Source organism: Schistocerca gregaria, chromosome 5 (genome assembly GCF_023897955.1).
Source record: "Schistocerca gregaria isolate iqSchGreg1 chromosome 5, iqSchGreg1.2, whole genome shotgun sequence".
Taxonomy (NCBI): Eukaryota; Metazoa; Arthropoda; class Insecta; order Orthoptera; family Acrididae; genus Schistocerca; species Schistocerca gregaria.
In genome coordinates this window covers 110,680,636-110,968,993 of record NC_064924.1, presented here as the reverse complement: position 1 = coordinate 110,968,993, position 288,358 = coordinate 110,680,636, and the positions used below count along the sequence as shown (strand labels likewise).

The 288,358-nt window shown below is 42.1% G+C and overlaps 1 protein-coding gene, 1 long non-coding RNA gene, 1 other non-coding gene and 2 pseudogenes across 3 annotated transcripts; 3 read left to right on the top strand and 2 right to left on the bottom strand.

The window, feature by feature from the left end:
* Positions 1-23,611: 23,611 nt before the first annotated feature.
* LOC126274924 (U2 spliceosomal RNA) lies at positions 23,612-23,783 on the bottom strand (annotated as a pseudogene).
* A 12,544-nt stretch (positions 23,784-36,327) lies between these two features.
* LOC126274499 (5S ribosomal RNA) lies at positions 36,328-36,445 on the top strand (annotated as a pseudogene).
* Positions 36,446-74,946: 38,501 nt separating this feature from the next.
* On the top strand, positions 74,947-267,159 carry LOC126272462 (whirlin-like). Its single transcript, XM_049975340.1, has 6 exons — positions 74,947-75,079; positions 102,076-102,156; positions 141,743-141,889; positions 214,017-214,148; positions 248,048-248,126; positions 259,439-267,159. Exons 1-6 carry the CDS (start codon positions 74,963-74,965, stop codon positions 259,579-259,581), a joined length of 699 nt encoding a protein of 232 aa, XP_049831297.1. The 5' UTR covers positions 74,947-74,962; the 3' UTR covers positions 259,582-267,159.
* Positions 123,661-123,735, top strand: Trnat-ugu (transfer RNA threonine (anticodon UGU)). The gene has a single exon. It is a non-coding gene; the product is annotated as a tRNA-Thr (tRNA).
* LOC126272464 (uncharacterized) lies at positions 244,869-245,625 on the bottom strand. Its single transcript, XR_007549226.1, has 3 exons — positions 245,533-245,625; positions 245,264-245,374; positions 244,869-245,100 (listed from the first exon to the last, which is right to left on the bottom strand). It is a non-coding gene; the product is annotated as an uncharacterized LOC126272464 (long non-coding RNA).
* Positions 267,160-288,358: the final 21,199 nt, after the last annotated feature.

Genomic DNA, 288,358 nt, shown 5'->3' with positions numbered 1-288,358 from the left:
GATGAGAGTGTTATGGACACTCCATTCTTCCAAGATGACGTAAAGAAACTCATCCACTGCTGCAAAAGTCGACGTGGGCGTCTTTATGTAGTTGGTTATAGCAGCTCCAGTTTTCAGTGCCCTTCGGTGTGACAATCTGCATCGCGCTTTCTGAACTGAAGTGAAATTGGCCCGTAACGTATACATATCAAAAAAAAAGTTTTGTGTCACCTCGGTTCCGAGAGTTCCGGAACCTGTATAGAACAATGGAATAGAGATCAACATAAACATCATTTCTGCCGTTTTTATTGCTCATGAAAACCACACACACAGCGAGAACTTCAGAGGTGGTGGTCCACATTGCTGTACACACCGGTACCTCTAATACCCAGTAGCACGTCTTCTTGTATTGATGCATGCCTGTATTCGTCGTGGCATACTATCCACAAGTTCATCAAGGCACTTTAGGTCCAGATTATCCGACTCCTCAACGGCGATTCGGTGTAGATCCCTCAGAGTGGGTGGTGGGTCACGTCGTCCATAAACAGCCCTTTTCAATCTATCCCAGGCATCTTCGATGAGGGTCATGTCTGGAGAACATGCTGGCCACTCTAGTCGAGCGACGTCCTTATCATGAAGGAAGTCATTCACGAGCTGCGCACGATGGCGGCGCGAATTGTCGTTCATGACGACGAATGCCTCGCCAATATGCTGCCGATATGGTTGCAGTACCGGTCGGAGGATGGCATTCATGTATCGTACAGCCGTTGAGGCGCCTTCCATGACCACCAGCGTCGTACATTGGCCCCACATAATGCCACCCCAAAACAGAAGGGAACCTCCACCTTGCTGCACTCGCTGGACAGTGTGTCTAAGGAGTTCACCCTGACCGGGTTGCCTCCAAACTCGTATCCGACGTTTGTCTGGTTGAAGGCACATGCGACACTCATCGGTGCAGGGGACGTGATGCCAATCCTGAGCGGTCCATTCGACATGTTGTTGGGCCCATCTGTACCGCACTGCATGGTGTCGTGGTTGCAAAGATAGACTTTGCAATGGACTTCGGGAGTAAGTTCAACGTCGTGCAGCGTGTTGCGCACAGTTTGAGTCGTAACACGACGTTCTCTGTCTGCACGAAATTCATTATTCAGCATGATGGCGTTGCTGTCAGGGTTCCTCCCAGCCATAAACCTTAGGTAGCGGTCATCCACTGCAGTAGTAACCCTTGGGCTGCCTGAGCGAGGTATTAATCGACAGTTCCCGTCTCTCTGTAACTTCTCCATGTCCGAAAAACATCGCTTTGGTTCACTCCGAGACGCCTGGACACCTCCCTTGTTGAGAGCCCTTCCTGGAATAAAAAATAATGTGAATGCGATGGAACCGCGGTATTGACCGTGTAGGCATGGTTGAACTACAGAAAACACGAGGAGCCGTGTACTTCCTTCTCGGTGGAATGACTGGAACTGATCGGCTGTCGGACCCCCTCCGTCTAATAGGCGCTGCTCATACATGGTTGTTTACATGTCTGGGCAGGTTTAGTGACATCTCTGAATAGTCACAGGGACTGTGTCTGTGATACAATATCCACAGTCAACGTCTGTCTTCAGGAGTTGTGGGAACCGGGGTGATACAAAACTTTTTTTTTATGTGTGTATTTCGATTGTCAGATCCCTCCGACCAGTAGCAGGTATTTCTAAGTTCCAAAACTCTTGACATCCACATACTGGTCCAACGATAAGTTTATTTCAGGTTGCCCAGAACACATACGCCGTTTGAGAGTCGTCTGGAAAAGGAGGATACGAACATTCTCCCACTAAGCAATAAACTACAACAAGTAGAGACAAAAAAAAAATGCTCTGTTGAAGGTGCAGAATCAGTCGAAACGTTTCTGTTAACTTCCTACTCCCCCTCCCCCCTTCCCCCAGTCACACACACACACACACACACACACAGGTTCTATTAAACAATCTCATATTTTTAGGGGATAACCGAAGATACGTTCAAAATCGTAAAAAATGAAACGGTTGTTCAATGAGATGAACTCAATTTAATGAATCCGTGCTTCATAGAAATTGCAGATATCTGATATTTTTAGGGGATAACCGAAGGTACGTTCAAAATTGTAATAAATGGGAAAATAGCAGAGGAATTAACAAATTTCAAATACTTGGGATGCAGTATATTACATGAAGACGAAACTGACTTTCAGCAGATAGAGGGGCCTATGGGGTTATACAAGATAGAGAAATCGAGTCTTCCGAAGAGAAGACATTTTACAGTCACTATCACTCCCAGTTGTAATGCATGAAAACGAAACCGAGATAAAACAAAAGAAAAGTATTCCTACTGCACGGAAACGACGACCGAACTCGTCCCACACGTGAAGAACCATCTCTTGTGGTAATTGAATCCATTGCAGCTAAAAAAAAAAAATGGTGCGACATCATGAGATCTCAGTGTCCACAGCGAAACAGGCCTTCCTTTGCATCATTCAGGAGAGTATTGATTCAAAAATGTGGTCGTTTACGCTCCTGACAGCGGTCTAGTGGTGTTAATTGAAATTTCAGACTCTTTTCTTTCCAACGGCTGCAGATTATTGAATTTGGATTTAATGTCATAATAATTAAATAAATTGTTCAGTCTTTCCGAATAACGGATTATAATGAGCGTTATTACCGTTATTATTATAATTATTATTATTTTCCTATTCAGAACATCAGATTATAAAATTATACCTAACAGCTTTGTGCGAGCGAAAAATTTCATCTGTACAGCCAAGACTGATGAGACAACCCGCAGAACCAAAAGATCTACACATTGAATAGCGTATTCATCAGTTTTTGTGTACGTCGTCCACAATAAATGTTTTGCATGCTAGAAGATGTTGCGCAGTTCCCTTTAACACCGTATGCCTCGATGTTGACACATCCGTACCATTTCAAATTCTCCTTATGTCGCTTTATTATAGACGCTATCTTCTCCTCTGCCTTCCATGTTGTACACAGAAACCGCCAGAGGGGTATTCCAAGGGGCTTGCCAGTAGTCAACCCTAATAACTCTCGTAGTCTGATGTTAAAGAGCTATGATAGGTCAGCAGCCTCCCGAATGGTGTTATGCCTGTTTCGACGATCTCCTCTTCTGTGCCAACTCTTTCATCTCAAAGTAACACTTCCACCCTACGTCTTCGATTATTATTTGACGTATTCCAATCTCTGTCTTCAGGTTTTCACCCTCTACCGTTCTCTTTAGTACCATACAAGTTAGTCCTTAACGTCTGCCGGCCGCGGTGGCCCTGCGGTTCTGGCGCTGCAATCCGGAACCGCGGGGCTGCTACGGTCGCAGGTTCGAATCCTGCCTCGGGCATGAGTGTGTGTCATGTCCTTAGGTTTAAGTAGTTCTCAGTTCTAGGGGACTTATGACCTAAGATGTTGAGTTCCATAGTGCTCAGAGCCATTTGAGCCATTTTTGAACCTTAACGTCTTAACACATGCCGTATCTTCCTAATCTCTTCTTCTAGGCAAAATTTTCTACATATCTCTTTCCGTGTTCTATTGTACGGTGAGCCTCCTTATTTCGTATGTCATCAGTACACTTAATTTCAGCATCCTTCGTATCTCAAACGTTTCTGTTTTCTTCTACTACATTTTTCCCACATTCCATGATTCAAAATTTACTGCGTCCCATATGAACATTGTCAGAAATGTCTTCCTCAGATTAAGGCCAATTCTTAATGCTAATCGATTTCTTTTCACTGGGAAAGTCCCCTTTGCTGTACTAATTCCCTTCTTGTGTCCTCATTGCTTCACCCTTGAAGGGCTTTAGAGGTAGCAAAATTCTATCGCTTCGCCTACTACGTGGTTTCCATTTCCTATGTTAAGTTTATCGCTCATCTCATTTCTCGTACTTCACGTTACTTACACATCAATTTGTATTACTTTTAATCTGTATTCTTCGCTCACTGCACTTTCCGTTCCACTCAATAAGGGGTTTTTATAGTTATTTTTCTGTTTCTTCTTTTCACCTTTGGCAGCGATACCTTGATTGATGAGCGAGATATTATTCTCATTAGAGGATACGTTCAGTGTACTTGTGTCGGAGACGCTGCGAAAAGCTGCGATGCACCGCAGATGGCTTGACTGAAAAAAAATTCTGGGATCCACGCTCCAAATAAATCTTTAAACATATTGCTTTGTCGCCTAATTACCATGAAGGCAAAGTACAGGCTTGTATATAGAGTTAATGACATTCCATTTTTTTCTGTTGGCTGTACTAAATGCACCTTAACTACTTTTTTTTAACTTCTTTCCCATTTCTGACTTCATTTTTGTAATTTAACGTATACATATTGCTGGTTGATTTTACCAAAAATGAGCTTTTGCGGCCATGCATTTGAAGCTTTTCGCCTCCAGAAATCGGCAACAGAATATCTATCCACGAAAGTCTAGCCGGGGCCTGTAGTTGCTCAGCTACGAACGTAAATGTTCAGATATTGGAGTGCTCAGATATTCTCCAGCATATCAGCATTGCCAAAATATTCTCTTCATTGTAAAAAAGAGTTAATGGTTATTGCGCGAGAAGCGAATGAGAAGAATAGGAGGAGAAAAATGCAGTTTCACGCGGCTGCTTGGATCAGTAATACTCCCAGCCAGTTTTTTCCCCCCTTCACGGACGAGGATTTTTCAAATTACCTTTCGCTGTAAGACACAAGTCATGCCGCTTACTTTCATCATGCCGCATAATCAGGGACCTTCTGTGAGTAATTACTGCCGGATGAAAGGCCGGAATATTCGGCCAAAGCTTTATTAAGGCTTTGTCTTGGCGACAGCAGCCAAATGAACTATCGGAGCAAAGCGCTTTCCGCTTAATTAAATATTCCTCATAATCGGCGCTCAGCTTACAGTCTCCGCTCGGAATCACGTTGAGAATAGAGGGGAAAAGGGGGGAGGGGCGAACCGACACGCCGATCAGAAAAAGACGACTCCCAGAATTTCAGTGCTTCGGCAGAAAATTATCGGGACCGCAGTGGTACAAATAGCACTCGCTGCACTTAGCGAACATTGTTAGTGTCTGTTGACAATAGCTGCTGTCACCGAGAAACTGTTGGACGATCCGTAACACCTGCATCGAGGGAAGTGGTTCAACAGTAAAAACTGGGAGGATTACGGCTCTAATTTTCGTCCAACTACCCACACTTACAATTTCCATTGTTACCCTAACGGTTGTTTTTGAAAAGGATACAGTGAATCATGTCGTTGTCTTTCCTCCTTAATGATAAACCGTACTAGAGTGAAGAACTTTCCCAGAGAGCAAGAAAATTATATGCAAGTGCGTCTCCAGGTGGGAGGGAGAGGGTGACCACAGTGTGTTGCTAGCTCTCGTCCCTCTTCCCAGAAGCTGTTGTCCTCACTTCTAACATGTCACAGATAGTCCTATTTTAATAAAAACAATAACAAATTACATAAAAAAGAATGTCCGTGGAGCACAGGCCGCATCTGGACTAATAGACTGATTGCACGTGTCTTTGCCACGGCGACAGGCGGGGAATGTGCAGAGTCCATCTCCTCAGCTGCCTCTTAACTCCGGCAAAGATCCCCAGTACTCAGTTTGTTGGGTATGGCGTTGTACACAACGGTAAGAAGAGGCAGCCTAAAGAGTGGTGCGTCAACTGTCGTCGTAGGAAGTCTGGACTGGAGCAAAAATTATTAGTGAACAAGATAACACATAACAGAAGGTTCACTTTGCTTGTGTTTCTCCAAATATACAAAGACTCATTATAAACGAGGCAACAAAAACCTGAGTCCTGTTTTTACAACAGCCAATCAGGCAGCAGCAGCCGGCCGAGACAGAAGCCCCAACAGGGAAGTAACCGATTTTATGACTATTAAAAGTTTATAACCAGGGGCGAATAGTATAATATCATTTGTGTGCGTTGACAGATTACTTTCTTGAGGTTCTGCGTGTTAATTTAATATCTAATGGACACAGTTGTCGCTTTTTTGTTTGCGTCAGAAAGTAAACTGCTTTTGTAACACATTACAAGTTCCTAATCAGTGGCGAGTTACTTAGTCTCACCTGAGTGCTTCTGTAGTTCGATTTTGGAATCTCTGCATATTAATGAAATTTATTCGACACAGTTCATGCGTTTTCGTCAGCGTCTCCAGTAGAGTACCGCAGCCCGTGTCGATAGACCGTTAGTAATGTATTTTCCCATGTTCTTTAGTATGGATAGGGACTGTGACTTGCGTGTGGATGGGAGCCAAGTTGGTGACACTTCGCTCTGAGCTCCTGGCTGTGATGGCTTCGTTTACACTGCTTTCAGCTGCACTGTTATGGGCTGGCCGTGCATATCCAATGGACGTCCATCACGTCCGACTCCTCCGATCGGTCCCCAGTTACTGCTTGCATTGAGGTTGACCCCTCAGCTGCAGTCGAGTGGGTGGTCGCGCCGGGGCGCGGCAGGTGGCGAAAGACTTCCCAGGGGACCGCACGTAAGGCCTCTCTGGTTAGTCTGATAAACAGGTTCCAAGTGCTGTCTGTGGCTGACACTGTCACTCAGCCAGATGCAGTTGCCTGTCCTGTTTCGGAGGAAACCTCTAAGCCTGCAAGATCCTGGAAATCACAAAGGGTGTGATTATTGGTAGTTGGGAGCTCCAGTGTTAGGTGCATTATGGGGCCCATTAGGAACATTGCTGCCAAGAAAGGGAAGAAATCCAACGTTCACTTCCTGTGCATACTGGGTGGAGTCATTCCAGATGTGGAGCAAGTCCTTCTGGATGCCATGAAGAGCACAGGGTGCAACCAACTGTAGGTGGTGGCTCACGTTGGTACCAATGATGTGTGTCGATCTGAGGAGATTCTCCTTGGTTTCGAGCCACTAACAGAAGTGGTAAAGGCTGCCAGTCTTGCTTGCGAGATGAAAGCAGAGCTCACCATTTCCAACGTAGTCGACAGGACCGATTGCAGACCTCGGGTACAAAGCCTAGTGGAGGGTCTGTATCAGAGGCTCAGACGGTTCTGCCGCGCAGGATTAGCCGTGCGGTCTAAGGCTCTGCAGTCATGGACTGTGCGGCTGGACCTGGAGGAGGTTCGAGTCCTCCCTCGGGCATGGGTGTGTGTGTTTGTCCTTAGGATAATTTAGGTTAAGTAGTGTGTAAGCTTAGGGACTGATGACCTTAGCAGTTAAGTCCCATAAGATTTCACACACGTTTGAACGTTTTTTCAGACGGTTCTGCGACCGTATAGGTTGCAGATTCCACGACTTGAGCCATAGTGTGGTTGGGTTTCAGGTACCGCTGAATAGGTCAGGAGTCCACTATATGCAGGAGGGACTGTATGGCGTGGACTGGGCTGTTTTTTAGGTCAGAGAGTCTCGGGAAAACACAAAAAGGGCTTCAGTCTTAATGGATGCAGGCCGAACACAGGAAGATATAGAAACCATCGGTATAACAGTTGTAAATGGTCGTAGCAGTGATGGTAATGTACCAGATCTCCAAGTGGTAATGTAAGTACTGATGCTCAAATCGTTGTAGGCACTGAAAGCTGGCTAAAGACGGAGATAAGTTAAGCCGAAATTTTTTCGGGAAACGTAACGGGGTTCCGAAAGGACAGGCTAAACACAGATGGCGGTGCGTGCTTGTTGCTGTTAGAAATAGGTTCTCTTTTCGCGAAATTGAAGTAGATAGTTCCTGTGAGTTATCTACATCTACATCTACATGACTACTCTGCAATTCACATTTAAGTGCTTGGCAGAGGGTACATCGAACCACAATCATACTATCTCTCTACTATTCCACTCCCTAACAGCGTGCGGGGAAAACGAACACCTAAACCTTTCTGTTCGAGCTCTGATTTCTCTTATTTTATTTTGATGATCATTCCTACCTATGTAGGTTGGGCTCAACAAAATATTTTCGCATTCAGAAGCGAAAGTTGGTGACTGAAATTTCGTAAAAAGATCTCGCCGCGACGAAAAACGTCTTTGCTGTAATGACTTCCATCCCAATTCGCGTATCATATCTGCGACACTCTCTCCCCTATTACCCTATAATACAAAGCGAGCTGCCCTTTTCTGCACCCTTTCGATGTCCTCCGTCAATCCCACCTGGTAAGGACCCCACACCGAGCAGCAATATTCTAACAGAGGACGTTGTGTGGTGTCATTCTTGGCAAGCGGAATAAAATAATAATTGCATCCTTGTAGTGACCTCACAAATCAGATGATACAATTGCTGAAAGAAAACTTGAGTTTAATCTCAAACATGTATCTGACTCATGGTGAGTGGTTGGCGAAAATACAGGGTGTACATGAAGTCCCGGAACAGTTTCAATTATTTATTGCAGAAGAACCAAACATCGTACAGATAACATAAATGTGTCGTTTTGAAGAGGAACACAAAGTTTTTTTTCTTCGTTTATACCGCCACAGTGTGGTCTGGTAAATTGCCGACAGTCAGCACCAGTCCCAAACATGACGAGTTCAGGTGCGCAGCGAGCTTCCTGTATGTTGGACTCCGACAAAAACAAGTGTGCTACACCTGTTCAGCGGATGTTTAGAGCCAAGTACGGTAAGAAGCCACCAACAAAGAAGGCCATTTATCACTGACACAACAAATTCGTTACAACGGGTGGCTTGTGCCCGGCAAAGAGAAGTGGACGTTCCAGTGTGAGGGAAGCGAATGTGGAGCGCTTACAAGTGTCATTCATAAGGAGTCCAAAGAAATCGGTGAGTCGTGCATCCTGTGAGCTCAAAATGGCTTCAGTTACAGTGTGGAAAGACCTGCGATAGAAGCTGTCGGTGAAACCATTCAAATTTGCGCAGTGCAGAAACTCAATGACGACGGCAAAGACAAACGTTTTGAGATTTGTTTGCAATTGCAACAATTGAATGAGGATGGGGGTGGCTTTGTTCACCGCTCAATTTTTAGCGACGAAGCGACTTTTCACGCTAATGGGAAAGTGAGCGCACGTAATTGTCGAATCTGGGCTACAAAGCAACCACACGAATGCATTGAATTTGAGCGTGTTTCCCCGAAGGTAAATGTTTTTTGTGCCTTTTCTCGTTGAAAACTGTACGGGCCATTCTTCTTCGCCGACAGCACGGTGACTGGATATTCCTATTCGGACATGTTGCAGCAATGGCTGATGCCTCAAATGCAGTCGGACTCTCCGTTCATCTTTCAGCAGGATGGGGCTGCACCCCATTTTCATCGTGAACACGGAGCTGCCGCATCGATGGATCGGCCGTGCTACAGAAGGGGACCGCTGTTTCATGAAATGGCCTCCCCGATCACCAGGTCTCACTCTGTGTGACTTTTGCCTGTGGGGACACATTAATGATCTGGTGTCTGTACCGCCTCTACCACGTGATGTAGCAGAGCTCGAAGAGAGAATACAGGAAGCGACTGCCACAGTATATGATGCCATTCTGGGACGATTACCATATTGACGTCTGCCGGGTCACTCATGGTTCGCATATCGAATGTTTGTAAAAAAACTTTCACAGTTTCTCTTCAAAATGCAATAAGTATGACATTTGTACAATGTTTAGTTCTTGTGCAATAAATAATTCAAAGTGTTCCTGTACTTTATGTACACCCTGTATACGTTTAAATGCGGAGGTACGCATAAAACATCATCCAAATTGTGCTTCATGCATTCTCTGAAAATTGCTTTGAGCAATTAGTTCATGAGCCCACACGAACAGTAAACAGTTGTGAAAACACATTTGACGTTTTAGCAATAAATAATCCTGAGCTAATGACAAGCATCAAAACGCATACAGGGATTAGTGAAAGCAGGGTTGTCGAAGCGAGATTGAATATTCTGACCTCCAAATTCTCCAAAAATATAACTATTCAAAAAAGCAGATTAAAGTTCACTTGAAGCATTCCCGAGAGCCAATCTCCACTCCTTCCAAATTAACAGTGTGATTGTAGACCAGATATGGCTTGAATTCAAAGAAATAGTTCTGCAGCAATTGAGAGAATTATACCAAATAAATTAATAAACGACGGAGCTGATCCTTCTTGGTACACAAAACGGGTCAGAACAGTCTCGCAGAAACAACGAAAACAACATGCCAAATTTAAACGGACTCAAAAATCTCCAAGATTGTCGGTCTTTTACAGAAGCTCGAAATTTAGCGCGGACTTCAATGCGAGATGCTTATAATAGTTTCCACAGCAAAACTTTGTCTCGAAACATGGTAGAATATCCAAAGAGATGCTGGTCGTATATGAAGTATGCTAGCGGAAAGACACAATCAATGCCTTCTCTGCGCAGCAGTTGTCGAAATACTGTCGATGACAGTGCTGTCGAAGCAGAGTTACTAAACACAGCCCTCCGAAGTTGCTCCATCAAAGAAGACGAAGTAAATATCCCAGAATTCCAGTCAAGAATAAACATGAGTAGCGTAGAAATAGACACCCTCGGGGTAGTGAAGTAAATCACTTTTCGAAAGCAGTCTTCCGGTCCAGACTGTATACCAGTTAGGTTCCTTGCAGAGTATGCTGATATAGTAGTTCCATACTTAACAATCATATACAACCGTCCTCTCGACGAAAGATCCGTACCCAAAGACTGGGAAGTTGCACAGGTCTCACCAATATTCAAGAAAAGTGATTGGGATAGGAGTAAATTACAGGCCCATATCATTAACATCGATATAAACCAGGATTTTGGAATATATATTGTATTCGAACATTATGCATTACCTCGAAGAGAATAGTCTATTTACACAAAATCAACACGGGTTTAGAAAACATCGTTCTTGTGAAATACAACTAGCTCTTGACTCACACGACGTGCTAAGCGCTATTGACAAGGGATTTCAAATTGATACCGTATTTCTAGACTTCCACACAAGCAGCTTGTATTGAAAATGCGTGCTTATGGAATATCATCTCCGTTCTGTGACTGGATTAGTGATTTCCTGTCAGAGAGGTCACAGTTCGTAGTAACTGACAGAAAGTCATCTAGTAAAACAGAAGTGATTTCTCTCGTTCCCCAAGGTAGTGTTATAGGCCCATTGCTGTTCCTTATTTACATAAACGATTTAGGAGACAATTCGAGCAGCCGTCTTAGGTTGTATGCAGATGTCGCTGTCGTTTATCGACTAGTAAAGTCATCAGAAGATCAAAATAAACCGCAAAACGACTTAGAAAAGATATCTGTATGGTGCAAAAATTGGTAACTGACCCTAAATATCTAAAAGTGCGAGGTCATACACATGAGTGCTAAAAGGAGTCCGTTCAAATTCGTTTACACGATAAATTAGTCAAACCTAAAGGCCGTAAATTCAACTAGCTACCTAGGAATTACAATTACGAACAGCTTGAATTGCAAGGAACACACAGAAAACGTTGTGGGGAAAGCTAACCAAAGACTGCGTTTTATTGGCAGGACGCTTAGGATATGTAACCGATCTCCCTTCATTACGTTTGTCCGTCCTCTTTTAGAATACTGCAGTGTGGGATCCTTACCAGATAGGACTCGCGGAGTACACCGAGAAAGTTCAAAGAAGAGCAGCACGTTTTGTATAATCCCGGAATAGGGGAGAAAGTGTGACTGACATGATAAAGCATTTGGGGTGGACATCAACAAAACATAGGAATTTTGTCACGAAATTTCGATGTCCATCTTTCACCTCCGAATGTGAAAATATTTTGTTGACGCCGACCATACGAAGAAACTATCATCATAATAAAATAATGGAAATAAGAGCTCGTATGAAAAGATACAGGTGTTCGTTTTTTACACACACTTTGCAGTACAAGATTAGAACAATAGAAAGTTATTTGGTGCGATGAACCCTCTGCCAGGCACTTAAATGTGATTTACAGAGTATCAATGTAGATGTAGAACAATGGTGATGGATGTACGACTAGGCGGTGCCTGCGTAGCTTCGTCTAGCGATGTGGCTCCGAGTTCGAATTGGCTGAGTCGCTGCAGCCGGCCATCCTGTATTGAGCCAGTAGAGGCAGCTCACAATACAGAGCTACTAGACATGTGGCTCAGCAGACGCGCACCATTGGGTCCATCAGCTCCCACGTGACCGTTATCGGCGTTTTATGGAAACTTGCAATTCCGTTGCTGTGACGCCCGTGGGGTTATATCGATACCTGATACCACATATCTGGCGAAGGCTGAGTGGACCTGGGGCTGTCCAGCAGGGACTGGAACAAAGAAACGTCCATCTCCATGTATATCTGGGATTGTATCCACGACCTACGGGGCCAAAATCCAGTGCCCTACCTCCTGGGCCGCCAAGGTCACAATAAACTGTATAGCATGTTTTAGTATAATAAGAGCAATTAAATAATGACTAGCATGCGCCTTTTTCCCCTTACATTACTCCATTAATGCCTCGTGTTTCCTTGAACATTATGTTTCTTTCGGTAGTGAAAAGTGGAGATGTCTTTTGTTTTCTTTTTGTGGCTGTGGCAGTATGTCTGTAGGTCTGCTATTCAACTGTGTGTTTCTATGTATCTAGCTGTTTCCGCGTATGTGTTTAATTGTCTATTGATGTGTGGGAGTTTCGGAAAGGGATGGATGAAAGAGAGGTTAAGGTGATAGTTCGTAATGTGTGTGTCAATCTACACAGTAGCGATTAGTGAATGAGGATTACACTGAAATAAATTAGATATCTGGCATTTGCCAACTTGCATGTAATAGCTCTAACACTTCGTACTTCGGTCAGACGAGTACAACACTTGAAATAAGATATGAAAGACATAAATGAGCATGAAAATAATCAACAATCGCAGAACACCGCAAAAAAGAATACCAGCACCCTACCACAACAGAAACTGACATGAAAATAATCAGATTCATAATACGAAACACCTCCTAAAACTACAGTACGTATTCAAAAGGGATGACAGAAAGTAGACACATACTAAAGGACTAAACAGAAATTAGTAACCAAACTTTAACAAAACATATCGTAGATAAAGTGCAACGCTCTCCTGGCCACTTTAGTAAAAGGTCGAACGAAATATAGCATTTGGAAAGCATATGATCGAAACTTTGAGAAGGGTGCGAGTCACTGAATTAATTTAAGAACTGCAATAACAAGGAACTCACACAACTTTACAACTTCATAATTTACACAGTATAAAATCGAAGCGAGCTCTCACTTAACGAAGTATTCCGCTAAGCACAACTATTATGAACACAGATATCTGCAGGCTATGTCTATACGAGTCTGCAAATGTGGGCAATGCCGTTTCTTTCATTCGAGCTCTCCCATTAATTTGCTTTTCTTCCTTAGTGGGGGACGGGGGGAGCCTTCCTTTCTGTCTCTCCTTATGCAGCTTCATGTAATTTTTCAGTTCTGCCTGTTTACTCACAAACCGTGTCGTAATTTTCTGTTGACAAACTGTGGTTGTGCTCCTTTACGTGGTTGGAATGTTACGTTATAGGACTTTTTATATATGTCTGGCCGCAAGACAATATGCGTGGCAAACACTGACTCAATCCACAAACAAGTATCGCGCTTTTAATATGATTTCTAATATCTACAATCACCTGAAAACTTCTGTTCTCTCAGTGTACATTCTGAGTTTTCTCCGAAAGTTATCTGTGAAATCTTGAAATTGATATATGTGATATAATATAAGCGATTCTACTAAAATATTTCTTTGGGGAAGGAGGCGGGTCATTGCCGCTACGACATGTCCCAATGGATACACGCCTAATCGTATGGCGTAGCTGGCCAGGAGACACGGGGGCGGGGGGTTGTTCAGCTGCCCGCATCGTCCGCGCGTACCGGGTGTTTTCTGCGCTACGTGTGAGAGCAGTGTCCTAGCTAACAACAAACTGTAATTATAATGCAGTAAATACATGAGATGTGTCATTTGAAACGATGTAACCATCTTCAAGTATTCGTAACGGGTGGAGTATGAGATTTTAAAATTAGCAGAACAATAAACAGTTTTACTGAACTTCATTTTGATTCCGAAAAAGGGACACACAGTTCTTATACATAATATGCCTGAGTGTGTTATGTTTGGAAAAAGCGAGGCATGCAAAGAGCTACATGACGCTTTGGATACCACCAGGATTTCTCTTGTGGCTCTTACTGACAGGCGAAAGTAGCATAATGGTTCAGATGGCTCTGAGCACTATGGGACTTTTTTTAACTTCTAAGGTCATCAGTTCCCTAAAACTTAGAATTACTGAAACCTAAGTAATCTAAGGACATCACACACATCCATGCTCGAGGCAGGATTCGTACCTGCGGCCGTATCGGTCCAGTTTGTAGCGCCTAGAACCGCTCGGCCACTACGGCCGGCGCGAAAGTAGCATGGACGCAACACATGGACGCAACACAGAGCAGCAAGATGCAAGGCGCAGTATCTGAGTGAATACAGAATTGGCCGGCCGGAGTGGCCGAGCGGTTCTAGGCGCTAAAGTCTGGAACCGCGCGACCGCTGCGGTCGCAGGTTCGAATCCTGCCTCGGGCATGGATGTGTGTGATGTCCTTAGGCTAGTTAGGTTTAAGTAGTTCTAAGTTCTAGGGGACAGATGACCTCAGAAGTTAAGTCCCATAGTGCTCAGAGCCATTTTAACCATTTTTTGAGTACAGAATTCGCATAGAGATTCGAAAGCTGAATGGTAGTAAAACGAAGAGATCCTGCCCTGTGGTCTCTACATGGTTACCAATAGAGGGAAGGAATCAGGGTGGTAGGTATCCGAAGTTTCACTCATTGCACGAGCAAGACGTGGATGCAGTCCGCCTCCAAATATCGCTCCAAGAGTGCTACTCTGGTTCTGACACGGAAGTGTTAACATTGCCAGGCTGTCGCGAGGAACTCAGTTCAAACCAACCGGTATGTTCACATGACGAGAGTCGCAGTTCCCATACATCTGAGGGGACAAAAGTCATGGGATACCTCCTAACATCGTGTCGGACTTCATTTTTCTCGACGTACTGCGGGAACTCGACGTAGCTTGGATTCAACTAGTCGTTGGACGTCCACTGCTGTATTACTGAGCCGTGCTGCATCTACAGAGATACACAACTGCGAGAGTGTTGCCAGTGCTGGATTTTGTGCACCAAGTGACCTCGTGATCGCGTCCCGTAAATTTTTGGTGGGATTCATGTCGGGCGATATTTTTGTCAACTCATCCGTTCGAACTGTCTAAAATGTTCTTCAAACCAATCGCGAACAGTTGTAGTTTAGTGATATGGCGCATTGCCATCCATAAAAACACGAAGTCCATGAATGGCTGTAGGTCTCCAAGTAGCCATTTCCAGTCAATGATCGGTTGAGTTGGACCAGAGTACCCCGTCCATTCCATGTAAACACAGCCCGCAGCATTGTGAAGCCACCAACAGCTTGCACTGTGCCTTATTGACAACTTGGGTCCATGGCTCGTGTGAACTGAGCCACACTCGAACCCTACCGTCATCTTTTACCAACTGAAACCGGGATTCATCTGGCAGGTTGCGGTTTCCTAGTCGTCTAGGGTCGAATCGATGTGGCCATGTGACCAGAAGATGCGTCGCGGGCTATGTCGTGCTGTTAGCAAAGGTACTCGCATCGGTCGCTCTGCTGGCTTAGTCCATCATAGCCAGATTTCGCCGCACTGTCCTAACGAATACGTTCGTCGTAGTCCTACAATTATTTCTGCGGTTATTTCACGCAGTGGTGCTAGTCAGTTAGCAGTGGTAACTCAATGCAAACGCCACTACTACAGGCCATTACGCATTACTGCGTTGTCCGTGGTGGGAGGTAATACCTGAAATTTGGTGTTCTCGGCACACATTCGACACTGTGGATCTCGCAACATTGAATTTCCGGACGATTTTCGGAATGGAATATCCCATGTGTGTAGCTCCAACTGACATTCCGCGTTCCAGGTCTGTTGATTCCCAAAGTGCGGCCATAAGCCGCGTCGGAATTTTCACATCAATCATGTGAGTAGAAATGATAGCTCCGCCAATCCACTGTCCTTTTATACCATGTGTAAGCGATCACTTTCGTCACCTCACAGTGGATTCGTTATAAGGGGTCCTTACGTTCGGCCGCTTTTTATAGTTTATCTAGCGGCGTGGGTTTCATGCAACCGATCATCAGCCGGCAGTTTTCATTTAATCTTAACCTGACCTCATTCGGATGTACATTTAAGGACCACGCCGGTGCAAGCATAATCAGCCGTGACATAGCACAAAGCCCGGGTTGTGTGGTACTGTCTTTAGCCTAGCTCCCACAGTCACGTATTACGGGCAACATCAGTAAATTCACATACAATGAAACTTTAACATAGTGTAGATTCATTGCCGCGCAGTCGTAAGGGAAGCCGAGGATCTTTCACCGACATAGGACTAGCGGTTTCTCTTTCCGTGTGGGACATGACAAACGTCAAACATCAGGCGATGCAGATGAAATGAAATGCAAAGTGCGCTTTCGCTTATCCCACAGCAGCGGTGAGAGCCTTTCACTGTCATAAGACGTGGGAACACAGGGTCAAACTCACTCGTAGGGACGTGTACTGTCTTAGCAGCAGCTGCTGGAGAAAGCATAGCATGGGATTGGTTTTCTCATTACGTGGCCTGGGAGTACGCTTGCCTACGTCCGGCTTCAACAACGGAAAAACACAACATTTTTGTTGCACTCAATAGAATAGGAATCACACTTTGTACTGGAAAAAGAGGACATACTAATTTTAGCATTATCACTTCTATAGGGTAAGATTAAAGCTAAAAAAACTGTCACCAACCTCGATCAACACCACAATTGTATATTACGCACGATCCTATTCGAGATGTTATGCCATTGTGTTTCTCCAACCTTTGAACGGACTTTCTAGGCAGTTATAGGCGCCCATGCAGTTTAATCGTGAGCTGTGATATACAGTGCAGCTTGGTATTCTCCACATTAACAAATAATGTCAGAGGCGCAAGAAGCGACGGGTGACAGAGAAAATGTCAAACACCTGAAAACTGAGACCCAGATTTTTAGTGTGACATTTTTAAGCGCATTTAAAAAATAATAATTAATTCACCTGTGTCAGTTACTACTCCGATAAAATTTTCCTGATTTTGATAGACAAAAGGATGTCCTCTTTTCAGGTTCCCTTTTTTGTAGGGTTCCGACAGAAATGGAAACAATAAGAGAAATCATACATTTTGAACTCTGATTAGAGCTGTCGGCAGCTACTAAGGTGGGAAACCGCTAAGTGAATCATATTGTAGCAGTTCGCTGCAGTAAAAAGGACGATGTGGCTCCAAATGTGTTTTATTTTTACTTGTCTTTGAACTATCGCCACTTCCATAAACGTCATTTCCTCCTGAGATCCGACGACTGTTGTTGACAAGCATTTCTTCGATGTCAGATATTCGTCCAATATACCTTGGGTAAATACAGACCTTTGAAAATTCCAGTACGAGCCCACAACTTTTAAGCCGATTTAATAGTCCAGATAATCTTAAAGTGACTTTTACGGACTGATAACTACAATTAAGAGCAAAAGAAACTGGTACACCAGGCTAATATCATGTAGGGCCCTGGTGTGGACGCAGAAGTGCCGCAACACGACGTGACATGGACTCGACTAATGTCAGAAGAAGTGCTGGAGGAAACTGTTACCATGAATCCTGCAGGGCTGTCCATAAATCCGTAAGAGTACGAGGGGGTGGAGATATCTTCTGAACAGCTCGTTCCGAGGCATCCCAGAGATGTTCAATAATGTTCATGTCTGGAAAGAGTTTGGTGCCAGCAGAAGTATTTAAACTCAGAAGAGTGTTCCTGGAGCCACTCTGTAGCAATTCTCGACGTGTGGTGTGTCGCAAAGTCCTGCTGGAATTGCCCAAGTCCGTCCAACTGCACAAGCCCCACAACATTACAGAACCTCCACCAGCTTGAACAGTCTTCTGCTCACATGCAGCGTCCATGGATTCATGACGGTGTCTCCATACCCGTACACGTCCATTCGCTAGATACATTTTCAAAAGAGACTCGTCCGACCTGGCAATTTGTTTGCAGTCATCAACAGTCCAGTGTCGGTGTTGACGGGCCTAGGCAAGGCGTAAAGCTTTGTGTCACGCAATCATCAAGGCTCCGAACGCCAACATCGATGATGTTACGTTGAATGGTTCGCACGCTGATGCTTGCTGATGGCCCAGCAAAGAAATCTGGAGCAATTTGCGGAAAGGTTGCACTTCTGTTACGTTGAACGATTCTCTTCAGTCGTCGTTGGTGCCGTTCTTACAGGATCTTTTTCCGGCTGCAGCGATGTCTGATTCATGATGTGGTGTTTTACCGGATTCCTGATATTCACGGCACATTCGTGAAATGGTCGTACTGGAAAATCCCCACTACATCACTACCTCGGAGATGCTGGGTCCCATCGCTCATGCGCCGACTATAACACCATGTTGAAACTCACTTAAATCTTGATAATATGCCATTGTATAAGCAGTAAGCGATCTAACAACTGCACTTGTCTTATACAGGTGTCGCCGACCGCAGCGCCGTATTCTGCCTGTTTACAGATGTCTGTATTTGAATAGGCATGCCTGTACCAGTTTCTTCGGCGCTTCAGTGTAACTTCGCTGCCCACGGGACATAACATCTTAATTGTCCTCTTTTTTCGAAATCTCTGCCATTAAAACAGGGGCTTCAGTTCCATTTGCTGACACAACAAATTCCGTTGCTGAATGGTAAGATTCAGGTCTGATATGTAATCTTAGGGTAGTTTCTCTTACTTGCTTCGTAAACCCAATTAACAGCATCGTGTCCATCATTGGGCTCTCTGGAGTCAACAGTTACTACGGTATAACTCTAGCAGAATGTACGAGCGTTGCGTGATCCATGACTACTGCGCGATAAAGATTGCAACAAACATCTGTTCGTCGTAACACAGAGGCAAACATTCCGCTGTGTAAGCCTCTGCGTTTGTTGTTACCCCATTGCAGTCTCCGTCCTACGGAATGTAAATCACGCCCCGTCGAGTACAGCCGCTTACGGGAATTACGGCACGTTTGTACTGCAGCGTCGCAACTCGCACTCCGGCTTTCGCTCCGTTAAACACCGAAGCGAACACAAGTGAGCGCGCATTCGCAAACAGAGCGCAGGGGATTCGCTGGAGCCCGCCACCATTGGCTTGTACTTTATTTACAATGGAGTGAACGGAAGAGAACGCCAGGGAACGATCATCGGAGGATACCCTGTGTATTGTTTTTTGGTGCTAAAGCCGTCACGGTAGATCTGCTTAACTCACGAGTATATTCCGTACAACGTATTACAGTCCCGATGGAGGACAGAAATGTACTACCTGGTGCAAATAAGGAAGAATTCAGGTGCTCAGTTTGTACGTAAAAGTGAAATGCGTGCAGTAGTACACTCGACACTGAATTTTTGCTCCATCTGGCCTTAGCACTGTACCAAAACCTTCTACATACGTCGCTTTGACCCTTTTCGCTGGCTTCTCTCACTATAGTCGAGGAGGAAAATTAAAAGCAGAATACTCATTACCGACAGCCAACGTAACCTTGAGAATGGCTAGCAATTACACTCTGGTTATTAGCAACTGGAGACATTTACATTAATGACTGTTTTAATAGCTGATTCGTGTCAGGTAGTTGCAGATGTCTGCAGTGGCATACGCAAAGCCCTTCAAGGATTCTGTTAAGGCAGATATCTTGTCAATAAAATGTGTTTAATGAAATCTGGAATATAAATATGTTCTGTCACATAGGCTACTTAATAAAATCTACCGTGCAGTTTGTGAGAAGGCGGATAGCGTGATTCTGGGTAGACTGTATTTAATTATCACTAGCTTAGCGCCCACTGCTGCGCTCGCGTAGACTGTATGGCCTGCTGAGACTTTTTTGTTTTGTTTTTTATTTAATCGAATTTTTATGTCACTCACAAATTGCATCTTCATCGGAGTTTTCACTGTAATTAAGGTCATATAAGCATGGTCTTATCCGAATGTACTTCTTTCCAAAAAGCGATTATGGTAGCTGGACTCCAAAGTTTTTATTAATTATGCCTTTTGCGTTCTTTTAGAGTTATTTCCATAGCAACTTTCATCTCCTAACAAATATTTCTTTACATCTAACCGAGAAGTGAAATACCAGTTTTCATAAATTGAGCTTTAAATTTTTTTTAATGTAATGAATTTTTTATTAAAAATCTTCACTCCCTCTTGCACTCCCTTTGGGGTTGAAATTCCAGAAACACTGAAACACCCTTTTTTTATTTATGTGAAGCCAAATTTAAATTATCATAGATTTAGCTTTAAAAATTCTTTCATAATAAAATATTTTCATAAAAAATGTCATCCACAATTTCACCCCCTTGGGAACTCAAACACTGAAACAATTGTTTTTTTAATTGCAACTGAGAAGTCAAATACCAATGTTCGTAGATGCATCTTTAAAAATATTTTGGAATTTTTTAAAATAATGACCTATTTTGTAAAAAAAGTCTTCAGCCACTATTTCACCCCCATGGGTTACGTTTCTAAAACACCAGGAAACATGAATTTCTTTGTTTCTGACCAAGAAACCAAATATCCATTTCCGTAGTTCTAGCTTCAAAATTGTCTTCATAGCGACATTTAAAAAAAAAAAAAAAAGCCTTCATCCCTAATTCACCCCCTTAGAGTTGGATTTTTTGCAAAATACTTTCGTAAATGACACAGTACATCGTAAACGATGCCTACAGTATAAGAGCTACGCATTCTCCAAATTTCATGTTTGTATCCTTAGTTGTTTGGTCTGGGCGCTGATGAGTGAGTAAGTCAGGCAGTACAGACATAGCCTTTTATAGATAGAGATTAAAGATCTCTGACATGATTCTTATACGCCAGCTGTGTAATTACGCATAACATCGTCAGGAGCACAGAGAAATACTAGTTCCTACGTGTATTTTTAATTTTAATCAGCACAATACATACATCATCCCACTTGTTTACCTTCATGGAAATTTACTGTGATTTTCCTTTTTAAAGAAGTATGTTCACTCCATTTCAACCTGATGAAAGAGTCTAATGAATTATGGTTTTTTCCAGATCCCATGTAGTACCTTTCACATTTACACAATTTTCTACCAACCACAGTTTGTTTCATTTGGCATTCTTACTGTGAGTCTTTGGTATCCCACAAGAAGGTATGATACCTATGTTCTTCTACCATCACCATTAAATTCTCTTCAGAGACCTCCATCACTCACATAATGCATGTCGCCAATTGTGAAGCCTGAAAATAGCGAAATACTCCTCGAAAAACAGTTCTATGCTACTAAATATCATAAAATCTTCGATATAATTTATATTACCAATATTTTTAACGACATTGTCTAGATTCTCCAGAAATAACAACCATCGAAGGCGTCCCGCTGTGCCTGTCACACCTCCTTTTGTACTCTGAAGATCCCCAATCACAGCACATTATCACCCCGATGACGCAATTTTGTATCCTAGATGTCCATTGGATTGAGAGAGACTGTCCTTCATGAGTATCATTCTTATGTATGAGACAGAGGAACATTTTAGTTGAGCAGTATAGTATAGTGCTGTACTCGAATGCATCCAGTCACATATTTTATAATTGCAGTGCATTTTCTCTATTTGATGTAGGTCTGTGTCTGTGCATGTGTCATGGATGGCTCCCATAAACCTGATCCAGTCCTGTCCCTGGTGGATCCACCTTCAGACATAGAACACATAACTGGATGTAACGCATGGTGGATCCACCTTCGAGCCCTATCCCAGATGTAATACTTTATGGATCCACCTCTAGACACTGTTCTGGTTATAACGTGGATCCACATTTAAACTAAGAACGTATATTGGGATGTAATGCATGGTGGATCCACCTTTGAGCCCTATTGCAGATCTAACATGTGGTGGATCAACCTTCGAGCACTATCCAAGATGCAATGCACTGACGATCCACCTCTAACACCGTTATGGATATAGTGTGTGGTGATCCACCTTTGGACATAGAACACATATCAAGAAGTAATGGTTAGTGGTTCCACGTTCGAGCGTTATCCTGCACATAACTTTAGTCGATTCACCTTCAAGCCATATTCCAGACGAAATGCTCTGTGGATCCACCTTCAGACACTGTTCTGGATGTAGCGTGTGGTGTGTTCATCTTCGGAACCTGTGCCGAGGATATTGTACTGTGCAATTGACCCCAAACGTCACTTGGGGTATAACGCACTACAGATCCACAATCGAACACCAACCCAGGTCTACTCTCGGTCGTAGAGCCATCTATGACACATGCACAGTCACATATATACAGAAAATAGAGCAAATGCACAGCAACCATAGAATGTATGATTGGATACATTCGAGTACAGTGCTGTACTATAATGTCTGACTAATGTGTTTTTCTATCTTGTACATAAGAATGACATGTGAAGGACTGTCTTCTTCCACCCAACAGACATCTAGCACACAAAACAGCGTGATGGGGTGATCAGGTGCCATCACTGTGGATGAGATGTGATAGGCATAGAGGCATACCTTGAATGGTTGTTATTATTGGAGTATCTAGACTAACTTGTTACAAGTATTGGTAATATAAATTATATCAAAGATGTTATGAACTTTAGCAGGATGAATTTAAACGTGCTTACACCCACTGCAAAACAGTTTTGCAAAGCGTATTTCACTATATGTAGTCTGTGTAGTTATGGATTTCTTCCTGTATGTTACTGTGCTATTTTTCTTGTTGTGATAGCCTTCTAATGGAACAGTGCTGTCAGAACGTGATAGGGTTTTGAGAGAATTAGGAGGGGTCTGTGTCTTGGCAGGGGACATCTTTTACTCGTGAAAATGAAGTGGATTCAAATGCTATATTTTGAAGACTGGAAGATTCGTGAGAATAAGGTAGGTAAGCGATACTCTGATGAAAGGGGAGTTGAGAGGTGAGCTTTATACTGCTTTTTCTAAGTGTTATGGGCAAACATATTACAGCATCTCACATTAATCTCGTGAACTGACCGCAATGAGAAAATTAGGAGCTGATATGAAGATTTTTAGTGAGAGACAATCAGCAGCAGAAAGTCTGTATTTTTTTCTCGATAAGTGAAAAACAACATTTTTCCATGCGTTTTAGTGCCTATAAATGGATGGACTGACATCTTAATATTTAGACTAAATTTACATTTACATCTATACACTTACTTCATAAGCCATTGTACAGCATGTGTTGTGTAGTCTTTCCTATTCCACTCACAGACAGAGCCAGCTTCAAATGTCGGTTGTCAGTAGCATTCCTCTAACTCTAACAGAACATCGTCTTCCCTCCAGGGGTCCCCATTTGTGCTACCTGGCAAGTATAATGCGACTGCTGAAAAAAAATTACTCCCCATGCAAGTGACTCTATCATCAGTTAAATTAATTAGCCTATCAGTTTGATTTCAGTTACGTTCCACCTAGCAGGTGGAAGTGAGGGCTAGGATACCAAGGATATGATTTGGGAGATGGAGTTTTTAAGTTGCGTTGATATCTTTAAAAAAAATTCAGTCTTCAACCTATATAGTGGGAGATGACCATCATAATAAATTCAGATGTATTTATAAAGTGATACATAATATAATCCTGATATCTACAACATCTCTTGCTGTTACCTAATGAGACTTTGTATGTGGCGATGCATTTGGTTACTTTAAGAGAGTTCGAAAGTTAGAATGCACCTTGTGACAGAGGTACACCTTACCACTCTGTCATGAGCCAAAAATGAGTTAAATATTTTAGTCCTGTGATGCAATATGTAACAGATATTAAGCTGATAAGAACAGATTTTACCTGATGAGAGGATACCTAGAGGAAATATAGGCTATGCCATAATGTTACACGCTTTTCACAACAAGTGACGATACTTAAGCAATGTGGAAAAGCGTTTAGCTTCTATAAAAGGGAGAAATCTACATTTGTGAGAGTTTTTCGAGGTGTGTGGTCAACAACATTCCTGTCTCGGTATGGGTAAAATAGATTTTTTAAACTGGGGGGTCTATGTCAGGGTGGAATTGGTTAGAACTGCTCTATACATCTAAGCAGCTCTGATTGATCTGTAGTGTGCCGCATCCAGTAGCAGAAGTGGTCAGTAGGATTCGGCGACTGGGAGTCGCAGATTAGCTTAGACTGTGATGGGCAGTTAGGTGCAAAAAATGTGAGCATTTGGCAGCGCCAGAGTGTGGATGCTGGGCGATTGGCATGCAGTTCCTGGCATGGCCGATATGTGTGCGTGTCTTTCCAGATCAGTGCCTGTGAGACAAAGCAATGTCCCTGCAAGCGGACAGAGCTATGTGGCTGCTGGCACTTGGTGGATGGCGCTCTCTTTGCGATTGTTTGTGTGACTGGTTGAATTTTTTCACCATATATGTTTAGTGGAAATGTTGTCATGGAGAAGGGTGCTTGTGTTCTCAGACATCTGTGCATACAAGACCTCACATATACAGGGTGTTACAAAAAGGTACGGCAAAACTTTCAGGAAACATTCCTCACATACAAAGAAAGAAAATATGTTATGTGGACATGTGTCCGGAAACGCTTACTTTCCATGTTAGAGCTCATTTTATTACTTCTCTTCAAATCACATTAATCATGGAATGGAAACACACAGCAACCGATCTTACCAACGTCACTTCAAACACTTTGTTACAGCAAATGTTCAAAATTCCTCCGTTAGCGAGGATACATGTATCTACCCTCCGTCATATGGAATCCCTGATTCGCTGATGCACCCCTGGAGAATGGCATATTGTGTCACAGCCATCCACAATAAGAGCACGAAGAGTCTCTACATTTGGTACCGTGGTTGCGTAGACAAGAGCTTTCAAATGCCCCCATAAATGAAAGTCAAGAGGGTTGAGGTCAGGAGAGCGTGGAGGCCATGGAATTGGTCCGCCTCTACCAATCCATCGGTCACCGAATCTATTGTTGAGAAGCGTACGAACACTGCCACTGAAATGTGCAGGAGCTCCATCATACATGAACCTCATGTTGTGTGGTACTTGTAAAGGCACATGTTCTAGCAGCACAGGCAGAGTATCCCGTATGAAATCATGATAACGTGCTCCATTGAGCGTAGGTGGAAGAACGAAACTAAAATGAGCTCTAACGTGGAAATTAAGCGCTTCCATACACATGTCCACATAACATCTTTTCATTATTTGTGTGTGAGGAATGTTTCCTGAAAGTTTGGCCGTACCTTTTTGTAACACCCTGTATTTAGCACTATGATCTATTTGTGGAAGAAATTTAATCACTTGATTTTGATAATGTTTGCGTGTGATTGAAAATAGATTTTCACTACAAAGAAGGATGATCATAAGGTGGCAGTGAGTGTTTTAAGAGATCTTTTCACTGCTGTAAATTTTAAACAATTAATTTGATAGGGTAGTGCAGATGGACTATTTCCCTCTATTTTTGATATCGAAACTGTGTCAGCTCTCCCTTTGTCCTCAGCATTAGCCAATAGAAACACAGTATTCTGAAGAGAGATGGAAACCTCCATCTGCATGTTTGGAGACGTTGGTTCACCCATACAGACAGGAAGTAGCCTCTTGAGAGCGACAGAGACAGGAAGGAATTATGGAATTTCCCAGTTAATAGAATGCCACCACATGATGCTTTGCTTGGGGCTGTGAAATCGAAGGAGGCTGATATCTGGATCTGTAGTCAGTGGTATTTAGTACTGTGATCCGTAGATAGGACATTGCGCAGTATTTGACCTCCATGGTGGCACGTGGACTATAGACACACATGCTGGAGACCCCATAGAGTGGCTATTGTCTCGCACTTCATTCCATTCCTCATTGCTTACAGGTATTACATCACAGAAGCAGAATGGGCAGGGGGTGCAGATATGAGCTCTAACCAAATGGGGGAGCCCTGTCTGCCAAAAACTGATTAGATAAAGAATATTCATCAACATGGTATGGACACTGATCTGAATTTCGTGTTCTGAGATCCTTCCTCTCCAGCACAGACTGAGTCTTTTTCTCACCAATTTTTTCTGGGAGGGGTGGGAGAGCTTGTGAGGGGTGTGGGTGGGATGTCTTCTGGTGGTGGATTTATGCACTAGCTCAGTGGATCCCTGTCTGTCAAGGGGAGAACACGCACGAAAATTTTCCAACAAGATAACTCCTTCAGTGGCTGATCCCAGCGGAGGTTCGAGTCCTCCCTGGGGCATGGGTTTGTGTGTTTGTTCTTAGGATAATGTAGGTTACTTAGTGTGTAAACTTAGGGACTGATGACCTTAGCAGTTAAGTCCCATAAGATTACACGCACATTTTTAACTCCTTCAATTGCAATGGTGTAATTACATAATTGGGACAAGTAGTTGCAGGATGTGAGCTTTTCTCACCAAACAGAGAAATTCAGCCCATGAAAATTGAATTTTAATAAATAAACAGTATATCTTCTTCCATGTAATTGACTTTGACTTCAATTTCATTTCATGAGATCGTACTCTCCAGCACTGAGTGCTTTTCCTGCCAATTTCTGGGTGGGGCAGGAGAGTGGGAGAGGGGGATGGGAGGACAGGGCTGGGGGATTTCCCAGAAGGGGTTAATTAATTGATCAACTTAATTAATTAGTCAATTAATTTGATATTAAAGATGTGCTTGCATCGATGAGGGGATTTTCAAGTGGGGTAGGGGAGGGGAAGAGTGGGGGCTTTCGAAGGAGGATGGATTATCTCCACTTAGCTGAACAGTGTGTTAAGGTCGTAAATTAAACACGTTTGTGTCTGAATGTATTCTTGTCCCTAAATGTATGCAACCTGCACTAAGAAGTTACGCTGATTTCGTCATTGCTCCACTACTCCCAACAACGAAACATCAATTTCCCGGTATATATGAGTCGTAAAAACGGTGAACAACTTCTAATTTCATCTAGTACAATTTCTAAGAATAAGTTAAACGGTTCACAAACTATCAGAAGGCTGACAGAAATTAAGAAAGGGATCGAGGAACAGAAATACCCGTCGCAAACATAAAGATAAGTGTAATGCAAATGCGTACTGCCGACGTTTCACCGTACAACCAAATACTGAGGCCACAGAAGGCAGTACTTACAGTCAGGCGTATAGAAATTCCTGAACTCCTTCCGCATCAGATATCGAGGAATCCGTATCTCAGATGCAGATGTCGTCCACTACGTTGATGAGGTGCCGATCAACGACATCCAGCCATCCAGTCGCCAAACCAGCATGTACATCATGCTACGAAAGCCGCTTAACGGTGTGTGGCAGATGGTATTTCTGGTACCATTATCTGATCTCCCCTTACCCTGTTCCACCCGCGAATGGCACGTGAGAAGAATGATTGCGGTAAGACACTGTATTGGTACTAATTATTCGAATTTTCTTGTCGTGGTCATTATGCGGGATGTATGTGGGAGGAAGTAATATTTTGTACGATTCTCGCCGAAAGTGCTCTCCATGATGCACAACGCTTCTCTTGCAACGTCTGCCATCGTACATTGTTGAGCATCTCTGTAACGCTCTCGCGCCGATTATACGATCCCTTGATGAAAGGCGCCGCTCTTCGTAGGACCTTCTCCATCTCTTGTATCAGTCCTACCTGGTGAGAATCCCATGTTGATAAACAATACTCAAAAATAGATCGAACAAGCGCATATAATCGGTTACAGTTCTTTAAGATTCTTCGTATGAACCTCAGTTTAGTATCTGCTTTCTCTACTACTCCTATTGTCGTTCCACTTATAGTCGCTCTGGATGTTTACTCCTACATAATTCAGTGTAGATTCTGTTGCCAGAAATTTGCCACCAGTAATGTAGTTGTACAGTAATGGCTTTCTTTTCCTATGTATGCGCAATTTGTTACATTTATTTACGTTCAGGATCAACTGCCCTGCCCTGCACCGTTCATCATTCCTCTGCAAATCTTTCTGCAACTCGACATTGTCTTCTGGCGTTGCTAGTTCGTTGTAGAAAACTACAACATCTGCGAACAGTATTAAAGAGCTTTCTGCTAAGTCATTTATATATATTTTACAATGTACATTTTACAATGTATACATTTTACATTGTACACAGTGACGATCTTATCACACTTTCTCGTTGTCCTCCGGAAACTTCCTTCACATCTGTCGACTTTGTACCGTTAAGAGCGACATATTGTGATCCACCTGCAAGCAAGCCTTGAATTCTGTCGCAAATCTCGTCCGACATTCGATAAGCTCGCATTTTTCTCAATAAACGGTAGTGAGGGATGGTGTCAGATGCCAGTCAAGGAAAATGCTATAACTCTGAGCGCCGCTGTATACAGCGCTATCGATCTCTTAGAGGAACACAGCTAGCTGAGTTTCGTAAGATCTATGTCTGCGAAATCCACGCTGATTTTTCTAGAAAATATTTTCGTTCTCCAGATACGTCATAACTCTTAATCATAAAATACGTGCCATAATTTTAAAAACTAGCTAGATTAAGGAAAGGCAAACCTACGTTTCTAACATTTGTAGACTTAGAGAAAGCTTTTGACATTGTTGACTGGAATACTCTCTTTCAAATTCTGAAGGTGGCAGGGGTAAAATACAGGGAGCGAAAGGCTTTTTACAATTTGTACAGAAGCCAGATGGCAGTTATAAGTGTCGAGGGGCATGAAAGGGAATCAGTGGTTGGGAAGGGAGTGAGACAGGGTTGAAGCCTATCTCCGATGTTATTCAGTCTGTGTATTGAACAAAGAGTGAAGGAAACAAAAGAAACATTCGGAGTGGATATTAAAAAGCATGGAGAAGAAATAAAAACTTTGAGGTTCGCCGATGACATTGTAATTCTGTCAGAGACAGCAAAGGACTTGGAAGAGCAGTTGAACGGAATGGACAGTGTCTTGAAAGGAGCCAAAACGACGATAATGGAATGTAGTCGAATTAAATCGGGTGATGCCCAGGGAATTAGATTAGGAAATGAGTTTTGCTATTTGGGGAGCAAAATAACTGATGATGGTCGTAGTAGAGAGGTTATAAAATGTAGACTGGCAATAACAAGGAAAGGGTTTCTGAAGAAGAGAAATTTGTTAACATCGAGTATAGATTTAAGTGTCAGGAAGTCGTTTCTGGAAGTATTTGTACGGAGCGTAGCCATGTATGGAAGTGAAACATGGACGATAACTATTTGGACAAGAAGAGAATAGAAGCTTTCGAAATGTGGTGCTACAGAAGAATGCTGAAGATTAGATGGTTAGATCGTATAACTAATGAGGAGGTACTGAATAGTATTGGGGAGAAGAGAAGTTTGTGGCACAACTTGACTAGAAGAAGGGATCGGTTCGTAGGACACGTTCTGAGGCATCAAGGGATCACCAATTTAGTATTGGAGGGCAGCGTGGAGGGTAAAAATCGCAGAGGGAGACCAAGAGATGAATACACTAAACAGATTCAGAAGGATGTAGGTTGCAGTAGGTACTGGGAGATGAAGAAGCTTGCACAGGATAGAGTAGCATGGAGAGGTGCATAAAACCAGTCTCAGGACTGAAGACCACAACAACAACAACAATTTTACAAAAGAATGACGTCAACTATATAGGTCTATAATAGTGTGCATATGTCCTGTGGCTCTTCTTGGAGGCCGGCCGGTGTGGCCGTGCGGTTCTAGGCGCTTCAGTCTGGAACCGCGTGACCGCTACGGTCGCAGGTTCGAATCCTGCCTCGGGCATGGATGTGTGTGATGTCCTTAGGTTAGTTAGGTTTAAGTAGTTCTATGTTCTAGGGGACTGATGACCACAGCTGTTAAGTCCCATAGTGCTCAGAGCCATTCTTCTTGGAAACGGGAATGACCTGCGCTTTTTTTCCAATCGCTAGGTAGCATTCGTTGCTCCAGCGATCTACGATAAACTGCTTCTAGAAAGAGGAGAAGTTCTTGCGCATAATCTTTGTAGAATCTTATAAATATCTCATCTGCTTCTTTTGTCGTTCCACTACTAAGCGATTGTAGTTGTTTTTCAGATGACTGGAAAGAGGGACTGTGAGGTGAAATGATTTCGGAAGACCGAATTCAAATTTTGGCCCTCTCTCCCTGTTATCTTGTGTTCCCGTGCCATTATGGTCTCTGAGTGAATGAACAAATGATTTCGAACCGCTTAATGATTTGACGTAAGACCAAAACCTGTTAGGGTTACTTTCGAAGCCATTGAAAGCTTCTCTCAATACTCTCTTTACGCTCATTTTCACTTCTTTCAGGTTATGTTTGTCAGCTAGGTGTTGGCTTCTCTTGAACCTGAGATGAGGCTCTCTTTGATTACGGAGCAGTTTTGCAAGATATCTATTAAACCAGGATGGGTCTTTCTCATCCCTTATGACCTTGCTCAGAAGATATTTTCTGGGGCACGTTGAATGTTGCTTTTGAATTGTTTCCATTTGTGCTCCACGTCTTCGTCCTCCTCACTGTATATTTCTGCAGTTTGCATCCTGTCACTACATCCTCCGCAAGTCGCATAATGGTGTGCGGCGAAGGATACTTTTGGTGCCACTAACTGAGCCCTGTTCATCTCGTGAATAGCGCGTGCGAAGAATGACTGTCGGTAAGTCACTATATTGGCTCTAATTTCTCGGATTTTCTCCTCATGGTCATTACGCGAGATGTATGTAGCGGGAAGTAATATGTTGTCCAACTCTTTCCGGAAAATGCTCTCTCGAAAATTCCATAATGGATCTCTCCGTGATGCACAACGCCTCTCTTATAATATCTGCCAACGCGTTTGTTGAACATATCCGTAAAGCTCTTCGTTGGATCTTCTCTACCTCTTCTATCACTCTTGTCTGGTAGGGATCTCAGACAGGTGATCAATACTCAAGAACTGGTGGAACAATTACCTTGTAAGCCACTTCCTTCGTGGATGAGTTACATTTCTGAAGATTCATCCTATGAATCTGAGTCTGGTATCTGTTTTCCCACTATTTGTTTTATGGTCGTTCCGCTTAAGGTCGCTCCAGATTGTTACTCGTAAATATTTTACGGCAGATATTGTTTCCAGCGGTTTGACAGCAGCCTGAACCGGTAATTAATTCTCTGGGGGTCGTTCTGCAAATCGTTACTATCTTCTGGCGTTGCTACTTTGCTACAGGTAACCGCATCATCTGCGAACAGCCTTAGACAACAGCCGACGCTTTCTACTAGATCATTTATGTACAGAGTGGTACATTGATAGTGACCGCGCCAAATATCTAACGAAATAAGCATCAAACGAAAAAACTACAAAGAACGAAACTCGTCTAGCTTGAAGGGCGAAACCAGATAGACCTATGATCGTCCCGCTAGATGGCGAAGCCATAGGTCAAACGGATATCAACTGCGTTTTTTTTAAAAAAATAAGGACCCCCATTTTTATTATATATTCGTGTAGTACGTAAAGAAATATGAATGTTTTAGTTGGACCACTTTTTTCGCTTTGTGATAGATGGCGCTGTAATAGTCACAAACGTGTGAGTACATGGTATCACGTAACATTCCGCCAGTGCGGACGGCATTTGCTTCGTGATACATTACCCGTGTTAAAATGGACCGTTTACCAATTGCGGAAAAGGACGATATCGTGTTGATGTATGGCTATGGTGATCAAAATGGACAACGGGCGTGTGCTATGTATGCTGCTCGCTATCCTGGACGACATCCTCCAAGTGTCCGAACCGCTTGCCGGATAGTTACGTTATTTAAGGAAACAGGAAGTGTTCAGCCACATGTGAAACGTCAACCAAGACCTGCAACGAATGATGATGCCCAATTAGGCGTTTTAGCTGCTGTCGCGGCTAATCAGCACATCAGTAGCAGACAAATTGCACAAGAATTTGGAATCTCAAAAACGTCGGTGTTGAGAATGCTACATCAACATCGATTACACCCGTACCATATTTCTACGTAGCAGGAATTGCATGGCGACGACTTTGAACGTCGTGTACAGTTCTGCCACTGGGCACAAGAGAAATTACGGGACGGTGACAGATTTTTTGCACGTGTTCTATTTAGCGACGAAGCGTCATTCACCAACAGCTGTAACGTATACCGGCATAATATGCACTATTTGGCAACGGGAAACCCACGAAGGCTGCGACAAGTGGAACATCAGCGACGTTGGCGGCTTAATGTATGGTGAGGCATTATTGGAGGAAGGATAATTGGCACCCATTTTAACGATGGCAATCTAAATGGTGCAACGTACGCTGATTTCCTACGTAATGTTCTACCGATGTTACTACAAGATGTTTCACTGCATGACAGAATGGCAATGTACTTCCAACATGATGGATATCCGGCACATAGCTCGGGTGTGGTTGAAGCGGTATTGAATAGCATATTTCATGACAGGTGGATTGGTCTTCGAAGCACCATCCCATGGCCCGCACCTTCACTGAATCTGACGTCCCCGGATTTCTTTCTGTGGGGGAAGTTGAAGGATATTTGCAATCGTGATTCACCGACGACGCCTGACAATATGCGTCAGCGCATTGTCAATGCATGTGCGAACATTACGGAAGGCGAACTACCCGCTGTTGAGAGAAATGTAGTTACACGTATTGCCAAATGCATTGAGGTTGACGAACATCATTTTGAGCATCTATTGCATTAATGTGGTATTTACAGGTAATCACGCTGTAACAGCATGCGTTCTCAGAAATGATAAGTTCACAAAGGTACATGTATCACATTGGAACAACGGCAATAAAAAGTTCAAACGTACCTACGCTCTGTATTTTAATTTAAAAAACCTACCTGTTACCAACTGTTCGTCTAAAATTGTGAGCCATATGTTTGTGACTATTACAGCGCCATCTATCACAAAACGAAAAAAGTGGTCCAACTAAAACATTCATATTTATTTACGTACTATACGAGTATGTAATAAAAAATGGGGGTTCCTATTTAAAAAAAACGCAGTTGATATCCGTTTGACCTATGGCAGCGCCATCTAGCGGGCCAACCATAGCGCTATGTGGTTTTCCCCTTCGAGCTAGACAAGTTTTGTTCTATGTAGTTTTTTCGTTTGACGATTATTTCGTGAAATATTTGGCCTGGTTACGATCAATGGACCACCGTGTATAATGCAAACAGTAACGGTCCTATCACACTTCCTTGGGGAACAGAGGAAATTACCTTTAAATCTGTCGATTTCGTTAAGTACAAATTTCTTAGTGTCTTTTTGAGCATTCCTTGTGAAACCCGTAGCCATAGTTGCTGTCACAGCCTTCAGATCACTGACAGCTTCCTCTACGTTTACTAATTGGACGAAATCAGGTCTACTTCTTGGTAGGATGTGTAATGCGTTATCTTCACGAACTGGTTCGTTAAGTATCTGTTCGAAGTAATTCTCGGACGAGACATTTAGAATGTTACACGAATTCCTGTCTCACGTTCGTTAGACCGCCCCGCACTTTTCACAAAATAGCCACATTTTCCTAATACATACAATTGCAGTGTTTTCGTCTCCCCAGAAGCAGACAGTTTACTTGCGCTCTTTCTTTCTTTCCGTGGATACAATACAACCGACAAAGAAACTCTCGCCAATTCTGAAATATTCCATATCGGTAGCGACGGTTTTCTGTAGGAACCTCTAGAGGACATTAAGCACATCTCCTTTTCGCTGATTTTTAAAGTTTTGCCGTGGCTACGTTCTACAGTAGAACTCGAAGCAACTTCGCAAATATTCGTAGTGCGTACGAGCGATAAGACTACGTGAGCTCGACTGGTCACAAAGAGAAAGTGGCTGACCATTGAAATTTCAACCAAGAACGACACGAATCAAACCTTTAATACGGCGATAGGTAAAAACAGTGGCGACTTTCAGTGCTTCAACTTGTCTAGTTGCGTCATTCAGGCTGTAATAACGAAATACACTCCTGGAAATGGAAAAAAGAACACATTGACACCGGTGTGTCAGACCCACCATACTTGCTCCGGACACTGCGAGAGGGCTGTACAAGCAATGATCACACGCACGGCACAGCGGACACACCAGGAACCGCGGTGTTGGCCGTCGAATGGCGCTAGCTGCGCAGCATTTGTGCACCGCCGCCGTCAGTGTCAGCCAGTTTGCCGTGGCATACGGAGCTCCATCGCAGTCTTTAACACTGGTAGCATGCCGCGACAGCGTGGACGTGAACCGTATGTGCAGTTGACGGACTTTGAGCGAGGGCGTATAGTGGGCATGCGGGAGGCCGGGTGGACGTACCGCCGAATTGCTCAACACGTGGGGCGTGAGGTCTCCACAGTACATCGATGTTGTCGCCAGTGGTCGGCGGAAGGAGCACGTGCCCGTCGACCTGGGACCGGACCGCAGCGACGCACAGATGCACGCCAAGACCGTAGGATCCTACGCAGTGCCGTAGGGGACCGCACCGCCACTTCCCAGCAAATTAGGGACACTGTTGCTCCTGGGGTATCGGCGAGGACAATTCGCAACCGTCTCCATGAAGCTGGGCTACGGTCCCGCACACCGTTAGGCCGTCTTCCGCTCACGCCCCAATATCGTGCAGCCCGCCTCCAGTGGTGTCGCGACAGGCGTGAATGGAGGGACGAATGGAGACGTGTCGTCTTCAGCGATGAGAGTCGCTTCTGCTTTGGTGCCAATGATGGTCGTATGCGTGTTTGGCGCCATGCAGGTGAGCGCCACAACCAGGACTGCATACGACCGAGGCACACAGGGCCAACACCCGGCATCATGGTGTGGGGAGCGATCTCCTACACTGGCCGTACACCTCTGGTGATCGTCGAGGGGACACTGAATAGTGCACGGTACATCCAAACCGTTATCGAACCAATCGTTCTACCATTCCTAGACCGGCAAGGGAACTTGCTGTTCCAACAGGACAATGCACGTCCGCATGTATCCCGTGCCACCAAACGTGCTCTAGAAGGTGTAAGTCAACTACCCAGGCCAGCAAGATCTCCGGATCTGTCCCCCATTGAGCATGTTTGAAACTGGATGAAGCGTCGTCTCACGCGGTTTGCACGTCCAGCACGAACGCTGGTCCAACTGAGGCGCCAGGTGGAAATGGCATGGCAAGCCGTTCCACTGGACTACATCCAGCATCTCTACGATCGTCTCCATGGGAGAATAGCAGCCTGCATTGCTGCGAAAGGTGGATATACACTGTACTAGTGCCGACATTGTGCATGCTCTGTTGCCTGTGTCTATGTGCCTGTGGTTCTGTCAGTGTGATCATGTGATATATCTGACCCCAGGAATGTGTCAATAAAGTTTCCCCTTCCTGTGACAATGAATTCACGGTGTTCTTATTTCAATTTCCAGGAGTGTAGATGGTACATAAGTACACCCTATTTCCAGTGACGTCACATCTGGTTCACGTGCACTGCACATGATTAGGAATCGCTGAGCGAGCTTTTGTTTGTTTTATTGCTAAACTTACGACGAACAGAGTGTAGGTAGATTAACCGCGGGCGCCAGTGGGGACGAGGAATGATTACCAGCAGAGCAGCTGCCGACAGTTTCGCGTGGCGCTACGCCAGTCCAGTGCACTGGCGCCAGAGCGGAGCTTGCTGGACGTAATTGCCGGAACTGAGGCGAACCGCTAGGCGTGGATGCTCTTTTTTTGGCAGTGGGTACCGGGAAACAGAAGAACAGTAGCTGTTTCCGCCTTTTGGATGTGTAGGAGATTCACCTCCAACATCCCGACAAGAGGGGTTTCACCTCGGCAATCGTACAGTGAGTGTCTATAGGAGGAAAAATAGCGGGAACTTGGAAACGCCGTTCATAGACTGAGATTTTACATTTTCTTTTTGTGTTAGTAATTAACAAACAATATTAAATTGTTCTATGTCTTCACACAGATTATAGGCCTACAAGTGGGCAAACAACATAAAACGTTCGAAATGTGTAAAAACTGGACAGCTGAAATTGAGGTAACTAACAGGAGTCATCTGCGATGCGATAATGCATATCGAACTCAAAAGAGCGATAACACTAAATCTAACGTATGGTTCAGAGTCTAGATCTAAATGACTACTCTGCAATTAACACTTAAGGGGACCACACCGTGGTTCAGGTCGAAAACAGTCGAATTTCGGTTTCCATCATATTTCGATAGATTAAGATTTTATTTAAGTGCTCTGAAAAGGATTTAGCTGAAAAAAATTTTTTTCGAGCATTTAAAGTGCATTTTCCTAACACGTGCGGTTATGTGCCACATCCACTTTTCTGTCACTCACTTTTATGCATATATTTTGGATCTTTATATCCTCTGGGTCCGTATTCTTTTGTTTCTGCTCTTTGTAAACAACACGCTTCCAAACACAAGTTAGTTTTGTTCAACTGTGATTGCGAGTAGTTGTTATAAAAACTTGCAGGTATACTATGGGCAGGCAATTAGGAGAAATAAAGGAAATCTGGAGGCAATGATGGCAACGGCCTTACCGCAGTGGCTACACTGGTTCCCGTGAGATCACCGAAGTTAAGCGCTGTCGGGCATGGCCGGCACTTCGATGGGTGACCACCTAGTCCGCCATGCGCTGTTGCCATTGTTCGGGGTGCACTAAGCCTCATGATGCCAATTGAGGAGCTACTCGACCGAACAGTAGCAGCTTCGGTCGAGAATACCATCATAATGACCGTGAGAGCGGTGTGCTCATCCCACGAACCTCCTAACCACCTCCTCGATGAGGATGACACGGCGGAGTGCTTTTTTTTTTGGTGGCAATGAAGAGAGTTGTTTGGGCCATATTCTTCCATAAGTCCTCTACTGATGATAAGCCATGTCATGGATTGTGTCCATCAGGAGAAAATTCGTGGTGCAAATACAATAGGGCTCAGGCAACTGGAGAATCTTATTCTCACCATCACTCTATTCCTGCTGTTCTTATTACAGGAATTAAACCTATTTTCAGAGACTTGGATCATCCTGACCTTCTAAGGAAATGTCTGCATGGGCAGACACAGAACCCAAATGAAAGTTTCAACAGCATAATTTGGAACCGCCTTCCTAAAACTGTATTTGAAGGCATGCATACAATGCAACTAGGAGTTCATAATGCTGTTATTACATTCAATTGTGGTAATAGTGGAAACTGTTGAGCACTGAAAAAGCTGGGAAATAATCCTGGTGAAAATACGATCACTGGGCTGCAACACTGCGATAAAATGAGGATAGCCGATGCAGACAGGTCTGCATCTAATATAGCCATGAAAGCAAGATGGACATCCAGGAAGGTGAAAAAGAAGCTGGAACACCGGCTAGAGGTCAAAGAAGGGCCATCATATGCAGCAGGACAGTTTTAATGAACTGTAAGTAACAAATTTCAAAAGTTTTTCCTTTCAAGTCAATTTCCCGTAAACTAAAACTTTCAGTACATATGCCCCATTATATCAGGAACTGCCATAGATAAATTTCCAGAGACTCCGCATAACATAAAAAATCACCACTGGTACTACATTCATTAATATTCCCTCATTAGGAAGTTCACAAAAATATATTTTCTGTAGAAAAACTTAATATCTTTTGTTCATAAATTAAAAAAGTATTCCTTAAAAACTATAAAACAGATCAAGTAGATTTTAGTGCAGTTGATTCTATTAGCATCATGTAACATACAGGAAAAATATTAAGGTCCTGCATCAAATAGTTTTTTCAGAAATGGGTCATATAATTGGCTAAATTAACGTGGGTTAGATAGGCAGGGTGTGGTCCCCTTAAGGTCTTAAGCGTTTGGTAGATGGTTCATAGAATCACGTTCAAACTATTTCTCTCCACTCTCGAAAAGCACGTGCTACAAATGAACACATAAATCTTTTCAGGAGAACTCTGATTTCTCTCATTTTATTACGATGATTATTTTCGGTATGTAGGTGGGTGTCAACAATATATTTTCGCATTCGAAGAAGAAATATGATGATTGAAATTTCGTGAAAAGATCTCGCCGAAACAAAAAATGCCTTTGTTTTAATGATCGCCACCGCAACTCGTGTAACACATCCGTGATATTATCTCTACTATTCCGCAACGATATAAATCGGGCGCACCCCCTCATTGGAGCATCCATGCTCGCCGCTACCAGCAATGAAAATAATAATAATTTTTCCACTGGATCCGCCTTGGTTGACTAAAACGATGATTGCAAAATTGTAAGAAATGTTTAAATTAAACAATAGTTGCTCCCTATAAGGTCGTCTGTTATTCAGCACCGAGCAAAATAAAGAATAAATTGAACTTGGATGATAGCGTCATAATAATTCTAAAAAAGCGAAAATAGTCTAAAAATTGACTAAACCTAAAAAACCAAATTACTCATTTTTTATGACACGCACAATCCTTCACAAATTGTTACATATTTGAGCTCATAAGAAATATTATGAAAATTATATAGAAAGAAATAATAGACAAAGAGAGATACGTAACCTGGAGAGCACACAGCAAATGGAATTCCAACTCAGCGTGCCAGCGCAATACAAGCCATGATTAAACTGCATCTCACGAAGCGCTGGTACGTTGCGTATTAGTGTTGCCTTGTGTGTTAGTAATTAAGGGAATACAGCTCTGTGGTAATTAATCTGCTCGTATTGTGATCATGTCTGACGAGACCTTACACAGGAACAACGCTATTGGGCCGCAGAAGCGCTTGAGCATTTCCATTATGACCAGTTTTCCGAGTGTGTGCTATATGCGTGAAACGAGGGCTACGTTCTACTGCCTAAGTGCCAGGGGTCATTTGAAACTTAATATGCCTGTAGTTTGAAGGAAACGTGAAGAACGTGGTAAACACTATTTTCTCATTAACTCACTGAAAATGTTTTCCAGATAAAGTAGTATTATATTTTGGCACAGAATAAAACCTGGTAATTAAGGAAGGCAGGATTGGGTTAAGATTGTGGAAGGGGCCCGAATCAATTACTATTGGTTTATTTTGAAATTTCACACATTTATTTTAATAAATAATTTTTGAACACAAGCCAATGTGGTCTCAATCAGGCTTTTAAGGCACGTAACTACAATGACGCCTGAAGGCCTTTAACGTGAAAAATGGCAGTTATTTAAAATTTAACAAATACATAAAATACAGACAGCCAATAATTTTGAAGACAGGCCAATGTGGTCGCAATCAGAATTCTTAGGCAAGTAACCACTATCACGGCTGAAGGCCTTTAACGCCCAAAATGGCAATTATTCAAAAAATTAAGAAACATAAATAAAAAACAGACAGCCGGCCGGTGTGGCCGAGCGGTTCTAGGCACTTCAGTCTGGAACCGCGCGACCGCTACGGTCGCATGTTCGAATCCTGACTTGGCCATGGATGTGTGTCATGTCCTTAGGTTAGTTAGGTTTGTTCTAAGTTCTAGGGGACTGATGACCTCAGATGTTAAGTCCCATAGTGCCTAGAGCCATTTTTTTAAAAAAAAACAGACAGCAAATAATGCTGGTAAACAAGCCAATGTTGTCGCAATCAGAATTTTAAAGCAAGTAACCACAATCACGGCTGAAGGCCCCTAAGGCCAAAATAGCAATTACAATTAAATTTAACAAATATACTGCCAAACTGCGAATGGCACAGCAAAAGTTAATTTAAAAAAACCACAGAGCATCGAACAGTTGAGATAAATGATGGTAACTTAATAATACGATAATAAACTAAAACACAAGGGCCAGTGACAGAGGGTGCTCCAGGAATCGACCTCTGAGTAGGTCACAACAAAAACACTTTCGCGAGGGAAGAGAAAGGCAGCCAAAGTTGCATTCAGTGCACAAGATGGTAACTCGGACTAGTGGCAGTCTAACGAGCGACTAATGATAACCTTTGTGAGGCTACCTGACATCCAACAAAACAAATGCAAGATGTGAAATTACTCCAAAGCCGGAACCGGCGGTCTGGGCTCCGCCCACAGAATACTGTGCTTAGAGGGCCCAGAACAAGAAGGAATGACTACCACTAAGGTAGAAGGACGTCACGAAACCTACACTCAAGAAGCTGTCAAACTTACACGCCGCACCGGACAGCGGCTGCAAGGCGAGGAAATGTACACTGCCGTTTCATCCACTAACCCTCAGGGCAGGTAACTGGGGCGTTAGCGGCCACAAGACAGAAAAATACCGCTGGTTGAACTTAACAAAATACCGCTGGTTGAACTTAACAATGTAACAAGGTCCGCCTTCCTCAGGTACTCCACCCGCTGCTTTTCGCCTCGGCGACACTACGAGCAGCAACACGAATCCAAGTCACTGGAAAATCGCGAGATTTCACAATGGCGGAAGTTTCTCTAGGCGAATTGCAATGCACTCAAACCTGCAGGATCCGGTTTACGACGAGGTCGTGCACCCTCGTGACCACTGCCCTTCGATCCGGCAGTCCATACACGCCGCCAGCAGTCCCGGCGTGTTGTCGCTATGCGCGGACCTCGCTGCTCCCGCGTTCCCAACCGACTGTCCATTCACACCCTATGGAAGAAGCAAGAGGTCGCCCCAAAGATAGGACAGTAGAACTACATATCGATAAGCGCCGCTGCTGCCACTAGCGGACAGGCAACGCTTACGAAACCGAGTGGCGCCAGTGAACACGAGAAAGAAGACAAACAACGCAACCATGCCAACTAAACGATACGGTCTGACACAAACGTACACACGGCCTCAACGCGAGCCGTAGCACGGCTCAAAGAAACACATTTAATTTGTAATATGTATGACAGTCATCACTCACGCTCATTTCTCATCCTTCAGACCCCATCCGCAGCCCCCACCTGCCCCTTGCCTCCCCCCCCCCCCCCAATCCCCCCAAGAGCTCTCCCTCATCAGAACATATGGTGTGCTTTGTACAACAGCTTCAGGGGTCACAAATGAAAAAATGGTGCAAAGTGTAGACCGCTAAATAAAACTCATCGAAAACGACGAATTAAGATGCTTACGAAAGAAGATTGATAACTCTTCTGCGATATAGGCCGGAAAGCATCAGAATTATTGTTTACCGCAATTCTTGTTATTCGAACTGTCGAACAAATACTGTTTTATGATGGATGGTTCCCTAAGTAATCACATGTTTAATATAATGCAAAAGAGGAGTATCATTTCTCTTTAAAAATTTGAATAGGTGCATAGCTAAACACAGAATTGCGGAAAGTTTGTATTGTCTGAGGAACCATCAAATTAAATTAATCATTTCGTGGTAGAACACGCCGGACGTTAATGCACCAGAAGTCTACAAGCTGAGCATCAAAATAGTTTCCTTTCCATTCAGTCTCCTAGACGCTCCTCTAGGTAACATTTTAGCACGAAGAAACACATGAAACGTCGCTGGACAAAATGGATAGAGCGCAATGTAATTTGAGACATAATTTTTATTTTGTAGAAATTTTTTTTCTTATTTTTTAATAACTTTACCCATTCACTCTCGTAGATTAATAAAATAGCATTAAGGTTTAGATTTTCATTACAGCTTTATCATGTCGAAAGCCTGAATAACCACCTTTTTGCAATGACCGCTGCCAGATGAGCAGGAATAGAGTAATAAGGTTCTGGAAGTTACCGACAGGGATGTGGAGCCATGCCCTCTCCAGTGCCATGGCCAACTGCGTTAGATCTGTCGGCTGAGAATCCATGGCGCGAACAGCCCTATCGAGTTGGTCCCACAGATTCTCGACTGGATTTATTTCTGGGATGTTTGTGGCCAGGGGAGTACGATAAACTCATCCCAGCACTCTTCGAGCCACGCACGTGCTCTGTGACCTGTGTGACGTTACGTTGTCCTGCTGGTAGGTGCCATCGTGCCAAGGAAACACAAACAGCAAGTAGGGGTGGACGTGGTCCCCAAAGACAGATGCATGCTTGTTTTGATCCATTGTGCCTTCAGAATAACGAGGTCACCCAAGGAATGCCGTCTGGCCAGGACACTTCAGTTACTGCAGTTACTGCAGGGTGTTTCCTTTCAGACGTTTCACGCCATCTGTCGGATGAAGCATAAACCGTGATTCACCTGAAAAGGCGGATGTCCAGTTGCTGTATTGGCGTACAAATTACAGCCCTTGTCGCAGATGAACAGCTGTCAGCATGAGTGCGTGAAGCAGGCGCCAGCTGCGGAGGCCCGTACGCAGCAACCTTCGCTAAATGGTCCTCGAAGAGAGAGCATGGGTAGTGCCTTTGTTCATCTGGGCGGTGAGCTGCTCAACAGCTGCACGTCTGTTCGCTCACATACAAGGGACATTTGAAAAGTCCGTGCAAAAATAGAAAGTACTTACGTGTTTGGGGTAATTTTTTTTTTCAACATAGTCTCCTTTTAGGCTTATACACTTCGTCCAACGCTGTTCTAATTTGTTGATCCTTTCCGAATAATAGGAATTGTCCAAGTCTGCGAAGTAGCTATTAGTTGCTGCAATCAGATCCTCATTTGAATAAAATCTTTGTCCTGCCAGCCATTTCTTCAAATTGGAGAAAAAATAGTAGTCCGAGGGAGTCGGTAGAATAGGGGGGATGTGTAACGAGTTGAAACCCTATTTCCATTAATTTTACGACCACAACTACTGAGGTGTGCGGTGGTGCATTGTCGTTATGGAAAAGGACATTGTTCCTGTCCAATCGCCGGCGTTTTTCTTGCAACTCGGTTTTCAAACTGCCCAATAACGATGAATAATATGCACCTGTAATAGTTTTACCCTTTTCCAGATTCCAGTTAGTCGATGAGTCTTATCCCTTGCGAATCCCAAAAGACATTCACCATAACCTTTCCGGTTGAAGGAATGGTCATTGGTGCAGATCCTCCCTTGATAACCCATTGGTTAGATTGTTCTTTGGTCTCAGGGGTATAGTAATGCATTCATGTTTCATCCACAGTGACGAAACGACGCTTAAAGTCCTGAGGATTCTTCCTGAACAACTGCAAACCATCCTTACAACACTTCACACGATTCCTTTTTTGGTCAAGCGTGAGCAATCGCGGGACCCATCTTGCGGATAGATTTCTCATGTCCAAATGTTTATGAAAAATATTATGTACCAGTTCATTCGAGATGCCCACAGCACTAGCAATCTCATGCACCTTAACTCTTGTGTCATCCATCACCATATCGTGGATTTTATCAATGATTTGTGGAGTCGTAACCTCCACAGGGCGTCCAGAACGTTCAGCAACACTTGTGCCCATATGGCCACTCCGAAAATTTTGAAACCACTTATAAACTGTTCTAATCTAAGGTGCAGAGTCACCGTAATGTTTATCAAGCTTCTCTTTAGTCTCCTGAGGCGTTTTGCCGTTCGTAAAGTAATGTGTAATCACCACACGAAATACTTTTTCGTCCATTTTTTTGACAATCATTCGACTTCCTTGATTCACACGAATTCCAAACACAAAGAAATAGACCAATATGGCTGAAACTTGGTGTGCGTTCTTTCCTAAGATGTTACTAACTAAACATGACCTCGATACGCACCGTTAGTGCCATCCGTCGGACTTTTCACGGACTTTTCAAACGCGTCTCGTACATCTCCGCAGCCGTCGTCCACCCCTGCCATGCACAGCCCTTGGTGCACCACAACTGCTTCTGCTTCAGTCTTCGATAGCGCCATTTTATCACGCGCGGTATGCTTTAATCACGGCAGCAGTCGAACAGTTCACGAACTTAGCCATTTCGGAAGTGCTTTCACCCCTGGCCTGAAAGCGAATCATCATGCCCTTTTTGACGTCAGACAAATCGCTCTATTTGTTTCATTGCAATATTGCAATAACGACTGCTCTGTTTTCAGTGTCCCCAAGACACGCTTTATATGCCTTCAACAGGAGCACAATAGCGTGATGGTCGGCCGCTATTGTAGTGGGGCCGGAAGGATAACCGGATAATACTTCCGAACTCTGCAAATCTTGGACGTAGGTGGCAGGAACGAAGAAGCGGCATTTCGGAAACTACGCAGGCTGCGTTATTTCCAAGGATTTTAACTGAGAAGCGTACCATTGTATGAGTATAGGTTTTTCCTCGCTAATTTTCCGCCCTGAACGACAAAAGACTAAAATATGTTTGGTCGGCGTTCGGAAGAATCTGTAAAGAGAGAGAGAATATTCTGTGGTTTTGGGAATATGATTCGTTTTTCGAAATTACGAGGGTGGGGAGTCGAGCCTTGCTGGGAGGCCAAAAGTGCAGATACGAGGTCTTTTGTTGTGAGCGCCCGTGTGTGACGGTCGCTCGATATGAGCTTTGTTGGTACAGACGGACTTGCTGTCTTTGCCCTCAGGAGAGTTGACGTGGAATATAGGCAGTGGTCACAGTAATGTGACTGAATCGTGTATCTTAGCATACCGAGTCAAGCGAGGGCAGCACAGTTCAGCATCTCCCGAGATGCATGTTCTACAGTTCTCGGAAATTTCGCTATCTTCCTCGAAGGTCTCCAGCGAGCAAAGTTTCTGTCTCTGTGTCGTGGAAACAACATTACGTTATTTTATCCAACCTGGCTCTTGTCGAACTCCATGGCTGTTAACACGCAAGGGCGCTATAATTTCGCACCTTACAAGAACTCCTCCACATACTTTGCCATGATCTACAGACACAATTCGGTACCATGTGATAGGTTGTACATCGTATATACGAATGTATAAAGGAGACTCACATTGTCACACACGCCTTGTAAATAATTGGTAACGCTTATTGCATGAAAGCTTACGAAGTGTCTTTATTATCATACTACTAGAGGTTGTAGCGACAGTGGAAATGAAACGGGAGGCGGAACTCTAGTCCTAGGTGGAAGGCCCACACAGGTGTGTTGGTCCTGCTTAAACACAGAAAGTAGCAAGACGGACGTCGTGGCATCTGAGCTCTGAAGCACAATCGGGTGACGGCCGGCCGCTATTGTAGTAGGAGGCGTAAGGATAACCGGATAATACTTCCGAACTCTGAAAATCTTGGACGCAGGTGAGAGGAACGAAGAAGAGGCACTTCGGAAACCACGCAGGCTGGGTTATTTCCAAGGATTTTTACCCAGAAGTGTACCATTGTACGAGTATAGGTTTTTCCTCGCTAACTTTCCGCGCTGGACAACAAAAGACTAAAATATGGTTGGTCGGGGTTCGGAAGAATCTGTAGTGAGGGAGAATATTCCGTGGTTTCGGGAATATGACTCGTTTTTCGGAATTGCGAGGGTGGAGAGGGAATATCTGTGTAAGTCATTTTTTTTGTAGCCCTCAAAGTTCTTTCTGTAGATACAGCACTATTTCTGCGTTTGACTTGTGGCAGCTACCACTCAAAGCTTGCTGGAAGGCCAACAGTGGAGAGACGAGGTCTTCCGTTGTGAGCGCCCGTGTGTGACGGTCGCTCGATATCAGGTTTGTTGGTACAGACGGACTTGGTATTTTTCCTCTCAGGAGAGTTTATAGTTAGAACAGTTAGGCACTGTACTATTGCGAACCTATACGATTCTGTACTTCACCTCCGGGTTGGAAGTCGTCGTTGAGTACGCAGCATTCCGTAATTGAGAGCACTTCCTCTGCCTATACTTACGTTGAGACGTTATCTGAACTCCGTCCCTGAGGCTGGTAGTTCGCGTTTCTCGGCTGTAGAACACAGGGAGGAGAACCAGTATTATAATAGTCAGAGGACCGCCTTCTACCGTTCTAGTGTTTGAAAGAGTTTATTTGTGGCTGGAGTTCTTCCATCGCCGCAGACGAGCACGAGAACCATCACTTCGACGCACTGGACGCAGTACATACGGCGATATCGCAAATTGCTTCGGCTTATTAGGGCTATAAAAGCTAAACAGCTGTGATCACGTTAGTTTATTTCCACTGAGTTTCCACACCACCGTAGATCATCTTTGAAAGTAGCGTCTTCTAGTGACTGCTACGTGGATGATGTCAGTCATTTCACGTTATTGATATTACATCGCGCAGTCATAATAAGGGGCAGAGTTGGGCAATTGATCAGTAATTTTTCTTAGGAACTGTAAACTTTGTAATATAAAGTTTTTTTAATCTACAATAAATATATAAGCAAGAACAACATTTATCATTTAGTAGGATTAGATGCCTTCATCATTCATTTATGTTTAGATTGTATTTTATAGAATTAAGAGATTTTAAGATCTGGTTCACGGGGTAGTCAGAGAGGGCCAAATGTTCATTTCAGCGTTTTTTTTTCGTTGCACATATTCATTTTATACCCGCCTGGCGTAGCAAAAAGTAAATGATTAATCATTAAGGGAGACTGCAACCAGCAAGAAATAAATGTAAAAAAAACCTTTATTTTAATGACCATGACCGATTCTGCACTGTTATGCTCATCTTCAGACTAGAACAGTTGCTTTAGTACTCCGTGAATTTCGTCAGTAGCGTGTCACCTGTTCTTGCACTTCGAAAGAATATTTATGTAATTAGTCTCATTTTATGTGCCGTATGGGTGAGTTGCATATGTAAAACATGTTATTGTACATGCAATTGAAGTCATAGAAAGTGGATAAGTTGTGTACACTAACATTTGTTCTACTTACGGTATTTTGGTGTGAACCACGGAATGATCAAATGTAAACAACGCGCACACGTGCACTTCCTAACAGTTGTAGATTCTGACTTGTGCTTTACAAGCAATGTATTTCTTTAAAAGAAAAGATTACCAACCAAACATAGATGTTACTGACTACTTGACAAACAGAGATCTCAACTACCTTTTGTTCAGCGTAAAATTTGAGTGGTAGCTGCCACAAGTCAAACGCAGAAATAGTGCTGTATCTACAGAAAGAACTTTGAGGGCTACAAAATAAAATGACTTACACAGATATTCCTTCGGGTCTAATTGAGGCAAGATAAGGAGCAGACAAGAGATTTCTGGGGTTAAATGGCAGTGACTCTTTCAAAGAGGCTTCAAAGTGTAATATATAAAGTTAGGTAGCATTCAGATTTTCTGTACATACATATTTTCTGTTGTTAAGATTCGTCCAAGTCCCATTTAAACGAATTTTGAGCTTTATACATTCTGTCAACAGTTGCTGAGTTTCCCTGCATACGATTCTACAGTTGAACCATAGCACATTGTTCACGATACTAAGTACTTGGAGCGCTCACCTGAGTTACTGAAACTCTCTAACCAAACGCGTGGTTGTCCGCCTTTTCTCCTGGCGTTAGAATCTAACTCACAACGCACTGCATCAGCAATTCACGTCTTCTGCCATTTCCGAGAACCAGTTCTCCTTGTATTTATTGCAGCGTTTGCTCTCAAGTCTCCGGTGAAGTACGGCTCCTGCTTCCCAGGCCTGCCTGCTTTCATCGGTTTCGCCCATCCACTTGTCGCGGTATCCAGATACTGAAGAAAGTGTGCGCCCTCTGCCAAGAACAGCCGGCTTTCGCCAAGTTCTATGTTGTTCCGAGCGCTTCCGTATTGCCCTGCGGCCGTACCTAACATGCTTCTCAGAACGAAAGTGTTCGAAAGCTAGGAGGCTTGATGACATATACAACAATGGAAAACTTTTTTAAAATGCAGTCCACGTACTTCTCTCGGGTGGATTCTCTCTTTCGTTTCAGCTAACAAGTTATTGTACAGAAGCGGATACACGTTTATGAGCTCTTTATTGTAACTTCAGTGCTGGTTGGGAATTTCTTTGACATCAGTGATCCAAGATCTGAAACTGAAATAATGGAGTTTCAAGATTCGCAGCTTACACCACCATCTCATGTTAGATTTTAGATCGATATAAGTCTCCTTCTTTCCAACAATTTAACGGTTTAGGAACTGCAATATGCACAATGATCATAGCAAAAAATGTAGAATATTGTTAACCAAGAACCACTCTATATCTACACCTACATCTACATCTACATCCATACTCCGCAAGCCACCTGACGGTGTGTGGCGGAGGGTACCCTGAGTACCTCTATCGGTTCTCCCTTCTATTCCAGTCTCGTATTGAACGTGGAAAGAAGGATTGTCGGTATGCTTCTGTGTGGGCTCTAATCTCTCTGATTTTATCCTCATGGTCTCTTTGCGAGATATACGTAGGAGGGAGCAATATACTGCTTGACTCTTCGGTGAAGGTATGTTCTCGAAACTTTAACAAAAGCCCGTACCGAGCTACTGAGCGTCTCTCCTGCAGAGTCTTCCACTGGAGTTTATCTATCATCTCCGTAACGCTTTCGCGATTACTAAATGATCCTGTAACGGAGCGCGGTGCTCTCCGTTGGATCTTCTCTATCTCTTCTATCAACCCCATCTGGTACGGATCCCACACTGCTGAGCAGTATTCAAGCAGTGGGCGAACAAGCGTACTGTAACCTACTTCCTTTGTTGTCGGATTGCATTTCCTTAGGATTCTTCCAATGAATCTCAGTCTGGCATCTGCTTTACCAACGATCAACTTTATATGATCATTCCATTTTAAATCACTCCTAATACGTAATCAGCGATAATTTATGGAATTAACTGCTTCCAGTTGCTGACCTGCTATTTTGTAGCTAAATGATAAGGGACCTATCTTTCTATGTATTCGTATCACATTACACTTGTCTACATTGAGATTCAATTGCCATTCCGTGCACCATGCGTCAATTCGCTGCAGATCCTCCTGCATTTCAGTACAATTTTCCATTGTTTCAACCTCTCGATACACCACAGCATTACCTGCAAAAAGCCTCAGTGAACTTCCGATGTCATCCACCAGGTCATTTATGTATATTGTGAATAGCAACGGTCCTATGACACTCCCCTGCGGCACACCTGAAATCACTCTTACTTCGGAAGACTTCTCTCCATTGAGAATGACATGCTGCGTTCTGTTATCTAGGAACTCCTCAATCCAATCACACAATTGATCTGATAGTCCGTATGCTCTTACTTTGTTCATTAAACGACTGTGGGGAACTGTGTCAAACGCCTTGCGGAAGTCAAGAAACACGACATCTACCTGTGAACCCGTGTCTAACGCCCTCTGAGTCTCGTGGACGAATAGCGCGAGCTGGGTTTCACACGACCGTCTTTTTCGAAACCCATGCTGATTCCTACAGAGTAGATTTCTAGTCTCCAGAAAAGACATTATACTCGAACATAATACGTGTTCCAAAATTCTACAACTGATCGACGTTAGAGATATAGGTCTATAGTTCTGCACATCTGTTCGATGTCCCTTCTTGAAAACGGGGATGATTCTGTGCCCTATTCCAATCCTTTGGAACGCTTCACTCTTCTAGAGACCTACGGTACACCGCTGCAAGAAGGGGGGCAAGTTCCTTCGCGTACTCTGTGTAAAATCGAACTGGTATCCCATCAGGACTAGCGGCCTTTCCTCTTTTGAGCGATTTTAATTGTTTCTCTATCCCTCTGTCGTCTATTTCGATATCTACCATTTTGTCAACTGTGCGACAATCTAGAGAAGGAAACACAGTGCAGTCTTCCTCTGTGAAACAGCTTTGGAAGAAGACATTTAGTATTTCGGCCTTTAGTCTGTCATCCTCTGTTTTGGTCACAGAGTGTCTGGACATTTTGTTTTGATCCACGTACCGCTTTGACATAGGACCAAAATTTCTTAGGATTTTCTGCCAAGTCAGTACATAGAGCTTTACTTTCGAATTCATTGAAAGCCTCTCGCATAGCCCTCCTCACACTACATTTCGCTTCGCGTAATTTTTGTTTGTCTGCAAGGCTTTGGCTATGTTTATGTTTGCTGTGAAGTTCCCTTTGCTTCCGCAGCAGTTTTCTAACTCGGTTGTTGTACCACGGTGGCTCTTTTCCATCTCTTACGATCTTGCTTGGCACATACTCATCTAGCGCATATTGTACGATGGTTTTGAACTTTGTCCACTGATCCTCAACACTATCTGTACTTGAGACAAAACTTTTGTGTTGAGCCGTCAGGTACTCTGTAGTCTGCCTTTTGTCACTTTTGCTAAACAGAAAAATCTTCCTACCTTTTTTAATATTTCTATTTACGGCTGAAATCATGGATGCAGTAACCGCTTTATGATCGCTGATTCCCTGTTCTGCATTAACTGATTCAAATAGTTCGGGTCTGTTTGTCACCAGAAGGTCTAATATGTTATCGCCACGAGTCGGTTCTCTATTTAACTGCTCAAGGTAGTTTTGAGATAAAGCACTTAAAATATTTCACTGGATTCTTCGTCCCTGCCATCCGTAATGAACGTTTGAGTCTCCCAGTCTATATCCGGCAAATTAAAATCTCCACCCAGTACTATAACATGATGGGGAAATCTACTCGAAATATTTTCCAAATTATTCTTCAGGTGCTGAGCCACAACAGCTGCTGAGCCCGGGAGCCTGTCTCTGCGGTATACATTCCAATCTGAGTTTAGGATTTCATTACTGTTTACATGTGGTTTCAGCCAACTTTCTGTCCCTAGTACTATATGGGCGTTGTGACCGTTTATTAATGAGAGCAGTTCTGGGACCTTTCTATAGACGCTCCTGCAGTTTACTGTTAGCACATTATATTGTTATTCGCTGTTGCATTTTGCCTACTCCTGCCTTGCCGCGTCTCAGGAGGCGTCTTGTCGGGCCTAGGGAGGGAATTTTCTAACCTAAAAAAACCCATGTGCACTCCACACGTACTCCGCTACCCTCGTAGCCGCTTCCGGCGTGTTGTGCACGCCTGACCTATTCAGGGGGACCCTACATTTCTCCACCCGATAGCGGAGGTCGACAAATTTGCACCCCAGCTCTCCGCAGAATCGTCTGAGCCTCTGGTTTAAGCCTTCCACTCGGCTCCAAACCAGAGGACCGCGATCGGTTCTGGGAACGATACTACAAATAGTTAGCTCTGATTCCACCCCGCGAGCGAGGCTTTCCGCCTTCACCAACTCCGCCAACCGCCTGTACGAACTGAGGATGACCTCTGAACCCAGACGGCAGGAGTCATTGGTGCCGACATGAGCAACAAGTTGCAGTCGCGTGCACCCAGTGCTCTCTATCGCCGCCGGTAGGGCCTCCTCCACATCTCGGATGAGACCCCCCGTCAAGCAGACAGAGTGAACACTGGCCTTCTTCCCCGACCTTTCCGCTATTTCCCTAAGGGGCTCCATCACCCGCCTAACGTTGGAGCTCCCAATAACTAATAAACCCCTCCCCCCGTGTGCCTGCTCGGACCTTGCTGACGGAGCAGCCACATGTCCACTCACAGGCAGAGCGGGCGACACCACACGGCCAGCCTCCACATTGACCCTCCGCCTCGTGCGCCGCGAACGCCGCTGAACCCGCCACTCCCCTTGGGGAGAGGGTGGCCCAACCGCGCCCGGTACCCGCGAAGATGTCTCGACAGTAGGGACAGTGGGTGAAGCATGTAACACCTGGGGTGTACTTTGCGACGCACCAGACTCCCCACTGCCGCTACACTCCGAGACAGCAGCCTGAAGACGGCTGACCGCGGCCATCAACACGCTCAGCTGTTCGCGAAGAGTGGCCAGCTCCTCCTGCGTCCGTACACAGCAGTCACACATCCTATCCATCCTAAGGAATCAATTTACTGAAGAGACTTAATCAACTTTTAACTAGACTGCTAATTCACTAAAGGCGGCTGATTATTGACTAAACTGTGATTGCTAACCACTTCCTGTAGAAAACAATGAAAATACCACTACATGTCTCTGGACTGTATTCAGAACAAACACTAGCACTGCTAGCACTATGGCTGACTAAAGGGACTCTCTGTGGCTGTATTCAAAACAAACACGAAATTTATGGAACACTATTACTAGCACACGACAATTAAAGCTTCCTAAAAGCAAAAACACACCGAAGAAGAAGTGACAAGTAAGAAAAATACAGTTAATACTTAAATTAAGGTAGCTCGCTGCACAGCAGACGTGAAGCAAACGGTGGCCGTGCGGTTCTAGGCGCTGCAGTCCGGAACCGGGGGACTGCTACGGTCGCAGGTTCGAATCGTGCCTCGGGCATGGATGTGTGTGATGTTCTTAGGTTAGTTAGGTTTAAGTAGCTCTAAGTTCTAGGGGACTGATGACCTAAGATGTTAAGTTCCAAAGTGCTCAGAGCCATTTGAACCATTTGAACCTCTGTATAAAAACCAAAATTTAGCCATTTTTTCTGCGTTTTAGTTGCCAGAAAATTACTCCAGACTGATCTCTATTGTCTTCAGTAGTCCTCCAAATGTTCCCTTCACGGAAACATTCATTTTTGTTTGGAGATGAGATTTTTTTAAATTTCAGAATACTATGATTTGTCCCGTAGTATATATGGCGAGTTACCAATCGTAATCCTTTTTCCACCCGTACGAATTGTAAGAAAGTTCTCACAAAACGAAACTCTTGTGACAACAGTTTTAATGAGATAGATTTTGGCATACATACCGCTTTTCTTCCGATCTAACTGTATGAATTGCTGCTGCTGTTAGTACGGTACATCCGAAAGAGACGAATTCAATTGCACTTCACTCGCCGAAATTCGGAAAGTACTGAGATCACTTGCTGCATTAAGATGGAGAGATCGTTCGGCACGGCTTGAGAGTTCTGTATGGTATCATGGACTTCCTTCTGTATAAAACACGCTGTTATTTCTGCGTGACTATTATTCGAATTTCGGAATCTGAAATAGTATTCAATTAACGTACTTCAGATCTACATTACTAACAAACGACGCTAAAACCGATATCTCTGTAACTAATACTGATCTAACAAGAGCCTACAAATGAAACAAAGAAGCTTTTATTATTATTTATCTGGGTGAAAACAGAATACGATATCTTTGAGTTCAGCTTAGGTGATTCGCCCTGTAATTCTGATCATTAACTTGAAAGTACAAAGGCAACAATTACATAATACCATTATACTTTTGTCTGTAGCGTTCTGGAACAAGAGTAACGGGTCTTTTCGTGACTCTACAAAAGAGTTTGTAATGTGTTACCCTCCCACTCCACATACTATATCGGGAATTATAAACAGGTGATACGAGTATTTTTCAAGTGGAAGTACTCAGCACACGTTTAGCCAACAAAAAATATAGCTTTTTGATCATCTATAACAAAAATATCATAAAAATTGATATTAGATTGCTTTTACAAAGGCCTGTTATGCACAGGATACGAATTGTAAAAACAGAGGTATACTGCTTAAGTTTCTAATGTTCTTCTTGCGCGCGTGGCAACATCCTGAAATAATGAGAAATAATGATAATTTTATACTACTAGTTGGCTGTTCAGCACAGACTGCAGAAGGTTTTTCAGCTTAGACAGTTCAAACTTTCCACATTTTAGAAAAGTACGATTTCTGTTTTTTTTTTCAGCTAAGTTATATGTCTTAAGACCGGGTACACCTTGAAATACTCGCCCCACGGTACTGCAATGCAAGCGCGAGAGGAATCAAAACAAAATGGCACGGTCCTTCGAAAAATGGAGTATCTCGCAAAAATTCGATTTCGACAGCAGCGAAAATGTTGCACCTGTATCACGCTAATCAAAATGGCTGACGAAGTCATCTAGATTGGCTAGATACAGCTGCAACATTTATTCTGCTGTCGAAAATGATACTTCGTGTCATCAGTGAGCCCCACCATTTGGTTTTGTCGCCTCCAGAACTGCAGGCATACGCTAACGAGCCGAAACATTGTCCCCACTGCTCACCGCAAGTCTGAAGTTTGCCTCATGGTATAGCGGGCACGTGGCGCGGTAAAGAATGGCTATAGGAGGAGACCAGAGACGAATGGAAAATCATTCTAGCTAAGATACGGCCCGTCAATGGGGAAATCCTCCGGCAGCTTTGACAAAGAGCAAACGGCAAAGCTTGATTGTTACTGTCGTGAGCGTCTATGTACAGTGGTTGTACGACGATGAAACCACAAATAGCCGACATGGTGTAGAACTACACGCCTCATTAGACATCGTGGAGATTGGAGGCTTGCCTACTTTGTAAAACGAGATAGGCAGCGACAGTGGTCAGATCTGACAACAGTGTATAGTACTGATGCAGGCGCAAGTGCTTCTTATCACATCGTTCAGTGCGCAGTGTTCAAGGTGAGACTACATGGCAAGACGATCCCTATACGTTAATATATTAACCTAACGGTGGCGTAAATTACAATTGCCGTGGGTACAGGATAAATTAGATTGGACCGTGGATGAAGGGAAACGTGTTGCGTGGTCTGAGGAATCGCATTTCTTATTGCACGAGGCCGATGGCTATATCTGTATGCGCTGTCATCAACATAAATGGCTGCTCGATACATATACCATGCCACGAGCATATATGGAAGCCTAGATGAGTGTCCCAGATAGCATGATGTTGCCCCACCAACTTGCGATCGTGCCACCGTGCATGTCTCGAGCAGCCGATCATGTTTACGTTAGCGCATACAGATATAACTATCGGCCTCGTGCAACAAGAAATGTGATTTCTCCGACCAGGCGACACATTTCCCTTGATCCGCGATCCAATCTCGAAAATTATAGTTACGTAAGTATATATTATAAACTACTTACGTAACTACAATTTTTCCAGGTTGTGACTGAAGCTTAATGATTATCCCTTGTACAAAATTGGTAAGTGAGAAACGAACACCGTGAAACTATGTTTGTGTGTGATTGACGTTTCATTGCCATATTCCATCGCACGTGCATCATCCCAATCCAAGGACCGCACATCTACAATTACGTTGTCCTGGTCAAATGGTAGTCGTTATCGGAAAACATTAGTTATGTTTGCGTTAATTTATGTGTCTTGGGAGTGAAGTATAAAACGTGAGTGCAAATCACCGCAACTTAGAAATAACTTTTCATTGTGAGACGATGCTATAACCGTAACCATCTGTCCAGTCCGACGGCCTGACTTAGGATTTTCGTGGTTTCTCCAAAATCGCTCAAGTACATTGCCGGTATGATTTCTTTGAAAAGGACAGGGCCGATTTTCTTCGCTATTTTCACTCAGTTTATAACAATCTCGTCGTTGACGGAGTGTTATACGCTAAACCTCCTGCTGTCCATTCAAAAACTGGAGACGAAACCACTGGTTTTAAATACGTCGCGCGTAAAAATCTTCATGCTGCGCTTTAAGGCGGATTTTATTTAGCTCTGAAAAGTTATTCACTACCCTTCAAATGGAACTCTGGAGGTGACATTAATTTCAAAGTTTGGTTGAAGTTAAATGATAGAATTTCTAACGCGTATGAAATTAATAAAAGATATGCAAATACATACTTACAGAGCCAAGTAAACATTGTATTTTTTTTATTTTGAAGTTCTTTTGTAGTGAGTGAATGTCGTTTCTTACGCAAGAGTGATTATATCAAAAGATGGAGTTATTAGTGCTGAATAGAGTCAACCAGAATTAACTGTGGATTTAAGGCACCTAAACAGCTAGCTGTGGGGACCTTAAAGTCTTTAGAAGTGCTTTCACGTGATCTATGGAGCGGTAGTGTTTCGGTGCCCCCTTTGGGTGTGCTACAGACTGTTTTTAATTAGCTAAACAACACTCACAGATGAAACATTTTAAACCAGTGATTCCATCTCCACGTGCTACAAGGACAGCAGGAACATTAGCGTTTAACGTCCCATCAGTGACGAGGTTATTAAGAATGAAGAACAAGCTCGAACTGAGGGAAACTGGCGAAGGAAAACGGCCGTGTCTTTTGCAAAGAAATCATCCCGGCACTGCCTTGATTGATTTTCGGGAAACTACGACTAGCCTAAATCAGGATGTGTGCAGGAATAGGTGATTATGGTTATACAGGGTGTTACAAAAAGGTACGGCCAAATTTTCAGGAAACATTCCTCACATACAAATAAAGAAAAGATGTTACGTGGACATGTGTCCGGAAACGCTTATTTTCCATGTTAGAGCTCATTTTAGTTTCGTCAGTATGTACTGTACTTCCTCGATTCACCGCCAGTTGGCCCAATTGAAGGAAGGTAATGTTGACTTCGGTGCTTGTGTTGACATGCGACTCATTGCTCTACAGTACTAGCATCAAGCACATCTGTGCGTAGCATCAACAGGTTAGTGTTCATCACGAACGTTGTTTAGCAGCCAGTGCAATGTTTACAAGTGCGGAGTTGGCAGATGCCCATATGATGTATGGATTAGGACGGGGCAATAGCCGTGGCGCGGTACATTTGTATCGAGACAGATTTCCAGAACGGAGGTGTGGCAACAGGAAGACGTTCGAAGCAATTGATCGGCGTCTTAGGGAGCACGGAACATTCCAGCCTATGACTCGCGACTGGGGAAGACCTAGAACGACGAGGACACCTGCAATGGACGAGGCAATTCTTTGTGCAGTTGACGATAACCATAATGTCAGCGTCACAGAAGTTGCTGCTCTACAAGGTAACGTTGACCACGTCACTGTATGGAGAGTGCTACGGGAGAACCAGTTGTTTCCGTACCGTGTACAGCGTGTGCAGGCACTATCACGAGCTGATTGGCCTCCAGGGGTACTCTTCTGCGAATGGTTCATCCAACAAGGTGTCAATCCTCATTTCAGTGCAAATGTTCTCTTCACGGATGAGGCTTCATTCCAACGCGATCAAATTGTAAATTTTCACAATGAAGATGTGTGGTCTGACGAGAATCAGCACGCAATTGTGCAATCACGTCATCAGTACAGATTTTCTGTGAACATTTGGACAGGCATTGTTGGTGATGTCTTGATTGGGTCCGATGTTCTTCCACCTACGCTCAATGGAGCACGTTATCATGATTTCAAACGGGATGCTCTACCTGTGCTTCTAGAACATATGCCTTTACAAGTACGACACAACATGAGGTTCATGTATGATGGAGCTCCTGCACATTTCAGTGGCAGTGTTCGTACGCTTCTCAACAATAGATTCGGTGACCGATGGATTGGTAGAGGCGGACCAATTCCATGGCCTCCACGCTCTCCTGACCTCAACCCTCTTGACTTTCATTTATGGGGGCATTTGAAAGCTCTTGTCTACGCAACCCCGGTGCCAAATGTAGAGACTCTTCGTGCTCGTATTGTGGGCGGCTGTGATACAATACGCCATTCTCCAGGGCTGCATCAGTGCATCAGGGATTCCATGCGACGGAGGGTGGATGCATGTATCCTCGCTAACAGAGGACATTTTGAACATTTCCCTAACAAAGTGTTTGAAGTCACGCTGGTACATTCTGTTGCTGTGTGTTTCCATTCCATGATTAATGTGATTTGAAGGGAAGTAATAAAATTAGCTCTAACATGGAAAGTAAGCGTTTCTTTCTTTGTGTGTGAGGAATGTTTCCTGAAAGTTTGGCCGTACATTTTTGTAACACCTTGTTTAATGGTCTCACATTGGCTTTCTAGTAATTTCTGTGCTTCAGTGATTTCATAGCTCTATTTGATGCACCTTTACTTCCACGACATATAAATTAACACAAAAATAACTCATTTGTCAAGAACAACGAAATAATAGCCGTATGATTCTTTGGTTATGACCAGGTACATGCAATGCATTGTGTGAATAAATCGTCGATTGTATGCAGACGTAGTTCCATGACGTTCGTTTCTCACATTTCAGTTCTGTACAAAGGGTAATCATTAAGCTTCAGTCATCAAACCCAAAACAATAAGGAACATAACTTTTTTTTTTACTTCCAGACACTCTGGCTGTTCCTCCTAAGAGTCGTCATGAGCTTTTTCTCTGGTGCTTCGGCTGATATTTGAAGTTTCGTTTTTGTAATGTGCAACTGAAACCAGTTCGAAAAAATACCGCTCGTCTTTCGTGTAACGCACATTGTCGACAGAGAGATTCGGTTTGTTTCCCCTTTACGGAGAAAAACACGAAGACTAACCACTGCTCCAGTAGCAATAGCACCTTCCTGTCTCGCGCTGTCCGCTTCCACTGTGCGGCAGAGCTGATGAGTTCCTCGTGGAGTACGGATTATTCTTCGCGTTTTTCAGTCCACGTTAATAACGGTCGAGAAAATAAAAATTGCACTAGAACAATTTGGGGCCGCTCTAGCGAATGGGCACGTAAAATTCCGCCTTGAAAATCACTTCCTTCGTAATTGGGAACAAATGAAGCTCTCCGTCGACGCCGGACGACGCATGAAAGATGTGATGAGCACTATTCGTTTGAGCAGCTACACATTGCGAATACAACATTGCAAATATCTGCCGAAACTGTACGGACTGATGGAACGAAGTTACGTACGTTGATGAGATCACATTCCACAGCGACGCCAACTGCTAAAAAACATACATGCAAGAGGAATAACAAAAGAGAACAGGCTGCTTTGGCGGAAAAAAATTGTACGTCAGTTTTAATGGAGGGATATCTTCAGAAGAGTTGGAGGCATCGCACATCTACACTTCGCAAAATGCTTTTCGGTATGTGGCGAAGGATACGTATGTTACCACTAGTGTTCTCCCCTTCGTCTGTTCCGTTGGAGAAAGGTGCGTCGGGAAAACGATTACTTGTAAAATTCCGTACAATATATTTCACGAGACGTATGTAGGGGGGAAGCAATATCTTGCTCGACTCTTCTTCGACTGTACGAGCTTGGAATTTCAACAAAAAGTCTATCGGTGATTACACGACTCCTCTCTTTACCAATTGCTGCTAGAGTTTGCTGAGCACTTCTGCAGTGCTCTCACGCCAGCTAAACGGTCCTGTGACGAAATGATCCGCTCTTCGTGGGACCTTCTCTATTTCTTGTTAATCTTACTTGGTTAGGGCCCAACAGTAATGAATAATACTAAACAATCGGTGTTACAAGCGTTTAGTAAGACACTTCTTTCATGGCTGAATTATATTTCCTTAATATTCTTCCAATGGATCCCAGCTTGGCGTTTTTTCTACAGTTAGTTTTATATGGTAATTCCATTTCGTCAGTTCGGAAGGTTACTCTTAGATTTTTAACAGTTGTTACTGTTTCTAGTGAATTTTCAACAACAGCGCAGTCGACCATTAATGGAGACAACTGCTACGCCGGATAAATTCTGTAACCACCTGAGACCGCTTGCAAACGATCCAGTTCTGTACTAGAGGATGACAGCTTCAAAAAGTTGCTGTGAAATGCAGAAAGACTTTTAGACTATCATCGATTGGTGCAAAGATTGGCAACTGACTCACTACGTAGATAAGTGTAATGTAGTTCGCGTAGATAGCTGAAACGCTCGGATGTCGTCTGATACGCGATCGGCAATTCATCACTGAAGTCAGTACCTTTCTTCAAGCGTCTAGAAGAAATTGATTTACCGTGAAACGACCGCATAAATTTATCTTCAGGGGTAACGCGGAAGCTGAATAAAAAAATGCTGAGGAAACATAAGTCACACACAAAGGAGGTCGCTTGCAAAATTCTAATTCGATGTAGTAGTCTACTGGCAGTAGACCTCAGACCCTTATCAGATTGGATTAACAGAAGGGATGGAAAAGATATGCACCATACGTCACAGGTTTCTTTAGTCGGCATCAGAAACTCTATCATAACGAAATTACCCGGGCCTAGTTGTAGGTTGCATATCTAGAGGCTTGCTTGCAGGCGCATAAAGAAATTCATTTTTCAGTAACTGATATAAATTATTCACCGAATTTAAACATTAAAAATGTTGTCATAATCTACTCATTACAAAGTACAATTTTAAGTTAAAGGTTTAAAACAATAAGATAAGTATTAAAGTTAGAAACTGTCCATGTGTCTGGAGGCAGGGTTACTCAAGGCGTGCAAATTACTCAGACTATGTTCATCCACTATCTGAGAATGAGAGCACTTAGTTACTTGCAAGAAACTTTACAGACAATTTCAGATCATTTTCTCGCATTATCGTTAGTCATGCAGTAACACTTCAGCATGAGACATAACGTTTTAATTTATTACTCTATCAGAAGCTCGTTTTGCAGATATTATCCACATATACAGCTGAATGTACATGCTGAATTATAGTATTTTCTGTCGGATAGTTCTGCAGTTGTGGAGGTACAATGTATTAAACATTGAATGCGTGAAAAACGAGCTTTTCTTAAAAAGGAGAGCACATTATCCAGACTGTACTCATCCAGTGTCTGATGATCGGAGCATTTAGCGACTCCAATCAAACTTCAAAGATAATCTCCCAAGTTGTTTTGTACACAGCAATTTCACTCTTTAAAGAACTGTTGCGAGGGAGGGAGTTGGGGGGGGGGGGGGGAGGGGAGGGTTATTACCGGTATCACCGGAAAGCTCAACGAATTGGAGCGGGAGCCGTTAAAAGAAAGTCGTAGTTTATCACGGAGAACCTTGCTCCAAACATTCGAACAAACCCATCCACTAAAATGAATCAAGAAAATATATTACGTTCTCTGGAATTTATCTCGTCTGATGAGTGCGCTAAAATTAGAGAAACTTTATCTCACACAGAAGGTACCAAAAATTGTTCTTTCCACGTGCCATTCGCGAATGGAATAAGAAGGGGTGAAATGATAACACAGGCCAATGATGGAAAAACTCTTTTTGGTGGAACACCTTATTCTTTTGTTTTTAGGGTGGAAAATCCAAATACGATACTTAAAAAACTGTATCACCCACCGTTTTCTTCACAAACTGCAGTTAAATTTATTAAATTAAACGATTTTTTAAAAAAATTACCAGCTTTTATATAGTTAAAATAATTTAAAAAGGAGGTGTAAGGAATGTAGATGACGTTACTAGCACTGCTGAAAAACATTTGCTGGCAAAAAAGGTCGATTCTGTTTTTGTGTTAACAGATGGTGTTTTGTTTACTGTCAACCTAACCTCACTTTCCCGTTTCCTCTACATGTTCTCAGTACACTGTGTAATCGGGGCTGTAAAAATTCTGCTGACAGTTTTTGATATATTTGTGGTGAATTTGTAATTAAAAAAACAACAAAGAAACATTACACACTTTCTGAAAAAGGCTTGTCTAGCATACTTCGGATCTAAACTTGGTGATCAAGATAAACCTTGCGCGCCGCATGAGGTATGTTATGGGTGTGTTGGAGATCTGAGAAAATGGTCCAAAAAGGAGAAACAAGCCTTTATATTTGCTGTTCCTATGATATGAAGGGAGCCAAGAAATCATTCCGATGATTGCTACTTTTGCAGTGTTGATATTACTGGTCATAATTCGAAAAACAAGAAGGTAATAAGCTACCCTAACCTTTCGTCCGGCATCTAACCAGTAGGGCATGGCCTAATGAAACAGTTTGTAAAGGCTTTGCCTAAAGATAGACCATGTTTTAAGTATCTCTGCCAAAAGTTTCTAGACCTTTCGGAAGCTACACTAAAAGAAGGCTTCTTTGTCGGACCTGACATTAGAAAATTGACGTTTGATGTTAACTTTGAATCCACAATGACCTTAAATGAGAAAGAAGCATGGGTATCATTCAAGAAAGTCGTTAAAAAGTTCTTAGGACATGAAAAAGACCCAGAATATGTTTCTATTATAGCTATGTTAAGAAAGTTTAAAAGTTTAGGGTGTTTAATGAGCCTGCAAGTTCATTTTTTGAACAGTCACCTTGATTGCTTCTCGGACAATATGGGAGTTGTTAGTGAGGAGCAAGGAGAGCGTTTTCGCCAGGACATTAAAGTGGTGGAGAAACGCTACCAAGGCCGCTGGAACACCAACATGATGGGGAACTACTGTTGGTCCCTTCACCGAGAAGTTCAGCTAGCGACTCATCGTAGTAAAAGCTACACGAGAAGCTTCAAAGATGAAAAAGAAAGAAAATACAAGCCAATTCCAGCTGACAAGTGAAGCCTTTATTAACACATATCATTGTTTTAAGTAGCTTACTGTAAATACAAACAATGCTTATGTCGTAACAAAGCGTTTCATTAATTTCCCTGTTTACCATATAGCATAGAATTTTTATACTATGTTGCTCAAAAACTATCGGTAATACAAAAAGTAAGGGTAGATTTGGATTCAGCTTATAAAAACCAATAAAGATCTGATGTCAAAGTAAATAAAAAGTTCTTCAAAAAAAATTTTTCGTTGACCTGTGTAGTTTTTCTGTGCTATACGCAATACGAGGGCAGGTTGTACTTACAACTGGCAGCCTCTGCATCGTCGTGTTTCTTTAGGCTCTTACTCATAACGCGTTTGAGAGCCTCACACTAAGTTAAGCCATATGGTAATACGCACTGAAATCAGGGCTACAGAGGTGCAGTAAATGCCCATACTGCTGCAGCTCAATGCTCCGTACCGCTGGGGTGATGAGAGCCGGCACTGCACTCAACAGGCAGCTTGTTCAGTTCCAGCTACCTGACAAGGTTGAGAGCTTGTGTGATGTTCACTGCTGCTGCGGTAAACGCTGTTTACTCTATGTTGACTTCTAATTCTTGCGTAACGCTGATGATCCAAAACATTATGACAGCTGCCCATTGCGAGATTAAATGCCGCCTGGCGGCCCTGCGAGAGCGAGACGCGGTAAGGAGAGTGTATAAGCGGAGGAGAGACGAATGTGGAATCATTCTAGCGACGATATGGGAGGCAAATTAGTTACATAAGCGACTTTAACTAAGAGCAGAATCTTATGGCCCGGTCCTGGAAACGGTGTTCTCGGAAATGGCGAAGACGGTCGACTGTTCGCGTGCTGGTGTGAACCTGTATGGAGAGCAGTCGAATGTCGGTGAGACCGCGAGACGGCGACAACGTGCTGGATGTCCTCGTCTCATCACAGAAAGCGGACGCCAGAGGCTTGCCTGAACTGAAAAGCGGCTCAGGCGGCAATCTGTGGCAGATCTGGCGACAGGGTGCAGTGCGGGTGCGGGCAGGAGTGTTTCTGAGCACCTGTTCAGCGCACACTGTTGGACACTGGGCTCCTTGACAGACAACTCCCGCTTGTTCCCGTCGGCGGACGTGTCCAGATATTCAGTTATCCAGGCGAACCGCTGTTCGAACATGCACTTCGCCACTTACGCAGTCAGTTGGGGGGCAATATTAAGCTGTGGAGGACATTCGCCTGGTCCTGCGGTAGTAATGGCAACTGTGGAGCACGTGAGCATTACAGCGGACCAAGTGTATCCCTTCTTCCTTGAAATCCTCTCCAATGGCGATGGCACCTTCTAGCAGATATCTGTCAGTATCATAACGCCAGGATCGTTCTATAGTGCTGTGAGGAGTGTTACAGAGATCTCACGTTCATGTTTTTGGTACCAGCTTTGTCAGCCTCCTTGGGACGCTATCGGGTGCCATCTCCTCACCCACACACCATCTGTCCGGAATTTACAGGCATTGCGTGACATGTGCGTAGGCATCTGGTACAACATGCCTTCAAAACCTACCAGGGACTTGTCGAAACCAAGACACTCACAGTCGTTGATATACTGCATTCCTAGAGTGGAGCATCACGGTATTAAACGGGTGGTCATAATGTTTTGGCTCATTAGAGTATGTTTAACTTTTCCCCTCCCCTCCCCCGCCCCCTACAACCGATTCTTTACAGAATCGAGCTTCAGATTACGTTTGAAGTATGTTGGAAGTCGCTAGGTGCTCTTCTCATTTACAGACAGTGCACGAGTATAATCTGAATAGTTTGCATTCTCCTTTAATAAAAGCTAGATTTTCAAGCATCTCATTCTTTATGACACTATATCTCCTGAACTAGGTTTTCCACAATTATAGAGTTTTACAGGTTCATTCACTGGTATATATAGATGTTGCCTACAAAATGTTTTAGGAATAGAGTTAACAAAGAATGACTATCAAATTAAAATGTCACCCTTGATGCTGAAGTTTTACTGCACCAACAGCGAAAATGTAGTTAGCGATAAACGTTTTTCTTTTCCTTATTTTGTAAATGAACCAAACGGCTTGGGTCATCGGTCCCAAGACTTACACACTACTAAAACTAACTTACGCTGAAACGAAATGATCGTACGGCATTGTTGACCGGGAGACCACATGCGGGGTGTTCGGTCGCCGAAATAGCAAGTCCTTTTTAGCTGACGCCACTTCGGCGACTTCCGAGTCAATCAAATTATGATGAAAGACACACAACACCCAGTCATCACGAGGCTGAGAAAATCCCTGACCCCCCGGGAATTGAACCCGCGACCACGAGCTGCGGACACTTACGCTAAGACGACACACACACACCCATGTCCGAGGGAGGACTCGAACCACCGGCGGGAGGGGCCGCGTAGTCCGTGACATGGCGCCTCAAACCGCTCGGACACTCCGCGCGGCTTGTAGGTGGTTTCAACGATTTTGTAAAGGTTTGAAATTATGCCTAAAGTTTATTGGAAGCCCCTAAGTACTCTCATTCTCATTTACTGGATGTAATAATGAGAATATGAAATGAAACGATAACGTACTCTCAATGCAAGGTCAATTAGGTTCATTAGCAGGATACTGGGGAAAACCAGCCAGTCTACAAATATTGCTCCGCTCTGTGAGACCTGTTCCAAATAGCAATAACAGGTGTACTAACCGTATGCAAAGAAGGGTGAAAGGAATGAGTAAATGTTAATTTGATTCACGGTAGATTGCCACGGAAATGCTTAAAGACGGCCGACGCTCGGAAAAGGACGTCAACCACCCAGCGAATGCGTACATACGATCATGAGCAGGTATTGAGGAATCTCTGAATGTACTAAAACGTACGGCTCGTGTAAGGAACGCGAAGATAAGATTAGACCAATTAAGTCACGCACACAGATATTAAGCATTCATTATTCCGACGTTCCATATGAATGAAGCAGGAAGAAACCCTAATGATTGTCTTATTTGCACCTCCGAGTGCAACCTCTAGGACTTCATTTCAGCCGGCCAATGTGGCCGAGCGGTTCTAGGTGCTACAGTCTGGAACAGCGCGACCGCTACGGTCGCAGGTTCGAATCCTGCCTCGGACGTGGATGTGTAGGGTGTCCTTAGGTTAGTTAGGTTTAACTAGTTCTATGTTGTAGGGTACTGATGACCTCAGACGTTAAGTCCCATAGTGCTCATAGCCATTTGAACCATTTTTGAACTTCATGTCAACAGTTCCTTGCAAATGATGCAATTCAGGTTTCTGGGATACTAAACGAGTCACGTTTTTTTCATGTATAGCACGACACGTTTTGGGAATTTATTCCCGTTTTAAAGATCTGTGGGAGTTTTACATTGTTACTGTACGTCTGTGAGTGCGTTATCTTGCGTCTAATAGCTTGTTCGTCGAGCTCTGGAGCGCAGCACAGCAGCGATTGTACGTGGCTTGAATTCCAAAAGATCTTAATAGATTTCCAGAGGAATGTGGGGCCAGATTTCTATGAACAGGTCAGGCAGTTACCGTCCCAAATGTATTACATTGAGATCAGATCATGAGATTTCGAATGCCAGCACATCAACATGAGATTATAATTATGCCGTCAAACGACAATGGCGCATTACTTCCCTTGTGACACAGACAGTTATCCTGCTGGAAACTGATTTTGCCATGGGGGACGACATCAAGCGTAAAATAACGTAAGCGGTTCACAACAGTTTTCACGTAGTCGGAAGTTGTCATAGTGCCTTCGATTGCTACCATTGGTCCGATGGAAGCCAAGATGATTGTCCACCGCACCATAATACTATCTCCACCGGCCTGCGCCGAGGAGCCGTTATCCTGGATGACATCCTATCCGAACATGATCATCAACTTGCTGTTACGAGAAATGTAATTCCTCCGACCGGACGACATGTTTCCATGGATGCACAGTCCAATCTGGATGGTCCCGTGCCCACCGAAATCGTAACTGACGATGTCGTTAGGTTGGTTCGTCGGTTGATTTGGGGGAGGGGACCAAACAGCGAGGTCATCGGTCCCACGGGATTAGCGAAGGATGGGGAAGGAAGTCGGCCGTGTCCTTTCAGAGGAACCATCCCGGCATTTGTCTGAAGCAATTTAGGGAAATCACGGATATCCCAAATGAGAATGGCCGGATGCGGGTTTGAACCGTTGTCCTTCTGAATGCGAATCCAGTTAGGTCAACTGGGGTATAAGCAGGGGTCTTCTGCTACGGATTCCCGTGATCAACAGTGAGCGGTTAACGGCGTGCCTTCATTAGTATTGTATTCTGTTGTCGGATCATATTTCGCCGCCGGTCCTCCTTTGTAGGGCCAACAAGGCCCCGACCTCCACGTTCTGTGGAGTAGGGCGGACATCCAATACGTTGTCATCAAATCGTGATTTCCCGTCCTCCATCCACTTGCAAAAATGGTTCAAATGGCCCTGACTACTATGGGACTTAACATCTGAGGTCATCATTCCCCTAGAACTTAGAACTACTTAAACCTAACTGACCTAAGGACGTCACACACATTCATGTCCGAGGCAGTATTCGACCCGCGACCGTAGCGGTCACGTGGTTCCAGACTGTAGCGCCTAGAACATCTCGGCCACCCCGGCCGGCTAATAGGATCGGTGTATCACCGATTTCTACTTCTTGAATTACCAGGATGGGGCACTGGCACGAGCCCACTTTCTGTGGATCGTACGACAGAACCCCACCGCAACGTTTCATGGACGATTGATTGGCCGAGAAAGTCTATTAACATTCACTGGACATCAATGCATTGGATATCAGGGTATGGGGACATTTGAAGGAATTGGTGCAGCTCCACCACATCGATAGGAAACAGACGTTACAGCAACTTGTGACCAATGCATGTAACACAATCGGAATGGAACCCGGTGTATTTGAAAGGGTGCGTGATTCATTGTGAAGAAGGGCTGAAGGATGAGTCAGGGTGAGTGGTAATAGCAAGCAGCAGTGCCTACGGTGTCCACTTCTACATAACAGACTATTGGGAATGAGAGGACAGACTGACTGATATCTCTATAGGTATTGCTTTCTCAACATATTACTATAGGAACTTTTATTCTAAGTTTGACCAACACTACCTCATGTACGGACATATAACACATATTTTAAACACTGTATATACAGGGATTGATCAATGAGAGGATACGGAACGAAAAAGGCCGAAATAACTTATGTTCGGAAATGCATGGTTTCCATGCTAGAGACCATTTCTTCAGTCATACATTGTTACAGAGACTGCAGTGTAATACGTGCTGTAAAATGCAGCCACAGTTACAGTATGTGTTGAAAATGGTTCCCATGTGCTACAACTCATGCGTGTACGCGCCGTAGCGTATTGTCTCACACGTTGACATTGGCCAGGCTGCATGTGAACAGTGGCGAAGGCAGCGTGAATACGTTGATCTAGTATCTCCACATCTGGAATGGGTTCTGCATACACCTTTGCATTTATTGTTTTGTATGTTACACAGGGGCCTAGAAACGATGGAGAGGTTCTGACCCCGCCGCAGCCACAGTGGCCAACAACCCCACGACCACTACCGCAGTCCACTTTACCCCTCCACCGCCCCACATCGAACCACTCTTTCAGGGTTATTGTGCGATTCAGCCCTAGTGGACCCCCCGCCCTCCAGGGAACGTCTCACACCAGATGAGTGTAACCTCCATGTTTGTGTGGTAGAGTAATGGTGGTGTACGCGTACGTGGAGAACTTGTTTGCGCAGCAGTCGCCGATATAGTGTAGCTGAGGCGGAATAACTGGAACCAGCCAGCATTCACCGAGGCAGACGGAAAACCGCCTGAAAACCATCCACAGACTGGCCGGCTCACAGTACCTCGACACAAGTCCGCCGGGCGGATTCGTGCCAGGGACCAGGCGCGCCTTCCCAGTCCGGAAAGCCGTGCATTAGACCACACGGCTAACCGAGCGGGCCTGCATAAACCAATCTTCTTAGATGACCCCATGGCCAGAAATCGCATGGGTTGAGATCTGGCGAACGACCAGGCCATACAACTGGAACGTCGTGTCCGATTCATCGACAAGTGAAGACACGATTGAGATGCGTCCATACGTCAACGGAGAATTGGGCTGGAACACCATCATGTAGCAGCCATATAGCCCTTCTAATTATCAATAGCACTTCTTCCAGCAGGGGAGGGAAAGTCACCCGCATGAAATGCCGATAGTTTCAGCCTGTTAGGTGAAGTGGAATGAAGACTGGTCCCAGAATACGGTGGCCAGTTACCGCGGCCCAGACATTCCGGTTGCACCCATGATGTTGATTCCCTGTCACCATGCCACGGGGATGGTGCATACTATCCAACAGATGGCTGTTATGAAAGTTGAAGATACCTTTTCCTTGTAAAGCTGGCTTCAGCTGTGAGCAGGATAGATGACATAAATCACGGCATCGTTTCTGCCTGGTGAAGAAACCAGTAACAAAACTACTCCCATTGTTGAAAATCTGTCATTAGTACGGCCTGCACCCACTGTAAGTGATAAAGGCGGTAACAATTCTCATGGAGGATGTTCCACACGGTCGTCTGGCTTACGCTGCACTTGCGGGCCAATTGCCTCTTACTGACACGGCGGTAGCCTTCCACAGTATTAGTCGCATTTTCCTCCACGTCTGGTGTGCGAACATTTCTGGTACGTCGTTCATGATTTCCAGTTTCCTGAAACGACCGTCTCACACTAACGGCGAAACACTGCTGCAAACTATTATTTTAATTTTAAAAACCAACAGCCTCAGTTTTAAGGTTTACCTAGATTTACCAATGTTTCAGTCGGGATAACCCAACCTTCTTGAGAATAAAAGTACAGTAACTACCATTTTTCCATAGTGGACATCGTCAATCTAAAGCTACTAATCCATAAATTATCGTCAGATTGTAAAAACTTATCTGAAACTGCCTCGGCCCCATTTCGCGACCGCGAATGCTGTACTGGAACTGACCGTAGCGTCATGAGGCCAGCCTAGGCGGACATAATACCTTATGCCTGCGCATAAACTGTGTGATGGGTAGTTGTTAGGACAAGACGCCAAATTAACTCCTGACCTCGAATTTACTAGTAAAGTGAAGTAAAGAAAGGTATAGACAAACGGTAGTTACTTTTATTGAAGAAAGTTGGGTTATCCCGACTGAACCTTAGGTAAATCTAGATAAACTTTGCAACTGAGGCTGTTGGTTTTTAAAATTAAAATAATATTTATGCAGTTGCTGACAGGGCCGCGATATGTTGAAAATATTTAACTGCTGCAAACATTGAATGCTGTCGTTGTTATCTGCAGGGACAGGTCTCCTGATACAACCTTTGAGTAAACAACATGTCGATTCGAATGCGGAACCATCGGGAGCAGGCCTTTGTGACCGAGCGGTTCAAGGCGCTTCAGTCCGGAACCGAGCTGCTGCTACGGTTGCAGGTTCGAATCCTGCCTCGGGCATGGATGTGTGAGATCTCCTTAGGTTAGTTAGGTTTAAGTAGTTCTAAGTCCATGGGACTGATGACCTCAGATGTTAAGTGCCATAGTGCTCAGAGCCATTTGAAGCATCGGGTACTACGCTGTATCACTACAAGGAGAGTCAGCAAGATAAGTGAACAAAACATAACCAATTACTGTGGTAGGCGAGGCGCTAGGGCATGACGTATGAGGAACAGTACCACCCTCCAGGAGTAAACCATGCATACTGTAACTGTGACTGCATTGCAGAGTGCGTATTAGACCGCAGTCTCTGTAACAATTTATGATTGAATAAATGGTCTCTAGCATGGAAACCATGTATTTACGGACATAAGTTTATTAGACCTTTTTTGTTCCATATAAGTACTCTGTGACATGCACTTCACAGTGGTCTGCAGAGCATGGCTCTAGATTCACAAATAATAAGTGGGTTGAAAACATTCCGCAGCTCACAGGAGCCATGTAATTAAACACGGAACGGCTGACGGAGAAACAGAGCGGACAGGAGCGGTAGGATCGCACAGTGGGTGCGGACGGTGTCCTGTTGGCACAGGCTGTGACGTCCTGCGGTGCCGTCACGCGCCGCCAGCAGCAGGTCACGCGCTTTGACCCGACTGCGGGCTCACCTGGGAAGCTGACCCAGCCGCCGCTCGCCGTTATACCGCAACGGCTCTGCGGGGACACCAGTCTGCGTTGCGGCACAGAGTTCAAAGCGACGCCCGACAAAGACAACTCGTGTTCCAGCCACAGTGCCAGCACCGGAGCGTGTACGTCCGGGGAAGACAGACACAGAGAGAGCAGCAACGAAGGCCCGGGTGACCTCACCAGTGGAGCACTGTCACGCACTAAACTATCAACGTTGAACGATCGTAAGAAAATGCGGGAAGACTTGGACATAGTTACGACCAGGTATAATGAATGACAGCTCTCTGTAAATGTGGATAAATCCAAGCTACTACCCATAATAAAGAGAAAGGACGCAATAGAATACGAAAGCAATTCAATGTTAAACTTCTGCCTCCTGTCATATCGTTTAAATATTTAGGTCGTAACATTATGAAGCGATACGAAACGCGGCGAACGCATGAAATCAGCAATAGCATAGGCGCTTTGAAAACTTACAAGGGGAGGACACGGAGATGGGTCATTTAAACAACACAATTTCTAAGGAAATCTCAGGAGAAGTTTTACGCGTCTTTTATGTATCTGATATACCTGTGCGAAGATACTGACGTGATCGCAGGAACTAATTGTGAGCAAGTGTTTAGCGTTCGCTCGTAGTAACAAAGTCGTGAAAGAGCCGACGATTCGAATCCTCGTAACATTTACCTTTTTAATCTATATTTTTCTCATCACTGGTCACTTTACTTAATTTACATGACATTTGAGGGGTAATATAAAAAATAAACCTCCGTGCTTTTTCATGAAGTTGTAGTGGATTTCATATGTTACTTGGCTATTCACTATTTTAGTTAAATTTTCAAGGACGAGGCACAGGTTTGGAAAGCCCAAGTCAAACTTCGATAAATAATTATGCGAATGAAGTTGTTCACAAGCAGACGTATAATGAGTCACAATGTGCCAGACCACAAGAGAAATGTGCGATTACTCGTCGGATGTGCTCTCGATGTCACACGTTGCAGGACGGTATTTGTCATACAGACATGGAAAACATAAATTGAACCGGCATCTACTACATCGAATAAATGCAGTTTTCCCGCACTCACTGGGAATGTACAGAATGTCTTTAGGAAAACAAACCTTGTTGACATTTTGAAAAAAATTTCTCTCCTCTGATTGTTTGGATGCAAACCATGCGTAACCCAACATTTTGAAAATTGCAGGTGCTGACAATTGGTGATGTAGGATTGAATTTAATTAAAAATAGTAAGTAGTCAAATAACATGAAATGCACTAAAACTTCATACAATTACACGTGCTTTTTAATTATATTATCACTCATGTCTCACACAAATTAAATAATATTATCAGTGATGAAAAAATAGATTAATACCTAAGTTTGAGCGTGAGTCGAACCGTACACGTTCGTCTTATGTAGCTCGAACGCTTATCACTTGTCAACCACGAACTCTAACGAAATTAGAATTCTATGAATACCTTCAACTGCTGACGGGCGGTGATATATGTCAACGGGGACAGCTGAAAATGTGTGCCCTGCCCATGACTCGAACCTGGGATCTCCTGCTTACATGGCAGACGCTCTATCCATGTCAGACACCGAGTGCACAGAGGTGAGTGCGACTGCAAGGACTATCTCGCGTACACCTCCTATGAGGCCCACATTCTCACCTTGTTTGTCCACACGCTACACTCGTAGTGTCCCACCCGAACACATTCATTGGAAGACATTCTTACCAAGTCCCGTAAGAGTTCGGGGAATATGTGAGTATCCGCACAGAAAAAGAAGGCCATGGCCGGTATTGACACGACTATATACTAATATGGATATGGTGTCTGTTCTTTCGGCACCTATGCACAGATACATCAGTTACATAATAGACGCGTAAAACATCTCTTGAAGTTTTCTCGGAATTGCCAGAGTAGTGCACCTTACTACTTGGACGTTATGTTGTTTTAATGGCCTACTAAAGGTGTACAAAGTTTGAAGTAAATCTGTGATAGCAATGTCGTGGCCTCTCGTTGATAGATTAAATTATTATTTAGATAACTATGTTTTGGGTTCAAATGGTTCAAATGGCTCTGATCACTATGGGACTTAACTTCTGAGGTCATCAGTCCCCTAGAACTTAGAACTACTTAAACATAACTAACCTAAGGACATCACACACATCCATGCCCGAGGCCTTCGAACCTGCGACCGTAGCGGTCACGCGGTTCCAGACTGTAGCGCCTAGAACCGCTTGGCCACTTCGGCCGGCATGTTTTGGGTGGTACGGTCCATGAGCAGTTTACGTTTCGTACGTATTGTAGGTTTCGCATAGCTGTACGTACTTTTCCTATGTGGTTGAGTCGAATTTCAAGATACAAGCGGTTACCGGCTATCCATTCACCGGGGCGCAGGAAGGTTACAATTAAGCTTTCGCTACTTGAGCCAGTGTAGAAGGAAAACTGTTTACCATGTGGGTACTAACTATGTATGAATTATGTTCGGATTGTGCTCTGCAGGATTTACGTTGTTAGTAGTGTTAGTGTCATTACGTGACGTTAGGCGCCGGTACTGGTACAGCAACGTAATGATTGTAAAACAGCCATCAGTGTGCATTACAGCTGCAGACAATCAGCTTGAGTCTGAACAAGTCTGCGAAAAATTGTGAAATGGTATCTCTAGTATGGTCCCAGGCTGTCGTGGACGCAGAAGGTCGTCACACTGAGGAACATTTGTAGCCTCGTAACATGGAACACAACTAACAAATGTTAGTCTCTCATCTGGAACTGGTTTCTTTCATTGGTTTATTAGTTGTTCCTCTTACGCACGTCCTTACAAACGTTTCCACAAAGTTGCGTTGTCCTACGATCACTAGTTTTTCATGAGGGCCCTACCAAGTAGCGAAAGTTTAAATATAACCACCATCTATTTCACTGAATCACAGTAGATGTGATTGGTTTTCCTCATGAAAACAATGACGGAACATGTTTTGCGGAAGGGATCATGCATGTTGTATGAAGAATCAAGTGGAGCCTCGGGAAGTGTATAAGCCTTCACACAATGATGTACACTGTCTGATCAAAAGTAACCGGACACTTATTAGTGGACTTTGGTATGGGCTACGCCCACCGTTCTACTTTATTTGCACTGGATGCACATGATGCAGTGGATATGGTTGGATGATTTGAAGTTGATGTTTTATATCTAAGTTATTTGTACGAGGGTCGGTCAGAATATAATGATGCCTCCTTTCTGTATTTCTATTTTACAAGAAAAGTAGAGGCCATATAAGTAAGACAAGATTTACGATTAATTTGCACTTTTCAAAATAATAATAGCTTTTTCAACCTTGAAACATGAGGCACCTGTACCTGTAAAATTTGGAAACTTATGGTAAGTTCCTAAGGGACCAAACTGCTGAGGTCATCGGTCCCTAAGCCTACACACTATCTAATCTAACTTAATATTACTTACGCTAAGGACGACAAATACACCCATGTCCGAGGGAGGACTCGAACCTCCTACGGAGGGAACCGCACGGACTGTGAAAAGACGCCTTGGATCGCTCGGCTATCCGGCGCGGCCAAGAGTACACAAATGCACTAAAGTAGACGGTGGAACATTCGAACATTTATTGTGAACTGCACAACAGTTTTAATGTGACGTGTACGGTAATGCTTAGACGTGAAAGTGTTAAAAATACGTACTTTTCAATTGGTACCTTCTAAAACGCGTGCTGCAGTGTTTAGTAACTGTTGTACACGTGTAAACCTGACACTGTATTTAATAATACAGAAAATAACAATGCACGATATATGTTTTCTATAGGCGATATATCTGTATTAGGCTGTTTGCCTCAAATAATCGTTCCTGTCATATCATTCCTACTGGGACACACTGTATACGCAGTACAAAGATAACTGTGACGAATATGAAGACATCGAGAGTGAAATTTTCGTTCTTCAGCAGACTTTGCGCTGATAAAAACCTTCCTGGCAGATTTAAAACGTGTGCCACACCGAGATTCGAACCCGGGACCTTTACCTTTCAAAATGGTTCAAATGGCTCTAAGTACTATGGGACTTAACATCTGAGGTCACCAGTCCCCTAGACTCAGAACTACTTAAACCTAACTAATCTAAGGAGATCAAACACATCCATTCCCGAGGCAGGATTCGATCCTGCGACCGTAGCAGAAGCGCGGTTCCGGAAGGAAGCACCTAGAACCGCTCGGTCACAGCGACCGGCCTTTGCCTTTTGCGGGCTAATCCCCCAAGCTATGCGGGAGAACCTCTGAGAATTTTGAAAGGTAGGAGGTGAGACACTGACGGAAGTAAAGCTATGAGGACGGGTCAGTCGCGCTTGGAAAGGACAATCGGTAGAGCACTTGCCTACGAAAGGCTGAAGCCGCAAGTTCGCGTCTCGGTGTGTGCACACAGTTTTGGCTCTCTGGCTCTGAGCACAATGAGACTTAACATCTGAGGTCATCAGTCCCCTAGAACTTAGAACTACTTAAACCTAACTAACCTAAGGACATCACACACATCCATGCCCGAGGCAGGATTCGAACCTGCGACCGCAGCGGCCGCGCGCACACAGTTTTCATCTGTCAGACAGTTTCATGGAGACATCGGCTTTACAAGTATCCAGAGGTTAGAAGCAGTGTATCGCATTACATTAGGAACTTACTGCATTGAACGATATTTATATTTTTTGTATTGATTTCTGTCATCCAGTCCCTATGTTCGACGTTAGTGACATTTGGGATGAAAGCTCATGAATGATCCACAAAGCTAACGTAAGTGAAAAACTTTTCACAAGTACGTTCACAAACGTCTGTTGATATTTATAACCAAGTGCCTGGCGATGATAGTAACAATCGAAACTCGTTGCAGTAGAAAAGATTTACTTGGCAGATGACGGTGGATCGACAATATTTCCGACAAATATTCGCGAGCTGTGGGGAAACGTCTACTGAAAATATTGTTAGTTTCAGTTCGTAAGGTGTCGGAGAATTGCGTGAAATGTGTCGGGTCGGTACCCGGTGAAGAAGCCGGCGCCAGCGTACCTCGTACTCACACGGTCAGGCAGGGTCGATAGGAGTTTCCGTTCCTTAGCAACAGGGGCAAAGTTTGCGGCGTTCGATTCCAGTCGGCTAGTAGGGCAACCGGTACACACATACACCGCAGTGGCGGTCGTAAAGGCGTAAAAGTCGAAGGATTTCGAGTGCTCTGGCAGTCGATCCATCGATCGCCGGAGTCCCCACGCGTCGGACGACACGCAGCCACGGCAACAGACGACGGCGGGCGTCGCAGGATGTCGTGCGGGCCCGTGCCGGGCGCCGCGCCGGCCGGAGCGTCGCAAGGCGTCGCGACGCCAGGGGACGCCGCCAGAGGCCGGGTGGCCGCGCTGCTGCCGCACGTCTGGCGGAAGGTAACGCCCGTCTCTCAGGTGCAGTTCGCCTGTCCAGTTACTTCAGTTTGGCACCGCACGCAGGTCGTCTCAAACACGTAGGGCTGAAATCAAACGAACGCTACACCACTCTAAACCCTATATGCTGAAACAAGAATCCAGTGGTGGGGGTGAGACATAACCTACTGTACATCCGAAATGTGTTGGCATATGATGGCAATCGTACAATTTTAATTATCGCCTCAGAAAAACGTTGTTACGTAATTACTTTTTTGTGGAATTCCAGCGTTGCGTACCTGGAAGAACCAGCAACTTTATTTAAACTTCCAATTTCGTTAACGAATGATCCAGAGTAGAGTAGTTAGTTGCATCAGGAGTACAGACTATTCTATGTGAACAGTTGAGAACAGTTGGAAGTGAATAAATGTTCTGGTACGAATTTATTTCATTAATCACGTTAAAACGACTCAGATAGTGGTTTGAAAATGAGCAAAAATATTCAACACTAGTCAGCACTAGCTCAAGTGTGAACGCAACTAACAAAAACATTTTTTTTCGTTTGTTTGCAGGTATATGTCCGACGCCCTACTAGACGTTGAGTTCCCCACGCCACAGTTGTCTAACAGGCCATTCGAGGAGTGACAAGTGGAGTGCGCTGCTTGATTTTGTTTTGGTACCTCTAGTGGCGTGCTATGGCACTGTGGCGCGGATAATTGAATGTCTACCAAGGTTTATGACATGCATCTCAAAACTAACGAAAAAATGATGAGGCAACTTTGTTTTTGCGAGGAGATAATTAATTTTGTTTGACTACACTTCGTATTTGCTGGACATTACAGCTATTGTAATTACTTGTGGCCATACTGGCTACGTTTGGAAACTGTGACTGTATGAAATGATTACTTATTTCTGTTTTCTGCTACCAGTCAGTTTTATTTGTTTTGTTTAGTTTAACATGTTGCAATGCGATTCGAGCACGTTCTGCTCATCTACAGGCGTTTATACATAGGGAAAATAGTTACTTAAAAACAAAATGCCTTAAACTAGGACTTTTTATTTATTGCTCACTACTGGTGTCGCTGTTGGGGAATTTGGAGCGAGGGGGTGATTGGCCAGAAACTGATGTCTAGTGATGTCTTCTGTTGGTGTAGGGCTGTGCCTCGTTGTTTATTACGATTGACAGCCTGCGTGGGATATAGATAGTTCTGCGTAGGTTGTTATGGTACGAAAATCGTGCGATCATTTTTTTATTTTTTTTATTTGACAGTTGTTCATTTACGATTATGGCGTCCCAGAGCTTCGTTGGCATCGTTGGTACACTGGCGGATTGTTTTGAGACAGTGCACTGTTCCACTATTTATTTTTGCACTGTTCATCGATGTACACTGAAGAGCCAAATAAACTAATATCGTGTGAGCTTCAGAGAGCACGCAGAAGTGCCGCAACAGGACTTGGCAAGGACTCGACTAATGTTTGAAGCAGTGCTGTCGGGAACTGACACCATGAATCCTGCAGGGTTTTCCATAAATCCGTAAGAGTGGGATGGGGTCGAGATCTCTTCTGAAAGGCACGTTGCAAGCCATCCCAGATGTACTCAATAATCTTCATGCCTGGGGAGTTTGGTGCCATATCGTTGAATGGTTCGCACACTGACACTTGTTGATGGCCCAGCATTGAAATCTGCAGGAATCTGCGAAAGGACTGCACTTCTGTCACACTGAACGATTGTCCTCTGTCGTCGTTGGTCCCGCCCTTGCAGGATCTTTTTCCGGCCGCAGCAATGTCGGAGATTTGATGTTTTGCCGGATTTCTGATATTCGCGGTATACTCGTGAAATTGTCGTACGGGAAAATCCACAACTCATCGTTACCTCAGTGATGCTGTGTCCCATCGCTCGTGCACCGACTATAACACCACATACAAATCAGCTAAATCTTCATAAATTTCCCATTGTAGCAGCAGTAAGCGATCTAACAACTGCGCCAGACACTTGCTCTCTCATGTAGGACCTGCCGACCGCAGCGCCGTATTCTACCTGCTTAGATCTCTCTGCATTTGAATGCACATGCCTATACCGGTTTCTTTGTCGTTTCATGGTAATTCACAGCTGAAATTTTTCTAAGTACATGTAAACATTATAGACTTAATGCAATATACAACCTTGCAGCTCGTGACTGAGTATTGATTATCGTATTTTACATTCATATTCGCTGTGCAGACAGTCTGTTAGTCGTTTTCTCCACACTGGCACATCTTACATTTATTGCATTAGATATGGCTCAAGATTTCTGAAAGATTTTGAGTTCTTGAGCACGGTAATTCCATTAAAAATTTATCTCCATATTTTGTATTATAAATGAAAATTTCCATTTCTTCCAGGACATAAATCCTTTTGCTTTATACGATTTTGTGCAATTTTCTTCGGTTTTTAAAGAGTGGCCTACGTCTGTAACATAAAAGTAAGCTTCAGCAACACCAACAGTCTAAGTAGGAAGCTCATTGATAATACAAAACCGAAATGGCTCTGAGCACCTTGGGACTCAACTTCTGAGGTCGTCCCCTAGAACTTAGAACTACGTAAATAAAACTAACTAACCTAAGGACATCACACACACCCATCCCAGAGGCAGGATTCGAACATACGACTGTAGCGGTCGCGCGGTTCCAGACTGAAACGCGTAGAACCGCTCGGCCACATCGGCCGGCAATACAAAACCGACAAATACAAATCTTGATGTAGTTGACATTTGCAGAATCACCTCCAACCAGTGCAACTAATATTATACAGGGTGAACATTAACAAAAACGACAAACTACAGGGACGGGCTCAAGACAGGAAATGGTGGATAAAAGGTCCTATGAATATGTGCCCGGAAATGCATCGTTGCCACGGTAGTGGCGCTGACGAATGACATTTCCTCCGACCACATGCCGTGTATACCTTGTATTTTACACTGATGAGGATAGTATAGGTTACTCATAACCGTACCTTGGCATAAGCCATGTTGGCGGGCCACTTGGCCGAAGCTTGTACTAGCGTTTGTCTCAATATCCTGTACAATATCCTGTACAACCCGGTCCTACAAATCTTGTGTACGCACGATCCGCCGCCTTACGGCACGTTCGTCTGTCTGAAAGGACCAGTGATCACATAAGCACCCAAAAAGGCTTGAAATGTGTGTGATGTGGTTGATGTCTGTGACGCTACTTGTTTTGGTATAATCGTGCTGCGTCTCGACCGTTTCCAACCGCTTGGCCGTGCACGAACACCATCTCGGCTTGTTCCCGCCATGAACACCGGACCATTCTGCTGCTTACAGTACGCTGCGTCAATAACATAGGTTGCAACAGACAAGGAACACACGGCACGTGGTCAGAGGAACTGTTATTACTCAGCGCCGTAGCAACGATGCATTTCAGCACACATGTTCGTATACCCCTTTTTCCTCCATTACCACCGAGCGAGGTGGCGCAGTGGTTAGCACACTGGACTCGCATTCGGGAGGACGACGGTTCAATCCCGCGTCCGGCCATCCTGATTTATGTTTTCCGTGATTTCCCTAGATCACTTCAGGCAAATGCCGGGATGGTTCTTTTGAAAGGTCACGGCCGATTTCCTTCCCCATCCTTCCCTCACCCGAGCTTGCGCTCCGTCTCTAATGACCTCGTTGTCGACGGGACGTTAAACACTAATATCCTCCTCCTCCTCCTCCTCCATTACCAGTCAGAAATCCGTCCCTGCAGTTGGTCAGTTTTATTAATGTTCACTTTGTATAGGCCAAATCAGCAGAAAGTTAGGAATTCCATTTAAAGAACATTTTTACTGCTAGAAACTGTGTAAATGTAATAAATCAGCAGTAGCAACTACACACATTATACGCTCAGGACGCCCTTTGAAAATCGAAGACAATCCTTGAAATTTTGCACAAAATCGGAAAAAGCAAAATAATGGATAGCATAGCATAAATGAAAACTGTCATTCATAATAAAAAATATAGAGATAAATTCTTAGTGAAGTAGCCGAATTCAAAAACTTTGCAATATCTTAGTTCCAATTCAATATATTTAACATGTGCCAATGTGGAGTAGACTTCTACCGGAATGTCAGTACCGCGAATACAGATGTAAAATGCGACAGTCAATGCTCATTCATTAGACGCAAGGTCGCATATTGTATTAGTTGTATAATGTTTCCATGAACGTAGAAAAATTTCTGCAGTGAATTACATCGATAAACAAATGGTTCAAATGGCTCTGAGCACTATGGGACTTAACATCTTAGGTCATCAGTCCCCTAGAACTTAGAACTACTTAAACCTAACTAACCTAAGGACATCAGACACATCCATGCCCGAGGCAGGATTCGAACCTGCGACCGTAGGCATCGATAAACAGGGCAAAAATAAATAGTGCAGTTGTGTATTGTCTGAAAACAGCTCCGTCAGTGCACCAACGCTCCAACGAAACTTTGGGACACCAAAAGCATAAATGAACTAGTGTCAAAGAAATGGGTCATGTATGTCTAACATACATTTTTGCAAAGTGAAGAGGTGAAGGTCAAAAGTATATAATGATTGTAACGAAACTGCTCAGTTGTCTACTGAGGAAGGTGTAGGACAACTGGTCATACCTAAGAAGAAAAACATAAGTATGTGTTACACGTTGACTGATGGTGAGGGAGATGTAATAAGAGTATATAAAGGAACATTTATTGAGGTTCTCGCTTTGACCAAAAGAAGAGTTCAGACGTTAACACAGGTGGTGAGATTGTACATGAAGAAAAGCGAGGAAATAAGACAATGCAGCGGAAATATACAGAAGAAGTTGAAAAGTTGGTTGTTGCTCATATTAATGCCATACCAAGACAAGAACGCCACTATTCATGGAAAAAATCGGGTCTAAACAATACTTAAGTGAAGACCTGACTGTTTATTATTTATTTAAGGAATTTCGAAGTCAGCATGAAGACACTAATTTCACATACTGCATCTATGCAAAAGTCTTTAAAGACAAACTCCCCAAGCTAAAATCTCATCGTTTGCCAAGTGACACTTGTTCTACATGTCCCCATCTTAAAGCCAAATTGAGGTGTGATCCCAATAATAAAGGCAATAAACTGCAGCTAGAACGCAATCATCGACAAGCAAAGAAAGCTATGGATTCCATGAAAGCTGACACAATCAAGAGTCAAGGGCCTAATTCGGAAGTATGTACAGCTGCAATGTATTTGCAAAAAGTGATTTCTCTTCCTTCATTAACACACAGTGAAATGTACTATTTCCGACAGCTCTCAAATTACAACTTTTGCATTCGTGTTGGTGATAATCAAACCGGTCACATGTTTCTCTGGCATGAGACCTTATATGGCAAGGGTAGGAATGAAATTGATTCCTGTGTGCACAAAGCTTCGACACTAGTAAAGAGTAACTAATAATGTGGAGTTTCAACTGCTGTGGGCAGCACAAAAACAAGATGATGATGTTTCTGTGGGTTTACCTTACAGCAAAGGGTTACTTTACCGAAACAGAACACAAGTTTTTGTTGAAAGGACACTCTTTGATGTCTTGCGATAGAGATTTTCCTCATATTGAGAAGCGAAAGAGGCTAACTGTGTGTGAAGTTCCAAAAGATTTAGTTCGCCTCATCACTGAAGCTACGCACACAACAGCATTCATAGTGACTATTATGCAACAAACAGATTTTTACGACTTTCAGTCAGCTGAAGAAAAAATATATGAATCTTACCAATATGCATATTTCAAAAACACAATGGATCAGACTGACTGCAGAACGGCCTGGGGTACTGAAAGTTCGCTCAACTCTTAGAGAAATTGAAGAGTTCAAGGAATATTACATCTTGAGGATGAACGTGAAGCCTTCTGATCTTCAACACGTGCAGTCTGAAACACTACACCGTGAATGTAGGCTGTCTGAAGAAAAGAGAAGGGATTTAGCTAAAGTGATACCATTTGTAAAAGAGGAGAATAAGTGGTTGTCCGAGAAACTTATGAAATGAGTGAAAATGGACGTGATGGCACATGTATTGTTATTTATGTTAAACCCACTGCAACCAGAACATTTCATTTTCTTCAAATTTTGTATCATTTTGTTCTTAAATCCGTTAACACAGAGTAAAAAGAAATATGTGACAAGAGACCTGTATAGCTTTTGTGTTTGTATAGTGATCTCCAACTTTTATACAGCTTTTGATGGAGGGCTATACACATTTTGTTGATTATCTCTAAATCAGTTTTTTGGCGCCACAATTTTGGTAACATCTGAGACACCATTATTTTGTCGTGACCTTTTTGAACGCATTTTATTTACGAGAGACTCTATACGAGGCAGCACGAGTACTTCTCTTCCACTGCCAGGATTCGACGGCTATCCGTAATACGACCGAGAATATTTCCTTCCTCTAAAAATTTTTTTGTTTGCAGCTCTTAGCGACCCTTCGTCACTGCACCCACCACCCAGATCGCCGATATGCACTACACAAAGGTGAAAACTTTCAAACCAATATTTCCGTTAAGTCGAGTAAAAACCGAGGTTTTATCGAAGTACTCGCACAAGACTATTGTCCTGAGAACACAATAAGTGCATCGCACACAGAACTACGTTTGCTGCTGCAAAGTCTCTGCATTTCATTAAACACATTACACTTTCTGAATCAAAAACAAGTGAATGGAGAAGGCAAAGAACGGTAGTATCTGAACCACAATAATTGATTTCTTTTTTCGTGGAGATCACCCTGCAGCTATCGCGCACTCTCCTCTGTCATAGTATCGAAGTATCTTTCCACGCAGCAACTTTTTGTCAAAATCGTCAAAATTCCGTGCACTTTCGTTTTCATTTGTACACCTTTTTTCGAGAAACATGAGCACACATCTAGAGTTTCTGCCTGTGTTACTGCATTCTTAATACGAAATACCGCACGGCTTTTTTGACATTTTATGAAATTATACGCAAAATTTATGTTTTCGTGGCTTCTTCACTGTTGGACAAATCAGTAAAAAACTTACTTCAGTACATTCGGCATGACAATATCTTTTCGCCCTCTACGCACGCCGTCCGGATTAGAGCTACATATAGGCCCTTGCTCCTGCAATTCGCTCACAACCAAACACCGTTCCACCACACGTGAACACACGATGTCGGACGAAAATGTTCTGCACTGGTAACAGTGTGTATGGGGCAACAGAGCTATGACGCGGGCGAATCACAGCGCTAGCTCCTCAGCCCTGCAGGCAGCCGATGTGAGGTTGAGGTGTCTGCTTTCGTGACGGCCGCTCTAAGATTTTAATACTCTCGTTTTTCGAGGTACATTTCCTTGGGTCTTACACTACTACTTCTGAGTCTCCTGCAGCTATCATTATCTAGACTGGATGGAAAGTTGCCTAATCTGAAAAACACCCTCGTGTGTATCATACATATAGTCAGCTATCGGGTGGTTTATAATTAACGTGCAACTACTCACAGAGGGTCATTGTGGGCAATGTTTATCGTATGACAGCGAAACTTGGTAGTTACGTTAATGCAGAATCGATTTAAGCAGGGAAAAAATTATTTCCAAGCAGTTAAGCTCTTTCTAAGCAGGATCCACATGCTGTGCAAGGAGGTGTTGAGAACGTACAGACGTCGCGGCACACCCGACAGGCCCCCTGGGTGTATTCTCTTCAAAGAAGAAAAAATCACGACACTCGCCAGACATGAACATTATTGAGCATATCTGTGGTGCCTTGCAACGTGCTGTTCAGAGGAGATTTCCTCGCCTCGTACTCTTATGTATTTATGGACACCCCTGAAGGATTCATGGTGTCAGTTACTTCTAGTAGTACTTCAGACATTAGTCGAGTCGTGCCACGTCGTGTTGTGGGACTTCTAGGTGCTCGCATGGGCCCTGCACGATATTAGGTAGGTGTAACAGTTTCTTTGGCTCTTCAGTGTATAAAGATCTACCTATAGTGATGCGACTCAGAAGGACGGTGGCATGTTTTCGAATTGTGCATCGAGATCTCTTATTTGGGTTTGACTCTCTTTTCACGTTACTTATTTGTTCCTTGTTTCGAGATAGAGAAGTTCTTTCAGAATTTCTACGTGAACATCTCATTGTGGTTTCAGATAGGACAGTGGTTCAAAATGGCTCTAAACACTATGGGACTTAACATCTGAGGTCATCAGTCCCCTAGACTTAGAACTACTTAAACCTCACTAACCTAAGGACATCACACACATCCACACCCGAGGCAGGATTCCAACCTGCGACCGTAGCGGCACCGCGGTACCAGACTGACCCGCCTAGAACCACTCGGCCACACCTGCCGGCAAAGAAGAACAGATCGGAAACAATGGTGCTTGTGAATCAACATCGCACAGTCACATAGGGTGAGTGCAATGGCTCTTCGCGCTCAACACCCGGATTGACAGTACCCCAAATTCGGCGGTTCTGTGTATTCACTGCACCCTGTGTCGTAAAATGTGCTTCGTTACTCCGTAGAATATTGCCTGGCACGTCATCATCTTTGAACAGCGCCAGAAACCGAAAATAAAATTCAGAACATTCTGCGGATCATGAGATTTCATTTGCTGCACAGTCTGCATCTTGCACAAGTATCACTGTAATACAGACAACGAAATTTTGTATCGACAATTCTCGTGACACTCCTGTATCACTTGCACAACCCAGAGCACGTACTGCATGATCACTTACACCAACAGCAACCTCATCCATAATTTGCACCAAAATAGGATGCCTTCCTCTTTCACGTGCCACACCAGGCTAACCCGTGATTTAGAATTTCATTATCGTGTTCTTTAAATCATAGGATAGGTGTAACATCATAAGTTTTTCCTGGTCTCTTTCTCCCCTATATAGGACCTCTGATGTACCACTCACTCGCCATGCACCGTCTTCTGGATGAGTAGCGACAGATGCTGTATTTGCAGCAGAAAAGACATTATCCACAGAGAGGATAGTATTTAGGTACATGACTCTTGGTAGCCCTCCCAACACAACCATTCACAATAGTCATGGCGATTTCCAGCTGCTTATGAGCAGCAATTAAATCATACCGTGGCTGAAAACAGCATAAACAGTGAGGCTTAGTTAAGCCTGGTGCAATACCTTACATAACAGATCATAAATAACATTAATCTAAGCTTGCTTATTGGCTTCGATTTGAGGATATGATACGATATAAATATTACCAGTAGCCTTGTGGAACGGAAGTGATTAACAGCGAAATCGAAATATCTATTATGGCAACAGAAAAACTTGGTACGAAATCTGCTGTTTCTTTGAACTGTTTTTCGGATTATGGTCGATAACAAATTCGACAACAGCGTTGCTTTACACCAAATGCAGACGAAATATACTCCTAGTAAAAGAGAAAACTAATACGACACGATATGTTGTTTATTTACGGTAACTGTTAATTACAAACGCGTATTTACTAAGAAACCCGTTGGAAGGGAGAGACAGAGCTTCATTAAATTTAAATTAAAAAAAGTAATTGTTCATTTATTAAACATTAATTTGTGATGTAACCCTAGTTATTGACATTTAAAACCCACAAAAATACACATTTAATACCAAAGTACCAAAAATTTTAATTTAAGTAAATAACAACACAGATTTTGAAAATACTTAATTTTAAAAGTATTTTTTGCATTTACCTCTCACTGAAATAACATATGTACTTGTCTCTAAATAAAGTTAGCAACCCCGGTCATGGTTAACGTACAACAGGAAAGACTTAAAAGTAAGTAAACGAAATCACTCAAACCTGCCCTAGACGCTGGGTGATAGCGTTCATACAGCTGCCTCAAGTGTCAGAGACTTTAGCCACGTCCACGCCGGACGCGCTGCAAAGCGAAGGGCTACAATTTGCGCAAGTGCCCGACGCAGAGCAACGCAGAATTGACCTGAGTTTTGCAAATAAAGAAATATTTTATGGGATGTAAGCTGCTGAATGTTTTTTAGGAAGTAAAACAGATTGTACCTTCAGTACTCCTAAAATCAGATAATTCATTCGTATAGCTGACATAGACGCAGACTAGTTTTGTTCGGTTGTTTCATTCGACTGCAAAAGTACCACTGAACGACCAAAATATCGACTGGCCAATAGGATGTTAAAGCCTGTCGGCTGTCCGATCACTAGACCACAGCTGTTAACCTACATGTCACTTTTTCATCCCCAACTAATATACCAATGGTCGGGAGAAGTGTGTGTGTGTGTGTGTGTGTGTGTGTGTGTGTGTGTGTGTGCGTGTGTGTGTGTGTGTGTGTGTGTGTGTGTGCGCAAGCTCGCGCGCGTGTGCGTGTTGTAAGTGATGTTTTTTTTATTTTTATATAGATCTGCCTAGGAGAAAAAAAAGTACATAGACGTTTATGTCACGTAATTCATACTGTCGGAAATTCGTCGAAACAAATACACTTACTAATTTGCGTAGCCAAAACTGACACTTCGCACGGTGACTAATGGGAGCGATTATAAGTTTAGTAAATAGTAGCATAATCTTGAAACTTAATGACTTATTTCAGAGATTTATTTGTTAGAATTGTCGGTGCATTGCAAATTCTTTGCTGTAATTAATCTTGATTACGAAAATCACATTAATGCTGATGTAGCTGTAATCTAATTAAAATTCTCATTCTTACCTTATTTTGTCAGGTGAGCACATCTAATAAATGTCATTTAAATGATGGATCATAACTGGCGATTTCCATTTAACTCATAAAAAACTTCTGGGCTTGATAACTTCTTTCATTGCATCGGAGCTGGTTCCCTGTAAATTTTTGAAAATGCTGTCAGCAAAAAAATGTTCAAAGGGGACAATAATCAAAGCAAATTTAATTTTTACACGGAACTTTTACTTTAAATGTTTCGCAACAGCGATATATCTTTTTTCTGATGGATTGCGAATTTTATTGAACCAACAATAACCATTAACTGCTGGCAAAATTACTCTCTGGGTAAGAAGACAAAGCTGAAATTCGAGTACCTGTGGCGTGAGTATTCAAAAACGAAGAACAGATTTTCTGTAGCAACAAGACATTGCATCTAAATTCACTGGACCTTGGTGCGGTGTAAGGTTTCTCCTAAGCACTCTCTAGGTTCTGGATAAATTCTAGAGTCCGATTCCAGTCGTCGGCTGTAAGCAATGACGTCACACCATAGGCAAGGACGCTACATAGAGGCAATCTTTGAAAGCAGAGAATGATGCTCGTGAACAAAGGAATGTAGCATAGTATTAAATTACAGCCACAATCTACGCGATTATGTATTTAGACACGAATTATATCGAAACCAATTGAACACAACGAAAATAAATAACAACAACACAAAACAGAAATATACATGGGCGCAAAATTACTGTCGTAATTTATGCGAGTAATAAAGCACAGAGAACCTTTAAATTCCATTACAGTATAGCGCGAGGTGAAGTTGTAATATTATAAAATAGCGTTACTTCATAACAATAATTATTGAATATGACAGGACTACCGCGGGAAAATGGGGGTTCTGGGAGGGGAGAAACTAAAATATAATCACAACGGGAAAAATGAAATAAATAATAACGTATATGAAACAGAAGCATGAAGTAGCAGAGAAACCAACAAAAAGGAAAAGCCAGGACACAAGTAATGAAAATTCACCAAAAGTAACAAATATTTGAATCGATAACTAGAACTGACCTATATACTTTTTTTTTGTAAATGAACACGCCGCCCCTTGACTCTATTCTTGTTTATTTAATTACGACCTAGGTTTCGGCCTTTTATGCCAATTTCAAGTGATTGAGTTTATGTCATTAACATATATTGGAGGACGTCAAGCTCTAAACAGGCGATACACTAAGGAAAATATTTCCTCCCTACGAAATATCAGATGTAAAATCATCATCTTGTAAAAAAAATCAGTAAATAATAGTGGGAGTACGTCATATTTAGTAAAAACAGGACTGATACCAAAGTAAACCAGATTTTAGTATATATGATGTGCTCCCACTGCTATTTACTGATATTTTTACAAGGTGGTGAGTTTAGATCTGACATTTCGAGAAGAACCAATATTTTTCTTAATTTATGACCAATTTTGAGCTTGACGTCCTGCAGTATACGCTAATGACAAAACTCAGTCACTTGAAAATGGCATAAAAGGCCGGAACCTAGATCGTAGTTAAATAAGCAACAATACAGTCAAACGGCGGTTTGTTCATTTAAAAATTATCGTCTTACTGTTGCTCAGCAACATCAAAAACTGTTTACTGATCTATATACGTTTATTCTAGTTACCGATTCCAATATTCGTTACTTTTTCGCAGCTGTTCAGAGAGCAATTACAAATCCAGAAATCATCTTACATTTCAGTGCACACACCTGATGCAAAAATAAACTAAGTAACGAACCATGCAATACTTGGAATCTGTAAATAGAATTGACCTCTATATAGCTTAATTCTAGTATGTTATTCCCATATTTGTCATTTTTTTCGCAGTAGTTAAGAAACCAATTATAACTGCAGAAATCCTGTTACTTTTCAGTGTGCGAACCTTCCAGAAAAACAATCTACATAATGAACCATGGAACTGCTGAAATCGATAACTAGAACTGAGTTCTCAACAACCTCTGGTTCTAGTTACCGATTCTAGCCGTTTGATACTTCATAATTTTTGCAGTAAGTGTGTGAACTCGATGTTTGTAGGATTTCTAGAGTTCTTATTGACCTCTGAACTACTGCGAAATAGTTACAAATATGGTAGGAACCGATTCCAAGTTTTATTCTTTTTCATAGTAACGAGAGAGTAATGTCAAATGTGGAAATCCTATAACACTGTGCTGCACACACTAGCAAAAACAGTCTAAATAACGAATCATGGAATGATTGCAATCGGTGACTGGAATTAACTTACACAGGTCAATTCTAGCTACCGATTCAAATACTTGTTACTTTTTCGCAGTATTCCAGAGAGCAATTACAAATTCAGCAATTCAGGCGAATGGAGTGGGCTGCCTGTTCTCCTGACATAAACCCCATCGAGCACTTCTGGGAAGCTCTCGGTGGACGTATCGCTGCACGTCTTCGAACCCCTGCGACACTTCAGGAGCACTGGTGCAAGAATGGGAGGCTACACCTCAGCAGCTGCTCCTGATCCTGAGTATTCCAACCCGTTGTGAGGGCTGTGTACGTGTGCATGGTGATTATATTCCATTTTGATGTCAGGATACATGCGCAGGGAACAATGGCGTTTTGTAGCACATGTGTTTCGGAACGGTTTTCTCAACTTATCACCAAGACCGTGGAATTACAGATCTGTGCCCTGTGTGTTTCCTATGTTCCTATGCTAATAGCACCAGTTTTGCATAGTGCCAAGTTGTGTGGCACCACATTCTGCAATTATCATTAATTTATGAACGTGAGTGTAGATTTGACCTTTGTAGTTTAATTCTAGTTACCGATTCCAATATTTATTATTTTTTTGAATTTCCGTTCTTAGTACTGGCTTTTCTTTCAGGATTCCTGTGTCGATTGCTACACATCTCGTGCTATGTTATTATTTATTTCATTTGCCCGTTGTTGTGTTACATTTTAGTTTCTACCCGTCCAAAACCCCTACTTTCCAGCGGTAGTCGCGTTAAATTCAATAATTATTTTTAAAAATTGTGCTATTTCACAATATTACGAGTTCACCATGCGTTGTAAAGGATTTAAAGGATCTCTATGCTTTCCATGCTTACATAAATTAAGATAATGTTTTATTTTAGCATATGTTTTTATCTTTTCTGTTCTTATTTATTTTCGTTACCTTCAGTTCTTTTCAGTACAATTCATGGTTTAGCAATTAATCACGGGTATCGTAACTGTAATTTCATCGTACGCTACATTTGTTTACGAACAGGATCAGTTGCTTTCAAAGATTGCCTCCATGGAGGTAAAAAAAGAAGGAAATTGTCATTGCCTCACAAATTTGAATCCGATGTCTGCCATCTTACATAACCCAAAACATTAGGTTCACCTGGAGCTGCCATATATAGATGGGTCCTCGTCGGACTCTCTGAAAGGGCGGGTGTAGAAATGAAGTAAAAAATTTATTTAATATAATTACTCCATGCAAATCAGCTTGTACGTAAACTGGCACTGTAAGATTGATCCTACAGTCCTGGCAGCAGTCTATTTCTTTCATCATTTCGCTGAGCCAATATCAGCGAAAGCACTCTTTCCACAGTGGCACTGTGAGAGTGAACAGAAAACAGATACTCGCATAATTTCAGCAATTGCCTTTTTCCATTTACATGTAGGATTTTCGGTTCCCTGAAGAAAGTAAATCAACCTTTCTTCCACTGAGGGCTACGAATTCCATTCTTGCGAGTCATGCTTGGTTTCTAAAAAGCTCTGCAGATACGAACATTCCTTAAAACAATCATTGACTGAAAACTTCACACAATTTTTAGTCAGGTATGTATAATAGTGTTTTCAGTCATCATCCAATCTGGGCTTTTTGACAGTGCCATCCAATCAAATACTGATATTTATTTAAAGGAATAGCCTACTTATCTAAGTAATAAAATGCTATGGTATAGAAAACCATTGTCCCTTCATCAAATTTCGAACTCAAATTATTTCTTGGTTAGGCTACTCATTCTTTATTTTGTTCAAGTTCATCTTGGTTTGCATGTTACCTTTCATTCAGATGCCTTTGAGTGTCGATTAATTTATTTCTTATTTCAATTATCCAGCCTTTATTCTTCTCCATACTTTTTATATTTTTTAAAAAAAAAACAGAGCCAATTTGACTGCAGAAACATGGAGTAAATTTCACTAACCGGACTACTGAAAAAATGTGAAATTAGTTTAAAGGCCTGTCTTCGGCGTCAAAAAATTATTTTAATGGCATTCAGAGCTTACGAATCCTCTCAGCTGCGGACATTAACGACAGCCAACTTGTTTTTGAGCGATATAGAAGAGTCTGATGATTGACATCAACATATAAATAGAACTCTTTCAGCTTGTCTGTCTTTGTCGTGCATACTGAAAAATAATTAATATTTTCATGACGATTATTTCAGTGTCGACAGTTAAGACTCCAAAAGCGTTTGATGTAGTATTGTGGAGAATATGGGCAGGGCATCCAATTCCTTCTACATTTCTTCCTAGTTCTTATTTAATTTGGTGAAACATATTCCGTTGGTATTGGTATTCTCTACACACAAAGCGATTAATTTATCAAATGAAATTTGCAGTTGTCTTAAGGTGTCTAGAAAAAACTTAGCGATTATCTCCGACGTTTCTTTATACAGCGAATCTGACTTCAGAATCCTCTGTCGGATACCGCCAGTTTCAGTAAAGTACTGAACAACTAAAGGAAACATCTTTTCAGCCTTGTGTTTCGATGCGTCGGTGCCTATGCCGTAAAATAAAATTTCTTGCAATTGTTTAATGCACTCGGACACGGAACGTGGCGCGAGAATATTTTTAACAACCTCTGTAGCTTTGGTTCTGGCTGTGCACTGTTTTGCGGCCACTTTGGATTCAGTTTTACGATACAGCCAAGAGAACTGAAGAATTGGTGATGATTGACAACTTTGTTAGCTCTGCAGCAACAACGAGCAGTTCGTCCTGGGTATTTTCTTCAATCATGAATGTAGAAATAGCCTTTGATGTCGATGTATCGCGGACGAATTTGTATGATTCTTCATAGAAATGTGATGCCTCACATCTGCCTCACCTCCGCGAGTTACTGATGTGAAACATCTACAGATCTAATACAACACTTCCTGATTCGTACGTTATTTCTTGACAAAAGACCCCTCTTTTGTCTAATCATCCGAAAAGTTGCTCTTTATTTTTCCATCTTTATGCATTTTCGTAACCGGTGATAAGTTTACTATACGGTAAAAATCGACAATAACACTTTAGTCATCGAAATACACATCACTATACACTTCAGACCCTATATACCCACAGTAAACATTATGACCAGCACTCGTTGTTCGTATTACGTTCAGAAAGTATCGTCTTATCAGAGAGCTATTCGAATAGGAACTGCCCGATTCTTCCGCATGACACAGCCCCCTACTACTGTAGAAGTCTGGTATTTTCAGGAATAATGGCGCTAGATCTAGAAAGTACGTGCCTCATCGACACAGGATACGCAGCATGCAACGCCATCTATGAGACGACCTTGTCAACATAAAATTGTTGACATAAATAAAACTAACTGACGCTGCATTTAAATGTAGCGCTAACAGATGGCATTACGTCAGTACTTAAATCAAGTTCTTAAAAGTATTTTGCAAAATAGAGACAAAATTGGGCCTTGTCGAGATGTCGGGACAAGAAAGTCCCTAACAGTGACGGTCCCGATATATCGGGACGGATGGCAACCATAGGTATATAACGGAAGTTAGGCAGTATACTGTCCAGGAACATTAACAATTTTTCTACTGTCTTGGTCACCAAATTAAAAAACTGTTCAATTCCTGTAGAAGTTTTAATCCGGGTGACAAACTGTCAACTGCTAATAACTTGATATTCGTTTGGACCGTTTCTAATACGACGGTAGACTCTGCGGGAGCAAATGTTATTGTCGAAGTGAAACGTTGATTCTGCAGCAAAGTGTGTACTGTATATGCATGTCCTGATGAACCAAATAAAAGTGTATGACCTGGACTCTAATTATGGCATTTGCCTTTCTCGTGTACTGCTCTCCAATATGATCCATCTTCGCTCACTTCAGGTTTTCGCTAAGGCTTCTGTATTGTGACAAAGTCAAGAAGCGTTGTAGCGTGATTTGTTGATTGCTGATTTCTCATGGAACGTACCTCGGGAGTAGACAACATTCCATTAGCACTACTGACGGCCTTGGGAGAGCCAGTCCTGACACAACTGTACCATCTGGTGAGCAAGATGTACGAGACAGGCGGAATACCCTCCGACTTCAAGAAGAGTATAACAATTCCAATCCCAAAGAAAGCACGTGTTGACAGATGTGAAAATTACCGAACTATCAGTTTAATAAGTCACAGCTGCAAAATACTAACGCGAATTCTTTACAGACGAATGGAAAAACTGGTGGAAGTCGACCTAGGGGAAGATCAGTTTGAATTCCGTAGAAATGTTGGAACACTTGAGGCAATACTGACCTTACGACTTATCTTAGAAGAAAGATTAAGGAAAGGCAAACCTACTTTTCTAGCATTTGTAGACTTAGAGAAAGCTTTCGACAATATTGACTGGAATACCCTCTTTCAAATTCTAAAGATGGCAGGGGGAAAATACAGGGAGCGAAAGGCTGTTTACAATTTATACAGAAACCAGATGCCAGTTATAAGAGTCGAGGGGCATGAAAGGGAAGCAGTGGTTGGGAAGGGAGTGAGACAGGGTTGTAGCCTCTCCCCGATGTTATTCAATCTGTATATTGAACAAGCAGTAAAGGAAACAAAAGAAAAATTTGGAGTAGGTATTAAAATCCAGGAAGAAGAAATAAAAACTTTGGGATTAGCCGATGACATTGTAATTCTGTCAGACAACAAAAGACTTGGAAGAGCAATGAACGGAATGGACAGTGTCTTGAAAGGAGGATATAAGATGAACATTAACAAAAGCAAAACGAGGATAGTGGAATGTAGTCGAATTAAGTCGTGTGATGCTGAGAGAATTAGATTAGGAAATGAAACACTTAAAGTAGTAAAGGAGTTTTGCTATTTGGGGAGCAAAATAACTGATGATGGTGGAAATAGAGATGATATAAAATGTAGACTGGCAATGGCAAGGAAAGCGTTTCTGAAGAAGACAAATTTGTTAACATCGAGTATAGATTTAAGTGTCAGGAAGTCGTTTCTGAAAGTATTTGTATGGAGTGTAGCTATGTATGGAAGTGAAACATGGACGATAAATAGTTTGGACAAGAAGAGAATAGAAGGTTTCGAAATGTGGTGCTACAGAATAATGTTGAAGATTAGGTGGGTAGATCACATAACTGATGAGGAGGTATTGAATAGGATTAGGGACAAGAGAAGTTTGTGGCACAACTTGACTAGAAGAAGGAATCGGCTGGTAGGACATGTTCTGAGGCATCAAGGGATCACAAATTTAGCATTGGAGACCAGCGTGGAGGGTAAAAATCGTAGGGGGAGACTAAGAGATGAATACACGAAGCAGATTCAGAAGGATGTAGGTTGCAGTAGGTACTGGGAGATGAAGGAACTTGCACAGGATAGAGTAGCATGGAGAGGTGCATCAAACCAGTCTCAGGACTGAAGACCGCAACAACAACAACAACACTTCCCCACAGAGAGTATGAATTAACAGTTTTTGTATGAAGAATTTCTTCTTGTATTGGTTTCATACCGTCTCCTACGACTGTCATCAACGTCTCATTTCGACCATACACATTTCGCTCTATTTTAAACCATGTTGATTGGTCAGTGTAGCACTGTAGTTCTTCTTGCAAACCTATTTGCCATGATCATAAACAATTCTCATGTATAAAATGACTTCTACCAAAAAGTATTAAATTATTAGTATTCCTCACGATTTTTTTTTTTTTTTTTTTGCTTTCTGTTTCATTCCTAACGTTCTTCTACATAAAGGTGTTCGATTTTAGTACGTCGCACTTCGTTGACAATGAATATACTTTCGTTTTCATGTTGTGTAGATCCATTACAGTTTGTGTAATTTGTTTTATGTTGTTTGAACCGATCGTCTCCTGTTTTGATGTTCTGGCTGTGGATGCGTCTGCTATTATTCTGTGTGTGTGTGTGTGTGTGTGTGTGTGTGTGTATGTGTATGTGTATGTGTGGACGGGGGGATGATCCGTCCCAACTTCCGTGTGCGCACATTACTGTTTTTTTAAAGCTACTTTACTATCAATCTGAGTCGGTGATCGTAAGTGGAAATGTTGTCAGGTTTATGTGATACGTTTTTGTAAGCGCTAGAGGGATCATTTTTTATCTACTATACGTTTTATTAGTTTAAATGATGTTTAGTTGCTAGTGTTTGTACGGTTATTTACAATGTGTCTCTTTTCTGTGACTGCCTTTTAAATTTTGACATTATACTGCAGTGTTAGGGGATATTTTTATTGCCGAGACTGATTATTTTCATGTCTGTTTCTGTTGTGGCAGTTTCCTTGTAAGAGGTGTTATTCAAATGTGAATGGTTCGTGCCACGTATCCGTACTCTAGATATCTTATTTCAAATATTCTGCTGGTCTGTCTTAAATTCAAAGCATCACATTTTTTCCGTAAAGTTGTTTTCAGTTTCATTATTTGGCAATTAGCTAATTCGCTCCCTTGATCCTTATCAGAACACATCGCAGTAAGACTGTTACGTGGACAATACGGAATATTTTTCACAGCAGTTTGGAGAAAAAGCAACACGTGGTGCTGTTCCTAATAAGACTTTCACACGACCTGGTAGGTACGGGGAAAGTGCGACCCTTAGGCGCCACAAATGTTTTAACACTGTGTTAGCAAACCGACCCTTTAAAATACGTTAGCGTAACATTTAAAATGAAAGCACACGCTCACCACATCCAGGTTGTGGGCTTTTGCCATTTTGCTTATGAACTTCACATCTAAGGTATTAAGCGAAATTTATATTTCTGCGTTTTTACTAAATTGTATTAAATATAAGATTATTCTCATGCCTAGTATGGTTGCGCGGAACTCTTCTGAGGCCGCCATCTCATGCTGCTCCCCCACACTGAAATGTGGACTATATCATGCTACACACATAACATTTTTACTATGATGTGGCTGGATAACACCCCAGGTGGTGAGATTAGTTAATTACTAATTAATGAAATAATGTGCTTATTTCAAAATAAAAGGACAACCCAGGCATAAAAATGACGTCCTTCGAAAATATAAATTGTTGGATTATGTGGAACGATTTGACTATAGTGTTTCACAAATAGGAAGAAGCAATTGTTATAACATGTGATTAATACTTTAAATGATTCGAAGCTAGAAACTGAATTGTGGTAGCCCTATAGTGAGAATGAAGATTTGTACCACATGTTATACAGAATAATCTACAGTGCTTTAAAACAAGAACAAGTTGAAACTTCCAACAGATGAAAACTGTGTGCGAGACTGAGACTCGAACTCGGGACCTCGGCACTGTCTCGTACACAGTTGGATCAGCCGGGAAGTTTCACATTAGCGCGCACTCCACCGCACAGTGAAAATTTCATTCTGGCAAATTCGTGCTATTAGAAATTATTTTCTTTTTATGTCAGTGGAACAGGAATTTTCCTTCTAGAAATTTTGATAAAATTTACATTGTTACTATCCTATCGTTTGGTACATTGTTATCATAAACTGTACAATTCATGAATTTTTTCCATTTATCTATTAAGTACACTTGATTTTTATTATTCCTTTATGCAACATATTAAGATAATATTTTATGTAATGAAATGTCGTTAGTTGGTTATAGAACATTTTCGGTTACGGTCTGTGAGATATGCGTTGATGAACTCTTTATAACGTTTGTGGAAAAATATTGCTGTTTGTCCTACATATCGGGTTGTACAGCTGTCAAAAAAACAAATTAGCGTATACGTGATTTTCTGTATTTGTCTGGTTGTGAATGTATATTGTGTGGGCTTGTGTGCTGCAGTTTCTTTTGTGTTAAGAAACCAACGTTGATGTTGCGTGCTCTGTATGTATTTGCAGTTTTGTAGCTTTTCTAAGGAACAACGAATTCGACATCTAAGTGAAAAAATGGTCTAGATCTTGATGGCTATTTTATTAAAATAACCTTTTTCGCTCTGATCTTAGGTCATCCTCAGAATAGCACCATCAGCTGAAGCTGACGATATCCACAAGAGTCAGCAGACCTCAGGAGGCTAAACTGCTTTAAAATACGTATCACGATATAGACTGTTATTTCACTTTTTTTTATTTACCTCAGTCGCTCAAATTGCTGCTGTTGGCTAGGCACCGTTATGTTTTATAGTCTTGTGGGATCTGCTGTCTGTTCTACACATCGTCAACTACAGCTGATGGTGCAGTTCTCCAGATGGCCTAAAACCAGACCGAAAACGGCCATTTTAATAAAAAACCATCGTGATCTAGACAAGTTCTTTTACCGAACTTTTATATGTATATATATATACTCTGAAGAGAGAGCAGTTGGCAGAGTCATTGTTTGTTCGGCCTTTCTTGGACCCGGTCAGCATGGTGACTACCGAAAGCACTCGCAAGCCAAGCACCCCGGCGAGAGACTGAGTAGCTACAAGCTTTTTAATGAATTCAATAGAACGTTTATTTCTTTGGGTCGTCAAAATTTTGATGATCATGGCAAAAAGAGGTTACTGGTTATACTGTGCAGTTGACAAAAATCTCTTAAAAAACTTTATGTGCAAAGAAGTCAACGTTACACCCAGGTTACGTCGTCGTACTGGGGTGCAAACTAGCGTCGTAAACATATTTCGACAACTGCAGCTCTTGCGTCTTTCTGTCTCTCGCGGTTGTTCAGAATTTGTGAAACATTGATATCAACCTGTTACACGTAAATAGGAGAACAAGTAAGTTTAATACACAGAAGAGCCGAAGTCGGTAACCGAGTTGACTAACACTGTACGTGATCTATATTTATAAAGATAATTGTATGTATCTACGTACGTTTCACATCACCTCCTAAATCACTGTATCGATTTCCGGTGAAGGTGAAATGCGAGGGACACAGAACCACAAGTAAGGAAAAGTGAGGAGAGTCTGGAGCAATTTCAACTGAATTTTGTAATCGATTCATTGTAATTGCAGTATTTGTATAAAAATTCTTATACACACTATTGGCCATTAAAACTGCTACACCAAGAAGAAATGAAGATGATAAACGGGTATTCATTGGACATATATATTACACTAGAACTGACATGTGATTACATTTTCACGCAATTTGGGTGAGTAGATCCTGAGAAATCAGTACCCAGAACAACAACCTCTCCCCGTAATAACGACCTTGATACGCCTGGGAATTGAGTCAAACAGAGCTTCGATGGCGTGTACAGGTACAGCTGCCCACGCAGCTTCAAGACAATACCACAGTTCACCAAGAGTAGTGACTGACGTATTGTGACGAGCCAGTTGCTCGGACACCATTGACCAGTCGTTTTCAGTTGGTGAGAGATCTGGAGAATGTGCTGGCCAGGGCAGCAGTCGAACATTTTCTGTATCCAGAAGGGCCCGTACAGGACCTGCAACATGCGGTCGGGCATTATCCTGCTGAAATGTAGGGTTTCGCAGGGATCGAATGAAGGGTAGAGCCAAGGGTCGTAACACATCTGAAATGTAACGTTCACTATTCAAAGTGCCGGCAATGCGAACAAGAGGTGACCGAGACGTGTAACCAATGGTACCCCATACCACCACGCCGGGTGATACGCCAGTATGGCGATGACGAATACGCGCTTCCAATGTGCGTTCACAGCGATGTCGCCAAACACGGATGTGACCATCATGGTGATATAAACAGAACCTGGATTCATCCGAAAAAATAGCGTTTTGCCATTCGTGCACCCAGGTTCGTCGTTGAGTACACCATCGCAGGCCCTCCTGTCTGTGATGCAACGTCAAGGGTAACCGCAGCCATGGTGTGCGAGCTTATAGTCCATGCTGCTGCAAACGTCATGGAACTGTTAGTGCAGATGGTTGTTGTCTTGCAAACGTCACCGTCTCTTGACTGAGGGATCGAGACGTTGGTGCACTATCCGTTACAGCCATGCGGATAAGATGTCTGTCATCTCGACTGCTAGTGATACGAGGCCGTTGGGATCCAGCACGGTTTTCCGTGTTACCCTCCTGAACCCACAGATTCCATGTTCTGCTAACAGTCATTGGATCTCGACCAATGAGAGCAGCAATGTCGCGATACGATAAACCGCAATCGCGATAAGTTACAATCGGACCTTTATCAAATCCGGAACCGTGATAGCACGCCTTTCTCCTCCTTACACGAGGCATCACAACAACGTTTCAGCAGGCAACGCCGGTCAACTGCTGTTTGTGTATGAGAAATCGGTTGGACACTTTCCTCATGTCATCACGTTGTAGGTGTCGCCACCGGCGCTAACTTTGTGTGAATCCTCTGAAAAGCTAATCATTTGCATATCACAGCATCTTCTTCCTGTCGGTTGAATTTCGCGTCTGTAGCACGTCATCTTCGTGGTGTAACAATTATAATAGCCAGTAATATATATATATATATATATATATATATATATATATATATATATATATATATATATATATATATATGGCTTCTCGCCCCACCTCCTCCCTTTCCCTCCCATCTTGGATCTTGGGGTGGTTGGAAAATTTACTCTGACAGTAAGACACCCCTATTGCTGAAGGTGAGTATGGAAAGGGGTGACACAAAAGCATAACTCAGCAGTACCTGGAGCAATTTCAACTGAATTTCTTACATAGATGACTCATTATTGGTATAAAAGTACTGTGAGAGTAAGACAGTCCTATTGCTCCTACGAGTGTGGGTTTGGGGATGAGAAGGGGCGACAAGTAAACATGTTCGAAAACGATATGTTGGCACTTCTGTCCCTTACGCCTGTTGTTCAGTACGTCAACCGGCTCCCGAGAATGAGCAGTACAGCGAATCGTAGTTTCGTCACTGCGTTTTGGTCGAATAGCACAGATACATTTAACGTCTGCGCTGGAGCCGCACGCTACAGAAAAGTGGAGAGATAGACAGTGCATTTTTTCTAAACGTTAGTCGGTTCCTGCTGTCAATACTCCTGTTTGTCCTACATACAGGCTGTACTGCTGCGAAAAATCAACTCAACATGTATCTTGTTTTCTGTTTCATCCATATTCTGCGAGACTGTGTGTTACAGTTTATCATAAAATGGAAAAAAAGTGAAACTATTGTGAAGAAGTGAAACAGATTATCAACGACACCATCGACTTCATTAATGAAGCTTACTTGTTTTGCCGTTCGCGTGTAAGTGGTCTACGTTCATGTTTCAGAAACTATGAAATACCTTTATTTCGTTGTCTCCTGATGATGGTTGTAAAGCAGAAGACTGTTATCTGTGTAAATAAATTATCAAGTGACCAAAATGGTGAATTCTAACAAGACAAAAGTTGCTGTTCTCCCGTCCCCTTGTCACTTCGCATGGCAGGTCTGTGTTGACCCACATTATTTCCACTATTTACGTTTCGTCGCGTAATTAATGGAACTAAGGCCCTAGGATCCATGTCGGGGTTATCTCTAAAGTTGAACCGACTTCGATGGAGTGAATCTCTGGTATGTAACTGGAACATGTACACCTACAAATTCTACTACATGTCTGTTGACTGTAACACATTACTTATAACAACAAAAAATCTAATATCCACTGTATAGTCAACTGTTCGTGGTAGAAAAATCTGTTCTACGACTCTTCTTCATGTTTAGAGCATGAACCCCGAAGTCGTGGGAGCATGAGAAAATGTCTATTTGTTTTAATGTCTAACACATTTACATATCAAAGTAGATTTAGACAATAGTCAACTTTTATAGTCCCTAGATTAGAATTTCATTCTAAGTCTCCAAATTTTCTTAGTTGTCTTGTCAAAATTTAGTGCAAAATGTGTCTAATACCTCTAGGAAGTGTTTTCATTATATCTCTGCGTTGTAAATGTCGGATGATTGTAGTCTACCCCTGTTTAATATGTCTGTATATGTACCTTAGCTGTGTATAGAAAACCCATAGTATACTTTTCTTTAAGAAGTGTTTGTAGGTGATGATGTGTGTTTATTGTTGGTGTGTCGCAGCTGTTAACTTCCTGCTGTTGCAGCGATGTCTGTAAACGGACCGCCCCGCAGGCGCGTGCGACTGACGGACGCAACCTCGGCCCCACAGCGCCTCTGTGGAAAAACGCCTGCCTCGCGACCCATCGTACTCTCTGAGTCACTGCCCGCTTGTTTAAGACAGTGCGTTGTCATCTTGGAAGACGGCGGTCTCCACATCAGACTCATTGTAAAGAAGCAGAAGAACGGGCCATATTTGATCATCACGAATGTTGTGATAAACACCTCGGTTCATATCCACGGTTACCTGGTGAAGATGATGGTACGGAAAACATTTCCAAAACATCACATCGTTCCGTCGCTGTGCATCATACGAAAAGATGCAAGACTACGACTCGTTCGGCCAGACTACACTAATTCTTTCAGCTTCTGTCCAGTTTCTGTGCTGTTTGTCCAACTGGAGACTTGCAGACTTGTAAGCCGGGGTGAGCAACGGACTTTTACGATTTACCCCACTCAGATTTTCCACTGGGTGCAGTTCCTTCAGTAACGTTCGCTAGAAACTGGTTGAACTGGATCTGCATTCAATGACAGCCTTAATCGCTTTCGGGTTTGGAACCGATTATTGGTGACAAGACTCTGGATAAGATCTTGCTACAATCACTGGTCTTACGCCGAGTTACATGGCTATGAGTCATACACCGTTACTTATAGGCACGTTAGACAGCACGCGTTGGTGCATCAACAAATCGGGCAACTTCATTCATGTTGTTGTCACGGGAGCGACTAAACGCGATAGCTGCTTACTGCTATTCTCTCTCCACGTCCACACATCTTACAACGCTGGTGCCATCCAACCAACTGGCATATACAGACCTAATCAGTGCCTTGAGTTGCGTTAGCAGTGAAAAGTCACGTGGCCGCTTGGTGCCAGTCCTGCAGCGCTAAGCTTCAAAGTGACCAGTGCGCCGTTTTGAGGGGGAGATCAATATTTTGTACGATCAGGTTAATCCGAGTGTGTGAAGACAAGCCAAGTCTAGCAGAAACACACAAAATGACTACACTTTTCTGAGATGATGCCACAGGACTTCACACGAGAAAGCAGGTGTTACTGCGTAGATTACTTTGTAGACACTGCCTCTTGGCAACATATGCTAGAAGAAAGACATGTTTCCGAATGCGTCGTGTAACTCTGCACTCTGGCCATATACGGGCCAATCGGGTCCGACCGAACGTATTATCCACTGCCAACGGCGTCATCGACTCGGTATGTAGGGGTATGTGAAAGAACATCGCTCTACCGGTCTTTGTTGGGTTCCTTGACCCTGAAACCGCTCCTGACCGGTCGAGCAGTTGGTCTCAGAGGCTAGCTGCACTCCTTACTAGTAGTCCTGCCAATGAAAAATTCCTGGATACTCCGAACGTCCTTAAAGAACAGTTTCGGAAAAAATGTCTGCAGTAGGTTTCCCTTGCTTGTAAGGCGAATGAATTAAATATGCCCTTCCACGTGGTCCCAGTTGCGACTCCTCCCTCGTCTCACTCTCATCCCAATGGGATTTAGAAAGCACTAAGACCCATTGACTCCGACAACGACAGGGAGAGCGGTGTGCTGACCACACGCCCTCCGTATCCGGATTAAGTGACGCCTGTGGGTTAAGGATGACACGGTGGTCGGTCGGTACCGTTGGGCCTTCACGACCTGTTCGGACAGAATTTTTTTTATATATATTGATTAAGGCCGTGGATCTGAATTTCGGGTCACTGAGTTTCAGTCCCTGTCTGGCCATCGAGATAAAGTTTTCTGCGATCTCTGTAAAGAACTTAAGAGAATGCCGGTCTGTTCCTTATGAAGAGGAAACGGCCCTCTCTTTCCCATCTTCACTCAACCAGAGCTTGCATTTCGTATCGAATGATCTCGTCGTTGACGAAACGTTAATGTTCCCAGTTTCCTAGGTTGCAATCGTTGGAAAACAACTTCCCATCCTGCCCAGTTGGTTGAGGAATGAGAAGACAATCGAAAGGCAGAAAGAAGTCCGTCGGAGTCAGATCCAGAAAAGAAGAACGGCGTCACGTCATTCTAATACCTTCACCGTGCGCAAAAGGCTTCCTATTTCTCAGAGGCGCTGTGCGTTGGCTGTAGTACCATAGACTAGACTAGGCTAGAGTAGACTAGAGCGACGTCAGACGCGCGCGCGCTTCGGCGGCGGCCAGCCTTGCCCGGCCGCTGTGAACACTTCTGGCTGGGTTTTTCAGTGTGGCTACCTCGACGGGCTCCGCTCCCAGTTGGGAGGTTGGACGCAGAAAGTCAAGTCTTGGTACTGGGGAAGGCCTCTCGTAAGTTAGATCTAGTGCAAACACACTGACAACAACTTTACAAGTACCCCTTTAGTTTTACTCCTTCCCTCTGCTCCTTGCACAGCCAAAGCATGCGACTGTACATAAGGAAAACATATTTACACAGTCAGTTTCTCAATACTTAACACTGTAGCGTCGGCTATCTCAACAGCACAGCCTTACGAAGTTTATCACAGCTTCTTTTTCGAATGTTCTTGCAGCTCTTTTATTCGTAGCTAATTTGGTTCACAGTCTCTTTTCTTTTTTTGTGTGTCACGGCCATCAGTTAGTCACGGTTCCACGAAAAACTGACACAAAAGACCCACAGCACACACAATAAAAATAAAATATGAAAACAAGATAAGATATACCAGACGTACACTCTATTTTCATTCACCGTCACGGCATTCAATGCTCAACTCCGTTATCACCAAAAAATTTTTGTTTTTCATTTTCGCCGAGACATTAACAATAATCAAAGAGAAATCAGTAATTTTTTCATTCATATCTCACAACCTTGTCCTAGGAACTTCAATCTGTGGTAAAACTTACGAATGTCAGTCGTATTTAACAAGAAAAGCCTTATATTACAAATCTTAAAAACCTGGTTTCAGATTACATGCTACAGTGTTCAGATACTTTTCTATCCTGATTCTAGTTAACACAGATCGTTGTGACAGAATATAAGGTGTGGCTTTTGGTGTGAACGGAAATGTCGTAGTCAAAAATCTCTCTCTCTCTCTTTTCTTTTTTTGCTGGAGGTTTAGTCAATGATTAACGTCAAAGTTTTTCATTTCGAAGAACAACCTTCAGAAACCTCCTATTGCCTTAACAGAGCGCCGTAGTCGAATGTTGGAACATATATCCGTGCAAGGTATCTCGTGGTTTGTGGATACGTGCCGTGAGAAGTACCACACATTTACTTGACAACATTAACCATGTAACTTCTGGCAGTCCAGAACTGAGTTACCGAAGTTATGAACCACCTCCGCTTGATTCACTACTGAAACTTGTCGTATTCACCAAATGCACGTGGTGCAATGCGGCAGCAACTCTACAGTTCCGTCACAGGGCCATTTACGGATGGGCAACAGCCATGGTACAAACTATGGCAACACAGATTAGCAACAATTTGCCAACATTTTGAAGAAAGACATTTTTCCACCAGCGTGTTTATATTTGTTTTTTATTTTTCATACTACCGGTTTCGGGCATTGCCCATTCTCCAATGTGTCTTTGATAACAATGTGGGCACACATTCATCATTAATTCAAACATTCGCGTGACATGCATACATTAAACGTCCTCCTCTTGCAATATTTCCCACGAAATGCACTATGTACACTCACTCAATGAAACGTCACATGTGCAACTCACGTGGGAAATGCTACCAGACAATGGGCATGTCCGAAACCGGTAGAGAGAGAAAGAAAAGGTTTTGCACACATTCGGATGGAGAAACGTCGTTCTTCAAAAATTATTGGGGCTGTGCGGCACCCGCAGAAGAAAATGTTCGATTGCAGTTATTTATTCATAGAAGCCTTACAACAATTAACTGCTGAATGAAGATGGTGTGTGGCAATATAACCCATTGTTCACTTGCACTGATACCTGCTTGAACACTGATATAGCCCTGCGCCCGGTGGACGACTACTAAGGTCACCTGTAGAATATTCAGTGAGCTCTTCTTGCGTCAACTCCCAGAGACACTGTTGTGAGGCTGTCAAGTCCTGTCTTCATACTGTCCTGAGGTTCTATGTGGTACGGTCTTCAGAGTAGCAGTGTTTCTGCTTATATCCACATTTTGCCTAAGGTCCACTTGGGAGCTATTTGTGTGACGTAAGGCGGAAGCATAAAGTAGGCCTTGTCGTGTGTGCCGCCTCTAACAGGCAAACATAACCTGAGCTGCGCCTGAATGGATGGCAGGTAGCCGCTCTTCAGTGTAGCCTGTGCACGAAATATTTTCTGGGGCAGTTTTATTTTGCCGATCCTGTATATGAATCACTTGTCTTCAGATTCCAAGCAACATCATATGGAACACTGCCAAAAAAAGTGGGCGAAATGAGATGTAATAATTCTCCGTTTTGTGGTTACAAGATTTGTAATATAAGGCAGATAGTAATCGCGAACTAAATTCAAACTGTTAAACGCAAACCTCTCCTGGAAATAGTATGTATGCGTAGCTAAAGCGATAAAGTCAAATAAACTGTATATTAACATCAGGGAATAAACTTTTGTATTCTTTATAAATAACTCTATAATTTTTTGCATTACGTCAGAAATTTTCTTTCCCATCCGAAAAGATTAAAAGCATACATGTACAACACTATTTAATTTTTTTCTGAATGGACAAACTAACTCACATACAATCAGAATCACACACTTTTTATCACTGCAGACACGTTCCGTTCATTTGTGTCAGTACTTGCCATCTTCTGGCCAGCACATTTACACGGCAAGACACGCATTTCAAGAGTAAACTAAGGAGCTATACTTTAAAAATCACAGTTAATAATAACAGTCTTGCGCGTAATTCGAATGAATTTAACATGAAGTTCGCAAAATTGTACCGGTAAAGTGTGCCAGGCAATCTAAGAATGAGAGACTTTCTCTCGGCCCGAAGATTTTACTTTCTAGTGTCCGCCGTTTGACAACACTGCATGTTAGTCTTTCTAGCTCAATGTTTTAGAGGACGGTTCTCTAGGAACTGTGCGTCCACTCCACTCTGCATGTCTCTATGTCTTTGTCTTTAAACTTTGTCTCTCTGTCTTTACATTTTATCGTCTCCTTCCTATGGTATGTGTCTCCTAGGAAGACTAGCTGACTTTTGTGTCTGTGTGCTAGTATTGCTACGTCTGTGTTGGCGGCTGCTGGTTGACGTCAAATTTATTCTCTGGCACATTGTCGTAGTTTAATTCAGTTTGTAGACTAATATTAGTATATTAAGCTATCTCAAGCAAATTTCTCTTGTGGTTTGTTATTTTTCCAAGCAATCGCACAGAACGTCAAGATGGCACGAAATTATTTAGAAATTTTTTTCATGTCATTAATGTTTTTGTGTTATATCTTGGTGAACATTATAGGCAAACGTTTTCTATACATGTATGATCTTTAGCACAATTTGATGTAATTTGTTTCTCTGTTTAACTACTAGCTTACACATCGACTGCAGATTTATAAATGTGTACTTTTTCGATAAGATGAAGAAGTGTTATGAAACTGAAACGGAGGACTTTGCTAGGCCTTAGCTAGGCAATTTATAGGGGGAAGAGTTCGTTGATAACTGTTTGAATGCACAGCCTTCTCTTTCAGACTCTCATTGTTGGTATTACGAATGTACAATTGTGTATGCGTGGAAATATAGTACGAGTTTAATGAACTTCACAGAAGTGAGTAAAAATGAATTTTTCAGACATATTTTCTATTGTGCACAGTATAGAAATATTGGAAAATTTAGCTTATCACAAAGTAATTATTTATATTGCAAAACATAATTCTTTGTCCAGTGTATTTCGAAACACAGTCTGAAACTTGAAGCATTGACTCCTATATTGAAGAGAAGAAGAAAAGTCTATGACAATATGAACTGCGGAAAAGCGTAACTTATTCAGCTTGTATATTACGGAATGCAGCTGACATTTCATGTTTACTAAATAAAATACTGAATACTAGCTTGTTGTTGGTATTCAAGTAAATATGCTATTACCAGATATGTAGATTGATTTAGCGCTGTGTTTAAAGAGTTAGAGTTAGATAATAGAAGATTGGGGTTCTTAGGTTTTCCATGAATCCATGAACTCGAGTGACTATCTGGTTCTCGTGAAAAGAGCGCAGCAGATTTCCTTTCCCCAGTCTTATACAAGCCAAACTTGTGCTATGTATCATCTGAGGTCGCCGTCGACAAGACATTAGAACGTAATCGTCCCTTGTTCTTTCATTACACGATAAAACAAACTGTACTCACAGTCGAAACTGGTTCTGTGACACTGTAGATCGACATTAGAGTGGGTGCGCTTTGTTACCTTGCCAATGTCAAACGGTCAACGGGAAATGACTTCATGGGTAGGTACGAATGCTTGCTACTAACTTTATTAAATAGTATCTTGGCAGTCTCTCGTGGCCAGAGGCGGTTTACATCAACGTTTCCGGATTGTAGTCTACATCATACTGTAAAATGGACTAAGTTTTCCGCCACGACTACTGGCATTCTTCATCAGGATATCAAACACCACTGCAGTAGTTGACGTTTAATACCTTGACTTCACTCCTAACTTCCATACCCTGTCTTATCAAAAGTATCCCACAGTGCCGCAAATTCTCAAGTCCACAAACGACAGTTCGCCCCAAATTCTGTCAGTAGTATGACTTCCACTCTGGAAGATTACTACGTATAGAGTCAACAGTTCCTGCAAAATTGTAATTCTGTAAAATTCACCTCCCGGCTTCATGCTAACACGTGCTGATCTGTTGCCGCTAAAAATGCTGCAGCTTCCGTTTTCCTCTTCGTCACACTCGAGACAGTGGTCTGTTCGTCTGTCTCCATGTACCCCTTACACAGGCGCTATCCACGCCGCCTATGTGGGAACTCAAATCCTTTCAGTACGCCGACAACAAACTCTTCTACGAAATCGAAACTATGAAATCTAAATTAAATTTAAATAGACCAAAACGAGCATACTAATGCGCCGGTCAAAATGGTGTCAGTATAATTACCATCGTATTACATAATATAATAAATACCTGGTTACGCCGTCCGGCTTTGTGTGATTTTTTATGCAATAAAAGAAACTTGTTTACAGTAAACAGTAGACAGGTGTATGTTGTGACACCCCAAGAAATTTCTCATTATCTGCCTTGTGGTGCGCTCCTCACGCCACTGCTCGTAATTAATGATTAGCACCATACTGTTTCCAGAGTCAGTAATTACATCAAACAAATATAAATCAATAAATGTGAAGATGCGTTATTTCTATCTATCAATCTTACCGAATGCTACGCCGTGTGTAATAGCGTCTATTTTTAATTATTTTGAGTTAATGACCAAAGCACATTATCAGTGTACTAGGAGTGATGGCTAGACTTTTGTTCATTGCAGATACCTTCAGACTGTTCGACAGCTCTTTAAATCAAATGCTGGATATCACCGATCTTCCGGCATTCTCAGCCTCCACCTTGAGGACGACAGTAGTATGGTATCGACTACCATTGTATCTGCAATGCTCACCACGTCGTTACCTCTGTACCCGTACGGACAGGATGGTTTCCTAGTACCTTGCTGGCCCCGGTATCTACATCTAGTCGACATCTATAGCTACACTAAGCAAGCCACCGATGTATGGCGGAGAGTACATTGCGTACCACTGTCAACTCCGCTCCCCCCACCCCTCTCCCCCTTTTCATGTTCAGTCGCAAATGGTGCACGGGAAATATGATTGTTCGTAAGAATCCATGCGAACTCGAATCTCTCCAACTTTCCCTTCAAGCATTTTTCGCGATATATATGCACTAGGAAGCGATATACACTCCTGGAAATGGAAAAAAGTACACATTGACACCGGTGTGTCAGACACACCATACTTGCTCCGGACACTGCGAGAGGGCTGTACAAGCAATGATCACACGCACGGCACAGCGGACACACCAGGAACCGCGGTGTTGGCCGTCGAATGGCGCTAGCTGCGCAGCATTTGTGCACCGCCGCCGTCAGTGTCAGCCAGTTTGCCGTGGCATACGGAGCTCCATCGCAGTCTTTAACACTGGTAGCATGCCGCGACAGCGTGGACGTGAACCGTATGTGCAGTTAACGGACTTTGAGCGAGGGCGTATAGTGGGCATGCGGGAGGCAGGGTGGACGTACCGCCGAATTGCTCAACACGTGGGGCGTGAGGTCTCCACAGTACATCGATGTTGTCGCCAGTGGTCGGCGGAAGGTGCACGTGCCCGTCGACCTGGGACCGGACCGCAGCGATGCACGGATGCACGCCAAGACCGTATGCGTGTTTGGCGCCGTGCAGGTGAGCGCCACAATCAGGACTGCATACGACCGAGGCACACAGGGCCAACACCCGGCATCATGGTGTGGGGAGCGATCTCCTACACTGGCCGTACACCTCTGGTGATCGTCGAGGGGACACTGAATAGTGCACGGTACATCCAAACCGTCATCGAACCCATCGTTCTACCATTCCTAGACCGGCAAGGGAACTTGCTGTTCCAACAGGACAATGCACGTCCGCATGTATCCCGTGCCAACCAACGTGCTCTAGAAGGTGTAAGTCAACTACCCTGGCCAGCAAGATCTCCGGATCTGTCCCCCATTGAGCATGTTTGGGACTGGATGAAGCGTCGTCTCACGCGGTCTGCACGTCCAGCACGAACGCTGGTCCAACTGAGGCGCCAGGTGGAAATGGCATGGCAAGCCGTTCCACAGGACTACATCCAGCATCTCTACGATCGTCTCCATGGGAGAATAGCAGCCTGCATTGCTGCGAAAGGTGGATATACACTGTACTAGTGCCGACATTGTGCATGCTCTGTTGCCTGTGTCTATGTGCCTGTGGTTCTGTCAGTGTGATCATGTGATGTATCTGACCCCAGGAATGTGTCAATAAAGTTTCCCCTTCCTGGGACAATGAATTCACGGTGTTCTTATTTCAATTTCCAGGAGTGTATTAGGCTACCTTGTGGCACACATTATGTTACTTTTGTTTCGACAGCACATTTACAGGTCAATAAAACCTACAGGGTTTTATTACTCAAATATTCCTCGATCGACCCACGTACATGCGAAGACGTATGATCGTATACTGGTGTGCACTCAACGAGGTGGTACTGCGCAGAATAGCTTTTGTAAAGCTCTGTTTTTCGTCACATGGAGGACGGTATATGATCACAAACGCACAACTCGAGCTGTCTAACGCGCTGCCACAATACCTGCATGCGCGCAGGAAACAACAGCGGTGACATATTAATATATGGCAGAGTTTATGTGCCGCTAGGCGATGCGAGAGTGAATCACATGAAATACCGTGTAATAAAAAATCGAAAGCTGATGTCAGTAACATATGAGTCGGTATGGTGCAAGAAAGGGAAGCTGTACTTAAGAATGGAGTGAGACAACTGTAGCCTCTCTGCAGTGTTGTTGAATATATACATTGACCGCGCAGTAAAGGGAGGCAGGGAGAAAATAGAAAAGAAATTAAAGTTCAGAGAAAAGAAACAAAACTTTAAGGTTTATCGATAACATTATAATCTGTGAGAAACTGCAAAAGGTTTGGAATATCAGCCGAACGGAATGGACAGTACCTTGAAAAGAGGGTATAAGATGAATATCATAGAAAGTAAAAGAAAGTGTAAAGGCATGCAGTCGAAATCAAGCGATCAAAGGGAATCAGATTAATAAATGAGACACTAAAAGTAGAAGACGAAGTATGCTGTTTGAGCAACGAAATGAATGATGATGATAACAGTAGATAGGATGTTAAATATAGACAGTTCATATTTATAAAAACATTTCTGAAGAAGATACGGAAATGAAACGCGAACGATAAACTGTTCATATAAGAATAAAATAGAAGTTTTTAAATGGTGTTGTAGAAGAATTCTGAAGATGATATGGGTAGACCGAATTAACTAATAAGTAGGTTCTGAATCTAAATGGTGAAAGAGGATACATATGGCACAATCTGACTAAAAGAAGGGATCAGTTGACGGGACACAACCTGCGGCGTCACGGCTCGCAAATTCGGTAATGGAGGCAAGTCTCGGGAGGAATAAAAGTTGTAGAGGAAGATGAAGACCTGACTGTAGTAACAAGATGTAAATTGATGTAGTTTGGAGTAGCTATGCGGAGATGAAGAAAGTTGCACATAGTATCTCGGAGAGCTGTATCAAACCAATCTTCTGAGTGAAAACCACAACAACAGCTTTCCACCCTAGTCTTCCTTCCTTTTCTATATCGCACCAGATACTGTACATTAAGTTGCCTGTGAAATGAAATATACAGTATCGGCTTACGTAGAGTACCGCTGTCGATGCTATGATATTGGCTCATCTGCCACGTAACCAGCCAATACTATCTGACAGCAATTCCTTTACTTACGTTTAGTACGACTGTCTCGCAGCAGCGTACCAATTCTGTTGGTGACACACTGAGACACGTGTACTTACATTCACACATTCTTCATCAGTGTGGATCGCGCACCACTTTACACTAGACTATGAACAGCACTTTACTATCCGCAGAGACCAGAATACACACAAGCTGTAACTGAAGGTGACGAGTTACGATGTGTCACTTCACTCTGATGGGTCTTCAACATATCACATTGATTTTTATTACATGACAAGGCAAACCGAAGACCTGGCCAGAGAGGCAACACCGTTAGCCTTGAAGTCCGTCATAGAGAAAGGGTGGGGGTGGAGGGTGGGGGGTGGGGAGAGAGGCATTCAATACCGTTCAGTTCTTTCGCCTAATGAACAAAACACGGGCGTAAGGATTGACTGAGGAGTTCCCAGCAAATATAACACAGCACGTTATCTTCAGACATAAAAGTAATTTCGTGAGTAGCCAAGAGAGTGTTAGAGGACACTAATATTCTCTATATGTAGGCCTATCACGAAGGAGGTAACTTAAAAATGTATCGTTCGACTGATACTTGAATACCGTCATCTATCTTGCTCCCGTACCAGAAAAGACTGGTAGAGGAAATAAAGAAGATCCAGAGAAGCGCAGCACGTTTCGTATAGCTTCGCGTAGTACGTCACAGAGATACTCATCCGACTCCTGTACCACACGTTATAAGGAAGCATTGCGCATGACGCTGCAGTTTACTGTTAAAATTCCGTGAACGTACTTCCCTAGAACAATCAACCAATAATACAAACAAGCGATTTATTGGATAACATAAGCAGCACTGTAAGATCGTTCGCTGACGGTACCGTTGTGTTCACAGGAGTATCGTATTTGGACGGTAGTAGGGTATTGCCTAAAGAATGGACAAAATTTCCAATTGGTGCAGTGAGTGGTAGCGGCTTTTAAATGTGACGAAATGTAAAATATGCATATAACAAAGAAAAAGGACCCTATCCTACTTATTTGGGACGACCACGTAAAACTAGGGAAGTCGATCGGAAGAGGTTTGTGAGAAAATGCAATGAATCGATACAGGAAATCGTATAGAAGGCACTGCCGTGGCCAGATCTTGAGTATTGTTCCAGTATTGGAGTATCAAGTAGACGCTACAACAGACGTTGAAAGAATTCAGAGACGCGCTACTTTACCTCGATCGAAGTAACAATCACTATATTTACATGGGGCTCCAAAAACCGTGTTCCGTTGCCCAGTTACACAATAGCTTTGTTGGTTAGTCATGTAAACACTCCAATATCGATTCTGGAAATCCGTTTCTAGCTGCCCGTTTTCCACTTCCACAACTGATTTTCGCTCCCATGCAAACGCACAACCGTTTTTTGAGACATGCTTCGGTGTAGTAACTTTCTAGTTTCAAAATATTCAACTACTGTGGATGCGGTGACTAACTGCGCAGTGAATGAGAAGCAGGAACGTTACACTGAACTTGAAACTGTCTACTTCCAATATATAAGTAAAGAGAAATGGCGAGTGTGGTGACAAAATCGGAAACTGGAACAGCTGTTTTCCAGACGCTGGGCTAGCAAATCCGCTTCAGACCTTCTCATGTGAATACGAAAGTGAAAAGCGGTTTCCGAAATTCGGTTTTCGTCTTTCGTAAGATGTGTCGCATGTGAACGTATGGAGCATGGAGGTGGGCCCATTATGGAATCACATTTGTTTATGTACACCATATGGCTGGGGCAGCAACAATATACCACTTCTATTCTGGCCACATTCACACACTACTCGATTACCTGCGGTATTGTGTTTGCTTAGCAGGATGGTAATTCTCTAATCACTTTTCTGCCTACTTCCTCAACTAATTTAGGACATTCTTTCGCGTAAAATAAACGTGTCGCACAGATTAACAATGCAACCAAAGAAAACGAATAACGATTTTTACGTCACTGGCCCCATGTGTCGTCGGCAACTGAATGGAGATGACCAAAAAAACCAGTTACTAGGAGGCAGCAGTTACTGTAATAACCGCTTACCTGTCATTAGCAGTTATTTTAATAACTACCAATAATGTGTGGCGCCATCTGAGATTTGATCGCGGGTAAATAAACGCAGCAGAGAATTTATCGTCTATGAGATATCTGTAGCTCATGCAAATAAGTGTGAGAATGCGCCTCATCTGTTTATTAAACTGTGTACTACGGGTTCGTGTTATCTAAGTACACAGTGGGACCGTAAGGAATTCATGTGTCAACGGAAACAATTGTCACTACATGAGTATAAGTATTTCTCTATGGCAATTATACTGTTCGCTCTCAGTTCCTGTTCTCTGGAAGTCAGAGGCTACCTCTACAGGTGACCTCGAAGTTGGTAACTGTGTCCCGGGCGCCAGTGATTTTTGCAAGGAGGACTGATATTCGAATGAAACAAGTATTTTCGTTCTTCTATAGAAATAACCACCGGCTGTCAGGAAGTTACACAGAGCTTAGAAATTATGTGATCCACATGCCGCCACGTATTCCAAGTGACCTTTCGACTGACAAATTTCTTCAGAGCCAAATATAGTCAGGCGTTCATATCTTGGAATTCTAGGAACATAATCTAGAAACAACCTACAACACAAAGAGTAGTAAGGCATGTTCATTTCTTTCTGTGTATTACTGGATCGTCTAGATCAACCAACTCCAGTTTCCTCACTCCATGCCGGTCACTCAAAACAGATATTTGAACGCAAGGGGTAGCATGTTGAGTCTATAGGCTCATACTATGTGGCTAACGTCGAATCACACATCCAATAGAAAGACTCTTCAATCCATCATACATTATGTGAAGTATCACTTCAAAAATGACCTGTATGACTTCTGAGACTGTGCCTTCCGCTGAGCGGCTCAGCGCCGATTGTGTTTTCCATATCCTGCTCAGCCTCCCAAATTCTACGATTCTCTAAAGGGCTCAAAATTATCCGACATGATGTGTGCATTGCAATTATGTCGGCTGATATTTCTCATAGCTGACTCCTTTTTGTTTATTCGTCTTACCGTCACCTCATTTCTCCAGAGTTCAGTTTCTCTTTCCGGCGAAATGTCTAAACTGTCGGTTTTGTACTTCATCTAGACGCAAAATACCGACCTGATGTTGTCCATTATTTGGTTAAATTTCGTCGTCAGTCAACAACACTCATTTTTTCTGTGCGCTTGGAATCTCAATTGCCTTTTCCGAACAGGCCGCTTTTCCCTCGTACTAATTTTAGAGTGCCTCCATCCATTAGTATTTACTATTTCCTTCTATTTATTGCTCTTTTTAACTGAAAGTCGTACTAGCTGTACTGCAGATCTTCTTCGACTCAGATTGCATTAGTACTCCTGTTGCCTTCCAGAAAAGACGTGTATTTGAGATTTGTTGTTGCTGCTGATGCTGCTGTATATTGTTGAGGTCTTGAGTTCGAAGACTGTTTGATGCAGCTCTCCATACTAGTCCATCCTGTGCAAGGACTTTCATCACTCCATAACTTCTGCAACCTATATCCATTTGATCTTGTCTTTGGTATTCAACCATAGCTCACCCTCCGCATAATTTACATCTCTTATTTCCCTCCATTACCTGACTGAAGATTTTTTGATATTTTGCGACGTGCCCTATTAACCGACCCTTTATTTAAGCAATAAACGTCTTTCTTCCCAATTCTCTTCAGCACCTCTTTATTAGTTATCTATTTATCTATCAACCTACTCTTCGGCATTCTTCCCTTACACCATATTTCAAAAGCTTGTGTTCTCTTCTTCTCGGCATCGTTTATCGCCCATGTTTCATTTTCGAACAAGGCTGTACTCCAGGAAAATACCTCGAGAAAAGACTCTTTAGCAATGAAGTTTATACTGTGTTATATGTTAATAAATTTTCCTTCCTTTGGAACGTTCTTCTTGCTGTTGTCATTCTGCAGTCCTAGCTGAGAATTAACTCTCTAGAAAATTTGTTGATAGCTTTTTGATACTTATGCAGTTTTTTGTTCCTTACAATGATAGTATCGCTATGCATTGCTAAAATTCACCCAAGCACCAGCATTATCTACACATTTTCGTAAACGAATGTGCGTGTTTGCGACAGACTTCTACTTTTAATCCAGCGGTACGTTTCCAATTCATCAAGAGTTTTTGTTTTGGTACGCTTAACTTCCTGTTTCGTCCACGCCCCAGAGGAATCAATCCCAGGACGCTAGGTCCATTGAAGGGGCTCATGATATCGCAGCCAACATCGTGCAAAATGGACGTCGAGCCATGCGCCGACAGATATGTTAAGTGAAGCGGGGGCCATACCTTGCGAAAGATTAGGTCCTTGGAATTCTTCCATGTGGATAAAATATCGAGAAAATAATTTTCAAGGATACCAAGTCCTGTTCAGTATTCATTGTCTCCCGTATGAGATACGGATCCACAACTATTGTGGATGTCTTACCACACCACCCTCGGATTCTCTGTTGCCCAACAATAACAATTTTGCCGGTTAACAACCCCCCCCAAAATGAAACAGAGCTTCATCTGAGCACGGAATATTACCGAAAATGTCGGGCCAGTCTTCATACCCAGGAAGCATCGCCTCCCCGTACTCCAACAGATGATTACAGCCGTCCGGCGATAATCCCAGGCAGCAGTGTGGTTTCCATGGACGAAAATTCAACTCTTTCTTCAGAAAAGTTTGGATTTTGCGTCGGGTTAAACAACTTTCGTGTGATGCCTGTCTTTTTGATTCCTGAGGACTTAGAGTGAACATTTCCTGAAGCACTTGCACATTTTGCTCCGTCCTGTATATTAAGTTCATTAGCCTAGCGTGGATATTACTTCTGGTCTTTGCACCTGCTGATGCTCGAGGGCCTTTAACACCTCGCCAGATCTCTGTAGTTGTACCATGGTCCATGGTTAATCGCTATTCTTATGAACCCGCTCACGCGAGTTATACTTGGGCCATGGAGCGCCACTGATATCTGAAGTAACATGAGATGTAGTCTAATAAATTCGGCCATTGTAAGAAACAAAATTTTTTTTGTTCAATGAAAATTTTTAAGTATAAAAAATTTTGAAAAACTTTCAATAGATAGTTAGTTTTCGCCCACCCTGAATATTCTCTCTGCTGCGGCCATCAGCTGCCGCTTTTTATGTCTCTTTTCTTAATCTAGTTCCTTAGCGGAGCGTGATTTAATGCGACTAGATTCCATTGTCAATTCCGGTGGTTAATCGCTATCAAAATGTCAAATACGCTATTGCTGGAGAGTTCTTCCTCTTCTTCTCATATCTGTCCGTACATTCCTCCCAACTTCAGGAGATTCGCTGTGTGAATTTACTGAAAGATAGGCGCATTTTGTGGATCTGAATTCATGGGTTTTGTTCTTACTGCTTCCCAAATTTGAATATCCATATTGTATTGGTGGATCTAAAAGGAAATATTCACGAACTAAACGAAGCGAGTTGATAGAAGAGGTGTTCCTGCGCAAATGGTCATTTTAAGCAGTAAAGTTCTTGCAGACGAAGTCTTGTTTTGGAGTGGTTGCTGAAGGCTTGTAAATATTTATCATCATTACGAAGTGTTTTATTTTGTTATTTGTCTAATCAACAGGCAACAAATTTACAACAGGGCAGAACACATTTCCAACAGTTTCCAACAATACACGTCAAATTTCAAAACCCTTACTTTACATTTTCGTTATTTTACAACAAATTTACGACGGTTCACAATCACTTATAAACACAACAATGAATATTCGAAAATTACACCACTAACGATAGTATACTTTTGTGTTCCCAGGAAAACATGTTCCCTCCACAAGTTCAGAAGTATTCATTATGTGACCAAATAGTTGATCTTAAATGTATATTTTTCTGCTGTGCACATCTGTCTTTGTACAACCATATACACAAATATCTAACAGCGATAGGTCTAGAGATCTCTGTAGCCAAACAACGTTATTGTCACGACCAACCGACCAATTAGATATCTCAAAAACTGTTCAGAATAGAGCATACGTCTTCTTTAAACGTTTTACTTAAGAAGCACTGTTGAATCTTGTACCATGGGAATCAAGGGAGAGGATGTTTGGTGCCCAGTATTCTCTTTCTTCAACACAACTGCACACGTGTATTAACATGGTTCTTTATTTACATTAATAGGAAGCTACTTATCTTTAAGAGAGTCCATGTGTTGTGGTACAAGCTCTTTATATAACAATGCACGTTGGCCTCATTGCTGGTGATTTACAAGCCCCACTATAAACACTATTCTGGTCGCATAACACTTTCGTAGCCTGTGATTGGAACTGGAGACGCCAACTAGAATAGTGACTGAGCTAGTGACTGAGTAGTTACTGAGCAAGTGACTGTGGTTGACTGACTGAGCTGGTGACAGACTGAGCCATCTGGTCAGCGGCGGCAATCTAAATAGCTATAGTCGAGAGGGCGTTGGCGGTAAGTTGCTTGCGAGTCTGTCTTTGGCCTTTCTGCTGGCAGGCGTACTTCATCTAGCAGCAACTATCGATCTTCTTGCTACGTCTTTGCCTACCAGTGTGCAGGTGACAAGCACAATTTCTATCGCCTGTCGTAAAGTGACTTTTAGTCTTGAAACGTATTATATAATTCAGTACAGCAGTATATTTATTGCTTGGCCTATTTACAGATTGAACAACATAGTGAATTGGCTTGTGTTGCTACCTCCCGAAGTGTTGCCTCCTTTCCTTGTCCTTCGACTATTAGATGTGTTGCCTAATTTCTGTATAACTGCTGTTAGCCTTTTCCTCTCTCAGACTAAATGCTATAATGCTATAACCAAGCAGAAGGGTTCATAATTTTCATTGAGCTGCTGAATTATAGTTTGCCAAGCCGTCATCTTTTATGACACTGTGATAATTTGACACGTTATATCTACAGCAACTACACGAGCTTCCCTGTGGGTTGTCATGCAGAGCTCTTTTAACTCCCTGCCGTTACCGTGCTGCATCACTTACCTACTAGTTGGAACCCCACAATTTCCCGTCATCTTTTCTCCTAAGACAAAAATTGTTGACACTAGTGCTCCACTAAATCTGATCCGGTAAACGGGCTAACAGCCTTCTTTAATGAGTTTGCCGACCCAGTTTATCGGTGTAGAAGAACTGATTGCCAGCACTTTAATCCGGATCGCTGGAGGCAGCAGACACAGGCTAACAAGATAGATGGATGTTTGATGATGATGACGATGATCATGTATGGCTAGTGGCGCACAACATGGGGATCATTAGTGTCTGCAACAGGTTCAGATGGATTTGACGTTCATAGAGCAAAACCGTTCTCCGCTTACATGTTCCATTACAGAACAGTTGACTGTCCGGTTTATAGCCACTATAGGATACCGTATGGTGAGATTCGTCGGCTTTCTTACAAGAAATGTTATTCACTGGGTGTGCATTTTTCTATAATCACGCAGTTGATCTATTCTAGTCGTAAGCCATTTCATTGAATTCTTTCTCCGACTTTCACTGATTTGGCCGAAAGCAGCCATATTTCCATTTATTTTTTCACTTTAGCATGAATGGCTCCAGTTCTAATATTCACCCCATTGCGCTATGTTCTCCAGATAGCCTTCTCATTTCCGCATAGAACTATTTGTTCTAGCGTTTACAAGAACTCTCACGAGTCTCTATTATCTATTCGACACAAATCCAGTACATTTAAGTATCTCATGGAATTCATGTTACGTCGTGCCGTTACGTCCTGTTTAATAACATGTTAGTTCGATGTGACAAGTCATATCGACCTGAGAAGAGAACTATGGGAATTAATTCATCTGTACTGTGATACTTTATAAGAAATTAACAATTTCATATCGTGATTTCATCATTTATATTTCTGTACGTCTTAAAACTTAGTATAGTGAGTGCAAATTTTCACGAATATTTTCCAGCAAAATATTATGTTCTTTAGTTTATTAGTCGACAGTTCTGCTGTCACGATATTCAGAACATTTTTCCTGAAATAATGTAGGTACTGCATAAAGGAAGAATTACTTAAATACTGAATACGTCTTGTTGGCACAGACTGTTGCTATTAGCGACCTCAAAGCGAAAATAAGAGCTTGCTCAGTACTCCTACAAATGTCTCACACTTTCTGCGCGACTATATGTGGCTAGTTTATCGAAAACTTACTTTTCCTTCTAACAAACGGTGTAAGTGTTTTTAAATGATGTATTATCTTAGTATGTGTACATTTTCTTCTTATTTCGTTGTTTTTTACTTACTCCGAATAATACAATGCCTTATCAGCCATAAAAAAGAGCTCTGAAGTTTTGTCAGTTGTGGGTATTGGTCTCTCGGTCTTGTCTTTCACAACTTGGTTTAATATTACGTATTTCCACGAGCTTTTAGAAAACAGTTTCACTGTAAATTAGCAGATAGAATGTGTCTACTAAACTGACAAGTTGACATATGCATATGTGCAATAATGAATAATGGCAGTCCTACACTCACGATGAAACTAATCCTTATTGACAGACAACCTCATTTTTCAGCGCTAGTCTATAGACTCTAATCCGTACTTAAGCATCGGTGACAACGCCTAACAGTTTAAAACATGCTTTGTTTCCTACGGTCACAAAGACAGTTATCCGTTTCATCTCTGTAAGGCATCCACACAGTTCACAAACGTGATGTTGATTTTAAGCTAAAACTTACACTCTGCGGCTCGAAGAATTTTTGAGTGATAGACATCATTATGTCATATTTCGCATCGCCCAAGTGGTGTCCTCATATACGTTTCGCTACAGAAAACTACGTGGCGTTGTAACTTCTGACATGGACCGTTCCCGTTGAGTGCATTAACTTATTTCACTATCTAATCATTTTTCATCAGTCCTGCAGTACTCTGTACACAAAGTTGCGATGATTTTACTGTGAAATATATTCCACCAGCTGTAATTCAACGTCATCATCATCATTATCATATTCACCATCAACATCTACATCGATACTCGGCAAGCCACCGTACGGTGCGTGGCGGAGAGCATCCTGTTGGGAGTATTGGGTGAATACTCGTCAGTCAGTCCTTTCTTGAGGTCGGTGTTCATACATTTATGTGTAAGTAATTCTATGTCGCCCTAAGAAAATGCTGATGGTTATCAGATTGAACATCGTTAGCTTTAAAATGTGATATGTTCAAAAAAAAAAAATGGTTCAAATGGCTCTGAGCACTATGGGACTCAACATCTATGGTCATCAGTCCCCTAGAACTTAGAACTATTTAAACCTAACCAACCTAAGGACATCACACAACACCCAGTCATCACGAGGCATAGAAAATCCCTGACCTCGCCGGGAATCGAACCCGGCAACCCGGGCGCGGGAAGCGAGAACGCTACCGCACGACCACGAGCTGCGGACAAAATGTGATATGTCTTCGATATTTTCTGAAAATTTATTATTCATGTTTGCCTTAACATCTGCAATCAACAACGTTATTCTCTAATTACAGTGCACAGATTCAAACACTGGTGTCTTTTCTAAGACCTGACGGAGATAAATCTCTTGTCGTTCTCACCAGACTGACAACTGCAAGAATGCAGCAAATAGATATGTACCTTACAACACGTATTCAAATGACACTATGTGTCTGACTAAATTTAAGACTTATGACGTATCTTCCATCACACTCGCTGCTCTGGCCATTAATTAATGTTACATGATCAATGTGTACCGCAACATCTCAGGTAATGTCTCTTATTAGCGACAGAGTTCACTCAATGAGTTTATCGATTTTTGTTCCTACCAGGAACTCCAAACTAGCCGGCTGTGTCGGCCATGTGGCAACCAATGACAGGTGACTTGTGATACTGTAAATGATCTTGAAATATTTTTCATTGCAAGCTGAAGTTAGCAACTAGCTCCAATTATTGTTTTCAACAGCTTCCGAAAAACATTCCACTTTGTTGATCCAGTTAGTACAATGAGGTTTCACGTTTGAGTGCCTCTCGTGAGTTCCGACATTTAAAGGACTTTACTGAAAGTCTGAGTTTCTGATGTTTTCTGAAATTCTCTTGATGTTTGCACAAAGCCGCAGCCAAATTCACACTGAATGAATGTATGTGTAAGTAGTGCAGTAACTACATCGCTTGAAACTTTTCGCCATTACGGCACACTTTTGTGTGAGAGCTATGAGAACAGCACTTTCTGTAAATACGATTGTTCCAATTTCGCAGACGCAGTCGAAATAACTAACTCCTTCTACCGGATGGTTATGACAAAATGACAGTGTTCCGAGTGCTGCAGTACGGGCTGAATATAACAAAGGACAGTGAAACATCGTATATATGTTCAGATAATAGTTCAAATGGCTCTGAGCACTATGTGACCAAACTTCTGAGGTCGTCAGTCCCCTGGGACTTAGTTAGGTTTAAGTAGTTCTAACTTAAGGACATCACACACATCCATGCCCGAGGCAGGATACGAACCTGCGACCGTAGCAGTCGCGCGGTTCCAGACTGTAGCGCCTAGAACCGCTCGGCTACCAAAACGGCACCCCTTAAATACCGTGATGATCCACTCTAGGAATGCAATATATCAACGATTGTGCGTGCTCGGAAACCCCGGCCAGCAGATACGTTCATTAAACGGAGCGCAAGCAGAGTATATTGAAAGAGAAAGTTCCACCTTCTGCCACAAGACGAAAATATGGCGCTGTAAGCAGTCAGAATGCGATGTGGGTGCAGGAAAATGGGAGGAACGATCAAACACATGATAACGATGGTTCTGGCACGTTTATTATGATATGGTCACAAGTTACACCATGTATTTAATACGGTCTCCTGACTCAGTAACATACTGTATCCGTAACACTGCAATGTCGACAGTTGCTCGCAATATATCCGGTGTTATCAGAGCGAAATATCGTCTTAAGCAAATCTGCTGATCAGCAACAGTCCGGATACGTCGCTGATAGACCCTTTATTTCATATCCCCCAAATCAGAAATCACATGGATTTAGGTCATGGGATATGATAGACCACACATCTGGAAATTTTCTAGATATGTGCTGTCGTTTCCGAAGTTTTCTCGAAGCAAATCTTTCACCTGGCAAGTGACATGTGATGTTGCCCCATCTTGCATGAAAATAGTGTTGTGGACACAGTTGCGTTCTTACAAAGCTGGAATCACGTGTTGTCAAGGAGGTCCTTGCAACATGCAGATGTCACTGTACACCTAACAGGCCGGCGAGGTGTCACCGCCTCGAAGGCAAACGGACTGAGAACGAAGAAACTTCTGAAACCGCACCACACGTTCACATAAGCTCAGTGCAGTGGATGTTCTTGAACATGTCGCAGAGTAGAAACCCATATGCGACAGTTCTGTGCATTCGCGGCAACATACAGAATAAAATGTGTCTCTATTCTCTAAATAATATTTCCTGGCCACGTGTCATCCATTTGCATACGTACAAAAAATAATAATAATAAAAAAAACGAAAGGCAGAGTCACGGGGTTTGTAGCCTATCTTGGCACTTCATTTGGTGCACATTCTGAATCTTGTAGCGATACAAGTTTAAAATGTGCCGCAGAATCTTCTGAGGTTTTGGCCTAGGGGGAGACAATTCCCGTGACACACCTCGAACACTGGGTGCAGATTTTGAAAGGTGTGCTGCACGGCCGGCTATAGCTACAATTACTTCTTCAACAACTGCCAAGTGAATGGGCCCTCTCGCTCGCCCTGCTGCACCACCAGTTTCACCTGTTTCTTCTTATTTCTTGATCTTATCCCTTAGCCTGTTTACTGACCTTTTCGCAGCTAATTCTGTAGGCGATGTTTTCGCTATTGCTGCCGTTCTAATAATCAACTTCAACAGAAGTGCACGGTCTTTCTTCTCAACTGTCATTGAGTTTCATACAAAAAACTTCAATCTTCTTGACCCCTTACACCAACAGTTCCTTCGCAAGAGAAAGCGGCTCACATCTCCGAGCGACAAGCAGCATACTGACGTCAAAACAGAAATCATTTCACAATCTGACTGCTTACAACGCTGTATCTTCACCTGGTGGCAGAAAGCGGAGCTATTATTTTTTTCAACATTGCGAGCGCACTGGTTAATGAATGTATCTACGATGTTTCAGCACCCTGCAATGTATTCATCCCGCACTGCAGTAATCAGAGCACCGTCAGTTTAATTACAACTATATAGTGCTACCATTTGTTTCACTCCGTTCACCACCAGTCACCACCACATAAATCAATCTGTTTAGCGTACAGCTATCAATGGAACATGGAACGAAATTATTTTCAGTTCTTCTACACTTCGTCTGCCGTTAAATGAAAAATAAAAAAAAACTTCATGTATTCCATTACAGACAGACAGAAATCGTATTCCCGGTCTCGCTTTAGCAACAGAATTATTGCTTAAGCGCTTCACGCAACCGCGAACGGACACCACGTCGCACTAGAAAAAAGTCATACAGTTTTTGCAGCTGTTGGTATCAACAACGTCCTCCAGTCCTAGTCAGATCTTCTGAAGCGCCATTTTTTCTAGGATATCGCTGTACTTAGTGTGGAGTGTCGGCCGAAGTGATCTGGGTCCAACTAGGTGTAATGGTACCTCTGAAACGGGTGCAAAACAACACACGAAAGAGTGTGCCTGCGAGACTTAAAAATAACTAAAACACAGTTTGATAAGTAAACTATCTGATCAAAGGCAACAACGTGCAATAGTACCTCTAAATTTGGTGCAAAGAGAGTTATATAATTACACTATCTGATCAAAAACATCGATACAGCCCTTTGTAATGCGCAGTAGACCATTAGATTTCACGAGAAGCGGAGCCCCCAGTATAACAAGAAATTAGAATTATATATTAATATCTTCCGCTGCTGACGGGCGTTGATATATGTCAACGGGGACAGGTGAAAGTGTGTGCCCCGACTGGGACTCGAACCCAGAATCTCCTGCTTACATGGCAGGCGCTGTATCCATATTACCACCGAGGGCACAGTGTATAGTGCGACTGCAGGGACTATTTCGCGCACGCCTCCCGAGAAACCCACATTCTCACCTTAGATGTCCACACACTACATTCGTAGTGTCCCTACCCTACGCACTCATTACTCGTGAAAGATATTCTTACTAAGTCCCATAAGAGTTCGGGTAATATTTGTGCATTCGCACAGAAGGTCATGGCTGGTGTTGCCAGAACTATATACTTATATGGATATGGTGTCTGTTCTTTCGAACATTCTTCTGTGTGGATGCACACATATAACCAGAACTCTTACGGGACTTGGTAAGAATATCTTCCACGAGTAATGAGTGTGTTGGTGGGGACACTGCGAATGTAGTGTGTGGACATCTAAGGTGAGAATGTGTGTCTCGCGAGAGGCGTGCGCGAGATAGTCCCTGCAGTCGCACTATCCTCTGTGCCCTGGATGGCTCAGATGGATAGAGCATCTGCCATGTAAGCAGGAGGTCCCGGGTCCGAGTCCCGGTCGGGGCACACATTTTCACCTGTCCCCGTTGATGTATATCAACGCCCGTCAGCAGCTGAAGGTATTAATATATAATTCTAATTTCGTTCTAGATGGCTCCAGGTTATCAATGGTGTCTGATGTTTCGGACATGTCCGAAAGAACAGACACCATACAAGTATATACTATAACAAGAGGGGGGAATACTGTGTGCCAATAGGGAAGTAGTAACAGCAGAATGGGACAGTCATGAGAGCTCACTGACTTCGAACGTGGACCAGTCATTGGATGTTACCTGAGTAACAGATCCATCAGCGATATTTCAACCCTTCTAAAGCTGCCCAAAATGACTGTTGATGATTTGACATGAAGTGGAAACGTGGAGGTACAATCACAAATAAGTAAAGACTAGACAGACCTCAGGTAGTGTTGGAAAGGGTGGTTGTACAAAATCACATCAAATGTTGGAAGGAATATTGGTAAGTTCTACAGTGCTACCAGCAGCTCAGCTAGAACAGTGGCTGTGCGTGGGGAGTTACAAAGAGCGCGGTATAGTGGTCTCACAATTCCTCCTAAGACACACAAATCTTTAGTCATTGCTAAGCAACGCTCCAGTTGGTGTAAAGAGCGACGTGACTGGACAGTAAATGAGAAGAAACGAGTGATTCGGAGTGACGAATTATGATATACCGTGCGGTAATCCGATGGAAGGGTTTCGGTTTGGCTAATGCATGGAGAGAGCCAACGGCCTTGCCGCAGTGATAACACCGGTTCCCGACAGATCACCGAAGTTAAGCGTTGTTGGGCTGGGCTAGTATTTGGATGTCCAGCGCTGTTGGCAAGCAGGGTGCACTCAGCCCTTGTGAGGCAAACTGAGGAGCTGCTTGATTGAGACGAAGCGGCTCCGGTCACGAAAACTGACAACGGCCGGGTGAGCTGTGTGTTGACCACATGCCCCTCCATATCCGCATCCATTGACGCCTGTGTCTGAGGATGACACGGTGGCCGGTCGGTACCGTTGGGTCTTCATGGCCTGTTCGGACAGAGTTTAGTTTAGGTTCTTTAATGCATGGAGAATGTGACCTGCTATAATTTGTAGGGCCAAATGTGTTGCTACGGTATGAGGTTTTGTTTCGTGGTTTGGATGCCGTCACCATACTGCGCTTAAGAAAACTCTAAATGGGGAATGATGAACACTGTTTACAGTACTTAGTACTGTGTACAGTAGAGGAACACTTCAGGGCCTATGACTGTTTATGTCAACATGACAATGCACACTGATATAAAGCAGCTAATGTGAGGCATGGGTTAGCAGATAATAACATTTCTGAAATGGATTTACCTGCCTAGAGTCCCGACCTGAAGCCAACTGAACAGCTTTCGGATGAGCGACAGTGTCGATTTGGCCCCAGGCCCAAGCGTCCACCTTGACTACCTTCTCTGGCATCGGCTCGTGAGGAAAAATGGGCTGCCATTCCTCTTCCGGCGTCGAAATACCTCATTTCAAGTATCCCCAGCAGGATTCAAGCCCACATAAAGGCAAAGAGTGGACACATCCGCTATTAATGTCATCTAATAAGTGTCTGCATGCTTTTTGATCGGATAGTGAATATATCACAGACCATTGCCTTAGTTACGAAGAAACCAGTTCATGAAATTGATAGAAACGCTTCTAGTAAGTTGTCACTAAAATGTATAAAGGACAGACATGACTCTAGAACTCGCTGTGATCCTGAATATCCACGTTTGTCTCTCCACAAGTGATGATAAATTTGTTTAACAGCCGTGGCTGCTTACATACATATAAATTAAATTTGAATACCTTCTTGCTGGCGAAGGCAATTATGTGAAAGATCATTTGCGGAGCAGAAAACAGGAGGTGAAATGTAACTTTCTCAAGAAAATCTCCGTTTTGTCTTATATATCTTATTTGGTGTAGAAGTCATGCAGATGGCAAACGATTTCAAAATTTGTCTTAAGATGTAGCTTCTAAAATCTCTTCCAACTCTTCTGTTGAGAAAAGAAAAAGAGAATTCTGACTTCGTCAGAGCATAAGCGTGACACTTTTCGAACCATCGCAGTATTTTAACACTAACACCCGTGTGGAAACCCGAGAGCTCTTCATCAACAGTATATGTTCGGAATGTCTACATTCACAAAAAAGAGAAAATTTTAAAATCTAGAGGACCTACTTTATGAAACAAAGGCAACGACTTCCATTGTAATTTATTCCTATGAATTTGCTTCACATTTTTATTTTTTACTCGATTGATAAAGGTAAAAAAACGCGTAGTCTTAAATCACCAAATTAACTATTTAAAAACTCCGATACTCTCCGTTTCCTATTCCTGGCCTTCTTTACACATTCTTTACCACGATAATCTTTTGCAAGCAGGCAACTTTTGAAGGGCTGATCATTCCACACTGTCTGAAGGTCCTTTTGGCGAAAGTAAACTAAATAATGGTAACTTCATCTTCTCATCCACTCCCTACTGCAAAGCCTAAATAGCTTGATATAACGTTAGGGTCTTCAATTTTGTAACATTCTTACGAATAAGCTTCATGTGATGATCTTCTTGTAGTATCAGTGATATTGTGTGCAGTAGTAAATGCAAACAAAGTTAATTATGTCCGGCTCCAAATTGCCCAACAGGAGCAAGGCCGAGAAGAGATGCAAAGTGTGCGCTTAATTTAGCTAACTACAATGTGGACTGCAGCTGCAACAGCTATTGAAATTGATAGAGGAAATGAAATCTTTCCGAGTTCCGTTTTCCATCTCTTCAACATGTCATGGACAAACACTCATGGTTTGTTTCCTAAATAACATGTTTTTGAAACTTGTATATTGCGTCTTAAACACTGAAGAAACTGTCCTGCACTCAACTACCGTATTATCTACAATGGATGTGATGTTCTATCGTGTGTCACAGACATTACTTCATAAAACGTATTGAAGCACCATTTACTTTTCAATTTTGGATGGAATATTTCAATAGTACAACGTATCTAGTTCTCACAGAATCAAAATTCTGTATGAAACTAGATACAAGATTTTCGGTCACATAATCACACCTGACAGCTGCTATACTTTAAAGTCTTCCAGGTCATCACTAGAAGTGATTTCAAGGCTCTGATCTAAACAGTAGTAGTTTTTACCTTTCGTGTGTTTCCAGACATGATGCACTGTTTCCCACACATAAATCAAGGCAATGGTGGTGTTGGACGGGAGGTTGTTACGCTGATATCCCTCGTCCCCTCCACTCTCAATAATATTAGCATCCTTACACCCTTAACTGTCCATTTTAACGCTAACCGATAAATGGGAACATGCTGCGATGAATAAAGTAAGATGTCATCAAAAATAAGAAACACAATAATCTAATCACAATGGAAGTGTATTTGACAGAATAGCACTCTCTTGATTCTTGGACTGTCCTTGAGCAACTGATGACGTTTTTAAATTGTTGTAATTATCATTATTATCTACATCTACATCCATACTTCGCAAGCCACCTGACAGTGTGTGGCGGAGGGTATCTTGAGTACCTCTATCGGTTCCAGTCTCGTATTGTACGTGGAAAGAAGGATTGTCGGTATGCTTCTGTGTGGGCTCTGATCTCTCTGATTTTATCCTCACGGTCTCTTCGCGAGATATACATAGGAGGGAGCAATATACTGCTTGACTCTTCGGTGGAGTTATGTTATCGAAACTTCAACAAAACTCGTACCGAGCTACTGAGCGTCTCTCCTCCAGAGTCTTCCACTGGAGTTTATCTATCATCTCCGTAACGCTTTCGCGATTACTAAATGATCCTGTAACGAAGCGCGCTGCTCTCCGTTGGATCTTCTGTATCTCTTCTATCAACCCTATCTGGTACTGATCCCACACTGCTGAGCAGTATTCAAGCAGTGGGCGAACAAGCGTACTGTGACCTACTTCCTTTGTTTTCGGATTGCATTTCCTTAGGATTCTTCCAATGAATCTCAGTCTGGCATCTGCTTTACCGACGATCAACTTTCTATGATCATTCCATTTTAAATCACTCCTAATGCCTACTCCCAGATAATTTATGGAATTAACTGCTTCCAGTTGCTTACCTGCTATACTGTAGATATATGATAAGGGATCTGTCTTTATATGTATTCGTAGCACATTACACTTGTCTACATTTAGATTCAATTACCATTCCCTGCACCATGCGTCAATTCGCTGCAGATCCTCCTGCATTTCAGTACAATTTTCCAATGTTACAACCTCTCGATGTACCACAGCATCATCCGCAAAAAGCCTCAGTGAACTTCCGATGTCATCCACCACGTCATTTATGTATAATGTGATAGCAACGGTCCTATGACACTCCCCTGAGGCACACCTGAAATCACTCTTACTTCGGAAGACTTCTGTCCATTGAGAATGACATGCTGCGTTCTGTTATCTAGGAACTCTTCAATCTAATCACACAATTGGTCTGATAGCCCATATGCTGTTCTCAGCCATTTGGCATCCAGTGATGGACAAAGCTCCCCCCCCCCCCCCCCTACACTTCTCCATGCACTGCGGTTCCAGTGTGACGCATCAATGTTACCCCTACACGTTTTATACTGTCAGCTACCAACCTTCAGAGAGGTAATTTCTCTCTGTCTTTTCTTATTCGTAGGAAAGAATTTACCTGGCCTACCTCTCAACCATTCCCCTGGCTCCAGGTTCTACCCGCCTACTTCCATTTCGTTTTCATTACAATCATAATGACGTCTGTCATATGATCAGTTTCTTTTTGTTCTCCTACCTCTCTTCCCAACATTTATCTTGCCATTGCCCACTGCGTAACCTTCAGTTTCTCAACAGTTTTGCTCATTAAAACTTCGTCTCGCTGTGGTAATTCAGAACTGGTGATACACACTAACTGTGTTTGTTAGCTTACCAAAAATATTTCAGTCAAATTTTGTTCTTCTGTTTTTTCCCTCTTCTTTTTTAAGAGGGTTCCTGCCTTTTTTTCTTGGTGACTTGCTTAAGCATTCTTATGAAAGATGTCCATTGTTATAAGTCTCAGTGTGACTGATTTTCAGACCTGCTTTGATACTTGCAGTGTTAAATTGTTGCATTAGTTGCTGAGGTTTCTATGCGCTTGAGGCAAATACTGCAGTGTTTTCAGCAAAGTAATGTTTGTTGATTTTTTCCATATCGTAGCAGGTGTAACACTGTTTCTGGATGAAGTTCTGGTTCACTAACGGGTCATTTTTCGACTGCTTCGAAAAATTTATCCAGCTTTTTCTTCCTGCTCCTTTATCTTTTATTTCATTTAATTTTATTTTATTATGCTGTTATACGTCGACAGCTTTTTTATCTGGGAACATTCGAAAACCAATACACCGATCATTTCAGTTTTCGTTACCTACTGTCAATGTTAATAAATTCTGTCTGATGCGAACCCATACCTTAAGTTTCGCCTGTTCTAAGTAACGATTAATAACTGATTTTCTTAAGACACAATCAAATATTGTGAGATGGTAAACAGCAACACAGATGGTAACGAGGAAACTCAAAAAGATGTCATTGATAGTGTGAAGTGTTCGTTGAAAACCTGGCTTATTTTAATGTCTCCTCACTTTGGTCGGACTTACAACGTGGGATAAGGATGCACTATGTGAATGAACATCAACAAAAGCAAAACGAGGATAATGGAATGTATTCGAACAAAGTGGGGTGATGCTGAGGGAATTAGATTAGGAAATGAATCACTTAAAGTAGTAAAGGAGTTTTGCTATTTGGGGAGCAAAATAACTGATGATGTTCGAAGAAGAGAGGATATAAAATGTAGACTGGAAATTTTCAAGGAAGGCGTTTCTGAAGAAGAGAAATTTGTTAACATCGAGTATAGATTTAAGTGTCAGGAAGTCATTTCTGAAAGTATTTGTATGGAGTGTAGCCATGTATGGAAGTGAAACATGGACGATAAATAGTTTGGACAAGAAGAGAATAGAAGGTTTCGAAATGTGGTGCTACAGAAGAATGCTGAAGATTAGATGGGTAGATCACATAACTAATGAGGAAGTATTGAATAGGAATGGGGAGAAGAGAATTTTGTGGCAAAACTTGACCAGAAGAAGGGATCGGTTGGTAGGACATGTTCTGAGGCATCAAGGGATCACCAATTTGGTATTGGAGGGCAGCGTGGAGGGTAAAAACCGTAGAGGGAGACGAAGAGATGAATACACTAAACACATTCAGAAGGATGTAGGTTGCAGTATGTACTGGGAGATGAAGAAGCTTGCACAGGATAGATTATCATGGAGAGCTGCATCAAACCAGTCTCAGGACTGAAGACCACAACAACAACAACAAAATGTGAATGGACAGTCAGTCACTCTCTAAATCATAATGGTCACGGTTAAGCTCTTCCCAGATATCTCATCAGTCTTACTGTTTTAGTCTATATTGTGGTTATACACTAACGAGTCAAAAAAAGTGGTACACATGCCTCGTATCGTGTAGCTCCCCGTAAGCACGTAGACGAAAAAGAAATGGTTCAAATGGCTCTGAGCACTATGGGACTTAACATCTATGGTCAGCAGTCCCCTAGAACTTAGAACTACTTAAACCTAACTAACCTAAGGACATCACATAACACCCAGTCATCACGAGGCAGAGAAAATCCCTGACCTCTCCGGAAATCGAACCCGGGAACCCGGGCGCGGGAAGCGAGAACGCACGTAGAAGAGCCGGACTAATGTCTGAAGAGTGCTGCAAGGAATTGACACCATGAATCCATCAGGGCGGCCCATAAATCCGTAAGATTACGAGGGGGTGGAAATTCCTTCTGAACAGCTCGTTGCAAGGCATCCCAGATATGCTCAGTAACGGTTATGTCTGGGGAGTTTGGAGGCGAGCGGCAGTGTTTAAACTTAGAAGAGTGTTCCAGGGGCTACTTTGCAGCAATCCGGGACGTGTGTGGCGTCTCATTGTGCTGCTGGAATTGCTCAAGTCGGTCTGAATGCACAATGAACATGAATGGATGCAGGAAATCAGACAGGATGCATACGTACGTGTCACCTGTCAGAGTCGTATCTAGACGTATCTGGGGTCCCATATCACTCCAACTGCACACGCTCCACACCTTTACAGAGCCTCCACCGACTATAACAGTCCCCTGATGACAAGCAGAGTCAATGAATTCATAAGGTTGTCTCCATACCCGTAGACCATCCACTATATACAATTTGAAACTAGACTCATCCGACCAGGCAGCATGTTTCCAGTCATCAACAGTCCAATGTCGGAGGTGACGAGCCTAGGCTCGGCGTAAAACTTTGTGTCGTGCAGTCAGCAAGGCTACACGAATGGGCCTTCGGCTCCGAAATCCCATAACGATGATGTTGCGTGGAAAAGTTCGCACGCTGACACTTGTTGATGGCCTAGCATTGAAATCTGCAGCAATTTGCGGAAGGGTTGCACTTCCGTCACGTTGAACGATTCTCTTCAGTAGTTGTTTGTCCAGTTCTTGCAGGAACTTTTTCCGGCCGCAGCGATGTCGGAGATTTTATGTTTTGCCGGATTCCTGATATTCACGGTACACTCGTGAAACGGTCGTACGGCAAAATCTCTACTTCATCGCTACCTCGGAGACGCTGTGTCCCATGGCTCGTGCGCCGACTATAACACCACGTTCAAACTCACTGAAAGCTTGATAACCTGCCATTGTAGCAGCAGTAACCGAATCTAACAATTGCGCCAGACACTTGTTGTCTTATATAGCCGTTGCCGGCCGCAGCGCCGTATTATGCCTGTTTACATATCTCTTTGTTTGAAAGGACATGCCTATACCAGTTTCTTTGGCGCTTCAGTGTATATTGTGATTATAAATTAGGAGGTGGACAGCTATTCGTAAAATAAAAAATAAAAAAATAAGGAAATGCCCAATCGACATTCAGTATCGGATCACAAAGGAGATCGCTGCAGTAAAATGCTTGCTTTCTGACTTCCTACTGACTGACTTTACCACGCCACTACGCGCTTTCACAATCCTCCTCCGGGCACGGAGAGGAAAAGTGTTCCGTAACTTACAGAAATCAAGGCATTCCCAGACGTCCCCAGTCATGTGGCATAATCTGCCTGAGTTTGATCTTAATAATAATGGCAATTTCAAAATCTGTTGTCATGTATTTCGCACCTTCTCGGGAGTCAATCCAGAGACATTAAAGTTCCTGTAAGTGAAGAAAGCACATGTAGTCTTTCTCCTTTATTTTGTTACCTACCACTACCCACACACTGAAAACCAGAAGCAGCGCACTACAGTGCATTCACCAATTTCTTTGTAAAAAGAAGACTGTGCTCAATACCTCTGTTACATCTACTCTATTATTATCTGGTGGCTGTGGCATGGACAGAAATTTTTCGTAATTTTAAGAAGTCGCAATGGGTCTGGACAGACGCTCAGACCGTACTAACGGCATTTTCTCTCGAGGAGCACTTTTCTTGGAGAGCCATCGTGGGTACTTTGTTGGCACGAGCAGAAAGTAAGCTCAGGTTCATTTACTCTGGACATCAATGGGATTGTGCAATGAAATGTCGGTATATTCACACTAGTCGAAACATCAATGCAATACGTCACTCGTCTTGGTAGTGACCAGTGAAAGAGAGATTGCGAGGGACCGATTGTCTTAAAGTCGCACTGCTAACACCATTAAGGAACCATCAATAGTAGCGGAGTTTATTAATGGCGAAAGAACAGATTAAGTATCGTAGAAATATAAAAATTTACTTGTTCAGAAAAATAAATACTTACAAACATAACAAAAATGTTTAGGAGGCAGCAGATACTATTTTTTTTACCTTATCCACTGCATCTTTGTTTCTTTGTAGTTGCCAATTAACGAAAAATCGCTCATCGCAACTGAGTGTTTCATTGCTGAAACAATTTTTATTAAAAAAGCTCCGGGTCTATTTGGATTGTTATTTTGGCATGGTTTAGGCTTTCTCCACCTACAGTAAATCCTAAATAATTTTTCGCTTTCATGTACTGATTTTCTTCTATGGGAGATCGGTGGAGAGAAAATTATTAAGTCCTCATGCAACTTTCGCAATACGTCACGAAGAGAATGCAAGTGGTAAAATAAGTATAAAACCCAACACTGTAACACGAGTCAGTGAGGCAAGATTAGGTTACTTTCCAATATCAGCAGACGCCGTCACCGATAAATTTTTCTTTCCCAAGAAACGTTGACGGTGACCTGCCGTTCCCTTCCCTTTGCGAATGTTGCCACTTGAAATGTATTGTGCAACGTTTTAATGTTCCGTTCTGTTCTGTTCTGTGACATCGAAACGATCTTTACAGTGTCAGCGCATGTACGCTACACACGCTGCTGTGCCAGCGTGTGTAGAAGTTTCAGCGTGGGACACTTAAGATAGGTCAACCCCAAGAACAGGCTGGGCAAAATAAAAGTGTCCGGAAAAATATTTCGTACAACGTGAAAGGCAACCCAGCTTACACCTTCCGCACCTGGAGTAGATGATGTAACTTGGCTTGCCTATCTTAAGGTGACCAAAACACGTGGGCGTTCAATAAGTAATGCAACATGTGTCTCTTCTAGGCCAGTTTCGGATTAAAAAATTCGGAATTTGTTGTGGGGCAGAGTGGAATATTCCCGCTTCAGTTCTCATAGTTTCATGAAATTCCGATATGTGTCAGCGCTGTACATAGCTTTCAAAGCGGCGTCTGTAACGGAGATGCGATCCAAGCAGAGAGCTGTCACTGAGATTGTTTTGGAGGAAATTCATAGGCGACTGCAGAATGTCTAAGGAGACCAGGCAGTGAACAAAAGCACTTCGAGTCGTTGGGCGAGGGCCTGACATCATCGTAACAACGTCGCACAAGCGTATCTGATCTCCTGCGCACCGGCCGCCGCACACAGTGCAATACTGGAACGTGCAGACACTCTCATTCGAGGTGATGGTAGGATCACAATCAAACATCTCGTTGCACAACTGGACGTCTCTGTTGGTACTGCTAACACAGTCGTACAGCTAATGATGTGTGTCCGCTGGTTTCCTTGTCGCCTAACAGAAGAACATTAAGAGGAACGGAGGACCATCTCTGCAGAGTTGCTTGCACGTTACGAGGCGTATCTTGATTGTTTCTTGTCGAGCATCGTTAGAGCCGATGAGACATGAGTTCATCACATAGACCGAAAACAAACCGGCAATCCTTCGAGTGGCGCTACATTTCCTCTCCTCCGAAGAAAAACTTCAAAGCCGCACCGTCAGCCGGTAATGTCATGGCGACCGTCTTCTGCAACGCTGAAGAGCTTATTCTGTTTGATGCCATCGTTCAAGGTACAGCGATCAACTCTGAAGTGTATTGTGCTACCCTCAGGAAACTGTTCAGCGCAATCGTCACCACAAAAATGCAAACGAGCTTCTCCATCTCCACGACAACGCAAGGCATCACACAAGTCTGCACACCTGAGAGCAGCTCACAAAACTTCATTGGACTGTTCTTCCTCATCCACTGTATAGCACGCGTCTCGCACCTTCCGTTTTCCATCTGTTTGTCCCAATGAAGGATGCACTCCATGGGAAACAGTACGTGGATTTTGGGGAGGTCATTGACGCAGCAAGACATTGCCTCCGACGTCGACCAATAGAGTACAGCTCCTCCCGTAAGGAGGCGTAAGGCCGTCACATGGAATGGCTGTGAGCACTATGGGACTTCTAAGGTCATCAGTCCCGTAGAACTTAAAACTACTTAAACCTAACTAACCTAAGGACATTACACATATTCATGCCCGAGGCAGGATTCGAATCTGCGACCGTAGCGGTAGCGCGGTTCCACAATGAAACCGCTCGGCCACAGCAGCCGGCGGTCTCATGGAACGGAAATTATGTTGAAAAGTAGAGTTTTGTAGCCAAATGAGAGGAGAATAATATGATGTGTTGAATCCTGAATTAAACCAACCTGCTTTCACAAAAAGAAAAATTTTTGCATTACTTGTTGAGCGCCCTTCGCATCTTCCCAGCCCGTTTTATTTTGCCCGCCAGGACAATTTAGACAAACGCGTAACACAGGTATAGTTCGTGTGTTTACCTGTACGCATGAAGTCCATCGTTCTGTGTTCTGCTGTTATAGCGATGACACATTTTGTTCGTGAAGCTATTCAGAAACTGTGGTCTCGCGGTCGCGTTCTCGTTTCCTGAGCACGGGGTCCCGGGTTCGATTCCCAGCGGGGTCAGGGACTTCCACCTGCCTCGAGATGACTGGTGTGCTGTGTTCATCATTCATGAAAGTGGCGAGATTTTACTGAGCAAAGGTTGGGAATTTTTACGAGCACCGATAACCACGCAGTTGAGCGCCCCATAAACCAAACATCATGATCATATTCAGAAACTCACTCTCGCAGCTAGAACAAGTGGATACGGTTTTTATTTATGGGGAATGTCGCTAAACTGTTTGACCAGTGTTTCGATAGTATGCTGAAAGCAATCCTGATAGTGCTGAATTCTCACGATCTGTTCTTACAAACACCATAATAAGACTTCAAGATACTGCATATGTGGAGATTAAACCACAGCAACGAATAAGGACAGCCATTAATGAAATGGATCTAGAAGTTCAGGTATGGTAACATGGTAACACACAATTTATATGTCTGCAAGGGGAAGGTTTAATGTGCAAGAGGCCTAAGAACGCGTGATTCGGCGTTTCTGTGCAAGTTTTTGTGTATAGATGAATCATGCAAACCCGTCTTCACAATACGCGTTATTGGTCATTTCAAGGAATAAGTGGTTACACAATAACCTTGGGCTGTCAATGTTGCGTGCGGGCTTTTAAGGACTCGTATCATTGGTCTCTGTTTTATTGATGGTACTCTAAATTTCTATAAAAGTGTCTACAACTCATACTAGAAATACTGGTGAAGTTGTTGGAAGGCATCCCACTGAACATAAGGCAACCCGTCAGACAGCAACATGACGGCTGTCACACTCATTACGTACAGATAATTGCAGACTTTGTTAACAGAACATTTTCAGTTGGTTGGATCGGTCGTTTGGGAAATACAAAACGGTATTCACTCTCAAGAGACTTGACACCCATGGACTGCAACGCTAACCACCCCCAAAGACATCAAAATCAGTATCGCATGGGTCTGTTGTGTTTGGACTCCAGATGAAATTCAACGTGCAGTATTGTCAAAAAACCGCTTTACAGAAAGTGTCAGTGCTCAAGATTAACATTTTATGATCATCGTAATGATGATAAAACGATCTGTACCTGAATTACATGTTTGCTTACATTTGGTACTGTATACGAGTCCTGTGTGGAACTGTGGTTTGCGTCGCTGATATTTAGTTACTACACATTAGTAAAGGAAAATCTAAGTAGTTCCATTAAAAAAAATCATTGACATAATTCGGCAGCTATAGACCTTAAAAATTACTTGCACATGACAGAAAATTGAGGATATTGTCCGTTATAACTTGGCGAAAGTCGCAGCTCGATACATTTACTTATTGTGGACATACATAGCGAAGCATCCAGAAGGGGAGGAAACGAAATGTAACTTCACAGGTTGAGAGGGGGTGTGATGTTATTTCAATGATTACAACATCGGGTGAAATTTGCAAAGAACTTGGTAGTTAGTGTGAGCCCCTTATCAGTATGGCATTTCACCTCCTCTCGCCAGGATGCATGTACCGATTCAATTGGAAAGGTTGTCCTAAAGCCATCGAATCTGTTGTAGCGGCCCCTTAATGTTAGAGGGCCCGCAGAACCGCCATGCAAGATGGGTTGCCAACCCCTCCTCCCGGAGAGGAACTTCGCCAGTCGACAGAAACAATAACAGACTTTCCAACTTTCTAAATAAACACGGAACTACTTCGCCAGACAACTTGTGACAGTGTTCCACCAATCGGAACTCATGTGACGCATGTAGTACTCCGCCGACATGGCTATATAAGCACGCCTAGACCGCTGAGATTGAACTGAGATTGGATGCAGATATTAGGTATTAGTGGGATGCCAGCTGGGCAAGGAAACTGTAGATTTGAGCGTGGCAGGTAGGTGAGGTGATGGTTGAAAGGAATAGATCTAATGGATAAGTTCAGATTCAGGGAGGGGAAGGCGGTTGAAATTATATTTGTAAAGAGTATGAAGCGCATGGAGGTGGAGGGAAAGTAGGACATGTTGACAGAAACGTACCAGCAGGCCAGGGGTCTCAAGGATGTGGGAGGCTACACAGCGTTGAGACAATGGATGGGAGGTGCAGGTGTTCCAAATAATGAAAGAGAAATTTGATTGCACGATAAAGGAGACAGACAAGGAAGGGTAGATGGATATGGAAGCCAAGTGGAGTGCATGGTGATCTAGGGTTTGGCGGGAGTGATAGGAGAGAGGGTAGATGCACAATGGCACGGGTAACGAGATTTGTACGGGGATTTAGTCGCCATATGCGTCCTGTTAGTAATTTTAATCTTCTGTGGGAATTCTTCTGGATAGTTAGTAAGAGGGGGATTCCATCTTGGTTTTAGACTGACAGTTATGGAAGGTATTTTAGCGTTTTAGTTACGCTGACTGGACGGTTGTGGGCTATGAGGTAGGTATAGGTCTTTTGAATGAAAAGCCCAGGCAGTTTTTTTTTTCTACGATCGTGGCGTGGTTTTCCAGAGATTGATGGAGAAGTACACCGTGAAGTTGTGTGGGTGAAGTTGAAGGAGTCGCTGGAATAGTTGAAGGATAGGTTGAGTGGCGACGTAAACAGTGCCATTAGCAATCAGAGCAGCTACAAAGGTAAACGCGAGGGGTGGTTTTGGGACAACGACTGTGTATATGACTTAAATGAACAGTGATCGGATGGATCCTTGGAGGACTGCATTTGGATGGAAAATACAGGACGGTGTGTTGTTTATCGACATTTAGTGAGAAAGCAGATATTTATGTGGATATATTTGGCTGGAAGTGCACACCAGTGGAGTTTGATGAGGAAAACGGAATACCATACATAATCATCAGCTTTCTCAATATCTAAGGAAAGAAAGAGGGAGGCCGACATTCATTGCGACATTGGTTTTGGAGGTGGTAAAAATGGAAGAGTTGGTCGTCCGTGGAGAAACTGGGATGGAAGCCACACTTGGTGATAATGAAATGGAGGTCATCTTTATAGATATATTGGATAGGAATGTATCCAAGAAACATGCTGACGACTGAGATAAGACTGATGTGTCGGGAGGAAGAGAGGTCATTGGTTGGTTCACTGTGTTTGAGGAAAAGAAGAATTTTTCAGATTTTCCTCGGCTAAGGATAGAATTCGGTATGTAGGATGTAAGATGATAGGATTTACAGAGGGGCTAAAGTCCGTTCCTTAATGTGGCGGTGTGTAATGAAATCATGGCTAGGTCTGTGTCGTGCTTTTTTGTAACTGTTGCTTTAATATAGTGTGCTGTGATGGGTGGAGTCCAAGTACTGGAAGTTGGCAGCGAGCTGAGTGTCGTGGTGCCAGTGTGTTCGCGGACATAATGGGTCAGGAAGCGTTAGAAATTGATTGTCAAGGTTGGCGAAAGTGTCATCTTAGGTAGGATACGAAAATGTTGGCTTTAATCAGGTCATCAGTTGCTGTGGAGGAGTGTGTCGATGCGAGTACAGTCAATAAGTTACTGTGTCAGAATTTGAATGGTGTGTGAGTTACTGTGTCAGCGTGAGAACAGTATACATGGAGTAACAAAATGGTATGACCAACCTTTCCTCACATGTAGAGGAAAAAGTATGTTGCATGGACATGTAAATGGAAGAGCTTTACTTCCGTATTAGAACTCAGTGGCTACAAATGGTACAAAAATGGTTCAAATGGCTCTGAGCACAATGGCACTTAACAGATGAGGTCAGCAGTCCCCTAAAACTTAGAACTACTTAAACCTAACTAAGCTAAGGACATCACACACATCCATGCCCGTGGTAGGATTCGAACCCGCGACCGTAGCGGTCACGCGGTTCCAGACTGAAGTGCCTAGAACCGCACGGCCACACCGGCCGGCAAATGGTACAGATACGGCAATTCCTCATGTAGCACTCTCCAGACAGTTACGTGATAAACTTCACTTGTTGGAGCTAAAGAAGTTCCTCTTGATGTCGTCGTCCTTCCTGCCCCCCCCCGGTTGTGAGTAGTAGGAGGCCTAAACGTCCCATGTTCCCTAAGAAGATGATCATTTGCCTCTAACGTTCTCCTACCGGGTCATCGTCGTTCTGGAAATCTTTCCCGATACACCGATACAAACGTCGATCGCCTCGGCTATTACCATCTGCTGATCCGTGCAGCAAATGGGGATCTGACAACTCCACATTTGAATACACTTCCATTGCACTGTGCCGAAAATCAAGTCCGTGATAAACACTAAACAACTGATGCTACATGCCTTATTCTAGTAGAGCAAAGAAGTTAGTCTACGAAGTATCGCCTCAGCTGCATGACTGGATTCGGTGATTTCCTGTTAGAAAGTTCACACTTCGTAGTAACTAAGGGAAAGTCACCGAATAAAACGGAAGTAATATCTGGCGTTCCCCAAGGAAGTGTTACAAGCCCTCTGCTGTTCCTGATGTACATAAGTGACATACGAAACAATTTGAGCATACCTCTTAGATTCTTTGCAGAAGATGCAGTCTTTTATCGTCTCGTAAAGTCATCAGATGATCAAAACTAATTGCAAAATGATTTAGACTCGACATCTGTATCATGCGAAAGTGGCAATTGACTCTAAATAATGAAAAGTGTGAAGTCATCCACATGATTACTAAAAGATATCCGCTAAATTTCAATTACACGATAAACGGCACAAATCTGAAGGCTTTAAATTCAGCTAAGTACTAGGGATTACAATTTCAAATAACGTAAACTGGGACGATCACATAGATAATTTTGTGGGTAAAGCAAACCGAAGACTGCGATTTAATGGCAGACCACTTAGAAAACGCATGTCTGCTACAGAGACTGCTTACACCATGCACGTCCGCCCTCTTCGGGAGTATTGTTGTGCGTTGTGGGATTCCAATCAGATGCAACTGACAGGGACTTCGAAAAAATTCAAAGAAGGGCAGTTCGTTTTGTATTTTCAAGGAACAGCGGAGAGAGTGCCACGGACATGGTGCGTGAATTGCAGTGGCAATTATTAAAACAAAGGCGTTTCTCGTTGCGGGTGGATCTTCTCGCGAAATTTCAGTCACCAACTTTCCCCTTCGAATGGGAAAATATTTTGTTGGAGCTCATCTACGTAGGGAGAAACGATCATCATGACAAAATAGGAGGAATCAGAGTTCGCACAGTAAGATATAAGTTTCCGCTTTTCCCGCGCGCCGATAGGGGGCGGAATGGTAGAGAAATAACTTGACGGTGGTTCAATGACTCCTCTGGCAGCCACATAATTGTGAACTGGAGACTAATCATGTAGATGCAGATATCAACACAAGCAATGAAGGGAGACACTAGTCTACATTAACTACGTTCGATTGGAATAACTAACCCTGGTAGTGAACCTACGAAATACAACTTATTGTATATTCTAACCAAACATAACCCAGAGGGTATTTTGAACATTTCATGTAAGAAAATGTTTCATGTAATGCTGATGCAGTCTGCTTCTGTCTGTTTCTCATGATTAATGTTATGAGAAAAAGTATAAAATGAGCTCTAAGACGGGAATAAAGCGTATCCAGACTTATGTCCATGTAACATACTTTGTCCATCTGTGTGTGAGGAATGTTCCCTGAAACTTTGGCCATAGCTTCTTGTTACTCTCTCGACGATAATACACTGATGAGCCAAAACATTATGAGCCCCTGCTTAATAGCTTGTCTGTCAATCTTTGGAACATAGTATATCATTACCTGTGCGTCTGAGGGTTCCGGCATTTTTTTGGTACGTACGTGGAGACATGTGGCATCATATGTCTACGCACAGGTCACGTAATTCGCACAAATAACTGGCCTAACACCGACCCAGGTGGGCTCCATAGAAGTAGGTGAATTTGGTCGCCGAGACATCAACATGATTTCACAATACTACGCCTCAAACCGCTGTAGCACGATTCTTGCTCCGAAACTGCTGAAGGGTGACATCGCCTACGGGGAAGACATCAAACATGAAGGGATGCAAGTCGTTCGCAGCTGTCAGCGTGTCTTCGATTACTACCACAGGTCCCATGCAAGCGCAATAGAAGGTCTCACTTAGCATAATAATACTCCCACCAACCTGTGTCCGTGGAGTTGTACGTTTCTAGCCGCCGTTCACCGCGATGGCGGTGTTTGTGGAGACGACCATCAACCTACAGCAGCAAAAATGTGGTTCACCTGAGGAGCCCTCACGTTTCAATTGATCGACGATCGAATCCCGATGGTCCCGTGCCCACTGCAATCGTAATTCACTATGTTGTTCGATCAACATGTGAACACGTGTGGGTGGTCTCCCGCGAAGCTCTATGTTTAACAATATAGGATGAACGGTGTGCTCCGAAACACTTGTGCGTGCACCAGCGCCGTGCTCTTTCGGCAGAGATGTCACAGATAGCCATGTATCCCACTTTACATAGCAGAGGAGCCGCCGAATGTCAACTTCAGTGCAGAGCAGTGGAAGTCCAATCATTAAGTCCAGTCATATAGCGTCTAGTGTTAGTTTCACTGTCCTTCTACCTTTTCCCGTAGATGCTCACGACAGTAGCACGTGAGCATTCGGCCATCCTCGCCGTTATCGAGACACTCGTTCAAAAACTCGGCGTATTAATAGTCTCCCCTTTGTCAAAGGCGCTTATCTGAATGGATTTCCCACTTTGCAGCCCATAACCCCGTCCGTGTCTGCTCCACTTACACACCTTTGTTACCACTTGACTCCATCAGGCGGCCTCGAACGTCGCGGTGGGCAGTGGTCGTAATGTTTCGGCTTATCACTGTACAATCTCTAAGTCACCGTGCCGGCGCGAGCACAGTGCGTGAGTTTGCGTGTCGGCGCTTGCAAGTTACTGTGTCGGCGCGGGCAGCCGGAGTGCGAGCGGGCGTGTTGCAGGAGCTGGCGCACAAGCTGAGCCGCAGCTTCGACATGAAGGAGGAGCAGCAGATGCTGGAGGGCGAGGCGGCCGCCGTGCGCAGGCACCAGTCCATGCAGCGCCTCTCCAGGGCCGACCTGCTCGACGCCAGGCATCACGAAGACGTGGTGAGTACCCCCGCACACCGCACCTCACCTAAACACTAGCCAATTTAGACGTGACAGCATCTAAATTACTCCTAGAAGACAGGGTTCAGTCCTTGTGGCATGGAGACCAACAGCCTCTGTAACAAGCTCCACCCGAACCCCTCGCCTCTCCTGTCTGTGACATACGCGGATCCGTGGTTCAGTTCTCGAGAAGAGTCAGAGTCCGTTATTGTCAACCTCCCAAAACATAATTCGTTGGCATTCCACTTACAAGGTGCTGATGACGCCTAAGCTTTTATTATCAATGAGAGCTCACCGTTCCGTCTTTAATACTCGCTCTGGTAGGAAAGCTACCTAGAGGTATGAGATTTTTACTCTGCAGCGGAGTGTGCGCTGGCAGGGGTGAAGCTGTGAGGACGGGTCGTGAGTTGTGCTTGGGTAGCTCATTCGGTAGAGCACTTGCCCGTGAAAGGCAAAGGTTCCGATTTCGAGTCTCGGTCCGGCACACAGTTTTAATCTGCCAGGAAGTTTCATAACTAGAGGTAGATTAGTCGATTATCTAACGTGTTGAAGCGTAATTATATTTGTGCGTGTGTATGTATGTGTGTGTGTGTGTGTGTGTGTGTGTGTGTGTGTGTGTGTGTGTGTAAATGTGAATGAATGATCTGTGTGTAATGTAATTGTTGTATGAAATTGTCTTTTAAACAGAAAACGGTTAATTATTTTTATCACAGATCTACTTACAATGTTTTAAACTGTAAAAATGTTAGCAGAAACTTATTACACTCAACACTTCGGAGTGCTAAATAACTGATTATAATTATTTTCTTTTATTGAAGTTACGTTGTTGTTGTTGTTGTGGTCTTCAGTCCTGAGACTGGTTTGATGCAGCTCTCCATGCTACTCTATCCTGTGCAAGCCTCTCCATTTCCCAGTACTTACTGCAACCTACATCCTTCTGTATCTGCTTATTGCATTCATCCCTTGGTCTCACTCTACAATTTTTACCTTCCACGCTGCCCTCCAATACTAAGTTGGTGATCCCTTGATGTCTCAGAACATGTCCTACCAACCGATCCCTTCTTCTAGCCAAGTTGTGCCACAAGCTCCTCTTCTCCCCAATTCTGTTGAATACCTCCTCATTAGTTATGTGATCTACCCATCTAATCTTCAGCATTCTTCTGTAGCACCACATTTAGAAAGTAAAAGTAAAAGTATTTATAGTTGATGGATCGGAATAAAAGTGGTACAACTCTTAGACAATTTAGTTAGCTTCGTTGGAAACAAAGAATCATGCCAATCGGTTCAGTAGATTTGAATTTACCATACCGCGCGATAAAATGAAAGCCATTTTGAGAAAAACGCGTTTGAAGTTGTGACTACATATAAATGCAATATTATGCAACGTACGTTCAATCTGCTACTCCGGGTCCATAAAGTAGTCCTTTCTCTTCCTCATAGAGGGCGTTCTGCTCGATCTGGGCCATCCTGCGCTGCTCCAGAGCCGCTCGCACGGCCGGCGACAATCGGTTTTCGGCCGCTTGAATCCGGTGGTCGTTCGAATAGAGTCCCAAGGTGACGTCCATCGTTGTTATGATCTACATAATCGCTGAATATTCTTCTTTGATGCTGCTCACTGCCAGGAAAGTCGCAATCTCCACACAGTCTTAACACCAGAATGCAAATGCTTGGGGGTTAACTTCCAAACATACGCGTTCAAACTTTCATTTGAATTTTGTGTGTTTCCTCCCAAGCACCGGAACAATAACTCGTCCTCTGAAAGAAAAAAAAAAACTGGTGCGTCAAAAAGGCAGGTCCATTTTTTTGTTCAACCGCGAATAACAAACATTTCCGTTCCGTATTCTGAAAAACCGTTTCAGGGGTGGATTCCAAACACTTTTATGGATCCAAAAATGGAACTTAAAAAATCGATTTTTTGAACCAAAAGATAGTAAACCTCCCCTTAAAGAGATAATAGGAATAAAATCACATTACTGTGTACATTTTTCTTTACGTTAGTTAACAGTGAATACCATCCTTGAAACAATGAACGTACTATTTGTACTGTGTATTACAAAACTTGCTGAAACTGACAGCCATCAACGTAAGTGCAAGCATGACAACGGCGCACAAGGTTCTGACGCGCCCCGACAAATATCCGTGGTGTGTTTCGAATCACATCACAGGCAGCTACAATTCTGGCAACTAATGTTATTTCCGTACGACTGGCGTCTCATACAAGTGACTTTAGACATCCCAATAAGAAATAACCAAGGGGATTCAACTCAAGTGACGTCGTAGGCCATGGAGTAGTACCTCCCCTTCCAATCCAGCTACCAGGAAATACATTACCGTTACTGCTCCATCAAAAATGGTTCAAATGGCTCTGAGCACTATGGGACTTAACATCTGAGGTCATCAGTCCCCTAGAACTTAGAACAACGTAAACCTAACTAACCTAAGAACATCACACACATTCATGCCTGAGGCAGGATTCAAACCTGCGACCGTAGCGCTCGCGTGGCTCCAGACTGAAGCGCCTAGAACCGCTCGGCCACTCGGGCCGGCACAGCTCCATCGTATTATACTATACGTCTCTGAATAGCATGAATAATCAGTGGGTCTGTCGTTGATTCATAACACGCTCTGTCATGGGACAATATACGTACGATACAACAGAGCCACCTTATGGCCGGCCAGTGTGGCAGAGCGGTTTTACAGGCGCTTCAGTCTGGAACCGTGCGACCGTTTTGGTCTCAGGTTCTAATCCTGCCTCGGGCATGGATGAGTGTGATGTCTTTAGGTTCAAATGGCTCTGAGCACTATGGGACTTAACTGCTGTGGTCATCAGTCCCCTAGAACTTAGAACTACTTAAACCTAACTAACCTAAGGACATCACACACATCCATGCCCGAGGCAGGATTCGAACCTGCGACCGTAGCAGTCGCGCAGTTCCGGACTGTGCACCTTAACCGCTAGACCACCGCGGCCGGCATGTCTTTAGGTTAGTTAGGTTTAAATAGTTCTAAGTTCTAGGGGACTGATGACCTCCGATGTTAAGTCCCATAGTGCTCAGAGCCATTTGAACCATTTCAAGAGCCACCTTATGGAAGTAAAGTAAACAAAACGTGCATCATGATTTCCTGTTAATCAGGCTCGTCTTACTTGTTTCCATATAGGAAATAAAGAATGTAGTTGTAAATAAACACCACAGTACCTGTAAACTTGTACGCATGTTAGTTGCAAATAAGCTGGAAAACAGTAATTCTAGACAAAGCGGTAGCCATGTTTACTTCCATATCTCCTTAAGCTGGCTTCTACAACCCCAGGTTCCCCATCTCAAATTGTTCAACGGAGCATTCTCAATGTCCTGTTACATTCTTGTACACTCTTACGGAAACAGCCCGTATATGAAATGGGGACCAATAACACCTTCAAATTATAGCAGTGAAATATATGAGATGTTTTAAACTTATAATGGTAAATTACTTAATTGTTTGCGAAACCAAAACTGTTTTTATTCGGAAATAATTGGAAAGTGGTTGCTGTAGCACCCTGTCACAATGGAATGGAATAATTGTTACATAAATTACTTACATCAGTCCTTTGTGTAGCACCTTAGCATAACTTTCAAGGAATTGCAGTTCAGAGGATTGCCACATATGAAAAACATTCGTCCGAAAACTTCAGAAGTACATGTGTCTTGCAGTTGATTTAAGTACTGTAGTAGCATAAAATTCTGATAACTTTAACAATGTTCTCTACGGTATACATACCATTATCAGTATTTCACGTTGCAGTAGGATTATAAGTCAGGTCTGCAGGCTGCGACTTTTCGAGCATGTAAATTGGGCCAATGCTGTGTCTTTCCGCGTACGTTCGGGAAAGTCAGCATTCCGTTATATTTTTCTTGGTGGAGGGTCTTTCCCTTTCTGTCTTGCCTTACTCAGCTTTCCACGGATTGCCGGTTCCAAGTATCTACTCACGAAGCACATCAGGTTTGTCGTTGGCAGTGAGCGGCCGCCGTTACCTGCCTGGAATTTTTTCCGCAGCCACTCAGACCACAAACAAATCACGTGAGTTAGCGACTGAAAAGTATCCCATGTTACGCGTGTCTGAAGTTTTTGGGATTCCTTGCCATTTTCACGACGCTTCGTGTTTCTCTACTTTATTCTCCAAAACTTAGCTCATAAATTTGGAAACTGATATATGTAAAAATGTGAACACTTTTAATAAAAATTATTTTTGGAGCAGGGAGGTGGAAAGGAGGAGGCGAGATGACCTCCATGAAACCCCACACGGCATCCGCAAAGGGTTTGTGGAGCAGCCTGTTCCTTAACGGCAGCTGGCTCCCGCTCTCTCTGAGCAATCGTAGGGACAAAAGCACGTGGCCTTGTGTGAAACTGCCAGTCATTCATCTTACGACAGGTAACAGCTGTGGTAAGCGTGGTGTGGCCTGCAGCGGGCGCTCCTTACGAGTTACTAGACGCCAACTACTGGCATAGCCTCGATAACTGCTCTCAACAGGTGGCACAGTGTAAATACCAAGTTGGCCTCCTGTAAGGTGTCAGGCAAATCCAACACCTTCCATGAAAACCCTGACATAATAAGGAAATCCAGTAGTATGTCACATAGCTTCGAATAAATCGTGACATTAAATTAATCAAAGTAATAGGAGTAACGAGTGAGCAAATGGAATACCACAGACTAACACAAGAATGCCTAAATGCATGTCATACCTTCCCACCGTGAGGCAGACGCATTTCCGAGGGGAGAAACGAGAACAGAAGCCGAGAGCAGAACCGTGTTAAGCTAGAAGGCCCTACAATAAGGGACGGACTGGACACCCACGTCGCCAGCTAACCACTAGGGTCACACAACCCGCACGTTTTAGTGGGAGACTTTTTTGCGTCTCTGTTACGTCAAGGGCCACCCCCCAGCCCCTGTTAAAAGCTAGAGCCCTCCAGAAAAACAGTATAGATCTTACGATAACACAAAAAGGGCCACTACCACCCGCAAGCTTTAGCGTGAGACTTTTTCGCGTGTCTGTTACATTAGGACCACCCCCCAGCCCAAGTTGAAAGCTACAGCCCTCCAGAAGAACAGTATAGATCTTACGATAACGCTAAAAGATCCACACCAGCTGCAGGTTTTAGCGTAAGACTTTTTCGCGTCTCTGTTACGTTACAAACTTTAAAAACATTGCCCCACCACGAAAAGTATAACGTTTCTCATAGGATAGACAGAATTTTTGTAGGCGAAGCTTAAGGTTAACATTGAGACCCTGATTGGTCAGATGAAAACACAGCCAGATAGTTTTTTTTTAAACCAACTAAGGTAAATTGTAGTAAGGAGAAGTTAGGAGAGAGTTGCTTCCGAGAGGGCGAGCTGGACGGAGCTGCGCCGGCCGCCGCCCCCTTGACGAACACCGACAAGGTAATGAACGCACACGATGCCGCATAACAGCGCATAAAGCTTCACTCAGAACTGCAGAAGTCTCATCTGTTACACCCCCTTTTTTGCGTAATACTAGTGTCGATCGTTAATTAAATCTCATGGTGTTCACATTTGCCACTTGAAGTAAAAATCTGAAACGCGATGATTTCTCTGTTATATAATTATTGAGAAGCCACATCAGCCACTGTAATTTACGAAAAGTTAGGTAAGTAATTAAAGATAATTGAGGGTCACTGTAGACCATTTTGATAGTTTTTCTCTTTTGTGAAACTTAATTTAAACCTAGATTATAGATGTGATATGGCATAGGCCATCCTTCGATCCATTGTAGAACTTGGAAACCCATTCAGGGAATATTCCTTCACATTTTTGTTGAACGCAGTTGGTTTTCACCATCCTGCATTAAAACATTTTCTTTTATCAATAGTGCAATTTATAAACGGTGTTTTGTGAGTAGAATAAAATTTCCAATGGCAAACTTAACTGCTTTTTCGACGTTATTTTACCAGCTAACTAAAAATAGGAAAGCCTTGAACCCCTTCCACTAAATGTAGTTAGTATTAAGAATCTTTTACAGGGAGTGCATTGGAGCTGATGCTGAGATCATTTAGTATTTGGTTATATCATCGCTAGTCTCACTGAACTCTTCTGAATTCTACATGTCATGTGTAGTCTGGCGTCTCCTTACCAGCAACAGGTCCCAGGTTCAAACTAGTCAATTCCCTAAAAAACACATTCAGAACGTCGTTGCGCGAAAGTGGTAGGGAGACACGATATAGGACAAACAGACACCACCATGAATGTTTAGACTCCTCTACTGATGACTTCGTTGTTCACTGAAAGCATAAGTCGCCGAATCTTGCAGAGCTGCATGAAAGCAATTTGGAAATTTGACAGTGGCTCAATGCTACTATAAAGAACGTTCGATGTTTTGCAATAACTTCTGCCTTTACTAGCTACAAAGCACCAGAAAACGAAAAATTGCATGTACATTATGATAAGCGCAATGAGCTATATCTTGAAATTGTTTAGAGAGTAACACGCAGGAGAATATATATAATACGTAAGGAACAGACAGCCCTTAATCAGTTTGAGTTTGTTAACGCCGGCCGGCCGCGGTGGTCTAGCGGTTCTAGGCGCTCAGTCCGGAACCGCGCGACAGCTACGGTCGCAGGTTCGAATCCTGCCTCGGGCATGGATGTGTGTGATGTCCTTAGGTTAGCTAGGTTTAAGTAGTTCTAAGTTCTAGGGGACTGATGACCTCAGAGGTTAAGTCCCATGGTGCTCAGAGCCATTTTTGAACAAAACTCGTGGTCCTAAGTGAGGAAAAACTTAGTCATAAACCAAAGAACAATAGAAAGGGTAAAATAGTATATATACCATGGAACCATTATAAATGAATATTCGGTTAACTTGCAAGGAAGGAAGATTCGCATCGGGAAAGCAAGAATCGTGTTTCAGAAAATGAGTGCCATTTTCAAAAGCCAGAACGTAACTCTAAGAACAAAAATCAAACTTTTGCACTGTAATGTATACTCCGTCCTCTTCTATGGGCTTCAGCCCGGAACCGCGCCACTGCTACGATCACAGGTTTGAATCCTGCCTCGGGCATGTATGTATGTGTTGTCCTGATGACCTCGGGTGTTAAGTCCCATAGTGCTCAGAGCCATTTGAACCAGTTGTTCGTGATCGTACTCTAGTGACTCGCACACGTAGAGCCTGAGCAATACGGTGTTTACCTCGTGCAGACTGCAGCGATAAGGGCGGCCGTGGTCGCGTATGGCGTGTGCTAGCAGCAGATGCATTGACACCTAGCGATCCTACTGAACTACCAATTCTACTCTGGCCTTGACTGGATATAGAGTCGTAAACTGTCCTTAGTTTTCGTGAGGTGAAAAAATTATGTTTTTCGTTGGCTAAATCAACTAGCTGAGAAGGCTCGATAAGGCTAAGCGAAGTGTTCCGCAGAACCTACCTAGCGGATCGCATAGCTAATAATCTCCAATATGGAGATACTGAGAGATATCAGAGCCTCGTGAACACACGCAAGCGTTCACAACAAGATGTGTCTTTTGGAACCACGTCAGAGCGGGATGCACTCCGTCCGGCACACAGTGCTTCTACGACAAGAGTGTCCAGAATAAGTCACTTGTAATTGCTTATATTATTGGAGACTTCCCCCACCATGGCATGGGTTCGCCTCCTGCCACAACTAGTGTCAGCCATCGCGAGCATTTGCTGCAATTTAAGTCATTTCTTTGCCCAATGAGGTTTTAGACACAAACCGAGACGTACGCTAGTTTTTCCCGAACCAATGAGTGTTCGCCATTCTTTCATCTAGTAATGAGTTCTACCCAAATAGGAGCTTTGCACTCGGACTTTATTCATTGTTCACGCCCCTATCACGTGATATTTGGATGTTTACAAAAATACCAGTGACTCACGCTGCTGTGCTCCTTCCTGCATCCAGATGGGCCTTTCTTAAGTTAAAAGGCTTTCGCAGAGCACATGTGAATCTCACGCCCTGTACATGTGAGTGTCATGTGAATTTTTCTTTATGTCAAGTTGATGACGCACTTTCTGCATTCGTACGTTTCCATGTACGCGGAAGGCCTGTGTTCTCCTTTGATACTACCCAAATGAATCCTCTGCTGCGTTAACATGTTTACTTCAGCGCTGGTGTGAGTCAGAAGACTCACCCAACCGTTACTCACTTTTGTGCCATTATCTCTGTCAAAAATGTCCGGTGCTGTTGGTGCGTAACGTCCCTGGTTGATATCCCGTGGCGAGGCTTCGCTTGTTTATGGCTTTCCTAAGTTGAGTTCCATGTCACTGTGCTTGGGTAGGCAGGGAAACTCCACTTACACATCAGTCCACTGCTACAGCAATGCTACTTATCTGTGAACATGCAAATAAGACGGATTTTGAATGCAGAGTCTCGCGGCGATAACACTGAATAAAATGTTCTCGGGTTTCCAACCGCATCAATTGGTTAAAACTACACGAGCTTTCGGCCAAGCACTCCCTGGCCGTTGTCAAGCGATATGACTGCCAGTGGGCTGTTGGTGCGCCCTTATATACGCTAGCTGCCGGCTGTGACGTCACTGGTGCCCGTGACATTGCCATATATGAGCATGTGTTGAGTCGGCGTTCGATGTGCCCTCTTCAACCGCGCTATCGCTGGATCCCAAGCAGCGCTGAGCTGTAAGCCACCGTCTCTATTCAGGGTGTTTGTGGTAATTTTTATTTCAATAGCTTCCTGTATTAAACTGTCCCAGAAGCCGTGAGTGCGAGCCACGACAGATGTATCGTCAAAATTTATGCGTGACCGTTTTTTAACGCATGCTCAACGCAGATTTCTCTGGATAGTGTAGGCGATAATACCTCCCATGGTCTTTCCTGCGTTGCTCCACAGTGCGCGCTGTTCGTCCGATGTACTTCTGGCCACACTCACAAGGTATTTCGTAGACTCCAGGTGTTCTGAGACCTACTGCGTCTTTAACTGGTCTCAGTAATTGACGGATTTTCGTTGGAAGCCTGAAGATCGATTTGATGTTGTGTCTTTTCAACAGGCGGCTTATCTTGCCCGACACAGAGCCACAGAATGGCCGATATTACTCTTGCACGATGCATCAATGTTTGTAATACTGTGCGCCTCTGTGCTGGATGATGATGGCTGGTGGCGTGCAGGTACAGCTCTGTGTAGGTGGGTTTCCTGTAGACGCTGTGGCCGAGGCATCCATTTCGTTTACGGTGGACAAGGACGTAGAGGAAGTTCAAAGCATTATCCTTTTCCACCTCCATGGTGAACTGGATATTACTGTTGATGCCATTGAGGTGTTCCAAAAACTCGTCTAATTTCTCGCGTCCGCGTGGCCAAATGACGAACGTGTCGTCAACGTATCGAAAGAAACACTTAGGCTTCAATGGCGCAGTGTCTATGGCAATATCCTCAAAATTTCCATGAACAGGTTTGCAACAGCTGGAGCCAACGGGATACCCACTGCTACGCCGTCTGTCTGATCGTAATACTGGCCGTTGTACACGAAGCTGGATGACGTAAGAGTGTGCCTAAATAGCTCGACCACGTCACTTACAAAGTACTGGGAAATTAGATCCAGAGAATCTTTGATAGGCACATTCGAAAACAGCGCCACTACATCAAAACTGACTATGATATCGTCCTCACTAAGGCGTAGACGGTTGATTCTGCTGATAAATCCTGCTGAGTTTTTTATATCATGTTCGCAGTGCCCCACATGTAGAGCGAGGAGCTTGGCCAAGTACTTCGCCAGCTTGTATGTTGGAGAACCTATTGTGGACACAATAAGGCGAAATGGCGTCCCGTCCTTGCGTATCTTCGGTAAACCATAAGCAGTAGGTGGTCTAGGCGCCTGCGGGAGAAGATTCTTAATCACACTGTCTTCCACTGAAGATCGCTTACTATTCTTGATGTCGGGTCAGGTGGGAGCTTCCGATAAGTATCTTCGTTCAGTAGCGCACAAATCTTCGTATCATAGTCCTCGAACTCCATCATTACGGCGGCACTGTGCTTGTCAACGGGAAGTACCACAATGCTTTCATCATTACGTAGTGCTTGAAGGCCGTTGCGCTCAGTCCTGGTCATGTTGGATGCTGGTAACTTCAGCTTTGTCAGTATACCGCTGGTTTCTCGCCGTATTTCGTCCGCTGTTTCATGTGGGAGCTTGTGGACTGCCTGTTCAACACCGCTTATTATTTCACAGACAGGAATGTCCCGCGGTGAAGGTGCGAAATTAAGTCCTTTCTTAAGTGCACAAACACCCTGAATAGAGACGATGGCTTACAGCTCAGCGCTGCTTGGGATCCAGCGATCGCGCGGTTGAAGTGGGCACATCGAACACCGACTCAAAACATGCCCCTATATGGCAATGTCACGGGCACCAGTGACGCCACAGCCGGCAGCTAGCGTATATAAGGGCACACCAACAGCCCACTGGCAGTCATAACACTTGACAATGGCCAAGGAGTGCTTGGCCGAAAGCTCGTGTAGTTTTAACCAATTGACGCGGTTGGAAACCCGAAAACATCTTATTCAAGATGGATTTTATTAGTATCGAGTTCATGTCAGTCACATATGTATTAATTACTAAGCAAAGTACGGCTTGTGGGGTATCAAATTCATTCGCTTGATGAGTAGAATCGATTTATTGATATAAAAATTATGTTAAGTGGTAAATATTATCCTGCCATCTTACAGATTCATAACTTAAAGTTGGTTCTAGAAACTTTCTAAGTAGACGTTCATGGGATAGTTGGCGTCTATGTGCCAGTTCAGTTCCTCCATCATCCTTATGGCAGTCTCCTAAGGGTAAAACAAACATATGGCCATCCTTGTTTTCCTTCTTTGTACCCATTGAATATCCCTTGTTAGTCCTATTTGGTGCAGGTCCCACACACTTGAGCAACAGTGAAAGAATAGTTTTCTATTGCTCATAGAAGAATGTAAAAACTCATTATCTCTTTTTATGTATGTATCATTCAGAAAACAGAACGATAGAACCAGAGGAAACAGGGTACACACAAAAGTGGAGAAGCGACCGTCTTCAAAAGTAGATTTTTCACTAACGAAGAGAGAAGAAAATTGTAACACTCCTATATATACAACAGCTCCCTATATATAAAATAGCTTCCAGGACACAGATTCATATGTAGATAATGTAGATAAAATACCGAACATACACTCCTGCTGATCAGTAAGTTGGAGAATGAAACCTGTTGTTGTTGTTGTTGTCTTCAGTCCTGAGACTGGTTTGATGCAGCTCTCCATGCTACTCTATCCTGTGCAAGCTTCTTCATCTCCCAGTACCTACTGCAACCTACACCCTTCTGAATCTGCTTAGTGTACTCATCTCTCGGTCTCCCTCTACGATTTTTACCCTCCACGCTGCCCTCCAATGCTAAATTTGTGATCCCTTGATGCCTCAAAACATGTCCTACCAACCGATCCCTTCTTATAGTCAAGTTGTGCCACAAACTTCTCTTCTCCCCAATCCTATTCAATACTTCCTCATTAGTTACGTGATCTATCCACCTTATCTTCAGTATTCTTCTGTAGCACCACATTTCGAAAGCTTCTATTCTCTTCTTGTCCAAACTAGTTATCGTCCATGTTTCACTTCCATACATGGCTACGCTCCAAACAAATACTTTCAGAAACGACTTCCTGATACATAAATCTATATTCGATGTTAACAAATTTCTCTTCTTCAGAAACGCTTTCCTTGCCATTGCCAGTCTACATTTTATATCCTCTCTACTTCGACCATCATCAGTTATTTTACTTCCTAAATAGCAAAACTCCTTTACTACTTTAAGTGTCTCATTTCCTAATCTAATTCCCTCAGCATCACCCGATTTAATTTGACTACATTCCATTATCCTCGTTTTGCTTTTGTTAATGTTCATCTTATATCCTCCTTTCAAGACACTGTCCATTCCGTTCAACTGCTCTTCCAAGTCCTTTGCCGTCTCTGACAGAATTACAATGTCATCGGCGAACCTCAAAGTTTTTACTTCGTCTCCATGAATTTTAATACCTACTCCAAATTTTTCTTTTGTTTCCTTTACTGCTTGCTCAATATACAGATTGAATAACATCGGGGAGAGGCTACAACCCTGTCTCACTCCTTTCCCAACCACTGCTTCCCTTTCATGCCCCTCGACTCTTATTACTGCCATCTGGTTTCTGTACAAATTATAAATAGCCTTTCGCTCCCTGTATTTTACCCCTGCCACCTTTAGAATTTGAAAAAGAGTATTCCAGTCAACATTGTCAAAAGCTTTCTCTAAGTCTACAAATGCTAGAAACGTAGGTTTGCCTTTTCTTAATCTTTCTTCTAAGATAAGTCGTAAGGTCAGTATTGCCTCACGTGTTCCAACATTTCTACGGAATCCAAACTGATCCTCCCCGAGGTCTGCATCTACCAGTTTTTCCATTCGTCTGTAAAGAATTCGCGTTAGTATTTTGCAGCCGTGGCTTATTAAACTGATAGTTCGGTAATTTTCACATCTGTCAGCACCTGCTTTCTTTGGGATTGGAATTATTATATTCTTCTTGAAGTCTGAGGGTATTTCGCCTGTCTCATACATCTTGCTCACCAGCTGGTAGAGTTTTGTCATGACTGGCTCTCCCAAGGCCGTCAGTAGTTCTAACGGAATGTTGTCTACTCCGGGGGCCTTGTTTCGACTCAGGTCTTTCAGTGCTCTGTCAAACTCTTCACGCAGTATCGTATCTGCCACTTCGTCTTCATCTACATCCTCTTCTATTTCCATAATATTGTCCTCAAGTACATCGCCCTTGTATAAGCCTTCTATATACTCCTTCCACCTTTCTGCCTTCCCTTCTTTGCTTAGAACTGGGCTGCCATCTGAGCTCTTGATATTCATACACGTGGTTCTCTTCTCTCCAAAGGTCTCTTTAATTTTCCTGTAGGCAGTATCTATCTTACCCCTAGTGACATAAGCTTCTACATCCTTACATTTGTCCTCTAGCCATCCCTGTTTAGCCATTTTGCACTTCCTGTCGATCTCATTTTTGAGACGTTTGTATTCCTTTTTGCCTGCTTCATTTACTGCATTTTTATATTTTCTCCTTTCATCAATTAAATTCAATATTTCTTCTGTTACCCAAGGATTTCTAGCAGCCCTCGTCTTTGTACCTACTTTATCCTCTGCTGCCTTCACTACTACATCCCTCAGAGCTACCCATTCTTCTTCTACTGTATTTCTTTCCCCTATTCCTGTCAATTGTTTCCTTATGCTCTCTCTGAAACTCTGTACAACCTCTGGTTCTTTCAGTTTATCCAGGTCCCATCTCCTTAATTTCTCACATTTTTGCACTTTCTTCAGTTTTAATCTACAGGTCATAACCAATAGATTGTGGTCAGAGTCCACATCTGCCCCTGGAAATGTCTTACAACTTAAAACCTGGTTCCTAAATCTCTGTCTTACCATTATATAATCTATCTGATACCTTTTAGTATCTCCAGGGTTCTTCCACGTATACAACCTTCTTTCACGATTCTTAAACCAAGTGTTAGCTATGATTAAGTTGTGCTCTGTGCAAAATTCTACTAGGCGGCTTCCTCTTTCATTTCTTAGCCCCAATCCATATTCACCTACTATGTTTCCTTCTCTCCCTTTTCCTACACTCGAATTCCAGTCACCCATTACTATTAAATTTTCGTCTCCCTTCACTATCTGAATAATTTCTTTTATTTCATCGTACATTTCTTCAATTTCTTCATCATCTGCAGAGCTAGTTGGCATATAAACTTGTACTACTGTAGTAGGTGTGGGCTTCGTATCTATCTTGGCCACAATAATGCGTTCACTATGCTGTTTGTAGTAGCTTACCCGCATTCCTATTTTCCTATTCATTATTAAACCTACTCCTGCATTACCCCTATTTGATTTTGTGTTAATAACCCTGTAGTCACCTGACCAGAAGTCTTGTTCCTCCTGCCACCGAACCTCACTAATTCCCACTATATCTAACTTTGACCTATCCATTTCCCTTTTTAAATTTTCTAACCTACCTGCCCGATTAAGGGATCTGACATTCCACGCTCCGATCCGTAGAATGCCAGTTTTCTTTCTCCTGATAACGACATCCTCCTGAGTAGTCCCCGCCCGGAGATCCGAATGGGGGACTATTTTACCTCCGGAATATTTTACCCAAGAGGATGCCATCATCATTTAATCATACAGTAAAGCTGCATGTCCTCGGGAAAAATTACGGCTGTAGTTTCCCCTTGCTTTCAGCCGTTCGCAGTACCAGCACAGCAAGGCCGTTTTGGTTAATGTTGCAAGGCCAGATCAGTCAATCATCCAGACCGTTGCCCCTGCAACTACTGAAAAGGCTACTGCCCCTCTTCAGGAACCACACGTTTGTCTGGCCTCTCAACAGTTACCCCTCCGTTGTGGTTGCACCTACGGTACGGCCATCTGTATCGTTGAGGCACGCAAGCCTCCCCACCAACGGCAAGGTCCATGGTTCATGGGGGGGGGGGGGGGGGGGGGGGGGAATGAAACCTATTAGATTATTAAATGAAAGTTATTAAATAAAATATATTTATGATAATCATTCCAGAGCGAATACTGCCGATGGCTAAAACCAATTGAAATTGCAAATTATTGTATTCAGTCACATTTATTAATCTTTCCTCTCGTTACAGTAATTTTTAGTTTCAAATTATATTCACAATGATAACAGTGAAGACTACTGCAAAATGTTCACCTTCAAAGTAAGGTTAAGACCAGCTGCATCATACACACCTATATATACAACAGAGTCGAAATGTCACTGAAGACTTTTTTTTTTCTTGAACTGGCGGATGATATGTCAGAAGGGCCACAGCCATCCAGCCGCGACAGTTACTGCAGCAGATACGGAGAGCAACTGTGGAAATCGCAAATTCTGAGGAAGATTCTGAGTGGATGAACTACACCCTACACATATTCCACTGCAGAGACTTTAAAGAGTTGCTGCACGCGTTCAATGACATTCTTTCTCATTAAATCTAGTCATGGATGGGGTGGACACACACTCTTGGTTTACTTTCATGGTACGTAATGTAGACAACGGTCAGTAAAGCTTTTAGTGTTCTCTTGTTACGTGCACCATATCTGTCCAGTATACCAAAACTTTTCGAAATGCACATTCCCCAGTTACATAGCAGAATGACTACACTTCAACTTTAGTCTAATCCATTCGTCAAAAGTTTAGACATCAGGCATTTTCATATCAGTATGCACTATCATCAGTTGTGCTTTTTAGATTTAATTACTAAAAGTGACGCTATGGGTTTCCTGACTGAGTTCAAGCTGTTGTATATGTTAGTCTACCAAAACCAATCTAAAATTATGGAATCAAAGATGGCAGTGGTGGAAAATTCAAGATCCAAGATGGTAGAACTAGCCCAGTTATGCTTTGTAACCCTTCTCACATGACAATCCTAGTGGCTTGTTCAGTGGTTTCCAAATTACCTGAACTCTTTTTTTAAAAAAAATATGCGAAGATATTGCAAATACTGGAGTAATTTACAGTATTTCCATATATAGAAAACCTGTCAAAATACATAGCTGATTTAACTCACAAGCTAATCTTTTCTGGAAAACGAGCAAACTTTGATCATTTTACCATCCATGGTACAAGGAAAAATGAAGCCCATTTCATAACTACAGCCAAACCTGGTGAACAAAGATAAGTTTTATGTAATTTGTGACGTATTACTTATTCAGAATGTTCTAATGACCTGTAATATTACTAGCTACCTCAGTGTTCAAGAAGTCGGACACAACATAAACTATTTGTATTATTGTTCTACAAAAACATGTTAGGTAAAATGAAGTGTCAGCTACAGGAAGAGTGCAAAGATATACTTGCCACCTACTTGATTTAATATATTTTTGATAAATATTTAAGGTAGTTTGATATCTTCGAACATGGTACCTGAAATGTGAAATTAGGGGAGTTAAAAGCGCAGCTGGGATACATCCACCATCTTGGATTTCTGAATTTCACGCTCTTTTAAACTTAGGACAACTAGACCAGTTTTTGAATTTCCCGCTACCGTCATCTCGAATTGATGGACCTGAACAACAGTTTGGACTGTGCTAGAAACCCTGTAGTGACACTACCAGCAACAAAGCGAATACTATGAGAATGCTACGTCATGTAATGGCTCCAGATCTCTTTCGATATGATAGGCTCAGTAAGATTATAAAAAGCTTATTTTTTAACGAATTCCTATAAGTATGTTTTGATGTAGGGCCTATTTCATAAATGTAAGAAAAAAGGGAATTGTATCTTATAAACTATTCCTGATCTAAATACGGCGCTCAGAATGTATACTCATGCTCATAAATTAAGGATAATGCTGATACACGGTGAAACAACGCTCTGGTGGGCGGTTTGCGGGTTTAAATCACCTCGGGGTATGACCATGCAGTGCATTTGACCTGCGGTCGTCGCACGGCGACGCTTGCAGCAGTCCACATACGCAGAGGTGTGTTGGTGCAAGTCAGAGCACGGTGAAGTGAGTAAGTGTGCAGACGTTTTCAGACGTGCTAATGGGGGACTGTGTGTTTAAAATGGCTCAAAGAGCACATATTGGTGTCGATATGAGGGGTAGAACACTAGGGCGACTGGAGGCTGGTCAAACACAGCAGGTCGTAGCACGGGCCCTCTGTGTGCCACAGAGTATGATCTCAAGATTATGACAGCGATTCCATCAAACAGGAAACCTGTCCAGGCGCTACAGTACGGGACGTCTACAGTGTACAACACCACAAGAAGAACGATATCTTACCATCAGTGCCCTCAGACGGTCACGGAATACTGCAGGTAGCCTTGCTCGGAACCATATCGCAGCCAATGGAACAGTTATCTCTAGATACACAGTCTACAGACGACTGAACAGACATGGTTTATTCGTCCAGTGACTTGCAAGATGCATTCCACAGACCCCTGTTCACAGGAGAGAACGTAAAGAAAGCCTGGTGTCAAGAACATAGTACATGGTCATAGGAACGGTGGTCCCAGGTTATGTTCACGACCATGTATAGTCTGAAAAGTGATCCTCGTTTTTCATCTGGCGTGAACCAGGAACCAGATACCAACCCCATAATATCCTTGAAAGGGACCTGTTTGGAGGTCGTGATTTGATGGTGTGGGGTGGGATTATGACTGGCGAACGTACACCCCTGCATGTCTTCGACAGAGGAACTGTAACAGGTCAGGTGTATCGGGACGTCGTTTTGCACCAGTATGTCAGCCTTTTCAGGGGTGCAGTGGGTCCCGCCTTCCTCTTGATGGATGATAACGCACGGCCCCACCGAGCTGCCATCGTGGAGGAGTACCTTGAAACAGAAGATATTAGGCGAATGGAGTGGCCTGTCTGTTCTGCAGACCTAAACCGCATCGAGCAAGTCTGGGATGCTCTCGATCGACGTATTGCTGCACGTCTTCAAACCTCTAGGACACTTCAAGAGCTCCGACAGGCACTGGTGCAAGAATGGGAGGCTAAACCCCAGCAGCTGCTCGACCACCTGATGCAGATCATGCCAACCGGTTGTGCGGCCTATCTGTAACTATGTTTTGTAAGTTAGCAGTACGGTCTTTCTCGTCTCTTGTAGTAATAGTGAGTGCTTGTACCCCAAACAGTACAGACTTAAAATTATTTGTAGGGAGTCTCAGGAAGTTTTGATAGATTTCCTGGTTGTATGGGTCGTTGCTTGATTTCTACGGGTTACAATGCAGCAAGGCTTTCCTTGCATTGGATAGATCGCGTAGAATTGCTATATTACTTTTGACAGGGTGCGACACTCCTCGTCACTGACTCCGGGTCAATATTTAGTGCTGTTTCCTGGTGCTGTCTTAAGTTGCTCTGTATGACAAAAATTCGTCTTCTAAAATCTAATGAAGTCTCCTGCTGTGATTAATTACGTAATATCTGTTCTTCATTGAAGGCGTGAGCCAATAAGGATAAAGCGTTTGGGGAAAGTTCTTCCTTCGCAGTAGTTATGCTCTAGATACAGAAAATGATATCCATTCAGTCAAAATTGTTACTCAAAAATGTATAATTACTAACCAATATCTGAAAACTGAAGTTAATTTGCACAAAAAGAGGACTGCGTTTCTCGTATATTGCAGTTACGAGTACAAGTGAAACATAACAGCGCTACCTATAGTTTAATGTAGAATATAACTGAAGCAGGCGCGGAACAGAACATTCTGTTCTGTCGTTTGTAGGCTGCTTCCCTTTACCATTTGTGAGTGGAGCAAGAGAAAAAATAATTGTGGATCTAGTTGCAGTTCCTCTCTCTTCCATCTAGTCGTTATCGTCATCACACGAAATATACTGTGTGGATAGTTCTATTTCTTTACAGTCTGTCTCTATTACTAGTACCTTATACTTCATCTAAAGCAGTTATACAGTATCGGCTTTGGCGTCCCATGTGACCATTCTTCGTAACCGTGCTCTAGATGTATTTCTGTGCCTTAGGGGAAATGTAGATATCAATAGTTAATTTCCCAAAGTAAACTGCCTCGAAAAGAGTACTGCCGTACACTGTATTTGCTCAGCTAGAGCTAAACTGTTTCTCTGTAACCACAACGGTCAAATCCAAAAGTTGCCAAAGATAGCGAATCAGCGCTCTTTCCTTTGTTTAGCGCTAAGGACCACTACTTTCTGTCCTTTTCTATTTAAGCCGTTTTTGTGTGCCTGAATGCTGAAACGGCACGGTATTGACACAGCGTTGAAACTGACGTCAAAGGCACCTGGATATTTGGATACTTCAAAGGACCTGCTCCTCCCTCTTCCTGCAGCAAAAGTGTAGAAAATCTCTTCCACATACGATGAAACGTACACAGGAACTACTACATGAAGCATCGGTACACGGCTTAAAGAACAGTTATCGCCTGGTCAACACACTGGGACCAGGGGACTACCGAATGCTATTCTCCGATACTACAGTTTTATCCACATCCAGTAATTACTGTGATAAGGGGTATGGAGATGCCATAAAAATTCAGGACTAAAAAAAAGTCTTCAAAATAAAAGAAGGAAGACTACAGTTATTCAAGATAAGGGTTTTTAAGTGATTAATAATGTGAACAACACCAACTATTCTGCCTTACTGGCTCCAAACATACCATAGTTGAGCAAGTAAAACGTAGATGCTTGCACACAAGGAGGTAGGGGGCGTCTTGCAGATTCTCCAAAGCTCACTGAACGCCTCTGTCTTGACACACGTGCATAGCTTCAGAATGTCCTTTACGACACGTCATCAACAGCAGAGCTTCTCTTGACGCCTTCAGACTGATCTCCAGTTATTATACTTCACCATATATGTGACATCTTCACACTGACTGAGCCGCTGGTAATAATCTAGCGACATGTCTTTGATTTCGATCTCCTTCTTGTGTCTGACGTGTTATACTATAAATGGAATTGCCTTTGCAGCTGGATACCCGGAAGTATAAGCTACTAAAAAATGAAAACTAAGAATTATACCACATTTCTCATTCATGAAGAGGTTCAAGCAACATCTTTTATTCACATTCTGTAACCACAATCATCGGGTCATACCGTGGCGATATACCAAATCTGTCCATAAGTAGTAAGTGGAACCCTATGAAAGAGATTACTTTCCGTTTAGGCTTGGAAACATCATCATCATCAGCAGCAGCATAATCACACGTTGTTGTCCTCACTGCTGTGCGTTGTGACCCCTTGCATCAAGCATGTCAGCCATATACAGTTACCAGCTATTCTTAAAGCCTGCTGCAGAGGTTGACCAGAAGGCTTCTTGATTTGATCTATCTACCCGCTCGGTGCTCTTCCCCTCGGTCTCTTGCTCTCGATCTCCCTTCCACGATAAGCTTCTCTTGGTTTTCTCCATCTCCTCTCACAACATGGCCAAAGAAATGGAAAATGTTTTTGGTTGACACTAGAAGAAAGGCACCTGGTGATATTTATTTGCTCAATAATGCACACGCTTGTAGCTCTTTCAGTCCATTTTACGCACAGCATCCTGCGCCAGCACCAAAGTTCAAATGCATCAACATGCTCCTTATCTCTGGCCTTAAGGATCCATGTTTTGCAACCATAAAAGAAGAAGGAAAGCACAAGTGTTTCAACAAGCCGGACCTTTGTGGTATTTACTATTATTCTGTTCAGTCATATCTCGGTGAGCTTCTTCATATCCACCCACTCTAGCGTTATCCGTCTTCTTATCTCATCTTCACAGCTTCCCGTGTCGCGGAGTGTTGACCACAGATGATGAAAGAATACACGACTTCCAGTTCCTTTAACCAACCTGTGAGTTGAACCCATGCCCTCCGATCAATTATAATGAGTTTGGACTCGGTCAGATTGAGATCCAATCCATACGAACGGCTAATATTCTTTACTTTTGTTAGTAACTCAGCAAGTTCATCTTCACTGTTTTCTGAAATCACGGTGTCATCAGCAAATCGGAAGTTATAAATAGTTATAGCACCATGGAGATGCCTTTCTACATCTACATGACTACTCTGCAATTCACATTTAAGTGCTTGGCAGAGGGTTCATCGAACCACAATCATACTATCTCTCTACTATTCCACTCCCGAACAGCGAGCGGGAAAAACGAACACCTAAACCTTTCTGTTCGAGCTCTGATTTCTCTTATTTTATTTTGATGATCATTCCTACCTATGTAGGTTGGGCTCAACAAAATATTTTCGCATTCGGAAGAGAAAGTTGGTGACTGAAATTTCGTAAAAAGGTCTCGCCGCGACGAAAAACGTCTATGCTGTAATGACTTCCATCCCAAATAACTTTCGCCCAAACATCAAGACATTACTTATAACATATTCTGCACAGATGTTATACTGATGAGGGAATGGAACACAACACTGTCCGACCTCTTTTGATACACTGAAAAGATTAGACGTGCCAGCATTCGTCCTCACAGCTGCGAGGTGATTGTTGCATAGACTTCTGATCAGTGCTGTCAAGTGTGATGGTACACCAAACTCTGCAAGAACCTACACAACTTCGCCTGGCCAACACAGTCAAAAGCTTTCCTATTGTCAGTGAAGCAGATGAGGATAAGAACAGAGAATTCTCGCGATTTCTCTGTTATTTGTCGTACATTGGGAATCTGTTCACAAGTTCCTTTTCGTTCAACAAAATCTTCTTGTACTGTGGATATGTAAGGCTGAATGTATGGCTCCAAGCGCTGTTTCAAGATGTAGAGCAAAATTATGCTTGCGTGTGATATAAGAGCAACAGATCGGTAATTGAAATGTCATACACGATCCTAATTGTACGCTTGGATCATGCAATCACTAAGTTCACTGATTAATCAAGGTAGTCATAAGTAAGTACTGAGCTGGAACAGGAACAGGGAGAAAATAAATTTCATTCAATAAGTGAAATGTACTGAAAGAGTTTACTACTACTGGTCATCAGGTTTTAATAGTAAAAGGCGATAATTATGTACTTTCATCTTCTTGAAAAATCAAATGGCTCTGAGCACTATGGGACTTAACATCTATGGTCATCAGTCCCCCAGAACTTAGAACAACTTAAACCTAACTAACCTAAGGACATCACACAACACCCAGCCATCACGAGGCAGAGAAAATCCCTGACCCCGCCGGGAATCGAACCCGGGAACCCGGGCGTGGGAAGCGAGAACGCTACCGCACGACCACGAGATGTGGGCTTATCTTCTTCTTGTTTCTCTTCTTCTCTACTTCGTAGAGTAAACTTGCAGCCTGTTCAGTTTTCACTGAAGCCATCAGTTCCTCAATCGTTTTTCATCTCTCCTTCCTACAGGTTTATAACTGATTACTTGTTTAACTAATCTGTCTCTTCCATTCTGTTGATGTGTTGCTTCCATTTTATGCACTCTTACTCTAATTTTTCATTTATACAATATACATATTAAGTTCTTCTCTCACAATATTGTTATGTATTTGGTCTCTGAGGGCACATCCTTTTATAGTCCTTGAATAGTTAATGTCAGTCGACTGTATTCTTTTTTTGTCTTACGTACTTAACGTCCAAAATTGTAGCATTGCATTCTTCCTTGCCTTGTCACCAGTGCTCCATTGTGTCACGCGTTTTTTGAAACTTATTTAAATTATTATTGATGTCGCTTTCATATTTGTAGCTAATCTAGCAGCGTAAAAGATGCTAATGTGACATTTGTTCTGTTGATTGTTCATCTATTACTGTTCTGGGCTGTACTGGAAATTTCAATTTGATGGCCATCACTTCAGTTTTATTGTTGAAATTTTGACGATAGTTCTCAAACATTTGACAGACGATGTATTACAAACTAGACGTCATTTTCTAGGCGCTTCAGTCTGGAACCGCGCCACCGCTACGGTCTCAGATTCCAATCCTGCCTCGGGCATGTATATGTGTGATGTCCCTAGGTTAGTTAGGTTTAAGTAGTTCTAAGTTCTAGGGCACTGATGACCTCAGAACTTAAGTCCCATAGTGCTCAGAGCCATTTGAACCATTTTTTTCTGTCTTCTAAATAATTATTTGGTTATCGGCTAGAGGAGAGTATTTGTGTGTGTGTGTGTGTGTGTGTGTGTGTGTGTCCTGGTATTACATTATTACAGTTATACCTTTTAAGAATGTTTTTGTCCAGGTTAACATTTCATCCCTGCAGTACTTGCCAACTAGTACAATTCCTAAAACAGAAGATCAAACTTTCAGCAGATCAGAGTTTCGATAGCGCAATGCCCGTGTTGTTATGAAGTAAGAAGTAATGTTCTTTCCGACATGAAAGCATAGCATAGCAAGGTATAAAGGGCACTGCGGCTACTGCAACCGTCATCCAATGTATGAAAAGTATTTGCAGCTGAGAATACAAAAACCACCAGCTGTGTAATGGAATGACGACAATGAAAATCTGTGCCAAACCACGCCTCGAACCTGGATTTCCCGCTTTCGTAAGCGGCCGCCTCATTCACTTTGTCTCTCCATGCACGACTCAGGGCGAGGCCCAAACCGCATGTTCTAAGGAACAGGGCGTCGCTCTGCTTAACAAGACAGACACTGCAATATCGCATGCACGCTCCGATACGAGGCAGCAACTTTCAATTAAAATGTCCTTCCCCTGAACGGTAATTACATAATGTGTACGTGTATGGAAGTTTGGGTTTGGCCGTGAGTGGTGCGTGGATAACCAACGCAGTGAAGGCGACCGCTTGCGTAATGCGGGAAATCCTTTTTGCAGTGCCGGTCTGGCACGCTGTTTCGTACAATTTTGTAGTGCGTGTTTTATTCCCAATTATGACGTAAAGTTTCTCCGGGCAGGAGCTTTATATAGTAATTCGAAATAATACAGGCACTGCAATATCGTGTTTATCCAACTACATCTGCGTGATTACTTTGCTATTCACAATAAAGTGCCTGGCAGAGGCTTCAATAAACCACATTCAAGCTGTCTCTCTACCGTTCCACTCTAGAACGGCACGCGGGAAAAACGAGCACTTAAATTTTTCCGTGCAAGTCCTGATTTCTCTTATTTTATCGTGATGATTATTTCTCACTATGTAAGTGGGTGCCAACAGCATGTTTTCGCAATCGGAGGAGAAATCTGATGATTGAAATTTCATGAGAAGATCCCGTCCCAACGAAAAACGCCTTTGCTTTAATGACTGCCACTCCAATTCACGTATCATGTCTGTGACACTATTTCCTCTATTTCGCGATAATATAAAAAGAGATGCCATCCGTCAGTCCCACCTGATGCAGATCCCACACCGCACAGCAATACTCCAGAGTAGGCGGAGAAGCGTGGTGTAAGCACTCTCTTTAGTAGACCTTTTGCACCTTCTAAGTGCTCTGCCAATGAATCGCAGTCTTGGTTTGCTCTATCCACAATATTATCTATGTGATGGCTCCCATTTAGATTATTTGCAATTATAATCCCTAAGTATTTAGTTGAATTTACAGCCTTCAGATTTGTGTGACTTATCGCGTAATCGAAATTTAGATGATTTCTTTTAGTACTCATGTGAATAACTTCACACTTTTCCTTATTCAGCATCATTTGCCACTTTTAGCACCATACAGATATCTTATCTAAATCATTTTGAAAGTCGTTTTGATCATCTGATGACTTTACAAGACGGTAAATGACAGCATCATCTGCAAACATTCTAAGACGGCTACTCAGATTGCCTCTTATTTAGATCAGGAACAATAGAGGGCCTATAACACTTCCTTGGGGAACGCAGGACATTACTTCTGTTTTACTCGATGACTTTCCTTCTATTACTACGAACTGTGACCTTTAGGACAGGAAATCACGAATCCAGTCGCACATCTGAGGCTATACTCCTTAGGCACGCAGTTTGGTTAGAAGACGCTTGTGAGGAACGGTGTCGAAAGCCCTCTGAAAATCTAAAAATATGGAGTTAATTTGACATCTTCTATCGATAGCACTTATTACGTCATGAGTGTAAAGAGCTAGTTGTGTTTCACAAGAACGATATTTTTTGAAACCGTGCTGACTATGTGTCATTTAATCGTTTTCTTCGAGGTAATTCATAATGTTCGAATACAGTATATGTTCCAAAACCCTATTGCAAATCTACGTTGGTGATATAGGCCTGTAATTCAGCGGATTACTCCTACTTCCCTTTCTTGGTATTGGTGTGACTTAAGCAATTTTCCAGTCTTTAGGTACGGATCTTTCTGTGAGCGAGTGGTTGTATATAATTGCTAAATATGGAGCTATTTTATCAGTATACTCTGAGAGGAACCTGACTGGTATACAATATGGACCGAAGGCCTTGCATTTATTAAGTGATTTAAGCTGCTTCGTTACTTCGGGGATATCTACTTCTATGTGTCTCATCTTGGCAGTTGTTCTTGACTGAAATTCAGGGCCGGCCGCTGTGATTGAGCAGTTCTAGGCGCTTCAGCTCGGAACCACGTGGCTGCTACGGTCGCAGGTTCGAATCCTGCCTCGGGCATGGATATCTGTGATGTCCTTAGGTTAGTTAGGTTTAAGTAGTTCTAAGTCTAGGGCACTGATGACCTCAGATGTTAAGTCCCATAGCGCTTAGAGCCATTTTTTTGGAATTCAGGAATATTTACTTCGTCTTCTTTGGTGAAGGAGTTTCCGAAACCCGTGTTTAATAACTCTGCTTTAGTGGCACTGTCATCAGTGACTTACCGTTTCGTATCGCGTCTTGTGACTAGTGTGCTTTATATATGACCAGAAACTCACAAAGCGACATTCAAGTAAAACGTCTCCCCTGTACGGAAACATGCATCACGGATGTAAGAGTACTGGATGTTGCACATGATTGACGACATACGGAAGCTTGGGTCTCACCGTGAGTAGTGCTCGGGTAGCCAAATGGTAACGCGATCTCTCGCGATAGGTCGGAAATTCGGGTCCGAGTCCCGGACCGGCACAAATTTTCAATGTTGTCGTTCCAAAAACAATGGTTCTAATGGCTCTGAGCACTATGGGACTTAACATCTGTGGTCATCAGTCCCCTAGAACTTAGAACTACTTAAACCTAACTAACCTAAGGACATCATACAGGATTTGAACCTGCGACCGTAGCGATCACGCGGTTCCACACTGAAGCTCCTAGAACCGTGTTTTCGTTCCATTACACAGCTGATGTAGTCTATATCCGCAACTGCCAATACATTTCGTGTATAAATTTTCATTGTCGTTATTCCGTTTAACGAGGGGTGATTTTAAAGACCGTGCAAAGTCCGAGGGATGGCACCACCGGTGCTTATCGAGGCCATGTTTAGTTAGTAGCATCTTTGGAAAGAAGGCGCACCAAGTTTCAGCCATATTGGTCGATTTCTTTGTGTTTGGCATTCATGTGAATCAAGGAAGTGGAGTGATTGTCAAAAAATGGACGAAAAATAACTTCGTGTGGTGATTAAACATTTCCTATTGAAAGGCAAAACGCCTCAGGAGACTAGAGAGAACCTTGATAAAGATAACGGTGACTCGGCACCTTCGATTAGAACAGTTTATAAGTGGTTTCAAAATTTTTGGAGTGATCATATGGGCACAAGTGATGCTGAACGTTCTGGATGCCGTGAGGAGGTTATGACTCCAGAAATCATTGATAAAATCCATGATATGGTGATGGATGATAGGAGAATTAAGGTGCGTGAGATAGCTAGCGCTGTGAGCATCTCTAAGGAATGAGTACATAATATTTTGCATAATAATTTGTACATGAGAAAGCTATCTGCAAGATGGGTTCCGCGATTGCTCACTCTTGACCAAAAACGGAGTCGTGTGAAGTGTTGCAAGGATAGTTTGCAGCTGTTCAGGAAGAATCCTCAGGACTTCAAGCGTCGTTTCGTCACTGTGAACGAAACATGGATACATTACTATACTCCTGAGACCAAACAACAATCTAAACAATGGGTTAACAAGAGAGAATCTGCACAAAAAAGGCAAAGACCATTCCTTCGGCCGGTAAGGTTGTGGCGACTGTCTTTTGGTATTCGCAAGGGATAATCCCCATCGACTATCTGGAAAAGGGTAAAACTATTACAGGTGCATATTATTCGTCGGTATTGGACCGTTTTACCAACCGTTGTGGCCGAGAGGTTCTAGGCGCTTTAGTCTGGAACCGCGCGACCGCTACAGACCCAGGTTCGAATCCTGCCTCGGGCATGGATGTCCTTAAGTTAGTTAGATTTAACTAGTTCTAAGCTCTAGGGGACTGATGACCTCTGATGTTAAGTCCCATAGTGCTCACAGCCAGTTGAACCATTTTTATTGTACCGTTTGAAAACCGAGCTGCAAGAAAAACGCCGGCGTTTGGACCGCAAAAAGTCCTTTTCCATCACGACAATGCACCAGCACACACCTCAGCAGTTTTAGTCACAAAATCGATGGAAATAAGATTCCAACTCGTTTCACATCCCCCCTATTTTCCAGACTTGGCTCCCTCGGACTACTATGTGTTCCCCAATTTGAAGATATAGCTGGCGGGACAAAGATTTTATCCAAACAAGGAGGTGATTGCAGCGACTAATAGCTATTTTGCAGACTTAGACAATTACTATTATTCGGAAGGGATCAACAAATTAGAACAGACGAACAGTAGCGGCTTCGGTCAAGAATACCATCTTATGACAGGGAGAGCGGTGTGCTGACCCCACGCCCCCCCTATCCGCGTCCTCCACCGAGGACGACACGGCGGTCGGATGGTCCTGGTAGGCCACTCGTGGCCTGTAGACGGAGTGCTTTTTGGACGAAGTGTATAAATCTAAAAGGAGACTATATCGAAAAATAAAAAAGATTTACCCGAAACGGCCGGCCGGTGTCGCCGTGCGGTTCTAGTCGCTACAGTCTGGAACCGAGCGAACGCTACGGTCGCAGGTTCTAATCCCGCCTCGGGCATGGATGTGTTTGATCTCCTTAGGTTAGTTAGGTTTAATTAGTTCAAAAATGGTTCAAATAGCTCTGAGCGCTATGGGACTTAACATCTATGGTCATCAGTCCCCTATAACTTAGAACTACTTTAACCTAAGGACATCACACAACACCCAGTCATCACGAGGCAGAGAAAATCCCTGACCCCGCCGGGAATCGAACCCTGGAACCCGGGCGCGGGAAGCGAGAACGCTACCGCACGACCACGAGCTGCAGACGTATAATTAGTTCTAAGTTCTAGCTGAATGATGACCTCAGAAGTTAAGTCGCATAGTGCTCAGAGCCATTTGAACCATTTACCCCAAACACGTGAGTAGTTTTAGTTTTGCACTGACTTTTCAAACTCCCCTCATACAGCAGACGGTTGTCCCCATTCACAACTGTAAAAGCGTTTCGTGTACAAGTAGAGATGCTATGAGCTCACGGAATTGATACTCGGCGGCTTAACTACTCTAGCCACAGGACGGCTCTTTGGACCACAGCTCCACCAGCGCCTGCTAAAGGCGTATTTTAATACGATGTTTGTACGTCACGACTTCGAGGCGCGCTCATTTTTCATACTGCCCGTAGTACTAGTTATGGCGGGGAAAACAGTGGCAACCCCAGCTACGACATAAAAGCCACATGCAAATCAGGCGTTATCGCCGTGGGTTGTTGGCTCGGCGCCGCGCACAGTGGTTTGGCAGAAGCGGCGCCGCCTTGATGGCGCTGACCCGCCGCGCACCGCTCTTAGTGCCGTCGTGTGGAGGAGCACCGACGCGTCATTAGCTGTGGCGGCTGCTGAAAGGCCGGAGAAAGCCCATTAGCTGTGGCGGCCGGCCGTTCGCCGTAATGCCTGCTGCGGCGGCGGTCTCCCGTGTCTCTGCCCTCTTCAGGGAGGGAGGCGACCGGGGAGGAAGAGCGGCACAAATCCTGCTACTGCGTCGTCCGCAGCCTTATATGAAAGAACGTGTTTGTCCACCGAGGTTCTGAGGACGCTAACATCTACTCTATATTCTGCAGGTAAGTACACTACCGGCCGTTAAAAATGCAACACCACGGACGGCAATATAGGATCAGAGCGGGTACGGAAACAGATAACGATCTCAAGTTCACTCCCACGCTTATGGGGAGTTCCACGCCCGATCCCTCCCCACACACCCATCCACCCCACCGCGTGTTTGCCCACACCTGTACAGCAATTGCGTTATGTAATTTTAAGGTCCCAGAATTTATCACATGTCCCACCCACCCCCACCCTCATTCTGCCGCCCACTCCTGTAAGATACTTGTCTGTGATACATTTGAGGTCAGTATGTAGTCTGATAACACATCTTTGCATCTTGGGCAACTGTGTGACATAAAAATAAAGATCACTTTGAAACATCCCCTTAGAAAATTTATGAATGACTGTGCTGGTACACTTCTACGTTATTTAATTTTCAAACAGCTGAGCAAAACTCAGCGTACCTTAACAGTTTTCTCTTTACTTATTCTGATCATCACTAAACGGACACACAATATTTTTAGCGCAACGCAATCTGACTTTCAATAATCCCTACAAAAGAATGGCCGTGACTAACAATAACCTATACCTTTCATGAATCTTTTGCCTCACAAAAATCTTCGTTACTCGAACTACTGCAATACAGCGAGCGCCAAAACTGCCAGCTAAATAAATAATTATAACTACTGAAGGCTCTAACTATTGATAGGCACAGTTAGCAAATTAAAGATTTTGATAGAGAACAAACAATCTACTTACCTTGATAATGTTCAAAAGTCATCATATATGTCTATCAATTCATGACATCCAGTCTTACAAATTTCCTTTTTCTGACGGATACAAGTCCAGATCGTCCGCTCTCAAAACTCTGCGATCTCTCTTCCCACATCCACCACTGCTGGCGGCTCAGCTCCAACTGCGCAACGCTACGTGCTGTTCACATCCAACTGCCCAACACTACAATGGCAAATATTCCAACAATGCAAACCAGCCACATGTTGCACACAGCACAGTCAGTGATTTTCATACAAAACACTACGTGGCGTTACCAACATAAAAACCTAAACAGCCTACTTACAACTTATCCTCTTTCTCGGCTCTAAAACCAAAATCAAGGCCACCCTCCCCCATGTTGCACCTTCACTTGGCCGGCAGGTGTGACCGAGCGGTTCTAGGCGCTTCAGTCTGGAACCGCGCGACCGCAACGGTCGAGGTTCGAATCCTGCCTCGGGCATGGATGTGTGTGATGTCCTTAGGTTGGTTATGTTTAATAGTTCTAAGTTCTAGAGGACTGATTACCCCAGAGGTTAAGTCCCATAGTGCTCAGAGCCATTTGAACCATTTATGAACCTTCACTTGATGCGACAGCAGAGAGATTCACACAGATGGTGGTGTACCTAATGACAACACTGGAATCTAAGTGGCACCGTTTTATCATTCAGACAAGTACCAATTCTGTCTATAGAATAACGATAGCATAACCGTGTGTGGAGGATTGGAGGAGAATGCATATTACTATAGCTGTGTCAGTAAAAGAGAATCCCTGACAGCTGATATCACTGTTGCCAGTTTTCAGGTGAGAAAAGTAAACAGGTGCAGAAGGGAAAAAAATAGTCATTTGTAGAGCTATGACAATACTAAGTTCATAGTTTGGTTGGTTTTCGGTTCAAATGGCTCTAATCACTATAGGACTTGACATCTGAGGTCATCAGTTCCTTAGACATAGAGCTACTTAAAGCTAACTAACTTAAGGACATCACACATATCCATGCCCTAGGCAGGATTCGAACCTGCGACCGTAGCAGCAGCGCAGTTCCGGACTGAAGCGCCTAGAACCGTTCGGCAACAACGCCCGGCGTTGGTTTTGTGGGAGGGGACCAAACAGCGAGGTCATCGGTCCCATCGGATTATGGAAGGATGGTGAAGGAAATCGGCTGTGCCCTTTCAAACAAACCATCCCAACATTTGTCTGAAGCGATTTACAGAAACCAAGGAAAATCTAAATCAGGATCGCCGGACGCGGGTTTGAACTGTCGTCCTCCCGAACGCGATTCCAGTGTGCTAACCACTACGCCGCCTCGCTCGATGAAAATACAAAGCCACAGCCGCAGAAACACTTACAAAATGCGTTACATGATTGGGTGAGGTAGATGTGCGAATCAGATAGATGAAACTCACTCCAGCTGTCACGAACCTTGTTTCTCTGACTCTCCCATAGATTACTATCGTCACCATACAGGCCATCACAGCAGATGGTATGTTAGAATAATTGAGAATTTAGTAAGCAAGCTTTACCCTTCCTACATGATAAGGCTGGTGTCTGTGGCTTGTCTTCAGAGTCTCCATGATATTGTATTTGAACAAGAAAATGTGAGACACCATGTTGCTGATGCTGTACTGACCTATCTCTGTGCAGAGGGTGTTGGACAGTTTCCCTCGCCAGCATGTCCTGCAGGTCTCTCACTAACTGAAATGATGTGGTCGTGGGCTGCTTACAGAATCACACACCATCAGCCACAACAAATGGGCCGGCCGCGGTGGTCTAGTGGATCTAGGCGCGCAGTCCGGAACCGCGGGATTGCTACGGTCGCAGGTTCGAATCCTGCCTCGGGCATGGATGTGTGTGATGTCCTTAGGTTAGTTAGGTTTAAGTAGTTCTAAGTTCTAGGGGACTGATGACCACGGCTGTTAAGTCCCATAGTGCTCAGAGCCATTTGAACCACAACAAATGGTGAACTCTAGTATAGAACTGAAGACACATCAAATGAGGCACCCGTATTGTCATCCAAGTTCATTTCGACTCGATACCCAGGCAGGTCAGAGTTACTGCAAGAATTGTGCTAAGTTTTGCACCCTAAATACGTAAAATCACCTAATACACAGTATAGGAACAATAAATAAAACTTTGTTATTTGCTTCTGTTCTTTTGTTGCAATTTTAATGGTCAGCTATGTAATTTTACTTTCAGTGTTGTGGTTTTATCACATTTCGGAAGCTTTAAAGTGACTCTTCGAACACTTTAGGATTCTCATTCTGGAAGGATGGCACCAGTCCCCGAGAGGTATTATTCCTGGACTGCAAATCTGCCGTCAAGCTGAAGGTTGGTTGAACAAGGTAGTGATTTGCGAGATATGGTCCTATTTGAGATACTACACCTTTGCCTTCTTTCGATCTTTGAACCGAAATTATCCTGTCTGATATTCAAAGGCAGTCCCACGCTCACTAGGAACATCTTGAACGCGAGGTCGCAAGTTCAGTCTTCAGTAAGGCTCGTTTGAAAGAACTATGTTAACTGTTATGACAGGAAAATATTAGTTGCTAATGACTCACCATCAGAAGAGCGAAAGAAAATGAATGGCCAGGAGGTGCAGAGATCAACCTTCTATGAGTTGTATGTACTAAACTTTAGAAGATGGACATCGTCGGCATTCAAGAAATGTTGAAAACAAACCATTAATGTGTATCAAGACCACAGAATGAAAAATGGCGCGCCACAGTGAACACAAAGGTTCGCACCATCAAGAACGAAGGCGAACTCCTTGGGAGTTACAAACCATGCTGGCCATTCAGCTAGGTATCCGCTTTTAAGGAAAGCATATAGTATCATATTGGTGTAACAGCTGATGAAATGTGACGGCATGCAACTGAATGCGAAACAGTCTGTCGTGGAGCTTAGCGTGAAATTGGCTACTCTTTAAGGTGCAGCTGCGTAGAGTGTAATACTGTGTTTTGTAGGCATGGAAAAACAAACATACCGAGCCTGACCTTATCCAGTGGTTCAAGATACTATGAATTGCAGAAGGGGTTGGGGCTGGCATTGATTTGGGGGAAGAGACCGAAGAGCGAGATCATCGGTCTCATCAGATTAGGGAAGGATGGGGAAGGAAATCGGCCGTTCCCTGTCAAAGGAACCATCCTGGAATTTGCCTGAAGCGATTTAGGGAAATCACCGAAAACCTAAATCAGGATGGCCGGACGCGGGATTGAACCGTCGTCCTCCCGATTGCGAGTTCAGTGTGCTTACTACTGCGCCACCTCGCTCGGTTTCAGAAGGGGCAATTTGCTTTAAAGGAGTATGATTTTTACACGCAGACCACATATCAAGCAAAAACAAGTTATTTTGACTAGCTATTTGCCGAAAGCAGTTCTCATACTGTAGTTGTAGTGCTCTTAGCCCATTTTCCCGCTCTTTCTTGCTGTGACATAAATATTCCTTCTGCCCTTCCAAGAACACGCACAAAGAATTTCAGGGGACAGCGCGCCTCCTATCTTCTCGCAACACAATAAATAACTTTCCCAGCCAATTTACCATCCAGATTAACAGTCAGCATAATTGTATACGAGTTCGTTAAAGCATTGATGATGCTTGTTGATCTTGATACAACTCTCTTGCTACATCTACATCTACGTGATTACTCTGCTATTCATAATAAAGTGCCTGGCAGAGGGTTCAATGATCCACCTTCATGCTGTCTCTCTACCGTTCAACTCTCCAAGGCACGCGGGGAAAAACGAGCACTGAAATTTTTTTGTGCGAGCCCTGATTTCTCGTATTTTGTCGTGATGATCGATTCTCCCTATGTAAGTTGGTGCCAAAAAGAATGTTTTCGCAAACGGAGGAGAAATCTGTTGATTGAAATTTCATGAGAAGATCCCGTCCCAACGAAAAACGCCTTTGTTTTAATGATTGCCACTACAGTTCACGTATCATGTCGGTGACACTGTCTCTTTTATTTCACGATAATACAAAACGGGCTGACCTTCTATGTACTTGTTCGATGCCATCCGTCAGTCCCATCTGATGCGGATCCCACACCGCACAGCAATACTCCAAAATAGGGCGGACAGCGTAGCGTAAGTAATTTCTTTGGTAAACCTGTTGCACTTTCTAAGTGTTCTGCCAATGAATCGCAGTCTTTGGTTTGCTCTACCCGCAATATTACCTATGTGATCGTTCCAATTTAGGTTATTTGTAATTGTAATCCCTAAGTATTTAGTTGAATTTTCAGCCTTCAGAGTTGTGTGACTTATCGCGTAATCGAAATTTAGATGATTTCTTTTAGTACTCACGTGAATAACTTCACACTTTTCTTTATTCAGGGTCAGTTGCCACTTTTCGCATCATACAGATATCTTATCTAAATAATTTAGCAAGTCGTTTTGATCATCTGATGACTTTACAAGACGGTAAATGACAGCATGATCTGCAAACAATGTAAGACGGCTACTCAATTTGTGTCCTATGTCGTTAATATAGATCAGGAACAATAGAGGGCCTATAAGACTTCGTATCTCTGGTTTCTCGGTTTCTTTCATTGCATTTTCTCTACAAATCGCAACTGGTCGCTGTTAAAAAGACATTCCTTACTGAACAATGGGGTAAGTTTTTTTTAACTCGTCTACTAATTTTCGAGCCGATTCCGCAATTTTCTGTGCATCGCCAAGTTGATGCTTTGTTGGAAATTTCGCTATCTTACGTCTTCCAATGCCATAGCACTGTTTGAATTTTTTTTCCAGTGAGTAGACTGTGTCTCTGAAAAGTGTTGTCATGGTATCTTGTTCAGTTAAGGCCACAAGTTGGTAGCCAAACATTTGTTAAGCTGATTACTTAACGCTGATCACATCTATTAAGATAAAGATAAGTGCACTTGAGAGTGGCATGTGCAGTTAACTTAAAAAATAAACGGATAGATCTGCGCCAGCTGTAAGAATTTCAAGAGTTCAGATTATTCCTCAGCAAGGTCCGAGCACGCACACGGGGGGAGGGGTTTATTAGTTATTGGGAGCTCCAAATTTAGGCGGGTGATGGAGCCCCTTATGGAAATAGCGGAAAGGTCGGGGAAGAAGGCCAGTGTTCACTCTGTCTGCTTGCCGGGGGGTCTCATCCGAGATGTGGAGGAGGCCCTACCGGCGGCGATAGAGAGCACTGGGTGCACCCGACTGCAAATTATTGCTCATGTCGGCACCAATGACTCCTGCCGTCTGGGTTCAGAGGTCATCCTCAGTTCGTACAGGCGGTTGGCGGAGTTGGTGAAAGCGGAAAGCCTCACTCGCGGGGTGGAATCAGAGCTAACTATTTGTAGTATCGTTCCCAGAACCGATCGCGGTCCTCTGGTTTGGAGCCGAGTAGAAGGCTTAAACCAGAGGCTCAGACGATTCTGCGGAGAGCTGGGGTGCAAATTTCTCGACCTCCGCTATCGGGTGGAGAAATGTAGGGTCCCCCTGAATAGGTCAGGCGTGCACTACACGCCGGAAGCGGCTACGAGGGTAGCGGAGTACGTGTGGAGTGCACATGGGTTTTTTTTAGGTTAGAGAATTCCCTCCCTAGGCCCGACAAGACGCCTCCTGAGACGCGGCAAGGCAGGAGTAGGCAAAATGCAACAAGGAATAACAATATTAATGCGCTAATAGTAAACTGCAGGAGCGTCTATAGAAAGGTCCCAGAACTGCTCTCATTAATAAACGGTCACAACGCCCATATAGTACTAGGAACAGAAAGTTGGCTGAAACCAGACGTAAACAGTAATGAAATCCTAAACTCTGATTGGAATGTATAACGCAGAGATAGGCTGGACAGTGAAGGGGGAGGCGTGTTTATAGCGATAAGAAGTGCAATAGTATCGAAGGAAATTGACGGAGATTCGAATTGTGAAATGATTTTGGTGAAGGTCACGGTTAAAGCAGGCTCAGACATGGTAATTGGATGTCTCTATAGGCCCCCGGGCTCAGCAGCTGTTGTGGCTCAGCACCTGAAGAATAATTTGGAAAATATTTCGAGTAGATTTCCCCACCATGTTATAGTTCTGGGTGGAGATTTTAATTTGCCGGATATAGACTGGGAGACTCAAACGTTCATAACGGGTGGCAGGGACAAAGAATCCAGTGAAATATTTTTAAGTGCTTTATCTGAAAACTACCTTGAGCAGTTAAACAGAAAACCGACTCGTGGCGATAACATGTTAGACCTTCTGGTGACAAACAGACCCGAACTATTTGAATCAGTTAATGCAGAACAGGGAATCAGCGATCATAAAGCGGTTACTGCATCAATGATTTCAGCCGTAAATAGAAATATTAAAAAAGGTAGGAAGATTTTTCTGTTTAGCAAAAGTGACAAAAAGCAGATTACAGTGTACCTGACGGCTCAACACAAAAGTTTTGTCTCAAGTGCAGATAGTGTTGAGGATCAGTGGACAAAGTTCAAAAACATGGGACAATATGCGTTAGATGAGTATGTGCCAAGCAAGATCGTAAAAGATGGGAAAGAGCCACCGTGGTACAACAACCGAGTTAGAAAACTGCTGCGGAAGCAAAGGGAACTTCACAGCAAACATAAACATAGCCAAAGCCTTGCAGAGAAACAAAAATTACGCGAAGCGAAATGTAGTGCGAGGAGGGCTATGCGAGAGGCTTTCAATGAATTCGAAAGTAAAGTTCTATGTACTGACTTGGCAGAAAATCCTAAGAAATTTTGGTCCTATGTCAAAGCGGTAGGTGGATCAAAACAAAATGTCCAGACACTCTGTGACCAAAATGGTACTAAAACAGAGGATGACAGACTAAAGGCCGAAATACTAAATGTCTTTTTCCAAAGCTGTTTCACAGAGGAAGACTGCACTGTGCTTCCTTCTCTAGATTGTCGCACAGTTGACAAAATGGTAGATATCGAAGTAGACGACAGAGGGATAGAGAAACAATTAAAATCGCTCAAAAGAGGAAAGGCCGCTGGTCCTGATGGGATACCAGTTCGATTTTACACAGAGTACGCGAAGGAACTTGCCCCCCTTCTTGCAGCGGTGTACCTTAGGTCTCTAGAAGAGCGAAGCGTTCCAAAGGATTGGAAAAGGGCACAAGTCATCCCCGTTTTCAAGAAGGGACGTCGAACAGATGTGCAGAACTGTAGACCTATATCTCTAACGTCGATCAGTTGTAGAATTTTGGAACACGTATTATGTTCGAGTATAATGTCTTTTCTGGAGACTAGAAATCTACTCTGTAGGAATCAGCATGGGTTTCGAAAAAGACGGTCGTGTGAAACCCAGCTCGCACTATTCGTCCACGAGACTCAGAGGGCCTTAGACACGGGTTCACAGGTAGATGCCGTGCTTCTTGACTTCCGCAAGGCGTTTGACACAATTCCCCACAGTCGTTTAATGAACAAAGTAAGAGCATACGGACTATCAGATCAATTGTGTGATTGGATTGAGGAGTTCCTAGATAACAGAACGCAGCATGTCATTCTCAATGGAGAGAAGTCTTCCGAAGTAAGAGTGATTTCAGGTGTGCCGCAGGGGAGTGTCATAGGACCGTTGCTATTCACAATATACATAGATGACCTGGTGGATGACATCCGAAGTTCACTGAGGCTTTTTGCAGATGATGCTGTGGTGTATCGAGAGGTTGCAACAATGGAAAATTGTACTGAAATGCAGGAGGATCTGCAGCGAAATGATGCATGGTGCACGGAATGGCAATTGAATCTCAATGTAGACAAGTGTAATGTGATGCGAATACATAGAAAGATAGGTCCCTTATCATTTAGCTATAAAATAGCAGATCAGCAACTGGAAGCAGTTAATTCCATAAATTATCTGGGAGTACGCATTAGGAGTGATTTAAAATGGAATGATCATATAAAGTTGATCGTCGGTAAAGCAGATGCCAGACTGAGATTCATTGGAAGAATCCTAAGGAAATGCAATCCGACAACAAAGGAAGTAGGTTACAGTACGCTTGTTCGCCCAATGCTTGAATACTGCTCAGCAGTGTGGGATCCGCACCAGGTAGGGTTGATAGAAGAGATAGAGAAGATCCAACGGAGAGCAGCGCGCTTCGTTACAGGATCATTTAGTAATCGCGAAAGCGTTGCGGAGATGATAGATAAACTCCAGTGGAAGACTCTGGAGGAAAGACGCTGAGTAGCTCGGTACGGGCTTTTGTTAAAGTTTCGAGAACATACCTTCACCGAAGAGTCAAGCAGTACATTGCTCCCTCCTACGTATATCTCGCAAAGAGACCATGAGGATAAAATCAGAGAGATTAGAGGCCACACAGAAGCATACCGACAATCCTTCTTTCCACGTACAATACGAGACTGGAATAGAAGGGAGAACCGATAGAGGTACTCAGGGTACCCTCCGCCACACACCGTCAGGTGGCTTGCGGAGTATGGATGTAGATGTAGATGTAGATGTTATTGTTCCCTTTGCATAAAAAGTTCTGGCCGGCCCTTGTGGCCGAGCGGTTCTAGGCGCTTCAGTCTGGAACTGCACGACCGCTACGGTCACAGGTTCGAATCCTTCCTCGGGAATGGATGTGTGTATTGTCCTTAGGTTAGTTAGGTTTAAGTAGTTCTAAGTTCTAGCGGACTGATGACCTCAGAAGTTAAGTCCCATTGTGCTCAGAGCCATTTGAACTGTTTAACAGTCTGCAGTGGGCACGCTCTCCTTTGAACCGAGAGTGCAACAGTCTTCGCTTCCTCTGCATTTTCCGAGTTTTATTATTAAACCACGGTGGATATTTTCCGGCCTTGATCCACTTTCTCGGCATATAGTTCTCCAGAACTTTCCACGTAATTCCTCTGCTTCCATCGTATTGGAACTACGTTACGTTCATTCCTAAGTGGGATGCTCTACGCTGCTTATCTGCTCTTTCTAACAAAAATACCCTCCTAGCCTTCTCCATTGACGTGTGTTGATGATGTGACGGACTATATTAATAATATCATAGACTCTTCATAGATGACACAGTTATCTGTCACGAAGTAGCAATTATAAAAATCCGCACTAACATCCATTCACACCTCGAGAAGGTTTCCGAATGGTGCAAAGATAGGCAAATTGCTGTTGAGGCTCCAAGAAGGCAAGTTAGTTTATTGTTATCTTTACAACCACCGGTAAGCACGGTAACTAGACCAAACGCCTTCTTGCTTCGCTCTTAGAAATACAACGTAATGCAGCGTTCGGATTACAAAGTAACACCCCTTTCCCATCTTCAGACATAAAATGTTCCTTGGCTGCCTTAAATCTACTAGCTTACTCATTCCCCGTCAGTGAGAGCAATCGGTGAAGTGGCTTCCTGCTCCTTCTTCTTCCTGTAGCCGCGACTTCACCGGTTCCTGTGTTTCACATTCTAGTTTTCTATACCAAAATTCGCAAAACTTCTCTTGGAGCAATAGGGTGTTAACCTCTTTCCACAAAGTTCCACGCCACACTCCTATGTTTCTATGAAAGCGAGCGGCTTCTGGAAGCAGTTCACCATCCTGCCAACCAGCACTATATTCAAATACGTTATATCTCTTTGCAAGTAGTTTGATATAAAACTGGTTCACTGAGGACTGATGAGCACATGTGCCTAAGCGGTATCCAGAAAGGATATATCAAATTACCTATAATATCTGGTGAAGCGGTAAGCGTGGCAAAAGTAGCTCTCATGAACATCACTAAACATTCACATAGCAAGCGGAAATAGTAAATTCATAGACAAAATTACTTGACCTGGAAACTTGCACAATGATACACAACATTTATGGCCGACGTGGATTTCGAGTATATCGCTGGCGCACCACTGAATTTACAAACTATAAAAACTTTCAAACAAAAAAATAATGGGTATTTGTTAATAACGCAAGATATGTACAGTCAGTTGAAGACATACATCAAAAGGCAATTGACTGAATTCTGTCGTGAAATGCTGTCAGTATAATCGGGGACACAAAACAATGCCTTCATTATCTGGGGCGCGATATTAAGTCGGATGAAAGTGTAAAATCAGCTTAAGGATGTTACTTGGCGTTATTTGGAAAAAGCCCAGGAAAGTTCTGCGTAGCTGCAAGGGAAGTCGCGGGTAAGATTTAATCTCGAGTACCGGACAAATGTTTGGGAGAAGATCGAAGGAATTCGTAGCAATGCGCTGCTTTCATAACAGGCCAGTTCAGTTATCATACGAGAATTACAGAAATACTTAGACGACGTACTAGCACCCCTTCAGAAGAGTGATGTTCTTTTGGAATAAAGTACCCCGGGAAGTTTGACGAACTAATGTTTCAAAAAGGTTGTTGAACAGTTTTACTGCTCTCATCGTATATTCGCTTATGATAAAAAACTTTCTAAAGGCAAGATCGCACAAATATTTCTTTATTTTCAACAACCGATTTCGACCAATTTTGCTGTGATCTTCAGGGCTTCAAAACTTTTATCACAAAACGTGTTCATTGTCAGTCGGAACCTCACGCTCATTTGTCATGTTACAGAGTAAAATGTAGCAACTTACACAAAGGTTTGTCAGTAATTTTCGATCGAAAAGCACCTTGAGCAGATGACTATACCAGTATACACCATTTGCGAGCATAAGAAAATTTAACTCGCGAGTGAGCGGGGTTACCAACCGTCCGGATTCTTCCGGAAATGTCCGGCTTTTTTATGCTTTATTTAATGACCGGTTGGAATATTTGTTTTTTAGAAAATGTCTGCCTTTTTGCTAACAAAACTGCATTTCATCATCCGCTCCAAACAATTTCAGCTCCAAATCATTCCAGGACGAGATAGCTATAGTTGTACTCAGCAACAGAAAGGATTCTGCAATGTACTCATCACTTAAATACGTCCTGTCAAAGGATACGAAATCAGTGCCTACAATAATTAGAAATTTTCTACTTAACTACTTTTCGGAGCTATATATGCTGCCTCCCCTCGACCGCGCACATTTACCATTGCAAAATGATCTGTTGAAAAGGAAAACAATTCTATTGTAGAAGTGTAACATTTCCAGAGAAGGAAAGTTGCTACTCACCATATAGCGGAGATGTTGAGTCGCGATAGGCACAACAAAAAAATTCACACAAGTAAAGCTTTCGGCCATTAAGGCCTTTGTCAGCAGTAGACACACATACACACACACACACACACTCTCTCTCTTTCTCTCTCTCTCTCTCTCTCTCTCTCTCTCTCTCTCACGTAAACGTGTTTGCGTTTACGTGTGTGTGTGTCTACTGCCTTAATGGCCGAAACCTTTAATTGAGTGAATCTTTACGTTGTACCTATCGCGACTCAGCATCTCCGCTATATGATGAATAGCAACTTTCCTTCTCTGGTATTGTTACATTCCTTCCTGGATTTCTGTTGTAGAAGTGCATGACATATTAGAAACTGTATTACTTTCTTTGCTAAACATACTTGAGAACAACTTCATCTCTCTCACACTCAGACAAGGTCTGAATACCTTCTCAGCGACTGGCCTGGAAAAAGGAGTGTCCAGTGCACATGGATAATGTATCTAGTTTTTATGAAACTTACACTGAATACCTAGAAAATTGGATGCAGCCAGTGGAAGAATTCGAGTGCTTCAAGTGGCTTCAACTAAAAGACTTAAAACAGCTTTGCTTTTAGGACATTATTCCATGTATTCACTACTTAAAAATCAAAGACGTGAAAATAGAAGATTCGAATTGGTATAATCGGTTCTGTAACATCAAGAATTGTACCAAATTTACAGTGTTGAGCGAAAACTCCAAACTATTCCAGCAGACATGTTCTTTGTTTAAAAGTGTCAAAATGTAGAACATTTTCTGAAGTTTTGAAATGTGCCAATTTTTCTTTGCGATTCCTGGTACCAATGCATTTACAAATGGTTCAAATGGCTCTGAGTACTATGGGATTTAACATATGAGGTCATCAGTCCCCTAAAACTTACAACTACTTAAACCTAACAAACCTAAGGACATCACACACATCCATGCCCAAGGCAGGATTCGAACCTGCGACCGTAGCGGTCGCGCGGTTCCAGACTGTAGCGGCTAGAACCGCTTGGCCACCCCCAGACGGCTAATGCATATACAAAACGTGTGTTTTCTCTCATAGCTGCCCAGTGTAAAAAGAGAGGAACCGTTTGTTGATAGATTGAGCAAAGGAAATATACTAGATAAGTACAGGTTCAAAAAGAAAAAAAGGATACATCGAACCCTAAATGGAACAAAATTGGCATCCGGCTTTTTACTCCACACTATCGTGAAAGGGGGCGCCGTTTTCTTCATTTTCGATCCACGTACCACGTATTTCCATTATACACGGTACACATAAAATCCGGGAACACTTTCAATCATTTGTTGCACAAGAACTAAACATCGTACAGATCTCACACATATTGCATTTTGAAGAGAAACTCCGAAAGCTTTTTTTTTCCTTTTCATGCAATCTATATGCGAACCATGAGTAACCCGGCAGACGTCAATACGGTAATCGAATTCTTGCCTTACGCGTCCCAGCATGGCACCGTCGACTGTCACAGCAGCTTCCCGTATTCTCTCCCGGAGCTCTGGTACATCACGTGGTAGAGGCGGTACATACACCAGATCTTTAATGTGTCCCCACAAGTAAAAGTCACACGGAGTGAAATATGGTAATCGGGGAGGCCATTTCATGAAACAGCTGTCCCCTTCTGTAGCACGACCGATTCATCGATGCGGGAGCTCCGTGTCCAAGTACTCACGAACTTCAAGATGAAAATGTGGTGGAGCCCCATCCTGCTGAAAGGTGAGCGGAGAGTCCGATAGCATTTGAGGCATCAGCCATTGCTGCAACATGTCCAAATGTCCAAGTAGGAATATCAGTGAAAGTGTTCTCGGCGAAGTGCTCTCGCATCTGAACTCGCCATGTTGCCACCAGCGTTGACTATCGGCAAATTACTGAACTACGTTGTGGCGGTATACACGAGCAAAAAAAAAAAAAAAAAAAAAAAAAAAACTTTCGGGGTTTCTTTTCAAAATGACATGTGTTTCTGGACTTTATGTACATCCTGTGCTTTATAGCCCTTAATTATATAAGTAATTTACGGCAAAACTAACTTTATTTCACGAAAAACTTACAATTTTACACAGTGCAGTTAGTATTCAGATATAATGATTAGTTGAACACCATCTCCGCCTCTGACGTCGACAAAACAGGTGTACGATGTCTGAATTGACATCGATTCCTTTAAACGCACCTCCGTCACATACCTATTGGGGGGCGACATCATCCAGTGGGGGATGCTCTCGAAGACTTCCACAGACGGGGAGGACGCTCTCACGGTGGAACGACACAGCCCTTATATACAATAAAGCTTACTGATCCTCAGGTTTGCTGCTGTTCACATTGTTCCCTGAACTTTCTGTCTACGTACGACTGAAGAGTTTGTGTGTACCTGACAATTTAAATTTATTTTACGCTCCTAAATCAAACCTGAGTCAAAACAAGGCCCCCGGAGTAGACAACATTCCATTGGAACTATTCACGGCCTTGGGAGAGCCAGTCCTGACAAAACTCTACCATCTGGTGAGCAAGATGTATGAGACAGGCGAAATACCCTCAGACTTCAAGAAGAATATAATAATTCCAATCCCAAATAAAGCAGGTGTTGGCAGATGTGAAAATTACCGAACAATCAGTTTAATAAGCCATAGCTGCAAAATGCTAACACGAATTCTTTACAGACGACTGGAAAAACTATTAGAAGCCGACCTCGGGGAAGATCAGTTTGGATTCCGTAGAAATACTGGAACACGTGAGGCAATACTGACGTTACGACTTATCTTAGAAGAACGATTAAGGAAAGGCAAAGCTACGTTTCTAGCATTTGTAGACTTAGAGAAAGCTTTTGACAATGTTGAATGGAATATTCTCTTTCAAATTCTAAAGGTGGCAGGGGTAAAATACAGGCCGCGAAGGGCTATTTACAATTTGTACAGAAACCAGATGGCAGTTATGAGAGTCGAGGGGCATGAAAGGGAAACAGTGGTTGGGAAGGGAGTGAGACAGTGTTGTAGCCTCTCCCCGATGTTATTCAATCTGTATATTGAGCAGGCAGTAAAGGAAACAAAAGAAAAATTCGGAGTAGGTATTAAAATCCATGGAGAAGGATTAAAAACTTTGAGGTTCACCGATGACATTGTATTTCTGTCAGAGACAGCAAAGGACTTAGAAGAGCAGTTGAATGGAATGGACAGTGTCTTGAGAGGAGTATATAAGATGAACATCAACAAAAGCAAAACGAGGATAATGGAATGTAGTCGAATTAAGTCGGGCGATGCTGAGGGAATTAGATTAGGAAATGAGGCACTTAAAGTGGTAAAGGAGTTTTGCTATGTGGGGAGCAAAATAACTGATGATGGTCGAAGTAGGGAGGATATAAAATGTAGACTGGCAGTGGCAAGGAAAGCGTTTCTGAAGAAGAGAAATTTGTTAACATCGAGTATAGATTTAAGTGGCAGGAAGTCTTTCCTGGAAGTGTTTGTATGGACTGTAGCCATGTATGGAAGTGAAACATGGACGATAAATAGTTTGGACAAGAAGAGAATAGAAGCTTTCGAAATGTGGTGCTACAGAAGAATGCTGACGATTAGATGGGTAGATCACATAATTAATGAGGAAGTATTGAATATGATTGGGGAGAAGAGAATTATGTGGCACAACTTGACTAGAAGAAGGGATCGGTTGGTAGGACATGTTCTGAGACAACAAGAGATAACCAATTTAGTATTGGAGGGCAGCGTGAGGGTAAAAATCGTAAAGGGAGACCAAGAGATGAATACACTAAGCAGATTCAGAAAGATGTAGCTTGCAGTAGGTGCTGGAAGATGGAGAAGCTTGCACAGGATAGAGTGGCATGGAGAGCTGCATCAAACCAGTCTCAGGACTGAAGACCACAACAACAACAACAAATCATTAACGAGGTGCAGTTACATATAACGGTTAAAAATAGCCGGCCGTGGTGGTCTAGCCGTTCTAGGCGCTACAGTCCGGAACCGCGCGACTGCTACGGTCGCAGGTTCGAATCCTGCCTCGGGCATGGATGTGTGTGATGTCCTTAGGTTAGTTAGGATTAATAGTTCTATGTTCTAGGGGACTGATGACCTCAGATGTTAAGTTCCATAGTGCTCAGGACCATTTGTTTGACACTACGGCTTATCTAATTGTCAAAATTTTTCTTCGGTTTTCTTTACTGTTTGATGAATGTACAGACTGAATAGCATGGGGGTTAGATTACAGCCCTGTCTCACTCACTCCTCAACCACGGCTTTCCTTCCAAATCTCTCTACTCCTTTAACTCGACGTCTTGATTCTGTACAAGTTGCAAATAGCCTTTCACTTCTTGTATTTTATCGCTGCTATCGTCAAAACTTCTAAGGGTATAGTCCAGTCAATATGGTCAAAAGCTTTCTCTAAATCTATAGATGTTACAAACGTAGGTTTGCCTTTTCTCAGTCTATCTTCTACGATAACTCGTAGGGTCAGTATTTCCTTGCGTGTTTCTATATTTCTGCGAAACCCAAGTTGACCGTTCCCGAGGTCGGCTTCTTCCAGTTTTTCCATTCTTCTGTAAATAGTTCATTTTAGTATTTTGGAGTCATGCGTTTTGAAACTGATAGCGGGTAATATCCATACCTGTCAGCACCTAACTTATTGGGAATTGGAATTATTATGTTCTTCTTAGAGTCTGAAAGTATCTCGTCTGCCTCACACATTTTGCATAGTACGAGGTGGTAAATGCTGTACAAGTAGACTAACGCTTTAGTATATTATGCAGGTTTTAAAATATACACAGACACGTATAGGCTTGCAAACAATAGACTAGCATGGAGAACCACATCAGTCTTCGGACTGAAGACAAGAACAGCAACATCATCGCCTAGGTATCGTGGATAATCCGAGCTTACGTTGTAAGTGGTGAATGCACGTGAGTGCTTCCTCGTTGCGCGAATAGTCTAGGATGTTGAAAACAGTTGTGAATGGTAGCCCTGTTTCATTTTACCGAAACTCTCGTCTCCTGTAGTGCGGTGAGCACGTTCATCGCCTTGTCGATACGGCTGAACCTGTCTGTCCCTGCCGTTTCGAGCGAAAGCCGCGCTTAGACCGCAGACCGCAGGAGAGCAGAAGTTGACCGCTTGTAACGGTCCACCGACAGGGGCTGCGAAAGCAGCTGGCGTGCGTTGCTATGTTCCCCTCTTCTCAGATTGCTACAGGTACAGTCGGCACGTTTTGTAACACAGTACGAGCCTGTTCATTGTAACGCCTGGCGCGAGCCCTGCGCTGCACTTACGGACCTGTGATTTCTGCTCGCGCCGGTCGACCGCCTTTCCGTGTTAACGAGGAACGTGATTCTACTCACAAACAGGCGGCGCGCGACTGAAGAAGATCAAACGGTCCCGACGGTGGCCGGAACTTTATCTTCCACGTATTTTGTTTTTGTCTGCAGACGGCAGACGGCTAATCAAGAGGAGCGCCCAGGGAATAAGATCACTTCAAACAGAACTAGCAGAGCGTAACTACGTCTAAGCTCGCCGAGTTCCCGACAGTTCACTGCAATTTTGAGATAACAAGCCAGGCATCTTGCCTAGTTAGCATTGTATTACGACCTGTAATAAGAAATTAAAAATAGCAATTCATATTTATTCGCCTTACGTATACACTGGTAGAAAAGGGAATGTTACACCATGAACATCTTGACCGAGCGACGCCAAACTGATAGTCGAGTATTTTCGTGCCTGTGGATACGTTGACGGGACACGTCAGGTGGTTAAAATCCCATGAGCTTTCGACAGAGTTCTCCTCACCCATTGCCAAGTGGTAAATGACCGCCATGGCCTCTCCGTTATATAGCCGCGCTGCTGGCTGTGACGTCACTGGTGCTCGCTTCCTCCTCAAAATGATGTTTCTTCTTCCCACGTCCGCCGCGCCAGCGTCAGCGTTGCGACAGCCGGGTTCCAGGATATGATAAACTCCAAACCCCCGTCTTTACTGATGCTGTTTCCAGATATTAGCATTTCTACGGCTTCTTTTATAACGTTATCCCACAATGTCTTCGTCCTCGTAAACACAGATGGCTCTCAGCGCTATGGGACTTAACTTCTGAGGTCATCAGTCCCCTAGAACTTAGAACTACTTAAACGTAACTAACCTAAGGGCATCACACACACATCCATGCCCGAGGCAGGATTCGAACGTGCGTCCATAGTGGTCGCGCGGTTCCAAACTGTAGCGCCTAGAACCGCTCGGCCACCTCGGCCGCCGCATAAACAAAGATGTTACGTCGACCATAATCCAGGGTCGATTTCCTACAGCGTGTTCTGCCACAGCCGATCTTTCCAGTTAGCGTAGGTATTCGAGAATTCGAATTAAGAGCAGGAGTCAATATGAGTAATTTAGAAGTAGATATCCTCGGAGTTGTGAAGTCACTTAAATCACTTAATGAAAGCAAGTCTTCCTACCTAAACGTCATACTAATTAGGTTCCTTTCAGAGTATGGTGGTGCAGTAAATCCATACCTAACAATAATATACAATCCCTCGCTCGGCGAAAGATCCGTACCCAAAGGTTAGAAAGTTGGACAGGTCACACCAATATTCAAGAAAGGTAGTAGGAGTAATCCACTAAATTACAGGCCCATATCATTAACGTCGATATGAAGCAGGATTTTGGAACATATATTGTTTTTTTCGAACGTTATGATTTACCTCGGAGAGAACTGTCTATTGACAAACAGTCAACACGGATTTAGAAAACATCGTTCTTCTGAAACATAGCTAGCTCTTTACACACACGAAGTGTTGAGTGCTACTGACAAGGGATTTCAAATCAATTCCATATTTCTAGGTTTCCAGAAGGCTTTTGACATTGTATCACAAAAGTGTGCTTTTGGAATATCGTCTCAGTTACGTGACTGTATTGGTGATTTCGTGTCAGAGAGGTGACAGTTCGTAGTGACTGACGGAAAGTCGTCAGGTAAAACAGACGTAAATTCTGGCGTTCTCCAATGTAGTGTTACAGGCCCTTTTCTCTGCCTTGTGTATACAAATGATTTGGGAGACAATCCGAGCAGCCGTCTTAGGTTTATTGCAGATGACGCTATCGTTTATCGTCTAGTAAAATCATCAGAAGATCAAAACAAATTGCAGAACCATTTACAAAAGATATCTGTATGGTGCGAAAATTAACAGTTGACCCTGAATAACGAAAAGTGTGATGGCATCCGCATTAGTGCTGAAAGGAATCCGTTGAACTTCGGTTGTACGCTAAACCAACCAAATCTAAAGGCTGTAAATTCAGCTGAACACCTAGGAATTAGAGTCATGAACAACTTACACTGGAAAGACCACATAGAAAATGTTTCGGTTAAGGCGAATCAAAGACTACGCTTTACTGGCTGAAAGCTTAGGAGATGTAACAGATCTCCGAATGAGATTGACTACACTACGCTTGTTCCTCCTCTTCTGGAATACTGCTGCGCGTTCTGGGATCCTTACTTGATAGGATTAACGGATGGTATTGAGAAAGTTCAAAGAAGAACAGGAAATTTTGTACTTTCGCCAAATAGGGGAGGACGGACGTGATACAGGATTTGGGGTGGAAATAATTAAATCAAAGGCGTTTTTCGTTGCGGAAGATTCTTCTCACGAAGTTTCAGTCACCATCATTCTCCTCCGAGTGCAAAAATATTTCGATGAGGCCGACATGTGTAGGGAAAAACGATCATCATGATAAAATGAAAGAAATCAGAGCGCGCATGGAAGATCTAGGTCTTCCTTTTTTCCGCACGCTGTTCCCATTCGAGGTAGAATGGGATAGGAATGATGATGGAAGTAGGATCACATTTGAGGAGGTGGAGAAAAGGGTCAATTGATTGCAGTGCAAAAAAAATGACTCTGAGAACTATGGGACTCAACTGCTGTGGTCATCAGTCCCCTAGAACTTAGAACTACTTAAACCTAACTAACCTAAGGACATCACACACATCCATGCCCGAGGCAGGATTCGAACCTGCGACCGTAGCAGTCGCACGGTTTCGGACTGCGCGCCTAGAACGGCGAGACCACCGCGGCCGGCGATTGCAGTGCAATAAAGCAGCTGTGGTGGATGAAACTAAGTCGGAACTCATCAAATAGAGTGGAATGTCAGGTCTTAAATGGCCACACAGGATAACTGAAATGGCGTAGGAGTCGGGGCAGGCTCCATCAGACTGGAAAAAAGCAGTAATCACACCAATCTTTAAACATGGAAACAGGAAAGATTGTAACAACTACAGAGGTATCTCTTTAATCAGCGTTGTGGGTAAAATCTTCTCAGATATTGTTGAAAGGGAAGTGCGAGTATTAGTTGAGGACCAATTGGATGAAAATCAGTGTGGGTTTATGCCTCTTAGAGGTTGTCAGGACCAGATCTTTACTTTACGGCAAATAATGCAGAAGTGTTATGAGTGGAACAGGGAATTGTACCTATGCTTTATAAAGGCATATGACCGGGTTCCTAGGTGGAAGTTATTGACTGTTCTACAAGATTGTGGAATAGGAGGCAAACTTTTGCAAGCAATTAAAGGTCTTTACATGGATAGTCAAGCAGCAGTTAGAGTTGACGGTAAATTGAGTTCATGGTTCAGAGTAGTTTCAGGGGTAAGACAAGGCTGCAACCTGTCTCCACTGTTGTTCATATTATTTATGGATCATATGTTGAAAACAATAGACTGGCTGGGTGAGATTAAGATATGTGAACACAAAATAAGCAGTCTCGCATATGCGGATGACCTAGTTGTGGTGGCAGATTCGATTGAAAGTTTGCAAATTAATATTTCAGAGCTAGATCAGAAATGTAAAGACTATGGTATGAAGATTAGCATCTCCAAAGCGAAGGTAATGTCAGTGGGAAAGAGATATGAACGGATTGAGTGCCAAATAGGAGGAAAACAGTTAGAACAGGTGGACGGTTTCAAGTACTTAGGATGCATATTCTCACAGGATGGCAACATAGTGAAAGAACTGGAAGCGAGGTGTAGCAAAGCTAATGCAGTGAGCGCTCAGCTGCGATCTACTCTCTTCTGCAAGAAGGAAGTCAGTACCAAGACTAAGTTATCTGTGCACCGTTCAATCTTTCGACCAACTTCGTTGTATGGGAGTGAAAGCTGGGTGGATTCAGGTTACCTTATCAACAAGGTTGAGGTTACGGATATGAAAGTAGCTAGGATGATTGCAGGTACTAGTAGATGGAAACAATGGCAGGAGGGTGTCCACAATGAGGCAATCAAAGAAAAACTGGGAATGAACTCTATAGATGTAGCAGTCAGGGCGAACAGGCTTAGATGGTGGGGTCATGTTACACGCATGGGAGAAGCAAGGTTACCCAAGAGACTCATGGGTTCAGCAGTAGAGGGTCGGAGCAGACCAAGGAGATGGTACCTGGATTCGGTTAAGAATGATTTTGAAGTAATAGGTTTAACATATCAGAAGAGGCACCAATGTTAGCACTGAATAGAGGATCATGGAGGAATTTTATAAGGGGGCTATGCTCCAGACTGAACGGTGAAAGGCATAACCAGTCTTAAATGATGATGATGATAATCATGATGACGACATGTATAGGGAAAAACGATCATCATGATAAAATGAAAGAAATCAGAGCGCGCACGGAAGATATAGGTGTTCCTTTTTTCCGCGCGCTGTTCGAGACTGGAATAATAGAGAATTATTGCAGAGGTGGTTCGATAATTCCTCTGCCCGGCACTTAAGTGTGATTTGTTGAGTACCCATGTAAATGTAGATGTAGATGCGTAAACACCCGTCGTTTTCCGTTGGGCATTGCTCCACAGTTCATATTGTTTGACCGACGCAGTAGCAGACACGCTGGCATGGTATCTTGTACACTCCAGGTTTTCTGAGCCCTAAATCGACTCAGAAGCTGTGGTATTTTTGCAGGGGGCCTGAACACTGATGAAATGTGTCTTTTTCAGGAGCCGACTAACCCATCCCGGCACTGTGCCACAGAACGACAAAAACGCAAGCTTCTTCCTGTCTTCTTCGGTGGTGTTTTTTCCTGCGCGTCTCACCTGAAATGGCCTGTGATACCTTGCTTCTAGTAGCAGGTTTTCGGCGTCTGAGTCGACTTTAACACGATATACGAGGCTGTTCGAAACGCCGCGTTTTTGTGCCCAATAATGGTAGCTGAGAGCGTGCAGATGCCGATCCATGTGTGTGGGTTTCCTGTAGACGCTGTGGTTGCTGTGTCCATTGATTCTGATTAATATTTGATTAAAATTTCATCCTTATGCGAGACTACATTCTGCATTTTCGACAGCGAAAAAAGTCGTTCTTACAGATGAACAGTGCTGGTAGTGAAACTTCCTGGCAGTGGTGGCGGTACTTCCCAGCTGTTGGGAGTGTTTAACATTACTGGAAATTTTCAGGTGGAAATCATAGCACAGTCTACGTACACGTGCAGCTTATCATCATCGTTCGGACTTTGTTAGAAATCCAATCAGTGATATGAGGGGCGGAGGAGTAACATACTAACAGACCGCACAGACAGCTATAATGCAATGACTGCAGAACGTGTGGTGACGAGATGAACGCTGCATAATGCTGTGGCTGGAAGTATAAACTCGGATCGTTCCAGAAGATCTACACCACGAGAAAATGGTAAGATTGTTCGACTGCCACTGACGAATAAAGAGTGGCGGCTGCTGTGAAAGAGCACAATAGCACGTGAATAACCTAACTTTTGACACCTTGCGGATTCGTTGGTTATTTTTCTTTGAATGCTATTAACGTAGCAGAGATGCGGTAATCTGAAATGCACGGTACTAAATCTACAACGCTAGTTATTGCTACTCCTGTTGACTTTGTGGAACTTGCCATGAGGGTCGCGCGCACGTCTTCAGTTGTGCACGTTTGAACGAGATTTTGCGCAAGCGCAACTGGCGTGACGTCATTGCGTTATGGGTTAAGTAGATACGGATTTGCCGCGCGGGATTACCCAAGCGGTTTGGGGCGGTGCAGTCATGGACTGTGCGGCTGGTCTCGGCGGAGGTTCGAGTCCTCCCTCGGGCATGGGTTTGTGTGTTTGTCCTTAGGATAATTTAGGTTAAGTAGTGTGTAAGCTTAGGGAATGATGACCTTAGCAGTTAAGTCCCATAAGATTTCTCACACATTTGAACATTTTTGAGATACGCATTTGATACACACGGCGTGCACTGCTAGCCCAAACCACTCAACTACAAGTTTATGTCACTGCCACTAGGTGATAGCACATTGCAGCAGAATTTTATCCCCATTCGCTTGGCGTAGCTCACGCTATACGGTACCACACTCCACAGACGTGCCAATTCACTGACTGTATAGTACAATTAGATCGGATGTCAGTATATGTTTAGTTATACTGATTGAAAAATCTGATTAGTGGATTTGCTAATGAGTTATAGTAATTAAGTTCTGGATTTCTTCATACTATAATCCTTTTCAGGTTGCGACTCTCGATTGTGAAATTGTAGCATTAATTCATGCTTCTGAAATCTGTTGATCTTACGGTTAGTCGCGTTTATCAATTCTGTAGGCCCACATTGTGTTTATGAACATTCCCGAAAAGCTGTCTCACTGGTTTCACTTATATTCGCTTAAATATGGGGTCGACGCCGGTGTGCTTTAGGTGGCTTATTGTTCTCAGCGCCCCATTTGTATTCTGGTCAAGTGAGCATGTTGCTAGACATTACTACTTGAATTAAATCATTTCTGCAAACGACAGTTTGTTTTCGGAGTCGATTGTTTACGTACAGGAATCGGTTTTCGTGTGCAGTGTCAATATGAACTCCGTTGAATCTATTTTTAAGTGCTAACAGAAAAGAAAATTACCAGGAAAAGTATACAATAGCGTAAGTTATGCTGGTGAAACGAATGAATGTCTGAATTTCAGCTTGTGAGTTAATCCGTGAACTAATACATGTGTTACGGATCTTGTGTATTTGCCGGAAAAAATAAAAAAGCACGAAAATCACGACTTAAACAAAAATTCGAAACGGATAGAAGCGTAAACTTACACATTATTTCATTCCTAGTCTGAACTGTACTTAATTATGTACCAAACAACAAAATTCGATAAAAACAGTTCTTTCTTTCATTATAGTACAAGCTATTATTATTATTATTACTATTATTATTATTATTATTATTATTATTGCTGTTTTTGGCAATAGCTGTAGTTTTATAAACTTGTTGGTGAACGTAACTGTTATACTGCAGATGCTATTAATTTCACACTCTCAAATTTATCAGAGTCTAAAATTTTGTTAACATTCTGAATGTACACTCACGAGCCGCTACTGCGGATAAAATCCGAGCAGAGGTCCCAAGCGGAGTGTCACCACAAAGTGTCAGTAAGACGACCGGAAGCAAGGTTGACGTCTCGAGCTACCATGTGTAGTTTACCGCTACACCCTACCACAGACGACAGAGACTTGAATGTTGTGGAGCCAGAGTCGAATTTCACATTGGGTGAGAGTCTTTGATGTTTAGCGATGCGCCTCGGTCCTGTGTGTAATGCAAGACAGTGTGTCGGTAGTCTACCTGATGAAAGGTCATAAGAATCAGCTTTCTTCGACACCTCTGCATCCCCAGTTCGGGAAGCTACTGGATATGCCAGCAGGCTGAATGCTCACACGTGGCGAGAGTGGTAGACCTCGCTGATACACGAGCTTACACCCTCAAGATCATTTCTGTCATACCCCTGAATATTGACCATCACTTCTGAAACATCCTGTATACCACTTCCGTATCACTGAAATGATCTCGATGTCTACGGGACGTTAAATCTTAATCTTTCTATTTTTCTTGTTGGGAAAACTTTGCATTCTGCCAATATACAAAAAAGAGCAGCGCGAATGGTGACGTGTGTTTAGCAGTATAGTGCTGCAGGTTTTTCGCGTATCTGAAACGGCAGATATGTTAAGCATGGTACCTAAAATCCCTCGAAACTCTTCTCAGAAAATTCCGAGAGCCTTGCGATGTCTATAGTTACCATTTATTTGATATAGTAATAAAGAACACATATTGTTCCTGTCGTTATACATATTCGCATACTTATTGAAGCCTGCGAAGCACCTCGTCACATGACGCGACAGCAACGCTCATAGCGCATAATGTCACAACTATTATGTCCGTGACGTTAATGTTCATCAGATAACGCGCCGATAACAATAGCACCCCTTTGTCTACACGGCAAGCCAACAAATTACGCCTCGAAACACGGGTTTTGGAGAGTACATTCATTTATGTTCATCCCTTCTTCAGATGTTTACATTTATTTACGCATCGTGAATGTTGTTTCTTTACTTAACATATTCTCAAAATCTGTTTTTTAAAAACGTCTTTCGTAAAAGTCGGTTGCTGTGGCCGAGCGGTTATAGGCGCTTCAGGTTCGAATCCTGCCTCAGCCATGGAGGTGTGCGATGTCCTTAGGTTAGCTAGGTTTAAGTAGTTCTAAGTTCTGGGGGATTGATGACCTCAGATGTTAAGTCCCATAGTCCTCAGAGCCATCTGAACGATTTGATTTTGTAAAATTCTGCAACGTCGTTGGTAAAGAAACAACGTTCACGACACGCAAATAAGTGTAAACATCATAAGATGTGATGTCGGGCATTTTGAAGTATCGACATGGAAAACACCAACCAAATAGTTGCTGCTAACTCACTATTGATTGCGCTGGAAACATGATCCTCTTTGCTGCTCAAACCCCAGCGGCGGCGAAATTTTCAGTCACAGAACCGGCCGCTGTGGCCGAGAGGTTCTAGGCGCTTCATTCCGGAACCGCGCTGCTGCTACGGTCGCAGGTTCGAATCCTGCCTAGGGAATAGATGTGTGTGAGGTCCTTAGGTTTAAGTAGTTATAACTCTAGGGGACTGATGAGCTCAGGTTGTTAAGTCCCATAGTGCTTAGAGCCATTTGAACCATTTTGATCCACTCACAGAAAACCAAAACAACACTAGTGCGAGGATCATGTTACAATACGAACACAGAAAACGACAGCAGCGCTCTAGGTGGCCTGACGGTGAACTTTGAATACAAGAAAATATGTCGCGAAAACCCATACTTTCAGTTCGAAATAAACGATTTAGATGACAAAGTTTTTCATTTACTCGTAGACTTCGAGGCCCATCCATGAACAGTGCTCGCTTCGAAACCGAAGAGTTTTTGTGTCCTCGCAAAGTAATACATTCGAGAAATCTCACTCAAAAACTACTCGTACCTGGGGTATTCGCGTAAAATTTTGTAAAACGCGTTGTCGACGCCTTTTGACTGTAAATTATTTATTTGTAAAACCCAATATTACAATTTTGACCGTGTGGAAATAATTCTGCGTACCACATGTCAAAACATAAATATCATCTAATGTTGCATGACAATGAAGCTGCTTTCATCGCACTGTGTTCCTCTTTATGACTTCTTGTGTGTACTGCACTGTCTGAATTGCATTGTGAGTCTGTTACTTGTATTCTACTTCATTTCTGCGCGCATCCATAATATTGGGTGGAGTAAGTGATTCCAAATTTGTTATTGCTTCATATAAAACAGAAGATGGTTTCGTCTCAAAGTGTTCTGTATACATTTGATCCGGCTAAGAATTCGTGTGTGAACGGCTCGATTCAAATGCCTTGTAAGTATATTGTTCGTATCCTACTTTATATTTTGCATCCACTTGTCATAGTTTCCTGGATTTCATGTTAGCCGATTATTGGTGCTCAGCTTCATTACATCTTGTCACGAAATGGGTATGTATTTCTACTTTGAGTGGTGACGCTTCTAGCAATTGACTGAGGTTTGTAATCTTACCGACTAAGGTATTCCTCACTACAACAGCTAAAAAATCAACTGACTCTGAGCACTATGGGACTTAACTTCTGAGGTCATCAGTCCCCTAGAACTTAGAACTACTTAAACCTAACTAACCTAAGGACATCACACACATCCATGCCCGAGGCAGGATTCGAACCTGCGACCGTAGCAGTCGCACGGTTCCGGACTTCGCGCCTAGAACCGCGAGACCACCGCGGCCGGCGACATCACACATATCCATGCCCGAGGCAGGATTCGAACCTGTGACCGTAGCAGTCACGCGGCTCCATACTGTAGCGCCTAGAACCGCTCGTCCACTCCGGCCGGCTACAAGGACGTTGGTTGTGACGTTCACCCACTGCTCCAAAAGCCCCAGACATTTTCTACAGAGTTAAGATCTGGTGATTTAGCGTGGCAGAGAGGTGTGGCAGAGAGGATGCCTCAGTGTTTGTCAAACCAGGAACGTCCAGCGTAAGAAGTTGTGAAATATGGACTGTACTGACAAGGGAAACTCCCTGTCGCACACCCATAGAGTTATTAGTAAGATGCCCGAGTGGATATCCCATCGAAAATTAAGCATAGATTAAGCACAAAAAAAGAAGGTGTACTTACTGTGAAAAGTTGTGCAATATCGAGCGAACTTGAATAGCCACGGCCTTATTTTGTTGGACTGCGGAGGGGGAGACCCGTGTTCAAATTTCTCTTCTTTTTTTTTCTCAAAATTGTGAACTGTGCGTCCGGTTATTGACATGTCTGTTCGCTGTATTCAGATTTGTATCGCTGTCGTGGTGTAACGTCCGTTTGCAACAGCGAGACCTCCAGACATATGTACTTCTGTCTGTTCCACACAAGTACCCCATGTTATGACACTTCCGTCCTGTTTCGGAAATTTTGAGTCTTGAATTCCTTCCTTGTAATAGTTTTCACACCCGTTAATTTGTTGTTTCATTTCAGTGAGAGATGTGTGCGGCATCCCGCCTGCTCTCACTGTTGTTGTGTTCTTCAGTCCTGAGACAGGCTTGATGCAGCTCTCAGTGCTACTCTACCCTGTGAAAGCTTCTTCATCTCCCAATACTTACTGCAACCTACATCCTCCTGAATCTGCTTAGTGCATTCATCCCTCGGTCTCCTTTACGATTTTCAACCTCCACGCTGCCCTTCAATGCTAAATTTGTGATCCCTTGATGCCTCAGAACATGTCCTACCAACCGGTCACTTCTTTTTGTCACGTTGTGGCACAAACTCCTCTTCTCCCCAATTCTGTTCAATACCTCCTCATTAGTTATGTGATCTACCCATCTAATCTTCAGCATTCTTCTGTAGTACCACATATCGAAAGCTTCTATTCTCTTCTTGTCCATATTATTTATCGTCCATGTTTCACTTCCATATATGGCTACACTCCCTACAAATACTTTCAGAAACGGCTTCCTGACACTTAAGTCTATACTCGATGTCAATAAATTTCTCTTCTTCAGAAACGCTTTCCTTGCCATTGCCAGTCTACATTTTATATCCTCTCTAGCTCGACCATCATCAGTTATTTTGCTCTCCAAATAGCAAAACTCCTTTACTATTTTAAGTGTCTCATTTCCTAATCTAATTCCCGCAACATCACTCGACTTAATTCGACTACATTCCATTATTGTCGTTTTGCTTTTGTTGATGTTCATCTTATATCCTCTTTTCAACACACTGTCCATTCCGTTGAACTGCTCTTTGCTGTCCCTGACAGAATGACAGTGTCATGGGCGAACCTCATAGCTTTTATTTCTTCTCCATAGATTTTAATACCTACTCCTAATTTTTCTTTTGTTTCCTTTACTGCTTGCTCAATATACAGATTGAATAACATCGGGGAGAGGCTAAAACACTGTCTCACTCCCTTCCCAACCACTGTTTCCTTTTCATGCCCCTCGACTCTCATAACTGCCATCTGGTTTCTGTACAAATTGTAAATAGCCTTTCGCTCCCTTTATTTTACCCCTGCCACCTTTAGAATTTGAAAGAGAGTATTCCAGTCAACATTGTCAAAAGCTTTCTCTAAGCCTACGAATGCTAGAAACGTAGGTATGCCTTTCTTTAATCTTTCTTCTATCCCCCATATTAACTTGCGATGGTAATATATTCTTATCACATGACGTAATTATATAACCAGTGTTTAGTATGACAGATTCCATGACTACAGAACAAAATCGTTCGATGTTGCACATGTTCAGCTTGGACAGCTCACTATTTCTATTTTGCTTTTGTTTATAGTTCAACATACCTTCTTCCTGTTTTCGTGCTTGACGTGTGTTGTGTTTGTGACGGTCTATTCAGTGGCCCATTTTACCACTAAATCTGAGTTGGGGGGGGGGGGGGGGGGGAGAAGAGGGGGGCGGTGTAGAGTTTCCCTTATGAGTGTGTGAATGTACTAAGTGTTCCATGAACTTTACCTGAAAAAAAGGGGAAAACAAGCTGACGATATGAACTGAAGTTTGTTTTGGGGAGGGCATTCCACTTCGGTAGTTTGTGCAGCAGTGTTGATCGTAATGCTGCGGTAGTGTAATGGTTATCATTTCTGCCTAGTATGCAAGAAGATCCGGGTTCGAGTCCCGACTGTAGCACAAGTTTTACCTGTAATTAATGTAATTTCTAATGCCTGTTATGTATATACCATATTGTATACCAGACCTGTAGCTACTCACTTCTCTGGCTAAATGGTTAATGCCAAAGTCCAATAAGATAAATAAAACCATGACCGCGAGTGCGTACAGCCTCGTTAACACGGTTGTTGTGATCGTGGACGACGGGGATGACGTCAGCACACTCATGACGAGATTACAGAAGAAAGGAAAGTAACTCGTCACAGAAAATGTTGAAATATGTATTCTGGTTCATGTTTACAGCAATATGAACGAGTAGGCTCAATCCATGGTACGAAAAACACCGCCAAAACACCGTAGAACCGTCTCCGGCCTGACTTCGTCCAGAACATATTCTAACCTCAAACATAATAAGGTATCTTAAACAGAATAACCTCTTCAATGCCAACCAGCACTTTATTTTTTTTTTATTTTTAACATCGATCTCGTGAAACCCAACTTGCACTTTTCTCACATTACGTTCTGAAAGCTTTGGATCAAGGGAACCAGGCAGATGCAGTGTTTCTTGATTTCCGAAAAGCATTCGATTCAGTATCGCACCTTCGCACATTGTCAAAAGTACGATCTTATGCCGTATCAAGTGAAATTTCTGACTGGATTGAGGACTTTTTGCTAGGGAGGGCACAGCATGGTGTCTAATAATAACATCAGGGTTTTTGCAGATGATGCAGTCATCTATAACGAAGTACTATCTGAGACAAGCTGCACAAATACGTAGTCAGATCTTGATAAGATTTCAACGTGGTGCAGAGATTGGCAACTTACCCTAAATGTTCAGATGTGTAAAATTGTGCAGGCAGTTTAAAAATCGAACAAACGTAGCATCCTATGGCTATAATATCAATGAGTCACTGTTGGAGTCGGCCAACTCATGCAAATACCTTCGCGTAGCGCATTGTAGGGATATGAAATGGAATGATCACATAGGTTCAGTCGTGGGGAAAGCAGGTGCTAGACTGCGGTTTATTGGTAGAATGCTGGGGAAGTTCAATCACTCAACAAAAGAGATCGCTTACAAATCACTCGTGCGACCCATACTAGAATATTGATCAAGTGTGTGGGACTCGTACCAGATAGGACTAACAGCGGATATTGAACGTATACAGAGAAGGGCAGCACGACTGGTGACAGGTTCGTTTAATCCATGTGAGAGTGTCACAGAGATAATGAAGAAACTTAAATGACGGACTTCTGAAGACAGAAAGAAAGTCTATTAACAAAGTTTCAAGAACCTGCTTTAAATGATTGCTCTGGGGATATACTACAACCCCCTTCGTGTCGCTCGCACAGGGACCGTGGGAATAAGGTTAGATTAATTACTGCGCGCACAGAGGCATTCAAAAAATCATTCTTCCCACGCCCCATATGTGAATGGAACAAGATGTTCAAATGTGTGTGAAATCTTATGGGACTTAACTGCTAAGGTCATCAGTCCCTAAGCTTACACACTACTTAACCTAAATTGTCCTAAGGACAAACACTCACACCCATGTCCGAGGGAGGACTCGAAACTCCGCCGTGACCAGCCGCACAGTCCATGACTGCAGCGCCTCAGACCAATCGGCTAATCCAGCGCGGCGAAAAGGAAGAAACTCTAATAAGTGGTACAAAGAGAAGTGCCCTCTGCCATGCACCTCAAGGCGGTTTTCAGAGTACAAATATAGATGTAGATGTAGAGCAGCTCCTTTCACACATTGCACTTTAAACTTCTCATTGGGCCGATGGTTCACTGGACTCTCTGCTCATTTGAAATGAGACAAACTTGGAAACATCGGACCGCACTACAACGCCGCCATTGAGTTATTGTCCAGTTTATGTGTTGTTTAGTACGCTCCAGATCTACAGCGTAACGTGACACTGTGCGAAATGGCCTTTTGTGAGGAACCCAACTCCCAATGTCCATTGCAAGCGGTCCCTTTCGCATTAATTTTCCCTCGGAAGCTGGTTGAGAAGGACCTGCATTCCATAACAGCAGCGTTTCCAGTTGGATTTGAAACTAACAGTCACTCAAAAGGTGTTACACTTGGTTACAGTCCCTCATGGTTAGGAACTTTTAACGACCCCTGTTCTTACGGGGCGTTACGCCGCTGCGAATTGTACAGCAATCCCTGTAGACACTTTAGACAGTCTGCATTGATAAACCAACAAATCTGGCAGCTTCATCCGTGACGTGTACATGGGGTCGTCCAATCATGAGACCCCCTTTCTGCCATTGTCTCACCTAGCTAGGTGGTGCAATGGTTAGCACACTGGACTCGCATGCAGCAGGACGGTTCAGATCGGCGTCCGGTCATCCTGATTTAGTTTTCCGTAAATCCTTTCAGGCAAATCTCGGCAAAATTACTGACTGCCACATAGACGTCACTTCACTAATATGACTTACGTCACAGGTGGAGGATCAAGGGGTCCCCTGGTATCAGTTCTACAGCGCTACAAATCTACCAGCATGCTCTGTGAAGCAGGCGACTAAGTTTTTTGAGCTTATTTTAAGGAATTGGGCACCAAAGTTAATACTCAGACACGGGATAGCGAAACAGATAAAGAAATGCCTAATTCCGTATCCAGATGTTCATTTACAAAGTAAAATCGAGGAATACTGCTCCTGCATAATTATCGCACCGATGTAGAGATGTGTGATGTTGATGTTACTGATGTTGAATCCCTGTCAAATTCTATACAGACTTTGGGACTTACAAGGGGTGGTTCAAAAATATGGCGAATGATTTTATTAGAAAGAAAGTAATAACCTTAAGTGGAATGTGATTTAATCTCCTTCAAAGTACTATCCTTGGATAAAAATACACTTATCCCATTGTTGACTCATGACTGGAAGAATTTCTGATTGGCTTCTTTTGTAAGGGCGTTCAGCTGCTCTGTCTTGTCCATGTCAGTGTCAGAAATGGTGTCAAAACGTTTTTCTTTAAGCGCAGTTTTAATATTTGGAAAGAGCCAGAAGTAGCTTGGTGCTAAATCTTGTGAGTAAGGCCGATGTGGACAGACTTTATCCGGTAAAATACTGGCGAACAAAAAGCGAGTTGTGGCATGGCGTGTTGTCATGAAGAAGAAGCACTCCAATGTCCCATTTTTCTGGTCTGTTTCTTCGTACATTGTTTCGCAAACGTAGCAGTATGCACTTGTAAAATTTGGCGTTTACAATTGTTACCTTTGGAACAAACTCTGATCACGTTATGCCGTCAATATGGAGAAAAAACAATCTGCATGACTTTAATTTACATCTGTATCACCACGCATACTCCGCAAGCCACAGTATGGTACGTGACAGAGGGTACCCCATACTTTTCTTTTTCCAGTCGCAAATAGAGCGAGGGATAAACTACTGCCTAAATGCCTCCGTACGACCCCTAATCTCTCTGATCTTATCTTCGTGGTCCTTAAGCGGAATGTACGTTGGCGGCAGTAGAATCGTTGCGCAGCCAGGCTTAAACGCCGGTTCTCTAAATTTTTTCTCAACATTGCTAGTCGAACAGAACGTCGCCTTCCCTCCAGCGATTCACATTTGCTTTCCCGAAGCATCTCCGTAATGCTTGTGTGTTGTTCGAGCCTACCTAGTTATAGCGTCTATTGTTATGAAAGTTAATAAATCAGTCAAGAGGGCTAGTAGAGTGTTTCTGTTAGAAAGAGTAGATACGAAGTCGTTAGAATCTCACTTAGACAATGAACAACAATAATTTAGTTCCAGAATGATGGACATAGAGAAATTATGGGCAAAGTTTGAAGAGACTGTAAATAGTGCTCTGGACAAGTATGTGCCTAGTAAGTTGATTAAAGACACGAAGACCCACCGTGGTTTAATAACGAAATTCGGAAAATCGTGAGGAAGCAAAGGCTCTCGCACTCTCGGTTCAAAAGAGGACGCGCAAAACATGACAAGCAAAGATTAGTACAGATTCGTGCGTCTGTAAAAAGATGTATGCGCGAAGCATACAACAGATACCACCGTCATACCTTGGCTAAAGCTCTGACGGGGAACTCGAAAAATTCTCATTCCATGTAGAATAGCTAAGCGGTTCTTAGGCTTCCATCCAGTCGCGGTTGTCGATACTAAAAGGCAGGCCGATGTTTTAAATTCCACATTTAAGAAATCGTTGACGCAGGAGAATCGTACAAACGTGCCGTCGTTTGACCACCACAAGAGTCCAAAATGGATGATATTATAAGAGCGCCCCTGGCGCAGAGAAACAACTGAAAGAGATGAAAATAAATAAATCACCACGTCTGGGTGGAATTCCAGTTCGGTTTAACAAAGGGTAATCTATGTGATAAATGAACAGCTCTATTTTGTTTTTGTTCTACAGTATTACTTTTATTGTGTTAACCGGTGTTCGGCTTACAAGGCCATCTTCAGACATTTAGTGATTATTGTCGCCAAAGAAGTTACAATGCTTGTAATCGACTCAGAAAGAGAAGTTGCACACCTAGATTGAAGCAGAGGACATGCATTCCGAAGAACACTACTGATTAAGTTTAGAGAACGATCCTACTGCCGTCAACTTACATTTCGCGAAGGAACCACGAATATACGAGAAATTAGGGCTCATAAAGAGGCATCGACAGTCGGTTTTCCCTCGCTCTATCTGTAAGTGGAACAGGAAAGGAAAAGACTAGTTGTGCTACAGGATACCCTCCGCGGCTTGCAGAGTATGTATATAGATGTAGAATATTTAGGCCCTCTTTTAACCATAGTATTTCGGAGATCCATCAGACACAAAACTGGGCCCAGCAATTGGAAGAAATCACACGTCACACTCACCTACAAGAAGATTATCGGAAGTGATTCACAAAACTACAGTAGAATTTGTGTTATAGAATATTAAAACATATTTTGAGCTCAAGTATAGTGAGATATCTTGAAACGAATTACCTCCTCCACACCAAACAGCATGGGCGTTGGGAACACCGGCTATCTGAAACCAAACTTGCGCTTTTGCCACATGACAAAGCCACGGATAAAGGCAGACAGGTAGTGTCTGCATTTTTTGTCGTTCAAAAATCATTCGACTCAATACAACATTACGGCTATTATCAAAAGTACGATCAATGGTGTGTCAAGCGAAATTTGTGACGGAATTGAAGAAGAGTTAATTTCTGGTGTGTTCCAGGAAAGTGTGTTGGGATCCCTGATATTTATTTTTTATGTGAATGGACTAGTATCAAATATTAATAGTAACCTAAGGCGTTTGCAAATGGTGCAGTTACCTGCAATTAAGTGCTATCTTTCATTACTGGAATGAGGACGGAGCCACAACGTTATCTGGGATGAGCAGGAAACGTTGACGTTGATTTGTACTGGCTTGTACGTGTTCGTTAATGGGCTCTCAATGTGCCACAATTTGATAAGCACATAAGAACCGGAAACTTCCTGGCAGATTAAAACTGTGTGGCGGACCGAGACTTGAACTCGGGACCTTTGCCTTTCGCGGGCAAGTGCTCTACCATCAGAGCTACCCAAGCACGACTCACGCCCTGTCCTGACAGCTTCACTTCTGCCAGCACCTCGTCTCCTACTTTCCATACGTCACAGAAGCTCTTCTTCACAGAAGAGCTTCACAGGAGAGCTTCTGTGAAGTTTGGAAAGTAGGAGATTAGGTACTGGCAGAACTGAAGCTGTGAGGTCGGGTTGTGAGTCGTGCTTGGGTAGCTCAGATGGTAGAGCACTTGCCTGCGAAAAGCAAAGGTCCCGAGTTCGTGTCTCGGTCCGGCACACAGTTTTAATCTGCCAGGAAGTTTCATATCAGCGCACACTGTGGTACAGAGTGAAAATCTCATTCTTTATAAGTACTAGATTTGCTTCTCAACAAATAATTACCACTACAAGTAAGTCTACCACGCCGTGGATATACTCTTCTCTAGATAGAATACAGTATCATGATCGGCTCAGTATCCATCAGTGCGTGGGGGTAAAAAATGAGTGATGCAGTGATTAAGCCTGAGCCTCCCCTACTCTCGCTGTAGCTCCGAATTACGCATGGAGGTGTGAGGTTGTTGCACCAAAGTAACTGATAGACACGAAACATTATGCTGTCAACGAAGTCTCTGGCGCCATTACACTGTCGTATTTCTAGTACAGTAACCATAGAAACAATATAGAGTCCATGGCATACTGTTGTACACGATTCTCACGATACTTTATCAATGTGAAAACCTGTGTCTGCTCAGTTGTTATGAATACGAGGTGGGCATATACATTCGGCAAGGGGTGGCCAGCAACAGGTATTTTGCTATTTTTCACAAGGCGGGCATGTTTTGGTCTGCAGAAAGCGTTTCTCTTCGGCACTCAGAAATGTCTTTGAAGCCAGAGATCGTGTGGTTCGTGAGATATTGTAGAGAGGAATTTTGTTTACAAAGAATCTTTTGGTTTCGACAGGTATTACCTCTCTGTCTGCTAAGAAAGCTTTTAGTATTAACGGCAGGATGCTCTGGAAATAGCGGTAGTATCGCAGGCTGCCCTTGAAAGTTTTGACAGTGGGGAGGTTAGAGAGCTGTATCTTACGAAGGACGTCGTCGTCTGTGAAAATGGTCAACAGGATCCATTATTTAATAACGGAGCCACATATCCCGTAATCACAAACAAACGCACACGCACGCACCCACCCACCCACACACCCACCCACCCACACCCACACACACACACACACACACACACACACACACACACACACACACACACACACACACACACACGTGTTGCGAAAGTATGCTACTGTTCTTGATCGGCGACAGCGTCTGTTTGCTCTCATCCATCTATACATGTGAGGCTGAGTGCATATTTATGTTTTGATCCTGCAGAAGAGACCAAGTCAGTCTTGTAAACCGTAATAGAACTCAACATGCCGTCTCACCCGACACTTGAGACCATGCTTGCCAGCTGTCGCTATGGTCTTTGCACACGATCTGTAAGTGCATTTAGGAAGGATTTTTGAGTGAACTCCGTCGTCGAGTTAATGTGAACTATGTTATACAGCAATGCAGTGTACCTGTCCATTTGTTGGGAAGTATAGGTATGAAGGTATCAGCAGTGAGAAGTGTCAAAGAATAGGTTTGACCAATCTAACACTCTAAGTGAAGGGATGCAGTGAAAATATTCTGGTAAATAACACTGGTTTAACGCGTAATACTAAGTATGACGAATGGGAATACGCACAGGAGACCGTACGAGGGTGGAATAGAGGTATCATATCAGCAATAAGAAGCATCAAAGTGCAGTGGAGAGCCTGTGACCCATCGCACGTTGGCTGGGGCGAGGCAGCACACACAATTAAGTAGTGTTATTGACTTGGTACGGATGTACCGTGTAATGTTAACAAATTTTATGGGGACCTGCCGCTGTGGGTGTTCATTTTAGAAATTGACTATGCCCATTTAGGCAAGCTGTTTTTTATTTTGTTCTGAAGAAGGCGTGGTTATCCACGTTGAAACCTGGGTAAACACCGGGAATTTTCGCAATCGAGGTGGATTATTCATAATTTATTTAGATAATTACGATTGCTGACGCGCTGCAATGCTGAAAGTTCTTGTTTTCATACGATTATTTCACTTATGTATGCTGATATGAGCTGTACAGCGTACAACGCCATCTGCTAGCAGCTTTTGTAACTATTATTTCAAACTGCTGTATAAACTTCTTACAGCTTTCACAATAAACATAGCGTTTACTGCACTCCTCTATCGATCTTTGTTTTCGAGATATTAAATTTTGAAATCAGGAAGCCCGTTTCTGGTCACCCTGTGTCTAGCACCGTGACTATATACGACGCATGTGCCTCTGTTTATGGGTTCTGTGTGCCTTCGTAGTACGTTATGTAGGCGGGCCTCGTGGTCGATAGGTATACGTGGGATGATCTTGTATTGTGCAGAATATGTACTGTGTTTACCACAGCGACGTATCGATATGGCATGGTGGTACAATAGTTTATAGTGATATAGCCTTGCTGGAGATCGGTTTCACGCCGAAAAATTCAAGTTTTCTTCGGCAGCAGAGGAGCAGCGTAATTTATTAACTATCTTTGGCAATAGTTTCCGTATTTCATGCAAGCTTTGACTGTCAGTGCAACATGACTGCTGCGTGTTTTTTTTTTCTTCGATCTGTACAAAAATAGTTTATTGCTGAAATTCACATAATTTTTCCGCCTGTAGAAAGTGGCAGACAGTGCTCACACACCAACAGTAGCATTTTTGTGATTACATTCGGTAAGAACCAATCAGGATGTTCCCTTCACAGGAAGTTCCTAGACGTCAGAGAGTCACTTGATGTCCTTTTTGTTCTATTGTTCAGAGACAAGTCCAGCCAGACCGGCCTCCTCTGTTTTGAACAGGTAAGATGCTGTCCTCCACCTGCCACTGTGGCTTTAGAGTCTCTCGAGACCAGTAGTTGTGGGACATCGCAAACTGACTGAAAATTCCAGCCATTTTTCTCGTCTGTGGGGCAGTGCTTCGAAATCTACGAGAATATTTTAAACATCTGATCTGCTGTCTGTCTGCGCTTTTTTCACGATATGTTGTGAATTTTGAAATACATTATGAACTTTTGAACATGTAATTGTTCTGATTTTCCCGTCTGTGCTTATACCATATTCTTCTTCTTCTTCTTCTTCTTATTCTTCTTCTTCTTACGCTCTACCATTGTCTTTGCCTTCCAACCCACGTGCAGGAAGCTTTGGACACAGTTCTCAGCTGCATAATTACAGTTGATATAGTCATTAATATCCTCTTTGTCCGACACCAACAACTTCTCTTCCGTTGAACACATTGCAAAGACCGATTGTCATCGTATCCAAGAACTCAGCACAGACCGAAGCTTATCGTTTTCTTTCCGCCAATTTACAAGTGGAGCAGAGAGATTTATTTTGGCTTGTAGGTGAAGGGAGCGTCCTATATTTTGATTTAGCCTGCTACTAGTTTCAAGTGGTATCCCGAACTTTTTTCCAGCAGGATAACACCAGTTGTGCGACATCGTCAGTTATGAGCCCTCCTGCGACTTTAGGCGCCCGTTATGTAGCACTCTGCACATAAACGTTGATGAAAAAATTACCAGAATAAGTGTTGAAAGAGCACTTAATCACAACAAAGAAAATCTAACCGATATAATGGCTCAGTTTAATAAAAGTGTAGAATTTATAGCAAGAGTGGATGATCAGTAGCGACAAATTCATTTGTTGAACTGGAACGAGATCAAAGATACAAAAACGCTTTGGAATGAAGTACTGCATTTCTAAGATGCTCAAGAGGAATCCAGATTTGAGGAATTAGCGACTTTTGCGATTACTCTCCTAATACTATCTCATTCTAATGCCGATGTTGAGGGACTATTTAATAGTACGAGGTGTGATTGGAAAGCTTTAAGCATGGATCCGCTACTGCTGGTTTGGGGAGTGAGTCATTGCCTTGTCCTTGAACGCCCTCTGACAGGAAACTGCGTTTCCTTAATCCAGTTCGATGTGACATCTGGTTGAGTGTGGATCTGTTAGGGCCTGTTGCTGGATTCTGTCTGTGAAAATGGACGTAAAAACGGAGCAACGAGTTTGTGTGAAATTTTGTTTTAAAACCGGGAAATCAGCTTCTCAGACTTATGAACTATTAAAACAGCTTTTGGAGATAAATGTATGAGCCAGTCAAATGTTTTTGTCTAATTCAACAGATTTAGAAACGGCCGCGAATCATTTGAAGATGAACCGCGGTTCGGCTGTTCTTCCACCTCAAAAACGAATGAAAATGTTGAGAAAGTTCGCGACTTAGTGCGCTATGATCACAGACTTACAATTAGGGAGATGGCTGATGAATTTAATTTAAGTTTATATGCAGTTCAGTCAATTTTAACTGAAGATCTGAACATGTGTCGAGTGTCCACAAGAGTCGTCAAGTGACTTGAGACAATAGTGACTTGAAGTGTGTCAAGAACTGATTAATCGGACTAGAAATGACCCAGATTTGTTAAACAGGGTAATTACAGGTGACGAACCGTGGGTATATGGATATGATCCTGAAACCAAAGGGCAGTATTCGCAGTGGCAGACTCCAGGTTCACCACGACAGAAAAGAACACGACAAAGTCGGTCGAAGTGAAGACAACGTTGGTGATTATTTTCGATTCTACCGGTATTGTGCATAATGAATTTACCCCTGGAGGACAGACAATTAACCTGGAGTACTACAAATGTGTCCTTGAGCGTTTGCGCGAAAAGGTGTAGAAGAAAAGTCCTGTATTGTGGAAATATATGGGTTGGGTGCTACACCATGACAATGCCCCGGCTCATCATGCGTTCTCTGTCGTTGAATTTTTGACCAAATTCAAAATTCCTGTGCTTCCACAACAGCCATGCTCCCCTGATGTGGCCCCTGCGGACTTCTACCTGTTTCCTACACTGAAATTTTTACTGTAAGGGAAGCGATTTGACTTGATTGAAGACATCCAGGAGAGCGACCTTAACACACATCAGCAAAAAATTTCCAGGAATGTTTCCAAAAGTGGACACCGTTGGAGTCGGTGTGTTCAGTGAGAAGAGGCCTATTCTGAAGCAGATGCATCACAGTAGCATATACACAGTAGCTTGCACAATTACAAGCTCATTCTTAAAACTTTTCAATCACACCTCGTATGAATGTAATAAAAACAAGCAGAGGAATACAATGAAATTAAATCTTTTAACTGCTTTATTAAGAATACACTGTGGTTTGAGGTTGAAAGGAGCGAATATGAAATTCCACTAAACGTTGTAAAATAAATCGGTATAAAATAATCGTATCAATCTGAAACCGACGAAGATGATGATGCAGACAAAAATGATTCAATGGAAGAAGACGAATTCATTTAAATAATTAACTGGTGTTATAGAACTCTTTGTATTTTCCTGACCTTGACTTTCTGATATATTTATTGTACTTTCATTTAATTCTTATTATTGTTGTTGTGGTGGTCTTCAGTCCAGAGACTGATTTGATGCAGCCCTCCATGCAAGTTTCTTCATCTCCAAGTAACTACTGCAACCTACATCCTTGTGAATCTGCTTAGTGTATTCATCTCTTGGTCTCCCTCTACGATTTTTACCCTCCACACTGCCTCCCACTACCAAACTGGTGATCCCTTGATGTCTCAGAACATGTCCTACCAACCGGTCCCTTCTTCTAGTCAAGTTGTGCCACAAATTCCTCTCCACCCCATTTCTATTCAGTACCTCCTCATTAGTTACGTGATGTACCCATCTTATCTTCAGTATTCTTCTGTAGCACCACATTTCGGAAGCTTCTATTCTCTTCTTGTCTAAACTATTTATCGTCCATGTTTCACTTCCATACATGGCTACACTCCACACAAATACTTTCAGAGAATACTTCCTGACACTTAAATCTGTACTCGGTGTGACAAATTTCTCTTCTACAGAAACGCTTTCCTTGCCATCGCAAGTCTACATCTTTTATCCTCTCTGCTTCGACCATCGTCAGTTACTTTGCCCCCCCCCCCCCCCCAAAAAAAAAAAAAAAAAACTCGTCTACTACTTTAAATGTCTCATTTCCTAATCTAATTCCCTCAGCATCACCTGATTTGAAACGATTACATTCCATTATCCTCGTTTTACTTTTGTTGGTGTTCATCTTTTATCCTCTTTTCAAGACACTGTCCATTCCGTTCAATTGCTCTTCCAGGTCCTTTGTTGTCTGACAGAATTACACTGTCATCGACAAACCTCAAAGTTATTATTTCTTCTCCATGGATTTAATTCCTACTCCAAATTTTTCTTTTGTTTCCTTTGCTGCTTGCTCAATATATAGACTGAATAACATCTGTGACAGGCAACAACTCTGTCTCACTTCCTTTCAAACCACTGCTTCTCTTTCATGCCTCTCGACTCTTATAACTGCCACCTGGTTTTTGTACAAATTGTAAATAGCCTTTCGCTTCCTGTATTTGACCCCTGCCACCTTCAGAATTTGAAAGTGAATATGCCAGTCAACATTGTCAAAAGCTTTCTCTAAGTCTACAAATGCTATAAACGTAGGTTTGCCTTTCCTTAATGTATCTTCTAAGGTAAGTCCTGTGGTCAGCAATGCCTCACGTGTTCCAACATTTCTATGGAATACAAACTGATCTTCCCTGAGGTCAGCTTCACAAGTTTTTCCATTCGTTTGTAAATAATTCGTGTTAGTATTTTGCTGCTGTGACTTATTAAATTGATAATTCGGCAATTTTCACACCTGCTATCACCTGCTTTCTTTGGGTTTGGAGTTATTATAATCTTCTTGAAGTCTGAGAGTATTTCGCCTGCCTCATACATCTTGCTCACTGGATGGGAGAGTTTTGTCAGGGCTGGCTCTCCTAAGGTTATCGGAAGTTCTAATGGAATGTTGTCTACTCGTGGGGCCGAGTTTCGACTCAGGTCTTTCAGTGCTCTCTCAAATTCTTCACGCAGTATCGTATCTCCCATTTCATCTTCATCTACGTCCTCTTCCATTTCCATAATATTGTCGTCAAGTACATCGCCCTCTATATACTCCTCTATATACTCGCCCTCTATATACTCCTTCCACCTTCCTGCTTTTCCTTATTTGCTTAGGACCGGTTTTCCGTCTGAGCTCTTGATATCCATACAAGCGGTACTCTTTCCTCCAAAGGTCTCTTTAACTTTCCTGTAGGCAGTATCTATCTTACCCATAATGGTATATGCCTCTACATTCTTACATTTGTCCCTGATTAGCCATTTTGCACTTCCTGTCGATCTCATTTTTTAGATGCTTGTATTTCTTTTTGCCCACTTCATTTACTGCATTTTTATATTTTCTCCTATCATCAGGTAAATTCAATATTTCTTCTGTTACCCAAGAATTTCTACTAGCCCTCGTCTTTTTATCTACTTGATCCTCTGCTGCCTTCACTACTTCATCCCTCAAAGCTACCCATCCTTCTTCTACTGTATTTCTTTCCCCCGTTCCTGTCAACCGTTACCTAATGCTCTCTGTGATACTCTCTACTACCTCTGGTTCTGTCAGTTTATCCAGGTCCCATCTCCTTAAATTCCCATCTTTTTCAGTTTATTCAGTTTTAATCTACAGTTTGTAACCAACAGATTGTGGTCAGAGTCCACAGCTGCCCCTGGAAATGTCCTACAATTTAAAACCTGATTCCTAAATCTCTGTCTTACCATTATATAATCTATCTGAAACCTTCCAGTGTCTCCAGGCCTCTTCCACCTAAACAACCTTCTTTCATGATTCTTAAACCAAGTGTCAGCTATGACTGAGGTTTGCACTGTGCAAAATTCTACCAAGCAGCTACCTCTTTCATTCTTCCCCCCAATCCATATTCACCTGCTATTTTTCCTTCTCTTCTTTTTCCTACCATCGAATACCAGTCCCCCATGACTACTAAATTTTCGTCTTCTTTCACTATCTGAATAATTTCTTTTATCTCATCGTATATTTCTTCAATCCCTTCATCACCTGCGGCGCTAATAGGCATATAATCTTGTACTACTGTGGTAGGTGAGGTGATCTTATCTATCTTGGCTACAGTAATGAGTTCATTATGCTGTTCATAGTAGCTTACACGCGCTCCTATTGTTTTATTCATTATTAAACCTACTCCTGTATTACCCTCATTTGATTTTGTATTTGTAACCCTCTATTCACTTGACCAGAAGTCTTATTCTACCTCCCCGATTTGATTACTTAATAATAAAGGAAACTCTTTATTAATACACTTATTGTTATGTTTCACAATAATTTTAAAAAAATTAGTGGAAATTTTAGCGATTATGAGAGTAGGGGCATTTTTGATAGTGGTTTGCTGGAAACTGGTGGGGATCTCACTATGACTGTTGGCAACACTGCTCACAAGCCCTCTTATCTGTGCTCTGGTAGCTGTACGATCTGACACTGTTGCCCTCACAATACGACGATCCTGGCGAGCATCTGCGCTGCGGGGGCGTCCAGAACTTCATCTACTGGTGCGTGAATGTTCACGCGGCCACTGATACCAGCATCGTTACACAAATGATTCAGCACGTCCAGCTTGTGAGGCACTGTTCCGAAAGGACGATACCGCCACTAGGAATAACACAGTTTGACCCCTTTCAAACTCGCTCAGTTGGTTGTAGGAAGCACGAGTGCGTCTCTGTACCATGGTTGCCTGCTTGATCCGCAAGTCGCCTGCTTGATTGACACCCTGACTCGCTAGGCTATCCAGGGCGTGAATCGCACATTCAACGTGGCTACGATCTCCCTTTAAAATGTCCTCCGCCGATGGGGACGAAACATTGGATTTTAAGGTGAAATCCATTCGAGCACGGCACATAATAGCCCTGAACATTTTATTAATTGAGGTATAGAAGCTGACGCAGTATCAAAAAACCCTCGAACTCTTAAACCATGCCAACGTGTGCGTCGGTCGAGGCGTGGAGCAGAATTGACTACAGGAGCCATGTGTGTTGTGTGTGCAGGGCGCGCTGGTGGTGCCCGACCAGCAGGGGAACCTGCGCATCACCGTCAAGAAGACCAAGCCCACGCTCGGCATCGCCATCGAGGGAGGCGCCAACACGAAGCACCCGCTGCCGCGCATCATCAACATACACGTACGTCCTGCGCTCACTTACTTGCTGTCGCCTGGATCTTAGCGCAGTCTGTTTTGTAAGGACTATTAAGAACAGAACGGAACGAATTAGCCTACCGATGATGTAGTTTAGCTCTTAGTCATTTAACTTTTGCTGTCCTGTCGTCCTCACTTGTGTGTAATATGCTGTTAACAATTATCACTTTACATTCGCCTCACTGCATGAAATGTGTTTTTATTTCGCGCCATAATCCTTTCGCTTTTATTACGAGTGCTCCCCAGAAAGTAACGCACAGCTTTTTTTTTCTCTCTCTCTCTCAGCCGAAAACAACGCTCCAGATGCGACATGTTATGTGTGTACAATTTGAAGTCGCCTGAGAGAGAGCACCAAGTTTCCGTCACTTCCGGCAGATAGCGTAGCTGCAGGACAGTTTCAAAATGGCGTCTATAGATGTGTACGTTACAAGCAACGTGCCATCTTTGAATTTCTCACTGCAGAGAAAGAAACTGTGGGGAATATTCACAAACGGCCGTCGGCAGAAGTACGGTTAGTCGTTGGCCACGGAGAGTGAGGTCATCAGAAGGCGTTTCGGCGGAGCTCCACGATCTGCGGCGGTCGGGAAGACCATCCACGGCTGTCGCACCTGACAGCCCTGACCTAGCACCCTCGGACTTACACTTGTTTGGACCATTGAAGGATGCCATTCGTGGAAGACACCAGGACAAGCATTTCTACCGACAGGGCGTACACGCTTTTGTTTCGCGCTGGATGATTGCCATAGAACGGGATGGACATTACGTAGAAAAATAGGGTGTGAGGATGAAACACCATTTTTCCGTGTTTGTAATTCTCATTATGTTCAATGAAGAATTATTTAAGGAAAAAAATGCAGTGCATTACTCTCTGGGCAAACCTCGTATATGAAATACATCTTCAGTGGCCTAAAATATGTACATATTTGTGTTTGCATCTAATAAAGGAAGTGGTGAAAATTAAAGAATACTTAAACAATGGCTAATATACACACACGCGCGCGCGCGCGCACACACACACACACGCACACACACACACGCACACACACACACGCACACACACACACACACACACACACACACACACACACACACACAAATGAAATAAATCTCTCTCTCTCTCTCTCTCTCTCTCTCATACACACACACACACACACACACACACACACACACACACACACACACACACAGATACCACAAATACACATTCAACAGTTGGCAGCAGCTTCCAAAACATCAGTGCTATGTTGTGCTGTGAAAATGGAATTTCGAATGGCAGTAAGCAGAAGAACAGCTACAAAACAAGTGTTGAACAACATCTACGAAATTTGTAAGTAGAAATTTAAATTAATAAGACGCCTTGGAAAAAATCAGAGAATTGGGCGTTTACAGGCTGGTGTTTATTTGATTTTTTTACACTTTAGTGGCTAGAGTACCTTTATTACCGGGACCGTTTATAGCCTCATGTATAGCGCCCAGTACGTAAAGCGAAACAGTGTGAATACAGATACGGTAACTATATAGTTCAGGACACTGAAGATCCCTTTCAGCTAATAGAGGCGTATGGCACGAAAAATTCGTTTCATTCCGTTGCCACGACGAACCAGAAGTGATAATTACAACATATTATGTGTTGCTAGTTTGTGGGTGATTCTTGACCCTCAAGTTACTGATGCTTGCGATAGCAGCGACGGTGTGTAGCAGTTACACAGGCCATTGACGGAAAAACTTTTTTCTTTTTTTTTTTTTTGTTGAAAATCGCTTACTCTTGTTTTTACTGAGATAAATTTTAATGTGATAAGGAAAAAGCTGTATCACCCAACACTTTCCACAATTAACGCTGAATACTTGCAAAAAATAATGTACTATTTCACTTAAGAATGGCAAGGTGAATTTGAAATTTTCATGGCATCGTTTGCACTGCTTAGTATATATTGTAACCACTATGACAAGTCATATTTTTGCGAAAGTACCTCGTGGCACCAAAAGAAATTCTATTACGGCCTCTACACGCTAACAAATTGGTAATAATGAAACAGTTTGGGAAAGCCTTACCAGAGGACGGAGAATGTTTCAAGTATCTCTGCGAAAAGTTTACTCGTCCGTCCAAAGAGAAGTTGACTGAAGGCGTATTCTTTTGATATGACATTCGAAAAATGATGTTCGATTACAACGGACTCTGACTGAGTGGGAGCGACGCTTGTATACGATTAATTGACGTTATTACTATGTTCTTAGGCGACAAAAAAGATGCTGGGAAGTTAGACTGGTTGATAACTCTTAAGATTTACTTTTTTATCATCTTGACTTTTTCTGTGAAAACTAAGGAACCAGGTAAGCGATTTCAGAAGTACATCAAAATGATAGAAAAATGGTGTCGTGGCCACCGGAATACCAATATGTTGGGGGCTACAGTTATACACTTCATTGGGTCATAGAACAGGCAACTTGTGGAACGTCGAGCTACACTCCTGGAAATGGAAAAAAGAACACATTGACACCGGTGTGTCAGACCCACCATACTTGCTCCGGACACTGCGAGAGGGCTGTGCAAGCAATGATCACACGCACGGCACAGCCGACACACCAGGAACCGCGGTGTTCGCCGTCGAATGGCGCTAGCTGCGCAGCAGTTGTGCACCGTCAGTGTCAGCCAGTTTGCCGTGGCATACGGAGCTCCATCGCAGTCTTTAACACTGGTAGCATGCCGCGACAGCGTGGACGTGAACAGTATGAGCAGTTGACGGACTTTGAGCGAGGGCGTACAGTGGGCATGCGGGAGGCCGGGTGGACGTACCGCCGAATTGCTCAACACGTGGGGCGTGAGGTCTCCACAGTACATCGATGTTGTCGCCAGTGGTGCACGTGCCCGTCGACCTGGGACCAGACCGCAGCGACGCACGGATGCACGCCAAGACCGTAGGATCCTACGCAGTGCCGTAGGGGACCGCACCGCCACTTCCCAGCAAATTAGGGACACTGTTGCTCCTGGGGTATCGGCGAGGACCATTCGCAACCGTCTCCATGAAGCTGGGCTACGGTCCCACACACCGTTACGCCGTCTTCCGCTCATGCCCCAACATCGTGCAGCCCGCCTCCAGTGGTGTCGCGACAGGCGTGAATGGAGGAACGAATGGAGACGTGTCGTCTTCAGCGATGAGAGTCGCTTCTGCCTTGGTGCCAATGATGGTCGTATGTGTGTTTGGCGCCGTGCAGGTGAGCGCCACAATCAGGACTGCATACGACCGAGGCACACAGGGCCAACACCCGGCATCGTGGTGTGGGGAGCGATCTCCTACACTGGCCGTACACCTCTGGTGATCATCGAGGGGACACTGAATAGTGCACGGTACATCCAAACCGTCATCGAACCCATCGTTCTACCATTCCTAGACCGACAAGGGAACTTGCTGTTCCAACAGGACAATGCACGTCCGCATGTATCCCGTGCCACCCAACGTGCTCTAGAAGGTGTAAGTCAACTACCCTGGCCAGCAAGATCTCCGGATCTGTCCCCCATTGAGCATGTTTGGGACTGGATGAAGCGTCGTCTCACGCGGTCTGCACGTCCAGCACGAACGCTGGTCCAACTGAGGCGCCAGGTGGAAATGGCATGGCAAGCCGTTCCACAGGACTACATCCAGCATCTCTACGATCGTCTCCATGGGAGAATAGCAGCCTGCATTGCTTCGAAAGGTGGATATACACTGTACTAGTGCCGACATTGTGCATGCTCTGTTGCCTGTGTCTATGTGCCTGTGGTTCTGTCAGTGTGATCATGTGATGTATCTGACCCCAGGAATGTGTCAATAAAGTTTCCCCTTCCTGGGACAATGAATTCACGGTGTTCTTATTTCAATTTCCAGGAGTGTATATTAGATGCTTTAAGAAGAGGAGAGAAGGGAGATGTAAGCCAACGGACAGACAAATTCTGTCTATTAAAGACGTGTTTTACTGTTTATGCTTCGAAAAAACCCTTGTTCGCTCTTAATAAATCAATTAGTTTACATTTCAATTGCATGCGTTTGTCTAATTTTCTAGTTTATAACGAAGTCACATTGTGACAAAAACTGCCACATGTAGATTGAAACTAACTAAAAAAAAAATTCCAGATGTTTTTTCATTAGTTTGTGTTATCGAAATTTCAGTCTCTGTCAGTAGTTTTGCAAAATATCTATATGACCTAAGAAAATTCCAGTTTGCGTACATTGTTCTTTAATTTCACTGTTCGGACCTATAATCAGGAATCATTGCAACGAAAATAAGGGAACTGTTCATCATCACTACAGCAGAGATCCTTCCACGGGCTGTTCTCAGCGTTTGATAAAACTGTGTTAATGATTCAGCCAATTAACAGCCCCGAGGCCAACGGGCCTCTGGTAATGAGCTCGTTAACGCACGCAGTGCTGCGAGAATACACCGTGATTCCAGAAGTCATGCTGGGCTGCGAACACTGCATCCGGCGCGTAGTAGAGCTCCGTGTTGTTACGTTTCAAATTTAGAGTTCGTGAGAAGCGGCCATTTTCCTACTTGGTTCCGGAATGCCCTCTCGTAAACTTTCCTGCCGTTCACGTCATTCGTAAAAGGCCGCTAATATTGGATAAGCTTCTGCGCACTGCTGTATTTGTGACCTCGGCCTGTAGCGTTAGAAAAAGTGGGAAGTACACAGCGCCTTAGTTTTTGTTTCTCACAGGAGATGTTGTTTCATACATTCGTGGCTGATTAGTAAGTCACACTCACGTCTGCAGAAAATATGCCGAAGTTCTTTTTTTTTCCTGTATTGAGTTTCGATTACCTCCAAAGGGAGCGGGCTGGCATCAGCTTAAGACGCCGCTCTTCAACCAACAGAATTTGTTTAAAAAATGAAGATAATAAATAATTAAATGTGGCGATAAAATCGATGATTTAAATGGTAAAATGGCGGAAAATTGCGGAACTTAAAACATAAAACAAAGGGTTGGTGATGCTAATAAAATACACAGGAAGCAGACAGGAAAAAAATAGACAGAGAATTAAAAAACACGGCGACAGTCTGGTTTAGTTCGCAAGAGATATAAAAAAATCACAGCCAGCGACAGCATGATTTCTGTTCGCAACACTTTCGAAAGATGTACAACACTGAACACTCACTTGAACACTGCACTAAAAAGTTGGCACAAATATGACAAACCACAGCTGAGGGCTGTCGGGGGGAACCTGGACAGATGATGGGAAAGAAAATGGGGGAAGGAGAGAAAAAACGAAGTTGGGGGGAGAGGGGAAGGAGCCGATGGAGGAAGAGGACCCATAAGAGAGGGGGGGCTGGGCAGATGCGAGAGGGAGTGGGGAAAGACAGAGGAGGGGAATGCAAAAATTCGGGGAGTGGGGTAGGGGGGGGGGGGGGGGGAGAAAGGAGGCAGAGAGAGGGTAGGCAGGGAAAACACAAGATGGAAAGGGAGGAAGAGGGAGCCCGGGAAAGGACAGAGGAAAGGAGGTGGGGATGAGGATCAGAGTTGATAGGAGGGATAAATGAAGGGAGAGAGGGCATCATCTGGGAGGGAGAGTTGACGGAAGCCACCTTGGGAAAGGAGATGAAGGGTGTAGAGATGGAGGGTAGGGGAGACACAACAGTGAAGGCACAGCAGAGGGCAGGTGGTGGAGAGGAGAGGAGCAACCAGGGGATGAGGGGGATCAAGGTGGCAGGAGGTGTAGAGTATGCAGATATGTTTGAGGAATAGGAGCAGATGGGGGAAAGGAATGATATCATAGAGGATCCGTGTGGGGGACGGGAGGTGTATACAGAAGGCAAGGCGGAGTGCATGGTGCCTGAGGATCTGGAGGGACTTATAGAATTTGAAAAGGGGGGGGGGGGGGAGTGCTAATGTTATATGTGAAAATCCCATCAAAGTTCGTGTAGTAGTTCTGGAGATTAGTGCGTTCAAACAAAAGCCCAGACAATCAGACAGCACGGTTTTAGATAAAACTTCAAATTACGATATCTTTTTTTTGCGATCCAGTTTCCACGAAATAAAGATTATACGGTGCCCCAAGCTACGTTCAAGTTACCTGTGACCACCGCATGAGAATTTATCTAGTGGGTTTGGAGATTAGCATGTCCAAACAGGCAGACACGACGCTTTTACAGGTTATTATTAGCACAGATGAGAAGGAGAGCAGAGCGACGATGTGGATAGAGAAGGCAAACAAGACATCACGCAAGCCTTGGACCAGGACCATCGAGTAGTTACAGCATTCTGTTACTTTCGAAAAGCAGTTGACTCAGCATCACAGCAACGCTTGCCAATGAAATTACTATCATATGGAGTATGAAACTAAATTATTGATTTCTTGGCAGAGAGAACGCAGCCTGTACTCTTGAACGGAGAGTCATTGACAGATGTAGATGAAATTTCAGTCATGCCTCAGGGAAGTGTTTTCGGACCATTGCTGTTAGTGTTGTACCTTAATGACGTGGCACACGATACTGACAATAACTTCAGACTTTTCACAGGTGATGCAGATATATCTAGTGTAGTACTGTCTGAAAAAAGGCACACAGATTTCAGTCAGGTGTTGGTAAGATTTCAAAGTGATCGGCAATCAGTTTTAAGTGTTCAGAAATGTGAAATTGTACAGTACGCGAAACAAAAGCAAAAAAAAACGTACGGCTGCAGTGTGAACTGGAATCATTCAAATACCTGGATGTAACAGACGGCGGGCTATTAAATGGTATGATCACATGGGCTCAGTGTCCGCCTGCTTAGCTGGGTGGTAACGTGCTTGCCTCCGATGCAGCGGACCTGGGTTCGATTCCCGGCCGGGTTGGGGATTTTCTCCGCTCGTGGACTAGGCGTTGTGTTGTCTTCATCATCATTTCATACTCATCACCGGCACGCAAGTCGCCCAATGTGGCGTCGATTGAAATAAGACTTGCACTCGACGGCCGAACTTCCCCGAATGGGCCCCCCCGGCCAACAATACGCTCATTTCATTTGACAGCCTCACTCGGTGGTAAGCCTGGTGGCGGTCTTCATTCATTGCTTGGATACCTGAAAAATGCAATCAGTCGACAAAGGAGAAAAGCTAAAAACTACCTGTGCAACTCATCTAAGAATATTACTCAGATGTGTAGAACCAACACCAAATAGGGCTAAACAGGGAATCTTGATAGCATGCAATGAAGGATGGCACGTATTGTCCCAGGTTTGTCTCACCCATGGGAGAGGGTATCAGAGATACTGAGAAATCTCATTTGGTAGATATTTCAATATAGTCAACAACTATCCCAGGATACTTTAATTAAAAGGGTACAAAAAATGGCAGTGACTGAGAAATCATGCTACAAAGGCCCACGTACCGCTCTCTTAGGGGCGTCAAAGACAAAATTATAATAATTACGGCACGTGCAGAGGTATTTAAACAATTGTTCTTCCTGTGATCCTCACGCGAATGGAACAGGAAGAGCTCCAGTAAGTGGTGCGATGGGGTGTACTCTCTGCCCCAGGATCGATTTAACGCCCAAGTGGCACAAGCCGCACCTGGGGCGCCAAGCTGAGTGGCCTGCCAGAAACGCCGCAACTGCAAGATTTCCATACAGGACGGTCACAATTAATAGCGGCCTCTTGGGCGCCGAAGTGTCAGTACTGCCAGAGGAACCACAACTCTAAGATTTCCATACAAGACATATCGAAAACAGCAGTGGCTACTTTTGAAGCCAAGCTGAGACAGACATCAGAGGCACTTCAACTCTACGATTTCTGTACAGGACCTATCACAATTAGTAGTGGCCCCTTGGGGCACCAAGCTGACAGAGATGCCAAAGGGACCAAAACCGTAAGAGTCCCATAAAAGACTTCTCACAATTAGTAGCAGCTGCGTGGGGTGCCAAGTTGACAAGGATGCGAAGTGTGTCACAACTGTAAGATTCGATGCAGGACGCATCACATTAAGTAGCGGTTGCATGGGGCTCCAAGAAGAACAGCGCCAGAGAAGCTACACCTGCAAGATTTCGATAGAGGATATATCACAATTAGTAGCGACCGCCTACAGCTATAAGGTTCCTCTACATGACGGATCACAGTTAGTAGTGGCCGCTATGGGCACCGAGCTTGACAGGCGTCAGAGTCACCACAACTGCAAGATTTCCGCACAGCACTTATCACAATTAGTAGCAGGTGCTTGGGGTACCACCAAATGTAAGGTTTCCATACACCATGTATCACAGTTAGAAGTGGCTATTTGGGGCGCCAATCTGAGAGGGACACCAGAGGTGCAGCAGCCGTGCGATTTCCGTACACGACCTATCACATTTAATGGAGCCACTTGGGCGCCAAACTGAGAGTGGCTTCAGAGTCACTAAAACAACAAGATACCTATATACAACGTAACACAATTAGTAGTGGTAGCAGCCACGTGGCTGGGGATGCTGTCTCATGTGTTCTATTCAATGTCAGAGAAAGTAATAAGAGAGTGTAGCAACAGGAGTGGTCCGGAGTACAGATGGACGGTAACTTCAGTTGCCTCGCATATGCAGATGACATAGTACTAGTAAGTGAATCGAAGCATGAGTCGAAAGGAATGTACCAGAAAATGGACAGTTATGCACAGAACGTAGAGCTCGAAGTGAATCAAGACAAAATAGAGTTCATACAATTAGGAAGAAGACAAGAGCAGAAAGAATTTCTTGAGATAGATGGCAAGAGGTTCAAGAGAGTACACCAGTTCAAATACTTGGGATCTTGGTTTACCACGGAAAACAACATAAAAATGGACATCAAGGTAACAACAGCAGTGGGAACGAAATGCACGCATTCCCTCAGTGAGACACTCGGTTCTAAATCGATCACAGTGAACGCTAAGATGAAAATCTACAACACAGTGATATGCCCCGCAGTAATGTACGGCTCAGAAACATGGAGCATGACTAAGCGAGAAAAGGAAAAACTATTAATATTTGAAATTAGAGTAATGAGGAGCATATGGGGACCAGTTTTAGATAATGGTGAATGGAGGAGGAGGAAAAACGAAGAAATCTACCTTGTGATGCGACAACCAACTATCCTAAAGAAGGCAAAGATCAAAAGAATACAATAGGTGGGCCTTGTGGCTCGTATGCCAGATGGAAGATAGGCGAAGATGGCACTAAGGGGAAACCAAACACCAAACGCCCTAATGAACGAACAAGGCAGCGCTGGATGAACGACCTGACGAAGGGGCTAGCAGCCCTGGGGACTGAAGACACCTGGAGGAACCGGGCACAAAACAGGAAGGAATGGGGGCAGTCTGTGGAAGCAGCGCGTGGTCTGCAGGGTCTGTGATCGCTGGATATCTGTCTATGTATCTAGCAGCCACATGGTGCGCCACGCAGAGAAGGGCGCCACAGCCGCCACAACTGTAAGATTTCCGTACAGTAATAGTAGTACTAGTAGTAGAGGGGTTTTGGGCGCACGACAGCAAGGTCTTCAGCGCCCGTTCAGTAACATAGTGAGACGGGTGTCAAGAAAAATCCCAGAGCAGGAATATAAAACGAAACAGAAAACATGGATAACAATCGTTGAAAAACATGTGCTCACCCACACCAAAGCGTGGGGTGAAGCAGAGCGTCAGCAGTAAAACATGGACAACACAGGAAGAAAATGTTTGAGGGAGCTAAAACAATGTAGCAGATGGAAGTGGCTGGCTGAGCGCAAGGAAGAAAGGGGAGGAGTCAGCCACTCTGCAATACACTAAAACCTCCAGCCTAAAAGTTTAGGCCAGAGTCCAGACACATCACAAAACTTAAAAACCCTAGACACACACGTCTCATCATTAGCTAAAACAGAAGGCAGATCCCCATCAACTTGTGCTTCTGCCCGTGCATCACGGTATAAAATGCAGTCTGTTAAAATGTGCCGCACAGATATGTGCACACCACAAGCATCATAAAACGGAGGATCCTCCCGCCGTAATAAAAAGCTATGTGTGAGAGGACAGTGCCCGATCCGAAGACGTGTGAGGGCCACCTCATCCCGCCTGAGCAACCGGCAGGAGGAACGCCACGGCCGAGTGGTTGACGTCACCAACCGCAGTTTATTGGCCGTCACCGCCAGCCATTCGTCCTCCCACAACTCTATGCACTTCCTGTGGAGTGCAGCGATGACTGACTGCAAGGGAATAGGACACTGGAGCACATCCTGCTCTCTACAGGACGTATTACAACTAGTATCCCCCACATGGTCCAACAAGCTGAGACCAGCGCCAGAGTTGTGACAGGTGCAAGATTTACATGTAGCACAAATCAGAATTAGTAGTGCCACAGCTGTCAGATTTCCTTACAGGAAGCTGTGGTAGCGATCACAGCGCACCAGGCTGAGACACCAGAGGACCACAACTCTAAGGTTTCCATCCAAGATGTATCATAATTAGTAGCGTCCGCTTGAGGCGCCAAGCTGAGATGGACAATACAGGCACAACAACTGTAATATTGCCATACAAGATTGTATTACAATTAGTAGCAACTGCATGATGCGCAATGTTGAGAGGGACATCAGAGGCGCCTCTACTGCAACATTTCCAGCCAGAATATCTGGCTGTATGGTGGGCCAACGTGGGAGGGGAGCCAGAGTCGTACAACTGTAAAATTTCAGTATAGGACATATGACAATTAGTAGCGGCCACTTCCAGTGCCAAGCCGAGAGAGGCACTAGGGTCACAACAGCTGTAAGATTTGCATACAGAACATATCACGTTTAGTAGCTGTCGCTCGAGACGCCGACCTGATAGGGGTACGAGGGTCGCCACAACTGTACGATATCTATAAAGGACGTCTCACACTGAGTATCGGCCACATGGGGCGGCAAACAGATAGTGACGCTACAAATATAAGATTTCCGTACAGGATGTCTCACTACTGTAGCGGCCACTTCGAGCACCAAGCTGAGATGGGTGCCAGAGTTATCACAGATGTGCCCAATCCATACAGGAGGTATCAAATTTAATAGCGACCAGTAGCTGCACCAAGCTGAGAGGGATAGCAGAGGCACCACAACTGTAAGGTTTACATAGAGAACGCATCACAATAAGTAGTGGTCGCTTGGGGCTCCAAGCTGAGAGAGGCGCCAGAGTCATTACAACTGTAAGATTTCCATACAAGACATATCACAATTAGTAGCGGGCGTTCCAGCGCCAAGCTGAGTGTGGCGCCAAAGTCGTCACAAATCTAAGAATCACAATTAGTAGCGGACACTTGTAGTCTCAGTCCGACACGGACGCCAGAATCGCCACAACCATAATATTTTCATAGAGGAGGTATCACAATTGGTAAATGGGTAATTGAGGCGCCAAGTTGAAAAGGGCGTCAGAATCGCCACAACTTTAAGATTTCCACACAGGACGAATCACAGTCAGTAGCGGCTTTTCGCTGAGATGGGCACCAGCATTCACACAACTGAAAAGATCTATGCACGATGTATCACAATTAGCAGCAGCCACTTGGGACACAATGTTGAGAGGGACACTATAGGCCCCAAAACTGTTAAGTTCCCATACAGGACGTATTACTATTAATAGCGGCCGATCGGTGCACCAAGATGATAGGGACAGCAGAATTTCCTCAAATGTAAGACTGCCATCAGCACGTCTTAGGATTAGCAGCGGCCTTATGGTACACCAAAATTAGAGGGGGGGGGGGGGGGGGGGGGAGCCAGTGTGCAAGATCTGTATACAGTGCGTATCACATTAAGTGACGATAACTGATACGGAAGGAAACATTCGAAGAAAAGTGAAGGAACGTTTGGCACCAAATTATGAGCGGCTTGTGCGGAAAAACGTCATGAAACCACCCCTGATTTGCCCTTTGTTCCTTGTTGGTTTGCACAATATAATTGTAAATGTAGAAATGTATGGAAAAATATGAGTACAAAATGTGGAAGCCAAGTCGACTGCTTCTAAATTACAAAAGATTTAGTACGTTGCCGCAGCAAGTCGGAGAAGAGTAATTTTCTATGTAACGAGAAAGCAAAGCGCAGACGTGGACGTCATTGACTGTACTTCCTGCAGTATTATGAACAATAAAGAAACTATATAAACCTGGATTGAAATAAGGTAGTAACTGACAGCTACAGTGGCTTTCTGCTGGACGGCCACCGTAGCAACAAGTGAGCGAACTACAAACTAGGCTGCGTTATCATAGCATCAGTAATTTCACTTCTCTTGTTCAGCATGCCAATTTCACACATTACCCCGATCTACCTTGACGGCTTTGACGCCACGTTTCGAGCCTTGACTTAATAGAATAGATTTTTTTGCATTATTGAACTCACAGATTCGAGACAACGCTTGCGGCAGGTAACCTTATTACCTTATTGTTGTGACACATTTTCGTAGCTTCTTTCAGTTTACGCAACAGAATATTGACAAAGAATAATGTGAAATACCGCTTTACGGAAAAGAAATGAAGCATTGGAACACAGGTGCACGTGGATTCATAGTATACGAAGATGGTCTGTAGAGATCCCACCCTGGCTCATAGACGACAACACTAGGTACGTCATTCTTTTTCCTCAGAGGTTGGTGTAACTTTCACCGGGCTGCGTCCGTTAGTTCCTGTGCTTTGTACTCCCGACAACGAATGAAAATTACGAGAAAAAATCGTGCAGCTGAAAATTTTTGCACTGTGCTAGGAGCGAATGTCCCGAAAAACACACTAAAAATTCTATCCGATGGAGTGTGAGCTTTGGAGTGGGAAGAGAGGAGGGAAAAGGTCACTTTTTAATATTTTTTGCTCGAATGGCTCGAAAATCAAGAGGCCTAACAAAAATGTTTCCCAGTTCAATATTAACCTGCAGTAATTTGCTACAATCAAGGTCCTATTCAGTTTTTCTCCAGGGTTAATACTTTCCGCGTCACAGAGGATGGAAAAATCGCAGAATTTTAAATATATTGCTTTAACGTCATAAAACCAACGTTTCTCTCTAAAGGAAGTGGATTAAAAATAGTGGCCGAGCTGTTCTAAGCGCTTTAGTCTGGGACCGCACGACCGCTACGGCATGGATGTGTGTGATGTTCTTAGGTTAGTTAGGTTTGAGTAGTTCTAAGTTCTTGGGGACTGATGACCGCAGATGTTAAGTCCCTTAGTGCTCAGAGCTATTTGAACCATTTTCTTGATTGAAAATAAACGTTAAACGTGAGTACCACGTTTAAGTGGAGAAGAGTCATACAAAGGAATAAATTGAGTTCGTTTCATGCTTTTCTCTCCTTCAGAGTTCTGCAAACTGGAAGTCTAACGGGCGATTCCCAATTTTTTTACGCCCTCAATGTTACAGGGTGTTTCATAAAGTTATGCCGACACTTCACAGCGCGTCTTCTGAAGCACTGGTGAGGCACTGCACAGGCACGCCCGAAGGGTGTTCATCCAACAAAATGCGTTAACAATACATGGAGTGCAGATTCACTGAAGCGCCAAATAAACTGGTATAGGCATAAGCACTCAAATGTAAACAGGCAGAATACGGCGCTACGGCCGGCAACGCGTAGGTAAGACAAGTGTCTGGCGCAGTTGTTAGATCAGTTACTGCTGTTACAGTGGCATGTTATCCAGATTTAAGTGAGTTTGAACGTGGTGCTATAGTCGGCGCACGAGCGATGGGACACAGCATCGCCGATGTAGCGATGAAGTGGGGATTTTCCCATACGACCATTTCACGAGTGTACCGTGAATATCAGGAATCCGGAAAACATCAAATCTCCCACATTGCTGTGGCCGGAAATAGATCCTGGAAGAACGGGAACAACAACGACTGAAGAGAATCGTTCAACGTGACAGAAGTGCAACCCTTCCGCTGATTGCTGCAGATTTCAGTGCTGGGCCATCAACAACTGCCAGCGTACGAACCATTCAATGTAACTTCATCGATATGGGTTTTCGGAGCCAAAGGTACACTCGCGTACCCTAGATGACTGCACGACACAAAGCTTTACGCCTCGCCTGGTTATGTCTACACCGACATTGGACTGTTGATGACTGGAAAGATATTGCCTGGTCGAACGAGTCTCGTTTCAAATTGTATCGAGTAGGTGGACGCGAACAAGAATCCATGGACCCTGCATGTCAGGTGGGGACTGTTCAAGCTAGTGAAGGCTCTGTAATGGTGTGGGGCGTGTACAGTTGGAGTGATATGGGACTCCTAATACGTCTAGATACGACTCTGACAGGTGACATGTACGTAAGCATCCTGTCTGATCACCTGCATCCGTTCATGTCCGACGGACTTGGTGAATTCCAGCAGGACAGAGCAACATCCCACACGGTCAGAATTGCTACAGAGTGCCTCCAGGAACACTCTTCTGAGTTTAAACACTTCCATTGGTGACGAAACTCCCAAGACATGAGTATTATTGAGCACATCTGGGATGCCTTGTTACGTGCTCTTCAGAAGAGATCTCGTACTCTTACGGATTAGTGGACAGCCCTGCAGGATTCATGGTGTCAGTTCTCTCCAGCACTACTTCAGACATTAATCGAGTCCGTGCCACGTCGTATTGCGGCCGTTCTGCCTGCTTTGGACGGCCCTACACGGTATTATGCAGGTATACCAGTTTCTTTGGCTCTTCTGTGTATACCGGGTGGTCCATTGATAGTGACCGGGCCAAATATCTCACGAAATAAGCGTCAAACGAAAAAAGTACAAAGAACGAAACTTGTCTAGCTTGAAGGGGGAAACCAGACGGCGCAATGTTCGGGCCGCTAGATTGCGCTGCCATAGGTCAAACTGATGTCAACTGCGTTTTTAAAAAAATAGAAACCCACATTTTTATTACATATTCGTGTAGTACGTAAAGGAATGTTTTAGTTGGACCACTTTCTGCGCTTTGTGATAGATGGCGCTATAAAAGTCATAAACATATGGCTCACAATTTTAGACGAACAGTTGGTAACAGGTAGGTACGTGTGAACATTTTATTTCGGTTGTTCCAATGTGATAAATGTACCTTTGTGAACTTATCATTTCTGAGAACGCATACTGCGTGATTACATTTAAATACCATATTAATGCAATAAATGCTCAAAATGATGTCCGTTACTCTCAATGCATTTGGCAATACGTGTAACGACATTCCTCTCAACAGCGAGTATTTCGCGTTCCGTAATGTTCGCGCATGCATTGATAATGCGCTGACGAATGTTGTCAGGCGTTTTCGGTGGATCACGACAGCAAATATCCTTCAACTTTGACCACAGAAAGAAATCCGGGGACGTCAGATCCGGTGAACGTGCGGGCCATGCTTTACGGTGCTTCGACGAGCAATCCACCATCCACCTGTCATGAAAACTGTTATTCAATACCGCTTCAACCGCACGCGAGCTATGTGCCAGACATCCATCATGTTGGAAGTGCATCACCATTCTGTCATGCAGTGAAACATCTTGTAGTAACATCGGTAGAACATTACGCAGGAAATCAGCATACAATGCACCGTTTAGATTGCCATCCATAAAATTGGGGCCAATTATCCTTCCTCCCATAATGCCCCACCATACATTAACCCGCCAGGGCCGCGTATGTTCCGCTTGTCTCAGCGATCGTGGATTTTCCGTTGCCCAATTGTGCATATTATGCCGGTTTACGTTCCTGTTGTTGGTGAATGACGCTCCGTCATTAAACAAAATATCTGTCATCGTCCCGTAATTTCTCTTGTGCCCAGTGGCAGAACTGTACACGACGTTCAAAGTCGTCGCCATGCAATTCCTGGTGCATAGAAATATGGTACGGGTGCAATCGATGTTGATGTAGCATTCTCAACAACGACGTTTTTGAGATTCCCGATTCTCGCGTAGTTTGTCTGCTGCTGGTGTGCGGATTAGCCGCGACAGCAGCTAAAACACCTACTTGGTCATCATCACTTGTTGCAGGTCGTCGTTGACGTTTCACATGTGGCTGAACACTTCCTGTTTCCTTAAATAACGTAACTATCCGGCGAACGGTCCGGACACTTGGATGATGTCGTCCATGATACCGAGCAGCATACATAGCACACGCCCGTTGGGCATTTCGATCACAATAGCAATACATCAACACAATATCGACCTTTTCGGCAATTGGTCACCGGTCTATTTTAACGCGGGTAATGGATCATGAAGCAAATACCGTCCGCACTGGCGGAATGTTACGTGATACCACGTACGTATACGTTTGTGACTATTACAAAGTCGTCTTTCACAAAGCGAAAAAAGTTTTCCAACTAAAATATTCACATTTATTCACGTACTACACGAATATGTAATAAAAAATGAGGGTTCCTATTTTTTAAAAACGCAGTTGATATCCGTTTGACCTATGGGAGCGCCATCTAGCGGGCCAACCATAGCGCCATCTGGTTTCCTCCTTCAAGCTAGACGAGTTTCGTTCTTCGTAGTTTTTTCGTTTGACGCTTCTTCGTGAGATATTTGGCCTGGTCACTATCAATGGACCACCCTGTATACTAGTGAAGTTAACGCAAGTAAGGCGTATGTAGAGAAACTGAGAATAAGTTTCTGCACACTGATCAACACTGCTACAGGGGAAATTGGTTCTTCGTCATCGCGTACGGCAGCTGTCTTGTCTTTCAGCGAAAGCCAACTTCCCGCACTAGGAGAACTTCTCGATTTTCTGTTTACAAACAAACTATAGCTCCCCAGCATTTTCTATCCAGCTCTCTTACATGAGAAGAGAAAATAACTTCACTTAGCTCGTTTTATACAGGGTAGACATTAACAAAACCGAGAAACCGCAGGGGCGTATTCCTGATTGGAAATGCACGTAAAAAAATCTTATGAACATTTGTCTGTAAATGCATCGTTGCCACAGTAGGTGGCGCCGACTGTTCAGGGTGAACATTATAAAACCGACAACTCCAGGGACGTATTCATGACTGGAAATAGCTGTTCCTCTGTCCACGTGCAGTGTGTTCCTTGCGTGCTGCAGGGCGTGTGACTGATGCGGCGTATTTTAAGCAACGGAAAGGTCGGTAATTATGTTGCGAACAAGCCGAAATGGTGTTTGCGTACGGCCAAGGAAATGGAAACGGTCATGAGGCAGTACACAGTCCTCCAAATCTGATGTACGAACAGTCCACCGCCTCCCTGCACCTTCATCTGTCTGAAAGGACCCATGATTACACAAACAGGCAAAAACGACTTCAAAATGTTTTGTGATACTTGTTTTAGTACAGCCGTGCTGCCTCTCGACCGTTTCCATCTGCTTGGCCGTACGCAAACACCATCTCTGCTTGCTGCCGGCATGAATACTGGACCGTCTGATGCTTGCAGTACTCTGCGTCAACCGCACAGCCTACAGCACCCAAGGAACATACGGCACATGGTCTGAAGAATTATTATTCGTCAGTGCCATTTACCGTGACAACGATGCATTTCCGGACACACGTTCATAGCACCTTTTTTCCTTCATTTCCAGTCAGGAATACATCCATGCAGTTTATCTGTTTTATTAACGTTCACCCTTTATCGCGGAGTTATTTTCAGTTTATAAAATGAGAACTTTTTGCAGGAGTCAAATCATTTGTTATGTAAAATACATTCATGTAAACAATAACTGAGAAGTGTTTAAATTGTAAGTGTGATGCTGCCTGTGATCTATGCAGCGTTGGTGGGAAAGGGATTGGATTAGTAAATGTGACACTTTGCTGCTGTCTATCGTTGACAGTGGATTGTACAGCCGTGTAATTGTGCTGTAGTCAATTGGTGCTTCAAAATAGTTCAAATGGCTCTGAGCACTATGGGACTTAACTTCTGAGGTCATCAGCCCCCTAGAACTTAGAACTACTTAAACCTAACTAACCTAAGCACATCATACACATCCATGCCCGAAGCAGGATTCGAACCTGAGACCGTAGCGGTCGCACAGTTCCAGACTGTAGCGCCTAGAACTGGCCGGCTAAATGTGTGTGTAATCTTATAGGACTTAACTGCTAAGGTCACCAGTCCCTAAGCTTACACGCAAATTAACCTAAATTATCCTAAGGTCAATCACACACACACAACCATGCCCAAGAGGGGACTCGAACCTCCGCCGGGACCAGCCGCACAGTCCATGACTGCAGCACCGAGACCGCTCGCCTAATCCCGCGCGGCAATTGGTGGTAAATTAATTAATTGGTGCAGTAAATTAATTACTGCACTTTCTCGCCGTTAACTGTGTTAGCGATAGGCTGCATAAATCTTTTCCATTCTGAAATTGCTGGCACGTGTAGAGTGCCGCACTGAGTGGAGCCACTTACCTCACATCCACTGTATATCTTCCAAGATGGATGTTAATATGTGTGATGGAGTGTGATTGATCACGTTAAAGTCCAGAACAGTAATCTGCTGTAATGCATTGCTTGACTTGTATTGAAATATCTGAAGCTTTCTAATGCCCAGGTGATCTACCTCTGTTGCAATTGAAGCCTCTGGGCTTCTTCTGATGTTGGGAGAGATGAGGCTGTGGTGGTGCATTCTATATGCCTCACGCTGTGAAAACTGATCCAGACAGTGGTAATAGAGACAATGAAATCGACATTGTCCAATGTACAGGGTGGTCCATTGATCGTGACCGGGCCAAATACCTCACGAAATAAGCCTCAAACGAAGAAACTACAAAGAACTAAACTTGTCTAGCTTGAACGGGGAAACCAGATGGCGCTGTGGTTGGCCCGCTAGATGGCGCTGCCATAGGTCAAACGGATATCAATTGTTTTCTTTAAAATAGGAACTCCCATTTTTATTACATATTCGTGTAGTACGTAAAGAAATATGAATGTTTTAGTTTGACCACTTTTTTCGCTTTGTGATAGAAGGCGCTGTAATAGTCAAAAACATATGGCTCACAATTTTAGACGAACAGTTGGTAACAGGTAGGTTTTTTAAATTAAAATACAGAACGTAGGTACGTTTGAAAATTTTATTTACGTTGTTCCAATGTGATACATGTACCTTTGTGAACTTATCATTTCTGAGAACGCATGCTGTTACAGCGTGATTATCTGTAAATACTACATTAATGCAATAAATGCTCGAAATGATGTCCGTCAACCTCAAGGCATTTGGCAATACGTGTAACGACATTCCTCTCAACAGCGAGTAGTTCACCTTCAGTAATGTTCTCACATGCATTGACAGTGCGCTGACGCGTGTTGTCAGGCGTTGTCGGTGGATCACGATAGCAAATATCCTTCAACTTCCCTCACAGAAAGAAATCCGGCGACGTCAGATCCGGTGAACATGCGGGCCATGGTATGGTGCTTCGATGACCAATCCACCTGTCATGAAATATGCTATCCAGTACCGCTTCAACCGCACGCGACCTATGTGCTGGACATCCATCATGTTGCAAGTACATCGCCATTCTGTCTTGCAGTGAAACATCTTGTAGTAACATCGGTAGAACATTACGTAGGAAATCAACATACATGCACCATTTAGATTGCCATCCATAAAATGAGGGCCAATTATCCTTCCTCCCATAATGCCGCACCATATATTAACCCACCAAGGTCGCTGATGTTCCACTTGTCGCAGCGATCGTGGATTTTCCGTTGCCCAATAGTGGATATTATGCCGGTTTACGTTACCGCTGTTGGTGAGTGACGCTTCGTCATTAAACAGAACGCGTGCAAAATATCTGTCATCGTCCCACAATTTCTCTTGTGCCCAGTGGCAGAACTGTACACGACGTTCAAAGTCGTCGCCATGCAATTCCTGGTGCATAGAAATATGGTACGGGTGCAATCGATGTTGATGTAGCATCCTCAACAACGACGTTTTGAGATTCCCGATTCTCGCCCAGTTTGTCTGCTACTGATGTGCGGATTAGCCGCGACAGCAGCTAAAACACCTACCCGGGCAGCATCATTTGTTGCAGGTTGTGGTTGACGTTTCACATGTGGATGAAGACTTCCTGTTTCCTTAAATAACGTAACTATGCGGCGAACGGTCCGGACACTTGGATGATGTCGTCCAGGATCCCGAGCAGCATACATAGCACACGCCCGTTGGACATTTTCATCACAATAGTCATACATTAAAAGGATATCGACCTTTTCGGCAATTGGTAAACGGTCAATTTTAACACTGGTAATGTATCACGAAGCAAATGCCGTCCGCACTGGCGGAATGTTACGTGATACCACGTACTTATACGTTTCTGGCTATTACAGCGCCATATATCACAAAGTGAAATTAATGGTCCAACTAAAACATTCATATTTCTTTACGTGCTACACGAATATGTAATATAAATGAGGGTTCCTTAAAAAAAAAAAACCGCAGTTGATGTCCGTTTGACCTGTGGCAGCTGCATCTAGCGGGCCAACCATAGCGCCATCTGGGTTTCCCCTTCAAGCTAGACGAGTTTCGTACTTTGTAGTTTTTTCATTTGATGCTTATTTCGTGAGATATTTGGCCCGGTCACTATCAATGAACCACCCTGTATATCGACATGTTATATTTTGGAAAGGCTCTTCGGTGTGGTAGACAGTTGACAGCTCCAGTTGTTGAGCTTTTATACATAGCAGCTCACTTAGCAACTGCAAATAAGTACTCACTTATTTTGTCTAGTCACGTAGGAGAAATGGAGGGAGGCATAGTTTGTGTGTGAACTAAAAACTGAACAGCGCTTGTAGTGGGGGAAGCTGCATCTTCCGGAAGGACACTACAGCTGCCCCTACAGAATGAATGAGAATCAGTTTCCCCTGCTTCAATGTAAATCGGTGTACAGAGATTTACGTAGATTCTGCCCACAATCGTTTCTTGCGTTAGGTTTATTAGTAACTTATATCTGCATTCCACATAATATTGACGCATTCTTGGTAAAATAAACGCTCCCTGGTCATGTTTGAGCACTGTGTTGCCAGTGATCCGTAAGGTGCGCTGCGGAGTGCCTGTATAACATTGTGGAGCACCCTGTAGTTCCTTGTGATATAGTCAGGAATCGCCCGCTCGACATTCAGTTTGCAGACCTATAAAGGAGGGAAGCGCCTGAACACATTGCGACGACCTTCGCGCTTCTATACCAAACACTGCCCCCTCATCCTATTACAACCCCGGGACTCAGTTTATTCCTTAATACTGTCCTACTGCTCTTAGACGTGGTACACAAATTTAATACTTATTATTAATCCACTTCATATGTAGGTAAACATTAATTTTATACCGTTAAAATAATATTTTTAATAATTTACGATTTTTCCATCTCCTGCAAAACGGAAACTATTATTCCTGGAGAAAAATTGGATAGGACTTTTTTGTGGCAAATTTAATGTAGTTTAATTTTGAAGCGAAAAACAGTTTCGCTATAAGACGTGGTTTTCGAGTTATTCAAGAAAAGCATAAAAAAGGGCCATTCAAACGCGCCCCCTCCCCCCCTACCCCAACGCTCATACACCACGTGTCAGGATATGTGTTCCGTTATGTTGTTTAGGACACTCTCTCCTACCACAGTGGAAACGCTTACGCCTACACGACTTCTCCCACTGATCGATCTTATTTTGACTTCGTTTAGGGAACTACTGTCTGTACAAGGCGTGGTGCGAGAAATTTTGGAAATGGAGAAAATCGAGTATCGTGTAGTGATAAAGTTGTCTGTAAAATAAGTTTTGACAGCAGTCGAACTTCATTCGAGATTCGTAAAGTATATGGTAATTCTTCTTCTTCAATTTCATCCGTGAAGAAATGGGTTGCCGTAAAAGTGAAACCACATCAGAAATTATCGAAAAAGTGCACGATACGGTCTTGGAAGATGGGCGTACGAAGATGCGTGCAATTGCGGGAATTTCGAATGAAGGCGTCGGCAGCATTTTGCATGAAGAACTGCCGATGAGAAGCCTTTGTGGAAGATGAGTGCCACACTTGCTCACAGCGGATTAGAAACGAATTCGAAAGACAATTTTCGAACAGTGTTTGGCCCATTTCCGCGATGATATGTGAGTATGGTTGAAACACAGAGTCACAACCACACACCAGAATCAAAGCAACAATCAAAACGGTGGACAGAAGCCGGTACTCAGCTTCAAAGAATGCCGACACGGTCTCATTTGCGAGAAAGGTCATAGAATCAGTGTTTTCGGCTGCGAAAGACATTTTGTGAATTGAACATCTACAAAAAATAAAAACATATTATGCTAACCACCTAGCGGATGTGGGTGCAAAAATTTGAGAGAAGAAGCCTGGTCTGCCGAAGGAAACATCATAATTTATCAAGACAATGCACCGGTTAACAGAAGTGTCTTGGCAATGGCAAAATTGAGGGATCTACAATTTGAAGTTTTACAACATACATTCTTTTGTCCAGATTTGGCTCCCTCAACCTTCCATCTCTACTCAAATCGCAGTGTTTCTTGCTGGTCGGCGTTTTTCGACGAACCAAGAAGAGATTGCACCTGTAAACGAGATTTTTGCAGCGTTTCCAGAGAAACATTGCAGAGTTGGAACAGTAACATTGAATCACCGTTGTCTGAAGTTGGTACAGTAACACCGTTGCATGAAGAGTACCAATAGTTCATCCGATTTCAGACATGCACCCGCACAAATAATAAATCTTGAACTGAAATTTCGGCCGCGTATTGTATGCCTATTCTAAAACTCTGAATATACGATAAGATGCCAAGCGTGGCGTTATATACTCTACCGCGTCGGTACGCGCCTGCGAATTACAGTCGCTGGTCGGCAGCAAAGAGATACGCTTACATATGCGCCGCCCTTGGCAAAGGCGCACAGAGATTCGATTCGCTTAGCGATGTATGTTAGCGGGTGATGACACCATGACGACCTCTCTGCTGTTCAATTATCCCAAGAGCCGGATCCCATGCTTTGTCCAAAGTAAAACCATCATCTCTGTTTATTAAATTATTAGCTAATCTAACTTCAATAGTTTCCTTGAAGACAGAAGCCCAAAAGGAAGAGATGGATGTTAGAATTTTCACATCACTGTAGTTCATGGAATCCCCCTAAAAATACAATGCTCGGCCACAACTGACTTGTCTGGTTGTGATAAGCGTGTGTATCTTCGATGTACCACACATCTCTCATGAACAGTGGGTGTTGTCCAACCTATGTATGACTTCTGACAATTTCCGCAAGGAATCTGATACACACCAGGCTTACGAAGCAATAAATCGTCCTTTACAGAGCCGATAAAGCTGCAGTCTTCGTAGGAGACCGGAAGATCACCTTAACCCAGTTTTTGTTGAGAATACGGCCTAGCTTCGAGAAGAGGGCACCCGCATAGGGCAAAAACGCACTTGATCTGAAGGAATTACTATCTTCTTCCCCATCACATACCTACATTCTAGGTTTTAAATTGAATGCTCTACGAATTTGTCGCGGAGAAAATCCATCCGCTCTTGAGGTATGTGAGCTGTTTTGCAAATATCTTTATCGGATATTCACTAAGGTCTCAAGGACACCTGAGGCCTGTGAAGGGTGATGGCAACTACTTGTGTGTAGATATAGATTTGTATGTGTAGGTTTACAACGTATGGCATGTCCTAATGTGCCATCAACTTCATGGCGAACGACAACATCCAAAAAGGGGAGGGCAGCCGTCTTTTTCTACTTCCATTGTAAATTTGATACTAGCATGGATAGAATTGAAATGTTCAAGAAGTCAATGTAATTCAACCATCCCGTGCGGCCACACGACAAATGTGTCGTCGACGTACCTCCAGGAGACCGTTGATTTAAAACTTGCTGAGTCCAGAGCCTTGTCCTCGAAGTCTCCCATGAATAAATTAGCTACCAGAGGGGAGAGTGGACTTCCCATAGCAGCCCCATCAATCCGCTCACAAAATTAACCATTAAACTTAAAATATGAATACAAAAGCACATTTTCAAATAAGGCCGTGATGTTCTTATCAAAATATTGGCCGATAAGAGGTAGAGAGTGCTTTAAAGGTACCTTGGTATGTAATGGTACCACGTCAAAACTAACGAGCACATCCGTACTATTTAGCCCGATATTGCTGAGTCTCTGAATAAAATTCATAGAATTACGAATGTGGTGACTACATTTTACTACCAATGTTTGGTAGAAAGACACGTTGGTAAACCAATAGTGCCCCTTATAGGCCTCATAGACAGATTCTCTAGACACTCATCCTTACCCATCTTGTGAACTTTAGGAAGCCCACAAAATCTCGATGATACTGCACCTCGCACTTTTAAACTTCTTATGGCTTCCTTTGGTAGTTATGAAGTGTTGAGCAAGACAGTAGGCCTTATTGTCACCTTGTTAGTAGGATCTTTGTTGATCTTCCGGTATGCTCCAGAACTAAGTAAACCAAATACCTTTTCCTTGTAGACTTCCTGAGGCAAAAGGACGGTAGCATTATCTTTATAAGCACGCAGGACGACTTTCAGTATCCTCACGCAGTTTTCGTATTGCAAATCTCTCTTCCTTCAAAACATTTTTCTGTGGACGATGTTTCGTAATTACTCGGCAGCTTTCACATCTGATTTCTTCAGCTGAATCTTCTGAGTTTATTTGCGCGGCTGCATGCCCGGAATTTAATGGATTTTTCACTACGCAGCGAAAAGTTGAAAATGCACACCATGTACGAATATTATTTCAAAAGTCCTGCACACTGCGCGACCATTACGGTGGCGTGAACAAGTTGAAATTAATGGCGGTTGTGAGCGAGACTTTAGGCATGACGGTCGTATATGTGTTTGCTGGTTCGCGTGGTTGTGTCATGAGTAATTCAGTATAAAAATGGAAGTTGAAACCGAGTGTGGTCGGATTACACGTAGTGACCAGTGTTCCTGCATCAAATCAAATCCCTGCGTGGAATGAACCCAGCGGAAATTCACAACCCTTTAAGAGAGATGTTGGGGAATGGTGTGGTGGTTCGTAGCACAGGATCACAGTGGTCGTGAATTTCGGGTAAGCACCCAGGAAATTGAAGACCAACAGCTGCAACAGACTACACCTCTCATGCTATTGTTAACGACATTTTTTGAGAGGGTCGACGCAAAACATGTGAGGAATCTGTGTATGAGGAAAGAATGCCTGTAATTTCAGTTTAAAGAAAAGTTAAAGATAAGCAAAATTGCTACCCGACGGGTTCCACGTGATCTAAGAGAAGAGCAGAAAGCAGTTCTCAAAAGAATCGCAGAAGAATTGCTTCAATGTTATCGAACAGATGGATAACAGCTTCTGAAAAGAATACGAGATTTTGAGCCAGAACTGAAGTCTTAATCGTCGTCCGAATCTCCACGCCCCAAAAATTCCGCCGCCAACACCTGAAAGGTGAAACTGGTGACGATGTTAACATATGACATAAATCGACTCCCCCTGCGGACGTCTGTAACAGGTGCGCACTACAAGCTGTTTTTGCAAAATATTTTGCCCCAAAAATTCGGCAAAGAAGTCCTGACATGTTTGTAGCTGGTGTCCTAATTTTGCAAGATAATCCAAGACCTCATGTTGCCCTACCAGTGAGAGAAACACTCGGCAAAAATGGATGGGAAATACTATCCCACCCATCATTTAGCGCTGACATGAGACCACAATATTTTGATTTACTTCCCAAATGGAAGGAACAGATCAGTGGAAACGTTTTGACATAACTGACGAAGCTTCCAGTGAGATGACTGAGTAATCAGCCAGCTCAATAACGAAGGTGCCCTATCCGGAATACAGAAGTTGCCAAGATGTTGGGAAGTGTCATAATCAAGAATAGAGATTGTATTGAAGGCCCGGAAAGGCATTTCGTAAAATAAATTATTTCCTTCAATTATATTTTACAGTGTGCTCAACATTTTAAATGGGCCACGTATAAATGTTAAAGGGGAATATGTTGAAAAATAAAAGGATCTTGAAAACATTAGCTTTCATTATCAGGCAAGGTCCTTTTCAGACCATCCACGTACAGTGAGTAAATACAAGACGCTAGCAGTAGGCAGACCTATTCTCAGAAAAAAGTGGTGGCGATTAAACTTTCAGTGGCACTTGACATCGATCGTAAGAGAAATATCTGCCTTGGGAGTAAACAGAATGGTGCCGGTACTGTGTTGGGGACCGTAGTTCACTTAAGCTCAGTAACTTAGCAGGGGAAGTCAAGTTATGGGCCCCAAGGTTGAGCGTTCCTACATGTAAATTTCCTTTACTTTACGTTAATGGTCAAAAACTTTTTGTTAACAGATTACCGGTTTCGCTCTATAATGACCATCTTCAGATCTGCAGCAAAATATGGGAAAACATAAATACATTAGCACATTGTCTACAGCTTAAAACAATAAAATAGACTATAATGAAAAGTGCTGCTGACATATGTATGCATTTGTGCGCTTTAAGTATGAAGAGGCATACCTGTTTTGTATAAACAATGTCCTAATACACTACAGCCATAGTGGCATCGTCAAAAGTTAAATACAAAATCAGCATCAGCATCGTCAAATGTATATACATAAAAGCATATGCACAAGTCATGCTGTCTGCAGCACTACTGTTCAAAACAAACTGCCGTACAGTAGCCACAAGATGTTTGTGTTGTCAATTCACCAGATGTCGCACCTGTAGGCATACAAAAGTCCTCAATGATTAATTGAACAGCGTAAAACAAGGGGAGGGGGGATATAATCGGTAAAGTCTGTAATGGGCTTAAAAGGTGAAAGAGGCATTACAGTAATAAAAAGCGATGAAACAGAAAACGACAAAAGTTAGCTTCTTAAAAAGAGGACGAGTTAAAAGAGCAGTAATTGACATATGCTCAAGTGACATTACTCTAGAAAATGACATACGTAATGAACAGCCTCCATATTGCACGGAATAATACAAAAATTATAAAGCAAATAGCAAAAGAAGCCACAATGAGAGAAAACACACTGCTGCATGTAATCAGTGCCCTCTGTTAGCGCTAACCCCAGAATTACGCAGAGGCGAGAAGTGGTTAGAGGAACGTGACCACCAGAGGGCCCCTCCTACCCAGAAGCACGCCGTTGCAAAAATGAGTGATAAAATTCCGCACCAGTGAAAGAACAAGATTATCTAGTTAATGCAGTATATTAAATGAACAGAGAAGGAACAAGAAAAAACTAGCGTTTGTACTTGTTATGATGATTTTTCTTCTAGCGTCTTCGTCTCTTATGTGAAAAAAATCCTTCCCTCTTCACAAGTAGTGTGTACTGGTTCTTAGGTAGATAGATCATACTTCGCAAAGTATTGCGGTTTCAAACTAATATTTGGGATGGTGATTTCTTTTAGGACATAGCGTGCTGCGGTATCTGTTCTCTCACTCTGATATCTGTGTACGGTTATGTCTTTTAAAACAGATCTTTGCCTTCACACTTTTGTTTCAGTTTCCATCGATCATATTATTTTCATTGGACTTGGAAGCAAAAATCAGGCTGTGGTTATCACGGGAGACTAGTCGAGAGATAATTTACTTCGATATAAAATATACATTTATTGAACACTTGTTCATACGACAATTACGGCTGTTACACATATCACGAGCAGAAAGTTCACGCCAGAGTTGCTAGTCCAGAGAAAAAGGTTCCCAATGATGGGTCTCTCTGCGGCAGAGACGCCACAAGGTCAGCAATATAGGATACATCTTTTTCGGGAAAATGAAATCGATGCACAGATACTGCACATAGTCTTAGGCATTGATTATCGAAGTTCTACTAGTGATCTAATTTGCAACAAACTGTGTTGATTAGCCCATCGATAGTAATCAACTGCTCAGAACTTGTTCATTTTTATAGAAAACTAAAGACGAATCCATGAAAAGGTAGCACAACTTCTTAGTTTCTTACAAGTACTCAGTCCCTAAAGTTGCCAACTGTCCATATTTTTATCGTTCCCGAGTAACGGAAACACTCAAGACTAACGCAGGGCAGAATAAAGATCTTTAGTACATGCAGATTACTGATATTAACATCAGCATGTTTATCCCATGGCTTTGTTACATACAAACACATTGCGTCGTACTAATATCATACGCACAAGAAATTGTCTGCAAATGACAAAGTTTTCGACATTGCAAATAGTGTTTATTATGACTAGTATCGTGATTTCAGCTTTGGAACAATTTTCAAGTGCAATATTTCATCCCACAACGCATGCCAAATGTATCCCCCACAAAACTTCATATACATGTCGTTGTCGAACGTAGTACATTACTTTGATATCTTTCTGACATGTTCTGTATTAATGTCAATAAAACAGCGTGCTGTAGTGCGTATGAACATGCGCAAACGAGAAATGAAAAGATAATTAGCTCTTTATTACGCTGTGTCTAAATATGTTTATCATACAAAGCGAGGTTAAAACATTTTGGTTCTTACCTATGAAAGGTAAATTTTCCTTCTTTGACACCTTGATTTGCATCCGTGGGAATAACTGTAATTCGAGGCTGCTGTTTGAAATAAAGAAATGTGTAAAAACAGGGCAAATGCGTGCAGTACTAAAGTTTTGCTCTTAGTACAAGAGGTTTTTTAATTGCATGGAAGTTACTGAACAATCCCAGGTTGATGGGAAATACGCAGTACACTGTCCTAGCTCCATAGATATTTATATTCTACAGATGTTACTGGCATGATCATGAACAGATACCAGCATCCGTCGCCACGTCGCTACAGCTACAGATCGCTTTGAATTCTAATGCGGTTTGATGAATCGCGTCCGACATGTGATTTGTCTAAATATTAAGCGTGGTTTTACTTCGTTTCTCGGTGCCTACGTAGAATAAAAACTTTACGCTTGAATTTATAGTCATCAGGATTAGTTATCCGGAACACAAACCGCTCTGAAAAGTGAAGTTGAAGTTAGAATTGGCACGCATATTAAGAAAGAAAACAAATATAAAAACATTGGCAATCTCATATTTTACCGTCATTAGTATTTTGAAAGTTGTGCTGTAGAAGCAGAAATTCATGGAAGTTCGTAGTTGCAGTCAGGATATTCAGAGCTTCATCTGATGATTTTGAGTTATTTGTAAAACAATTAGATGCATTATTAATGGTTTTAGTTTCAAAATCGAATGACACATATTCTGCAGGAATACTTAATTCCTTTGTCATTTCATAGAACCTAACTCTCCCTCAAACAACTTACAGCATGAGTTATGGAAATCAACAGTATTGCTGTTGATAACATTCTTGTAGATGCATCAAGATTTCTAAGCAACTATGTAAATACAATCAGTCAAACCGAAATACTAATAAATGGAAAAGAACCGGAAATTGATTATTTTAAGAAGTGCTTAGGAGATACAGACAGATAAGATATAACAAAACACACGGCGTTAATGAAAACTATGATGTATTCTGTAAGACAGCTTACAGTTTCAAAGCGAAACATCTGAAAATGAGTTTAATAAATTACAATTTTATTTTAATGAAGATCATTTGCCACTGCTGTGAAATACAACAATTCATTTTCGGTAATAAACCTTCAAGATAGTGGCATTCTGTTCCAAGTAGTGGTGTGCAGGAAATCGCGTATCTGTTAGTGAGAAGTCACAGATATCACAATAACAACTTTACAAAATCTAACTGCGATTTCAGTCACAGTTAGCAGTGGCAAGTAGCATTTCACATTCAACGCCGTGAGCCATCTGTTGGCCGAATTCCGTACTGGTTTCTGCGATTTCAGTGACCAGTCGCTGCTAGAAGTCGCAAGTAGCAACTAAAAAGCGCAGTTAACAGTGCCATCTGCTGGCCAAAGTTCGTACTACGCTCATCTCTGCGACACGCTATCGAGTCTAACTGCGATTTCCGTGACAAATCGCACTAAGAGTCGCAAGTAGCAACTAAAAAGCGCAGTTAACATTCTTTTCCTAGTGCCATCTGTTGAACGACGTACGTACTTCGTCATGAGAGCCTTGTGCCTCATGAGATCGGTGTGCTGTGTGTGCATATGAATGACTTATTTCATTAGTGGTACAAGTCCATTTTTGTTCATTTTGTGATACGGAGTCGTAAAGTTAAATGAGCGCTGAAAAATCTGCAGTTAAGATACCAGAAATATTCAAGCCTATGGCTTCTTTCTTGCTAGAAATGAACCTTTATTAACGTTTGTTTGGATCATTAATTTCAGAAGCATTATAGACAAAAAAGTGGAGGTAATGGACTTGTGCCACTATTGAAATAAGCCCTTCACATTATATGACGACATGCACATTCAGGATCAGTTATGGCTGGTCAAACACAGCTGTGACTCTGAATGTATTATATTAATAAGAAGGCAACATTGCCTTTTTCTCCTGAAAATATCAAGTAACGTAACAAATGTGATTTTGCTTCTAATATGATAGTTTTGGTTAATACTCCACATGCCTACAGGACTTTGCAAAGTTAACACAGCAGAACTCAGACATCTGTATAAATGTAGTGAAATGAAAACAGCATTATTGAGTCATATGAATGCCTCACTTTTATTCCAACACAGTTCAAGACTCGAGATAAAAGTTTTACACCTGGTGTTCCACATGGCAACTTCACACACACGAACTTTTTGCCGACACTACTACCACCTACATAAGTAAGCTTTTCCTGTGTTACTTTCAAGTACTGCATTTAAGCTATTACTGATTTAACTGGAAGATCTGTACTTCCCACTTTCATATCAACAGCCTCAAAATGCATGTTACAGGTCAGTGTCACACGAAGATTGTGGAGAAGGGGGGGGGGGGAGTGGGCATGTCTCTCCGACTAGTGTTTACCAGTAAATAAGTGGCGGAAAATTACGAGTATAGGACGGCTTAAACATGTGGAAAATGAGATTTTCATTATTCACTCACTGTATTTAACATTTATTATTCCTTTAAAATTGCATAACAACTTCAATAAAACACAGTTTAATCACTCATCTGCACACTTATTTCACAATTATGTCACTTTCAAACTGCAAATCCTCTAAGAGCTGTCTTGAATCTTCACGAGTCTCTCTCAACAGCCTTGATGTGGATAAATACGTACAGCAACCAGTAATCAAGAGTCAGAACTGTGTCTGCAAAATCACAAGGATTATTAAACAATTTTTTCTGTCACTAATTACAAGAGTATATTGCTAATATCTGCTGTAATGAAAGCCACTCAATGGGGTATATTTCACATTTGCAAGAACGATCTCACTGAAGCAATAAAGTCCATCGAAACACTTAGAAACTAACCTCTCGTATGACGAAAACGGTCTAAAGACGCAGTAGCAATTTCTCCAGATCTGGTGACAATAATATTTTGAGTTATCAATTTACTGAGTGACTGAAATGTAGTTCGGGTACCTGAGAACATAACAATATGTTAGAATTCATTTTCTAAACACAAGCTATTACGCTACTGTATGGCTACTTACATATTAATTACACTAATAATATTTTCACAGTTGTTTCTTTAATACATAATTAAAGCCAACGCAAGAACAAACGTAAAACTTACTTACCAATGACAGGTTTGTTGAGATGCAATTTTCTGTGTGGGCAGATGTAACTTTTTCATACGGTGGTAAGTTGCAGAAATCGCAGGAGTCACAGAAATCGCAGAAGTAGCACAAGTCACAGAAATCGCAGAAGTAGCAGAAATAGCAGAAGTCACAGAAATAGCGGAAGTAGCAGAAATCGCAGTGGAGGAGGGATACGCGACCTACGTTCCTTAACTGCGACAAATCACAGTTAAGAATAACAGATACTGAAAAGTGGCATTCACAGAAATCACTGATATCGGAAAATCGCAGTTACGCCCATCACTAGTTCCAAGTACTGGTTTAAATTGCTTGGTAAATCGATTGTGTTTCGCTGGGTCGAGGAGAGCGACTGCAGCCAATATCGCTTCCGAAGGTCCGTTGCGATTTGTCGTTCGTATGTGGCGCCTATAAAGTAAGCAGTAGACTGTTATATCTCCAAGTCGCGAGTTTGTTGCATTTTTGAAACCTGTTGCTGGCATTTCCTACTTCATGAATGAGAACCTACCAACTTTTTTCTGTTTACCGGTATTACATGAATTTATTTTAGAAAGAAATAGGTTCCCTTCACTTGTAAAGTACTTTATGTCTACTTGTCAGTTCTGGTGGCTCAGTCAGTCTCACCGTGTTGTGAGAGTGGTATCGGCCTGCATTATTGAACTATATTACAGGAGCTACACATGCTAACTAGTGTGGCTGGAGAGAGATTGAAAAGGGTAGAGGAGGCAGTGAGTGGACACTACAAGAGGCAGGAGCAAACGAACAGAGAGAGGGAAGGAGGGAGAGATTCTTGAAGTATGTGGAAGGTGTAGAGAGGTGATGGGCAGATGGAAAAAGGAAGTGATGCGGGCAGAGAGGGAAAGGAGAGTGTAGTCAGGGAGAGTGAGAGGGGGGGGGGGGGGGAAGGGGGAGGGAGATATGATCAGAGAGAGTGGCTGAGGAAATGAAAATGTGCTGAGAGTAGGGTGGTGGATGCAGATGGATAGAGATGGGAGGATGAGTTGGACAGACAGAGGGAGGAGGAGATGTGTTCAGTGTAATTGCCAAATAAATACATGGGAGAAACTACAGGGAAAAGTTGAAGAGGAGATTTGCCAGTAAGTCAGCCAAAAAGAATTAATAGACTCCACATAGTTTTTACAGTTGAGTAGATGAACTAGTAAAAAATGAAACATTCCAGCTACGCAGGATTAGCTGAGCGGTCTAAGGCGCTGCAGTCATGGACTGTGCGGCTGATCCTGTCAGAGGATCGAGTCCTCCCTCGGGTATGGGTGTGTGTGTTTGTCCTTAGGATAATTTAGGTTAAGTAGTGTGTAAGCTTAGGGACTGATGACCTTAGCAGTTAAGTCCCATAATATTTCACACATATTTGAACTTTCTCTCTCTCTCTCTCTCTTCTCTCTCTCTCTCTCTCTCTCTCTCTTTTTTTTTTTTTTTGAAACATGCCACCAGTACTGTATTTTGTACTTGGCATGGAGTTTTTTGTGGCATGACTGCATTTCTGAAAGTACAGTATGATATGAACTGGACATAAATATTGGAAAATGAGTTAACAGCATAAATGAACTTAATGTGGAACACATTCTTCCTTAAGTAGAACAAAAATAGTGTGATGCGCATTTTAAAATAAAAATATTGGTTCTGCCGTCTAGCAAAATTTTAAATAACAGAGAACTCAATATAGAACAAGGTAAATTCTCAGATAATCCGCATCCATTTTTGAATTGACTATATGTACAATGGATGTCACACGAACATTTATGTGACATCTAAGTGAATCTAGTCCATTATTAACTGAAAAGAGTGGTACAGTGGTATACAAAGTATCATTTTTTCTCAGTTATAAGAACTTAGTCACATCTATAAAATCAGTTCCAAAACAATATAATGGCTCACCAGTAAATAAAAAGCTTTTGATTTTGATTGCATATGTGGGACAACGCACTGATGACTGTTAAGTAGATTGCTGAGTGGTTATTATAACCTCTTTAATATCCTATTCTAGCACTCTGCTCAGTACTTCCTCAGTATGGGAAGTGTTCGTCTTTCCTCATACTAATTTCCAATTTGTAGCCAAGATTTTCCAGTTCATCTTACTTTTCTCCACCAGAAGTTACTTTACTTTAATTACAGTGTTGCTTGATTTCTTATGCTGTATGCACCATTTCGTTAATAACATAACTTAATGTCAACAAATAATGTGCCAGTGGCTTAGATTCAACCATGTGTAACATCTCTACTGTATTATGCAAATAATTTTTTGTGTGATCCCACAGCTTATGATTAGCGCTATGGTTTAGTTTTCTGTGTGAGCTCAGAACGAAGGATAATCTGTTGACTTTCATTTTAAATGAGTAAATGAATGAATAACCTCATTGTTCCAAAATTTTAAAATAAATGTAGGATGTAGACAAGCATAGAGATTTGAAGTAGTGGTAGAACTGTAGTTTGTAAAAGTGGAAAAAGTGTTTTTCAAGCATGACGCATTTTTGTGCAGGAAAATGGTGCTGCTTTCGAAGCAGGTGGTCTTGAAGTGGGACAGCTGATCCTTGAGGTGGATGGTCAGAAGGTGGAAGGTAATGTAGAGATTTATGTAGCTTATGTGATTTACTGAAACAGGTGACAGTTGTTGGATGAAAAACAGGTCTGTAGACATATTTCTGGTGCACTATAAATATGTAAACTGGTACTGTTCATTAAGATTTTGTTATTAACCATTGACATTTGTGCTGAATGAATTTAAGTAAGCTATAAAAAATATGGAACACAGACTCACTTCAGAAGTACAACTGTTCTGATGTCTTTATTCACACATTTGTGGAACATTGTTTTTGACAATGTTTCTACATTGCCGTTACCTGACTTCTACCTTGCAATATGCTTATCTTCATTGGTAGATACTAGCTAAAAACATGATGACATGGCATTTTCCCACCACAGCTTGGAACAAGCCTCATCTGTGATGGATGGCCCTGGTCGTTGACAGTCTGTCATTTTGCTGCTGTAATATGGTTTTATAAAGAGTTTTTCCATTATGGTCACAATTCTGCATTTAGTTTGATTCACAGCTTTATGTATTTATTGTCCCTTGTAAAAACATGGTGATCAACTTGTCTGTAAGATTTGATATAGATTAATACTTCTACCAGACTACGAATTATTCAGACTATGTTTATATCTTTACATGCACTTTCACAAGTGATTTCCAGTTTTTATTGCTACAGAAACACAGTGACTACATGACGATGCCTGAGAGAATGACTTCCAAAAACTTAGAGGACATTTACAAAGATGTTTACACTGGCACTGTCTGGCAGATATGGTAGTTATTAACACTTTAACTGTTAGGTGGCAACTGCAACACAAAGATGTTGATCAAATGATTACCAGATGTGGACTGCCATACCTATTATGTGGCAATGAAACCAATAAATACATTTTAGTTTATAATAATACAACTCTGCTGGGATTTACCAAGCTTCATGGAAAATTCAAAGTTCACAATTTTCCTAATTTACTCAGTTCTAATAAATACACTATTAATATAACAATGAAAATAATCAATTATTGACAATATAGTGTATGGGATAGATAAAAAAATCTACTCCCCAAGTGGTGGCAGGGAAACACACACACAAAAGCGTCCAACTTTTACAAGCTTTTGGAGCCAGTATCTCCTTCTTCTGGCAGAAGAGTTGAAGGGGAAAGAAGAGGAATGAAGGTAAATGACAGGGGATCTGAAATCTCAATTAAACACATAATTAATGCTTTGATTTCTTTGCTACCAGTTACAGTTAAATACCACATTGGATATTTTTATGTGATTTTCTCGATTCCATCAGATATTATTTATGAATAGGAAATATGACAACGTTTACATTGCAAACTGGCATAACTTTCAAACACTTAACAAAAAATGAGGTAGTTTGAGTGTAAGAATGGAATATTGGTCAGCAAATAGCACAAATAAATAAATATAATTGTTAGCCAAAGAATTTCCAAATGTGACAAAAATGTTGCTCAGGTAGTGAACTTGATTTGGGGCCGAATACTTCAAAATAAGTTGCTTGGCATGTTACACTACATTCTCTTATCTTCTGGAACTAGTTCCTTCTTTGGGAAGGACAGCAGTGTAGGCTGGGAAAGGTTAAAAAAGAAGGGCATGTCATTCAAATCTGAGGATGAGATGAACTTGCTTGTCCTCAGTGCAGGTGGAGGGGAAATTGAATGGAGATGAGCGAAAAGTCATAGCTACAAAAGTGTTGTAGTCACCAAAACAAGCCTGCTGCCCAACAATGAAGGTAGCAGAAAGTGAACTCCATACCAGAGAAAAGTCATTGCTGTATAAAGATAGCTTGCTTACACTCTAGCAGCTGAACTGGTCACAGAGCGTTTATGTTTATAACACAAGTATTACAAGCAACACTAAATGGATCACATAATAAGCACTTATTAAAATTATATACCCAGATATACTCACCTGTGAGTGATGTATGACGCGTGGCACTTGTTAATGTCCAACATACTAGTCTAACCTAACATACTGAAAGAGAACTATCTAATCTATAGAAGGTCACTCTGGATTGCTGCGATTAATTTATTTAGTTCTGGCTCCAGTTTGAATAGCACTTTCACATTTAGCATTAGCTGTCTATGATCATTCGTAAGCCATCAATAACACAATAAATGTAGAACTGTGACAGGAACTCTCCCATTGCTCAAAAACTTCATAAAAACAGCAGTTCCCCCAATGATGGTAATGATGTACTGGGCAAGTGTGGATGAGTGTATGCAGCTATCTGTAAACAGCAGGTAGGATAACTGTATGAAATTTATTTTGTGGAAGCATGAAGTAGTTTTTGGTGTCTGTGCTCTCTGTGCTAGTTGACTTAGCTATTAACAGATGGAGCAGACTATTTGTAACTCTTGTGATGGAAATATAAATAGGTTCCCATTTATGAGTGCCATCTCAGTGGTGACTGGTCAGAGCTTTCTGGTGCCAGACTAAAAAGTTGTAACCACCATACCCAAGAGGTGCCACATTCATCAATAGCACAAGGAAATCTGACTATAAACAGTGACCCCTGTTTATCACCCCTGCGTTGGCTAACTAGACATAAAATTAGTTTAGTTACTTTAAACCCGCAACAAAAATAAATGACATTGGAGGGAATAAGAATGGGTGTCATTGAAAAATTAGTAACAAGAACCTACTGTATCACAGAGATTTATTAACTAATATCAAGGTCTAGAGAGAACAAACATATAAACAGAGACTTCAACTGTGTAACATTTCATTAACACCAGATCTGGGGAACCTAACAGGGATTTACATGTAAATGAGACTGGCTACTGTGAGTGGAAGGATCCCTATCTAGGCAAACAAGCACTGCTGTATCATTCCACTGATTGGTCTCTCACATCTAGATACAATTAAGATGCAATGGACACTGGGAGTGAGTGCTGCAAGTACAAGGTTGCTATGAAAAAAGACGGTTGTGAAAATGATTGATAGGCTTCTGAATTTGCTGAAGCTGCTTAACATTACTGATATAGCCAGTGAAAGATGAGACGCTGTTGGGGTGTGGGCACTGCCGAAGCGTCATAATGCGGAAGATGACCCCATGTCTGCTGGTGATTGTCTCACATCCACAAAAAATATAAAGTTTTGCCCGCTTGCCCGGATGTCTGACTGCTCTCTCCATAAGAGCTCTAGCGACCATACTACGTGACAGTGAGAAGCGAGTCCCAGACTCAGAAAAACAGCCATTCCCCCAATGTTCTTGAATAAAGTTATCATGGTCCAACAGTGATTACCATGCCAATCATGTTTTCTAGCAAGGAGACCAATCCCTGCAGTGCAGTACACATTCTGTTCTCCGAAAAAACAGCCCACAATGCCTGGAGGTCGTGCGGCCAAACTTCTTTTGCATTTCACATGATGAGGGAAGCTCACTAGTGAAAACAAGCTCAAACCAGAATGACAGCCCATAAACCACTTCCCTGCCCATTTTGATGACTCCAAAGGAATCCACAAATGGGCTTGCTGTTCAGGGAAAGTTCTAAAGCTGCCCCTACTGAAATGGTCACCTCCAGCGCCCAAAAATCTGTCTCTATAGCTGAGTTTAATTCTAATACTGCTACTAAAGTCATGCAAATACTGTCAGATCAATCAGTGGTTTACACTATCCCTAATAGTCAATCAAATTAATATCATTCAGGGAAAATTGTGATACACCAAAGGCAAATGAAATTGTATGATAATCACCAAAACAAAATGAAAGGGGAGGTGCCTGATGGGTATTACCATGGCAATGGCCTGCCCTGAAGCCACCACCACCTTTCAAGTGGGTGGTCGGTCAAGCAGTTCGACATGGCAATACCCATAGGCTCATCTGTGATGTAAAGTGTAATGTCTACTCTCATGTGCGCATCATTGGTTGGCTGCAGCTGGTGGCAAAGTCGGGGAGGGGGGGGGGGGGCTGCATTGAAATCTTGTCTGCCCACAAAAGAGAGCAGCCAAGGAATTCTGCCGATGTTTGCATGAGCAAATTGCGCCTTCATTTGGTTTTTATGCACAATGTGACACAATTTCGAATATGTGTTTTATACATGTCATTGCCATGCTTCTGGGCATGGAACCCAAGACACCTTTCCATATTTGTACATGGTTAGTACGGGGTCACTGACTTAAAAAACTGTTGTCAAGGCTTGGTCTGTGGATGCACAAGTGGCTTTAAAATTAATATTAAAGAATGGTGTGGCCTCCCATGTAATTTTTCAGCTAGAGATTTTATATCATTTGTGATGGCTCTGTGCTGAGAAAGAAAAATTATTATTATAGTATTACCCTTGCTGTACTTCTGGGTGAGTTCTGTCATGTGTGACTTGAACATCTGTTCAAATCATCTAGCAAGTCTATTAGCTTCAGGATGAAATGGTATGGTTTTGAAGTGTGAAGTGTCGTTACTTTCACAAAGAGGTTGTAACTCCTGAGATGAATATCAAGTACCATTGTCCATAATTAGTGATTTTGCCAACCTCTCAATAGAGAAAATCCTTGATGACAACTGAATTGTTTTCATAGAAGTAATCTGTGACATTTGTATCACAAATGGAAACTCTGGAAAAGCATCAATGACAATGAGCCAGTAGCTTCCCAAAAATGGTCCAGCAAAGTCAATGTATAAACATGATCAGGTTTCTCATGCATGTGACTGCAGATAATCTTGGCACAGAGGAACTAACTGCTATTTTGCGCTTTATTGGCATTCAGCCTGCATCATTTCTATGTCCTTTCCTATATTTTTCCGGTAACAATTATCTCCAACAATACATTTAGTACTTACAATGCTCAAGTGCCATTGATTTAGCATTTGAAGCACTTTGAGTTTAAGTCCTTTGTGAATAACCACTCATGTCTTTCCTGATTCCAAATGTACACAATTTTTGGACTAACTTGAACATGGCATGCCCAGTATTTGCAATAAGGAAAGCGTCACACTGTATGTCACCTGATACTCGTTGTCTGATAAAACATTGTTACACATGTGAAATGTTGTTAGGTCAGGCTTGGATGCTCCTGCTGAATATTGGAAGTGGTGCTGGAGGTATCTTAAAGTTCCTCAGCCATTTTCCTCATTTGCTTCATGTATAGCCAGGCACACCGCCAACAGCTTCTGAGTAGCAGATAGTTGTTGCAGTTAAAAGTTGATTGCTCAAGAATATCGAATTCAGGTAAGGGCCATGTCTGAAAAATACAACTCAGAACACGATAATAAATTCTTAGAATTCTTCCTGAAAAGGAAAAGGGCTTAGCAGTCTGCAAACAGTAATAGTAAATGCTACATTTATTCTAAAGTCTTTCTATAATTTTTTCATGTATCTTTTTGTGCTCTTCAGCATCTTTGTTGCAGCATTGGCAACGTTTCTTTCTGAAAATCTGCAGGTCCTTGTCACCATTTTCTGTGTTGTGTTTTCAAAACAGTCATGATGCCCAACATACAAGGTAGTATCAGAAAGCAAAACCCCTATCACAGAAAAGTTATTGCTTTAGCAAGGTAGGTTACATGTACTCTAGCAACTGAACCAGTCACAGGGCAGTTATATCAATAATACAAGTATTAAGGGCAGCACTAAATGAAACACACTATAAGTATTTATTAAAATTACATGCTTAGATACAATCACCTTTGAGTGGCATAAGATGCTTACCAATTGTTAATGTCCTACATACGAGTCAAGCTGTGTACACTGAAAGAGAACTATCTAATCTACAGAAGTTCAGTCTGGTCTCCTGTAACTAACAGTTATTTAACTTCAGGCCTGAGTCTGAGACTCAGCAAATACTGTCCAACAATTGCCAGTTTATATCAGTAGGCTATAAATGTGGCAACTGATGATCTGTGTCAGCTGGTGATGACTGTAGAACTATGACAGGCACTTTCGTAGGCCTTGAACTGTGTGAGATGGTCAGTGAGAATTTTCTTGGATCCTTGCCTAGATCTTTTGATAAGAAATGATGGTGGTAATTGTTACATACTTTGTGCACCTATCTTTTTACAGAGGTGTGAATCTCTGTTAACTTCTGCATGTTGCCATTTGTGCATTATCTTTTGGACTGAGCATGCTACAGTCTTTACTTCTTCAACATTTTCTGAATTTTGTTATTAAACCACAATGGGTCTTCTTCATTCTTAACCCATGCAATTGAAACATACTACTCCAGAGTGTGACTTACAAACCATTTAAACTTTGCCCATAATCCCTTTACAAGCATTATACTGGAACTCAACAGTGTCCATTCAATGACTAAGTGGAATATTAGCAACTTATTATCTGATCTTTCTGGGAAAAATGCTCTCCTAGTCTTCTGGATTGATTTATCAATATTAGTAACCATTGTCTCTTTGGTGACATAAAGATCACTAATCCCTGTCCCTACACTCATATACCAATGATAAGGTCAGGCCTTTTTGTAGCTGCAAGGTCTAAAATACATACGTCAAAAAAAGTTTTGCATCATCTTGGTTCTGAGAGTTCCAGAACCTGTACAAAAATTGGAATAGAGATCAACTTAAACATCATTTTTGTCCTTTTTATTGCTCATGAAAACCACACATTGCATGTTTTACCACCATACAGCGAGACCTTCAGAGGTAGTGGTCCAGATTGCTGTACACACCGGTTCCTCTAACACCCAGTAGCATGTCCTCTTGTATGATGGATCCCTGTATTCATCGTGGGATACTATCCACAAGTTCATCAAGGCACTGTAGGTCCAGATTGTCCCACACCTCAATGGCGATTCGGCGTACATTGCTCAGAGTGGTTGGTGAGTCACGTCATCCATAAACAGGCCTTTTCACTCTATCCCAGTCATATTCAATAGGGTTCATGTGTGGAAAATATCCTGGCCACTCTAATCGAACAATGTGGTTATCCTGAAGGAAGTCATTCACAGGATGTGCATGATGGTGGTGTGAAATGTCATGCATTAAGACAAATGCCTTGCCAATATGGTTGCACTATCGGTCAGAGGATGGAATTCACATATCGTACAGCCATTACAGCACCTTCCATGACCACCAGTGGCATATGTCAGATCACATAATGCCACCCCAAAACAACATGGGAACTCCACCTTGCTGCACTTTCTGGACAGTGTGTCTAAGGTGTTCAGCCTGACAAGGTTACCTCCAAACACGTCTCCGACAACTGTCAAGTTGAAGGTATATGCAACACTCATCAGTGAAGAGAACTTGATGCTAGTCCTGAGCGGTCTATTCATAGTTGCAAAGATGGACCACACCATGGATCTCGGGAGAGAAGTTGCACATCATGTAGCCTATTGCATCCACTGCAGTAATAGCCCTTGGGCATCCTGAGTGAGGAGTGTTGTTGACGGTTCCTGTTCTTCCTCCATGTCCGAACAACATCACTTTGGTTCACTCTGAGATGCCCGGACACTTCCCAGGTGCGATTGAGCCACAGTATTGACCATCTAGGCCTGGCTGTACTACAGACAACATGAGCCATGTACCTGTTTCCTCGTGGAATGACTGGAACTGATCAGCAGTCGGACCCCCTCTGTCTAATAGGCGCTGCCCAAGCATGGTTGTTTATATCTTTGGGTGGGTTTAGTGACGTCTCTGAACAGTCAAAGAGACTGTGTCTTTGATACAATATCCACAGTCAACATCCTTCTTCATGAGTTCTTGGAACAGCTGTGATGCAAAACGTTTTTTTGATGTGTGTATTTCCATTATGTGTGGACTGTCGAACTAGCTGCTCAAGACAGTTTTCAGAAAACATACTCAGAAGCACTTCATAAAACTGCCTGTCTGTATCCCATGCATTGATCCATAGACATCCCATTCTATACTCAGCTAATGTTTTATAATCTGATACCGATCACAGGCTTTATTAGAATGACTCTGGAACTATATGGTAGAATTGGACAAATGGTGGACAAAAAAACATTCAATAATTAACCAGATTTTATGTAGACCTGTTATATGTATCCAGATATCTTCACAGTCACTCTCTGATTTGAGCCCATTAAAGACAGTATTTTTGTCAATTGCAATAAATACTCCCCCTCCTGTGGAGTGTGATCTGTCTTTCCAATATATGTTCTATGACTCACTAAATAATTCAGAGCTTTCTACTTCCGGGTTCAGGCACCTATTGGTCCTGAGAATGATCTGAGTACAAGAAATTTCATGGAAGACGTTAAATTCAGGAACTTTGTCACAAATACTTCAACAATTTACTGATAAAAGTTTGAGAGTCAAAGTGTCTTTACTCTGAACATTCTTATTTCATTATCTGTGTGTCGAATGGTGAGTGTACTTCAAACTACCGTTGAATGGTGAGTGCACTTCAAACTACCACTTAGCTTAAAAAACACCTCATGCTCTCCACAAGTATTCTGCCACCCAGGCAGCCTTCCTTTGTGTAGTGCACACCTGACCTATCACGGGGAGTCCTAAAACTCTCCACCCAATAACGCAGGTCCAGAAATCTGTAGCCAAGATTGTCACAGAGTCGGCGAAACCATTGACTTGAGACCCTCCACTTGGTTCCAAACTAAAGGACCCCGATCAGCTCTTGGAACAATTCTGTATATTGCAAGTTCTGCTTTCACCCCTTGCAGTAGGTCAGCAGCCTACACCCCTTGCACCAACAATCCGTATGAACTGAGGACAACATCAGAACCCAAGTGACAGTCATAGTTGGCGCTGGTGTGAGCTAGAACTTGTAGATGGCTGCACCCAGTAGCTCAATAGCTGCAGACAAGGCCCCTTCACACCTCATATGAGGCCCCCTGACAGACACACTGAGTTTGGCCCTGAAAGCTGTTTCCCTATGAGGCCCCATAATGCACCTAATGTTAGAGCTCCCAATAACTGGCAAACCCCTCCCCCTGTTTGCTTGCTCAGACTCAGTTGATGGAGCAGCAACTTATCCACTGGCAGGGTGAACGGCGAGGTCAGACGGCTAGCCTCCACATTGGCTCTCCTTCTCGAGCAACACAAACACGTTACTACCTGCCACTCACCCAACACGTCAGGTACTCTAGGAGGTGCCTCAGCAACAGAGGCCATGCACGAAACAAGTGCCACATAATATGACCCATGGGATGTTCAAGAAGGTCCACTACTGCTTCATCCGCAGACATCAGGCTGAAGACGGCTGACCATAGCCAACAGCACCTTGAGCTAATCACAGATTGTGAACAGCTCCTCCAAGACACACATATCCTATCCATCCCTGCTCTACTAAGAAAACAGAAAAAAGTTAGAAACATAACTAGCTGTTCCAGTGGAGCATAATAAGCAACATCTGGAATCTGATTGAGTGACTGGGCTGAAATAAATGGTTGCTGGTCCATCAAAACAAACAAATGTACGACAACTGTGCTACAGACTACCTGAATTTACACTCCACAGTTATAAAATGTGAAATTACACCTCTTAAATAGAGAAATACATAAAAAGAATGTATATTACTTTCTACCTGAACAATCAGCTATTTGAAACCTTTTTGGGAGATGGGTGACATGTACATTACATATTGACAGAAAGCTAGCACAAAAATGAATTTTGAAGCAGTTTAAAAAAATAATGAAACAGTCTTAGTAGACTGATTTGTTATTGTGGAGGAAACCTGTGGCCACAACTTTTTCTGCGATGAAACAGCAGTGAAAGCAGTTGGGGAGGGGGGGGGGGGGGGGCAGTAGAGAATGGAGGAGAGTTGTCTGTGTTTGTTCCTTCAGACATTTTTGGGTCTGGTCATGGGTCGTTAAAGGATAGCCAAAGCTGTAAAGGCAACTGCTCGTGTAAATCAGGAAATCTCAGTTCGAGTCATGATCCAGCATAAATTTTCATTGTCACCATTCCCTAATACAGCTGACAGTTGTATTCACAGCTGCAAATACATTTGGTGTAATAATCAGTAAGTGAAATCAAATTAAGAAATAGTATTGGCAAAAACCAGGCACATGTTAAAAATGTTTTGAAATAGAAGCTATTGGCAACTGAGACAAATTTCATTTTTCAAGACAGGGAAAATTGTTAAGACATTGAAGAAACTCAATTCATTTGCAAATATCATGTTTTCCATGCTAGAGGCACTTCTTCCATTTCAAGGTGCGTGACTGATGAAGTTTCACTTAAATGTCCATATGTTATGTAACTGGTTTTAAAAGTATACAGAATTTTACTCACCATAAAACTCTGTAGCTGAAGAACTAACAGTGTCATAAAAATGGCTTTAATATATTACACAGCACTTCAATATGTAGGACTCATAATATTTACAAATGAAGCACAAAACACATTATCATGTGTCCCAACAACAGCAACAGCAGAAATTGCCACAAACTATTTGTGTTGGACTCTAGTGCACATTCCTTCCTGTGATTCTAAAATTGAAACACCCAAGGAAACATCAACTATTCATAGGTACACTATCCTCCTTTAGATATATCCTCTACAATTATGATCAACAAGTGCTGTATATGTGTCCCAGTAAATATACAGTATAATGTTCAGTCTGTCTCATTTATTACCAGACTCTTACCACAACGACAGCATCTAGTGAAAAGCTCATAACATCCATGCTGTGTCCTCTGGGAGTCTAGTTAGTTTTACAAGGTCTTTGGTCACTTATCAGGAAAGATTCATCCAGTTTTTATTATTATTATTATTATCATTATTATTATTATTATTATTATTATTATTATTATTATTATTTTGTCCATGCATTCTATAGTGCTCAAATGTTTGAGGCATAAGCTAACTGGAACCTTTATGCACAGAACAAGATACAAGTATAAAAATATGTATAGTTGAAAACTATTTACGTATTTCCAGTACCAGCCTCACTATCTGTACCGGTATTTAAGGTATACAACTGTAAATTTTGTATGTTGTTTCTGTGCTGCCACAACTAGCAACAAGTTACTAGAAATTTCCTTGAAACATTTTTATACATTTATTTAGTAGGTGTAAAGTAGCCACACAAAGAGCAGGTATACAATGAAAGGAAAAGCGTTTCTCATCTATTACAGTAAATGTAAATTCTGTTAAGAATGTGTGTCCTAAAAGACATAACTGCATGATTACTTACAAAGAAATTGACATGGATGTTAAACAATGGAAACTCCAGGGTAGAAGATCAACAATATAATGAAAAGGATAAACTGGTAGACACCATACAGATGACGTGTTGAGCTGCAGACAGACACATTTATCTTCTTTTCACTGTGCGTTTCTGCAACTCAACATGTAATCTTTACAGTGAGTAGCAATCTATCCTTTTCATTATACTGTTGATGTGAATGTTACATGCACATATCATTAATTATGTTTTCCTTCTACAGGCATGCAACACCAGGATGTTGCAAGACTGATAGCAGAATCTTTTGCCCGAAGGGAGCGGAGTGACATCGAGTTCCTTGTGGTTGAGGCAAAAAAATCGAACCTAGAGCCAAAGCCGACGGCACTGATCTTCCTGGAGGCCTAGCAGTTGCTCTCCCTCCCTTGAGCCTGAGCTGCAACAAACCTCCTAGTCCTTGTGTCTGCCCTCCAGCACTGCTGAACTTATCTTGCCAGGAATTTGCTTGGCCCATGCACTCTGACATTGTAAATATTGTGTGTCATGGGACATACCCACTCTGCTGCTGTTTCCTATAAGAGAGAATGCAAACTGCTTTATGTGTCACCTTTATGAATGTAAAATAATCAAGAGACAAGGAAAGCCTTGGGAGATTATGAGGAGTGGACCAGCAAGTGCCTACCTGTAAACATAGCCAGCAGTCAGTCTGAGTGTTTTTCACATAATTTATGTTGTGTAATCTTAAGTAGTGTTAAATTTGGAGGGATTACAAGGGTGATGGCTGTTGTTTGTTGTAGATCTGTTAACTCTAACACAGTTTCCAAAATGGTTCTAGGGAAGGGAGTAAAAAATAAATCCTTACTGTGCAGCTGAAACTGCATATTCCCATTTTGTATACATCAAAGGTTTACTGTGCAACAAACTAGATTCATTACAAAATCATTAATCGACAGAACATTTCTAATCTACATGCACACAAAAACAGAACAGACATACACAAAAGAAAGAAATCACATAGTTTAGGATGCTGCATTCTTTAGAACAGTTCCTAGAAAATGTATTTTTTTAGAGTAGTGCTACAGATTATGAAAGGAAAAGATGCATAAGATCAAATGTAACAAAATGGGAAGTGTTTCTTTCAGTTACTGTTAATATGTGGTCAGATTTTTTATGCTGTTACTATACTTACTGGTGTATGTATGCTGTGAGAGTTGATGGCAGATATTGTCAACTGTTTTATGTATGCAAATTTTATATGTATGCTAATGTGACAAAGTGTGCCAAAATAGACAGTAAACAAAACTGTGAAAGATCTATTGTAACTTTGTGCTTTTTGATGCAGATTTATTACACACGCAGTGAACTTACATAAATTTATATCCTTGTATAGCCTACTAACTGCCTCAAACTGAACCATGATGCACTTGTCTTACCCAGTTCACTGTGCATTGTTAACTGTAGATAGGTGTTGCTACTGTGTAAATGTGATGTCAGTGTGTGATTTTAAGATGCTGATATATTTTGTTAAATGCTTGCATTTGAATTGACCTAATTCAGTTTCACAATCTTTGTTGAAATAGCCATTTTTGTATTTTGAAAGAGACTAATGATCACAGCATTTTTGGAAAATGTTTCTTATAGATTGATGGGTCACACTAGAGACTCTTAATGCTTGACTGAAACCACAGAAACTGAAACCCACAAAATTTGTTTCATTCTTGAATCAATGAAATATCAGTAATGTGTGCAACATATTAAAAATGGATCTGACCAACTGTAAAGGCATGCTTTAAATGCGGAAAAGGTAGTAACAAAATGTGTTCATTAGTAAGAACTAATTCCTAAGTTTCTGTGGAAAATTTTATTTTCTACGTTCATATGCGCTGTAAATTTTTTTTCTCCATGTAACATAGAATATTCAGCTAAAACTTGAAAGGGCCTAATTGTAGTGTGTGTTGCCTTATTAATCTTTGACTTTTTTCTTTAAAGAATAAAATTTCAGTGAATATTGAAATATAAATATACTTTCATGTTAGATGAAATTTGCATTTCATTATTCCTTGGTAATTTTTGTTCAAATGGCCTCAAACATATACACTCTCAGCCACATTCAATCGTTTTCTTTAAGATTCATTATTGTCATGCCTTATTCTGTCATTTTATTTTGTGATGACATGTTCATCTATAAATCAAAATTTAGATGGGTAAATGACATTCAATGACAGACCATACTCATGTCACACTGTTGTTCAAATATTGATCACATATTAATCATATTTCAGGAACACTGACAAAGAAAATTCAGCCACCGATCTCTTTTTTAGAAAAGGCATAAAAAGAAATGTGGTAACTTTTATTAAAGTTAATAGTTTTGACATTACAGTGATTCAGTGATTACATGAAATTCTCATGCAACCTTTATGTAATTTGTCACAGAATGACAAAAACAGTTGTAGATGCCATATTATGTCTGTATTTAGCATAATTATTTTGTTTTCCTCCAGGTATTTAGAAAAGTATTCACACACAGCCACCATTGTCTCCCAACTTGAGACTTTATTATCACCTAGGTGAATGTTAACTCTTTACTTTTCTGAACAGAACATTTACCATCCTTGCTATCACCTGTTTTAAAACTGAAACAGCTTTTCTGCACACAAAACAGTGGCTCTTCTTTCACTGCTTATATTAACATTTCCTGTTCAAAACCTTGATTGGTATTTTTAGCAGAAGCCACAATTTCCCTATCAGGTTTGCTTTTTGTTACAATACCTAGCTCATTCAGAAAGATGTTTACGTATCTGAAAGTATCATGTTTATGTAACTGTAATATGTCACTCGCGATACTTTTTTATGTAGATGCAATGATAACAGACTTTTCATTTACTTGTATTTGTAGGAATCAATTTAGATGCATCATCCAAGTTTATTTTTAATCAAACATTTTTTTTATCCTGCCAAATAACAAGTCTAATGATCTTCTAAGCTGCTTTTACATCCACAAATTTGACATATTGTCTCATAATGCTGACTTCTTATATGTGAAGAAATTTTTTTTATTTTTCAGTTGAATACTTTTACCATTATCACAGAGACAGTGTGACCCTATACAAATTGTCCCTTTCCTCTAAAAATTATGGTGATAGTCCTTTGTGTTTGGTTATGTAAATTTGCTGGCTGATATACTTATTCATGTAGAAACCAGCTGTTCATGAATGTCATATCAATTTTTGTACTTTTTCCTGTCCAAGTTTCCTCATTGTGGTCATTTTGTAGAGCCTCTTAATTTGTATGTATGCTGTATTTTCACCATGGTCGAGCAATTAAAAGCTGTTACTTAATTTTATATTACATCTAAAAGAATGAATTAAATTGTTGACTGATAATCAACTTAATGCCTTAGCTCAGGCACTGAGTGCAATAATCTGCAAGCATCTTGTTAATCCATTTGAACAAAACAGAGGCAAATTTGAAGACTCATGTTGAGAAAGAGAACAGAAATAGCTACAGCATGTATCAAATATCTGATGCAAACTCTTTTCAATGTGATACAAATACAAATTGTCCCTTTCCTCTAAAAATACTTACACTAAATACTTATACTAAAATACTTTTTTTATACTAAATACTTATACTAAAAATACTTATATTTGGCTTCTGTTATATTAAAATTGAACTAAAATGTGCAAGGCAATGTATAAAAGACTTGAAGATAAAAATTAAAGCTTTGAACCAGGCATTTTTAACCAAGGTGCAAGGAAACAGAAATGATATACATTTCTAATAAAGTGAATGAGATTACATTCTCTGTCCCTCTTAGTTCAATGTTCTAAATAATTTAATTTTGCTTTGCTGATTCTGTCACCTTACCATGACTCTGCCATAACTTTTTCTTTTAACTGCTTGACATGAAGAGATCATTAACTACTGAAGTTCTACCACCTAATCCTTTAAAAACACATGTTCATCTTGAATGGTGATGACAAAGTGGGAGACACTATATACAATAGAAGCTAATAAGCTACCCACAGACATTCATAATATGATGTGTACATTTTGATGAAGAAACACAGTACACAAATAATGGGCTAAAGTTGTGTTCCACAGAATTAATACCAGACTGACAGGGAGATGGTAGTTGATTGAATGGGCAGTATGAATTATTTGTAAGAAAATGTGTTGCCTCTAAATAAATAAATAATGTTTTATGTAGTTAAAGCATATTGAAAGAGACTGGCAAACTGCTATAAAACAAGAAAATTCATAAGTGACCTGTGTCAGAGATCATGAAAAAACTTACAAATATTTTTAAAATGTTGTCATCGTGGTCTTCAGTAAAAGTCTTTTCTTATCTACATAAATACTGCACACTATTTATTTGGACCCACATACTGTATTCAGACTTTGTCTTCCACATAAAACTGTATCTCTCTCCACTTCTCTTTATTAGTAAGTTAATTATTCCTTGATGCCTCAGCATACATCCTGTGAATGTACCCATTCTTTAAATTTCTTTTCAACTATATTACCTGATCAACCTGTCTAATCTTCTACATTGTTACCTTGCACCATATTTCAAAAATTTATATTCTCTTTCAGTTTGTACTGTTTATTGCTCCCATATCAATATCATACAAGGCTTTAGTCAAGGCAAATTAATAAAAGACTTCCTAATGCTCAATTCCGTATTCAGTGTCAGCATTTTTTCTTTTTCAGAAAATCTTTCCTTACTATTGCCAGTCTGCATTTTATATACTCTTTGTCTGTGTCATTATTGCAATCTGGCAGTATAAAAGCATTCATTAGTCATACTTTTTTTCTGATGACTATATGTATGAAGTGTGCCTTTCTTACATAATTCAGATGCAAGCATTCTTAAAATCCTTATTTAATGGCATAGATGAAAAGGGACATATCCTATTAAGCTATCAAATGTTCCCAGGCCAGTTATAAAGTACATTTCAGTTGCATACATGTTGAGAAGCAATTCTGGGAAGTCTTTGACAAAGATATTTTAAAAGTATGAGTTTTGCAGATAGTGCAAAATTATTGTTAAAGAAAGACAGAAATAAATGTAAGTATCTTCCATGATAACAAGTTTTAAGAGATGTGATATGCATTAGACTCTAAGCTTGTCCTAGTAAGCTACACAGCACCTGTAAATGCTCATCACTGATAATTTTTATTTACAAGACAGTATTGAAGAATCATATATAATTATGATCACATTTTAAAGAAGAGAGCAATGAATCATCTTCAGATTGCTATTAAGTTCTTGCTTTCTGTAGGAAATGTATTACATCTAGGTTTATGAACTATAAAAAGCAGCTATTGTTGACTAGTGAAGTAGCAACAGGTAAACAAAAGAACAAATTGTTATGAAGTGTTAAGTATGAGTGCCAAAATATATTTCAGTATCTAGAATATTTTAGTACAAATGTGAGTGAAAATAAACATACTAATTAACATGAGGAATGTTTTATGTTGTGAAATGTTATGTACTGGTGCAATATCAGTATTGCAGAATAATGAAAATGTTACTCTTTAAATTTTATTTGTGTACTAAAAATGTAAATCACAAATCTCTTCAAAAGAGCCCAGTTATTTATGGAAAAATATAGCATTTGAACTCAAAAGTTGCTGAAGTCAAAATTTTCATCTTCTGATTCAGTGAGTTTGGGTATTTTGATATAAAAATATGGTGCTCAAGATCAGTTCATACATGGAAATTAACTGTAACCATAAGATGTAATACAAACATAGGCAAATGTGATCTTAATTTTACATTTCCATTTAATGTTAAAATATTTAAGAATGGAAGTCCATATGAAGGTCTCAGTTAACTCTTTGATACAGTGAATTAACTACTGTAAAATATGATCAATAAAGAAAGCAACTTATACATTCATGATATTACTAACTCTGAGACTTGCCCAGTCTTATATAATATGGAGATAATTTCTGCTTGCAAATGGTGACTTTAAAAGGCAAAAGCTACATAAAAAACATACACAACTGATGAATCAAAGGATGAATAAAAAAATCATTGTCATAACATGAAACATTTTTTCATGTTAATTTGTATATAGAGAAGCAATGTGAGGTGCAGTAATTATATGCATAAAGCTATTGTTGTGATGTTATTAGAATAAATAGATGTTAGGCCATGCTGAGAGTTAAAGCTAAACACTTGTAATGTAAAAACTTTGTTATTGTTGCTGACTGAGAAAATATTTAATGCACTCAAAGCTTACACGTGTCCCTGATGGTTGGTCTGGCTGCGCTTTCTTGTATTTACTTGCAATTTTGTTGCTTTCTTGATATGACTAAAGCCATTATGTATAATACTACTATTATGTTTGAAAATGTGAAATTCGTCTATCTTGAACTAATAATTTTTTAAACAAAATGTGGTTTTTTTGTCATGGAATTAATTAATTATGCAATTCTGATACAGAACTAAAGCAACGTTCCAATACCAGGTGTATAAAATATTTGTTTATTTCATTTTTCCTTTTTGTACAGCAAAATGTCAATAATTCTTCAGTAGCTTATTCTTCATAGCATTATGACATTCTATAAATGACTGCTAAACTTAAATAATATTTCTTTGTGGGGGGAAAAATCCACATTTCCAACAAACAGAGATAAAAATAATTTTTTATGGCGAGCCATGAGTAAGTAAACCGCCCAACAATAATGATTTGCAGTTAAATGTTAAAAATTATTCATTTATTATTTTCATCCTTTACTAATCTGAGATTAAGAAGGTGCAGTTAAAAAGATTCAGCAAAGATATGGTGAAAATTAGAAACTTTCTGAGTGAGTTGTTATCTACGTAAAGACTCCCATAATGATACCACAACAATGAATGCTACGTATTAATGTTCTGTTAAGTTGTTTTGCTGAGATTTTTGTACTATATTTTTCTAAACAATTTTTTACATCTTATTATAAAAAATGTGTCACTTCAATCACAATGAACAGGAAAATTTGTAAAGCAATTCACTGACTTTTTCCATAATCCATGAACACAATTGAATTCATTGTAAGAACACTTTTGTTCCATTATAACTGCATATTCAACAGTTAATAGTACTACAAATTTAAAAACAAAGATGCATAAAGTATGTCAATATTACCCACTGAAGTCTGTTCATTTACTTATTTATTATGTGTTTCAGAACTGCTATGGAAGACACATTTTGTTAAAGATAAAATGTTGTTGGCACTTGCAGAATACTTTCTACAAAAACTGATGAAACACTGCTAGTTACCTTTCTGCTGTGTGACATTAACTCTCCCTGTGTGTGTGTGTGTGTGTGTGTGTGTGTGTGTGTGTGTGTGTGCGTGCATGAGAGAGAGAGAGAGAGAGAGAGAGAGAGAGAGAGGAGTGTGTGCATGCATGTATGTGGGTATCCGCAGGTTTGTATGTTTGGATTATAGAAGGGAGAGGATGTGTAGCTCCATTAAATTATTTCCTGACAAGTTTCTTTTCTGCTCCAAGTGTAGTAAATTCTGAATGTAGTGTGCATTTTATGTCTATTATGACTCAACATTATATGACAGCTTCATGAAATGTTATTGCTAGTGTTTCTCTAATTTTTATTCTTTTTATTGCTGAAACAATTGGTGTATCTCTTTTATTTCAGTTTACATGAATGGTAAGATTAAAATATGGATGCTATATTTTCTATATAGTTGCGTGATTGACTTATTTCCCACTTTTCTTCCTCAGTGGCTTCATAAAGTACAGCTCTCATTTCTGTAAGTAGAATTATTTAACAAATTCTAGACAGATCTCAGTCCCCATGGGTGATAACACCCCAAAACTTTAATCTTTACAAACTGGCTGTGAGTAAATTTAATCATTTTGGTAACAGAGTTTGCTGATTCCTCAGTAAGATATTCCAAAATGAACAGAAAAAGTAACATTTTCATTCCAGGATAGGCCTGACGAATATTTTAGGATTCATGGACATGTAAACTGGTTGTAGTTTGCAAGATTAATCTGACACTGTATATGAACTTAATGATTCTCTGTGAATGCTTTACACAAAATAAATTATATCCAATATGCTCTGAGGACACTATTCACTTAGTAGAAGAGGTGCTGATCAGTAGACAACCATCCGGGAAAGACGGCAAATTTCAAGGTTTTGGAAAAAGTCTAAAAACACACACACACACACACACACACACACACACACACACATAGTCACTGTCTGTGGACATTGTGAGTGTGTGTGTGTGTGTGTGTGTGTGTGTGTGTGTGTGTGTGTGTGTGTGTGTGTGTGTAAGGGGGGGGGGGGGGTTAGGTAGGTGGGGGTAGGGGGAGAGGGGGGACAGTAGAGAATGGAGGAGAGTTGTCTGTGTTTGTTCATTCCAAAAAAAAGGGAATCTGTCTGAAAGCTTAGTAATGTGCATCTCCTCTTATTGTTAAGCCATAAGCTTCACAGCATATCCTTATATTCACATTAAATTGTGTCCTGTATTTCCCTTCAATGTTTTAACTGTAAATGGTCAGATGATATTATAAAATATTGAGTTATGTTGTTCCTATGGTGTCATTGTACCAATCAGTACAAATGCAATTACCTTAGGACCCCTCTTCTATTTAACTAATCCTGTAAGTTATTGTATTGCCACAGAAGCAGAGAGAAGTAAATTTGTGCAGTTCTTACATGGAAAACAACAAAACAAATTGAAAAAAAAAGCTTCTTCAGACTCATATCAGTTGTCACTAAGGATGACAAATTGATGGGGCACCTGTACATCAACACATGGAGTGGTGGGGAACACAGTAGTTGAGTAAATTAAATTGAAATATTGGGAGCAAATCATGCTGTGTCTTGTGGGACAGCATTGTAATGAGGAGTTACTGTAGGATGTGGCTAAACAATTAAGAAATGAAAACAGAAATATTTATTTACCTTGGATAAGTAGAAGAAAATATGATGAAATGGCAGAAGAGGGAATGAAGAAATTAATATCAAAAAGAAAGAAAGAAAAATTGTAAGAAAGAAGAAATACATGCATCCTCTATACAGTTTTAACCAGTTCTTCATTTACTTCCTAAACAAGGAACCATTTTTTTCCTGAAAGCTAGGAGTTCTATTATTTTTGTGTTTCTATCAATTGCCCCATCAGTAGCTGAGAGGTTGTTCAAACAAGTTGGATTGTATTTCAGATATTAGCTTCTCTGTTCCTCCTGTAATAACAAAACTGTTATGGTTAACAGTGATGAAAGAGTAACAGGTTGGAATGTTGCATATCACTGATCAGCATAATCAAATCCAAGCTGGGTATGTCAGACAACACTTTTATGATATTCTTATCATTTAGAGAAGTACTGCAGGACATTAAAATGATCTATGAACATTTTACTGGGCACTATATTTACCACTGACTGCAGAAAGCACTTTTGCCTTAAGGTCAAGTGGTATACTGCAGACAACTGTGCATTGTGTACACATCTCATCATATTGTAGCCATTTAACAATATTAACATCCTTAACCCATTCCCCAATAACTAACTTGTTATATATGAACCGAAGCAGTTGGTGTGAAGATACATTGATAGGTTTATTGGGATTTGGGTTAAGGATGTTAAGTGCTAAAAGGCTCAAATACAGTGATATGTTTACGTCTTGGGGATTTTTTAAGTTTCACATGTGCTGAAGCACACTCCTTTGCATTATACCACTTGATAATGGCCTTAAGGCTGTATTTGCAATTGTGGAAGTAAATTCTTTCTGTAGTCATGGTTAATATGATGTCTTTTAAAAATTTATTCATAGGTGTGGACCCCAGCTATGAGAAGTTAATCAATAATCAATTGAGATGCAAGTGTTCAGATTGATAGTGTCTTGCATTGGGGTTTCTAGTCACCACAAATAAGTATGAGTCATGCCTTCATGTGGCTCACAGTCTAGGAGATGTAATATGATATGTTATTTCTTCACTAACTTACTCATATTTACTATTGTTACAGCTTCTCACTTTGCATCACAAAATTGGGAGGGCCATATTTGGAACTAGGCCTATATCACACCACATAAAAGTGAAGCAGTAACTAAGAATCCATGATAATAGCTGGTAATTTTAAACAGTCAATCACAGAAGCACAGATATATTGCAGTTAGAAACAAAACACTGAAAGGAAGTGTCTCATGTTGTTGGATGGTTAAGAATAGTCCAAAATTAAGTACCTGCACATACCTGAAGGTATATCTGGGTCAGCAGTTGTCAAGAAATTATTTGGTTACATCAGGTCCAAGAACTCCAGGCACAAAGAAAGAATTGTTCCTTCTTTTCCTTACTCCTTTTTCCTCTGAAAATCCTTTTTCTTTTGTGTAAATTTAAAGAATCAAGCTTCTGGCTGTTTTTAACTAACCATCTGTAATTTTTTCATAGCGGACAAGGGTTATGACAAAAATTTACAAGTGGTAGCAGCTCTCTGCACAGTTTTTTTCTTCTAGATTTTGCCAGATATGCTAGTGATCTGATAATCATTTACTGGTGTAGTTCCAGTAACAGCAAACATGAGCAGTTTACACACAGTATATGTTGTAACATTAGGCTACTATTTCATATGAGTATTTTACAAAAAGTGCTTATCTTTTCCTTGATCTGTGTAGCATGAAAGTACATTAGAAAGTACATCTTTTTAAATGTGGATGATCAGAAATGATGTTGAGCAGTGTACTAATAATAAAAGAAATTAAAACCGGGAGTTGTATTTACTGCACTTACTTACTAGTTTTCTGTGAATTAAAATTGCATGTGATAATAATCATAGAGTGAACTAACTGTATTACTACCAAGAATTATATATCAAAGTATAACAATTATGGAATAGAGGAAATGTGTCGTTCAGGGAAATATCTGGGGAAACGTAAACATTGTAAGGATATTTAGATGTACTGAAATCATAACACAGGCCTCATAAAATAATCTGTATTATTTCATATGAAACTGATCATTATTTTAAATCAGGGAGAAAGAAATAGGTAAAATTTCAGGAGTTACAGGGCTTGGTGCCTAGACAGCTGAAAGACAACTAATTTCAAACTACCAAAACAAAAGAAAAACATGAAAACATTGTTTTGCCTCATAGTTTTCTTTGGCTTAGTATATTTTACTTAATTCTCTTTTTAAACCTGCTTTCAGCCTTTTAACTGATTTTTAATTGCAGTCTTTCTTTCCTTCCATGTTCCTCTAGTATCACTATAAATCTGACCTTTTTCATTTGTAAACTTCTGCACTTCTTTTTATGGGTAATAAGTATTATGTGTTATTAACTGCCAGTGGTTTGAACCTTTTTGTCTTTCATGGAAATTCCTTAACTTTTATTCACTGTGTTTACATAGTATAAAATAGAAAGAAACATTCCACATGGGAAAAGTATATTAAAAACAAAGATTCCAAGACTTACCAAGCGGAAAAGCGCCAGTAGATAGGCACAATAAAAAAAACACACAAATACACACACAAAATTTCAAGCTTTTGCAACCGGCGGTTGCTTCGTCAGGAAAGAGTGAAGGAGAAGGAAAGATGAAAGGATGTGGATTTTAAGGGAGAGGGTAAGGAGTCATTCCAATCCCGGGAGTGGAAAGACGTACCTTAGGAGGAAAAAAGGATGGGTATATACTCGCACACACACACACACACACACACACACACACACACACATATCCATCCATACATATACAGACACAAGCAGACATATTTAAAGGCAAAGAGTTTGGGCAGAGATGTCAGTTGAGGCGGAAGTGCAGAGGCAAAGATGATATTGAATGACAGGTGAGGTATGAATGGCAGCAACTTGAAATTAGCGGAGATTGAGGCCTGGTGGATAATGAGAAGAGAGGATATATTGAAGGGCAAGTTCCCATCTCTGGAGTTTGGATAGGTTGGTGTTAGTGGGAAGTATCCAGATAACCCGGACGGTGTAACACTGTGCCAAGATGTGCTGGCCGTGCACCAAGGCATGTTTAGCCACAGGGTGATCCTCATTACCAACAAACACTGTCCGCCTGTGTCTATTCATGCGAATGGACAGTTTGTTGCTGGTCATTTCCACATAGAAAGCGTCACAGTGTAGGCAGGTCAGTTGGTAAATCAAGCGGGTGCTTTCACACGTGGCTCTGCCTTTGATCGTGTACACCTTCCGGGTTACAGGACTGGAGTAGGCGGTGATGGGAGGGTGCATGGGACAGGTTTTACACCTGGGGCGTTTACAAGGGTAGGAGCCAGAGGGTAGGGAAGGTGGTTTGGGGATTTCATAGGGATGAACCAAGAGGTTACAAAGGTTAGGTGGACAGCAGAAAGACACTCTTGGTGGAGTGGGGAGGATTTCATGAAGGATGGATCTCATTTTGAGGCACGATTTTAGGAAGTCATATCCCTGCTAGAGAGCCACATTCCCGGGACTGGATCAGACTCTGAATGTGGCTCTCCAGCAGGGATATGACTTCCTAAAATCCTGCCCTGAAATGAGATCCATCCTTCATGGATTCCTCCATACTCCACCAAGAGTGTCTTTCCGCCGTCCACCTAACCTTCGTAACCTCTTGGTTCATCCCTGTGAAATCTCCAAACCACCTTCCCTACCCTCTGACCTATCCAAACTCCGGAGATAGGAACTTGCCCTTCAATATATCCTCTCTTCTCATTATCCACCAGGCCTCAATCTCTGCTAATTTCAAGTTGCCGCCACTCATACCTCACCTGTCATTCAACATCATCTTTGCCTCTGCACTTCCTCCTCGACTGACATCTCAGCCCCAACTCCTTGCCTTTAAATATGTCTGCTTGTGTCTGTATATGTATGGATGGATATGTGTGTGTGTGTGTGTGTGTGTGTGTGTGTGTGTGTGTGTGTGTGTGTGTGTGTGTGTTGTGTGTGTGTGTGTGTGTGTGTGTGTGTGCGAGTATATACCTACCCTTTTTTCCATCCTTTTTTCCTCCTAAGGTAAGTCTTTCCGCTCCCGGGATTTTGAATGACTCCTTACCCTCTCCCTTAAAATCCACATCCTTTCATCTTTCCTTCTCCTTCCCTCTTTCCTGATGAAGCAACCGCCGGTTGCTAAAGCTTGAAATTTTGTGTGTGTGTTTGTGTGTTTTTTTATTGTGCCTATCTACCGGTGCTTTTCCATTTGGTAAGTCTTGGAATCTTTGTTTTTAATATGTTTACATAGTGTTCTTGATCTGAGATTTATGTGTCTTACCTTTGTTAATTAGTAGTATGGATCCAAATATTTCTGCTGTCCTCTCTTCAGGTATTGAACTGAGGGGCAATGGATAAAAAAGTAGAATCATATTTATGGGCTATTGTGTCCAAATTCCTGACTAACTGTTTTGATTTCAATCCCTGTGGTTTTCCTCAATAACTTGAGATGAATGCTGGGTTGGATTATTAATTAAAGCCACAGAGAATTTTGTTCTCTTTTTCTTAGTCTAGTCAGAGTGTGCGTTCTGTCCCTAATGGCTTTGACATAGAACAATGTTAAACTCTAACCCTCTTTCCTGTTCTAAAAACTAAATATTGTACTGCAATCAGAATCTTCTTTTTAAAGGGATATTTCCTTTCTTAGCTATTTAACGTGTAATCTACAAAAAGAAAAACACAGTAAAGAAACTCGTCAAATTAACAGAAGAGGTGATGGGTTGGTCAATTGTCACACTCTGGAGTCTCAGTTCCCAGCATATTTGACAAATTTACATTTATGTATGTTTCTATCAGATGCATTGTGAGTTGTGCCTTCCAAAGGTAAGCCTTGACTAGATAGCCTATCTGCCTCTTGTGAATTTAGCTACATGTGTTAAGGTTTTTATTTCAGTTTCGTAGTGTGTTGTTCATGTTTGCATGTCACAGATAAATCTCAGGGTTTCACCCGTAGTAATCATAAAATGGACTGATGGTACCAACATCACTAGTAATTTATGGAAGATGCATCAGTAGTGGTTGGCATCAGCATACTATTAGGTGGATGAATGTTAATTTCCTTGTTTCATCTTAGGGGGAAGATGTTTAAAATTGTAACAACAAGAGGCTCTGGGAGTCTGCAGGGTCATTATTCATGTATTTGTACTTGTCTTATGAGTGTGGTTAATACGTCTACTATGAAGAAGCTGGCTGAGCCTTCCCATACATACCTTCAACATGTGCATGCAGTAACATTTGACTGCAAACAACTGCAGTGCCTTAAACAGGCCTCTGTGGAAGATCCAGTGAGAAAACTTGAAAATGCTTTCACAACCCCTTTGTATCAAGGGTCTTTTAGTTCTTGCAGCAGTATATATTAGTAGTCATCTGCATTGTAGCAGAGAGAGAAGATGAATCATAAGTTAGGGCAATTTTTCATACCTGTTAGCAAAATAATAATGAGCTTATTAGTTAAAATATTCTGAACATAGTTCCTTGAGAAACTAACCAATGTGTTCATTTCTCTATTTGAATCATATACTACATTATGCCTGTGATATTCCCTCATTAATCTTAGTTCATTGGATATGAGCTACAGAGAGTTCATTATGTGTGTAGCTGTTCTTAATTTGCCTTGGCTTCACATAGTCATTTACTGACTTCACAAGATTACTGATAGAACAAAAATGAGAAAAATCAGGCATCTAAGAATTAAATTACTAATACTTCTACAAGTAAAACATTTTTCAGTTGAATTTTTTGTTTGATTTGATTTGATTTTTTATTGGTCCAGTTTTATTATATAGCACAAATTGTACAATTGATACTGGACGGGTCAAAGATAAGTTATAATAATACATAGTATTAGCAATTAAAATTAGATACCTACTACAATTAATTTTGTTACTTATTCAGAAATTCTCTGACAGAATAGAAACAGTGCTTTATTAGAAATGCCTGTAGTTTAGCTTTAAATTTTGGATGAGTGGTATTTTTTATTTCCTCTGGTATCTTATTGTGTAGTATCACACCAATGTTAATTATGCTCCTCTGATAGGTGGTTGTTCTGTGATATTTTTTATGTATATTTGATTCCCTTCTGGTACTATAGTTGTGTACACTTTTGTTCTGTAGCAGTTTGCCTGTTAATCTTGTACTTGCAATTTTGATGTTTTTTGCTGATTATTTATACATGAACCAATCCCAGCAGTTGGTACGTTGAATGACGCGAGTTACGCTCTTAAAGTTATGTGCTGTAATACTGTTTTTTTTCCCCAAGTGTGTTATGTATGGCAACAATCAAACTTTTACGTTTGAAATACTCACAGACAAAAGTAATTGATTCTGCTACAGTACAATGGACATCAGGATAACGAAAGTAAGAACGGAGGGTACACTGAAAGTTACACAATTCCCATTTCATTGGTGTGTTTTCATTTACTCATTCTAAATATTCTTCATTTATGTTGGTCTCATTCATTGATGGAATGAACGAGCATAAAATTTGACATTGTAGATAGATTCTTGAAATAAATTATTTCAGAGAAGCTAATATGTGTAGCTGACTGAGGAACTGGATTCACTTTTAGTGTGTAATAACCATGCTTTGACTGATACTGTTTACAATGACATACCATGATCTTAAAATCTTTGTCACATTTGAAAGAGAGCAAAGCTCAATGAGTACTATATAATTTCAGTTTAAAAATATCTTGAAATAAATAATACCACTTACTGGTCAGTTCTTAATGTATGTAGAATAACAAATGTAGTGAGTTATTAACTGCCTAAATTTTCAATCTTTTTCACATTCCATTCTGTATAAGCGCTATTCCCTTTTCTGCATGATGATTGACTCAGAATTTTGGCTTCCATACAGCAATGTCTATGTCCACATCTACATCTTCATGATTACTCTGTAATTCACAATCAGTTGCATGGCACAGGGTTCATCAAACGACCTTCAAGCTGATTCTCTACCTTTCCACACTCTTACACTGTATGGAAAAAATGAATAATTAAAGTTATTGTGTGAGCTCTGATTTCTCTTATTTTATTAATATGATCTTTTCTCCCTATGTAGGTGGGCACTGGTAAAATATTTTCGTATTCATCAGGGAAAGTTGGTGATTCAAATTTCATGAGAAAATCCGGCAGAAACAAAAAATGACTTTGTTTTAATGGTTGCTTTGCATATCATGTCCGTGGCACTCTCTTCACTATTCTGTGATAATATAAAACAAGCTGCTCTTCTATAAAGTTGTCACCCATCCACCCTATGTGATGCAGATCCCTGCCATGCAGCAATACTCCAGAAGATGAACAAGCAGTGTGTATGCAGTCTGTTTACAATACCTGGTGTGTTTTCTAAGTGTACTGCCAATAGATCACAGTCTTTTGATTATTTTCCCTACAGCATCATCTGTGTTATTGTTCCAGTTTAAATTATTTTTAATTGTAATCCATGAGCATTTAGTTGAATTTAAAGCCTATAGTTTTGTGTGATTTAATGCATAAACAAAATTTAGCAGATTCCTTTTAGTACTTATGTGAATGACTTTACCCTTTTCATTATTTAGAGTCAATTGGTGCTTTTTGCACTGTATGGATATCTTGTCTAAATCCATTTACAATTGGTTTTGATCAGATGATGACTTCATGTGATACTAACTGACAGGATCACCTGCAGACAATCTAAGAGGGCTGCACAGATTGACTCCTAAATCATTTATGTAGATCAGGAACAGGAGAGAGCCTTGAGTAATGGCAAATACTATTTCTGTTTTACTCGATAATTTTCTGCCAATTACAGTGAATTGTGACCTATCTGATGACAAGGATTTGCAGCTTCCACTTCCCTCTTATACATTTTTGATTCTCACCCTTCCTACTGATTTCTTCATTGGTTGGTGATGATATCCTTTTATCTTTAAAATTTCCATATTTTGTCCCAAAAATAAAAACAGTGAATGCTGCACTAAAGATGTCCCAGTTTTTCGATTATTCTTTATTTTATGCCAAGTTTTCTAAAAATTCCTCTTAAAACGGAAATTACATTGGTTTTGAGTATATGAGAACCATTTGACAACTAAGTTGAATAATTTCATGTCCTAAACAGCCTTACATAAACCACGAATTGTGTTCTCCATATTTTCTCACAAATGTTTTATTTCTTTATTTAATATACAACTCATGGGTGCTCAGAGCAAGTAATTGGAGCATTGCAAAACATAAAATTCCTCATTTAACAAAACATAAATATTATAACAATGGAACTAAATAATTAATGCTTAAATAATATTCTGATAAATAGAAAAAGTCAAATAAGCAATTGTACTCAAAATAAAACAGATGATGAGTGTGAACATATATTTATTCCTATATGAACAATACTGCAGAATAGAGGAATATACAGACCTTAATTATCAGTTTTTCAGAGCTTGGAGGAAAGACAGACAGGAAAGACGAAGTCACGTCATCTGTAATATCAAATGAGATCAAATTAGCTATTGTTCTCAATAAAAAGCCCTGACTTTGAATTCCAGATGCTCAGCAATTTCAGTGCTTTTCTATTTCTGGGTATCCTGAAATGACTATTCTCATCTCAGCAGTTGAGAATTAAGTACTCCTGACTTGTCTTGCACAGTGTCTATGTGTGCTCATAATCACCATCCTGTATAAAACTGAGCAACAAACTTGATACACTGGAGTATTTGTTACTGTATTAGAATAATATTGACAGCAATGGAAAATTATGTGCTGTCTTGTGTACCAGTGTTAATACAGTAATTTTTCTGCTTTTCTGACATTGTTTTTGACTGCCCAGTGTTTTGTCTTTTCTTTCTTTTCAGCCCTTGGAAACCTGTACTAGTTCTTTGTTCAAAGTATGTTACATTTTCTGTTCTGTGTTCAGAACTGTCAGTTTGTTTTTCATCTTTAAAGAAGTTTGAACTTAAAAAGTGTAAGATTTCTTATGCCTCTGCGAGACATCAGGTATGTTTCGAGTTTCCCCTGAGGTGCTGCCTTTCCCTAAGTATACACATTGTCTGACCTTTCCTAAAGTTTTGGAAACTGACAAATAACCAAGGTTGCTAATCAGAGTGAGGTTTTCACTCTGCAGTGGAGTGTGCGCTGATATGAAACTTCCTGGCAGATTAAAACTGTGTGCTGGACCGAGACTCGAACTCGAGACCTTTGCATTTCGAGGGCAAGTGCTCTACCGTCTGAGCTACCCAAGCACAACTCATGCCCCGTCCTCACATCTTTACTTCCACCAGTACCTCGTCTCCTACCTTCCAGACTTTACAGAAGCTGTCCTGCAGAAGTAAAGCTGTGAGGATGGGGCATGAGTCGTGCTTGGGTAGCTCAGATGGTGGAGCACTTGCCTGCGAAAGGCAAAGGTCTCGAGTTTGAGTCTTGGTCCGGCACACAGTTTTAATCTGCCAGGAAGTTTCACAATTGCTAATACTTGCTAGTGCAATGGTTCTCAATTCAAAATATGTTTTCATCAGCTGCATTTGACTAGTAAAGGAGGAGAGCTTGTAATGTAAAGTTTTCAGTCGCAAGGCTTTGTGCCAATGTCTTACATTAAATTACAAATGTCTCCCCCCCATATGTCATAGACTGATTGGTGTTTGATTTTTATCCAGCCACTGGATGCAAACAAATTTATTATCCCTCAGCAAAATAGGCTGGAAGCTATCATTGGATTTCACCCTCTCCATTCTCTCATAATCAGCAACAACAATACACAATCATCACATTCAGTCTACTGAAGTACTTAAAATTAAAGACATTTAACAAGCTAACTGCTAACACGGTATCAATATGAAGTTGTGTTAGACTGAATGCTTCAAAAATATGGACCCAATATTTCTAAAGTTTATTCTTACAAGTACACTCATATTAATCCTTCTGACTAAAGTCATCATCATCATCATCATCATGTCCTCCTTGCTGTGTCCGGCAACTGTGACTCTGTCAGTCATTTAGCCTGTATTGTGGCGGCTTGGATGTGGCTTGCAAAACCAAGCTTTGCTTTGAAGATCCGCTTGCATGAAGTGCAGTACAGTTGCCCAGTGGAGTTATATGTATAGATGTAATTAGGCTTGGGCTTAGATTTGTGGAGCTTTCATTTTTCGTCCAGGTTCTTTAGGCGGATATGCTTGAATTGTTCCACACTCCTGTGTACAGTTGAGTGCCACTCTGATTAGTGCAATGCAAGTTCCTCCCAATGTGTGCTCAGAATGCCTCAGGCTGTGAGGTGGCATTTGATGGTGTCTTTATATCGCAGGTGTTGGCCACCTTGCCGCAGCTTTCCACATGGGAGTAGAACACTGCTTTGGGAAGTCTACTGTCGTCCATGCATATGATATGGCCACTCCATCTCAGTTGGTGTTTCATTAACAGAGCTTCAATGCCAGGCAGTTTCAGGCGATGCAAAATCCCCATGTTTGGAACATGGTCTTCAAGTTTCATGTGGAGAATTGATCTCAGACAGCAAAGATGAAAGGTGTCTAGCCTCATAACATCAGCTTTATAACAGCACCAGGTTTCCGAGGTGTAAAGTTGGTAATATTATTACTTTGTAGACCGTAATTTTAGTTTTTAGTCTGAGATCATGTGATTACCACACTTGGTGATTCAATTTGCCAAAAACTGAGCCTGCATTGGCTATACAAGCGGCAATTTCTGTTGTCAGGCTGATGTCACTTCTAATTTGGCTACCTAGATATTTAAAGTGTGACACATTTTCCAAATGTTTGTTATCCAACTTAATACTGCAGTCAGCTTTGTTGGAACCCCTAAACAATCATTGAAGGACTTGCGTCTTGGTGATGCTTATGACTAAACCAAATCTTCTGCAGGAGTCATTTGGCAGGTTCATGTATGTTTGAAGAGATTCGGGAGCATTAGCCATAGTGCATATGTCATCTGTGTAAAGAATTTCTAAGATAGATATTTTATTTACATGACTTTTTGTTCTGAGGGGAGAGATGTTGAAGACACTTTTGTCTGTTCTCGAGTCAAGACCCATTTGACCACTGCAGGCTTTGGTCGAGTCTCTCATAACAGCTGCAAAATAAAGTGAGAAGAGTGTACTTTGTTTTACACTACATGTCACAGGAAACTGGTCTGAAAGCTCATTTTCATGGCGGATTTTTGCCATCATGTCTAATCATGCTAATAATTTTGTCAGGGCAGCTGGTTTTCTTTAGTATAATCCAGAGAGCTTCCCACACATGAACACAGGCTGATGTTGCTCTAAGCTTTTCTCTTGCACTTGTTTGGCAACAAATATGACATCCACTGTGCCTCTGTTTGGGCAAAAGCCACACTGGGTCTCTGGTAGCACTTTTTCCGCCGGTTGTTGAATTTGTGAATCAGGACTTTCGCTGCTGCTGAGAAAAGAGAGATTCCCCTGTGAGAACTGCAGTCAGAAGTGTTACCTTTGGCTGTGTAAATCATGCAAAGTAAATCTTGCAAAGTGACTAAAGTAACATGTGTAATAATACAATCAGGATTCATCATTCTTTCAGAATTTTGATCAATAGAATTATTGATTAAATTAGCTTATGGTCTTCAAATATGTTAAATAAGTTGTTTATTGCTGATAACTAAATGCAATATTACCACATGTTTCATGTATTCACTATCACTTGGAATTCAGCCCTTGTCTACAGTTCCATAAATTTGCAAGAATGAAGAAACTATTGTGCACTTATAATTAATTTGTATTTTAGTTTATTTTCCTGCATGTACTGTGTAACAGACTCAGATGTCACTCACATTTTAAATACCGGGGAAGGATGTGAATGTGTTACCACTAAGGTCAAATTCTCTAGTGCCACAGAATTCTACCAGTTTTTCTGTTCCCTTCAATTGCATCTCAAAAATATGTATTTTGGCAGTTGTGTCTAATGTTCATGTTGCAAAACCCATCAAAATGCACCTTTAGCAAGCAAGGAACTCACAGTCTTATTTCATCTAATCAGTCATGAAACTTTCACTATGTGGTGTCACATTACCATATTCTAATTTGATATTTATGAACTTCAGATGCCTTTACTAGAAGTGATGGAATTGCTAAAGCCAGAAACAAAAACTTATCTTTAATGTGATCCCTAGGTTAATATTAAACATTGATTAATGACAGAGCAAAGCGTAATGGAGAGATACAGAGGCCGGTACTCAAGAATGAATGTTCAGTAACTGTCAGTTCCTCATTGTTGTAAGCACTGCAATGTGAAATTCATAAATTGGTATAACTAATTTGGGATCAGTTGTTTGAGCCTTCTAGATTCCCACAAAGAGCTGCACCTCATAGAAGCCATTCCCCCAAACCTCTGGCTATGAAGAACTATCTGAGGTTTCAAGGTGCAGCCCTAAATTTACTACCTGTATGAAATATATTACTCTGTATCCACAGTTCTAAAAATGTTGACTCATTATTTAAATAGTGTTATTTAAATAATATTTAAAGTATTGAAAATGCTGCCTCATAATTTAAATTCTATTAATACATAATAGATTTTTTTAAAAATATGTCTTTGTGGTTGGCTGTGTCTCAGGGACTTTACCTATGAGATACATCCAAACAGACTAATATGCTAGTCTGGAACATTAAGAATATGTGAATCTGTCACATATGGGTTTACTGCATTGGTGGCATAGGAGACAATTTTGTCTTCATCTGCAAGAAGTAATGCACAAGAAGTTAAAAAAAATTATGGGATTAATTTTGGTGCTAGGCATTATTTGTTGATTAATGAACAATATTTATTGGAGCACTGAGTATTTTTGTAACCACACTCACTTGAGGAGAATTGGAAACAGGCAGTGGAAAGATGCTCAAAATGCATATGTGAGAGGAATGATTACACAGGGATAAGGTTAAGCACACAGTTATCAGAGCTGACTGGAGAAATAAGCAGTTAAACACTTCCAGTGAAAAGTACACAAAAGTCAGTAAAGTTGGAAGGGTGAGGACTGAGGGGTTAGAAAATGAGACATGAGGGGGATACAACAGATATACAGGAAAGTGATTAATAAGTGACAAAGTAGAACTACAAAAAGTTAAAAGGAACTGAAGCCATCAAAGCTAAAGACTGGAGGTGGAAGAGCAGAAGGAAGGTAAAGGATAGACACAAGAGGAGCAAAGGGAGGGACTAATATTGAGGATCAAATCAAGGGGATTATGGAACCACATAACATGCTGGAGAGACATTTCCCACCAGGAGGTCAGGGAAAAAAGGAGCATATGACTTTTAAAGTACGTTGTCTTATGATATTAAACTAGTTCAATAATTACATGACTGAGTTTAACTTATAACTTTGGTGTGGGGCGGCAGCAACAGTTCACCAATTTTAAGTGACTGGCTGTTTTATGGAGATGGTCTATAATATTTTTATGCTCACAGTTTCTTAATGTGTTAATGCTATGACATGTATCTATCATAGGTCTGATACTTGACACAACCTTATACTTATTTTTCACAGGAGCTGCCCATTGTGCATGAAAGTGGATGCAAACCTATTTCATAATTTAGGTGAGCAACATAATTCTGATTATGAGGTATAAGAAAGTAACTTGGGAAAGATATTGCTTGTTTCAAAACATTATGAGATATTGTGACAGCCATAGTGTATGATGTACTGAGTAGTTCAACAATATCATGACACTTTTATAACAGCAATTTTGTTGTTGGTGATAAAGATAGTGGAACCACAGAAATATTAAATAACATCATAAATTTAAACTTAAAATAAAATTTTTATTGTTATCATTAAATAGGTTCTACTTGACTTTGTATAATTCTTTGTAATAAAATGTTTAACATTTTATAATTAATGAGAATAAATTCAAATAATTGTTCTCACTATCTATATGTGCTTAATGTAGCCTAATTTATCACCCTTTTCTCTTTGCAACCTTCTTACACATCTTTCTGCCTTTCCTTCCCCCCTTATACATATTCCTTGACCATTTGCTTGCCTTATTTATCCTATTATATTTATATCCTTCATATATTTCCCCACTTTTATTGTATTCATATTTTTCTATGTTCTTCCTCATTTATTTAGTGAACAAAAGGGTTGTTCAGTAGTTTTATTTTGGTTGTAGTTATCACTTTCATTGTAGCTTCAGTCTAGATTATTTGTGCTAATTTATAGTTACCGTATTACACATTTTTATATTCATTCTCATCTGTCAGTTAAGCAGTCTTTACTCTTTACTTTTAATTTCTTTTATTGTTATGGTCTTCAAACAGCAGCCAACATTTTCTATTTTCACTCTTAGATATTATTACTTACTTGTTTGTCCCTCTTAACCTGGTAATGTCTTCTCTTTATTAATACTTGTCTTCTACAAAATTGAATGTTTGTAATCTATAGCTTAAATTTACTGGCTGCTAATTCACAGACCATGTATCAATTCCTGGGTACTCTCTTTTCACATGTCTTCCCCTTATGCTTTTGCAGAAAGAGCTGCCAATTAAAAACTCTACTGTGGTAATTAGACATTCTACTTTTGTATTACTACACCTTTAAAACACTTAGTACATGCATTTTGACAATGCACAGCAAAATATAATACATTTCCTAATTCAGTGTTCAGCATTTGTAAGTTTTAATTGTAAAATATGAACTGCCTGTTAACTGCATAAATGATAGTTTACATGTCTAATGTCAGTAAACTTAAACAATAATGCTATGAAAGTTCTCTTTGTGCATAAAACAAACAAAACATAAAAGTATGATTCTTGAACACATAATCATATATTTGTACTGAAACATTTATAGGGTTCTCATTTTTATTACAAGAAGCTTATTTCTGTTAGAAGATTAAAAACTAAATGCATCTTTACAATCATCAACAGAAAAATGGTAACCATATCATCTACAATGGCAGTGAACTCATATATATGTATAGCATCATGAGGCTGAAAATTATATAAGTTTTGAAATATTGAAATATTCTCATGGATTTGCCAACAGCAACTTTGAATACATGTGTTTAGTGTCATTCTATGCACATGATTACAGCCATATTCTGTATGAACTCTTGTGTGCAGGAAATACCTAATTTGAAGAAAAGTGCTTCCTAAGTTGAAAGTATAGCTTTGAAAAAAAATTAAGCATGAAACATGTGCTATACAAAATAAGGAGTAGAATTCAAGCAGCAGAGATTAGATTACAGGGCATTACAAATGACGATACTAGGAATGAATTGAATATCTACAGCTTAGGTTATAATATCACCTGGAACTTGAACAAAATTTAATAGAGACATGAAAAGAAAAGATTGCCTCTTAAATTCATAACTTACATACCTGAAGACAAAAGACAGCAAGGAAAGATGGATGTTGTAACAGGCAAATGCTTAATTCATAGAAAAAGAAAAATTTAGATGACCACACAGGTGATCTGTAAACTAATAAATACAGCACCGAATTTAGAAATGAACAAATGTATATGACTAAATTATTGAAGATTACTCAGACTGGAATAACACAAGGAAAGGACAACAAGTGAATTTAAAAAATTACCTTTAAGAGGGCTTGAAACATATCTCTTTTTAATTGATATGTATACCATTTAAAGTCAATATTTTCATGTATTTTTGTAGAGAATTAAGTACTCTATACAACACACTAAATCACAATTTCCAATTAACTATCTTTCTCAACATTCTTTCCTGACATTAATTTTTGGTATGTGTAGCTCTTCTACACAAAAGGTAAATTTTTTTTCCCTTGTTTGTCCAGGTATTTTCAATGTGCTTTTACCTCCTTTGGACATGTTATAAACTATGATTGACTGGCCTACAGCTCACTTCTTTCTTCAAATGAAGGGCTATCAAGAGGAAATGTCCCCCCCCCCCCCCCCCTTTACACAATACTAACTAAATCAGAGCAATAAAATTTAATATAGCTACTGACAAAACTGGATTAATAAAATGAAACAAAAAACTACACACCAAGGTAACCAAAATATTACATGAAATGTTAAGAATTCATTGAGTGAGAATAGAGCAATTCCAGATTTGGATTGTCCAAGACTTTGTAAGTCATTTCAAATAAATGTTCTAATTCTTTTTAAAAAGGATATGGCCAAGTTTCTTCCTCATCCTCATTTATTTCAGGTTCACATTGCATCTATAATGACTTTGTCTTCAATTACACATTAGACACTAATCTTCCTTTTTATCTCCAATTAATCTGCAACATTTCAATAAGAAATATTACTTGAATTTATAATTTTCACTGGGGATTCAGCTGGGACCAATATAAACTTCAAAAAATAAAAGTGTTAAAGTATATTCAATGAAAGAATACTTCCTTTCAAATAGCAACACATAGTTCAACAAGCTTGTCATTAATTCTCAACAGATTATTCAGAATCACATCTTGTCTTTAATACATAAATTTATAAGTACAATATATGCACTGTATGTGATACGTCAGGTGTCTATCATAATTTCTGAATTCATGTTATACATTACATCAAACTGTGTTGTGCTCAATCTTATTGTGGGATATAACCATAAAAATGACAAATTAAAAGTTTGTCATTTTCTCATGAAAGCCATACTGTGCAACTAAAACAATAATAATAATTATGAAATTAATTTATTTGCTATATAGAGTGTAAGTCTGTTTGTTGACCTACATAACAAAAATTAGCCCATTTAATGAAAATGAAAGTACATCAGTACACTCTTTAAAAACTTAATTTTTCAGATGCAGGAACAGTTTTAATATGCTATGATACTTTAAATTCAGTGCTGGTGTCTTTTCATTCCCCAGTAACTAAAAATGAAAACAGATCAAGTACACCGATTAAAACACTGCATCCAAATTTTGTTATATCTTTGGATAAATGATACAATTGACAGACTCTAAGTATATTTGAACCATATATACTAAGGTCAACAAAACATTATTAGGGAATATAAGAAGTTTTCCTTTAAACTAATAAGGGACTTGCAACACGGGTCAAATGTATGAACACGAGCCAGAAAACATCACACATAACAGGGCAAGTAGTGCAGGTCAGTTAGATAATGAGAATAACATTTTAAAATCAAAACAAATAGTAGTTTCTCTCAGGGAGTTTTAATGTCATATCAAAGGCAGTCTACCTGTACTAGTGCTACAAAGAGAAATGTATGATGATGATAGCAATTGTCATTTAAACACAATAAAACATTGTATAAACTGTTGAATTATGAAATCTAGAAGTGTGGAAGAATGGCAAGGACATGAAATTCACACAATATCCATGCTGATGAGAGGCAATACAGTGATTAAGCCAGAAATGGAGCGACTGCAGACCATATTAGACATTTCAAAATGGAAATACTGAAGAAAATGTAGTAAACAGTGGCAGAAGGAGATATCGTTGTCCAGTAAATCAAAAATGGGTTGCCAAGTTCGAGAAACAGGACTTAGGAAAAAGATAGCAGACTGCCAGGACTAAAGGTGAATGTATCGATGGTTAGTGGTAAGGTTGAAGTAAGTTACAAAGATAAATGCAAGGTACTACAGTAGATTGTATCTGGCAATGGTATGACTTCTTTCCTTTCTTTATGTACCACTCCATGCTCCTGTTTCAACCCTGTTTCAATCTGCACTATTATGATAACAATATAGATATCAACCTGCCAAATAGCAGAGGCACTGAGTTGCTGAAAGGCACAGATACAAACTTAACTATTTTTCAGATGAATCCTTTGTCACACTAGAATACATGTAGCTATGCACCAACAAACAAAAAAATTCACACACACACACACACACACACACACACACACACACACACAAAAGATGCACCAACTTACAAACAGATGTACTGGGTCAGTAGGCCTGCTGCTTGACTGGAGGGGGACTGTCTTGATTGGAGTTGGTAAGGGGTAAAGGGGGCTGGGAATGGGTAGGGGGGATTGGTGAAGGGTGGCTGATGGGTGGGAGGAAGAGACAGCAGGATAGATATCCTGGAGGGTTGGAACATCAGGCACATAGGAGTGTATTAGGAGAAGGAGACAGACCAGAGTAAGGGGAGGAATCTACAGAGAAGAGAGTGCAGGTGTAGGATGAATTGTCCCTGCAACCTTTTTCTTGCAGACTCCCGTAACTCTATTCAGTCTCACACTCCCAAGCCACTCCTCCAAGGATTATAAGCAGCAGGTGCCTGTGTTTCATTCCTATCCACCTATCCACCTACTGGTGCTTCCTCCCACCCTCATCCCACTCAAGTCAAAGGGCTACAGTGCTGGCATGCATGCGTGCGTGCGTGTGTGTGTGTGTGTGTGTGTGTGTGTGTGTGTGTGTGTGTGTGTAATGTGACATGCATGCGTGCATGTGCCAGTCCTGCTTATGTTTCTTTCAATGACTCAGTGCTTCCACTATTATGAAAGTTGTTACTTTTACTCATTAAATATTTATATTCTATCAGGACTTCCCATACCATACTACTATGAAAACAGATGTCTGCAAAGAATGCCATGTAATTTACTGTTTTTGTCAGTTACTGAGTCATACATAAAAACGAAAACAAAAGTATCTACATTGGCAATTATTACCTTGTATGACAGAATGTAGTCCACTTACCCTGCCTCTGAATGATATTGTCTTTCCTTCATTTAACTCGCTATTACCTGTAATTTTACCACATCTTTCTTGTGTAATCTGTTAATCTGTTGACCTTTCATCAGTTATCTTCTTCATTTATTTGTTGTAATAACTATTAGACTCAATTAATAAACCTGAACTTAAATTAAATATATTTTTTATTTGAAAATTTTCAATCATTCTCCACACTTACATGTATTGAGCTATTTATTTGTCTAAACAACAGCAGTGTTCTAGGATACTGAGGTATTTAATTCAGAATTTTCAGCATAAAAGAATTTTAACCATAGTTCAACCATTACATTAGAATTAAATCGTTTTGTCTTCATGAAAAAAACTATGACTTTTACCAAAAATAACAGAAAGACAAATGAGACTTTGAATAACATTTTCAGTGAGAAAATAATGGAAATAAAGTTTTAAGATAAACAGTTTTAGGTGCAGAATAAAAGGTATTTAAGTGCCTACCAAAAAGAAATATTTCATTTGTTCAGGAATACTTTTCACAATATCAATGAAAATAGTCAATTTTTAACAATATAATGTGATTGTATAGATAAAAAATAAAAAATCTGTTGGTGAGTAGATTTGTTTTACCCATCGAATCACATTTCCATGATATCAGTTGTATTACAACTCTTACAATACCCTGAAGGTACTGGCAGTTAATGTTTTTAGCAAAATTCATGTTAAAACACATTAAATGACAATTTGTACAATCACAATCAACATATTTCCATCAGCAAATGTTTCTCAGTGCTGGAATTTGATGGATAAATGTTTTCATTGTAAAATTGTATTATGTAACAAAGAAGAAGATGGTTACTTACTTTCCATTTTCCACTCTAATGCTACATCTCTTCAAAGAAACCAGAAACAATTTGTCATAAACCAATTTATGCTTTTTTTGTGCCTTAAACAAGTAAATTTGCTTTGAAAAGTAATAAAATAAGTAAAAAAATTATGAGCCAAAAAACTGGAGAAGAGTCTGTTATATGTATAATATAACTGTTTCCTTTACAAACAGCTGAAAGTTAATTTAGCCTTTGTTTATAAAACTTTGGTGAATAGTCTTTTATTTCATTTCTGGATATATGCCATAATTCAGTTAAATATCTAAAATCTACTTAGTTAATTGTTTGATGCTCTAAATGTTATGTATCTTAAGCTATGGTGGCTCACTGAACAGCACTCAAAGATCCACTTTCCTTGCTTTCTAGAATGAATGAAATATGTTTATATATTTCAGTAGATATTATTTGGTTTTCAAAATTATGGAAGAGAAGGTGTAACCTAAACAGATATGTGTCTTCTATATTTTATATTGTATTAAACTGTCAACAGGGAGAACACAAGTCATATCGGCCATCATAGCAGAAGTATCTATCCAAATGAATAATCCTTTGGGAATATGACCTGAAACAGCTTAATTGCATCCATATTTTCTATTTTTAACTTCAAACATTTATGTGAAAAATAGTTTACATGAGACTGATTGTATAACATATTAGTTCACCAGTTATCATTTCTTGAAATTTTGCACCTATTCTCTGTGCTCTATTTTGCTATGTCACACCATGCATTATGAGGATCTTCTTATGAATAAGAAAGTGTTGGCTTT

Bases quoted from the DNA above. Each gene is read 5' to 3' on its own strand.
- LOC126272462 (XM_049975340.1), top strand. From the start codon at position 74,963: ATGTCGTGCGGGCCCGTGCCGGGCGCCGCGCCGGCCGGAGCGTCGCAA. The intron at 75,080-102,075 runs GTAACGCCCGTC...TGGGTTTTTCAG, and splicing joins TGCCGCACGTCTGGCGGAAG to TGTGGCTACCTCGACGGGCT. The intron at 214,149-248,047 runs GTACGTCCTGCG...ATTTTTGTGCAG, and splicing joins CGCGCATCATCAACATACAC to GAAAATGGTGCTGCTTTCGA.